Source organism: Periophthalmus magnuspinnatus, chromosome 21, assembly GCF_009829125.3.
Source record: "Periophthalmus magnuspinnatus isolate fPerMag1 chromosome 21, fPerMag1.2.pri, whole genome shotgun sequence".
In the NCBI taxonomy this organism is placed as follows: domain Eukaryota; kingdom Metazoa; phylum Chordata; class Actinopteri; order Gobiiformes; family Gobiidae; genus Periophthalmus; species Periophthalmus magnuspinnatus.
The window spans coordinates 4,892,827-5,095,220 of NC_047146.1; the positions used below are offsets into that span (position 1 = coordinate 4,892,827).

A 202,394-nucleotide genomic window follows, 5' to 3' on the forward strand; every position below is an offset into this window, starting at 1 on the left:
GGGGCCCATGTGAGGCTTCTTGCCCCCGGGCCCCCAAATTTCTGTCGACAGCCCTGCTTGTCCATAATGTTCTCCAGTGTAAATGTAGTTGTTTTTACTCATAGCAAAGTACAATTAAATAAAAGTTGTTTAATCATGAGACTTATTCATAACATTAAAATGATCATTACTCACATCCATAACATTTTTAAACTGTCAGCAACTTTTATTATTATCGTGATATTATCTTTAATCTTAATTCTTTTTCGTCATGATAAATGCAACACAAAATTTCAATATCGTCCCAGGACTAGAGCTAGTATCGAGAAAAAAGTATTGAGTCTACAAAAACAAACAAACCAACGTGATGATCTTCTGAACGGATTTATTTCTGCCATAGACTGTAAAGAAGTGGACTAAGTGAATGTGACATCACCCACGCCGTTCGGCTCAAAATGGAGTTCATAGAGGCTAGCGGTTATAGCGGCGTATTTGGAGCCGAGTTCTGGTTTAGGAATTTCTACTGCAAGTATCATAGCAACCAAAGAGCCAATCTGGAGCGAGGCTGTTGAAGGTAACTCCCCTTCATGCCTGCAGCACTGGTTTAGTAGAGATCAGGCGCTTCGCAACGCTGTCAATCAAGCCTGTTGCTAACGCTAGCGGGAGCGACCTCGAGGAAAGAAGACGTCTGATTTGTCTGTTAATTAATGTTCATATCTTGATTTACAGGCACAATAGTGAAATAAAAACCCCAGGATCATGTAGAGCGGGTTAATACGAACATTTAAGACCAAAATGACGAGTCTGACAGCAGCAGATACAGAGAGAGGAGCCACAGTTTTTCAATGTAAAGTGAACTGGAGCCAGAGTCGATAGAGCCCGGTAGCGCGCCCATGATCACTTCCTGTTAAGAACGCGGCGCTAGTAGGTTAGCTGTGTCCAATTTTATATACAGTCTATGATTTCTCCCTTTGAGTGCGTCCAGATTAAACGATGATGTAATATGTAAAGAATGTTCCAGACATAACTACGTCAGTTTATAGATTTGGGTAATAAAATGTAGAGGGAAAACTCACTGGATAAAAAACTGTCTAAAAACTGCCCGATGTCACATGATCCGCTGTCCATAAAAGTATTGATTAGAGCCGCACTGAACCCTCCAGAGGACATGACCTTGATCTAGAGACTGCATCTCCAGCACATCTGAGCCTCTCTGCTCTGCGTCGTGTTTGTCACTGAACAAAGAGCATGGAAGGAGGAGGCTGGGGCACTGCGTCTGTGGTGACAACCCAAAAAGGGAACAGCGGCTGGCTTCATCCATAGTTGTTTACAGTACGCTGCATTAACGCGTTTTTTAAGGAAGGATTGTGTGTGTGGATGTACGTCTTATACGATACAGACAGCTCAGACGAAGCTGTCAGGTGAACGCTGCGTAGATCTGTGTTTGGCGTGAGGAGAAAAGACTCTGTTTTACTGCTGTGTGTCTTCATTAGAATGCAACACCAGGCTGCAGCTGCACACAGAGCAGCGAGAGAGGAATGATGAAACCAAGGCTAAAAATAGCAGCCTCCCAGGATCCCCCCTCACACAGCCGTGTAAACAGTCAGAGAGCCAGCGACAGGCAGCTCTGGCTCCTTTCCTCCTCCCTCACTCATAAAGCATCTAAGCCATCTGCCCTTCACACACATTCACTCAATTCAAATGAAATAATATAGACAACATTAATAGAGCTAAACTGCAGTCAGATAACAGCGTGAATGATATCTCTGACTGGTGCAATATGATGCCTGCTCTTTACACAGGCAAACAATGTCAGGGCCTGTACGCATAAACAAACACGTGCTAATTGGTTTTGCCGTATTCTTTACACACGTGTTTATGAGATGTTATGAAACTGGCAACGGATTCAATACAGAAGATGAATGTCCCAAATCAGACACGTTCACTTTAGCAAATCAGACTGAATCCTTCTGAAAATCACAAATCAATCGCATATAAATAGCCGCGTTTGTTCGATGCCATGTGACGTGCAGTATGTAAACGACCACACGGCTCAATATAAAAAAAAAGACAGAAATATCCATGTGACGCTGCTGGTGCTCGTGTGCAGCTGCCTCAAAGGTGACAAAAGGGAATCGAGAAAGGAGCAGAAACGTAGATCCTTTTGTAAAATGCGACGTTTATACGATTTTCTAACGTCACATTCACATCCAAACAGAAACTCCGCCTCGATTCTGATCTTGTATCGATAAACACCCCGATCGATGAGGTCAGCACACCTGAGTGCATACATCATAGGCACCAAATTGATTCACCATGACAACCCAATAAGGCTCATAAAGGATGTGTGTGTAGCCGAGGTGGTAACAGCTTCCCCCGGGCCCAGGAATAACAACACTGTTCTAATACGCCCTGAAGAAGACAAACATCAGGTCGCCTCCAAAGCACAGAACTGACAAAAATGCATTTTACCTCGATTCATCAAAACAACATTAATTCTTGACGTCTGCGTAGTATCTCTCACAGCAACAGAAAGCATGTGCCTGTCATCAGCCAACGGACTGCAGGGTCTTGTTTATTATATACAGGAGACAACAGCACATCAATCCAGGTTCTATAGCAACACATTTAAATCAAACACATGAGATTAAATATGGGAAATCCTCTTTCAGGTGGGCTTTACAAAACTAATTACATATAAACTAGAAACATTTTGCTGCTTTGCTGTAAGAAACGGCCACATATTGAGCTGAGACCAGGATAAAAACACTGGCCGTTCTATGTGTTTGAAATATACAGTCGGCTAAACAAAATGTGAGCCTCATCTTCTATTGATCTTAAGTTCTGCAATTCCTGTTTTGTTGTTAAAAGTACAGTGTTTTTTTTTCTTTTCCTTCATTTTGTTTCTTCGGTTTGAGGCACAACGGAGGCTTCTTTTTGTGCTCCGACTCGGGACAAAGCATATATCATACTGTAACTGAGGGAGATGGGTTTCCATGGCGATACCATTTTCCCCTCCTTCCCAGTGTGACATCACAGAAGGCTCCTCTAAACCCTGTGAAGGTGTGTGAGCTGCGGACGTCCGGGATACTGGGTGCCAGACAGCCATTTAAACCGCTAATGTCTCGTATGAATCACATATTGATCGACCGCTGGCTGGACAGCACTAAGTCCTTTTGAAAATGAGCTCGCACAAAAACACGACAACAACATAAACATCGATGTACTGCAAAGATTTTGTGTAAATCCTATTAGATACTGGTTAATAAGTGCAACACAGAGAGCTCAATATTTGGCTTATGCTGACGCTCCAACACAAGCCTGTGTAAGTGCGCCATCTAGTGGATTAACTGCAAATATGAGATTACATCATATTGTTGTACATGTATATATTAGGACAGTTATGCTCAGATCAAATTCATCAAATAGATGTATTAATTAGTAATTAGTAGAAATGCAAATGATTAGACTCTTTGGAAAATAAAAAGTCCATAAACCAATCGTAAGCATTGTCTTTTCCAGCATCTGTTTTTGCTCCTGTATTTCTATTGTCATGTCAATATTTATTCATGTATCTTTATTTATACAGGGAGTATTTAGACTTTTTCATGGCGTCCTATTAAAATATAAATATGGCTCCTACCTGAAGAGAGCATCATTCATTTAACACAACCATAACTGTCATAATAATAATGTCATGGATTTATAGAGCATCTTTCAAGACACCAAAGTGCTTTACACTGCACTATTCATGATGTGAGGTGTATATGTACATGTACATGTACAAGTGTATATGTACATGTACAGGTGTATATGTACATGCACATGTACAAGTGTATATGTACATGTACAGGTGTATATGTACATGCACATGTACAAGTGTATATGTACATGCACATGTACAAGTGTATATGTACATGTACAGGTGTATATGTACATGCACATGTACAGGTGTATATGTACATGTACACATGTACAGGTGTATATGTACATGTACAGGTGTATATGTACATGCACAGGTGTATATGTACATGTACAAATGTACAGATGTATATGTACATGTACAGGTGTATATGTACATGCACATGTACAGGTGTATATGTACATGTACAGGTGTATATGTACATGCACATGTACAGGTGTATATGTACATGCACAGGTGTATATGTACATGCACATGTACAGGTGTATATGTACATGCACATGTACAGATGTATATGTACATGTACAGGTGTATATGTACATGCACATGTACAGGTGTATATGTACATGCACAGGTGTATATGTACATGCACAGGTGTATGTTCTGTATTGTTTGTTGTGTTTGTTCTGTATTAACGCCACTCTGTCAACATTATTGTCAATAATGTCACATATCACTAATATTCAGGACATCTGTAGGTATGTAACTTAAAACAAATAGTATAAAATCCTATAAACACACCTGCAGTATTTCACAAGGGGCCGCTGTGGGGAAGCTGTCACAGAGGAGACGTTCACAGTGAGGTGTCTTGTGTGTGTGTGTGTGTGTTGTGTGCGTGTGGGGGTGTGTGCGTGCATGTGTGTGTGTGGGGGGTAAATCTTACCAGATGCTCCACTGTTCCCTCTGTGTCTGCATCACTGTGTTTCTCTGCTGACCAGTGCATCTGTTTTGCAGACAGTCACCTGTTGAAACAAATGGATTTTCTTAAGCCAATGAGAACCATTAGATTTAAATATACATATGGCCCTTTGGCACAGTCAAGCAAACTCTGCTCTACAGGAGTGCAGGGCTCTTATTCTCCACTAGAGGGCACACAGTAGCTCAAAGTGCTCTGTGTGTAGCAGCAGGGCTCGGAGTGCGCTCCACAAAGGGGCTTTAGATGTGAATGCCTGCAGCTGGTAGAACATGCTGGCTGGACTGCTTTTGTGTTTTCAGGTGTTGTTCAGTGAGCCGAGCATCAGCACTAACAGAGGTGATGCTCATCGCTCTGACTGGTAAATCCCACTGAGTCATCAGCCTCATGGCTTTACGCGCTGGGCCAAACAGTGTGATGTGTGGAGCCTCACGTGCTGTCCTCCACAAAGGCAAATCAACACAAAATACTTTTGTTTTGGGCTTGTATGCAGTGTTTAAATTATACTTGTTGCCTTTGCTACACACACAAACATTCAGGTAGAAGCAGGTTTTCGATATAGAATAATATTACTGAAACTCCAACAGGAACAAATGAATAGATCAAGTGAGTTTATTAAAAGTGCAAATCATGATTAAGTTCAAGAAAAAGTTTTAAAAGGCAATTATGCAACATAAAGAGCCCACACTGGGGTTTACTCATAGACTGTATATATAAATGGACATGGCTAACGCGCTAGCTGCAGCGTTCCAAAGAGGAAGTGAGCATGAGCACACCTCCGGATCCATCGACTCCTAACAGACAAATCAGGCGCCTTCTTTCCCCAAGGTCACTCTCACTAGCATTAGCAACAGGTTTGATTGACAGCAATGCTAAGGGAAGGGGCGTTACTTTCAACAGCTTCGCAGATTGGCTCTTTGGTTGCTGTGATACTCGTGGTCGGAAATCCAAATATGGAACTGCAAATTGGCCCCTATAACTAATCTGGCCTCGATGAGCTTAATTTGCCTGAAGGAACGACTCACTCATTCACACACACATTCACACACACATTCACACACACATTCACACACACATTCACACACACATTCACCTTCATACACACATTCACCTTCATACACACATTCATACACACCCCCACACACACATTCACACACACACACACCTTCATACACACATTCATACACACATTCACACACCCATGTACACAGACACAAACAGTGATGTTTATGTCGAGAGCGGGCTTCGTACCGCCAGCCTTTGGATCAGTGGACAAACACATGTAGCTTGAACCCATCGGAGGTCTGTAAAATATCACTATAGGTTAAAGAATGAAGAAGCCCATCTAGTAGCGGTATGCAGTATTGAATACAAACTGAAGCCCCAAAACGCTTAGCCTTTCATACAGACAGGGCCGGCCCAGCCTATAAGCAGACTAAGCAGCTGCTTAGGGCCCTTAGGCCACCAGAGGGCCCCCAAGAGCCCATACATTTATATTGAAAATAATGATTGGAATGTTTTTCTACAAATTAAACAGCGCTCAGGTGTTTATACTAGTCTAAATATTGCTCTAAAACAATTAGATGTGTTTCATTTCCAGTAGCTATGTGCTGCCTGCATTTGTTTTTAAGTCAAACATCGGCATGGACAGCTACATGTTTACACCGGTGTGAGGGACCCCCCCTTCCCTCGTCATAAAACATTTATAGATGTAAGCCAACTTTTCTCAACTGGAACACATTAAAATGAACCAGAATTGTAGAAAAAAATTTCCAGAATTTAAACATTTCTTCTTTGGATTATGACAAAACCAAAGTCTAGTCAAAGCATTTTGGCCTCCACAAAATATCACAATGAATTTCATACCTTGAGATGCATGTTGAGAAAACGTCCAGAGATTTGGATATCGTTCCATCTCCCGTAAACATCCGGCTCAGGACAGTCACTGCTGCACTCCTGATATCTACAAACAGAAAGAACTCATAACTTGATTGAAGACAGTAAAAATAATAGAATTTACATTACATCTGTGGTTTCCAGAGCAGTTACCTGACCTGCTCCATTTGACAGATTATATTTGACCTACTATTTAATCTGCAGCTTGCTCATATTTATTTTTCATTTATTTATGTATTAAAACATAGTGTCATATACAGTGGTGCTAAGTGGCAATAAGACGTACTAATTCTACTAATTTCTGAGAAAAGAAGATATAGAGAAAGTAAATGGGGAGAAAAAAAAAAAATAAGTAAAAGAAAAGGAAAAAAGATAATACTAATTTATTAATAATAATAATAATAATAAATTAATTAGGTATGATCGGTGAAGCCCAATTGTTTTTTGTTTTTGTTCTCACATGTTGATAACTCATTTATATTAAGGATGTGTGTTACAGAAAGTCAAAGTAGTGTCTTGTTGTTGTGAGCTCAGGTTGCGGTGAGGTTTGAGACTGCAACTCCAAGGTCCCGGCTGAAAACTCGAGGGGACGGGGCTTTTACTGGAGCTGGACCCACACGCTGGAACAGTCTTCCTCTGTGTATTAAAACAGCCAAATCTTTAAATATTTTTAAATCTTTGTTGAAAACGTATTTGTTTGCTCTGGGTTTGAACATGAGCTGAGCGGGACTCTTGTACTGTTTTGTTTCATCATGTTTTTGCATGTTTTGTTTTGTCAAATTGCACTTTATATCGCCTTTGTACAGCACTTTGGGCAGATGTGGATGTTTTTAAATGTGCTTTAGAAATCAATTTGACTTGACTCAAAGTGAATCCCTTTACTGACTCATTAATTACACAAAGTCCTATAGCTAACCATTCGCAGTCCTTCAAGTTATTGTCATTTTTAAGACAAAGATAGTGAGAAACAGGCATAAGGCAGTTGCATAATTTATTTGCTTGACATAAGTTCACAGCCAAAGATTTCACAGCTGCATCACTCTTTGGATGGATCCCACTGTGGATCGAAGAGCTCCCCATTCAGTGTGGTGCCTGTAGTCTCCTTTCTCCAGCAGAAACTGACGCCCACTGAAGTTTGGATGTTCAAAAAACACCCAAGAACCAGCCAGGACCTTACAGGACAGAACCTCATTCCTCTGCCACTGCTCTGGGACAGACTTCATGTTGTCTGACAGCTCCATAGATACACCATCAAAGTTTGGTCGATTAAACAGCTTCAGTTTGTATGGGCCCTTTGCCTGTAAAGCAAATTGGAAACTCAGATAGGAACATTATACAAAATAATGAATCAATTTAAAAATATATGTCATGTAATGTAATATATATCTTACACTTTTGATTATTCTGCAAGATCTCACACAGTCGTTGAAGCCCATCCATTTCTGGAAGCCATTGTAGTCTCCAGGGCCGATCACATACTGGTAGCCAGTGTAGTTGTTTCGCTCGTACACGACCCACCAGCCGCCTTCCACCTTCAGTGAGTTGCAGCGTCGTATGTAGCTGTGGAGATCAGCGGAGTCTCCTTTACAGTCATAAGACCTCCCTTTAAAGTCCTTGTCCTCGTAAAACACAATCTGCAGAAATGGATTAGAAATGGAATAACATTATACACAGAATGACTTTTGATTTGAAGGTTGAATTAATTTGTCACCTTCTCCATGATGAGAGATATAAACACCAGGCAGACGCCAGTACTCTTTATATGAGGTGAGACAAAGCAACCAAACGCGTGGTTAGCAACGGCAACCGTTATTAGAGTTCAAATGTTTGATCTAGATTCTCCCTTTTGTTCATTAGGCCTTTCAGCAAACAATACTAGTTTCATAGTGCCAAGTTTCACAGCTGTAGTCAACTTCCAATCCAAACGCATTATGATTAGGGCTGTAAACACAAAATAACCCCATGGATCATTAAGGCCTCAAAATGCACCTTATTGAACAAGAGAGGTAAAGGTTCTGGTAAACAGAACATAACTATAATCTTTAGTTATTATTAAGTGACTAAATCAGACTTATAACATTCTGGAAAAAGTGCTCTGTCTCCATGAAGTTCCTAGTCAAAGAACGGCAAAGTGTCTTCAACTTGGTGAACTAGATTTGCTGATTTTGCCTCCATTTTGATACTAACTTATTAGTGTGTACTTATCAATATAAAGCAATGCAGCAGAGGGTGTAGACATATACTTGCACATGTAGCCAATTATTTTTAAAATATATTTAAAATATTAAAATATGACTACTTAAATGCACATATAAAGCAAAAAGAACTACACAAGAAAATTAGTGAAACTGAACATCTGAAACATATGAAGGCAGCAAAAGCGTTCAGCCGAATCTGCCACAGAAATAGAGCCATAAAAGTGTTTTTCTCAGCTCTTTGCTGGTGTCTTCTGCCCTTTCGTCTGGATCATGATGCACAAATGAAATTAACCGCGATCGCAGAGCTGCTTGTTCATCACCTTTTCAGATCATTTGAATGACAAACGCGAGTTGGAGCGAGTATAAAGTATAAAAGCCTGCTGGCAGCCACAGGTCGTTGGACACATTCCCACAAACTCACTCATCGCATCAAACATGGGCAAGGTAACACACACTGTACAAATTTAACTCATTTCATAGTTCAAATATACACAAAGAAATGCAATTAGCGAGATTATAATTTGTTTGACTTTTTGCAGATCATCTTCTACGAGGACAGGAACTTCCAGGGGCGCTCCTATGAGTGCATGAGCGACTGTGCCGACATGTCCTCCTACCTGAGCAGGTGTAACTCCTGCAGGGTGGAGAGCGGCTGCTTCATGGTCTATGAGCGTCCAAACTACACTGGAAACCAATACTTTCTAAGAAGAGGCGAGTACTCTGACTACAACTCCTTTGGCATGAGCGGCTCCATCCGGTCCTGCCGTCTGATTCCACAGGTAAGTCTGCTGTTTACTGTGAAGAACAGAAACACAGTCTGTAGTTCTCCAAAACCATGTCATATCCATAATATAAAAGACATTAATGAAGCATCTGCTGGATTAACTACAGCACAGAGGGTCTTACCGGCTGAGGATCTATGAGAAGGAGAACTTCCAGGGTCAAAACTTTGAGCTGCTGGATGACTGCAACAACATCCAGGACCGCTACCGTATGCCAGACTGCCAGTCCTGCACGGTGATGGACGGACACTGGCTGATGTACGAGCAGCCTCACTACAGAGGCAGGATGATGTACTTCAGGCCTGGAGAGTACAGGAGCATGAGAGACGTGGGCTACAGCGGCATGAGGATCAGCTCCGTCAGGCGCATCATGGACTCCTGTTAAAACACAACATTTCAAATGGTTTGACAAATAAAACGCATGAGACTCAAAATCAGCTGTGTCATAGTGTGTCAATATAAATGTACCATGTGTTTCAAAGGGATGGAAATCTCTAACCAATGAAACATTAAAAATCACACAAAATATAATTTTTGAATGGGCAAAGTCCTCAAAATATCACAGAAAGATGAAACCATGAGTCAAAAGGTCTAGAGATGGAGAATCTCATGTCTTGTCTAATGGTCAGTGATGTGGTTGAGGTTTTAGGATGAAGAGGTCACAGCCCGTCCTGTCAGTGAAAACATGTGAAGCAAGTGCAGACTTTGCAGGAAGCCTATGGTGTCTTATATTGTTTATGTTCATGAAATATACAGTGGTCCCTGGTTTATCGCTGAGGTTATGTTCTAAAAATAACCCGTAATAAGCAAAATCCGCAAAGTAGTCAGCTTTAATTTTTTTTACAATTCTATATGTTTTGCAGCTATAAAACCCCTCACCACACACTTTATACACTTTTCTCACACAGGCTTTAACATTTTCTCACATTTCTCTCTTGTTTAAACACTCTTAAAGTTCAAACCTTTTGCTGAGGAAAACAAATTGCAAACATACAGCACTTCAGAGTCACACTGCGATCCAACGTTTATGTAAATTTGTCTGAACACATTCTGTGCTGTACAGGAGACACGGCACGGAGGAGACTGATGGGCAATGGTCTACAGTCCAACAGCCAATCAGGACGCACAACACAATGCATGATCATATGCTGTGAAAAAAAGCATTAAAAAATCCACGAAAGGCAGAGAAAAGGTGATCCGAGATATAGTGAGGGACAACTGTACTAAATAAATACTAAAAGACATTTTTATTTTGTTTTTGAAAGGACTAAAATCAAATCGAAAATCAAGATGATGAACATGATGATTCTTAATATGCTCAAAATATGTTTATTACAGTAAAGTACTTCAAGACATTTTATCAAATTATTACCACATAACAACAGCATTGAAGAAGGGAACTAGACATACTGACACCATATGTGCTCTGAGACGGCTCATCTGTTCACTCATACACACACGCACACATACACACATATATACACTTATACACAAACATACACACACATACACTCACATACACACGTTTATACACAAACATACACAGACACACTCATAACCACTCGAGTAAAGTAAAGAACAATTCAAATCTGTCACTGGATTAGAAGTTGTGGGAGTGAAGACGTTTCGCTTCACTTCAAACAACTTTCTGTTTCTGAGGGACACACAGACTCACACAACTAATGTAATAAGATAAATGTAATAATATATAATGATCCAAAACTGTTCTAAACAAACTCATGTGTCAGAGGGAAAAAAGATATATATATATAAAATACACATTTGATCTCAACTATATATGTATATGTATTATATATATTACACACACATATAATATATATATATTACACACACACATATATATATATATTACACACACATATATATATATATATATATATATATATATATATATATATATATATATATATATATATATATATATACACACACATATATAGTTATGTGTGTGTGTGTGTGTGTGTGTATATATATATATATATATATATATAAAAATAACAGTTAGGAAAATAATGGTGTTACATATTGTAAATTGACAAAAGAAAATGTTAAACAAAGGGACAAAGGGTCCCAATACATTCAGTCCACCTGTGCCCCTCTGCTGAGCTGGGACACTTGGCAATGCACCAGAAACATACAGTGTGGAATAATAACCATTTCCAGAGCGATTAGCGCACATTACAGCCCTGTGTGTTTCCTGCTGAGTCAGATATTCACACAAAGGCTCTGTACTTCATTAAGCTATCATGATGAGTATAAAAGAGTGAGCGTTTAGACAGACCAAAGTGCCAGTCCAATCAGGGGTACAATTGGGAACTACAATGGGCAGAGTAAGCTTCTTTCTTTATTATTATTATTTTTAAACGGCTTTACTACAATAATGCATTTTAATATTCAAAACTTGATTTAATTCCAGATCATCTTCTACGAGGACAGGAACTTTCAGGGACGTTCCTATGAGACCAGCAGCGACTGTGCTGAACTGACCTCTTACTTGAGCCGCTGTAACTCCTGCCGTGTGGAAAGTGGCTGCTTTATCGTGTATGAACGTCCAAACTACATGGGTCACCAGATGCTGGTGAGGAGAGGAGAGTACCCTGACAACCAGCGCTTGATGGGAATGAGCATGAGCGACTGCATCAGGTCCTGTCGCATGATCCCAATGGTATGAATGTATACACCTATATATATCTATATATGAATATGCTGTTTTGGAACTGTGGAAAAATTCACTGGTTAAGTTTCATTGCTTGTCTATCTACAGCACAGAGGTCCATTCCGAATGAGGATCTACGAGAGGGAGAACTTCAGCGGTCAGATGAATGAGCTTGTAGATGACTGCGACTCTATCCAAGACCGTTACCGTATGTCGGACTGCCAGTCTGCCCATGTGATGGACGGACACTGGCTGATGTACGAGCAGCCTCACTACAGAGGCAGGATGATGTACTTCAGACCTGGAGAGTACAGGAGCTTCAGAGACATGGGAACATCCCCCATGGACATGAGGATTGGATCCATCCGACGCATTATGGAGTCCTGCTAAACACAAGAGCCTCAAGACTTGAAATGTTTTTGTTTAAAGATTGCATAAATAAATGTATTCAAAAATACACAGTTACTTTCTGTTTCTATGTTTTGGCCTTTCACATTATGATGAGATATATAAAGTGACAGTTAAACTATACACATATTTACCACATATATCATGACAAATTCTGTAACAAATTCTATAATAAGTAGAGTTTAGAATAACAAACATGATCTGTAATAAACACATTTGGGATATGTGTAAATGTGTGTATTATTTCATCCCAAATCATTATTTAAAAAAATCATATTTAATCAATTATTTACAGTGACAAATACAGTCAAATCTGTGTAATGAGCTTACAGTCCTGAAAATAAAAACTGACTTTTGTATAAATTATATTTTTATATTAAGTTTAGCTTTGTTTCTTTCAGAAAAAAATATATAAAAATCACAATTACAACATTGATGGAAGGTTCCAGTTATATTCATTATGTACAGGACAACAGTATGTAGATGCCACTGTGGGGCTGGACTAAGCTGTAAACGGTTGGTCCAGTTTTCTATGGCTCTGCTGGCTCATGCATTTGTACAATAGAAGCTCTCCCCTTTTTCACCTCAAGTATAAAAGTAACAGTCCACAGCACCAGGTATGCAACGCTGCCACCACAAAGACAGTCACCATGGGCAAGGCAAGTCCACATTGTACTATGGTCAAACCCACACTAAAAAAGCATCGGTAGTATATTTAACATCCATTTATATTAATTAACTAAAACTGGTTTTATTTTACAGATCATTTTCTATGAGGACAGGAACTTCCAGGGTCGTTATTATGAGACCAGCAGTGACTGCCCTGAGCTGACCTCCTACCTGAGCAGGTGTCACTCCTGCAGGGTGGAGAGCGGCTGCTTCATGGTCTACGACCGAGCCAACTACATGGGAAACCAGTATTTCATGAGGAGGGGCGAGTACTCCGACTACATGAGCATGATGGGAATGTCTGACTGCATCAGGTCCTGCCGTATGATCCCAATGGTAAATTTAAAAGCGCACTTTCCGGAAATTTTTCTTTTTATTGAATATTACTCAATATTTTTTGCTTGATGAACACATTTCTGCTAACATTACAGTACAGAGGGAACTACAGGATGAGGATCTATGAGAGGGAGAACTTCGGAGGTCAGATGCATGAGACAATGGACGACTGTGACAACATCCAAGACCGCTACCGTATGAACGACTGCATGTCCTGCCATGTGATGGACGGACACTGGCTGATGTACGAGCAGCCTCACTACAGAGGCAGGATGATGTACTTCAGGCCTGGAGAGTACAGGAGCTTCAGAGACATGGGAATGAGTGGAATGAGGTTCATGAGCATGAGACGCATCATGGACTCTTGGTACTGAATGTTCACTAAAACCCATGAATGAAAGAAGATACTCCTGTATTTTCACTTTAATTAACTGGTTGTTTGGAAGTTCCCATAACAAAGGAGTGAAAGTCAATAGAAGTAAGAAGAATGTCAAGAACGTTGGTGTGGGACCTGACTGTCTGCTGACAAATAAGAACTATTTTGTCATTAATAAATACAATTTTGGTCAATTCTTGGGTTTTTTATGATTTTTTTTTTAAATAAAAACAAAATAACACATTCACAGAAAAGAAGACAAGTTCACTAGTAAAGATGGCAATGAATATGACGATATGTTGATGTAATAAAATCTGTTACCAGCCACAGGTTTAGCAGTGAAACATTACATGATGGCAGAAAGTATGTACGCAAAAATACATACATTATATTATTATATAAAACATCATGCACTGCAGGACATAAAACTGATGTTGTTAAGCAAAATCCAAGAGAAATACAACTGGAAAAAATAAATGTTTTTCTGGTGGGGACAGTAGTGAACATGGTTTACATGCTGTAAACATGTCATAGGAGTGGACTCATTTCCAATTATTGTATCTCACAAATAAATTGACATTCATACACCAGGGTTCTTCAACGCTTGAGGCAAGATGGATGAAGTGTCTTGCCCAAGGACACAATGACAGTATGCACAACTACAGTCACTGCTGTCCCACCGCAGCACACGGTCCCTGTGGTCTGTCCAGTACAAACCAGGTCATTCTCACGGGATAAATGGACACAGTAATAAGTCCATCAATCATGAATTCAAAAGAGATCTTTAATAATTTTATAGATAAATAAGAGTGCATTGAATTGAATTAAACATAATTTAATGTTGTAAAAAGTATAAATGCACATTTAACATTTTTGCTTGTTTATCTAGTATTTCCACCTTAGTTTATTTTTTGTGATTATTTTAGTAATACACTGGTTTATTTGTTCTGTGTATTCTTACACTGTAAATTATACTTGTTTAAGTGCTAATTATAAAGTACAGTGTAACTGAATGTGCCTGTTTATGTGGATTCAGGTGCTTAAATATATACAGGGCATTTATTCAAAACTTATGCATGCTCTTTCTGTGCTTCGAATGTTTTCGCAAAACAACATAGAAAAAAGATCCATCTCCAAAAACAAGAAAACAGCGGTTTTGTCTTAGTTGAGGGGACTTCCTCAGCTTCACGTGAGACAGCACCTTTAAGGTGTTCAACTGTAACAAAACGTGCCATTCTCTTAAATAAAACATCATTGTACAATTATATCTGACATATATATGACACTAATGATAAAATATACAACACATTTGTGTCCTTTAATTTAAGTAAATCCTTATTACTTAAAAAGTGCGTTTCGGCTTTAGCTAAAGGAATATTCTGTCGGTATATGACTAGGCATGTGTAGGCTTTCCTATGGCTGCTGGGTCAGGATTTTTAATAATGGTGGGGCACGGTCATTGTGTGTGGCCAGGTATAAATGAAGCATGTTCTGACAGAAATGGTATCAGTTTGAATCAGTTCTCTGAGAGACCTGCAAAACCACCAACATGGGCAAGGTAGAGAGAAGCGTAATGCACCAATACAAATAAGCCAATACAAAACATAATGGCATTAATATTGTTTTGATTTCAGATCATCTTCTACGAGGACAGGAACTTCCAGGGGCGCTCCTATGAGTGCATGAGTGACTGTGCCGACATGTCCTCCTACCTGAGCAGGTGTCACTCCTGCAGGGTGGAGAGCGGCTGCTTCATGGTCTACGACCGTCCCAACTACATGGGAAACCAGTACTTCATGAGGAGGGGCGAGTACGCTGACTACATGAGCATGATGGGAATGAGCGGCAGCATCAGATCTTGTCGTATGATCCAAATGGTAAGTGTAAAACAAAGTTAAACAGTTTAATTAAAAGGAAAAACATAAACTCCACAGTTGTTGTATGTGACACTGAACAACAGCACAGAGGCCAGTTCAGGATGAGGATCTACGAGAGGGAGAACTTCGGAGGTCAGATGCACGAGCTGATGAACGACTGCGACAACATCCAAGACCGCTACCGTATGAACGACTGCATGTCCTGCCATGTGATGGACGGACACTGGCTGATGTATGAGCAGCCTCACTACAGAGGCAGGATGAGTTACTTCAGGCCTGGAGAGTACAGGAGCTTCAGAGACATGGGAATGAGTGGAATGAGGTTCATGAGCATGAGACGTATCACTGACATGTGCTAAAAATAAATATTTAACTCAATAAATTAATCTAATTTCTTAACACTGTCTATGGAGTTGATTTATTTAAAAAAAATGAAATAAATTTATATTTGCTTGTATAAATAAATAAACACAGTTAAAAAACAAGAACACAAGAATGTTTGCTGTTTCACAATAAAATAAGCCAAAAATAAAATACCTGCCATCCTTGGGTTACATTAACAAATGACTGGAATGGTTCTCACAGCTTCATGTAGTGGTTCAATGTAAAAAAATAAATAAATAAATAAATAAAAACCTGAGGCATGTTTCATTGAGGATTACTAAACTTTAGCAATCCGTCATCATTTCCAATTTTTTATATTTTTTAAGATGAAATAAAAAGACAAACCTAAAAAGAATGGTTTACATAAATAGAATATGTCTTCAATACACAAAATGAGTCTAGTAAAAGAAAAAAAAAAAGTTACACTACTGTTACACTATGGGTTGATATTATTACTTACTCATTACTTACTCATTACTTAAGCAGTACTTAGATGATATTACTACTTATTTTACAAATCTCACGAGACAATCTTCCATAACCCAACCAGAAATAGGACTCACCAGAGTTTTGTTTTGTGATATCACATTGGGTAAACATTTTTGAAAAGTCACATCTTGAAAACAGCTTGAGAGCTTTACATTTCAGTAGCTAACGTTTTATTGCAAAGTTTGTCTCTTAGAGCTCAAACAATCAATATTATAAGATTGCTTTTCCAATAGATAAACTGGTCCATGATAATTATTGTATTTATCTGAAAAACCTATTGGACACAGTTTGATTTTTGGTCCATAATACAACACTATAATAGAGCATAATCATAATCACACAAAGAGTGAATATAATGCCCATACAGGCTATTTACTGTTAGTTTGTCTGTGTATTGTAGCCTAAACGTGCCCATTGTAGTGACGCTCCCATGGAAAGATCTATTGTAAAGTTTTCTAGGTGATCCAGTCACATGAAAATTTGACAAATGGCCGTGGCCCTCCATAAGCCTCAAATACATGTTGCTGGGTCAGGGGCTTTGCACAATGGAAGCTACAAATTCTATAGTTTAGTCAGGTATAAAAGTAACACAGTAAAAACACAGCCACTCACGTTGTAACAGCCACACAGTCCTGTGAAGAACTCGCACCGCACAGTAGCCATGGGAAAGGTGAGAAAAAGCTGGACAAAAATCTGCTGAATTAATTCTATTTGAATGAGTTTGAGGGTCATCTCTGGTGGAGAATTTACTGACTCATAATGTTCACGTTTTTCTCATATTTCAGATCATCTTCTACGAGGACAGGAACTTCCAGGGGCGCTCCTATGAGTGCATGAGTGACTGTGCCGACATGTCCTCCTACCTGAGCAGGTGTCACTCCTGCAGGGTGGAGAGCGGCTGCTTCATGGTCTACGACCGTCCCAACTACATGGGAAACCAGTACTTCATGAGGAGGGGCGAGTACGCTGACTACATGAGCATGATGGGAATGAGGGACTGTATCAGATCCTGCCGCATGATCCCGATGGTATGTTCTTCTATATTTACGTTCAACTACACAGATTCAAATGACTAATGAACAACATTACATTACAGCACAGGGGCCAGTTCAGGATGAGGATCTATGAGAGGGAGAACTTTGGTGGTCAAATGCACGAGATGATGGACGACTGTGACAACATCCAAGACCGCTACCGTATGAACGACTGCATGTCCTGCCATGTGATGGACGGACACTGGCTGATGTACGAGCAGCCTCACTACAGAGGCAGGATGATGTACCTCAGGCCTGGAGAGTACAGGAGCTTCAGAGACATGGGCTCCAGCGGCACGAGGTTCACGAGCATGAGGCGCATCATGGACATGTAAAAACATCTATGTGTAATGTGTATACGCATATACTGAATAAATCTTTTTAAGAAAACTTCTCCTCTCAATAATTTCGCCTGTGCAAATAGAACACTGAGGTAGCGACAGATTAATATATCAGCTGGCAGATCTATTGGGATGACATTTGCCCTTTTTAGAAGCTATTGGCTTTAAATTTCTGGCAGAAGCAGATATTTTGTTTTGGCCCACCAGCTGCCTAAAGAACACACATAAAGCTTTATTTCAGAATCTGGATAATTTGAATGCTTTAGTGTGACGAAATAACTGCAGTAACATGAACATAACATGAACATAACATGAACATAACATGAACGTTGTTGTGAGGTTATAAAGTAGCACAAAAACATAGGCTAAAAAATACCTTGATGATTTTCCTAATAAACTCAACTTTATTTATTATTGGTTTATTTGACAGGGACAGTGTACATTAATAGCATTGCTGCAAATGCACCAGAATTTGCCAAAAGGCTATTTTTCATCTGTTGTCGCTGGACAACTCTGCCTTTATTTTTGCTAATGGGAAAAAGAGGCAGACTGTTCTAAGGCTCTGGAATGAAATATCCTGTTAGTTTGAATACTCGCTCTTGGAACTTGTAGCAATAATTCCAATGTTGATCTGAGGGCTTTAGATGAAGTCCATAAACAAAAGAAGGGGCTTCCCCATAGACATGTCATCGCTTATCTGAAGAAAAGTTTGTATCATATAGAACATATTGACAGATTTCTGCCAAAAGAATTGCCAAAAAGTTTGGATTATACACTGAGAAAGTTGCTGGTGGAAAATGTGCAGATAATTTCAAGTCAATCAATGGAATATGAGAATAATTTATTAAAACGTTTTTGTTTCAGTGACCATGACCCCGTACATATGGATACACACTTGTTTTTACATGGCTGAAGAACTGCCAATAGCCAGATCGTTTGTATCATACACTGAGAAATTTACTGTTTCTGTAACTTGCAGAACTACCAGCACAACTCTGTACAGTGGTTTGATAATCGAAAGTCACGTCAAGATATTGCATACCTGATTCATTTAGACTGACATATGGCCATGACCTGGTACAAATGGAAACACGTTTGTTTTACATATAAAATGAGGCAACTGTTAAATTTTTACTGTAATGTAGTTTGCCATTTGTCTGATGTTTCATGATTCATGATGATTTGAACACTACAGAAACTAACATTCTTGTTTAATTATTAAAATATCAAATTCCAGGTGGTCACCAGTAAATGAACAGCGATGAAATGATCAGTTAATCCCTTGATAAAACTGAAGGTGTTCAATCCCACATTTAAATAACTCTTGACTGACTTAAATAATAATAAATTCAGGATTTTTTATAGTATATTTTAAGTAAAACATAATTTGAGATCTATTTTTAAAACAACACACAGTCAGTATAAAGGGTCTGCTGAAAACATCAGAATAATGTGAGAAAAGCTTTTAAAGTTTAAAGCTGTTGGTCCTGAAACTGCAGCTCCAACAGTAACATGCTGAATAAGGGTTTCTCTGAGGGGGGCCACTGACTCTTTGCATGTCGCTATGTATAAAAGGAAAGGGTTAAACCAGGTAGAAGGTAGTAAAGCACTCACAGCCAACATGACCAATACAGGCATGAACATGAGGGGAAAGGTAATTTTAAATGTAATATATGAAGACTTGAGATCACACTGTATAACATTATGTTTTATTTTACAGATCATCTTCTACGAGGACAGGAACTTCCAGGGGCGCTCCTATGAGTGCATGAGTGACTGCTCTGACATGTCCTCCTACCTGAGCAGGTGTCACTCCTGCAGGGTGGAGAGCGGCTGCTTCATGGTCTACGACCGTCCCAACTACATGGGAAACCAGTACTTCATGAGGAGGGGCGAGTACTCTGACTACATGAGCATGATGGGAATGAGGGACTGTATCAGATCCTGCCGTATGATCCCAATGGTATGTTCTTCTATATTTACATTCAACTACACAGATACAAATAACTTCATTGATTTTATTTACATTACAGCACAGAGGGAACTACAGGATGAGGATCTATGAGAGGGAGAACTTCAGTGGTCAGATGTACGAGATGATGGACGACTGTGACAACATCCAAGACCGCTACCGTATGAACGACTGCATGTCCTGCCATGTGATGGACGGACACTGGCTGATGTACGAGCAGCCTCACTACAGAGGCAGGATGAGTTACTTCAGGCCTGGAGAGTACAGGAGCTTCAGAGACATGGGAATGAGTGGAATGAGGTTCATGAGCATGAGGCGCATCATGGACTCCTGCTACTAAATGTTCAAACTGTGTTCACTTGATGTATTTGGCAACAAATAAAAAGCTTTTGTCCTATAGACTTAAATGATTACAGTGTCTGTAAAGAGAAAGTTTTCATTCTATCGGTCAATGCTTGGGTTCTGATGCACTTTGAATGGATGGAGTTAGCATTAGCCCCATTGACGTTATTGATTTGCACAAAAATGAGCGTACATGCTAGCAACCAGGTAATAAACATTTCTTAAATCTAACATTATGCTGGGCAGAGATCCACCAAAAATACAGTAGGACACAGCAGTTTGACCGTAACATTTTAGTTTTATTCCTTCGAGCACTGTAATTCCTGCAAACATTAGAAAACTTTAGAAACTGGAAGTTAAACTGTCGTCAGCAAGAGTAACCAACAAACACCATTTGTTTGCACTGCCTACAAATGACAAAATTGATGGTTTTATGTTAGGCTAATATCAAAATGTTAATATCAATGCAAAACTATACGAGCGATCATGATGACTTTACGTCCGGCTGCAAAAAAGACAACACGGCAAACAGAGAAAGCCTGCGGATTGCACTACAAATCAGAAAATCCCCAAAGTTGATATGAGTTCATATGCATCTGAATTGTGGCTGGGGCCAAAGACGACAGGGGCTTGGTTAAGTGTTTTAGAAAGTTTTAGGAAGTATTAACTAGATTCACTACTGCGTCGGATAAGTTAGGTCTATTAATAAGATAACTTGCCCAATAGCATTATGGACTTGCTTCAGCCGGTCTACCCCAGAGCAGCAGGCACAGTAGCGTCCTACCACCACCAACAATGGAATTCATGAATAATGCAGAGAATGGTAACACGACTTCAAGTGTCTGGAAAAGTTTTTATTATCAGTCAGACAAGAAGACTTTGTTGAGATGATGTGATTGAAGCTAGCTTGTCATAAAGATATACCTGCTTTTTATCTGAATACATTTGTTATTTTATATTTGTATACCAAAAGAACACTCAGTATTTAGCATTGTAACATCATATTACAACATTATAACATTATGTATTGTACTGTAGTTTAGCTAGCACCAACCTAATTACAAACAGCATGTTTGTTCATTAGTGCATCTGCAGACCGACTGAGGAATTTGACTCTATGTCTGTCCTGTTAACATGTTTGGATTCATAATATAGAAAGCTATATTTATTTGTTTTTGATTTTAAAAAAATGAAATACATTTAGAAACTGCAAAATTGTAACTATAATTGCTAATAAAAAGTCATACATAGAACAAAACATAGATAAGCGGGATCTCATTTACATTGAGAATTTGATTTTCAAATGGTAAAAGTTGTTGCTCAAACGTTATTTGAACCACAACAATTCTGAAAAATTTTGGGAGTTGTCAAAGAGATTAACAATTTAAAACAAAAATATTATTTGCCTGACTAGCCAGTCCTTCTAACCTGGCTCAGAGTGTTAAGTGTAACTCTGAACTGAGTTCAACACATCGATCTGCAATAGCTCTCGTTGAAAGTACTCGGAACCCATGATCAGAACCATGTTTGTTTGGTTTGTTTGTTTGGTTTGGTGCTGGCTTCTACCCAAACCACAATTCTGTGCTGGGATTGATCAGTCTCAGACTTATCACGTGTGAACGCTTCGGCCGGAGCAAGATCGATTCTCAAGATTTTGTGAATTTACTAAATATTTGTGCCACCATGAGCTATAGCTCTGTCTGGCCACTCTGGTGAATGTTTTCTGGCTACATCACTGCACTTTCAAAAAAGAGAAATGGCTTATCCAGTTTCCTGGCGTTCATTTAAACATAATGAGTTTAACTGCTTCACTTGTCTGTGTGCCAACCAAGGGGAAGTTCCTGTGCCATCTGTTTTGTACGGAAATTAAGGCAAAATTTAAATTTTGCATATATAAAACATATTGAAATGTTCTAAATTATAGTTATAGTTATATATATATATATATATATACACACACACACACACACATCAATAGAGCAATAGAGTGAACTGCACAATGCTTGTGCTTTTAACAATGTAACAAATACTCCTGTCATCAAGCAAACAACTACCTTAAAGAAAGAAGCAACTTTTATCAATAAATTACTATGGACATTCTCACCTGTAAATAGTCTAGTATTGTAACACAATGTCAATCAAACACTATATCATAATCAGAGGATTATAGTTTTAACAAACCATCACTTTTGATTTCCTATCTCTCAACACTGTTCAGTACTGACAAATAACCATAACAAACACATTTTAATTAAACCAACTTATGTCAGTCTATTCACAAAAGGCCAAGAAAAGCTGTTAGCTAAAAACACAGTTCCTCAGTTTGATTTGGCAACATACTCTTTTATGCATGTACTTTACCATCTCCTTTCCATTTGATTCTACCACATAACCACACACAGAGGCTAAACAATCAGGAACCTGCACTGCAGAAAATGGAGCTATGTTAATGTCGAAAACTCCAGGTCTCGCATTATTATGGCAGACAAACATAAAAGCATATCAGTGCATTCGAAGAAAAAACACAGAATGTATATCATTCTGCAGAAAATACATAACCTGAGATTTTAAAACAATTTAAAATACTGTCATATTCCAGTTTCAAAGCTATTTCACATTTGGGAAACTTTAGGAAAGGGCAAAGACAGCTGAAACTTCTGGAATACTGCATATTCATATTTGGACCAGTTGTATTCAGCAGACTGTAGTCCAAGCTTTTGTCTGCCCTCTCTACATACCTCTAGAATCAATACAATCTACAGCCCCCCCCTCCAAATTTGGTTATTTAGTTTCTGTCTTTATGATGCAGTCACGAGGTTTACACTGTAACATGCTAACAGTAGAGTCTAGTGCACTCTATACCATGTTGCTTGGTCAGGTATTTATACAAAGGGGGCCCACAGACTGTATAGCATTTGGTGAGGTATAAAGGCAAGGGTTAACACAGGCCGGACAGTGCAGCAGTAGCAACAGCAACAGCAGCAGCTCAACAGTAACAATGTCCACCACAGACATGAGCATGGGCAAGGTAACTCTTTATGGATTATTTACATTGTACAACATGTAATATTTAATGTTAACTGTATATATTTCAGATCATCTTCTACGAGGACAGGAACTTCCAGGGGCGCTCCTATGAGTGCATGAGTGACTGTGCCGACATGTCCTCCTACCTGAGCAGGTGTCACTCCTGCAGGGTGGAGAGCGGCTGCTTCATGGTCTACGACCGTCCCAACTACATGGGAAACCAGTACTTCATGAGGAGGGGCGAGTACGCTGACTACATGAGCATGATGGGAATGAGCGGTGGAATCAGGTCTTGCCGTATGATCCCGATGGTAAGTATACGCAAAAAAAACGAAACAGAAACGTGTACAACTTCTTCTCTGTTAAGTTAAACTGAAATACGATATACAAGGAGAAGGGTAAAGGGAACCATAAAGTAGAGATTTTATAACTGCTTTTGAGCTATAATGGTGTAAAAATATCAACTTACAAAAATATCAACTTACAGCACAGAGGCCAGTTCAGGATGAGGATCTACGAGAGGGAGAACTTCGGAGGTCAGATGCACGAGCTGATGAACGACTGTGACAACATCCAAGACCGCTACCGTATGAACGACTGCATGTCCTGCCATGTGATGGACGGACACTGGCTGATGTACGAGCAGCCTCACTACAGAGGCAGGATGAGTTACTTCAGGCCTGGAGAGTACAGGAGCTTCAGAGACATGGGAATGAGTGGAATGAGGTTCATGAGCATGAGGCGCATCATGGACATGTGCTAACTGCTAAATGTTCATGTGAAGAAAATGCAATAATAAAATGCAAAAATACACTTAAATCAATCTTTGTTGTCTCCTCTTTGTCTTCAACAATAACATCCACTTAAAGGAATAAAGGAAAACTATTGCAAATATAGATGCTGATTTGTATAAATATTGTCCATTTCCTCCTAAACAACATAAAAACATTATAAAAGAAATACATTAAAGACAAGAATGTGTTAAATAGACTAATTATGATCATGTTTGGCATTCATTAACATTTACTACAATCACAAGTGCCCACAGAGCTGAGCCATCATACTCTTCATCATACTCTTCATCATACGTGTATTAAAAAGACTGAAGTTAAGTGACAGATTACTGGTGAAAGAGACACTAGATTTGTGACTCCAGCAGGACGTAACAATGCCATACCACTTTTATTTTTATTTTTTGTGCTAGCATTGCCTAAATTACAGAACTATTGACCACACAGTTTGGAAACAGAATGTTTGCATTCCAAGTTGTTCCCCTTTACACATTAGCTTAAACTCCAATGCATTTTCAGTCGTAGCTTTAGCCACTAAACATGGCAAAATATGTAAAATAAGGCGAATGTGGTACTTGACAAGTCACATGTGAATAAGACCAGAGCTTTGATAGAAAAAATTACCATGTGTAACATTTTTAGCTATTAGCTTCAAAATTATGCATGCAAGCTAACAACCACATAATAAATATTTCTTAAATCTAACGTTAAGCAAAAAGAAATGCACTATATATAATATATATAGACTATATATAATCAGAATATGTGAGCTCACATGTCCTTGAGAGAGTTTATGTCAGCTTGACAGAAAGTGCTCTTTTTTCAAAGATTTTTGGTTTGGCTATGTGGCAGTGGCTAACGAGAACAGCACTGTAAAGAATGCAGAAAAGATAATTGGCAAAGAACAGAAACAATACTTTACGAGTCAGCTACTTACAGGATGGTTAAGTCTGTCACCGGTGATGCTGAGCCTCCTCTGGGACGAATAAAAACTAATGACATCAGCACATTGATACAAAATGCCTTTAGAGACGTGTAGAAAGAGTAAATCCCAGTCTGTGAAATAAGCACTCCTCAACGTGCGCACAGCTGCACATTGTAAATATAGTAGCACATTGTAAATACAACACGCTGTAAATACAACACACTTTTTATTAATGACTGTAAAGCTTTGATGGAAGGATTTATGAGCCAAGTGAACCAAAGACATGTTTCCACTAAGGTGGACAGTTACATTTAAGTCAAGCTGCATAAAACAAATAAATGAAATGTATATTTGAGTATCCTAATAATGGTTCAGATGATGTTTTAGCCGAACAGTTGAAATATGCTCAGAAGTACAGCTGGGCAATATGGCAAAAGAAGTGATAAGTTTTTTCCACATTAATTTGTTAAAATATTTGATTCAAACTGTATTCTTGTTAAAAGGAAATAACAATGTCAATCAATACTAATTTCATGAACTTAAAAAGACACTTTTGATAAATGTTATTTAATAAAAAAAATGTAATTAATGAACTACAAACCACTTAGGTTTGGCTAACTGTAGATCTGTCAGTTAAAATGCTCCAAAAGAATTATCATTTGAAATGATTAGATCTGGATTCAAATAAAATGTAATTCTGGATCAATATTCAGGGAAGTATTCATTTACATATTTTTGGTTAAGGATGCAGAATTAAAGTGAAAAATAGCTTAGTAAATAGGCATTTTGGTGTCTACTAATATTTTGGTTATTATTATGCTGGCTCCAAAGGTAATGAGCCAAAACATTTTAAGTTTAATGTACACATTTTGGGGTTAGACTCAGAGATATTTATCACTATTTTGGGAGAGTAATATGGGACATACTTGTCATATAGTAAAAACTAATGTTCTATTCACCATCAATGAAAAAGCAGCATGTGGGCCTCAGTTGACAAATGCAACCATCGCAATTCAGGGAGTGTATAAGGTCACTTTGAATCGAACAGTATGTGGGGCCTCTGTTCTAGGTTGCTCTGTCAGGAATTTGAACAATGGGTCATGCATCCTTTGGGTGTGGGGTCTGGTATAAAAGCAACCAGCGGGTATGGAGGTAACTGTGGAGTCATTTAGAGCCAAAACAATTATAACTTCAACCATGACAATGGGCAAGGTGTGTACTATTTGACATAATTCTCTAAAAAATTAAACATAGAAGTAAGACTATAAATGCAATTTAATGTTTTCTTGGCTTTTTCAGATCATCTTCTATGAGGACAGGAACTTCCAGGGTCGTTCCTATGAGACCAGCAGTGATTGTGCTGATATGTCCACCTACCTGAGCAGGTGTCACTCCTGCAGGGTGGAGAGCGGCTGCTTCATGGTCTATGACCGCACTAACTACATGGGAAACCAGTTTTTTGTGAGAAGGGGAGAGTACTCTGACTACCAGCGTATGGGCATGAGTGACTGCATCAGGTCCTGTCGCACAATCCCAATGGTACAGTAAATCACTCTTCTTTAAAACTACAATACTTTACACTTTACACTAGATGTAAACGTTGACTGTTTTTTCTACATACAGCACAGGGGCCAGTTCAGGATGAGGATCTACGAGAGGGAGAACTTCAGTGGTCAGATGTACGAGATGATGGACGACTGTGACAACATCCAAGACCGCTACCGTATGAACGACTGCATGTCCTGCCATGTGATGGACGGACACTGGCTGATGTACGAGCAGCCTCACTACAGAGGCAGGATGATGTACCTCAGGCCTGGAGAGTACAGGAGCTTCAGAGACATGGGCTCCAGCGGCACGAGGTTCACGAGCATGAGGCGCATCATGGATTCCTGTTATTAAAATGTTCCCCAAAAAGCAAATAAAATTCAGTTATTCCTCTTATCCTGCCTTACATTTATTAAGCAGTGTAAAGTCTATTATGTTAATTTGCACACAGCTCTGTTAAAAGAGATGACACTACTTAATATTATGACTACAACCTACTGCATTTCAGTTACTGATTAGTTCAAATAAATGAAAAATACACAGTAGAAATATGCATATTTCTGTACATCGATTCTTGTGGTCAATCTATAAACTAATTTCATAGAAATGCCTCGTAAAAGAAAAGTTGAATTTCTCTTCTACTATGGGCCATACCTGGACTGAGGGATTAGACAGACATAAAAATGCATACATTTTTGAAAAGTTTGAAGGCTAAATCAAATAGAAACATCTTTATTCCTACAAGTTTTTGTCCAGTTGACAGATTTAACTTTGGCTTTTACTAAATCCTCCTGATTATAAAATAATGCCTGCTTGAAAAGTGAGACCATGACTAAATACAATTATATTAAAAATGGAAATATACAGTATACTTTCATTATGATAGAAGAGCAGACATATCTTCCTATGAACTTGTACATTTACAAATGTGAGTTTACAAATATGAGTTTACAGATTTGTTGTTCAGCTGTTTTATTCAAACATGTTCATATGTTATTTATTTATTTTTTTAATTTATTTTTTCTTTGGCTCAATTTTATGGAACAAAATAGCTATTGAACATTTTGGGACAAAGGTTTATGATTATTATATTAGTGATGCTTAAATTTACTACATAACCAATCAAATAATTTATGTTATTTATGTTGATACAAATAACAAAGAGTTAAAAGGACTCCCGCATTATTATGAATTACATATGATTTTATTCAAGTATAACACAAGTTTAGCACATGTCAGTGATACGTCTCATGCTCATGAACCTCATTCCACTCATTCCCATGTTCATGAAGCTCCTGTACTCTCCAGGCCTGAAGTACATCATCCTGCCTCTGTAGTGAGGCTGCTCGTACATCAGCCAGTGTCCGTCCATCACATGGCAGGACATGCAGTCGTTCATACGGTAGCGTTCTTGGATGCTATCACAGTCATCCATCAGCTCGTACATTTGACCACCGAAGTTCTCCCTCTCGTAGATCCTCATCCTGAACTGGCCTCTGTGCTGTAACAGAAAAGTGAGATTTTCAATACAAACTATTCACAATAATGATTGATAGTGAGTTAGCATCTTACATAGGGGATCAATCTGCAAGATCTAATGGAGTCAAACATCATGCCCATGCTCATCATACGCTGCATGTCATGATACTCGCCCCTCCTCATGAAAAACTGCATCCCCATGTAGTTTGGACGCTCATAGACCATGAAGCAGCCGCTCTCCACCCTGCAGGACTGACACCTGCTCAGGTAGGAGGACATGTCAGAGCAGTCACTCATGCACTCATAAGAGCGCCCCTGGAAGTTTCTGTCCTCGTAGAAGATGATCTGAAAGATGTGATTTACAAAAAAAATGAATGTCCAAGAATCCTTCAAATGAATTGATGTAAATAATATTAAGATAAAACATAAGCGTTACCTTGCCCATGGTGATGGTTTGAGAATGTTCCCAGCAGATGGTTCAACTTGCTCTACCAACATCATGATACCCCAGCCTTTTTATACAAAATCCTAGGGGCCATGATGTGTTGTTATTCAAATGTACAAAGCTGATGAATTAGCAGTATGACTTTTGCTGAACGAGGCTTATAAATGTGTAACAATGCATCTCTCTCCATACATTTCTGGCAGCAGTCATCTGTATTGTCTATTACAGCAATGAGCTTTGTGTGTTTTCTATTCTCAGTGAGAAGCTTCGTCCTCATGTACTGTACACTCTGATGACTGCTGATGGACAGCTTCTGACAGTGCTCCCAAATCTACAAAATGAAAGTTAAATTCTTGAGTGTTCCAGTAATTAAAAAAATAAATAAAAAAAGAAGACTTCAGTGACATACAAATGTTAATTACAGAGGAGAGTTTGTACATTAATTTACATTACACACACATCTGGGAAAAGAAGCCTGGGTGGATTTGTTTATTGAAAAGACTAGTCCTACTAACCCTAAATTAAAACCATATAGATAAACTGTAACAATATAATGTGTCCCCATGAAAGAGAGTTTATAATAGCAGTAGTAGTAATTATTATTATTATTATTATTATTATTATTATAGTAATTGTCATATCGCCATATGGAATAGTAGCTGTATATATAGCTACTCATAATTCACTCCACATACTGGTAAAAATGTAGCTTATCTTAGCTTATCTTATTTTAGCTTATATTACCTTATCTTAGCTTAGGTTTTATAAGTTAATTGTCGACTAACATTGGATGTGTACTTACCTTTAGAATGGCAGAGCATTTCCACTTCAGGTGACAATTCTGATTAGTCAAGACCGCAAATCCGAATCAACGTTAGATAATTAATACGTTTGCTAATTAGCATGTCTGCCTAATAATCTTGCGCAGTTTTGTATTAGCATTGTCACGCAACAGACGAAATCTTCACGTTTACCCATAATTAACATCACCTACCTGATTATACGGAGAGAAAGCTTGTGTCTGGTTGTGTCTTTCTCTTCAAACTGTCCTGGAGAAGATAAAAAACAATCAACTATGTAACGTTCACTTATGCCATTCTCAAAGGCTGTTAATAAAATGTAAACATGCGCCTAGAGTTAGCAACGTTAGCTACATTCCTCAAGGATTAAATAAAATGTAGATAGGCTGTTAATCTATCAATGAAGAAATACTACGAACTCACTGTATCGTCACACGGACAAGAGTTTGTTCAGTTCAGCCAACGCTCAATACAAGACTAGTTAAATACGAACTACTGTATATGACCTAGCTATGTATGAACTAGCTAAACACGAACTAGCTAAATATGAACCAGCTATATATGAACTAGCTAAACACGAACTAGCTAAATATGAACCAGCTATATATGAACTAGCTAAACACGAACTAGCTAAATATGAACCAGCTATATATGAACTAGCTAAACACGAACTAGGTTTATATGAACTAGCTAAATATGAATCAGCTAAATACAAACTAGCTAAATATGAATTAGCTAAATATGAACTAGGTTTATATGAACTTGCTAAATATGAATTACTAAATATGAACTAGCTTTATATGAACTAGCTAAATATGAATTAGCTAAATATGAGCTAGCTACATATATATATGAACTGGCTAAATATGAACAAGCTAAGTACAAACTAGCTAAATATGAACTAGCTATATATGAACTACTAAATATGAACTAGCTAAATATGAAATAGCTACATATGAATTAGTTATATATGAACTAGCTGTATATGAACGAGCTAAATATGAACTAGTTATATAAAACTAGCAAGCAGGGACATTAAAAACAGTCAGTTTGACGCTAAAGCAGTATTATTATTATTAGTAGTAGTAGTAGTAATAGTAGTAGTATTAATAATAGCAATAGTAGTAGTACTATTATTATTATTATAATTGTTATTATTATTAATATTATTATTATTATTATTATTATCATTATTATTATTAATATTACAGTGACTTTATTGACCATCACCAGTGATACAAGGACTACTTGCGCATTTTTGAAGAATTGAAAAAGAATCAACGATGGGTTAACGCTGCTTTAAGAGGGTCATTAGATATTAATGAATATTAAGCAAAATTTAGCCTTTTAAAAATATTACAGTATTATTCTGTTAATGCTAATAAATTCACATGATTTGCAGTTTTGTTATAGTCAGTCATAGATGACTTTAAATGGTATATAAAAATAACACTTTCACAAAGAGTTTAAAAATTCAACATCTTTAATAAACAAAATGTTTTATATTTACAGCAAGATTTGCTTAATGGCTAAAATTCTGTGACCCTCCGGAAGGACCCCACAATGGCACAGGTGGCACACCAGTCACGGTACCTCCTGTACTCCCCAGGCCGGAGGAAGTACTGTCTGCCCCGGTAGTTGGGATACTCATAGAAGATCCAGAAGCCATTCATGACGTTACTGGAGTAAACATGACGGTGATGGAAACGGTCAGACACACAAGGACAGTCATCCATGAACTCCATCATATGACCGCTGAAGTCTGGTTTCTCGTAGATTCGCAATCTGTAGGAGCCACGATACTGGATAGAGCAAATACAAACTAATCAATATAAATGTACATGGAGCCACAATACAAATACAACCAAGTCAATATAAATGTACATGGAGCCATGATACTAGACAGAGCAAATACAACCAAGTCAGTCTAAATGTACATGTGTACATGGAAAACTGCACTGGTCAAAATGTGTCTCTTACCAATGGAATCATCCGACAAGAGCGAATACAGCTACTGAAACCCATCCATCTCTGATAGTCAGGGTATTCTCCTCTCCTCATGAAGTACTGGTGGCCCATGAAGTTGGGCCGCTCATAGATCATGAAGCAGCCGCTCTCCACCCGGATCGAGTTACAGCGGCTGAAGTACGAGTGAAGGTCTGTGCAGTCATTGCTGCACTCATAGCTCCGGCCTTGGAAGTTCTTGTCCTCGTAAAAAATGATCTGATGAAAAAAATACGGAGTAAGAAATGTACTAAACTAAAACAATGTATTGAGTATACACCTCATCTAAACAGAGAGAAAACTGTTCTCACCTTGCCCATGGTCTCCGATGGAGAGATTCCCCATGTTTTCAGGGCTTTTTATACTACCTCTTGACAAACAAAGCATTGTTATTCAAATTGTCCCTCATAGTTATAACTGAAGGCTACTGGCACATGTTTACCTTTTTGTTAGAGCACAACATTGGGGCAAAAATATGGATTTGTACTTGGGAAAAAAAGATAAATAATTAACTGGTTTGGTGTTTTGACATGCATGGACAAAGGAAAACACTAGTATGGTATCCACACATCCAGGGGACAAAAGCCCAGAACAATATGGAACAACCCTCTGGCATTAAATAAGTTGCGTAACAGAGCAGGAAGCCACTCTGAGCCCGCAGCCCTGCTTTAGCAAACCACGTATGCAAATAAGTGAGTGCGCTGCTCTGTCTGCAGGTCACTGTGAAAGTAAAGGTTTGATCATGTTTAATTATGTTTCGTGTGTAAGTATTATAGGATATTGTTAAAATGTCAAGGGGATATGTTCGTAGGGACATAAGTATGATTATGAAAGTATATATGTAAAGAATACTAATGACACTTTAAAATAATTATTAGAGACACTCATTTCATGCTGTTCATGTTAGTGAACCTGCATAGTGTCCGTTCTACGAGAGGATACGGGTGAGGTTTTTGATGGAAAGGGTTAGGGTTCAGAGTAAAGTGTGTAATGTTTTAAATGAAACAGTACACAGGAGCACACTGGAAAGAAACTTTAGTATATTATCATTGTACTTCAGGTTTGTATGTTTGGCACTGATGCTCTTTCTATGGGAAACTGTTCAACTAATATGTATAAATTCCAGCCCATAAAGACAGCTAATCCCGAGTGGGGCACACAGAGCGGCTCTGGTGTTGTTTGGTCTGGTATGTGTCTAAGCACAAGACCGTCGTACTCCACACCCGCCCGTCACACCAACACAAGAAGTCAAGTTATCTTTCATTTGTGTTATTGTCGGTTTGATGTAGCAGTTAATGCAAGTGTCAGACCAGAAAGAATCCTTATGTTTATTAAGGGTAAGAGTTTATTGCTTGGACAAACAAAATAGAGAAAAGTTTGGCAGTTACACAAACTTTAGTTGAAGTCACTGATTCTTCTGATGGAGCCCACTCTTGGGCTTACGCCTCCCCAGTCGCTGTACCTCTTGTACTCCCCGGGCCGCAGGAAGTACACTCTGCCCTTGTAGTTGGGTTGGTCATACAGGAGCCAGTAGCCGTCCATCACATTACAGGAGTTGAAGTCAGACATGCTGAGCTGATCCTGGACGTTGGGGCAGTCGTCCTCCAGCTCATGCATCTGTCCAGACAGGTCAGAGCGCTCGTACAGCCTCAGCCTGTAGGAGCCTCGATGCTGGCACAGGACAGTCAGGAGGTTAACCATGAGCTGCGTTTGTGTTTGTTCAGATCAAAAGTAATGAGAACGTGACGTGTACCTGTGGAATCATGCGGCACGATCGCACACAGTCGTTAATGCCAATGAGCCGCTGGTTATCAGAGTACTCCCCTCGTCTCAGGTAGTACTGGTTGCCCATGTAGTTGGGACGCTCATAGACCATGAAGCAGCCGCTCTCCACCCTGATGGAGTTACATCTGTTGAAGTAGGAGTGGAGGTCTGCACAGTCGCTGCTGCACTCATGGGAGCGCCCCTGGAAATTTCTGTCTTCATAAAAAATGATCTGGAAAAAGGAAGCATTGATTTAGTAAAATGGGAGCTTGCATACATGATTTTGATATTATATTTTCACCTTCCCCATGATGTGTTCTGTCAGATATTAGGCTAGTGGCCAGTGCAGTGAGCCAAGCAACAGCGCTTTATATGAAAAAGGAAGAAAAGGCAGCAGTGTGATTGCACAGCATAAAGTATTGTCATTCAAATATATGGCTCACAGGGAGATGGATCGGGGGGTGGAGCGTAAGGCTTTGTATGAATTCTATGATGAGTTTTTGTTTTTTCTACAAGGTTCACAATTTCATCCACAAAATGCGATCCAACAATACACCACTGAGTGACATCAGCACATCTGATTATTAATAAAAGAACAAACAACATATGTCTGAACAAAGACTTGAGTCAGTCCTGAGGTAAATCTTCACTATCTTATATCTGTGTGTGATACTCTTTACTATATTCAGACAGTAAAAAAAAAACACTAATTGATGAAATAATAATGTTTACAATTACATAAACTTTATTTTTCTGGACAGAGCATTCAATTTCTCACATGCAACAAGAGGAAAGTACAGAATCTGAATGTTTTTGACAGATCTGCATTTGGATAGAGCCATGACTCTTCCTGTTCCAGTGACTTAGTCGTTGGTGATGCGCTGGATAGAGCCCACCCTCGCAGAGCGGCTGCCCCACTCACTGAACCTCTTGTACTCTCCAGGCTGGATCAGGTACATCCTTCCACAGTAGTTTGTGTCCTCGTAGAAGAGCCAGTTGCCATCGGTCACATTACAGGAAAAAATGTCCTTGATGTGGAAGCGGTCCAAGACGCTCGGACAGTCGTCCTCCAAATTCATTATCTGACCTCCAAACTCAATGCGCTCATACAGACGCATGTTAAAACAGCCTTGCTCCTGCCAGTCAAATACACAGCATATTTAGTGTACATCTGATACTGTACACCACAGTCAATATACATCTGATACTGTACACCAGCATCACAAATACTAAATATATATAGACTTACAACTGGAATGAAGCGACATGAGCTGACAGTTCCTGCGGGCCCCATGCTGTGGACGTCAGCGTACTCTCCGCTCCTCAGGCAGTACTGATGCCCTGTGTAGTTGGGTCTTTCATAGATCATGAAGCAGCCGCTGGTCACCCTGATGGAGCCGCACTGGGTTAAAAAGCTCATCAGATCAGGACAGTCTCCACTGCACTCGTAATGACGTCCACAAAAGGCCTTCTCCTCAAAGAAGATGATCTGAGATCAGATTTAAATGTAAAGATGGAGATGGGGGTAAATATGAAGTGCTGTTTTAAGGTTAAAGATGATTTTACAGATGCTCTGCGTTACACACTGTTATATTCACCTTCCCCATTTCGTCCTCTTCACAGCTCATGTATCTCTGTGCATTTGACCCATTTAACCTTTGACTGTTGTATATATAGAGAATGTGAAATGCAGACTGTGCATAGTCATTCATGAAATATTCAAGAATATGTCCTGGGCTTTTGTATGTACTGGATGTTCTATATTATATATTGTATATATTATCACATCTATGCATCTCTCTCTCTCTTTATAAATATATATACACACACACACAAACACACATACATGCACAGACACACACACACAAACATACATATGTGTGTGTGTATAATAACCTGCACCTTACACATACACATTAGGTTATATTTTACACTTGTTTTCGTGTGGCACAAACATCCTACAAAGTGATAATAAGATGATGCCAGCCACATTCACAGAGGAGGAACAAAATGTGCTTTTAGTGTAAAAGTCATTTTATTCAGTGTGTGATACACAGCAAACAAGAGGAACTTTACTAAAATTGATTTGTCTGTCATTAGAGATCCATGAGGCGTCTGATGGAGCCCATCCTGGAGCTGTTTCCACTCCAGTCGTTGAAGCTCTTGTACTGGCCGGGGCGGAGGTAGTAGTGCCGCCCCCTGTAGTGGGGCTGCTCGTACACCAGCCAGTGGCCCTCCACGTTACACGAGTTGAAGTTGGACATATGGAAGCGGGTCATGACGTTGGAGCAGTCGTCTGCCAGCTCCATCATTGTGCCACCCATGTCAAAGTGCTCATACAGCCTAAGCCTGAAGGAGCCATTGTGCTGAGAAAAGATAAGGCACAAATAAGACCAACAGAGTCTCTGTAACACATGGGCTTGAGTGAGACTGTGTTCCCCGCTATGTCAGAGACGTCATGTGACCTTATTGCAAGGATCATGTGACCTTACCACTGGAATCATGCGGCAGGACCGGACACAGTCGGTCATTCCGGTCGTGCTCATGTAGTCAGAGTACTCTCCTCTCTTCAAGAAGAACTGGTGTCCGGTGTATCCAGGCCGGTCATAGATCATGAACATGCCACTCTCCACTCGAATGGAGCGACAGCGGTCAAACATGGAGTGGAGGTCAGTGCAGTCGTTGTTGCACTCATAGTGACGACCTCCAAAGTTCCTGTCCTCATAGAAGATGATCTAAAAATAATCAGGGCAAACTGTCACAATCTGCAGTTTCAGGTTTAAGGAGGAGCGGAGATGATTCTGTTACCTTTCCCATTTTGTCAGCTGTGCCGGTCAAACAGTCAACTACACTGAGCTCATGTTTAGCATGTTTTATACCCTGACAACAGTTGCTAACTGTTTTGTCATTATAATGAGCTCTGGTGTCAGCATGGACCGTACAGGAGTCTTCTCCTGTTTGTCCAGGTCTCTGTTTGGGCTCGAGCTTCCAGCAAGAGCCACAACGTGAGCTGCAACAATCAGCTTCTTTGAATATATATACAACTGTACATATGTCGACTGGGACAAAACATTCCAAAGAAAAGTGTCTCATTATGATTTAAACTGGACATTTATTCATGAGAAAAGCATCTGCTGTAATTCAAAGAATACAAGCAAAAGAATCGTTTATATGTTTATTTGCTCAATAAATGTCTCCAATTGTCAAATGTATTTTTATTTTTAGTTTCTAGTCCACCACAAAATGTTCATTTACAGTAAGCCTCAGTTTGCCTCATTAATACAAGTGTCACTTCAGTTTAAAATTCTGTAATCCTGCGAAAGGAACCGGTGGCAGCGCAGGTGGCCCCCCAGTCACTGAACTTGCGGTACTCCCCTGGCCTCATGAAGTACTGCCGGCCCCTGTAGTTGGGGTGCTCATACAGGGTCCAGTACCCGTCCGTCACGTTGCAGGAGTAAATCTCACGGCTCCGGAAATGCTCCTGAACGGACTCACAGTCGTCGCTGAACTCCATCATCTGACCCTGGAAGTTTGGCCTCTCGTAGATGCAGATACGATAGGGCCCCTCGCTCGTCTGGACAAACCAATGGACACGTCGTTAAACTGTCATTCTGGCTCCTTTAAAGTAATGACATTAGTATTGTTGTTTGTGTTGTTATTTGTCACCAGTAATGTTTTTTTTTTCCAAATGACATCATCATATTTAACACAGATGGGGGCAGATCAGATGAATTTTGTAAAAAAACTGATTTTTGTTGTAACACAGCGAGTTCTTGGGGCCATAAAAGAAGTGATCTGGTCCAACATTTGTGCAATTACCTTTTGGATATTTCATGTTAAATTCCAAGGTTATCAATAGGGAAATCTGTTTGTTGCGCCCCCAACTGGGAGTACGACGCTATCACATTCTAGACTCTGAAAACCACCGATAATGGGTCAAAGTTTCAACACTAAGATTGAGCCGTGTGTCTTACTGAAACACAAAGCTTCCAGACTCCTCGCTGAAACTGCAAGGATACATATTTTAATTACTGGTAAATGGCATGCAATATTCAGGCTTTTTCTGTGGTGAAATAATCATACTGTGACTGGTGGAGGACTGCCACCACGTGACATCACAAGGTGGAGTCGGACATTTTGAGCTCTGATTAGAAACACAGCCCGAATAGAGAGGATTCTTAAAATACACGTGAACAAAACAAGTCCAGGTACATTTTTGGAACAGTATAACAAAGGTAGATTCAAACTCAGAGTTGATTTAGCAGTGTATGTGTGCCCTTTCTCATTCTGACTCTCCAAACTTCCCCCTAGACTCCACTTCGCCGCATCACGTCTCCCCCCCTCCCCCCTCAAACACTCACGTAGGAGAAGGTGCGGCAGGAGCGGATAGTATCGTTGTAGCCCATCCAGCGCTGGTAGTCCGGGTACTCCCCTCGGGTCAGGACATACTGGTACCCGGTGAAGTTGGGCTTTTCGTACAGCACCCAGCAGCCGCTCTCCACCTTTATGGAGTTGCAGCGGCTGAAATGTGGGTGCATGTCTGGGCAATCCGTGTCGCACTCATAGGAGCGACCCTGGAAGTTTCTGTCCTCATAAAAGATTATCTGGGATGAGAGAAAGCGAAGGAAAAAAAAATTAGAGACATCATTTACGACACACTGATGTATGTGCACCAGAAATAATACAATAAAACACATTTAAATTCAAATTCTATAATAAAATATAACTTAATGCTGCATAAACATGTATAACTGCGAGATAGAAGTACGTTGTGGTTACAGATGTAGTCTTTCTTACCTTGCTACTCATCCTGAAATGTTCTGGAGCCAGTTCCCTGCACTAAACGGTGGACTCACAAAGCCTCAAAACCACAGCCCTGTTATATAAACCTCAATCAAAAGGTTACAAGACCCACATTCGCTGTTTTTTCAATGACGAGGGATTTACCAAGCTGGCATGACAGCCCAAAGTCCTGATCCAGGGCCCACAGTGGAAAGCCCTGAATCATCACAGCAGAACTCACACTAGGCAAATTACTGACCCACTGAACCCATGTAACTGGTATGGACATTTTATTCAAGCAGATTCAAACTTTTCACACAGAAAGTCCGAGCTCATCACAAATCAATGGGTCTATTGTTCACATTTCAAGTCTCTGCTGGTTTTAACTAATTATAGCAACTGCACTGGGTTTACAATCCAAAACAGAAACAAGCCTATAGGACATTCTGCTGGGAGAGTTTTAAGAGAGAAGACGTTTGGCTGCTCATCCGAACATCTTCACTCTCAAACGTTTGTCTGAATCGTCTTAAGCTCTGGGTCATACCTGCTCTGAGCGATTTACACAGACATTTTGCTGCGTTATGATTAATCGGAATACATTTAAAGTGTTTGGACTTGCAGCGTGTTCGTTTGAGCGTCTCAGTCCTGAAGAGATTCCTGTGAACCTTCATAATTCTCAGCTCTTTCCTCGTGGGACTCGCTGGTGTCCTGCAAACAAACACTCTGACTATAGCCACTAGAGGGCAGCAAAGTACTCCTGTATTTAACCAGTGGTGGATGAAGTACTCAGTTTTATTACTCAAGTAAAAGTACAGAGGTGAAAAGTTACTCAACTAAAAATATCCCATGAAAAAATCTACTAAAGTATTTCAGTACGTGTTTAAAAATGTACTAAGGGTAAAAAGGAAAGTGTTTAAAGTCTGAGGTATCTGTACTTTACTTAAGTACATTTTACTGTGTGTACTTTTTACTGTTACCTCAGTACATTTGAGAGTGACTGAAAAGTAAAAGTATTTTTTATTATTCGGTGAGACCTGCTGAAGAGGCTGAGGGTTTATTTTTAAGACGGTTAGAATTTGAGCAAAACAAAAATATACAAATAAAAACAGATACAAAAAAATGATCGATTCAATTGTTTTTGTTGAACAAAATTCAGCTCAAATCTTCATCAAAATCACCACATTTGAAGCTTTATAAGACTCAAAATCTGTGAGAAATACTTTTGCTTTTTACTCTTTACAAGTACAGATTAAACAGGTACTTTAATACTTTTACTTATGTCGATTATTTCATGTGATACCGTAAATTTCGGATTATAAGCCGCTACTTTTTTTCCACGCTTTGAACCCTGCGGCTTTTACAGCAGTGCGGCTTATATATGGAATTTTACTGGATAACGGCCCCTGGGGGGCGCTCTCTAGCTGTAAACGTAAAAGTGAGACAGACGTGGGGAAAGATTCTGCTCTGAAGAATTCACTAGTTTTGATTTTGAACGATCATTTTGCGCATCATGAAATGGATATGATGCAGTTTTTAAGATAAAGAAACAGAAAGGAAACAGAGCAGGGGTCGGCCTTTAACACGCAAAGAGCCATTTGGACCCACTTTCCACGTAAAATAAAACACTGGGAGCCGCAAATACTTTTTGACATCTAAAATGAAGATAACACTGTATAATAACAATAATGTAACGGAATAATGTAGGTTTTACTTTCACGGACAAGCCTTCTACACGTGGCAGATAAATATGGCAAAAACAACTTAAGTGCATTAAAAAAATACAACTCACCAAACCGCTGCATCATGCATCCCGCTGATTATGTGATTATGTCTACTCTACTCCGCAGTTTCTTTAAAAAAACAACAACAAAAAAACTCGTAGCGTATCGTTTAATCCCAGGTGCTTATTCTCCATGTGCCAAAGCAGTTTTGAAGGTTTCATTGCCTTATTTGCTTTTCCGTATGTTACGCAGAGCGGACTCTGTGCGTGAGAGTCACCTGCAGCGACAAACCCAGATTTTAAGTAGGCATTGTCTGTTAAATTTATCTTTCTTTTTCTTGGAGGTCGTAGTCTCCTCTTCTGGCTCCTCAGTTGTCCTTTTCCCCTTTGTTAAAAGCTCTCCAAAGACTTTTGTTTTGGCTCATTTTCACTCGCTTGTGGCTCTACTTTTGTGCGTCGTGTCTGATGTGTTATACGTGATACGTCACCGCGGATACAAGAGCAGATAATATACTTGCTACTACATCAAATAGATTTCTGTGGCGATTTCCAGCAGGATTTTCATGATACATCTACGGACGAGCTTATTAGTGTGTCATTAGGGACGGGCGAAAGTTGCTCCTGACCCCTGTGCGCACAACGTCTGAAAATCAGGGCTCTTTACGCAGGACTGAGCTGTGTCTGTGTTAGTTCCCAAGCCACGCAGAGCCGCAGTATGAGGCTGAAAGAGGCGCATACGGCTCCGGAGCCGCGGGTTGCCGACCCCTGAAATAGAGCCACTGCACGTAAGCTCGACATCAATGAATCCAACTTGGTCAATGTAAAAAGACGACAAAAGTTTTCAGAGGAAATAAAAGCAGATTTTCCGTGTTGGTGCAGCTTTATTTTATAAACCTGCAGATGTGTTCATCCCGTGTTGTTGTCGTGTTGGTGCCAATTTTCAGGCACAGTTTAAAAAAAAGCGTGTCGGTGCACCGTCTTTCTGTGTAAATGTCTCATGTTACAATATGAAAACCTGCGGCTTACATTCAGGTGCGGCTTATATATGTACAAAATTGATTTTCTCTTCAAATTTAGCTGGTGCGGCTTATATCAAGGTGCGCTCTGTAGTCCGAAATTTACGGTAATTGAACTTGAGTATTTTTGTACTTTTTTAAGTAACACAATAGAGTCCTTCTTCCTCCACTGCAGAGCACACATCCTCTGAAGGACACATCTCCTGAGATCATGATCATGACTTACACTGAGGAAAGACTGAGATGAGGATGAGGAGGATGAGGCTGGAGCTGGAGGAGCATTGGCTTTGGCCTTCTCCGAGAGCCAGCGCTTCAGCCTGTCGTCTGAACAGGAGAGTTCAAAAGTGTAAAACATCTGTAATGTTTCCTCTCAGGGGTCAGCGTGTCACTCACTGTGCTTCTTGGAATGATGCACGGCCTTGTACGAGGACAGCATGGCGAAGGGATGGTACGACAAGGTGAAGGGGTAAACGATCGCTGCCTGGGAATGAACAGAAAGAGTTCAATAAAATAACACACAGTTATAAACCTACAGTCTGAATGAGACTTTTACCTTTGAATGCTCACTGGAGTACGTAGCAGCAGGTTTACATTTGTACAGAGTCAGAATTTCTTCAACTGGCAGCTTATTCTGAAAAAAGGATCTGTGTTAAATAGTCATAGGACTTTCGGCTCTTTTATGGGATAGTAAAAGCCAAAAGTAAAATCTGTCAACTGGAGAAAACGTTGTAGGAGTGAAGATGTTTGGCTGCTCATCCAGTCTGCTTCTTCAGTTCAGGTCAGATGGACACGGTCTTATATCTGTCTGAAGGGAGGAGCTAACGACACTGAAAGTGGAAACAGCTTTTGTTTACAGTTTCTGTATCTCGGCTAGGTCTATTGAGCTACACTATGTGTGAACGGAGTCTGGGACCTACTTAGCATATTCATTCAACACTTAATGGGTGCTTCCACACCTTTTGGCATCTTGGCTCGATCTAATGTTCTCTTTGTTTCCTTTGTTTGCTTTGGGTCTGAGAATGGAGTTATAGATAGGGGATAGATGATGTCTAAGGCCCCCATTCTTGTTCAAGGAAGGATTGTCTTCCTTCTTTAACTCCACTCTAAAACCATTTTTCCCCTCTGGCTCAGATCTGAACTTCACTCTCTTCAAAGGAGTGGTCAGTGTGTTTGAGATGGACATGGACAGCAGACTGGGGTCCTGAGCAGCTCTTGTGGTGTTGGTCCATTCTCTTATGGAGTGGCTGCTCAGTTTCTCCAATGTACCGCTCACTGCACTCTTCACTACACTATGGGATTCAAATCTTTTGGATTTCAGAACTGTTGGCTCCTTTACAGTTTATTTACAAGCCCATGTGAGAGCTCATTTTATCTACAAATTAACAGACATCTACAAACTAATGACAGAGAGAAATGACAAAGGCTTAAATATGTTTAAACTGGTTCAAACTGAGAGTGGGAGAGTGGTCACTGTGATGTGACGCTCGTGAACGTGTCGACTCTTTTGAGCGGTTCCTTAACGTGAACGGGTGGAACCAGATCTCATTTTAGAAAAGAACCAGATCTTTTTCTTTCTAATTTTGATGCTTTTTAGACAGATTTATGCTGAACACAAGAATCAGCAGAGAGTTGTGCACATAAACTCATTTAGAATCATAATAACAGTTAGTTTTTAATTATTATAATTGTAGTGATTCTTGCTTTGTTTCAGTGTTAATCTGTGTAAAAATGCATACAAATTAGAAAGAAAAGATTAAGCTCTTTTAAAAAAAATGAGAACCATGTCTAGTCGTTCACGTTAAGGAACTGTTAAAGAGCCGACTCGTTCACAAACCTCACAGAACTAGTATGAAACACAGGCATATCAGATGTAAAATAAATAAATAAATAAATAAAATGTATTAATTAATAATCAAAATAATTCAAAATTGTATGAAATAATTGTATTTATATATATATATATATAATAAAAATAAAAACAATATCACATGTAAAAAAAAAAAAAAGAAAAAAGAAATGCTGCCCAACTTGTTCCAAATAAACAAACATTCTGGACTTTTTCAAACTGGACTCAGTGTTAAGACCTTGGACATTCCATGTTTTTATGTGTTTCTCACCACAATCATTCCCGCGAACGATGACAGGATCATGGCTTCTCGTTCCAGGTGATTCGGATACTGAGCCCTGGCCGCAGCTTCACTAAAAAGACACACATTTTAGTTTACCTTTAACGTGTTGCATTTTAATTCCACATGATTAAAAGTCTTACAGGATGTCTCTGTCAAACACATAACGCCCCTCTTCTCTGTTCAGCCACCAGAGGGCGACACTGATTGCAAGATCATAATGAGCCTGGAATCAGCACCAAATCCATGTGATAATGAGCTGGAGTGGAATTATGTTTTTATAATTAATACTACCAGGTCATCCAGCATCGTGCAGGTCCCTTTCCCCTTTGGATCAAATGACTTCTCTCGAATCCTCTGACCAATGTAGTCCCCACTGCAGGTCAGAGAAACACAGACCGACACAGATATGACACAAAAGTGACAGAAATATGACAAATATATTTAAACTCACAGAAGAACTTCAAGATCTCTCTTCAGCCTCCTTGCCCCCATGCTTTTAATTCTGAAAAAAAAAAGAAGTTATTAACATTGGAGTAAATCAGCAAAAATGGAATGGAAACTATATATAAAAAAACAACAACTCTTCAAACTGTCATGAAATCTTATCTGAAAACAAAGCAGCCATAAGAACATGTGATCACACAAGAATACAGAATTATTACAATATCTGAATAACGAGTAAATTTAAATTATTTACTCACCAAAAACCTGTTCTATAAACAGACGGTGCACCTGACCACAGAGACATGGCTCTGTCTGCAGTGAATCTGGCTCAAAGCATCACAGCCCCACAGAATAATGTGGCTCACACAGTAACGTGGCTCACAGGGCAGACGGCTCAAGTAACAGGCTCAATTATTCATGACTGACCTCCTGTCAATCTCTGTGACAATATACAGGCATATACGAAGGTACATATATAGACACAGGCATACAAACAGGTATATACACACACAGAGGCATGTATATGTGTATGTATATATACACACACACACACACACACAGAGGCGTGTGTGTGTGTATATATATATATACACACAAACACACACATATATATATATATACACATACATAAATATATTATATACGCACACATATATATGATATAGATACACACAGACGTACACACAGGCATATACACACACACATTCAATGAAGGTAAAGGAAAAACTGAAACCATGGAAACAAATAAAACTGCAAAAATGTCTTTATTAAAACCAGAATACTCAGACATATTAAAAAAAAGATCAGTTAACATTGTATTTAGCACTTTATGGACGTTTTCTTTGATTTCTTGCCCTTAAACAGTGGTGAGCTCAAAAACTCTGTGTCCGTAAACTTGTCTCCACGTCTTATTTTACTGCAAAGAAAAAACAAAAAAAAACACAAATCAATTTATATTAAAATCTCAGCAGAATTTAGAAAGGTAATGAGCTCAGTCTGACCTGTTGAGGGACGGCTCCTTGTAGCTCACAGGACCCTTCCGTCTCGTTGGCCGGCCTTTTTCCTCATCTGGAGTTGAAATTGTGTTTGTCAGTGAAGTTAGGACTCGTCCCACTGCAACACAACCAACACCAATGAAACCAGTACAAACTAACACATTAGTGATACTAACAAAACAAGAGTGAGGCGCAGGGGCGAGGCGCAGGGGCGAGGCGCAGGGGCGAGGCGCAGGGGCGAGGCGCAGGGGCGAGGCGCAGGGGCGAGGCGCAGGGGCGCACCTTTTTCAGCTCTAGTCCCGATATCAGTACTTTGGCTTTAAGTATCTGCCAATATCAGTGTAGGTACCATAGTCTGTATAAAGAAGTTGACTGGTTGACACAACGTTCGGCTCCAAATGAAGCTCATCGAGGCTAGAGAAGTTATAGCGGCCAATTTGGGGTAGAGTTGCATATTTGAAATTCTGACAGTGAGTATTATAGCAACCAAAGAGCCAATCCAGAGCGAGGCTGTTGAAGGTAACGCCCCTTCCCGCCCACACCGCTGGTTTAGAACAGAGCAGGTGCTTAGCAACACTGTCAGTCAAACCTGTTGCTAAACACGAGCAGGAGCGACCTCAAGGAAAGAAGGCACCTGATTTGTCTGTTATTAATGTTCATATCTTGTGAAAAATAAAACCCCAGGATCATGTAGAGCGGGTTACTACAAACATTTTAAGACTAAAATGACAAGTCTGGCAGCAGCAGTTACAGAGAGAGGGATGATTTTTCAATAGAAAGTGAATTGGAGCCAGAGTCAATGAAGTAAGAAGTGCGCCCATGATCACTTATCCCCATTTGGAATGTGGCGGCGAGCAGGTTAGCTATGTCCATTTATGTATACAGAATATAGTAGATACGGGAAATGGCTCTCATTTCCTCAAAACAGTTATTTTTTAACTTATTATACAATAGATCCAGTTGTGCAAGTTATTCAGTATCGGCACTAGGCCTGTCACCACACAGTTTTAAACTTGATATATCGCTACAGAAAGATACTGTGATAAAGATATGCCACTGACACAAAGTAGAATACAATTTTAAAAAGTGCAGCATCATTAAAAGGCTTGAGCTGCAAAAGATAAGAAACCAGGATGAAGCAATAATTTGCCATAAAAGTGACTTACTCAACCCTCTACAGCTCAGATCTTATCACATTACAACAATAAAAATCTTTGCGTAGAAAAGTCCCCATAAGTTAATATTGAGTCCAAAAATATATTGTTATAGTGACAGGCCTTATCGGTGTCGGTGCATCCCTAGTGGGGCCTAGTGTGTGTGAAAGTATTGCATAAATCATAGTACCTGAGATGGCGTTGTTGGGGGAAGATCCACATGTCTCCGTCTGGCTGGTTGTGTCTCTTCTGGGGGTACAGGGCACAGAGCCTGTCTCGGTATCGGCAGTGCTGACATCTTGATCCAACCAGGGAGGCATCTCATCCATCACCAGCCCCCCCGGTCCCCCGTGTGGCTGTACTGTGGAATCACTTGAAGAAAAATGGCTGTACACGACAAAGGTCTCTCTTAGGTTTTTGGGAGCCGCCTGCAGTTTTGATGTTTTACGATACTGTTTGGGGTTTTTGTTCATCTTGGCTTTAGTCTCATTAACACCAGTGTGCAGTTCATCATCGTGTGAACCAAACAAACTGTCCATAGACGTGTTGATGTTGATCTCGGGCCGGTCGCTGGACTTTGTTTCGATGTCGTTGTGATCGATTTTCTTGTTATGTTTGCGTGCGCTTTTGTTTTTCTTTTTAGTGATCTCCTTCATTTTCTCAGCTCTGGTTTCAGACAGTTTGGCTTTTTTGGGAAGTTGAAAGTCTGAAAATGGTTCAACTGCTTCGCCGTCACCTGTTGGCGCTTGGGCGGGGTCTTCCTCTGTGGCCACCCGAGGGCGCTTACAAGAGGTAAACCAAGCTTCAGGACAATGTGAGTTTGAGTTTGCACGTGGCTCTTTCACAGCGGTGGGTTTAAACGTGTCAACGCTTGTTCCCTCATCCGCCAGATCTGATGCGTTTGGTGAAGGGCCACAGACGTTTGGGGAGATTACAAAAGTTCCCCTACATTTTGCTTTGGGCTTTTTTAGACTTTCTGAGAGCGCTTCAGTGTTGTCGTGTGGTTTGTCTGTCAAATTGTTGTCTCTGGACTGGATAGAGATCCTGAAATAATCCTGTTCCTCGTTCATATCTGCAGGATGTTTAAATTCTTTAGACACATCCTCCACATTTGTAGAACTTTGGACACCATCACTTTCCTGACGGGGCAGTGGGGGCAGGTCAAAGGTTCTCCTCGTGGCTTGGGATGCTCTTTTACTTCGTGTTTTTCTATAGTTAATTTTTGAACTAACTTGAAATTCTGTGGGTTCCTCGTGCTCCATGTAAGTATTTTGGTCGGCCTTTTCAGAACTATTTGCGTCGTCTTTTAAAAATAAGTCAACTGAGCCGGTGTCTGTTTGGTTGTGTTCCCACAGCTTCACTTTGTCCTGGTCGTGATCTTCAGATTCAGGTGTTCCCAAATGATGTGCCAAAAAAGCCCATTCACTTTCGATCCCAGCTGAAGGCATCGGTGGAATGAAGAACGTTTTCTTTCGAGATGAAGCCGACCTCCTCGTTTCAGATCTCCTGCAGTTAATGAAGGACATGGCTTCTGCAGGTTTGCTTGAACTTGTGGGTTTTTGATTTTCAACATCATTAAAATAATCGTCCATGTCTGATAGGTGAGTATCGATATTCTTCACATTGAACTCTGCATCAAGTTTCAGTTTTTCCTTTGTCTTAGGATTTGTCGAAGTACTTTTTGTCATTTTGGGAATGCGGGAGGGGATCTTATTTTTACTGTGCGCTTTGGCCTTTTGAGCCTCAGCCTTTGCGTTTGTATCCAGCGCACGCCTCACATCTTTCTCCAGCTCAGTAAAAATCACTGGATTCATATCTTGCGTTATCTTTGCTTGTGGGTTTTGAGTTTTTACGCAAGTTGCTTCATCTTGGGTCTTGTTTTTTACATTTTTGTCAGCAGAAGTTTGGTTGGTTGGGGGCTCCTTCCCAACAGTGACTATATCAGGGGCAGTAGCTACAGTGAGGTCCATGGTTGAGTCGAAAATCATCGTCTTCTCCGGTTTTCTGCTGTGCTCAGATTCAGAGAGGTGAGACGTGGGCTTGTCACAGCTGTTCTGAAAACCCAGAACTGTATTCACATCATATCCATTCTGGGCATACATGAGCGACAGCCGGTCCACCTCGTCCCTCAGGCTGCTGGAGGCTCTGTTGCTCGGGAGTGAAGGCGTTTGTGCAGATGGAGAAGCAAGACTTTTGCCGTCTTTGACAACTGAAAGTAAACATAACATTTTATTATTATCAGCACTATATTTAAAACAGCAACTATACATTATTCTTGTTGCTATAAATTGACTTTATGGGTTTAAATTAGGGACGCACTTATCTGATGCTGGTGTTCGTATTTGAAAAATCATGGTTAGACATATAAACTGATGCAATAAAACGATGTACTGACCCAAAATGTTTGTTATTTATCTCAAGTAACTACAGAACAACACTGTATAAATAAAAATTCTGATTCATAACACATCTGGATCAGTTTTGTCATATTCATTTTTTGCTTAAAAGGAAATAAATGCTGTTTTCAGCCTCTGCATTCCTAGAATAAATCAGCTTTTCTCCTCACAATAACCGTCTATCTGAGCTCGTCTTGGCGTTTTGTGTTCTGTATCAGTATGCATTAATAAAACATGGAAACACATACCACTGAAAACATGAACTGAACTTCTGGATACAGCATCATCCAGTGACGGGTTTAGATCTTCAGTAGGACGTGGACCTGAGAAATCCTTTGGAACTTCAGACTGAGAAGTTACCCGTCCTGCAGAACTGAAAAAGTACATTATTAGCATGACCAACAACAATTTGACAACTATAAACTAAAACTATTTCTCATTTCATTATTTCTTTTACATTGGAAGTATTTCATCCTCAGTATTAACCACGTTATTCTGGTGTTCACCAAATGCTTGAGGAATGTCCTTAAGGAGAGAACACACAGTTACAGGCCTCGATATCAGAGCTGATCATTTTAAGAGTGTGTGAAATATACAACAACAGTAGAAGTCTGCTTACAGTGTCGGATGAGAAAAGAGTCGTCACCATCTCCAAGTGATTCAGAGTATTGTTCTGTAGATTTTTCAAAATGACGAACTGTAAAGCAAAATGTCACCGCTGAGACACGACACAAGCTGCTCCTGAAGTCATGTGAGGAAATAACCACTCACCAGTTTCCTCTGCTTGTATTTTTTCACAGCCAAATCAAAGCACAGTCCTTCAACTTTCTTCTGCAGGTAAACGATCTCTCTTTCCAACTGTCTGCTCCTTTCTTTCTCCGCAGCTAAAGCCACAGCCAGAGCCTTGTTGTTCGTCTTCAGAGAGACCTTGAAAAACGAGGATGTGTCTGGTGGGGAGAAGATGAATATTTATGAGGCAAGAACCTAGTGAATAAATAGAAACAGATGAGGCAGGGTCATAACATGTAAAACTCACTGAGCAACTTGTTTTTGATCTTTGATGCTGCAACTGAAGTCTGCTTTGCAACTTTAGAAGGAGTCATAGTCCCCACCTCAAAGGAAAGCAAAAAGAACAAATATATGAATATTAGTGAACACAGCAGTATGTTAGCTAATGTTAAAGTCATACAAACAAAAACACTACAGAAGAGGCCCCTGTGATAACGATCCTCAGGCTTTTGTAAAATAACACTAATAATAATAACTAATGGGAAATGTCAAACGAAACAGGCTAAAAACAGAAAGATAATCACACCAATGTTATTTACCATGATGTACGATCGTGATCTCCAGGAAACGGTGATGTATTTCGTAGTTAAGCTTCAACATCCAACGTCTGAACCATTTTCAAACAGATAACAGAAGACCGCCGTGCGTCTGCGCATGCTCAACGTTTACTCGTATGTGCGCATGCGTAATGTTTATTTTGCGCTATGGAAATTGACAAAAGGTTTACGCAAAATGAAAATTGAGCTATTATTCACTTAAGAGATTTGACACATGACCGATAAGTTATAAGAATTATTGGTGTTATTTTTGTTGCTTCCGCTGCTCACAGAAATCATAGAGGCCACCCCAATGTCTGCGGCCGACAGAACGGACGCCATGTTGGGACGGGGCACTCGAGCATTCGCCCATAAAAATCAAAGCGATTAGAGCTTCACTAAAAGTCACGTTTCACTAACCTTTCCACTGATTTTAGATCGTGTATCTATAGACATATGTGCATATTTTTCATATAATAGGGTTGCTTTGGATTTTTATGTTAAGAAATAAGATTTTTAAAAGAACAAGTTTCACCGTATTAAAGACATAGAGCAGTTGTAGTGCGCCCTCATACGGCCACTAATGTGCACTACACTTACACGGCTAATTTGGCCTTTTAAACAGATTTAATCAAATCATATATGAATAACAAGGACTGAAATCAAAGGTAACAATAGTTTTGTGTTACTTATGTTTTGTTTTGTTAGTCTAAATGTCTTTATTACAATATAAACGTTTATTTTGTAGTCTTAACTGTGTGCTACCTTACCTAAAATGACACATTTGGAGCAGTAAATTAGTGTAACTGAACTTAAATGGTGAAAGGATGATTATTAGGATCATTTTGTCCTGCTTCGTTGTTTATAGAAGTAAAATGACCAAATAAAATGAGTGAAATCTGTTTTTTTGCGGCGGCCATCTTGGGTTGACCTCCACAGCCGTTCCTCCAGTCGCTCCAGCCTTCAGTGACTCTATTGTTTCTTTGCGCGGCGTGTGTCTGCTCAGGTGCGATTAGTCTGTCCTGGGGCGTGTGTTATGGAAGTCTGTGGTCCTTTTTGGGAGTCTCAGATGTTTTCAGACAGGGACAGCTCTGGAGAGTGATGAGGGATTCATAAGTGCACAGGTAAACTGGACATTTTACTCTCTGTTTTACTCCATTCGCAATTCCAAGATCAGACTGACTAGCTAGCGTGCTAACATTAGCCGGATAAGCTAACTTCACAATTTCTCGTTGATGACATTAGATTATTACAGTAGCTTTTACAACAAGGTAAGCAAATACACATCTGGGAGTTATTTTGCCGTTTTGTGAGTTATTCTGTCGTTTTTTTTTATCCAGTTGCTAGCATAATCCCTTATTTATTGTTGTCATACACACAGTTTATTTTTTAAGAGCCAGTACTGTGTTATTTGGGCTATATTCTTTATTGCTTTCAAATGTGGGAGCTGGATTCATTTATTGATGGAGCTGTGACTGTCAAACAGGAAGCAGCTGCCCTGTTCTGCCCTGTTGTGGTCACATGATTTTGAACAAACATCATGCTGCTTCTGCCTTTTCAGTTTCCTTTACATTATGATCTAAGAGCACGTGACACAGTCCAGGTCTGTTGAAATCATGCTAAGCTTTTGTGTTTTTAAAGTCATTCATTTGGACACTAGCTGCATTTATAAACTTGAGATGTCTATTCTAGAGCTTTAGCATGAGGTAGATGTAAGTCAAGAATAGGAGTTCAACATTATGATTGCTTATGTTCTGGTGGAAGGATACTTTTTGTGTTTGTTAAAGCTAAAATAAGCAGCTTAGGGGTTTTGTAAAAGCAAATGTTAAACTGGACTGGACAAAACGTTGTAGGAGTCAAGACGTTTCTCAGAGATCAGAGGTTTGCTGGTTTCTCTTTCTGTTTGTCTTGTGGTCTACGTTACACAATTTGCAGCCTCTCCAGTCAAAGCAGCCTGTGCTATAACACGCAAACAACAATATAAAACGTATATCTGTGTTCTAGCAGATTTACAACATGATTTTTCTTCTTTGACAGGAGGAAATGTGAGATGGCCGCAGATGACAAATCGTCGTCTTCATCGTCGACAGACTGGAGCATAGACCCGCCCGTGCTCTCTCCCACCAGCCCCTCACACCTGACACACTTTAAACCTCTGACGCCGGAGCAGGACGAGCCTCCCCTCAGATCCGCGTACAGCTCCTTTGTCAACTTGTTTCGATTCAGTAACAAAGGTCAGGATTACCAACAGCACTGCACAAAATATGTACAGTATGCATTTTCAAGTGTCTGTTTGAAGATCGGGAGCTCAACTGTGAGGATAACAAAAGGCCAAGGTCATAGTCAGTATTTTTCAATGAATGCAGGTTGACACTTGATTCTATTTAGAGTTGTTCAGTTTTTTCTGTCAGTTCCATTGGCTCGATTATTTAAATTTGAAGCCTGTGGAGTAGGCTTCAGAGCAAAGTCATTTCAGGAGTATAAATGAATACTGTAGTGTGTCCCTTTTGCTTTCACCATGGCAGTCCAACCAATTATCCACAGTCTTGTGTGGTCAGGTGATGGAGGCCGCCTGCTTGGATCAGGGCTATTACCCCAGAGCCACATGACACGCATGTCGTTTGCCTTTAAAGTCTTTACGCTTGTATTCTATTTTTTACGTCTGCGCACAAAGCAGCTAGTCCTCAAGAAAAGACTGTGTTTGAAAAGTTAAAAGAACAAAAACAGTGTAAGAAATACATGGGCTCTGAAAGTTATTTTCTGCCCTCACTGCTTTTATATCAATTGAATTTTATATTAATTTTTTAAGGTTTAATATTGGACTTGACTTTTTTGTAATAATAATCTAATAAAGCTAGAAGAAGTTACAGAGTCCGCTCTGTCATCACTGATCTGTATTTGCATGTGGAGGTTATATGGTCATTTTACATAATAATGGAGTAATTTTAAATGTGTAAATGTGGATGTGATGTTTTTAAATGAAAGAATTGGAGAATGCAGGCTTAATTGCAAATTGATGGATACTTGGCTGTGTTTTAATTGTTTGTAACCTGCCCGGTGACTGCAAATAGAAATAACTTTAATCTCATAAAAGCAGAGATTCTTTACACCAGATTTAGTTAAAGTGTTTGCACATGGTCCCTGTTAAAATAAACCAATAAACTAAACTAATGTAGCATCATAGTGTCATCATGTGCTGGTGAGTTCTGTATTGTCACACAGTACAGGTATGTTAATCTGTGTGTGTTTGTTCAGAGGAGGGGCGCCCTCCCTCCTCTGTTGCAGGAAAAGCCGATGTGCCGTCCCCTTCCCCTCATTCTGAGAGGAGGAGCTGGTCCGTCAGTCCTTCCCTGTCAGGCCATGGATCCAGGTCCAACCGGAAACAGCGATCTGACCATCTCCGACGCACCTCTACTGCCTCAGGTAACATTTTAATATGTTCATTTCATTATATTTATGTTGCTATTTTTTCCAAAATTGTGCTCTTGTTGCTGTAGGCACAAGGCAAACCCCAAATGCATCTTTAGTTCAGACTTCAGTAAATTCTACATCATTTTGAAGCTAAGATTTTTGGGAGAGATGTTTTTCTATTGGTGACTATACAATGCACATCTATTTACGTAACTGTCTTGTCAACATACTTATAGGTTCCAGAGAGAAGAGGCTTGAAATATCTGAAGGGACATTGATTTCACCCCCTCAGCCGTCCTCGGTTATCTTTACATTCCTAAAATGTCTTGTCTGTACATTTATTACTTTAACCCATGTACAGTTCTGTATTAAGGCGAGACATGGGCAAGTTTAATTGTAATTGGTCCACAAAGTAATCAGAGTGCCTTACAGAATAAGAAAGACGTTAAAATCACAATACAACAAATCAAAATAATCAAAAAGTTAAATATCAGGTCACTGAGAATGTACATCTGCTGTGTGTGAATCCTAAACAGAGGATTGTTCCTACCAAAATATTCTGTGTGCAGAAATATTATCTGTATTATTACTTGTATTAATAATAACAGTGTTGTAGAATAATTTTTGCTTTTGTTAATATTTCTGTGTAAATAGTAATGGATTGTTCTTGTTACTTACTTGTGAATACTTTGGGGATTGGGGAGTGTATTTACTGACAGTTGACCGTTCTCATGTCTTTTTAGTCCCAGTGGATTGGCCAGGTGAGGGCGCTGCACTGTTTAGTTAAATACAGTTAAATAACTTTTAGTTTTGACACCTTTGTAGGTTTGCTTTACCTTGATGTGAGTGCATGTGTGTGTGTGCTTTTACTACAGCTGCACTCTGAGGTCTTTGGTTTAATTTTACACTAAGGTACTAATAGTTTAAATAGTGTTTGCTGTGTTTGAATCTAACATGAACTCACTGTATGGTTTAGAACGCAAACTTTTCTTTTAAGTTCCAATGCATTGGTATTTATCTTTTGTTCCCTGTTAATACAAAGCGGAGAAATGTGCCAAAGTGTGCCTCAGTAGCATCTACATAAACACAGCGTCTGACAGTGTGTTTTTGTGTGTAATGGTGTGTGTGTAGACGGCAGTAGGAAGTCTGACTCCTCTCTCAGCTCTCATGACCCTCGCACAGCGGTGCAGCTCCGCACAGCCCTGAAGAGGCTTAAAGAGATAATGGAGGGGAAGAGTCAGGTAATGCAGCTAAAACTAACTCCATATCATATCAGGTATTTTTCACATGATCAGTTTCCTTCTCACGGTTCTCCTCTTGTTTCTTTTAGGACAGTGATCTGAAGCAGTACTGGATGCCCGACAGCCAGTGTAAGGAGTGTTACGACTGTAATGAGAAGTTTACCACGTTCCGGCGCCGTCACCACTGTCGTCTGTGTGGACAGATCTTCTGCAGCCGCTGCTGCAACCAGGAAATCCCTGGAAAGTTCATGGGATACACAGGTGTGTATTTAAATATAAATTGTGGGATACACAGGTGTGTATTTAAATATAAATTGTGGGATACACAGGTGTGTATTTAATGTGTTTCTTTGGTCAGGTGACCTCCGCGCCTGCACATACTGTCGTAAACTGGCCCTGAATTACGCTCACTCGGCCGAGTCTGGCTCCATCGGAGATGACCTCAGCGCTCTGTCGGACTCATGCTCCGTCAGCGTGCTGGAGCCAAGTGAACCCCGCACTCCCGCGGGGGGGCGCAAGGCCAGCAGGAACATCTTCCTGGAGGAAGACTCCACGTGGCAGAGGTCAGAGGTCATCACTAAACCAAACTCCACTGCAAGTCAAACATGTTTTCCGTTGTGTTTTTTCCAATGGCTGTGCCTCCTTTATCTTTGCATGTTTTACGGCTTTGACTTTCAGTGTTTTGAGTGATGTTTGTTTGGTGTTTGGTGTTTTGTGTGGATTCATAATTGAGTGTATTTAACTCTCCAGCACACAGTGAAACAGCATGCTGTTGTGGCCTGTTGACGTGATATCGGCCAATTAATTTACACAAACATTGAACCGTGCGTTTTGTGTCTTCTGCCTGTTTCTTCTTGCTTAAATTCTCTGCCAACGCTCAAAGAAATTATTTTTCCCTTCTCTCTCCTGGCGTAGAAAAACTCCTGTTGGGATGAGAAAGACGTGAGTGTAGCTGTTTGATTTTTCTATTTGTTTCCTATTCGCTGGCTAAGTTTAAGCTTAACACGTTCAGTGCTGTTGTCTCCTACAGCTGTTCACTCTTTTATCGTGTTATGTAAGTTTTAAAATGCACGGGTTTAACAGCTTCATGTTTCTGCACATCAGTATGCATCACCAGGAACCTCAGAACACCGGCCTAAACTCCAGACTCTCCACGCTGCAAGAAGAGAGAAAATCCCCCGCGAGGAAGAGGTCAGCCGCCTCCGTCTCTGTTTCCCTGAACTACAAGTCAAACTGAGCCTCTGTTTTGACCCTTCAACAGGTCTGCAAGTGTGACCAACCTGTCCCTGGACCGCTCTGGAGGGACTATGGCGACTTACGAGAGCTCCGTCAGCCCGCCCCCCAACCGCACCATCTCCGCCTCCAAAAGTGGATCCAAAATGGACCACCGGGAGGAGGAAGAGCGAAAGATCCTGCTGGTATGTCGCTAACTGATAAAAGTATGATTTTGTTTTTGCTTTTTCTTATATTTATGTTTTTGTAGGACTCCTCTCAGCTAAAGGAACTGTGGAAGAAAATCTGCCACACGAGCACTGGCATGGAGTTTCAGGACCATAGATATTGGCTGAGGACCTACCCCAACTGCATTGTGGGAAAGGAGCTTGTGAACTGGCTGCTTAGAAATGGCACCATCTCCACCAGGTGAGATTCACACACCTTGTTTTTTTTTACTTTGCATCGTTTCTCTGTTCTCAAGTGATGTTTTGTGCCGTAGAGCTCAGGCGATAGCGATCGGTCAAGCGTTGGTGGACGGTCGGTGGTTGGACTGTGTCACGCATCATGACCAGCTGTTTCGGGACGAGTATGCTCTCTATCGCCCTCTTCAGGTAGGACAAAAACACATTGAAAGCAAAACATCTAGGCGTCAGAACATAGACTGTGTATATGAATGGACGTAGCTAACCTGCTAGCTGCCGTGTTCCAAACAGAAAGTGATCATGGGCGCACTTCCGGCTCCATCAACCCTGGGTAAAACTATAACAGACAAATCAGACGCCTTCTTTCCCCGAGTGCCCGCTCCCTTCAACAGCTTTGGTTACTAAGATACTCGCGGTCAGAAACTCTCCTCCAGACTCGCCCCTATAACCGCTCTAGCCTCGATGAGCTTCATTTGACTGAAACTGAACGCTGTGGGTGACGTCACACTCACTTAGTCCACTTCTTTACACAGTCTATGGGTCAAAAGAGTTCCATTGATTCACAAGCAATCAGTAAAAAACGTACAAATAGATTTTTTTAAAGTAGAAAATGCCGACTGTGCTGTGTCTGTGCAGAGTACAGAGTTCTCGGAAACACCTTCTCCAGACAGTGACAGTGTGAACTCCATAGAGGGACAGTCTGAGCCGTCCTGGTTCAAAGACATTAAGTTTGATGATAGTGACACGGAGCCGCTGGCAGAGGACTACACCATGCCCAGTATGTATCCACGTTCTCTCTCAGTGTAATCTAATCTGCTGACCTAGTGTACTATCTGCGCTTTGTGTTTGATTGACTCATTTCGTCCAGATTCAGCCAGTCCCAGTAAGAGGACTTCAGTCAGCAGTTTCCATTCAGTGGTGGACAGTGACTCTGCTGCCTCCATAAACCTCAACATGGAACAAAACAACGTGAACTTTCACATCAAGAAACAAGCCAAATATCCACACGTCCCAGTCTCCAGTGAGCAGAAAGGTATTCTACATAATCACGTGTGTGTCTCTGTGTTTATATGTGTGTCCGTGTGTGTTTGTGTGTGTGCGTGTGTGGAAGTTGGCCAATGTGGTCAAAAGCAGGAGGGACAAAATTTTTTGCAAATCACTGTGGTAAGCAGTGGCAAAAATAAAACATATTTACAAAAATGAAATGTGCTCAACTTAAACAAAAGCAGCAGAAATGATCAAACTAAGAAAACCCCAAGTGTACCTGAGCACACTAATCTCTTCTAAAGACTAACTCACACTGCTTATATACTGTACCCTCCCAACAGGAAGCACCTCCCCCACGTAAATACTATTTACTCCACAGGTGCTGTAGATTTGAACTTCAGCGGAATTCTTTTTTGAGAGCCTAAGTCCCTTTAACCAAAAGTTGTTTTTTTAAATAAATCTAAAACATTGAAACAAAAAAAAACAAAAAAACTTAAACTAGTTCCTCCCTCCACATGGTCCGGCCCACAATCACATCCAAGGCTTTAAAAATGGCCGACATGCCTGGACCATGTGGAGACTCAGGTAAGAATGGATATGTTTACCTGAATTTAATAAGTTTAACCAAATAAAGTATATATAAATTAACTGATATAAGTTTGGTGTCAACGGTAAACGATAACAAAACAAACCTGGGAGAGTTATGTCTAGTTGTTTAGTTGAAGTGTGTGTCTGTGTTTTTACTCAGTTAAACTGTTTAACTCTTCTAAATATTTGATGTTCACCATGACTCCTGAGTTGTATTAAATCTCTCTCAAAGCCGTATTGTCTCACTGATTACACTGCCTGGCCAAAACTAAACTTAACTAAACGAATATGTACGAGCCTATAGGTCTGAGTCAGATTCATCAGGCTCAAATTGTGAAAGGAGCATGAGACGTTTTCACACATGGATTGTCCACCACAGAGTCCAGACCTTAACCCCATTGAGAATCTTTGTGCAACGTCAGACTCAACCAGCATCAATGCAACATCTTGGTGGAAAATTAATGCAACACTGGATAGAAATAAATCTTGTGACATTGCAGAACCAAAATCGAAACAATGCCACAGTGAATGAGTGGCGTAATCAAAGCTAAAGGCGGAACAACCAAATATTGGAGTGTGTGACCTTTTTTTTTTCGTGGTGACTTTTTTTAACCAGGCAGTGTATATTTGATGAAACAAAATGGCGTCTCTTGTCTCTGATTTGCAGCTGAATTTCTTGTTTCTGAGGACGGAGGACAGAACATCGTCATAAGTGATGCCTTCATTCAAGGTATAACGGGGATGTCACTCGACCCAGAACTAATGTTAAAACACAGGAGCTAATGTGATTTAAAAATGTCTTAATTAATTTGAATCATTTTTTAGAATCTCTGTTCAATCGACGTGTGGAGGAAAAAGCTAAAGAAATGCTGTTTACTCCTCTGGGCTGGCACCACAGTTCACTGGATCAACTCAGAGAAGAGAATGGAGAGAAAAAAGCCATGGAGACACTTCTGTGAGTCAAGAGATGGCCCTTTGTGATGAGAAACACATTTTTAAAATAATGTTAAAACCATAGACTGTATAAATAAGTGGACTAAGTGAGTGTGACGTCACCCACAGTGTTCAGCTCCAAATGAAGCTCATTGAGGCCAGAGCAGGTATAGGGGACAATTTGGAGTTCTTTATTTGAAATTCCGACCGCGATTATCATAGCAACCAAAGAGCCAATCCAGAGCGAGGCTGTTGAAGGTAACGCTCCTTCCCGTCTTCACTGCTGGTTTAGCAACACTGTCAATTAAACCTGTTGCTAACGGTAGCAGGAGCGACCTCAGGGAAAGAAGGCACCGGATTTGTCTGTTATTAATGTTCATATCTTGATTTATGGACAAAATGGCAAAATAAAAACTGCAGGATCATGTAAAGTGGGTTAATACGAACATTTAAAGACCAAAATGACGAGGCTCACTGCAGCAGTTCAAGAGAGAGGTGACAGTTTTTCAATGTAAAGTGAATTGGAGCCAGAGCCATATTCACTTCCTATTTGTAATGCGGCAGCTAGCAGGTTAAATATGTCCATTTGTATATACAGTCTATGGTTAGAAGTTAGCGTTTATCAAACAATATTACAAACACAAAATGAAACTCTGTGACACATGAATATTTTTCCTCATTTCTCTTCAGTTCAGCCAACCATAGCCACATGATGGCGCTGTTGCAGCAGCTGCTGTACAGTGAGTCCCTGTCCCTGTCATGGCGTGACATCATTGTCCCCGTGGTGCGGCAGGTCGTTCAGACTGTCCGCCCTGACGTCCGCAACTGTGACGACGACATGGACATCCGCCAGTTTGTTCACATCAAAAAGGTTTGACTCCGTTTGTGTGAAGTTAATTCATCACATTTAAAACAACTTCAGCTGAACCAAAGTAATTCTTGATAAATACATAGGAAAAGTACAATAAAACATCCACAAGATATCCTGTTTAGTATTAAGTTAAGCTAGTATGGGTTTTGAAAATAATTTCATGTGACATAAATATGTTGATTAAATTATAATTAAGGCCCAGTTTATTTTAGGTACAAAACGTTTCTTTATCTGTGACTTAGATTCCTGGAGGACGAAAATTTGACTCTACGATGGTGAATGGTTTTGTGTGCACCAAGAACATCGCTCATAAAAAGGTAAACAAAGATTCTTCTGTCTCAACAAACCAATTTGGGTCAATTTAATTTTAGATGAACACGAAGATAACAACATGCCTCCAATGTGTTTAACCTCATTTACTTCCACCAGATGAACCCGTACATCAAGAATCCCAAAATCCTGCTCCTAAAATGCTCCATAGAGTATCTGTACAGGGAGGAGACCAAGTTCACCTGCATTGAACCCATAGTGCTACAGGTAAAGCCCATCTCACTCGCACACCTCTGTATTTCTGTATACGCCCACATTACAACAGCCGCTCCTGATATTCCCGTTTGAAGGAGAAAGAATTCCTGAAGAACTATGTGCAGCGGATCGCCGACGTGCGTCCAAACCTGGTGCTGGTGGAGAAGACGGTGTCGCGGATAGCTCAGGACATGCTGCTGGAACATGGGATCACTGTGGTTATAAACGTCAAAGCAGTGAGTACATGTGGTTTTAAAGTGTAGTTTAAAGCTCCTGTATCACACAAAACTGACTCTTGTAGCTTTAATCCATGTTCTAATGCTGTTACCTCCCCAAAAACAGACCTGGAGTTGTGTTTTGTTTCATTCACATGTGTCTGAGTACCACTTTATTATTAGTCTGTACATCTCCAAACCTCAAAACGCTCTGTTCCACCTTGTGATGTCATGAAGTGGTAGTTTTCAAGTTAACAAATCCTTTTTTTACCTTTTAGTTTAGTAGAGATTGGACAGTCCGGGGCTGAAATATAAATATCCAAATGACTCAAGTGAAACTGTATGGAGTTTTTAAAAACACAGCGGAGCACTTCCTGTATCACCACTTGATGACATCACAAGGTGGAACAGAGTGTTTTCTGTTTGAGTGAAGAACTCAGCCTAAATCTGCGGGGTTTGTGTGTTAAACATGTGAAAATGAGCAAAACACAACTCCAGGTCTGTTTGTGATGAGGAAACAACATTAGATCAGAAAACAGTGTAATACGAGCCCTTTAAAGGTCTACCATGTCACTTTTTTTAGAGGAAGGTTCTTTAAACTCTATAGATCTGATCTGTAACGCTTGTTGCTGTGAACTTACATAAAATTTTGTGCCAAACTGTTCTCGTCTTGGCTTAGATGAGCAGCCAAAACCTTTTGTCCAGTTGACAGATTTATGGAGGCAGGTTCATAAAATTAAATATTAAAACATATTTCAGTGCAGAGTGGGTAATTTAGTTGTTGCCACATGAAAACGTGCTGCTGAGAGACCAAACTGATCATCAAACAAAAAAAAGGGTGATGTCTGTAGTGTCTCCCCTCCATAACTTAGTCGTTTAAGCAGATTTCTGCAGTGTAATGTTCCATATAATGTCTTTACAGCAAGTCTTGGAGCGGGTGAGCCGGATGACCCAGGGCGATCTGGTGCTGTCCATGGACCAGCTCCTCACCAAACCTCGACTTGGAACCTGCCACAAGTTTTACATGCAGCCGTTTACTCTGCCCAACGGTGAGCCGCGTGATCATGTGACACTGTAGAGAAAACGTTTACTTAGAAATATGTTGTCACGTTTAACTTGAGCTTCAAATCGGCATCCTTCAAAATAAAAGCCCACTTTATTAATATTAGCGATCGACGATATCAGTTATTTTATGGATGATGCCGATATCGACTGTTGAGAATCCCGAGAAACCAATGGCCAATAAACGGACGATATTTTTGGCAGATATTGATTTTCCCCGAATGATGTTGTTTAAATGTACTACACACTCATCCACAGCCCTGTTTTACCACAAATCTGTAACAGAGCTGTACTCATGTTTTGCAGTTATCTCTTGTGTTAATATAAAGCTTTTTTTTTAGCAGCACTAGCAGGTCGGGCAAAACAAAATATCACCCTCTGCTGGAGATCGAAGGCCGATAGCAGATCCACTAAAAAGTGCCTGATATATCTGTCCACCTCTGATTTAAAATAGTAGTTTGGATAAACATATTAGTTTCCAAAATGTGTTTCTTCTTACGACGGCTTAAGTGTCAGACCAGAATCACGATTGTTTGGGTCGTATTCGAAATCGTGATTATTTAAAACTACGATTTATGTCCAAATATAACTTGTAGAGGAAGAGTAGAAAATGAATTATTACTAAGGGGCAAGTGTTAATCCCTCATTTATCCAGGTAGACTCCCATCCAAAATTGTACCCTGTATATACGAGGGTCATTCAATAAATAAGGTGAATTTTTCTGTATAAGGACTTTTAATACAGTTAGAAGCTTACTTTTTTTTTTTTTGTACTTGTTTTTCACATGGATTTAATTTCTTTTGCAGATTTAAAAAAAACGTTGAGAGTTTTGGCGATTAACAAAGATGAAGCAAGAATTCATAGGAGAATGTCAACTGTGTCTGGTGCCACATGTTTCAGCCAAAAAAATATCTACAAGTGGCTAAATTGTTTAAAGAAGGACGGAGCAGTGTTGAGGATGAAGGCAGGACTGGGAGGCTACAGAAGTGAGGTCTCTTGAGGTGATCGAACCAGACACAGTTGACATTCTATGAATTTCAACGGGTTTGCACCTTCAGCAACCAAACACTTGATAACTGACCGCTGTTCAATCCTGGAGCTTCTTGGTTGGCCATCTATGTTAATCGCCAAAACTCTCAAAGTTTTTTTTTAATCTGCAAAAGAAATTAAATCCATGTGGAAAACAAGTAAAAAAGAAAAAAAAAAGGTAAGCTTCCAACTGTATTAAAAGTCCTTATACTGAAAAATTCACCTTATTTATTGAATGACGCTCGTATAAATGGACATAGCTAACCTGCTAGCTGCCGCGTTCCAAATAGGAAGTGGTTTTGTTCTGGTTTTGTGGAGCTGAACCCCATTACACATTTATAGCACTGCCCTTTGTTTCCCTGCTACAGATGAGGTAAAGACCCTGATGTTTTTCGAGGGTTGCGCCGCTCACCTGGGATGCTCCATCAAACTCCGGGGGGCGCCAGAGTACGAGCTGTCCCGGGTGAAGGAGATCATCATGTTCATGGTGTGCGTGGCGTACCACTCGCAGCTCGAGATCTCATTCCTCATGGATGAGTTTGCCATGCCTCCGAACGTCGCTCCGAGCACGTCCTTCCCCTGTCTGCTCGAGGGATCCATTGTGGAGGAGGAGGGGAAAGAAGGGACGCAGCAAGAAAATGGAAAAACTGGTGGATGTCAGGAATCTGCTGATGGACAGATAGAGGAGGCGGTGGCGGTAGGAGAGGTGGAGCACGGCGTAGACAAGTTGAATACAAACTCACCCTGTTTAACCGTTGTGTCCGTATCAGAAAACACCGACACCAGGACTTCCTCTCCATTTTCCAGTCCGCCTGCTCCTCCTTTACTTGTGTCTCCTCCTTTTCTCCTGGAAGAAGACCACGACATGGGTTCGGACACTTTGATCAGAGGCTCTGAAGGTGAGATGGTGGAGGAGGAAAGGGGAGCGCTGGACGACGGCGACGCTTCAGAGACTTCAACTCCCAAACTGTTCCGAGACCCGCTGCAGGACGATACGGGGCTGTTTGTGACGGAGCAAGTGACCTCGTCCGATGACCGTCTGAAAACCATCACCGCGACGTTCAAACAGGAGCTGAAGGACATCATTCTCTGCATCTCACCCTTCATCTCCTTCAAAGAGCCGTTTCTCCTGACCCCTCCTGGTATGCACTGCCCGAGCCGGGACTACTTTCCTGAGCAGGTACTTGGTAAACTTCTAAAGCAACAATTTATATTTTTATGCCATTGAAAACAAACCCACAAACTTATTTAAAGATGCACAATGTAACCTTTTTGGTGGGGGGTGTCTGCCATCTGATTGTCTCCATGGAGATTTTATTGCTGCACCTGGAGTGTTCCACAGTATGGCATTAAACATCTATCTCAGTGGTGGAATTTAACCAAGTAAAAGTAATAAAATACTATACTTAAAGGTACTGTATACCATTTTCTGGAGGTGGCATGTCACCTGCTTGATTCCATGGAAATAAAAAGTTAAAGCCATGCTTCAGAACATTCTCCATGGCGGTAGATAAGTTGTATGTTATACTGTGGAATATTATAGGCAAAGGAACAATATTTCCATGGAAACAAGCTGGAGGCAGCCCTCTGCCAGGCCAATTAAGTCGGGTTTATGGAAATGCAAGCCCACTCAGAGTAAGGACAGGTTTTTGTTTTTCAGATTTGAGAGCAGTATCTGTACACTACATTTTTTTGTGTTTTTATTATTGCATGAGACCTGCTGAAAAGGCTGAGGGTTTATTTTTAACACCTTCATAATTTGAACAAAACAAAAATATACAAATAAAAACAGAAAAACGATCGCTCAAATCTTTCAAAAGTAAATTTTGAAGCTTTATTAGATCTTAAAATCTACTTGACTGTTTTTTTGTTTGTTTTTACTTTTATTTCAGTAATAACATTGAGTCCTTCTTCCACCACTGATCTGTCTTGCATTTATTCAGTTATGTTTGTCTTGCTCAAAAAGCACTCTGCATTCTTACTCTGAGGAGGGTCCACTCTCCATGTATTTGACCAGTAAGTTGGTTTAATGCCATACTCTGGAACATTTCTGGCAAATTACATTTCTATGTAGACAAGCTTATGATGGGCCATTCACTAGAACAGATAGTGTGTGGTATCTTTATATTGACACATTAGCCATCCATAAATATATTTTGAAATGTGTTTTTTTTGTATATACAATATTTTGAAAGTAATAAACTTCTTGCATCCGTCTTGCTCCAGGTTTACCTCTCCCCGCTCCTCAACAAGGACCTAAAGGAGCTGGACAGTCGTAGAAAGAGACAACTCCTCAAAGAGGCGTCTCCATCGTCCGGAGTCCATAGCAACGGCTCCGCTTCAGTCAAACCCATGGACATCCTGCCCAGCCACAGTCTGACGGGCGCTCGCATCACAGAGCAGCTGAGCACCAGTCAGGACCTGGCCAAGATGCTGGCGGACTACAGGGCGAAGGGCGGGCGCATCCGACAGAGGGACAACGCAGACCAATTCGCCGCTCCTTCTGTTAACGGGCACAGCAAACCTGACGCCAAATGTCCGGTTAAAGCAGACAGTGAAGAGGAGAAGCCACCCAAACCCAGCGACATAAGCTGGGCTCCGAAGGTAGGTTTTACTGTGTGTTCATTCAAAGGCAGCTACATGTGTTTTGTTTTTGCTAATATACCTTTTACATAATGATTTCCCATTAGCAGCTGGACTGTCTGAACCCTGCCAACCATCAGAGACTCTGCGTCCTCTTCAGCAGCTCATCGGCCCAATCCAATAATGCCCCCAACCCCTGCGTCAGCCCCTGGTAAAGTTTCATCTCTTTAAATACGACTGAGATGTGCTAAAAGGTGATTTACATTTTAATAGTTTTGTTTGTTTTGTTTTTGTTACCAGGATCGTCACAATGGAGTTTTATGGGAAGAATGATCTTTCTCTTGGTGTCTTTTTAGAGCGGTATTGTTTTAGGTGAGAACATTTTTATTTATTTATCAGTACTTCATCCCATAACCTGCTAGCCGCCACGTTCTAAACAGGAAGTGATCATGGGCGCACTTCCGGCTCATTCAAGTCCGGCTCCATTTCACTTTACATTAGAAAACTGCAACCCCCTCTCTCCCTAACTGCTGTTTTTATTTCACTATTGTGTCTGTAAATCAAAATATGAACATTAACAACAGACAAATCAGGCGCCTTCTTTCTCCGAGGTCGCTCCCACTAACGTTAGCAAGGTTTGATTGACAGCAGCGCTAATTGCCTCCTCACTGCTAAACCAGCTGTACAGGAGGAAAGGGGCGTTAACCTTCAACAACCTCGCTCTGGATTGGCTCTTTGTTTGCTATGATACTCGTGGTCAGATTTCCAAATGTGGAACTCGACTCCAAATTGGCCTCTATAACTGCTCTAGCCTCAATGAGCTTAATTTGGTTGGAGCTTGAACGCTGTGGGTGTAACACTCATGCAGATTTTTTATTATTGAGTTGAAACATTTGTGGTCTTCTGTTGTAATAAATTGTATATCAGCGTGTTCAACAGCTTGCGTTGCATGTAAAAAAAATAAATAAATAAAATGTTAAAAACGTATTCTTCTTTTCAGGCCTTCCTACCAGTGCCCGAGCATGTACTGTGAAACTCCCATGGTGCATCATGTTCGTCGATTTGTGCATGGGAGCGGTTGTGTGCAGATTGTGCTAAAGGAGCTGGACTCTCCTGTACCTGGATACCAACACACCATACTGAACTACTCCTGGTGTCGTATTTGCAAACAAGTGAGTATTAAAAGTAAATAAATCTCCCTGTTTTCAAGTGGGTGTGATTGACAGGTGGGTTAGGGACAGGATGGTCCGCCCCCGATTGAAAATAATAAAGGAAGGGTCTGAAAAACATGGATTTCTGATTGAAGCACTAAACTCTGCTAATCTGAGGGGATTTTTATTTTATTTGTAAATCATAGGTGACCAATGAGCTGATGTCTCACTGAAAAAACAAACCTGATTGGACGATCACGTTTGACCGCGCTTGAGACGCAACCATAGACTGTATAAAAAAGTGGACATGAGTGTGACGTTTGGAGCCCAGTTTCATATTTGGAACTTTAACTTCATGTATCATAGCAACCAAAGAGCCAATCCAGATCGAGGCTGTTGAAGGTAACGCCCCTTCCCCTCTGTACTGCTGGTTTAGCAGGGAGCAAGCATGTCAGTCAAACCTGTTGCTAACACTAACGGGAGCAACTTTGGGGAAAGAAGGTGAGCCAGAGCTGCCGGAGCTGCCCATGATCACTTCATATTTGTAACGTGGGTTAGCCATGTCCATTTATATATACAGTCTATGGACGCAACGGAGGATGTGGGGAACAGACTGATATGTCTCTGTCTCAAAATATAGAGATTTTCCAGACAATAAAAGTGCATATTTTACTTCAGTTATATTGAAACTGAAATGGTCTTATTCTTGTGTCTAGGTCACTCCTGTGGTGCCTCTGTCCAATGACTCATGGTCTATGTCGTTTACTAAATACTTGGAGCTGCGTTTCTATGGGCACCAGTACACAAGGAGGGCCAATGCAGAGCCCTGTGGACACTCTATTCATAAAGATTATCACCAGTACTTCTCATACAATCAGATGGTGGCTTCATTCAGGTCTGTGATATTTAAAGGGCCCGTAGTACAGTATATTATGAGCCATGTTCTGATGTTGTTTCCTCATCACAAACAGAACTGGAGTTGTGTTTTGTTTCATTCACACATGTTTTAATACACAAACAAAACAAAGTGTTACTCAAACATGTGTGAATGAACCAAAACACAACTCCAGGTCTGTTTTTGAGGAGGTAACGGTGTTAGAACATGGATTAACGCTCACAAGAGTCACCTTTGTGTAAAATAGGACCTTGAATTTCAGTTTTAAGAAATGGTAATAAACATTTTTATTCATCTTACAGTTACACCTCTGTACGATTATTGGAAATTTGCCTTCCTCGTCCTAAGATTTTCATCCGGAACCAAGGGCCTTCCAAAACCAGCCTCCAGCAGGACCTTAAGGACTTCTCTCTAAAGTATGTTCAAAGCAAGACCAGCAGGTTGCATGATTTTGTTTCCTTTGCATTTGCTCATTCTCCACATTTGTCTCAGGATCAGTCAGGTTTACTTGGCCATCGACGACAGGCTCACGTCCCTCAAGACCGACACGTTCAGTAAAACACGGGAGGAGAAAATGGAGGACCTGTTTGCGCAGAAAGACGTAAGTTATGGGACAAAGTCAGATCGCATCAATGTAATGTATATACCTTTTTATGATTTTTAACAACACAAAAAATAAAATAAGGACGAAAACGTAAAAGCAAACATTTAAGTAAGCCTTAAACAACCAGCAGTTTTAACACACATCGCGGAGTTATAGGATGAGTTTAGCATTTTTAGTGATGTTCAGGGTCTATGCTCAGTTGGTGAAAAAGTAGTGCACTCAAAATTTCCCACAATGCATCTTGAAAAGGCAGGACATTCGGACACAGCCACAGAGCGGTGTTCCTCAAGTTGTTTACTCCTGAACAAAAGGGTGTGTCCAAACTTTTGACCGGACGTGTATACAGGTGTGTTTTTAGTATAATTTTAAATGTTATTCTTCTTTATAGATGGAGGAGGCGGAGCTAAGAACCTGGATTGAAAAGCTCCAAGCTCGTATGCAGGTGTGTGGGGCGGACACGCCTCAGCAGCTCCAGTCCATCTTGGAGTCTCTGGTGATGAAGAAGCAGAGTCTGTGTGAGATGTTGCAGTCCTGGAACAGCAAGTGAGCCCTGATCAGAGCTCTAATGTGTTTTATATATATCTGCTATTTCTGTTTGTCACTAATCTGTAAACATCTTGTCAGGCTTCAGGATTTGTTTCAGCAGGAGAAAGGCAGAAAACGTTTATCTGTCCCTCCAAGTCCAGGCCGACACAGGCAGACCACAGCGGACGACAATAAGGTTAGTCCACGTCTTTATACAGTCTATGGAGTGAGTGTAGCAGCCAATTTGGAGTCAAGGTCCATATTTGGAATTCCGACCACGAGTATCATAGCAACCAAAGAGCCAATCCAGAGCGAGGCTGTTGAAGGTAACGCCCCTTCCCGCCTGCACCACCGGAGTAGCAGGGAGCGGACGCTTAGCAACGCTGTCAATCAAACCTGTTGCTAACGCTAGCGGGTGCGAAATATGGGAAAGAAGGCGCTTGACTTGCCTGTTATTAATGTTCATATCTTGATTTACAGACACAATAGTGAAATAAAAACCCCAGGATCATGTAGAGCGAGTTAATACAAACATTTAAGACCAAAATGACGAGTCTGACAGCAGCAGTTACAGAGAGAAGACAGTTTTTTACATAGAAAGCGAATTGGAGCCAAAGTCGATGAAGCCCGAAGCGCGCACATGTTCACTTTCTATTTGGAACGTGGCGGCTAGCACGTTAGCTATGTCCGTTTACATATATAGTGTATTGGTTAGTTCCTTCAGTTGACCATCGTCATTTTTAAATTGTACATGTATTTATTTTAATAATTTCACATGCAAGTCACATCTGAGTATAAGTCGCACCCCCGTCCAAACTATGAAAAAAAGTGTGACTTATACTCCGGAAAATACGCTGTTCACATTAATTTTTTTTACTTATAACATACTTGACTATCGCTGTGGTCAGACTTACGTTTTGTTTAATGTATTTTTTAGGGTGCTGTGGACTCCTCTCCTCGAAACCCATCCCCTGTGGTACAAAACGGGGACAAGGGTAAGTATTGACAAATAAGTTGAAATTGGATTTTTTTAATTAAAGCAAATGGAGAACTGTCCCAGAGCGCCCCCTGTCCTCTTTTCTATGAATGTTTCACTGTTAATTTTCTAACTTTCTGTTGGTTAAATCAATGATCTTGTTAAACTCAAAGAAGCGATTGCTGCTATGATTTTGGGCTTTACAAAAACAAATAGAACTGAAAATTAAATTGGATTAATAATAATATTGTTTGGATATGGCAAAAGTAAACGTTGGATTTTTTTTTTTCCATGATCTTTTTCATATATTCAGTACTTTTCTTCCATATCGCTGTTATTTATTATAAAGACTGACTGATATTATCTTTCCAGAGGACCGTTATCTGACCCCGATGCCCTCTAACTCCTCCTCCTCCTCAGTGCTGCCCTCTCCTGGAGATCCCAGTGCCGAACCGGTCACACCCGCTGCTTCTTTCACAGAGCCGGACTCTGTTAGCATCCCTGAAGGTACCGATACGAACCCATCTTCTCTGTGTGTGTGTTTGTGTTTTGCTAATATTCACTTGTTTTATTTATGTTGTTCAGATGTGTTTGACGGACACCTGCTCGGCTCCGGTGACAGCCAAGTCAAAGAAAAATCCACTATGAAAGCCATTTTGGCAAACTTCCTCCCCGGCAACAGCTACAACCCCATTCCAGTTCCATTGTACGTAAACCTCTTTTATTTAAGTATCAATCATAGACTGTATAAAGAAGTTGACTGAGTGAGTGCGACGTCACCCACAGCGTTCAGCTCTGGTCAAATGAATCTCATCGAGGCCAGAGCAGTTATAGCGGCTAATTTGGAGTATCATAGCAACCAAAGAGCTAATCCGGAGTGAGGCTGTTGAAGCTAACGGACCTCGATTTGTCTGTTACTAATATTCATATCTTGATTTACAGATGCAATAGCAAAATAAAAAAACAGAATCATGTAGAGCAGGTTAATACGAACACAAGACCAAAATTGCCATGATTTTTCTATAGAAAGTAAATATAAGTCGATGGAGCCGGAAGCTGTGACTAGCGTGTTAGCCATGTCCATTTATATATACAGTCTATGATATTAATACATAATTAGCATGCGCATCAACTTTGTACTGATTTACACTTGAACCTGAACAAAATCATGATTTCACTTCGTTCTTTGTATTTTCAGTGAACCAGACAAACACTACCTGATGTACGAACATGAGCGGGTTCCCATCGCCGTGTGTGAGAAAGAGCCCAGTTCAATTATAGCCTTTGCTCTGAGGTAAATGAGGCCTTTATTGTTTATTTATGTACCTTGTCGCTAATGCTACGTAATGTCTCCAGCTGTAAGGAATATAAAACTGCACTGGACGACCTATCGAAGACGTTTAGCACAGGCGGAGACGAATCTTTACAGTCCAACAGGTACGTACACACTTTCAATGTACAAAACCATACATTTGACAACTTTTTGGGTTAAATGCCTCAAAAAAGTCTGTGTTTTATGCTTGTTAAATTAGAACTATATATGGAATTATCAATAAAAGGATTTCATTATGAGAAAAAAAAAAAAAGTTGAACAGAAAAATCACAATCAGCCAGTTCGGTGGGACAAACATGATTTTTTATTTTTAGCAAGTTTTCAATATTAATTCAATATTCCACACGCGGTGAAGTTGCTGCTACTGTAAACATGACTCTACTTCCTGTTTCATTTGTCTCCAGCCTTCTGTGCGTTAAAAACATTTATCTGAACTACTGCACCTCATTTCACTAATAATAATAGCACAGTTTTGACTTGTATCTGAAGTAGAAGTGCATTGCTCTGATCTTTTTAACATTTAGAGTCTCAGATTGAGTCATTTTACTGTAAACTGGAAACAGCTGACGGAGGTGCACTCACAACTTCTAGCTTGTGGTGTGTGGTCCCTTCGCTGCCGTCTTTATGCTCGTGCGATTCTCCTCATGTCTGTGGTCTGCGTTTGTTGTCGCACGTTTAAAAATAATCGTTTAAGACTGAAAAATCGTGTACTGTGTGACGGGCTTCAGGCAGTCTTTATATTTAATTTTCAGTAGCGCCGGAGAGAAGGCAAAGAGCAGCCCGGCAAGGCCCAATGACTCTGCCTCATCCCAGCAGAGTCGCAGCAGCATCGACGCAGATCCGCTCAGTGAGTCCCCAAAATCTCATCAACAAAATTCGTGTTTGTTAAAATATCACAATAATATACATTGTTTTGAGCAGAAGACGCAGATCTGTCAGACAAACAGAAGAAACAAAGCACAAATCCTCATATCGAGCTACGTAAGTGTTTTAGAATCATTACATTTATACTGTAACTTTACAGGATTTACCTTGATTTGAAACGAGTTATAATCAGTAATGGAACAAAGTAAAGAAGTATTTTTTTTATTGTGTGAGACTTGCTGAAGAGGCTGAGGGTTTATTTTTAACACGTTTGTAGTTTGGGCAAACAAAAATATACAAATTTTAAAAAACTATTGAACAGAATTCTGGCTATTAGCATACTGGCTATTAGCATACTGGCTAGCACTATTGTTTTCCTTGTTTATATTATATTTAGGTCTGAGGATGGAGTTATAAATGGGAGATAGATGATGTGTAAGACTATTTATCAAAATCTCTACATTTGATCTGAAAATATTCGTGAAATACTTGTACTTAAAGAGTAAAAAGTACATTTTTAATAAATAGATTTTTTTTTGCGTGATACTTGAGGGTTTTTTTTTTTTTGCTCCGGCATCTGTAACAAAACTACGTCCACCACTGGTTATAATCCATAATTCTTGTTTTCTAGAATTTTCTGATGCCAATGCCAAGTTTTACTGCCGGATATATTACGCCGAAGAATTCCACAAGATGCGAGACGTCATCATGGAGAGCTCCGAGGAGGATTTTGTGCGTTCTCTCTCGCACTGTGTGAACTGGCAGGCCCGCGGCGGGAAATCAGGGGCGGTGTTTTATGCCACAGAAGGTGAAATAACTGCAACTATACAAACATTACACTGATGGATGTTGTATTATCTACCAGGGGCGGCACCGGATGTTTTTGGTTGGAGGAGCTAAGGGGTGGGGGGCTCATTTAAGTAAATTTAGAGGTTTTTTTTAACAATGGAAAGTACCGTCCACCCCTCTGCCATGTTTGCTTTGCTGTTTTAAATGTGCTTATCAATTGGATGAGCTGTGAAAGTGGGACAAAATCTTTGGGGGAGCTATAGGATTGAATGTCCTAAATGTTTTTAATATTTTTGTTATTTTTATAGATGAGCGATTCATCTTGAAGCAAATGCCCAGACTAGAAGTTCAGTCTTTTCTGGATTTTGCTCCTCATTACTTCACCTACATCACCGGAGCTACGCAGCAAAAGGTTGTAGAAATTATAATTAAATGTGGTGTTTTAAAGATGTATTTGATAATGAACAGATATTATTATGTCCAACAGCGACCGACAGCTCTCGCAAAGATTCTGGGCGTTTATCGAATTGGTTATAAAAACTCCCAGAACAACACGGAGAAGAAACTGGACCTATTAGTGATTGAAAACCTGTTTTATGGGCGGAAGATGGCTCAGGTAAAAAAAAAAACTAAAATACAATTTAAACTCAAATCATAAAAACTGTGCATAAAAAGTGTATCTGTTGCTCTTTCCTCAGGTGTTCGACCTCAAAGGCTCGCTGAGGAACCGTAACGTGAAGACCGACTCGGGGAAGGAGAGCTGCGAGGTCGTTTTGTTGGACGAGAACCTGCTGAAGCTGATCCACGATAATCCGCTCTACATCCGCTCCCACTGCAAGTCCATCCTGCGAGCCGCTATCCTCAGCGACGCCTACTTCCTGTCCAGTCACCTGATCATCGACTACTCCCTCCTGGTGGGACGCGACGATGCCACAGACCAGCTGGTTGTTGGGATCATAGGTAATTTAAAATGAACATCAAAATGGAGGATTTGAGTAAAATTTGACATTGATGCATAGAAATTATTCACCTTTTTATTAGATATTAACAGATACCAGTGTAGGGATGGAAAATTGATTTTATTTCCTTAAAACACAGTGTTAGGGAAGCCATAATGAACATATGTCCACTTGTTGATGAAGACTATGCAGATTGAAGAGAGCAAGTTGACCAATAGGCCAGTAATAAGTCGCTTGTTGGCAGAGAAATGCATCATCCCTTCAGCCATGGTTCGGTTTCCAAATGAATTTCACTTCAACTGTTGTGCCTTCCTGCTGGGGTCTTCATGCCTTTACCCGACCCGTTTCCCCTCTTCCATTGCAGAAACTGATTGCTGGGAACAACACCCTTATTTTTTTCCAACATATGCCTCACAAAACAAAGGAAATGTAAATCTCTTTGCTGCAATCTTAAATGCGTTTGGGCTGTGAGAGTGTGCTCTGTAGTTGGGCTCTGGGTTCATCAAGTCCTCAGTAAACCTCCCTGTATATGTGTGTGTATATGTGTGTGTATATGTGTGTGTATATGTGTGTGTATATGTGTGTGTATATGTGTGTGTATATGTGTGTGTATATGTGTGTGTATATGTGTGTGTATATGTGTGTGTATATGTGTAATAATTTATGCAAGCAGTGGTGAAGTACTCAATTTTGTTACTCAAGTAAAATTAGATGGAGGTAAAAAATTACTCAAGGAAAAAGTATATGAAAAAATCTACTAAAGTAAAAATAGTTAAGTACCTGTTTAAAAATGTACTTTTAGAGTTAAAAAGTAAAAGTATTTCTCGCTAGTGTTTAAACTCTTATATGTTGATTAAAAATGAGACATATTTTGGTCACAGTGACAATACAAAGCAATTAATTTTTCTGATGAATTTAGTTTATTTTTGTTTTGCTCAAAGCTGCAGCTTGAACTTGAAAAATTTAGTCAGGATGTTTCCACGAACATGATAAAAATAACCCTCAAATCATATGAAAAGTACTTTTTACTTTTCAGTCCTGTTTAAAAATATAGTGGAGTAGAAAGTACAGATACTGCTCTCAAACGTACTGAAGTAAAAGTAAAAAGTATCCACAATAAGATGTACTAAAGTAAAGTATAGATACCTAAAAATCCTTCTTTATTACAGTACTTTACTGCTTGTACTTCGTTACCTTTCACCACTATTTGTTTATATATTTATATTTCAGTCACATCAAACTAAACAGCCTTGGATGGATTAAAGTTCAAACATTGTAAGTTCTAGGCTGAAATCAGCCTGAAAATAGTTTTAATACATCCAATTAAAGGCCCAATCAGGATATCTACTGAACCGATATTAAGGAAACGATACCTGACCCAGCAAATGTTTCAGTATCGGTGCATCTCTATAGATGTATACTTGACCAAAGAGAAATCACAGTTTACTCTGTGCTGGGCCCAACCCTGTGTGAATGATGTGGACTCCCTCATATTTATATTTTCTTTGATTCATGTTTGTTTGAGTCGTCATTGTTATGCGTTCAAGGCTTTTTATACTCACCCATCCTCCCACTCCGCCCCCTGCTGGACATACTTGCGATTATTTAAAAAATTCAAACTCCGGGTCAATGTTGTGGTTTACAGTGAACAAAATGTAAGATAATGGTTAGTTTAATGCTCAATACCCAGAAAAAACAAATGTATTCTAATGTGTTTTTAACGTGTTTTTAACGTGTGTGTATCCTGATGTAATAACTATGGGTTATTTTTCAGATTATATTCGCACATTTACATGGGATAAGAGACTGGAAATGGTGGTGAAATCCATGGGAGGTCAAGGTTTGTTTTTTTAAATCAATTATCAGGGTTCCCACAGGTCTCGGAAATTCTGGAAAACCTGGAAAATTGGTCTGATTTCTAGACATGGAAAATTAGGGAATAAAGGACAAATCCCTCCTTCCCCCATATTTTATCTTACCAGGTTGGCAGGACCTTAGTGTCACATTCAGGTGTTAAGTTCCATTCACATGTGGAGAATGAGGCGTCGACACTTTGTTTATTCTAAGTCCATATGATCAGGTTCACGTGTTCTGTCTAATTTGAGTTTCCCCAGAAAAGTTTTGGTCTTGTACATAACAGGATATAGTGTGTTTTTCCTGGGTGTAGGATTAATTTGTAATAATTGTGGACTTCAGGTACAGATTTGGGCTTAGACCTCACATTTATTATAAAAACGGTATGTAGAAAAAAAGAAAAAAAAACAATCAAAAATATGTAATCACTGCTTCTACAAACGGATTACCCTTACTAAAAATATCCTGGAAAAGTTTTGGAAGATGATTTCAAGCCGAGTGTGGGAACCCTGATCGTGTGCAGCACTTTGGGAAAGTCCCCGTTTATAAAATGTGCTCTATAAATAAAGTGGATGTAGATCTAATGACACAGATTAACAGATTAAGCGTACAGCGGCTCGTATCGCTCTCCCTGTGTTTAAATATAGACAAAAATACAACTTTGAGCTTTCATTGTGTCTGCAGGAAAGATGCCCACAGTCGTCTCCCCGGAGCTGTATCGAGCGAGGTTTTGCGAGGCCATGGACAAGTACTTCCTGATGGTACCGGACCACTGGACAGGCCTGGGGATAAACTGCTGAGCCTCTAAGTGCAATACGATACGAACGAAAACAGACTCCCATTAGCCGTTCTATGCAGTGAACAAGTCTGAGAACAACACACTGGATTCTTCTTATACTTGACCAAAGGCAGACACATTCCAGCTGCAATGGGACGATTTGGACTAGTTTTAAAATTAATCTAAGACAGTGTTACAAACTTAATAATTGTTTTTAGCTGTGCCCCGTGTCCTGCTTTTCCAGAGGACCAAAGCGGGAAAAGCACTGACACCACCTGTTCTGTGGTCCTCGAACTTATGTGTAATTATGTTATGTAAATATCCAGAGTCTATGTATTACGCGAACTATTAAAACATTAACACCACTACAGGAATATCGTTCTGATTTTTGTTTTTAAACTTAAAAGGTTCCGTATTACACAAAATGGACTCGTGCAGCAGTCGTGTTTTATCGCTGGTCCTTCTTCAAAAACAGACCTGGAGTTGTGTTTTGTTTCATTCACACATTTAAATAACCTTTTTTTTTATTAGTCTGTTACATCTGCAAAGCTCAAAATGCTGTGTTCCACCTTGTGATGTCATGAAGTGGTAGTTTGAGCGTGTGTGAATGAAACAAAACTCCAGGTCTGTTTTTGAAGAGGAAACATCATTATAACAGATCAGTTCTATATAAAATGGATCCAAACACACAAACACACATGGAAGTTTTGAAATGGTACAATTTATATAAAAACAAGTGTAGCTGACAAAGAGCCTTCAGCGTTTTACTGCATCAGGAACTGGTTTGACAATCAGAGACGACAGCGATTGTCAGGACTGGTGCATTCTGGGAGAAGTCGTTCAGTTTGGGGAGAAAGAGGCAGGAGGAAACTGTGCTTTTAAAACAGTGTGTGCTTTTCGAGGGCATCTCCACACTGGCGGTGAACAGGAGCCGTCCACGTGGTGCCGAGTCTTCAGTGATTCTTTTTTTTTTTGTTTTGTTTTTTTAATCCAAAGATTCAGATCAAGGCTATATACAAAAAACAAGTACGCGTTTGCATTTAAGTACCTTATAAACCACTCTCTCAATGTACAAAACCAACAGTAATCTGCATGTTCTAACTCATCTCAGTATTGAATTCATTTGGTAAAAATAAAAGACATTGGCTTCAGGATAGAAAAATGTGCATGGTCCTTAAGGAAGATTTTTTTTTTAAAGTTTTTTTTTGTTTTTAAGGTCCCGTATTCCACAAAACTGACTCTTGTAGCTTTAAGTCGTGTTATAACGCTGTTCCCTTCTCAAAAACAGACCTGGAGTTGTGTTTTGTTTCATTCACACATGTTTGATTTACATCTTCAAAGCTGAAAATGCTCCGTTCCACCTTGTGATGTCATGAAGTGGTAGTTTTTGAAGTTAACAGCTCCTTTTTATCTTTACAATTCCAGGTCTGAAATGATCCAAATGATTCTACAAATGAAGGTGTGTGGAGTTTAAAAACACAACGGAGCACTTCCTGTATATCACCACTTCATGACATCACAAGGTACAACAGAGCGTTTTCCATTTGAGAGAAGAACTCAGCGTAAATCTGCAGGGTTTGTGTGTTAAACATGTGTGAATTAAACAAAAAAGCACAACTCCAGGTCTGTTTGTGACGAGGAAATATTAGAACAGATCAGAGATTAGTGTAACATGGGCCCTTTAAGTCATCAAAGACATCGTTTTCTACAAGAGGCAGTTCACCTTCTTACATCATCTTGTAGTACGTGGTTTTACTTTTGGTTTAATATACAGTGGGGAGCCGTGGCGTCTTTAGTTCGAAGTACTTCTCAAATCTTGTGCTGTAGATGAACTCAAACACAGTAATACAAAATGGATAAATACAGAAAATCAAACCCAGTTCCTCAAAAGTTTAAATAAGTTCAAGGGCCGTGACGATGAGGGTAAACTGCCTCTTTAAGGTGTCGTTTTTACCTCCAAAATGTTTCAAAATGAGAACGATTGAACAAGGCACTGGAAATGGGACATGGCACACAGCTGGTAGAGCGCAAGGACCACAGACTGTATATAGAAGTGGACATAGCTAACGTGCTAGCCGCCGCTCCCGTTACAAACAGGAAGTGATCACGGGCGACTCTAGCCTCCGTGAGCTTCATTCGTCTGGAGCTGAACGCCGTGGGTGACGTCACACTCCCTTTGTCCACGTCTCTACACAGTCTGTGGCGAGGACTGGACGAGGCCCTGTGTTACATTTAAGTGCTGGCAGTATCTTTTGTACCTTCAAAAAGTTGTATAATAAATAACTACATTAATAATGGCATCTTAAGGTGTTTGCGTGTAAGACTTGCATGACATTTGGAGCTGCCCAAATGGGGGAAACCCTGGCTACCGTCGTCTACACAAGTGCAAAAAGCCAATCAGCATCTTCCAGAAATCGCTTTTATATTTAGATTTTTTGTTTTTTTTTGTTTTGTTTTGTTTTCTCAGTACCTCTTTAGCCGAGTGCAGTACCGACCCTGTTTAGGCGAATTTATTTTATATACAATGTGATAGTAAATGTAGGAGGATGTACGTGTAAATGGTTTAGGAGGAAGCATTGACTGCAAAACGAAAGGGATTCCAGCTGGAGGACACAACTTTTGTTTTTCTTACAGTAGTTCAGTAAAAGAAAACTTCAAATCTGTCACGTGGAGAGTAAGTTTTAGTCAGATTACTGCTGGACACTGCCTTATATCTGTCTGAAGGGAGCAGCCAAAAAAAAACGTCTTCACTCCTACGACTTTTTGTCCAGTGACAGATTTGAATTTTTCTTTTGCGCCGGATCAAACCTGGTTGTTGCCAATAGTAAACTGGATTCTGTATCAACATGCCTTTTTATCTGCGGTTGGTATTTAAATATTTGGTTTGAAAACATTAAAAAAAGAGTAGATTTACACTGCAGTCGCCTAGAATTCTACATAATTATACAAACGGGTAAAAATGGCTTAAGACAGATGTACCGAGGTCGTTTTGGATCGAAGCACCCGTGAGCAGAGAGGACGTGGAGGGAAGGGGGGCGCGAGCACGAAGAAGACCCTGTTTGTTCTGTTCAGTACGAGGGACCGCCGCAGTCAGACCTCAGCAGTGCAGGTAAAAACAGCAGGGATCACTGGCGCAGAAGGTACAGCGGCCGCGTCGGACCCTCTGCCTCTGAAACACTGTCAAATTGAAAAAGTCTAAATAGTGCGAGGTAGAAGGGAGGAGGTTCAGAACGTCTCCGAATCCTCTGAGTCGTTCTCAGTGGTTCCTTCGCTGGATGGTCCCGAGGGGTTCCTGGGGCTGCGCTGACCCCGGGCACAGGCGGCGGCAGCGGCGGCGGCGGGGGTGAGGGCGGGTGGGACTTTACCTCCGTGAGGGGGCAGCTGTCTCAGGAGGGCACCTGGAGAGGGAGCCCCCGAGCTGGAAGGGGAGCAGAAAGGCATCATGGTAGCCAGAATGAGAGCCAGACAATCAGCCACCTCTCTGCTAGGAGCACAAGCCAGAGCAGGAGTCAAACCTGAGGCAGAGACAGAGGAGACGGAGGACGGGGGACGGGGGACGGGGGAGGGAGGGGCAGATGGGAGCAGACGTGGGCGCGGAGGAAGCAGGAGGGCGAAGCGAAAACACACAGAGGAGGGATGAAGCGGCATTCAATTAGTTACAGCATTTTTTGCAACAGAAATACTCACATAGGGGCAGACTATGCACAGAGCGACCACAGCTCACGTCTAAAAACATTCAGAGTTAAACGAACAGCAGGCAACAAAAAAAAAAAAAGCACGTCAAGATTTCCACTGTGTAACTCCGGATAATTAGACTCCGAATTTATCAAAACATACAAAAAAAATGGAGTAATAAGTCTAAAGTTGGGGTTGTTTTCAGTGGGAACCCTGATCAAGACGTCAAAAACTCATGCTGCAAAACAGTCCATTCACATAGATGCACTGTGGCTCTTTGCTGGTTTCAGATGATGTCATAACTTCTACGAGCCAAACTGTCCAATCAGGTTCATCCGGTTTCCTCATAACTTATTTTTTCAATAGATTCTTTTCCCAGGACCAAGATTCAGTTTGTTTTCGTCCCTGACAGTTTGGACGGCTCACTAGCGCCTCACAGTGGTCACGTGATGTTGCTGTGACGTGTCCGGTCAGCTGATTTAAACCTACAGGTGGAGGCAGGACGACAGCGCCACCCGCAGTCCGACTTCTTCAGGACAGTGTCTCAAACGTCATCGGGACAGAGGAACAACAAACATCGTCGCTGGATTAAGGAGCCAATCGGGATACGGAAACGTGCCCGCGGGACTTTGAACTGGGACGAGGGGGGCGTTTTTACTCTCACACACCTGGGATACTGTCCTGAAGAAATCGGACAGCAGATGGCGCTAGTGAGTAGTCCAGACTGTCAGGTACGAAAACAAACCTTGGTCTGAAAAAGAATATTAAATGAACTGAAATATGGTGAGGTCTAAGGTCCAGTTGTGAACAGAAATAATCAGGTTTAATCAAGTACAATTTAAATCAACGGGAGAATCTGGCTCTTGTGCGCCCCCATCTGGTAGTATGACATCATCACATTCTATAATCTGAAAACCACCAGATCTAGACGACGTATAAAAGCCTACCGTTCTCATCGACTGTCTGGACGTTGGCCCCTCTGGACAACAGCTCCTGGACGGCCTGCTTCAGACCACTGCGAGCAGACAGATGCAGAGGACTGGGAGGAAAAGAAGAAAAATAAATAAGTAAATAAAGTAAATGACCCTATTCTGAGCAAAATAAACAGCTAGTATTAGAGATCCTTACGTTTGCAGCGCAGTGTTTGTTGCATTGATGAGTGTGGAATCTGAGAGTTTTTCAAGAATCAACATAACACACTCCTCCTTCCCCTGGAACAACAACCGGGATGTAAATAAAGCAAAAACGCAACCAGAAAAAACATTAAAATGAACGGAAAACTCATAGTCTGTATAAAGCAGTGGACTAAGTGAGCGCGACGTCACCCACAGCGTTCGGCTCCGGTCAAATGAAGCTCATCGAGGCCAATTTAGAGCAGAATTCCACATTTAGAATTCCCACCGCGAGTGTCATAGCAACTAAAGAGCCAATCCGGAGAGAGGCTGTTGAAGTTAACGCCCCTTCCCGGCCGCACTGCTTAGCAACGCGTCTGATTTGTCGGTTATTAATGTTCATACCTTGATTTACAGACACAATAGTGAAATAAAATGTAACGGATCATGTAGAGCGGGTTAATACGAACATTTAAGACCAAAATGATGAGTCTGACTGAATCGATGGAGCCGGATGCGCGCTCATGATCACTTCCTGTTTGGAACGTGGCGGCTAGCAGGTTAGCTACGTCCATTTATATATACAGTCTATGGTAAAACTCTTAAGCCTCTTACACTACTACAAGCCAGATGCAGTGCGGTGTTGCCATCTTTGTCTGTGAGAGTAAGATTTGCGTTGGCGCCGGTCAACAGCACCTCTGGAATCACAAAAACAACAAAAGTGAAAGTGAAAGTGACATACATTTGACAAACCCTTCAATTTAAAACCCAAACTGTCCAAATACACACCTAGAGCCTCCACCTTTCCCTTGTCTGCAGCCATCATCAGAGCAGTGCGTCCAGACTGATCCACCGCATCCACAGGTGCATCATGGGAAAGCAGCAGCTGAACACAGTCTACATGACCAGAGAAGGCTGCGGCGTGAAGAGGAGTCCTACAGCAGAGGAAGAACATTTTGAACCTCACAGAATCAAATACAAACTGTCCTCCATTTCAAAAGTGAAACTAAACTCACCGGTCTTTAGCGTCCTTACAGCCGGCGATGTCCGAGCCCATTGCTTCGAGCAGTAGTGACGCACAAGCCTCATGGTCATTTACTCTGTGTTTAGGAAGAAAAATACACACGTTTAAAATGAAAAGAGGGAAATGTTCACAGCTATAAAAGGAAGTTTGAAAATGTAACGGAATGGAGTCAAGTGCAGGAGTGGAAGTATCTCAGGGTCACGAGAGAGGATTTTTGTCTGGTCCTGGTTTAGACCTGGATTAGTCCTGGTTTAGACCTGGTTCAGTCCTGGTTCAGTCCTGGTTCAGTCCTGGTTCAGTCCTGGTTCAGTCCTGGTTCAGTCCTGGTTCAGTCCTGGTTTAGACCTGGTTTAGACTAGGTTTTGTCCTGGTTTAGACCTGGTTTAGACCTGGTTTAGACTAGGTTTTGTCCTGGTTCTGTCTTGGTTTAGACCTGGTTTAGACCTGGTTTAGACCTGGTTTAGACTAGGTTTTGTCCTGGTTCTGTCTTGGTTTAGACCTGGTTTAGACCTGGTTTAGACCTGGTTTTGTCCTGGTTCAGTCCTGGTTCAGTCCTGGTTTAGTCCTGGTTCAGTCCTGGTACAGTCCTGGTTCAGTCCTGGTTTTGTCCTGGTTCAGTCCCGGTTCAGTCCCGGTTCTTACACAGCGCAGTGCAGAGGAGTAAAAGCATTTCCATCGATGCAGCGACAGCCTTTCTGCTCCAGTAGAACCTCCACACAGCCCTCATGGCCTGAAAACACATTTAATCAGAAGAAAATGAGATATGTTTATTTCCTTTAAACAAAAATAAAATAAAACAAAACAGATCCAAATGTGTTTATGTAACTGTTAATGATCTGAAATAACAACAGAACAACTTTGTATAAATAAAAGTTCAAACATTCTGAGACTTTCTGGGTCGACCACAGTAAACAGTCGTATTACATCCATTTATATATCGGCTGAATCGATATTTAGAGCCGATATCTGATCTAGTATGGTATCGATGCCTCTCTACACAGACACAAACCTTGATTCATTGTATTGTGTTAATTATACAACCACAGGCCAATCAAATTTCCCCTTTGGACAATAAAAGACTAAATTCATCGTCTGCGTACGACTTTTACGATAAACTCATAATAATCCCCGGTCACTGTGGAAACGCATGAGACTCTGGGATGAGCCTCACCGTAGTAACAGGCCCAGTGCAGAGGCGTGTACCCGTGGAGGTCTCGGAGAGGGGGCAGGGCCGACGGCTCGGAGCAGGCCATCCCGAGCAGCTCACTGAGCCAGGAGGCGTGTCCCCGGGCCGCAGCCAGGTGTATGGGAGTGCGACCTTTGGAGTCTCCGATGAGGACGGACGCCTCCTGCTCCAACAGACACTGGATGCACTCCTCCTGACCACACAGCAGCTGAGACGAGAGGGTTTGAGAAGGTTAGACTGTGATAAGTACGACTATCATTCAATATAAAATAAAGTCTATAAAAGATGAATGAACTAGACTGTTTATTATGTTCACTTTTACGTTCACTTCAAGAACTTTAGTTTCTTAAAGTGACGGGTTACAACACTCACTTCACTAAAACACAGTTCACATCATTAGGTTTAAGATTTTGCTAAAAAATCTTTTCCCAGTTCGATCATTTTTTAGGTTTCAAATTTTACTTCCTGGTTGTAAATCGTGACATCACACGAGGAGATTTCATAACTGTCACCGAGAAAACATGCTGCAGAATGAGCCAAAACTCAGGAATTACTATTTGACAAATAAAGCCTTTTCTTAGATTTTTATTTTGTTGAAATCATGTTTATCAGAAAAATGTATTTGTTGTTTGTGATGTAACGTAAATTTTGTGCAGCTGTTTAAGTCAAATAAACAAAAAAAGAGAGAGTGTAAATTGTGCTGAACTTTTGGACAGAATTCTCCCAGTGTAATGTCATCAGTGTGGGACATTTTCAACACTTTTCAACACTTTTTTCCACAAATTGCTTCTTGATCGGTGTGAAACTATCATTTATACTGTAATGATGTGTTATATTTTGTGTTTAGTTCAGTCTTTACACCTTTTGTTGTTCTTGTTTGTGTTTACAGTTGTCCCTCGCTATATCATGTGTTTATCAGAATGTGTTCAGACAAATTTACATAAACGTCGGATCGCAGTGTGACTCTGAAGTGCTGTACGTTTGCAATTTGTTTTCTCCCCGACAAAACCCACAATGTCGATGAAATGTTCTGCACCGACAAAGACGCCGACGAAGGTTTGAACTTTGAGAGAGTTTAAACGAGAGAGAAATGTGAGAAATGTTAACGCCTGTGTGAGAAAAGTGTATAAAGTGTGTGGTGAGGGGTTTTACAGAAAAGAACATAGAGAATAACTGTAAAAATAAAAGCAGATACTTCACGTATTTCGCCTATTGCGGATTATTTTTAGAATGTAACCCCCGCGATAAATGAGGGACCACTGTACATTCATGTTCATGTGTTGTTGTTAATGTAAATGCTTTTGTATGGGACACTTGGTTGCTATGACGACAAGCTGAGGTGAGTTTCTATTGGTCAGTCATTGGTCAGTTTGGGAGACTGGCTCCAGTGAGTTGAGACGCCCTGTTGTTTTGCTTTTGTTTTGGTGTGTGTTAGTCCTTGTGTTCAGTGATTCTAGTGACGGTGTGTGGAGTTTAAAAACACAGTGGAGCACTTCCTGTATCGCCACGTGACATCACAAAGTGGAACAGAGTGTTTTCTGCTTGAGAGAAGACTCTAAATATGCAGGTCTCTGTGTTGAACGTGTGTGAATGAAAAGTAATCACACTTTCTTATGCCAATGTGCGTCTAATTCAAATACACGGTCGAACATTTACCCCTAAATGCAGAGCCGTGAGGCCGTGGGTGTCGGCCATGTTCACGTTCGCTTCTCTCTCCAACAACAAAGAGACGACGTCAACGTGACCTCCCGCTACGGAGAGCATCAGAGGAGTCCTGAGAGACACAGGTACGATTAAACCAACCAACCAACAAACTGCAAACGAAAAACCACACACACAAAACCACTCACTGTCCTTGAGCGTCCGGGGCGTCCACCAGCTCTGCACCGTCAGGTTCGTCCATCAGGAGGCGCACACAGGTCGTATGGCCATTCATTACTAGAAAAGTGAAGAAACAAAATGTCACAGGTGTTTGATAATGGTGTGATGCAGTGGAGGAACGTAATGAAGTACAAGTAGTGCTGTACTTAAGTGAAGTACACATAGCTCAAATGTGTACTTTAGATTTTGAAGTTTTTTACTTTTACTTCAGTACATTTGAGAGCAGCATCTGTACTTTCTACTCCACTACATTTTTGAACAGGACTGAAAAGTTAAAGTTTTTTTATTATCATATATTTATTTTATTTATTTATTATTATTTTTATTTTTTATTTATTTTTATTTATTATTTATTTATTTTTAACACGTTCAAATTTGCGCAAAACGGAAATGTACAAATAAAAAAAAAAGATCAATTCAGTTTGTTTTTGTTTCTGTTGAACAAAATGCAACTCAAAATCACCACATCTGAAGCTTTGTAAGACTCAAAATCTGCACAAAATACTTCTCCTTTTTACTCTTAAAGTACATTTTTAAACAGGTACTTTAATACTTTTACTTAAGAAGATTTTTTTCATTCTTTTAGTATTTTTTTTGCTCTGTACTTTCACTTAAGTAACAAAAAGGAGCACTTCTTCCATCACTTCTTAGACGACACACACGCACAGATCTGCTGAGAACAGACTGGAGATTTAATACAGATTCACTTGTACAAGCATCTGGGGAAAACATGTGGCTTTATTCAAAACAACATAATAAATATATTTAAAAAGGGACTAAACACGAAATCAACCTCATGTTCCTTCTGTTCCTAGTCTTTTTTCATCTTAGTTCAAACTAGATACATTAAAAAGATTTGTGCTCTAAAACTATGGGCCCTACGTTAAGAGGCCTGTGAAATGTTTAGGTTAAAATCTCTGGATAAAACGTTTTTTTATCTCCCGACCCCTGACCCCTGACCTCTTTATATAAACACTGTAGGTCTGAAAATTCTTGCCACGCTCATAAATTTGAGTTTATTTGTACATAAACAAATAGAGAGACCCAGGACACGCTGGAGGGACTATGTCTATCGTCTGGCCTGGGAACGTCCTGTGGTCCCGCTGGAGGAGCTGGAGGAAGTGTCTGGGGTGAGGGAAGTCTGGGAGTCCCTGCTTAGACCGCTGCCCCCCGCGACCCAACCCCGGATAAGTGGAAGTACAAACAAAAAAACTATTAAAAGTATATGTATATTTGTAAGTTTGAATCATCTGGTCCGTTAATTTCCAGGCCTTTAACTTCACTTCAAACGACCCGCGTCCGTCTCCCTACCTGCCATATGGAGGGGGCTGCGTCTGTACTGGTTGTCGGTGGTGCGCGGCGACGCCCCCTGGCTGAGGAGGGTGTGTACGCAGTCTGTGTGACCCCTGAGTGCAGCCAGAGCCAGAGGAGTCCTGCCCACCTCGTCCCTCTGGTCCACGTCCCTCTGCCCCTGTAACAGCACCTCCAGCGCCTGGGCGTGGCCGTGGTACGCCTGCGGACAAACGGCTGCTCTCAGGGAAACGTCTTTTAAGAAACACTTGATATTTTAACTATATTTTATCTTATTTGTATTTATTTATCTTTATTTATACAGGGAGACCCAATGAGACTCTCTTTTTCATGGGTGCCCTGTTTAAAATACAACACAAACCGAAAAAACAATCAAAACAAATAAGTAAACATCAAAAACAAGCGCAGGTGTGTGTATAAAAGTTTGTTATCAGATTATTAAATTGCAATTGTGTCACCAACGTGTCCAGTTTTGCTTTTCCTCGGAGCGTATTCCATTTTTGTGATCGCATGGGCGCCGCTTTTCCACCTTCAAGGCTCAAAGGGCTTTACATCAAAGAACCACTCACAGATTCACACACAGATTCACACACACATTCACACACATATTCATACACCAGTGCACACAGACACTGGGAGCGGGGGGGAGGTTAAGTGTCTTGCCCAAGGACACAACGACAGAATTTATCGGTGAGAGCTGGAATCGCACCGTCAACCTTCAGATCAGTGGACAAACACTTTACCCACTGAGCTACTGTCGCCCTGTACTGCACTGATGTACTCGTTTGAATTATTCTTGTTCAGAAAAGAGCTGTATAAGTAAAGATTATTATGATTATTATGATTATTATTATTAGAGACAGTAAAATGAGTTCGTACAGTTTGATATTTTGATAAATGGGGTAAACTTACAGCCAGGTGCAAAGGACTTCTTGCATTTGGTGATTCTGGATCTTGGAGACTGTCATCTCTGTCCAGCAACTGTGACGTCACAATAATAATAATAATGTACGAGATATTAAACAGACGCAAATACACAAAGTTCAAATGTTAAAAATGAGTTGCAGTAGGCTCTGTGCACAGAAGCTCACAGTGTCTCAGAGAAACTACTGTGATGGAAATGGATTTGTATCATGTTGTAAAGAAAATATTCTCCTCTTTTCATGTCTCTGTGTAAATGCATTTGACCTGTGTCAGTCTGTCAGAGCCGCACGGACATGGACATGGACATGGACATGGACCGGGACATGTGTGAAGGCTTTGTCCCATCTGTCCAAGTGTAAAAGTTGATTAACTCATGGGGGCGGAACAAAAGTCACTCTGCTTTGAAATGTAGCTTTGTTATTCTGGTATAAACACTCAGAGGTCAGATGAGAGACTCGGGGAAACTCAAGACTTGCTGAATAAACCTTTTTTTTGTTTCCTGACTTCGAAAGTGAATCATTATTGCTCAAGAGATATTTTTTCCACTTTCCAACACTACCTCATTTGTGTGTGGTCAGAGACGTGCAGCCTCAGGTCCCTGTCCAATACCTGACCTTTAAATATTTATTAACTTAAGCGTGACTTGGCAATAACCTCATAGAGATAAATCTGGACAGTGAGGTTGAGCTGTTGTGCACAGAGTCTATGATGCTCTGATGTGTCGACACAGACCAGTTTGAGGCAGTGCCGGTGACCGTAGGCAGCGGCGTAGTGGACAGGACTGTAGCCCTGTTTGTCTTTGAGAGACGCTGTGGCTCCACTCTGCAGAAGGAACTCTAAACATCTGAAACGAGAAAATAACTGTTCAGTGAGTTCCCAAAGAGCGAGAACATTTACATTTATTATGTTTAGTTTCTATTCACACTGACACAAACACTACATCTAAACTGGGGCTAAACTGGGGCTAAACTGGGACTAAACTTGGGTTAAACTGGGACTAAACTGGGGCTAAACTGGGGCTAAACTGGGGCTAAACTGGGGCTAAACTTGGACTAAACTGGGACTAAATTGGAGCTAAACTGGGACTAAATTGGGGCTAAACTGGGACTAAACTTGGGCTAAACTGGGACTAAACTTGGGCTAAACTGGGGCTAAATTGGGACTAAACTTGGACTAAACTTGGACTAAACTTGGACTAAACTTGGACTAAACTTGGACTAAACTTGGACTAAACTTGGACTAAACTTGGACTAAACTTGGACTAAACTTGGACTAAACTTGGACTAAACTTGGACTAAACTGGGACTAAATTGGGGCTAAACTGGGACTAAACTGGTGCCAAACTTGGAATAAACTTGGAATAAACTTGGAATAAACTGGGGCTAAACTGGGGCCAAACTGGGACCAAACTGGGACCAAACTTGGACCAAACTGGGACCAAACTTGGACCAAACTTGGACCAAACTTGGACCAAACTTGGACCAAACTTGGACCAAACTTGGACCAAACTTGGACCAAACTTGGACCAAACTTGGACCAAACTTGGACCAAACTTGGACCAAACTTGGACCAAACTGGGACCAAACTGGGACCAAACTGGGACCAAACTGGGACCAAACTGGGACCAAACTGGGACCAAACTTGGATTTAACTGGGACTAAACTGGGACTAAACTTGGACTAAACCCGGAACTAAACCTGATCCAGCCCAGGACAAAACCAGGATTAGAGCAGGATCAAACCCAGTCTACATCAACACTAAACCGGATTCAGAACAGGATCAAACCAGTGTAAACATCCCTTATAAAACCCATTATGTTTTCATGTGTCTCGTTTGTTTGTTGGTATCGGTGCAGTACATTCCTTCATTCCCATAAACTCATAGATACTCATATTATTTTGTATTTCGTATCATTAAACGTGTTAATTTCCTGCCGTACAATATTATATAACTACGATGGCTTCAAATGAACTGTGAAACTACTCTTCCCCGTGACCTACTTCTGACCCCTGACCCTCCTGTTGAGAACCCCTGGTCTAACTGTGTAACATGTTCACGTTGATGACACTCACAGAGCTGCTTCCTTCTCCTTCTCGGCCTGGACTCCTTCGCTCTCGGGCTCCAGAGCGACTCGACGCCTTAGCGGAGACACACACAGGGTTAATACTTTCATCTTTAGTTCTGCCCTGTCAAACTAAAACGGATTTCAGAGCCTGGCACCGGCGCCGCCAACAGGTGAGGTAACCACTGCACGCTGGAGGCCATACACGCTGTATTAAAGTCTGAACTGCGTATGACCCCGTTACCATGGAAACTGCAAGGTGCGGATCATCTAGTTTCTATATGCAGACGGCAGCGTTAGGAGAGAAGGTAAGAAACAGAATGTGCAGTTTACCTCCTGTCGAGGTCGGAGGCAGCGGCGTAATGCAGAGCGGAGCGCCCCCACTTGTCCGTGGCGTTTATGGCGGTGCCACAGGCCACCAGCGTCTCCAGGCATTGATAATGACGACTGGCAGCTGCGTAGTGGAGGGGGGTCCTGAGGCAGAGAAGAACAGCTGCATGAAACAAGCTGGAAATATTAGAAAGTGGGTCTATGGGTCCTCTGTAAAGGTGTGTGCTCTATGTGTCCGCTTTAAATCTGTGCACTCTATGGGTCCTCTTTAAACGTAAGCGCTCTATGGGTCCGCTTGAAATCTGTGCGCTCTATGGGTCCTCTTTAAACGTGTGCGCTTTATGTGTCCTCTTTAAATCTGTGCGCTCTATGCGTCCTCTTTAAATCTGTGCACTCTATGGGTCCTCTTTAAACGTAAGCGCTCTATGGGTCCGCTTGAAATCTGTGCGCTCTATGGGTCCTCTTTAAACGTGTGCGCTTTATGTGTCCTCTTTAAATCTGTGCGCTCTATGCGTCCTCTTTAAATCTGTGCGCTCTATGGGTCCTCTTTAAACGCGTGTGCTCTATGGGTCCTCTTTAAACGTGTGCGCTCTATGGGTCCTCTTTAAACGTGTGCGCTCTATGGGTCCTCTTTAAACGTGTGCGCTCTGTGGATCCTCTTTAAACGTGTGCGCTCTGTGGTTCCTCTGTGAGACCAGAGGTGACAGAGCCTTTTCTATACATGTGTTTTATTGTTCTTTTCCTATGTATATTTGTTTTGTGTTGACTTTTATGTGAAGCTCAAGTTGTTTTTAAATGTGCCATCGAAATAAACTTGAATTGAATTTAACTTTAATTTAAGTAATGCAATATTTATACATTTGTTTTGGCTTTTTTCACCACACAAATTGATTTATTTGTCTTGTTTGTGGAGGTAAAAAGTAAGATTTTCATTTCACTAACCCTCCTCTAACCCTACCAGCGGTCAGTATGAAACGGCTTTGATTTGTGAATATAAAACGTGTCAAAACACATCTATATAAACAAAGAATATTTTAAAATTCAAGTCAGACCTTCCACAGTTGTCCCTCCTGTTGTGTTCTCCACCGCTGCTCAGAAGCAACTTCACACACTCCACATTACTGCAGAGAGAGGCTCAAATTAACTTGGTTTAAAGGGCCAAACATGACTATTCTCACAACAAAACAACTCCAGGCCTGTTTTTGAGAAGGGGACAGCAGTTTTGTGTAATAAAGGACCTTTAAAAACATTATTTGATAAAGCTCTTTCCAGTCTCACCCTCCGGCAGCAGCAGCATGCAGACACGTCCTGCCCAGAGTGTCCGGCGTGTCGATTTGGAAGCCTGCGGACAGGACCGAGTCGTTACACAAAATGCTAAACCTCCGACCTGAAGAGGGCAGCGCAGGGCAGACGACAGGAGGCCACAGAACAACACACAGCAGCAGCCACAGAGGAAGAGACAGGACAGACAGGGGGAGGGGGAGAGGGAGAGAAGGAGAGGGAGGGGCGGAGAGAAAGAGGGAGGGAAAGAGAGAGAGACAGGAGTTAGTGCAACACCGGACAGTGAAGGTCAGGTGACAGTTCAATCACAAGGCCATGAGTGCACAAGAACATACACACTATACAAAGATAACGACAACCACGACGACGACGACCTGGGACAAGGCTGAGAGGGACGAGGAGAGCACGGACTTAGACTTAAAACAGCCTAGAATAAACATTAGTGAAACATAAACATATACAGGGAGTCTCTAAAAAACAAACAATATAAAAAAATAAAAATAAAATAATAAAATAAATTAATTAATAAACAAATAAATAAAATATAAAATAAAAATAATAAATAAACAAATAAATAAAATAAAACAACATAAATAATACAAATAAAATAAATAATAAAATATAAAATAATAAAATTAATTAATTAATAAACAAATAAATAAAATATAAAATAAAAATAATAAATAAACAAATAAATGAATAAAATAACATAAATAATACAAATAAAATAAATAATAAAATATAAAATATAAAATAATAAAAATAAGTTTTAAAAAAGTAAAAACATAAAAATAAAAACTAAATTTATACAATAGGCAGTTGATCAGACATCTTAATCAGACTTGTTCTGTTGTACTCAGTGTTCTGTGTTTGACCTCATTTAATACGGGACTGTTTTTCTTGCCTTGTTTCGCTGCAGCAGAGCCTCATCACCGGTTCAATCTCATATGTATCTTTCGCGTTAGCTCAGTAATGTCCCATATCTTTATTCGATTTATGAAATCTTCAACACAGCCCCATAGAAAGAAATCCAGAGGCGTGAGATCTGGTCCAATCCAAGGGTCTGGAAATGTTTGAGGAACTCACGAACGTGCAGACCCCAGTGTGATTAAAAACTTTTATGACCACTGAGTACAATAGAACAAACCTAATTAATGCATCTTAAATTTTAAATGGACACCCTGTATATTGTTTGTGTTCTATATATAGTACAAACTTGAATAAATGAGCTTAACCCTAAGTGCAGAAAAAAACAAGACTCCATATTTTGTTATATTTAACCTTGCTATGAATGGTTTACCCTGTTCGCTTTCACACCACATGGTCACATTTTTATACAGCGCTTTTCCACCTTCAAGGCTCAAAACGCGGGTTAAGTGGTGGGTTAAGTGTTTTTACCTTCAGATCAGTGGACAAACAACTGAGCCACTGTCACACATGCATCTCTTATAACAGTATAGCTGCATTTTGAAATAAGATTTGTATATGTTCGTGTTTGAAGAGATGAGGCTGATTATTACAGACAAACTGCCTTGTTAAGCTCTTGTTTCTAGAATGAGGCGTGTCTCTGCTCATTTGTCATTACAACAGGTGTGTGCTTAACCGAACCCTGTGATACAACACCTCTATTATTCTAAATGCTAAGAATAATTAATACTAAGACGTGTCTGTGTGATGTCTGGAGTATCTGTGGACAAACTCGTCTGTGTGTTTTTGTTCTGGCTGCTCCTTAAAAGATTAAAATGTGAAGCTATGTTAAAACTCTACACAAAACAAACACGTCAAAGCTGCACAAAGACGTGGACTGAGCGAGTGTGACGTCACCCACGGCGTTCAGCTTCGGTCAAATGAAGCTTGTCGACGCTAGCGGCTATAGTGGAAAATTTGGAGCTGAGTTACATATTTGGTATTCTGATCGTGGGTATCATAGCAACCAAAGAGCCAAATCAAGAGCGAGGCTGTTGAAGGTAACGCCTCTTCCCACCTGCACCGCTGGTTTAGCAGGGAGTGGACGCTTAGCAACGCTGTCAATCAAACCTGTCGCTAACGTCATTAATGTTCATATCTTGATTTACAGACACAATAGTGAAATAAGCGGGTTATTATGAACATTTTAAGACCAAAATAACGAGTCTGACAGCAGCAGAGTCGATGGAGTCAGAAGCGCCTTTCTCACTTTTTATTTGGAACGCGGCGGCTAGCATGTTAGCTATGTCCATTTATATAAACAGTTTATCAGGACACACAGGGACGAGCAGTCAGCAGAGGAGCTTGTTTACAAAACACACAGTTACACCTCAGACACTACCACCCCCCGGGCTACACTTATGCGCCTATTAAACAGCTAATAAAACCTTAACTCACAAGAAGCACATCTCTGGGTTTTGGGGATTCGTAGCAAAGGGAAAAGGGGGCTCTCAACTCACAAATCTGATGTGAACAAAATACAAAAGGCAGTCTCCAGTGATCACAGCCTTCGGTCCAGACGCTGCAGCTGCGAGCGTGTGAAGGACCTCTTTGTTTCTGGTTACAACAGCTCAGCCCTCCAGGCAGACAAGGCTCAGACGCCACTGAATTCAACTTGGATAACTTATAGACGCGAGATTTAGAAGGAGACAAGGAAATGGTGATAGATGTAGATAGTACGAATATAAATCTTAACAACTGTGTGAAGTAACTGGTTGAGTCTTGCAATATTAAAGTTACCTATTCTGCAAAATGGACTTTTCAGAGCTTTTAACCAGGTTCTAGTTGTTTTAACCCTCTCGAAGTTGTTTTTGGAGTGAGTCACCTTTGAGTAATCTTTATTGTTTATTTTCATTGTTCATTGTTCATTGTTAATTGTTTATTTTCAAGACGCGATTTTGCCGATCTACCCCCGTTTTCACCTCCACTGCTACACGCCCACTGTGACCTACGCACTTCCTTCTACAGTTTTAGTTTCTTAATCGTCGATACTCGTAGAATTCGGCAGCGTCGCGTAGTCATTTTTGTACATTTTGAAAAATAAAAAAAAGTGCTGTTCGCTAGTGTGACGTGCAGGCGCCAACAGCATGCGGCGCTTTGTTGTGATGACGTTTACGCCGACGTCAGCTCCCATTGGACACCACAGCAGATTTGTTTTGTTTTTTTAAGTGTTTTTAGATGAATATTGTGATTTAAAATGTGTAAATTATAACATAATGATGCACAGGTGTCAGAGATGAGAACTATAGAGACACAACCACAATGTTCATGGCTAAAATGTGTAATTATAAAGCGTACAACTTCAGCAGTAGTTCATATTTCTCAAAGTGTTTCACATCCAAACCTGAGAATGATCTTAACTGGAGCGGAGGGGCTGGTCCAATGGGTAATTACTCTCACTAAGGCCTGTCTGTTTCTGGGACAGTGTGACTTGGATTTGGCCTGAGCTGAATGCATTTTCTGTTGGAGGAATTCACCACTGGGAACCAGAAAAACAACGGAGCGTCAAGCTGCAGGGCGGAGTTAGGAATACAGGGAACAAGCTCAGTCCAAACGATGTTCTATGCACCAGAACAGTCAGATCTGTGGGAAGGGGTCAGTCTGTCTTCAGTTTGAAACGTACACCATCACTACACCGTCACTGCACCGTCACTACTCCGTCACTGCACCGTCACTACATCACTACAGCGACACTACACCGACACAGCACCGTCACCGCACCGTCACTGCATCATCACACCACTACACAACTAAACCATCACTGCACCGTCACTGCACCGTCACAGCACTGACACTACACCGACACTGCACCGACACCGCACCGACACCGCACCGACACCGCACCGACACCGCACCGACAACGCACCGACAACGCACCGACAACGCACCGACAACGCACCGACAACGCACCGACAACGCACCGACAACGCACCGACAACGCACCATTACAGCACTGTCACTGCATCATCGTTACACCACTAAACCATCACTGCACCGTCACTGCACCATCACTGCACCATCACCGCACTGACACCGCACCGACAACGCACCGACAACGCACCATCACTGCACCGTCACTGCATCATCGCTGCACCGTCACTAAAACCATCACCACACCATCACTACACCTCTGTACCATCACTGCACCATCACTACACCTCTGTACCATCACTGCACCATCACTACACCTCTGCACCATCACTGCACCATCACTACACCTCTGCACCATCACTACACCTCTGCACCATCTCTGCACCATCACTACACCTCTGCACCATCACTACACCTCTGTACCATCACTGCACCATCACTACACCTCTGCACCATCTCTGCACCATCACTACACCTCTGCACCATCTCTGCACCATCACTACACCTCTGCACCATCACTGCACCATCATGTGACTCTTGTGAGAAAGGCCACAGGAAGGAGCAGAGACGTGTGAAGCAGGTAAACAAAAGAGTCTGAAAATGCACAAAACAGTCACTTAAGCTACAGTTAACTGCTAACCGCTAACAGCTAACAGCTAGCGGTGCTGTGTTTAGTTCCGTGTGTAATTGTGCGGGACGTGACCTTGTTTGGGTTGATAAAATGTTAATGTCGAGATCTGGGTCAGCGTTTTACGGCTCTACAGGAAGTGAAGTGAAAGTGAATCTTTTATGTGCCAAACTCTAACGAGCCCATTAAACTCTTCAACCTCGCACTGACATTTAAAAACTATCCACTACAGATGTGTTGCGTCTTTTATCGCTCAAGAAACTACGGAACAGCTTCGTATAGATAAACTCATGATCAGCAAATACATAGCCTTATTACAGCAGTTTATATGTCCAGCCAGGATATCAAACGAACTGATATTTGAAGCCAATATTCGATCCAGCAAATGTGTCAGTATCTACTGCGTCACACTATCAGATATTGGCGCAGAGTAAATTATTTGAACATTAAAAGTGTGTGAGTAAAAGTCCAAACAAAACATTAAAAACAGGAGCAGGTGTGTGTATAAAAGTTCATATAATAGCGATTGTGTTGCTAAAGTGTCCAGTGTTTCTTGTTTTTTCGAGTGTATTACATCTTTGTGAAACCGCTAAAAGCCTGTTTCCCGTCTCAGTTCTGATACGTCTCGTCCTTAGCCTTACGCAGTCATGTGATCTGTTTTTTTTAATGTTCCGGTATCAGCGATTAACAAACAGGTGAGGCATTCTGGGAGTTTTTGAAGTCGTCCTTTATAAAAACATTTATACGGTGTTGTTTTCTTCTCACACACAGCGACGACCAAACTACTTTTCCATAAACTGAACAGTGATGGGCTTAGTATGAAAAGAAACATTGATCATTTAGATTTTAAACATAATTCCGAAGTATATTTTTTTAAAAGTTTCCCTAAAACCAAAACCCAAGCTGAATTCAGTAACGAGTGATATATCTGTGCCATATTAAGTTAAACTACCAAATATTCTCAGCGTTCTCATAAATCACTGACGTTTACCTGCACAGCTCAACACTCGGCCTGGGACGATATTGGAGTTTTGTGTGACGATTATCACGACCAAAATTACTGCGATTAGAGATTATATCACGATAACGATTACAGTTGTTATGGATATGAATAATTATAACTTTAAAACAGAGAATATTATGGATGAACAGGGCCGTCCACTGAAATTTGGAGGCCCCGGGGCAATAAGCTTCACATGGGCCCCCTGTAATTCAAATTAACAGGAAGAGAGTCCAATTCTGGGCCCCCTAAGACCCTGGGGCCCCAGACAACAGACCCCTTTGTCCCCTTTGTTGACTCCCCTGTGGATAAGTTGTTTTTTTCTGCACATTCTAGTGATATAAGGGTAATTATCTTTGTTGGCGAGTATCATGATTATATAAAATGTCCCACGAGCGATTATTGTCGACCGTTTTTATCACGATAAACGATATTATTGTTTATTGTCTCATCACTACTCAACAGAACACATTCTAAAGACTTTTTCTAGTTTGTGTTCTACCTGAGGACAGTAGTTTCCGGCAGCAGTCCGAGTGAGCGTTCAGGGCGGCCAGATGAAGAGGAAACATGCCGTGGATTCCTCGCCTTTAGAGAGAACGTACGGTTAAGGTTAACGTCTTTTATTTAATTTATTTGCAATGCATTTTTCAGTGACCAGCCTGACCTGGTGCAGTCCGCCCCGCTCGTTATCAGCGTGTTGATCAGAAGCTCGTGTCCAAAACGGGCGGCGATATGTAGAGGCGTGTTACCGTCTTTGTCCACGCTGTCGATCTCCCCACCTAGAGGCGAACGTCCGTCATTACAGAAGAACGTTCGTGTCTTTTAAATGGGATTAATTTAAATGATTTGATCCATTCTCACCACTTTGAATGAGCGTCTGTGAGCGGGTGAAGCGCCCGTGTACAGCCGTCATGTGAAGAGGGCTTTTTCCATCGCGACTCTAAACAAACAAAAGGGTTTTAGAACATTTTAAAACCATCAAAGATACAGATAAACAAGTTAATAACATGGTATTCATTTTAACTGTTTAAAAGACAAAGTATCTGGGTCATTAGGAAGTATTCAGGATACAGAGATTTGAAAAATGCATGACTTTGTTTGGACTTCATAAAAATGGCACGCACTGAGATGAGCCAAGGACAATATGTCTGAATGAGAAATATTTGGAGAAAAAAAAAAGTTTCCTGTTTGTTCCTTAATGCTCAGCCGGGTTTGTCCTTGTTGTTGATGCCCAAGGAAGAAATCCATCTTATAATAATAATAATATAATAATAATGTCTTACACTTATACTTCACAGGCTCGTCAAAGCCTCTGCACTAATGTTCAGTCCACACTCACAGACTGACAGAGGCGACGCTGCCAAATCTGCGTCATCGACCGCTCTGACCATCACCAGCATCCACACACACAACATGGACTTCAGGGACCGGCCTAATGCTGGAGCCCACAGTCAGGACTAAACCAGGACTGAACTAGGACTAAACTAGGATTAAAACCAGGAGTAAAACCAGCACTAAACCAGGACTAAACCAGGACTAAACTAGGATTAAAACCAGGAGTAAAAACAGCACTAAACCAGGATTAAATGAGGACTAAACTAGGACTAAACTAGGACTAAACCAGGACTGAACCAGGACTGAACCAGGACAAAATCAGGACTAAACCAGGACTAAACCAGGACTAAACCAGGACTAAACCAGGACTGAACTACGACGAAACCAGGACAAAACCAGGTCTAAACCAGCACTAAACCAGGACGAAACCAGGACTAAACCAGGACTAAACTAGGATTAAAACTAGAAGTAAAACCAGGACTAAACCAGGGTTAAACCAGGAATAAACCAGGACTAAATTAGGACAAAACCAGGACTAAACCCAGGACTAGACCAGCTCTAAACCAGGACTAAACCAGGACTAAATTAGAACTAAACCCAGGACTAGACCAGGAATAAAACAAAGACTAAACTAGGACTAAACCAGGATTAAACCAGGACTAGAGAAGGACTAAACCAGGACTAAACATGGGGAACCAGCATTTGAGTTTTCTGCAGCTAAAACCTGGAACAATCTCCCTGAAGATGTGAGACAGACCTCGACTTCCAAACGGTTCTGTTTATCTGTGCATGTGACTGAAAGGGTTTTATTTTGCCTTTTCTCTTTTAATGTTGTGATGATCTATGTTTTACTTTGTTTTATTGTGATTTTAACGTCTTTCTTATTCTGTAAAGCACTTTGAATTACTTTGTGTACCAGTTTTACGATACAAATAAACTTGCCTTGTCACTTTCATACTAGGCAACATGAGTGAAGTGTCTTGCCTAAGGACACAACAACAGAACGGGAATAGATCCTCTGACCTTCGGGTTGGGGGGCCACTGCTCTAACCTCTGAGCCACTGTCACCTGTGGTATAAATGACAAACGCGGTACATCTTTTACCTGCACGTTGACATCGGCCCCGTTGTTGACGAGAAACTCCAAACAGAGCGCTCCGTGGGTGGAGGCGGCGGCGAAGTGCAGGGGAGTGAAGCCCTTGTTGTTGGGCTGGCTCACGTTGGCCCCATAGTCGATGAGCTCGTTGACCACAGTGTCCTGACCGTTAAAACAGGCCACGTGCAGCGGCGTGTTCCCAAACGCATTCGCCTCATCGATCTGAGCAGACAGCGTTTAGAAATACTATTATTATCACACAAACTGACTCGTGTGAGTGTTCTAATGCTGTTACCTCCTCAAAAACAGACCTGGAGTTGTGTTTTGTTTCATTCACACATGTTTGTTCTACATCTCCAAAGCTCAAAATGCTCTGTTCCACCTTGTGATGTCATCAAGTGGTAGTTTTTTTTTAAAGTTAACAGCTCCTTATAACCTTTAGTTCAGTAGTAGATTTGGCAATTTCAAATTAGCTGAAATTATCCAAATTATTCTAGAAATGAAGGTGTGTGTAGTTTAAAAACACAGCGGAGCACTTCCTGTATCACCACATGATGACATCACAAGGTGGAAGAGAGTGTTTTCAGTTTGAGAGAAGAACTCAGCCTAAATATGCAGGGTTTGTGTGTTAAACATGTGTGAATTAAAAAAAAAAACACAACTCCGGGTCTGTTTGTGACGAGGAAAAGACATTAGAACACAGATCAGAAAATAACATAGACCAGAAAAGTTACATAGCGTACTTTTACAATGTCAAACAAAACCATGTCTAACCACCACCAAAACCACGGCTATGTCTATATAAATGGCCGCCACGTTCTAAACAGGTAGTGATCATGAGCGTGCTTCCTGCTCCATCGACTCTAATTCACTTTCTATTGAAAAACTGTCACCCCTTTCTCTGTAACTGCTGCTGTCAGACTCGTCATTTTGGTCTTAAATGTTCGTATTAACCCGCTCTACATGATCTTAAGGTCTTTATTTCGCTATTGTGTCCATAAATCAAGATATGACCAGTAATAACAGACAAATCAGGCGACTTCTTTAACTGAAGTCACTCCCGCTAGCGTTAGCAACAGGTTTGATTAACAAAATAAATATAAAAATAAGTAAAAGATTATTTAGAAGATGTGTTTTTCACCTTTTATTTGATATAATTCTCCCTTGGTGACAGTATATTTTTTAGCGAAAATAATCATTTCTACCACTTTGGTCTTACTTCTACAGCCAGGTTGAGCAGGTGCTTGACCACGGCGATCTGACCACTGGAGGCTGCGGCGTGGAGCGGAGTGTAGCCCCTTTTGTCCTTACAGCTGACCTCTGCCCCCTGACTCACCAACAGACACACCACGTCCAGATGACCTGCACACGACAGGAGAACAACAGGATTACGAAATGTGAACGATCATTTTTAGATTGATCACTTGACAATAAAATGATCGAAATATTACGAAATTTAACACCTGAAGCCTGTATCGAACTCTTTGCAAACCACATCTCGGTTACTGTTTTGTCACTTTTTTTTGGAGACTAAGCCGTTTATCTCAATTGGTTGGAAACGTGTTACATCATATGATAAGCCCCGCCCACTTTTAAACTGTAAACGTGGGTAAACCGAGCGTTCTTTGTGGCGGCACTTCCGGTTAAGTTTAACGTTCCCTCTGATCTGGTCTTTTACAGGTTCCAGATTCTGAAGCTCGCAGAGAGTAACATTTTATAACACGTGTATGATGTATAATGGAATCAACAGACACAAAGCCTCTGCCAGCTCCGTCCCATAACGCTCCTTATTCAGAAGAAAACATCTCTAAAAGGTCAAAAAGCGGAAACTAAAATGTTTGAGCAAAACATGAAAACGCCCGGAGATTTGGAGTGGACTTGACAGTTCTATAAAACAACCTTTATCGTTAAATATATGTAAGAAACTTTTGAAAAACAAGTTGTTACTATAATACATTCAGTCATAACCCCGTGAGTGTGTATAGACCTATTTTAGACCTATTTTAGACCTAGTTTAGTCCAGGTTGAGTCCAGGTTGAGTCCAGGTTGAGCCCTAGTTTAGTCCTGGTTTAGTCCTGGTTTAGTCCTGGTTTAGTCCTGGTTTAGTTCTGGTTGAGTCCTGGTTGAGTTTTGGCTTAGACCTGGTTTAGACCTGGTTTAGACCTGGTTGAGTCCTGGTTGAGTCCTGGTTGAGTCCTGGTTGAGTCCTGGTTTAGACCTGGTTTAGACCTGGTTGAGTCCTGGTTTAGACCTGGTTTAGACCTGGTTTAGACCTGGTTTAGACCTGGTTTAGTCCTGGTTTAGTCCTGGTTTAGTCCTGGTTTAGTTCTGGCTTAGACCTGGTTTAGTTGTGGCTTAGACCTGGTTGAGTCCTGGTTTACACCTGGTTGAGTCCTGGTTGAGTCCTGGTTTAGACCTGGTTTAGACCTGGTTTAGTTCTGGCTTAGACCTGGTTGAGTCCTGGTTTACACCTGGTTGAGTCCTGGTTTAGACCTGGTTTAGACCTGGTTTAGACCTGGTTTAGACCTGGTTTAGTCCTGGTTTAGACCTGGTTTAGTCCTGGTTTAGTTCTGGCTTAGACCTGGTTTAGTTCTGGCTTAGACCTGGTTTAGACCTGGTTTAGTTCTGGCTTAGACCTGGTTTAGACCTGGTTTAGACCTGGTTGAGTCCTGGTTTAGACCTGGTTGAGTCCTGGTTTAGACCTGGTTTAGACCTGGTTTAGACCTGGTTTAGACCTGGTTTAGACCTGGTTTAGACCTGGTTTAGACCTGGTTTAGTCCTGGTTTAGACCTGGTTTAGTCCTGGTTTAGTTCTGGCTTAGACCTGGTTTAGTTCTGGCTTAGACCTGGTTTAGACCTGGTTTAGTTCTGGCTTAGACCTGGTTTAGTTCTGGCTTAGACCTGGTTTAGACCTGGTTTAGTTCTGGCTTAGACCTGGTTTAGACCTGGTTTAGACCTGGTTGAGTCCTGGTTTAGACCTGGTTGAGTCCTGGTTTAGACCTGGTTTAGACCTGGTTTAGACCTGGTTTAGACCTGGTTTAGACCTGGTTTAGACCTGGTTTAGACCTGGTTTAGTCCTGGTTTAGACCTGGTTTAGTCCTGGTTTAGTTCTGGCTTAGACCTGGTTTAGTTCTGGCTTAGACCTGGTTTAGACCTGGTTTAGTTCTGGCTTAGACCTGGTTTAGACCTGGTTTAGACCTGGTTGAGTCCTGGTTTAGACCTGGTTGAGTCCTGGTTTAGACCTGGTTTAGACCTGGTTTAGACCTGGTTTAGACCTGGTTTAGACCTGGTTTAGACCTGGTTTAGACCTGGTTGAGTTCTGGTTTAGACCTGGTTTAGACCTGGTTTAGACCTGGTTTAGTCCTGGTTTAGTCCTGGTTGAGTCCTGGTTTAGACCTGGTTTAGACCTGGTTTAGACCTGGTTTAGTCCTGGTTTAGTCCTGGTTTAGTCCTGGTTGTTACTACATTACACTCAGTCATAACCCCAGAGGCTGTATAGTCCTGTTTTAGTCCAGTTTTAGTCCTGGTTTAGTCCTGGGGAGTTCCCTTTTTCAAGACTTTCACTTTCAATAGGCTCTGTGCACAGTAGCATGCTAGCTAGCTCACTGTGTCTCAAAGCTAACAGTCACTTTTATTAAAATCAGAAAACATAAAATAAACACTCTATTCAAATTTAAATTAAAGTCAAGAAAAAAAAAATTATATGTAGAATACTTCAGTTTGTGGTCCATTAGGTCCACTGCCTGACCCTAACCTCCTAATCTCCTAACCTCTAACCCCTGACCCCTAACCCACCCTCCCTGTCCACTCTTTAAATATTTATGAATTTTATCGTGACTCGGCAAAAACCTCAGAGATAAAACTGAACAGGAAGTAGTGACGCCAACAGGAAGTAGTGACGCTAAAAGGAAGTAATGACACTAAATGCATGAACTATTTTAAATATTTAAATTGATTTGTAAAAAAATGAATAAACACAAAAACACTATGACTACACTATTTGGATGTCTGCCAAATAAAACTTATCATCAGTGCTTGTTTTTCAATTTGTGTCCTCACTAATCTGCTAATGAAATGTTACATAACCAGTATTTAATTTAATATGATCCATCAAGCTAATGACAAACGCTAGCATAAACAAAAAAACAAGGCGTCTCACCCATGAAGGCGGCCCAGTGTAAGGCTCTGCTGTCCTTCTTATCAAACGCGTTGATGTTGGCTCCTTTGGAAAGCAGCAGGTTCACCATCTGGAAGAAACGAACGGATGAAATGAAACGTGTGCTGCAGCGTCACTCCATTTTGTTTGTTTAGGTCCGCACAAAGAAACTCAAAGTGCTTTACAGAACAAGAAAGACATTAAAATCACAAAACAAATCAAAACGGAAATGATCAACATAAAATTAACTTTGAAAGGACTGCACCGGGTTTCAGCTGCAGAAAACTGAAATGCAGGACTAAACCGGGACTAAACCGGGACTAAACCGGGACTAAACCGGGACTAAACCGGGACTAAACCAGGACTAAACCAGGACTAGAGCAGGACTGGACTGGAACTAAACCGGGACTAGAGCGGGACTAGAGCAGGACTAGAGCAGGACTAGAGCAGGACTAGAGCAGGACTAGAGCAGGACTAGAGCAGGACTAGAGCAGGACTAGAGCAGGACTAAACTGGGACTAAACCAAGACTAAACCAAGACTGAACCAGGACTAGAGCAGGACTGAACTGGAACTAAACCAGGACTAGAGCAGGACTAAACCGGGACTAGAGCGGGACTAGAGCGGGACTAAACCGGGACTAGAGCAGGACTAGAGCAGGACTAGAGCAGGACTGAACTGGAACTGAACCGGGACTAAACTGGGACTAAACCAGGACTAAACCAGGACTAGAGTAGGACTAGAGCAGGAGTAAACTGGAACTAAACCGGGACTAAACTGGGACTAAACCAGAACTAGAGCAGGACTAAACTGAGACTAAACTGAGACTAAACCAGGACTATGGCAGGTCCTCAGAGTGTGAGATGGTTCATATCACTCTAACATGTCTGACATTTCTAGTGTGAAATGGGGGTGAAGAGCGGGGAGGACATTCACAGTGTGTTTGTATGTGACCACCTCACTACAGGCAGCACAGTGTTACTCAGTCTTATGCTGTTTGTCAGTGAAAGATTATGTGGGTGCTGTTCTTATATAACTGTATTGTAAATATATGTCATCGTTTGGGATATTTGTTGCATAAACACCCGAGCTGAAAATACTGAGTCAGAAATAGACAAGCTGTTCGTCCGGTTTGGCTCCAAAACTCCTCTGCCTTTTTTTTTTTTTTAACTTTCTCTGAGTTATGAATGAAGGGAACGCACCCACGACTTCCTCTAAAAATGTACTTTTTTGAAGATTTTATGTCATATTCTCCAAAATACAAAGATCAGGTGGGTTAAGTGTCTTTTCCCATTTTTACAAAGTCCAACCACAAACAGGAGCCATTATGAACAGATCTTCTTCACTTCACCTATAAATTCCCATAATGCAGTGTTTTTTTTTTCCCCATTAAGAATCCAATAGTTAAACATGGAAACGTGCAGTACCTCCGTGTGACCATTGAGGGCGGCGTGGTGCAGAGCGGTGCGCCCTCCTCGGTCCGACACGTTGACGCTGCTCAGTAACGGGATGATGACCTCGGCACATCGCAGGGCGTTGTTGGCGGAGGCGACGTGCAGCGGAGTTTGCCAGTTCTTGTCCCGAGCGTTGACGTCGGCCGAGTGACGGATTAGCATGCTCACCGTCTCCTAGCAACCGCAAAGATACAACATGTTTAAAAACGCGTGGCGGCTCTGAAAATAAGGCTTTTGGACTTAACGAAAGATTAAACAACTCAATTTTTTAAATTTTTTTATTTCATATTATTACTTGGTTGTTTTTTTTGTATTTGGTTTCTTGACGTTTGGGGGTGTAATGCTTTTTTCTGTCCTGTGGTGTGACTCGCCAAACATTACGTCATAATTTGTGTAACTCTTTTAGTTTTAGACCACAGACTGTATAAAGAAGTGGACAGCGTTCGGCTCAAAATAAAGCTCGTCGAGGCTAGCAGTTATAGCGGCTAATTCAGAGCCACGTTTCATATTTGGACTTCCGACCACGAGTATCATAGCAACCAAAGAGCCAATCAGGAGCGAGACTGTTGAAGGTAACGCCCCTTCCCGCCGGCATAGCTGGTTTAGCAGGGAGCGGGCGCTTAGCAACACTGTCAATCAAACCTGTTGCTAACGTTAGAACGCGCCTGATTTGTCTGTTATTAATGTTCATATCTTGATTTACAGACACAATAGCGAAATAAAGCAGCAGTTACAGAAAGAGGAGCCACGGTTTTTCAATAGAAAGTGAATTGGAGCCAGAGCCGACGGAGCAGGAAGCGCGCACATGATCACTTCCTGTTTGGAAAGCAGCGGCTAGCAGGTTAGCTACGTCCATTTATATATACAGTCTATAATATGATCATTGTACCTTAAACCCTTAACCCCAGAGCGCCCCCTGGTGTATAAATGTCAGATGAGCTCTTTGTAGTTTTGTGTAAGAGTCTTTTTAAACATGTGATCACAGCATTAAACTGGTTACACCCTAATCTTTATTTTAAATCTATAAAATCGTTTTATTGAATCATGTAAACACGCTTCTGTTTATGCAACACCTTCATGAACTGACACTGAGACTCTGATGTCGTTTTAAAGTCACAGAGTCACACCACGGGACATTTAGTGTTGTTTTTTTATTAAAATACAAATAAATAAAACATGACTTTATTCTAAAAATATATGTATTTAATAGAAAACATATCTGTGCTGTGTTGAAGTTGAATTTTGGAGGAAGAAAAACATGATTTGGATAGATAAGCAGCGGTGTCAAACTCAATTTCACCGAGGGCCACATCAGCGAAATGGTTCGTCTCAAATTTGCAAAGATATAAAAAATATGTCTGTGTAAGTGCGCAACTTCTGATAAACTGACATTTTAAGACAGTCATACATTTAAATTTACCTTGTCGTGGGCCACATAAAATGACATGGCGGGCCGCATTTGGCCCCCGGGCCTTGAGTTTGACACATGTTTTAAAGCGATAACACCGAAAATGAGCATCATGTCGAGTGTTTATTTTATATTTATTTACTGCATGTTTGTATTTGTGCTTTTAAATAGTTGGATTTTTCAAACTTTGAAGGTAAAGGTCAAGTATAAGTAGTAAAGTACCGTACTCTTAGGTATCTGTGCTTTTACTCGTACGATTTGGCAGTAAAAATAAACTTTAAGAGCATCTATGTGAACGGATTTTTAAATACGTTGTGGTTTGTTTTGCATTGGGTGTTGACACATCGCATCCTGCTTGACTTAAAAACCACAATACAAAGAATCTTTACGTTTGGTGCCAAGAGGTTACACCTTTACAAGAAGAATTATGCACCACTTGTAAACGTAATGTTAATGAGACTGAAGTATTCCCGCCACGCTGAAGAACCTGTTTTAAAGGTGTTTCCCCTCGAGTCCAGACTCACCTCACTGCGAGAGGCCACGGCGCGATGAAGAGGAGTGAGCCACATGTTGTCTTTGGCATTGACTCTGGCCCCTGTGAAGAAGAAGAAGAAGACGAGGGTCGCAAACTCAAACGCTACAGCTCGTAATTATCACAGGAAGAACTGCGTCAGTGGATAACGGTGCAGTAGAGAGAGTTTTACCTGAGAGAATGAGGATCTCTGTGATTTCAGCATCGCCAAGAAAAGCGGCGGCGTGGAGCGGTGTGCGTTTTTCTGAATCCTGAAAGTGTAAAAAAAAAACAAGTTTATGGTTTGGAAATGACTGAAAACAACATAAAAAGTGAAATGTTGTAACTCTGGTCAGGCCCGTCCACAGAAATTTGGGGGCCCGGGGCAAAAAGCCTCACATGGGCCCCTTGTCTAATATTAATGAATAGGAAGAGGGTTCAATTCTGGGCCGTTTAGACCTTGGGGACAACAGGCGCCTTTGTCCTGCCCTGTTGACTCCCCTGAGCCTCGTACTTGAACAAAACAGGTGTGTGTGTGTGGGTGTGTGTGTGTGTGTGTGTCTGTGGCGCCCCCCTCGCCCTCGTCGCACTGCGTCATGTGACAGGACGGAGTGAGATTATTATTTTGGACAATGAGACGCGGATGGGCCCGGAGATGTCACTGTCAACACTTTTATTGTTCGACCCAATGAGCTCAGTCATACACACAAACAATGCACACGCACACAAAGTACACACACACAAAGTACACACACACAAAGTACACACACACAGGCACAAACGCACACACAGACACACACACCCCAACAGTAAGAGTCTATGAGCACACACACACACACACACACCCCTACACACAAACAACACATGCACACACTCCAAGAGTCTAAGAGCACACACAGATACACAGACATACACACATACACACACTCTAAAAGTAAGAATCTATGAGCACACACAGACACACACACTGACACAGACTCACTTTAACAGTAAGAGTCTGTGAGCGCACACACAGACTCACTGACACACACACGGACACACACCCACATGCACCCCAACGGACACACACACACTCCAGCATGAACAATCTATGTGCACACACACCAAAACGTGCACACACACAAGACACACCAACAGTAAGAGTCTGTGACAACACAGCAAGAGGCCATGAGCGCGCACACACACATACACTCCGGCAGTAAGAGTCTATGAGCGCACACACAGACACACTCTAACACACACACACCAACAGCAAGAGGCTATGAGCGCACACACATACACACACACATATACTCCGACAGTAAGAGTCTATGAGTACACACACAGACACACACACAGACACACCCCCACATACTCTAACAGTAAGAGTCCATGAGCGCACAAACACACACACAAACACTCCCAACACATACACACTCCAACACGTACACACACACACACTCCAACACACACCGGTGCAGCCGCTCTAATCGACCTCACACAGATGACATCATCACATCACCAGTTTTCAGAATAAGCGGCGACGTCAGGCCGTGCGAGCGTCAATGTTAAAAAGCTAAACACTAAATCTAAAACGTGACAGAGCCGCGTCAGTTTAAGAACAAATATAAAAGTCTGCAACTCTGTGAAATATCTGGTTTTGGTGAATAAAATGTTAAAATAAAAATGTTAAAAATAAAATGAATTACAGTGGAGTACAGGGGTAAATGCGTGGCCCCTTCTGCAGAAACACATTTATTAAACACATGACACTGACCACACGCAAAAGGTCATGTGTTATACCACGTGACGAGGAGCTGATGCTTACAAAACATGTGTGTGTGTGTGTGTGTGTGTGTGACAGCTGCTGCTCTTTACTTCAGTTTGAGTCGAAGAACACAGGAAGTGATGTCATGTCCTCGCCCGTACAGCTGCTTTAAAAGTCTGATTCAAGTTGTGTTTGTTCAGCGAGCTCCATTTTTCAAACATTTACAGCCCAAAAGTCTAATTTACGCTGCATATTTTTTGACATGTGCACACCGTTTACCACGTTCCAAATCCAATTCACTTTCTATTGAAAAACTGTGGCCCCTCTCTCTGTAACTGCTGCCGTCAGACTCGTCGTTTTGGTCTTAAAACGCTCGTATTAACCCGCTCTACGTGATCCTGGAGGTTTTATTTCACTATTGTGTCTGTAAATCAAGATATGAGCATTAATAACAGTTGGAATTCCAAATATGGAACAGTGTGTTTTCAGTTTGAGGGAAGAACTCAGCCTAAATATGCAGCTTTTGTGAGTTAAACATGAGTGAATGAAATGAAAAAAACACAACTCCAGGTCTGTTTGTGACGAGGAAACGTGAGAACAGAGATCAGAGAATAGTGCGATACGGGCCATTTAACTAATTCATAACTCTTTTGTTTCTAAATATTTTCCTTTTATTTTTTCAGAGCATTTAGAACGACCCTTCCGACATTAATCTGAGCAAAAACAGCACCGAGGAACAAACCCTCATTGTACAGTGCTACTTTGAGTCATTTTAATACATTTCGATATTTTAATACCAGAGATGCCCCGAGCGTAAACGCCATTAAAGGAATAATAAGTCGTTTTAAAAGACAGGGGGCAGTATGTGATCTCCACAGACCTGACTAGTCCTGATTTCTTCCTGTGGGTCGATCTTAAAGAAAAGGTGTTTGTGAATAAACCTCAGGCGACTTAATAAACGACTTAAAACGTAATATCGAGGATCAAATAAGAGACATAATCCCGGAAATTTCAAGCTTTCAAATGTTATTTAAAGTGCGATTCAGGGCGAAAACGAAAATGGTGGACACTTACAAAAACATTTTACTTCCTTTAGTTTAAGCAGCGATAAGTTCAAGTGTAAGTGAACAATTATAATCGTATATATCGCCAAAAATCTCAGGCGATTCAGTTTACCTACTGCTAAAATTTGGTGCGTATAACTTAAGAATTACAGGAGCTACTGAAGATTTAAAAGTGTCAGTGACTTATTTAAAACTTGTCGCCTCCTTCTGAACTTTTAAAAACAAGCTTCTGACACGATTCTTTTACCGTTTTCAGCTTTTCATGCCACGTACTGCACATAAACCCCATACGCTGAACTTCAACAACAACCGCTGCGTTCTTTTCCCATCGCGCACATGTGGGAATCTGGGGCCCTCGCTCATATGTGGGAGTGTAGGCTGCGTCTGTACCGGTGCATTGATGTCTTCAGACTTGTAAATGAGCATACGGATCTCCTCAGGGTCTCCGCTGAAGATGGCCTGGATGAGAGGAGGCTGCGGAGAGACAGAGCAGATCAGGGTTAGGCACAGACTGTACGGAAGAACTGTCTGGAAACAATAAAAGCCACATGAGCAAAAGGGGGACGCGACGCAACATCAAACCCGGCTTTAAGTGGACTGAGCGAGCGCGACGTCACCCACAGCGTCCGGCGCCAGTTAAATGAAGCTCGTCGAGGCTAGAGCGGTTATAGCGGCGAATTTGGAGACAATACGGCAGCGAGTCTGGTGAAGGAAGAACAATCGGGATGTAAATAAAGCAAAACGCAACCAGAAAAAACATTAAAATGATCCGAAAACTCATAGTCTGTATAAAGAAGTGGACTAAGTGAGCGCTACGTCACCCACAGCGTTCGGCTCCGGTCAAATGAAGCTCATCGAGGCCAATTTAGAGCAGAATTCCACATTTAGAATTCCCACCGCGAGTGTCATAGCAACTAAAGAGCCAATCCGGAGAGAGGATGTTGAAGTTAACGCCCCTTCCCGGCCGCACTGCTTAGCAACGCGTCTGATTTGTCGGTTATTAATGTTCATATCTTGATTTACAGACACAATAACGAAATAAAAACCCCAGGATCATGTAGAGCGGGTTAATACGAACATTTTAAGACCAAAACGATGAGTCTGACAGGCCACAGTTTTTCAATAGAAAGTGAATCTGAGCCAGAGTCAACGGAGCTGGAAGTGCGTCCATGATCACTTCTACGCTTGAGAGATAAATCAGCTTTCGTTTAAAGAAATTTAATCGTTTTCAGTCTCAGTGCTGGTATTCGTTGATACTTGAAGTTGTAGTAAATCAGTATCAGAACCAAAAAAGCTGGATCAGTGAGTGTTTATAAAGAACAAGGGTGGAATAAAACAAAAATAAATAAATAAATAAAGTGCATTTATGTCTGCGTAATCCCTCAGATCATATCAAACCCGGACGACTGAGGGATGACACGTCTTTCCAAGAAATACGGGCAAACCAAACTCAAACTGATAAGAGATGGGAGATAATATCAAGCTTAGTGTAGCGAATTAGACCTAGCCAATAAACAGAAAGTGTAAACAAACAGGTGTGTTAGCTTCAGTGTCGTTAGCGCCTCCCTTCAGACAGATATAAGGCAGAGTCCAGCAGGAATCTGACCAGAAAAATGAATAAGCGGCTCGGATTGGACTTAGGTTTACTTATATCGTCTCTGTATCAACACTGGTTTGACAATGTGAAACGTTTAAGCGGTTTCACGTGCTTCTCCTCTGCCCTGGACGTGGCCAGACGAGGCACGGTTCTTCCCATGATGCAGCGCGTGGGGCAGCTGTTTGACTTTGGGCTGCAGTGTTTACAGAAGTCAGAGCAAGCTACAACAAGAATGTAACTGTGTCTACTGTACGGCAGCAGCAGCAAGGACGTCTGGAGCTATGTGCAAACGTTCAAATCAGCCTGTGCAGATAAGGATCTTCAAAGTAAAAGACAAACCCGAGGAAAAGTTTAAACGAAGGACACGGGTAGAGGAGGCCGGGCCCTTATTTTGAAGGTAGATTCGCAGATATGATGTAAATAGAGGCTGTGCGTTCAGGAATACAAACACGCAGAGGTTATGTTGAAAGGCAGTTTTAAAAGTTTCAACATGCAACTTTTCAACGGGATTGTTAGCGATTTAATGTTCCACGGTATGGCATTAAACGTCCACATCCACGGGGGCAGAGATATTTGACGTTTCAGGTCAAATTCACAGGAAGAATTCATGTTTTTTAATGATTTTTTTTAAACGAATAAAACACCGGTTTTCTGAATAAATAAAAGATTGAATTCAAGTTTGTTTCTAAAGAAGTTCAGCTGTGCAAAGTGCTTCACATAAAAGTCAACCCAACTCCTTTTCAAGCTTAAATATGATAAAAAATATGTGAAATGTGTGTTAGGTTTACTGTACACACGCAAACTGACTTCTCGTGTTCATTAATCTGCTCGAAATAAATGGAAAAAAGCAGTAACCCGGGTAAAGTTTGTGTCAGTGCGGTTTTAAAATTACACCAGTGACAAAAAGCCACGTCGATTCTAACCATAAATCTTCCACAAACAACTAAAACAAACTCTCCAATTTGTAGATTATGATTTAAAGTGAGCGTGTCAGAGCAGATGGCAGGAATGTCAGCTACAGGTTACAAGTGTAATTATGCCAGATGCCTCAGATGACTTCCTGCGCCTGCACGCCTCACTTCCTGTAGCTCAGCGGTCTCTTCTCAGAAACAGAGAGAGGAACTACACGGCCGCGTTTCACTTCTGCTTCAGCTCAGCCGCGAGAGGCCACTTCCTCCAGGGCTTCAGACAGTTTGAGCTTCTGTCGTGTTCAGACTTAAATCAAATAAAACGTCCTTAAAATGCGACACATATTTGGCCACGAAATTACAACGACATTTATTATTTTTAGGTTTTGAATTCAGATAATAAACAGCTGCACTGATCCCGCAAGTGTCCTGCTCGTTTCGCTTATTGCTTTGCCAGAAATGTTCCACAGTAAGGCATTAAACGTGTCCATTTCCATCAAACGGCCCGAGCTACGTATGCGTCAGTTCTGTGAAGAGGCGAGAAAGGTCACGGTCAGAATTCAAGTACGTTTTAGCAATAAGAGTACAGTTAATTTTAATAAATGCAGGATAAAGCTTTAATGCCATGCTGTGGAACGCGTGTCAAACGCAAGGTCCGTGGGCCAAATTCGGCCCGCCACGTCATTTTATGTGGCCCGCGGCAAAGTAAAGTAAAAGGTATGACTGTCTTAAAATGTCAGTTTATCAGGAGATACACAGTTAAACAGCCATTTTTTCATGTCTATGCAATATTTGTAAACTGATTAAGTAATGAATATAGAAACAAATAGATTAAAACGTAGTGACATTTATCTTACAGTTACATCTGGCCCTTTGAGAGCATCTATTTTGTTGATGTGGCCCTCGGTGAAAATGAGTTTGACACATCTGCCGTGGAACATCCGAACATCCGGGCAAAGGAAGAACCTCTCCACGGGGACAAGTAGGTGTTGGAAAGTTACTCAGCGAACGTGAAATCAGGTCTGTCGCGATAACAAAGTCGATATAGTGACTGCGAGGTCTGCCTGAAACGTTTCCCATATTTTATTCCTAACAGTTTTTAAAATGTAAAAGTTTCTGCTCGTCCCCCCGTTTTCCGTGTAACTGTGTTTGTCTGTAAAAACTATTTTAACGTCAACCAGGAAACGGCGTGTACAGCTGAAGTCGTGGGTTTATACAAAGTGTGGGAACAATAGGACGTGGATTCAAACATTGTCGCTTCCACAAAAATCAATATTTGTACAACAGCGGCGATAAGAAAGTGGTACGGGGGTCTGTTGGATTTTAATATATGTAAATACAGAGGCGGAGTAGACGAGGGGGACAAAGGGGTCTGTTATCCCGGGCCCTAAGGAGGAATTTAGGGGCCCAGAATTGGACTCTTTTCCTATTAATTTACATCAAACAGGGGCCCATGTGAGGTTCTTGCCCCGGGACCCTAAATTTTTGCTGACGGACCTGTGCAGATATGTTCAGAGCTTGTAATTTTATAGACTAATGTACTAATGTTATACTTGACTAAATGTTTTTGGAGCTTTTTGGGTTTGTATTTTAAACTGTCCTGACGATTTAGACTTGTTAATCTCAGGGTAAAACTTTTTCAGTACGACGTAATTTGGGGGTAAATCTTATTCTAAACTCGCTTAGTCCACTTCTTTACACAGTCTATGGGCACAAAATGACATGATGTTGTTTACAAAAGGACATTATTTCATTATTAAACGCATTAATTGATATTTGCTTTACGCAGCCGTTCAAATATCTATATTCTATTTGATTTTAATTATTCCTCCAGCCTTAGGTCAACATTACATCCCCTGCATGACGTCTTTCTGAACCATCACAGCTCTGGTCCTTATTTAATCGTTTAGTATAGTCAAGGTTTAGTTCTGTGTTTAGTTCTGTTACAATAACGCATTTTGAAGCTTGATAAATCACGATAAATGATAATATTCAAACTACACGCAAAAATACATAAACCAGGATAATCCCAGTGAACCATTTTTTTAAACTACAGTACCATTAAAAGACATGAGATACGACAAATGAACAACAGAACAAAACACACCGCTCATTTTGGGAGTGACGCTGGGCAAAAAAGGCGCCTGATTTGTCTGTTATTAATGCTCGTATCATGATTTACAGACACAAAATAGTGAAATAAAAACCCCAGGATCACCAAGGTAGAATTATATCAAATAAAAGGTGAAAAACACATCTTCTAAATAATCTTTTACTTATTTTTAGTTAGCATAGACTGGACTTAACAGTGGGAGCAGGCGCTTAGCAACGCTGTCAATCAAACCTGTTGCTAACGCTAGCGGGAGTGACCTCTGGGAAAGACGGCGCCTGATTTGTCTGTTATTACTGGTCATACCTTGATTTACAGACACAATAGCGAAATAAAAACCCCAGGATCATGTAGAGCGGGTTAATACGAACATTTAAGACCAAAACGACGAGTCTGACAGCAGCAGTTTCAATAGAAAGTGAACTGGAGTCAGAGTCGATGGAGCCGGAAACGCGCCCATGATTACTTCCTGTTTGGAACGTGGCGGCTAGCAGGTTAGCTCTGTCCTTTTTATATATCCAGTCTATGTTTAAACCTCAGTCACTGACACCTGAATGTGTGTAAAGGCAAACACGGTACACACTTCTGTTTGTGTAAAGTATAAGGCGCTGTCCCTTTAAACCAGGGTCAGAGCGTGAGGGCAGTTTCCTATTGAGGCCTTTACTTAAGTAGAAAACCCAAACATTACCTAAACGTTCCTTTTTAGGACTCTGCAGCTGGCCCGTAACAACTCACTGTGCTGTTTTTTTCTCGCACACAAAAAGCCAACGTTTTCTATGTCACGAAAAAGAATAAGATCCTCACATCTGCTTATTCCCACGAGGTTTGAAGTTGTCTTAACTTGAAGCTGAAATTTAAGCGAAGCACACCTCAGGGAACGTTCAAGTACAGACGCTGCATGTGACTTTAAATCCGCCTTATTGAGCTTGTGTCTCTATAGTTCTCATCTCTGACACCTGTGGATCGTTATGTTATAATTTACACGTTTTAAATCACAAAAATCATCTAAAACGACTTAAAAAAAGACCCAAGAGGAGCTAACGGCGCCGTAAACGTCAGCGAAGTCGACAGGCCCGTTGACAGAAATTTGGGGGCCAGGGGCAAGAACCCTCACATGGGCCCCCCTAATATAAATTAATAGTAAAAGGGTAAATTCTGGGCCCCTAAGACAGCACGATACACTAACGAACAGCCCATTTTTTTTGTATTTGTACCAAAATGACGACACTGCTGAATCCTACGAGTATCACCGATTAAGAAAATAAAACTCGAGAAGGAAGTGGGCGGAGAGAAGTGGGCGTGTGAAAATGGAAGTCAATCGGCAATACGGAAAATAAGTGATTAAAGATTATTCAAACGCGCACGAGTCACTACAAATACAACTTTGAAACAGAAAATGAGAAGGAAACAACTACGACACTGCTTAACCCTTTAAGGACTGAGCACATTATGGACTAATATAGTTCCCCTAGACTTTTATTCTTTTTTTAGCCATAAAAATCACAGGAAGTATCAGAATTTACTCCTTTTTTTCACACACAACTACCTCTATTTTACATATCCATCTGTATTTTTTCTTTGACGCATTGAATAAGTGAATAAGTCGTCTTCGAGGGACGACGTAAGCAGATTATCGTAATGACGGTAAAATATTTAAAGAGCCCCGTGCCTCTGCTTTGAAACGCCGTTTGAATTTACACGATCGCACAGTTGGTTGCGGAGTTACGGTAACGGAAAACTCCACAACCGCGCTCCATCGGCGACGTTAGCATCCGCCGCTATAGGGTTAAAGTTTTTACAGAATAGGTCCGCTTTAATAAACAGTCCCTGAAATAGACAAACAGGAGCCACGAGCTGCCGTAAACGTCTTTGAACCGTCGCGACTTCGACACACGGTCAACCGGGCAGGAATGTGGACACAGATCCTTTACCTATTAATAAACTACACAAGCCTCCTCCATCAGATTAGCCGCGCTTTCATTCCGCAGGAGGGCCACGAGAGGTCAACCTGCTCCCGTACGCGACGACCGGGCCCGTCTCGTGCACTGGTCACACGGTCAAAGGTCACGTTTCTACACAGCGCTTTTCCTCTTTCACACACACATTCATACACCAGTGTACGCAGACACCGGGGGGCGAGGCGGGTTAAGCGTCTTGCCCGAGGACACAACCGGTTTAGCATGGAGCGGGCGCTTAGCAACACTGTCAATCAAAGCTGTTGCTAACGCTAACGGGAGCAACGTCAGGGGAAAGAAGGAAGCTGATTTGTCTGTTGTTAATGTTCATATTTTGATTTACAGGTAAAATAGCGACATAAAAACACTAGAATCATCGCACTGGACTCTGGCTCCGGGTCTTCTATGTCCCCTCGGGGTCAGCGGGACACTGTGGCGCGCTCAGACCAGCCAAGCTCTAGATCATTCCACGGCTTTAGCGAGGCCTGCCCATGTGACTGACGGACTGTACTGCACTTTACAAATACTTTCGGTGTTTTTATGTAGTTGGGTTGGCAGATATTTGCTCTCAACACACGTCAAAATGAGATACGGCCCCGTTTTATTCTGTTCTTTTTGAAACCATAAAAGATGAAGAACAGAAGGAGAAAAGCGTCGTGAATGTTTTGGACTAGAGTTTGTACAAAATGTAAGTTACAACATTTTCTCTTCAAACGTGGTGGACGTAATTAAAGGTCCTATATTACGCAAAAAGAGATAATAATGCTGTTACCTCCTCAAAAACAGACCTGGAGTTGTGTGTTTTTTTTGTTTCATTCACACATGTTTAACGCACAAACCCTGCATAGTTACACTGAGTTCTTCTCTCAGACTGAAAACACTCTGTTCCACCTTGTGATGTCATCGTGTGGTGATACAGGAAGTGCTTCGCTGTGTTTTTAAAAGCACTAAACCTTCACTTTGAGTCATTTGGATATTTATATTTCAGCACCGGAGTGTCCAATCTACTACTGAACTAAAGGTAAAAAAAAAAGGAGCTGTTAACTTGAAAACTACCACATGATGACATCACAAGGTGGAACAGAGTGTTTTGAGGTTTGGAGATGTAGACAAATTAATCATAAAGTGTTACTCAAACATGTGTGAATGAAACAAAACACAACTCCAGGTCTGTTTTTGATGCGTTAACAGCATTAGAACACGACTTAAAGCTACAAGAGTCAGTTTTGTGTGATAAAAGTGTTTATAATTTTATTTAAACGGCAAACACAGGCGCAGACGAATGAACAGCTCTACGGACCCTGTATTTACTACTGTTACGTTCCCATGTCGCATTATTATTGTTTTCTATGGAACAGAGAAGCAGTGTGTCTTACGTAACCCCAAACTACAGGGATTTCCTGTTATTTTCAAAAAAACACACAGACGATGCTTGATACGATCTTGATGCCTCAGCACAGCTCCCCGTCCCGTGGTTCATGTGAGCCGTCTGCAAAAGCATGACACGCGCTCGCGATCTATGTTCCAATGTTTCCTCGTCACAAACAGACCTGGAGTTGTGTTGTTTTTTTTGTTTCATTCACACATGTTTAACGCACAAACCCTGCATAGTTACACTGAGTTCTTCTCTCAGACTGAAAACACTCTGTTCCACCTTGTGATGTCATCAAGTGGTAGTTTTCAAGTTAACAGTTCCTTTTTTTTTTTTTTTTTTTTTACCTTTAGTTCAGTAGTAGATTGGACACTCCGGTGCTGAAATATAAATATCCAAATGACTCAAAGTGAAGGTTTAGTGCATTTAAAAACACAGCGGAGCACTTCCTGTATCACCACACGATGACATCACAAGGTGGAACAGAGTGTTTTCAGTTTGAGAGAAGAACTCAGCGTAACTATGCAGGGTTTGTGCGTTAAATATGTGTGAATGAAACAAAAAAAAAAAACACAACTCCAGGTCTGTTTGTGACGAGGAAATGACATTAAAACAGAGATTAGAGAATAGAGTACTACGGGCCCTTTAAACTTTTACTATTATAATGGGATCATAACTTAAATACCACTTTATGATCGTTATCTGCAGCTCTACATGCCTACGGCTACTCTTCGGTGAGTTTGGGCGACTGCCAACACAACCTGGCCTTGTTCTGCGTGTATTTTTAAAGCGACTATAACAGGCGATAGACCTGAGTGTTCCCTAAATAAACCTGATGGACAAATATATGGGCTATAGTTCAGTATCGAGGACACGTGTGGGGCCCTGAGGGAGCGATGATGCTTTGGGGAGGCAGAGGAGAGCAGGAAGTGAAGTGGGCTGTCCCCATTCTATGTAAAAACACCAACATCACCAGAACAAGTCAAATCTGAAGAAGCCCCTGGAAACACTGGAAGAAGTCACCAGTGAAAACACAGATTTGTTTGGAAAAAGATGCCAAAAAGGGTTTATTTTCTAGAGATTAGCCGTGACAATAAGTACAGTGGATTTTATCAAGAAGGGATGGGGTTACATTTTAATATTAGTAAAATAGATCTGGCTTTTGTAAACGTGATTGTACTAAGAGTCAACTACAAGCCTCAGACTTTTTCAAATGGCTCTGATCTGTTTTTGCAAAAGAGCTTTTAAATGTTTAAATGCTGCAGTGTCAGAGGAAATTATGGACCAACACCTCACATGACCAAAGACTCAACAAAACAGAGTGTGTTAAAGCATGAATGTATTAAAGCATGAATGTATTAAAACATGAATGTATTAAAACATGAATGTGTTAAAGCATGAATGTATTAAAACATGAATGTGTTAAAGCATGAATGTATTAAAGCATGAATGTGTTAAAGCATGAATGTGTTAAAGCATGAATGTGTTAAATGGACGTTTCCTGCAGCAGCTTCACGTTTGGGGCTAAGCTTTAGCCGCTAACAGTGGTACCTGGTCCGCCAGCTTCAGCACAGCCATCTCTGCTCCGCTCTTCATTCACTCCGGGCTCCGCTGCTCTCCAAACCCCGACCCTCCGCGTCACCGGGCCCGGGACTCGGCTCAGGCCCGCGGCTCTTCAGACGGAGCGGATGATGCAGGCCCGGGGCTCCACGGCCATCAGCCCCGCTCCACGGGCGCTATCTGCGGCTACGGAGCTGCCGCGGGGAGGAGAGGAGGCAGCCTGACCCAGCCGTGGAAACTATCCACATTTAGCGCCTCCTCTGCACAAATGCCGCACGTCCCCGGACTCCCGCACGTCCCCGGACTCCCGCACGTTCCCGGACTCCCGCACACGGAAGCAGCCGCTCCTCCTGCCCCTGAAGAGGCGCAGACTGCGCTCAGCTGGGCACAAATCACACAGGAAGTTACAGCTAGAGCTCCTCTCAGATGCAGAAGTGGAGGAGATCCTTCTCAGCATCAACAGCAGCCAACTCCCCCTGCGCCCTCTGGCGCCCCCTACTGCACAGAGAGGCGCTGCAGCAGAGACACGGTGCAAGTTTTATGAAACATACAGAAATACAGCGCCCTAGACTGTGTGCGGAGCTAAGAGAATGAGCAGAGATATGTGCAGAGATATGTGCAGATATATGTGCAGAGATATGTGCACATATATGTGCAGAGATATGTGCAGAGATATGTGCACATATATGTGCAGAGATATGTGTAGAGATATGTGCACATATATGTGCACATATATGCGCAGATATATGCGCAGATATATGTGCAGTATGAAACAGTGTGGCCGATAACGACTTTTAATCTTTTTTTAATCTTTATATAAATGATATAAATCAAACAGTCACAGGAACTGTGGCTGATTATAATCTTACATAAACAGCTCTATGAGTATTATTCTCTGGTTATTATTATTCTCTGGTTTGATGCAGAGCCGTGACTTTTCTGATGTGCGCGCGCAGCAGTGAGGGGGGGGGGCGCGTCCATGCATTGTGCGCGTTCATGCACGTGCTGGACGGATGCACGAGCTTTTTTTAGACTGACCCCGACGTCATTTGTCAGTTATGTCTCGACACTTGTCTTAAAACCACGTGACACGATTCGGCGAAAAGAAATTCTTTTCAAAGGTCAAAGTAAATACCACAAACACTGGGCCTGACATGTCGAGTCAAAGCTGCGACATTACTGCGAAAAAACGCCTCATACTGGAGTTTAAAGTGCAGCAGAGACACAGGGGCCTCTGCACACACTGAAGTCTCCTGGAATAGAAACACTCTTTTGCAGACCAATGTATCATAAAGACATGTCTGGAGTAAGAGCGGGTCACGTGTTGTTTAATTTTGTTACTTAAGTAAAAATACAGATACTGGAGAGTAACGACCGTGGAACAAAGCCTCAGCTTTACTCCTGTGACAAACATATAAATATAAATACTGTATTAATGTCCTCGCACACGAGGCACTGGCCCCTCTGCTGCCTCCAACATGCTCCTGAGAGGAAGTGAAGCTGCCAAATTAAAACACGGGAGCAATGCGCACTTCCGGTTTTTCAAAATAAAACGTGAAAAAGACAAAATTCACATAAATTCAAAGGAAACATAATACAAACAGGAAATAGTAATAAGTGCATTTTTTTTAAAACTCCGTTACAGGAGCAAAAAATAAATAAAAAAAAAAATAATCAAGAGTAAATGTATCACATGAAAAAGTATTTAAGTACCTGTTCAAAAAATGTACTTTAAGAGTAAAAAGTAAAAGTGTTTCACACAAGTGCTGTTCATTTGTTGAAGTGTAAATAGTGATTTTGATAAAAATTTGATTTGATACTAATTTTCAATTTAATTTATATATATATATATATATATATATATATATATATATATATATATATATATATATATATATATATATTTTTTTTTTAAATAATTATATTTATTTTTGTTTTGCTTAAAGCCAAAGCTTGAACACTAAAATGTTTCCACGAACATGGTAAAAATAACCCCTCAAATCGTATGAAAAGTACTTTTTACTTTTCAGTCCAGTTTAAAAATGTAGTGGAGTAGAAAGCACAGATACTGCTCTCAAATGTAGAAGGTGAAAGTAAAAAGTACACACTGTAAACTATGCTTAAGTACAGTACTTTACTACTTGTACTCCCTTACCTTGCATCACTGACTTACTCAAACTTTTACCCCTTTCAAATTAGTATCTTCATTTGGAAAAGATTTACATTTTGAATCAAACCATTTGAATGAAAAACATATGCGACAAACGGTGACTTTTGTACACAAATGTTTATTTGGTTAAATAAAGCAATGACCCAATAATGAACAGAGACGATGGGGATGTGTAAAAGAGCAAAACTTCACAAATTATCCAAATATTTAAAATATTTTTTACGACTGCTCATCATCAAACTTCACCTGAACAAAATAAACTACAAACAGCCTCACGTTCGTTTGCCTTTTTCTACATTTTGATGCTACACCAAACGGGTTCAAAATGCTTTAATGCCTTTGAAAAGACTCTAAAAATTACTGTTCTTAAGTAACAATGGTTCTGGTCCATACAGAAGCGAATGTGAAAACAAAGAAAAGGGTATTTAGAAGACATAATCCAGCTCGTATCGCACATACATGTTCTTTTCATCATTGTAGATCTGTGGGTAGTGAGCGATGAGTGCGTCTTGTGAGCCAATGTAGATGGAGTTGTAGATCTTCCAGTAAACGTCTCGTACTTTTCTGGCTGGATGGAACAGACCCTATAAACAAAAACATGAAATTAGCAAAGGTTTAACAACACATTACAATTTCAACTGTGTTAACCGACCTGTAAGCAGTACTGAAGCATGCGGCAGGGGCCAATGGCGACCCTGAGCCCCTCCAGAGCCCCCATCACGGCCTGGATCACGTGAGGGGAGGTCTCGAAAACATTTGGCCAAACGTAGTTCAATAAGTGGTTGAGGGAATCTTCACAGCCGAAACCGTAGACGCCAAGAGACATGTGCTGAACCACAGCGCTGGCGGTCTGTCGATGGACCAGATCTCTGCCAAATAGAAACAAAAACATGGTATTAAAACATGATGTGGTTATGTTTACAAAAAAAACCAAAAAACATCATTGATCTCATTCACAATACTCAATTTAGTCCAAAGAGCCAGAGTCTGCTCCTGAAGAAGAGCTTTGATTGGACAGTTCACTTCCTTATTCACAGAAGTATAGGACCGTCAGATGAGGTTTAATGATGAGGATTTCACTTTATGATTGCCATTTTTAACATAATTCACCACTTGTGATAAACTTTTCCATTTATTTAAGAACGTATCACTCTCAAGCAAATGGATCAATAAATTTAGCTAATTGCCTTATTTTAATAAATGTATTTAATGTCACATATTAAACGTACAGTTTATGTTACAGCTTCAAATGCTCACATATATCAGACCTTTTAGAGCATCATCTGAAAAGTCATGGTGTGTAAAATTTATCTTAAAATAGTAGTGAACTAAAAAAACAAAAAAACATTTGTGTTTAATGAATAATGTGAGTGATGCATTACAAGCATTACTCACAACCCCATTTTAATATCAAACCTGATTTTAACCTTTGCACCGTCACATGACTTCCTGTCCCTCTAAGATGGACGCCTCCTGTTTTACCGTTGCCATGGTGAACCCTCTTTTCAGGGATCCAGCGATCATGGCTTTCACCTCAACAAAACTCAAAATTAACAAACTAAGTGCTCCAACTCTGCTCCAAACCCGTTTTCTGGACAAGAAACAGGAAACTTTGAGTTGGTCCTTTCTCAGTATGAAAACTCAGTCAGGAATTAAACTCAGGACTCGACCTGTTGTGTGAAAAAGGGCCTTTGTATACGGCAGTGTCAAATATACAGAGCAGTGTTAAAACTAACCCTGTCAGGCTCGTTTTCTTGGCTTGAAGTTAACTCTGAACAAGCATTTCTCTAAAAGCATTCCTCTAAAAGCATTTCTTTAAAAGCATTCCTCTAAAAGCATTTCTTTAAAAGCATTCCTCTAAATGTATTTCTCCAAAAGCATTCCTCTAAATGTATTTCTCCAAAAGCGCTCTAAGGAGGCTCTGAGTGATCCGAGTACACACCTGTCCATGAGTGCGTCCTCCAGCAGGGGCGTGACCGCATAGATGTAGTCCTTGCCCATTTCTCCGATGTATTCAAACAGGAAGGACAGAGACTTGAGCACGCCGTTCTGGACGTTGAGCTCGGGCACGCGGTACTCGTTCATGAGCGCCGGCAGGACGGTGAACGGCGAGCAGGTTTCGGCCACGATCGCTATAGCCACAGTGGTGCAGACTCGGTTCTGTCGCTCCTGGACCTTTAAGTTGTTCAGCAAAGTCGCCAACACATCATGGGGTCTAAAAGAAGTAGAGGATGGTTAGAACGACAAAACACAATAATATTTTTTTGTTTGTTTTTTAAAATTTACCCTATAGCTTTAGCGATGTAACCGAATGTGTTCACAGTGGCTCGACGAATAGCTTTTTTGTGAGCTTTTAGCAGTTCCAGCAACTCAAAACAGATCCTCATCCACTCTCTGGCAGACACGTACTCGGCACCCCTAAAAATGGAGGAATACTTAAAGGGTCACGATTAAACAAAAAAATTACATAAAGACTTTGACCAGAGATGAGGAGATGCTGTAACAAACCTGTCCGCAATCCTCCCAACGAGGTCAATGCAATTCTCCTGTACTTTTTCGTGTCTGTTCTTGAGGATGGGGGTCAAACGAGGAAGCAAATCTTTGATCGGAGGAGTCATCTTGTGCATCCCTATGAGAACATTTAGATTGTTTATTTCTGTAGAAGCAGGAACTACACAAGCATTTCATTTACTTACCAATAACATTAACGATGGCCTTCAAAGCTCCCAGGATGCTGCCAAGTACTTCGGGATACTCTTCTCCCAGGTACTCGTACAACACCACACCCAAGTGACCCATCAGCTTTTCCTACGACACACAGGACGCGTTTTAGAATGAGATACGAGATTGTTAAAATGCCAAAAGTGCGAGCTTGTGTTTCCATTTACCTCCTGACAGGTCTTCATGACGACAGCTGTGCGCGAAATCAGATCTGCCGCTTGCTGTCGGACTTTGGCGGATTTGTTGTTGAGACGCCAAAGCACGGTACCGCAGATCTGAGGCAGGTACGGCTTCACCCTCTTCCCCAGAGCGTTGACCACGGTGCCAAAACCGTTCAACATCACCGAATCCTTAAAAACAAAAGTACATTTACATTTTAGCCACACACGCTTTCTGCATACATCATTAGAGAGGACGCAAATGGAGTCGTACCTCTGTCGTCTGCTCCTGGAAGGCGTACAGGATCCCGTCGATCAGCTGTTCTTCCAGCTTGTGGTCGATGTCTGTGGCGCCGAGGTTCCCCATGATCTTTTCAATCGTCTCCATGACCATCTTCCTGTACTGCTCCGCCTCGTCCTTCAGGTCGTCCACGATTCGAGAGATGATTTCTGCGGCGCCCACTTTATTGGCCAGTTCAACAGTCGTGTCGACCAACTGCGATTCAGAGGAAACATTTCAGTGGTAAAGTAATGTGTAATATGCAAAGTAATACAGAATAATAACTATACAAACCTGTCTGTAGTTACGCCTGTCCAGGGCCATTCTGTGTTGCCAGAAGTGCTTGAAGAAGGGGGGCAGGATCTCCGTTTTAATGTAGTTTGCCTCCACACCATCAGTGCCACAACACTGCTTCACCACCTACAGGACAACAACATATGAGGAAGAATTGAACCCATGAAGAGCGCAGTGTGCAAAAGAATCAAGTGCTGTGAGGAGTGCAGTGTGCAAAAGAATCAAAACCATGAGGAGTGCTGTAAAGGCGTGCTGTGTGCTAAAGAATCCTGTTGTGACGACTGGAATAACATTGTTACCTTCAGGACAATCTTTTTCATCTCTTCATCTGGAGACTGAAACTCTCTAATGAGGATCAACATCACTTCCCTGGTGTAGTAGTTGGCGTACTCAGCATCCATCAAAGGGATCAGGTAACCAATGGCTTTGAGGAAAGCAGCCAGACCCTGAAAACAAAAACAAGTTCATATGTTTATATTTGCTCTGGATGAAGCAGAACCAGAGCATTGTTTAAAGCAATAGTGTCTGCTGCTCCCAGTGGATTAATGTAGTCTTTTGTTTGACTTCAACTGACAGCAGCAGCCCCCTGAAGGATCATTTTAGCAAGCAAATATTCACACTATAGCCACGGGTTGGCTCAGTGCTGGGTGTGGATCTTGCATTTTTAGGTCACTCATTACCAACTAAAACAGCAGTACACGAGATTTACAAATAACTTACCTTTCCTCTGTGCTGTCGGATGCCCTTCCACAGAGGCTTAAGGACAGAATCAAACGACTCGATACCGTACGGTGTAGCCGCTTCAGCCAGAGCAGCTATAGCCAGAGCGCTGATGGTCCTGACCTTCTGCTGCTCATCAACCAGACCTGCGACACAAAACATCATCGTATCATTGAGGGTATTAAGAAAATCACATGACCACGACAGGGGCGGCGCTGGCAGGGGGGCATCATTTCACAGCACATCCAATCTTGACAAAAAATTTCAAATAGCAACTACAGAGTGTTCAGAATGAGACTACAATAAAAAAAAAAAAAAATCATATTAAAGTTCAAATCCACACAAGACTCTAAATTAACATGTTAAGTGGGTCCCCCCATTGGACCACAGACCACTAATGACTCACCGTGTTCAATAATCTCCACCAAACTGCGGAGATGGGGCAGAATGGCACAGCCCATGAGGATGGCGATCTGCTGGACGATCTTGATTCCAGTGTGTCTGGCCTGCCAGGACTTCTTACTCTTACACACAGCTTTGAGGAAGGGCAGCAGGGATGGGATGCCCAGCGCAGAGGCCACCACGGCAAAGGCTCTGGCTGTTGTGTTTCTGACGTACTCATCCATGTTGTCTATATCGGGACGCATAGTGGAGATCATTGTAGCCAACCCAGCAGCCTGTAACATAAGGATTCTTCAGTTGGTTGCACATTTTTGCAGTTTTCCCAAGCAGATTATAGGTGTAGAAAAATTGTGACCAACGGGTGCAGGGTGAGAACAGATATGACAGTGTGGTCAAGTCTGCTAGCTCTCGTGTTGGAGTCAATCTAGCAAACTACTAGCCCTGTTCTGACCATGGATCGATCAAACAGGCGAGAATGTTTGCAGCATAATGCGTACAAGGCTCTAGTTGTCATAAAAGAAAAATTCAAATCTGTAACTGGTCAAAAACTTGTAGGAGTGAAGGCGTTTGGCTGCTCATTTAAGCCTCTTCTTCAGTTCTGGTCTGATTACTGGTGGACACTTATATTTATCTGTAGTTAGCTCCTCCCTTTAGACAGATATAAGGCAGTGACCACCAGTAATTAGACCAGAACTGAAGAAGTGGAGAAATGTCTTCAACTTTTTGTCCAGTCAGATTTGAATTCTTCTTTTACTATGGATCAGACCTGGACGACAGAGGGATCACACAGACAAGGCTGTAGTTACCTTTGCCAAATTTGAGATGATTTCTCTTCCTTCAACTCTGGCATAATAATCTTCATCAATCAGTAAAGGCTCGATCACGACCAGAATCTACAAAAAATAAATAAATAAAAATCTCATTAGTCAAACCTGTCTATCAAATATCTGAATGTTACATCATTATTATTATATTGCATCTCTCCAGTTTACCTTGTGAACGTATGGTCGAACCAAGTCATCGAGTTTGTACAGGATACGATCAATGACTTTAACCAGGAGATGGCGCTCTTGGTCTTCAAGGGTTGGGGACATGAGCAGTGGAAGAATCTGATTGAACAGAGGACCTGCTCCAAACTCACGTGCCTTGTCTGTGATCTGACGCAGGGCAGCCTACGACAAAAATAAAAATCATATTATAGTGTGGTTTATGTCTGTAAGAGGGCAAAAGAACTTAACTTAGCAACACTGTCAATCAAACCTGTTAACGCTAGCAAGAACGACCTCGGGAAAAAAGGCACCCGATTTCTCTGTTATTAATGTTCATATCTAAACTTACGGACACAATAGTGAAATAAAAACACCAGGATCATGTAGAGCGAATTAACATGAACATTTTAAGACCAAAATGACAAATCTGACAGCAGCAGTTACAGAGAGAGGAGCCACAGTTTTCCAGTGTAAAGTGAATTGGAGTCAGAGTCGATGGAGCTAGAAACGCGCCCATGATCACTTCCTATTTGAATCGCAGCAGCTAACGGGTTAGCTACGCTCATATATATTATATATATATATGCACACATATACATACACTGTCTATAGGTATAAAGTTTATGGTATGTATATAAAATGAAGAAAGTAGTAAAAATAAAGGAAAAAAGCATTGATTGAGAGGGTGTGTCTCAACTTTTGACTTGTAGTGTATGTCCTCTCCTCCTCTTCCTTGTATGTGTGCATATATAAAAAGATTTAATGGGACAAACCAACCAACCTTTCGCATTGGTGGGGTTCCATTTTTTATTTTCAAAAGTAATTTCATAATCTTCCTCTCCTTCTGCTCTTCTGGACTCAGTGTTGACTCGTCCACCTCCACCTATGGGCAGAAAAACTGAACTTTAGACAGGGCAAACACCAACTAGTCTATTTGCACATGTTTCACGTAGCATGTGCGCATTTCTATGGCTCTGACGCTCACCAGCAGTTTGTCAAAGTACTGGATGTCATCAGGTTTGAGGAAGGGCAGATTTCCTGACGGCTGGTCATTCATTTGTTTGGTGGTGCGGTCTTCAACCTGCATGTGAAACCCGGTCATGCCCCCAATGGGAGTGGGTGTAGCAGCAAGTTTTCGTGCTGGGGTTCGAATGGGAACATAACCTGCGGGTGGAGGCAACACCTACACAAGAATATAAAATTTAAATATTCTTTATTCATTTAATTAAATGATCAACATAAACACAAGGAACTAACTGACAAACCTTATAACCCTCTGGAAACATGGCGTCCAGCTCTTCATCTGTAAGAGGCCGATTCCTCTCATCGATTTCCCTCTCCCACCTCCACGCCTGCAGCTGCTCAGGCGTCATGCTCATCAGGTGACCTTAACAGAAAGCAAACCGTTCAGAGAGAAACGATTTTTTTTAACAAAGACAAACTATTCCATTGTGGAAAAGCTGTTACCTGGAGTTGGTGTAGCCATGTTCATGGCAGGGGTCCCGATCGGGGTCTTTCCTGGTGTTAGTAAAGGTGTGGAGGAGCCCATCTGACTGGCAGGAGTTTCGTCCCAGCGAGACTTCCTCTTACTGGCCCCTGGAGTCGGAGTCTCTCCCACAGAGTCCTCTCCTCTGTCTGTGCGTGGAGTCTCAGCCCAGCCACTGCCGTGTCCAGGGGTCTCCCTCTCTGTTTTTGGAGTTTCGTCCCAGCGGTTTTTGCGGACGCTCCCTGTGGCTCCTCCGTGCCCTGGCGTGGCGTGGCCGGGTGTGTCTCTGCCGGGGGTGGCGGCACCGGCTGGAGTGTGGCTGGGGGTGGGGTCCCACATGCGTGTGCTGGGGGTGGCTCCGGGAGTCTCGCTGCCCTTTGGCCGACCGGGGGTTTCATCCCACCTGCTGTTTGAGGGGGTGTGGGCAGGAGTGTGGCCAGGTGTCTATGAAAACAAAAACATTACAAATTAACTCATCTTTTAAATATTTTTAAATTTCATTGTTTAAATTATTACCTCAGCAGAGGCATCAGCCTGGTCCCAGCTCGATAGTTTTTTGGGAGTTGCATTGGATGGTGTCTGATCAGCTGTCTGGTCCCATCGGCGCTTACGTTTTGCGGCGGCTTGGGAGGCGGCGGACCCATTCACAGCTTTCAATTCTCCCGATTTGGCCTTCTCTGCCAACTGCTGACGGATTTCTCTCTGTATTGACCAGAACATGAAAACATTAGAATAATTTGATACCAAACGTTTGGACAAGTTCAGTGTTCAACATTAATATTACCTCTTCCTTGGACAGATTCTGCTCCCTCATGACGTCCACGTAAGATCTGACCTGCATCTTGGGATCCGGCGTTTTGCCCCCTGTGCGAAAGAGCACCAACAAAAACAAAAGATACAGATTATTATACACTTCATAAACTGCAAACAACACTGCAAGCACAACACAGCCTGCCAATTCTGACTCATTTAAGATCATAATATAACATCAAGTCTTAAGTATTTTCATAAATACATTAAATACAGATTTACATACAGAAAATTCTAAGAAACAAGCAAATACATAGAAATGCTGATGTTGTGGTGCTTTTAGTTTTAGTCATCACTGATGCAGGGGTCCTGGGCTGTGCTCTTCAGAATACGTACACTTTCATTGCCAAGGGTCCTTCTGCAGTCAGACTTCAACCGGCAGAAAAGAAGCCTAGAAAATTTCTCTTTACCATTAGTAACACTTTGGAAAGGTTTCAACTCACACACAACAGTATACCACCTGTGTTTGCAATGACTCATGGGACTATAATGCAAGTATGTTCTGGGCAGAATCCTAAAACTAGGAAACCAAAAGGTCTGAGGTCTAACGTAAATGAATATTCAAAGTCTGAACTTTATGTCTTAAATGATGGCTCATGACCGAATATCATTTTAAAAAGTGTAATTATGGTGAACCCCTGACCGTCTGATATAACTTAGCTTACATCATCAAATAGTGGGCTAATACTGCAAAGACAGAATGGATTCTCTTTTTAATGAATTAAATCAATGTAGGGGCATTTAAATTCAAAATAACTGTAAAAAATGAATAAGGGCCTTGGGGTGGTGGTTGTAGCTGAAGTTGCCCCTCGTTGGCCCCAGTCAAACATGTTGGACCCTGACCAAACTCAAAATGTACAGTTCTGTGCGTTTCCCAAAACCTACACAGGACGAGTTGCTGCACTCTTAACAGAGGGCAGTACAGGACTGGCAAAGCAGTACTGCTGTAGGAGAGAAATTAAGGACAGTTAGTATGGGCCTCTGGTATTGTGGTACAAAATTTTCTTGATAACATATTTATATTTTACATAAAATGTTGTAAAATAAAAATATGTTGAGACAACAACGCTGTACAATGAGATCTCTCTACATGCAATTACACCAGAACTACCCTGGTCCTACCAAGCTCACAATGAGAAAGACAACCAAATATGGAAGTGGTTGTACTGTATCGTCATAAAGTGGTTTTCAATTGATCGTCAGGTATTGCAATTTCAATAGGCAGAATATTCCACGTTTTCAAGGCTTAGATCTGAAGTCCAGATTTATCTGTTACAAAACATATTTTCATTAAAAATGTAAAACAATGCTGCAACTTCTAACTGACAGGTTATCATGGGCTGTTAACCCTTCAAGCCACAAACAAGCCATATGCAACCTAAGCCTATCTATCCCAAAATGTCCAACAATCCCACCAAACAGACTGAAAATTTTAATTAAAAAAAGAGTGACCCAAAAGCACTGGAGGTAAAGCATTAAGTCAGGAAGCAATGTGTTGACTTGCAGTTGAAGGGTTAAACTGTACTTTTAAACAAGAGTCATGACGGTTTGTCACAGTTTTATGAAGTGTGAAAAGGGGGACAATGGGACCATGAAAACACAAGAGGAAAGTTAAAAATTACCATCAGCAAAAGGGTCGAGACGCTCAGGGGAGATGATCATCTGTCTGCGCCTGGCTTTGTACTCATCTTCACGATCTGCTATTTTCTGTGGTCGATGCTCAGCAAACGGGTCATACTGGGGAACAAAACAGTATGTATAATTAGTTTAAACCTCATTAAGTATAAAATGAATGGATCTATAAAGTTAAGACAGAAAGAAAACAAGTCAAAGGCCATTTCTGTGCCAGTGGAGGAGGTGGCTTTGATCTGGACTGGCCTTAGGTTCAGCAGCTGTGGCATCAAGAGATGTAAATAAACATACCTGCTCATCTGACTGTGGGATGGCATTCAGAATGGCCACTGGTGCATGGTATCCTGGTTTCTTCGGTCCCATTAAACTTGTAGCCGTGTCTTCTTCATCATCCTTTGTACAATAAGGGACATTTTATTAACATTATATTAACATTTTAAACACTTGAGAAACTGTTAACTTCATAGATAATCTTTTACTCACTTCCTCTTGCTCATTGGCAGCGATAGATGTGACATATCCCGCAAAGCGACTGTCGCTGCCGCCGTAGATTTCCTGATCATAAAACCCAGTGGAGTCGAGCCCGACTCCATTATCTGCTCCTTCCTCCACCAGAGCGGCCTTCCGCCCCTGGATCTCCAGGATCTGCGCCTCTATGTCTGTAAAAACACGAAATATTTACACTCATTACAATTTCAGTCAATCTACAGCACAAAAACTCTCGTCCGCAGCGTGACCACAAAGGCCCAACGTGCGTCTGTGAAACGGACTGATCTGAGCAAAAGTAGAAATATAAACATGTGACTGGAACATGTGCGGCCTGCACTGTAATTATATCATTTCTGCATAAAATGAAATGCGACAGATGCAGAATTGTAAACATTTACTGACACCAGTTTGTATGAATCACACTTAGCTCAGAAGCTAACGGTTAGCTAACGGTTAGCATCCTGCGCCATTACCTAAACGCGCTGTGTCGCACCGGGCCTTTCATTACAAAACTCAAACAAACTGTGTAAAACCAACAACAAACTCAACATCCACATCACTAAACCTTTATAACACACCAACAGAGACAACGACACATGCACAGAGGAGCTTGAGTACTTATTTCACATATATTTGATTTACCTTCGTGGGTTTTGGCGATCTTCGCCATTTTGGTGTGTTGTGTTCTCTCAGGCACCGGAAGTGAGCGCTGCTCTTTAGAGAGGCAACTTCCGGCTTATTTCAGATCAGGACAGAAATGAACTGGGACAACATCGAAAACATGGGGCATAATAAGTGTTTGTGTTATAATTTGGAATTGTGGTTCTCAAGACAATTATTCAATGCAGAAAATCCAGCAGATTAATCAAAAAGCCAATTTAAATCCACACTAAACCCATAGACTGTATATGTGCACAACTACACCCATAGACTGTGTATATGCTCACTAACCCCATAAACAGTATATATGTGCACAACTACACCCATAGACTGTGTATATGCTCACTAACCCCATAAACAGTATATATGTGCACAACTACACCCATAGACTGTGTATATGCTCACTAACCCCATAAACAGTATATATGTGCACAACTACACTTATAGACTGTGTATATGTTCATTACTACACCTATAGACTGTGTATATGTTCATTACTACACCTATAGACTGTATATAGGCTCACTAACCCCATAAACAGTATATAAGATAAGATAAGATAGATATATGTGCACTACTACACTTATAGACTGTGTATATGCTCACTAACCCCATAAACAGTATATATGCTCATTATTACACCTATAGACTGTATATATGCTCACTAAACCCAGCATCTGCAGTCAATCTCTGATAGTGCTAGTGCTTTTCCTTAATTTTATTTCACAGTTGCTGGCTTGGTGGTATTTTCTTCATTATTAGGGTATTATTTGACCATTCCAAGCACTGGATGTGCGATCATGCCAAGTACTATTACTATTTATTCTTATACTAGACTTTTCCACTATTTTACTTTACATCTGCACCAATGCCCTGTTGATACTGTTCTGTGCATGCAGGACCACAGTTCTGTTTTCTCTATCAGTGGCTAAAACAAATGTGAAAAGCATAAGCCAACTGGGATTATGTCACTAATGTATTGTTAACAGTGAATATAGGCCTGGGTCGGTCCATAATGCATGACTCTCTGGGTGGTCTGTGGTAAATCCTTTTGTTTGTGTGTGAGTGTGAGGTGTGAGCCTTTACACCTCACACCCACACAGTCTGCAGCTTTTGAATCACTGAATGGGACAAGACATCAGCTCTGTGCCTCAGCAATGTGCAATCAACAAACTAAAACACAGTGCAGACTTTCTTTTGTGTTACCTTCAGATGGTCAGCAATTAAAATGTTCAATTTTTAAAGTGTTTTTGAATTAGCCTAGGGTATAAAAACTGTGATACCTGCGTCAGATTACTGAATTGTTAATGTATGTTTGTTGTATCTGTCCCAACTCATTTATAAAATAAAATAAAATAAAATAAAATAAAATAAAATAAAATAAAATAAAATAAAATAAAATAAAATAAAATAAAATAAAATAAAATAAAATAAAATAAAATGTATGTTTATTTATACAGGAAGAGCTGAAAATGCTCATAATGGGAGTTTAATCAGCAGAAGTGAAACTAATTATGTTGAAAAAAGATATTTACTTGATTAACTTTTTGAGGAAGTTGTAACATAAAGATTTCTGCGAGTGGACCTACTTTTCTGACTCTAGTGATATTTTCCTTATAACTGTGTGCTAATCCACTTGAGTAATGTTTTAGCCACTTCTCACTGTGATAAAAGTGATAAAAGGAACATGTGATAAAAATGATGAAAGTCAGACATCTGTCATTCTTTCTTTGATCCAGTGTTTTGTTTATTCTAAAGTCTATGCATTATTGAATCTTAAATCTGCCTGATTAGATTTAAGGCTTAGTCTTTTTTTTTTTTTTTTTAGAATAAAGATTTACAACATACACAATTAATAGTCAGAACAGACAAAGTATCAAAGTATTACATAGGAGTGCAGATAAGGGGAAAAAAATGAATTAATTAAATGAATAAGTACATAATCAATTATATAATCACAAATATAAAATTTAGATCATCTATTACATTTTTCAATTTTATAACATCTTTCTTTTCCATAAAACTTACAGGTGAGAAAAAGAGACAAAGATCTTTATGTAATATGAGAAAGGATGGTTTGTTTTGTTAAGAACCTGCACTTGTGGATAAACTTACCCATAACAAACACAAACATTACATTTAAAATAATTTCACATTTTTTGTCACGCATAAAAGTACTAAAAATCATGTCCTTGCTGGTAAAGTCTTTTTAATTTGTAATCCTGGGGAAAAAAACAGTAGTGTATATTGTCCCAAAAGGCTTAGTACTTTCCATAGCCTAGTTTTTCACTGTTAGCCAACTTAAATAATTTGCTTATTTGAGTCACTATTGTAATTTGTTTTAGTTTTTTGGTTTTTTTCTAGTTTTTTTTGGCTGATTCCAGGGGTTGGGGGTCACACAAAGGGCGCGTGTTATAACCTCAGGAGAATTTTAACTGGAGCGAGTCTCGTGACATTTTTGGGGCGTCCACGAACGTGCACGCGCGCCCCGTTACGTCGGCAACTCGCGGTGACGAACTTCAACTGCAGCCAATCACGGCGCAGAGACGGCGAGCGGGCAGCCAATCAGGAGCGGGGCCTTGCGGAGTGGGCGGGGCCGCGGTGCCGTGGCTCGTCACCATCAGGATCGGCCACAGGCGACTCAGGAAAAAAATCGTCAAAGCGAAGTGAAAAATGGCCAGGGGTGGACGCAGCCTGCGGAGGGTGGCCGAGTGCATGAAGCAGCTGTCCGCGAGCCGAGAGCTGACGTCCAGGAGCAACTTCAGGTAAATCCCGTGAAGTTTGACTTAGTTTTTTTGGGGGTTTTTTTTACCGTTAAACTGAGCCGCGGTGTCGAGACACTCCTCAACCGCAGCTCGCGCACGGATCGATCTGTGTCGCGTGAGCCTCTGTCTGGGCCTTTACTTGTATTTACTTACCCCTAAAAGGCTGCGTTTTACCCCAACAATAGATTTAACCCGTAACAAGTTCTAGTTACACAACGGAAGCGTCGTCGTGAAACTTATCAACGACAACACGGGCTCTCCCTCTCACAGATCTGCTCCACAGTCTGGTTTCGGGCTCTCCCTCTCACAGATCTGCTCCTCAGCGTGGTTTCAGCGGCTCTCCCTCTCACAGATCTGCTCCTCAGCCCTAGTTTCGGGCTCTCCCTCTCACAGATCTGCTACTCAGCCTGGTTTCGGGCTCTCCCTCTCACAGATCTGCTCCTCAGTCTGGTTTCAGTCTGTTATTTGCATATCAATGTGAGTCTGGGTCCTCTGTGTCTGGGCTCAGGTGCAAATTAGATGTGAACAAAAGGTGATGGAGGAAGTGGCTCAGACTGAGTTAAAATCATTAAATATCATTAAATATATTTGTTTTAACTGGCTCCTCTTTTACACAGATTAACCCAAAGTCACGCAAAAGTTAGTTTTAGTTTTAGTTTCTCTTTGCTCTGGCTCCATGTTCAGGAAATAATATCACACGTCTGCTACAATACACCAAAAGACAACATTTTATCCATCACATTTTCAACACAACTCGTATTTCTGACTTGTAACTGTTGTGATTCGCTGGTTTTGTTTGTGGAACATCAGCTGCAGGAGATTAAACTCTGGAGATTAGACTCTACTGACACAGTCCATTATATCTCCATCCGTGTGTGCATATAACTCTGAGCATACATGTGTGTGTCACTGCGGGCTTGTCCTAATGACAGATCACAATCATCTTGATCTGATTTACAGACCAGTGCTATTTCACAACCTCATCGCGTGTGTCTGCAGCCGGCGCGCGCTGTCATGTGTCCGCTGTGTCACATTTCAGATCCTGGAGAGTGAAAACAGCAGGGCTCTAGTGCAACAGGAGGAACACCACAATCACAGGAAGAATAAGTCCCCCGAACCGAGTTGATGTGACATAAACATGATGTAACGAGAGGCTAGGTGTCTATAGTGTCTTATTAAGCTTCTGTAGTGTCTTTTATTCTCCTGGAGGACTCTGGGACAGGACTAGCTGATTACTGTCAACGTGGTGCAGCCCTCAGCGGGGTCAGGGTGACCCCTGTACAGAATACAGTATTTCAGGAGTGACTCTAAGTTTAGGTCACTTGGGAGGAGTGCAGGCCGCTGGGGTCAGTAGAGCTGTTATGTAAACTCTGCAAGTGACAACACTGTAAACACTCTGCTCATTGTTCCGATGTCGATCAACACAACCCCGGCTATTTAGGTTCAATGAGTTTGAAATGTTTTTTCCTCAACCACTGAACTGTAGAGGAGCCGTAGACAAAATGAAAGAAAAAAAAATAGGTCAGTGGGCCTTGAGAACATTACAGTGTCCCTTTGTTTGAGCAAAAATATCGAAATATCTTAGTTTAATTTGATGATACAGCATCGATATCATGGGCGGCTGTATTGAAACATTGCCAAGGGAAGGAAGTGTATTTATATGTGCTGTTTTTGTGATTAAAATGGTGCATTTCAGATCACCTTTGCACAGGCAGTAGTTTAACAAAGACCCTAGTATCACATGATGTTGTAGTTCTATAGTGAGACTTTAGAGCTGTTCAACTATCTCTTTGTACAAGTCAATGTTTAGCTCGTTTTATCTGGAAGAATGAGCGCTGACCAATGCAACAGGTCGTTAATCTTCAGAAAATGCTCCACTAATGTGTTTGCTTGTGAAAAAGGGGCTGGGGGCAGTGAGGGCATTTGTTTTTGATTGAACCATATTGAGCAGAAGTCACCGAGGCCTAAGTATCGTATCAACAGCGGCTTAAGGACACCCAGAGGTTAATTCCTGATACTTGAACTGTGGGACCTTTTTTACATGGCACGGATGGCTCCTCTCTCTGTAACTGCTGCCGTCAGACTCGTCATTTTGGTCCTAAAATGTTCGTATTAACCCACTCTACATGATCCTGGGGTTTTTATTTCACTATTGTGTCTGTAAATCAAGATATGAACAAACGAATCAGACGCCCTCTTTCCCGACGTCTCTCCCGCTAGCTTTAGCAACAGGTTTGATTGACTTTAGCTGAACGCCGTGGGTGAAGTCGCACTCTTCTTGGTCCACTTCTGTATACAGTCTATGTTTAGCCCTCATCTTTGTGTCTTGGTTCTGTTCCAGATACCTGTCGTCATGTGGGATCCTCATGACGCGTGTCCCTCCTCTGCTGAATGCCGCCTCAAGTCCTCAGACGGTGTCACCTGCACGCAGCTTCTTCAACCTGACAGACTCCTTCTCCAAGAGGAAGGAGTACTCCGAAAGACGCATCATCGGGTGAGTCTGCTGCCTGTCCGCTTGAAGAACGTCAGGGTTTTAAATCAGTTCGATTCGGCCCTGGTCTCGCTGGACGTCCATAATCATCTTCTTTGTGTCACGATAATCACCACATCGAGCCATCGTTCAAAACATGACTGATGTAACGGTGATTTCCCAGGGTCAATAGTTTTCTTTGTACTCGTGGAGGCCATTTTGTAGATTTTCTGTTTTACGATTAGACTTGAGTTGTAGGAGTTTGAATGAATAACTAATTATACGTAAATATAAACTTACTTCTGTTTATTTATTGCAGCTCATGTGTTCAACCATATCGCACATTTAGAATTTTTTTTTTGTTCATAATCCTACTTTGGGTTTTTGTGTTAGTGGCAGTGGTAAATTAGTTTCAGTAATATAATTTATATTTTCTTCAGCAATGTATAGTAAAATAAAAAAATTCTAATCAGTCAATTGGACAAAAAGTTGTAGGAGTGAAGACGTTTGACAGATATAAGGCAGTGTCCATCAGTATTTTTAGTTTTTTTTATATTATTTTTATTGCTTTATACAGATTAAAGTAAAAAACAAACACACAAAGAACAACAGCACAGCACATTACTTCAGCAAAGAGATAATAATTAAATGAGTCGTATCAGATGCAGCATTTATGACAAGATGAAAGCAACATTCACCATTATTATTGTCAGTATTACGCCTCTATCCTTTTAATTTTCAGACAGTCCAGAACATTTTTCCCTTTTTTTTTTTTTTTTTTTTAAAGATTGGACTTACCACTGAGGCAATATCTTAACCGTTCTAAAGTCACCATCTCAGATATTAAATTTTTCCATATTTGGACAGAGGGGGCATTATTGTTTTTCTACCCAGCATCAGGAGGAATTGTATGACATCTTTTTGAGCCTTCAAGTCTACAGGTATAAACCCCAAAAAACAAAGCAACGGACTGGGAGACAGGGTCCGCCCCACTGCAGAGCACTCCTATAACTTTTTGTCCAGTGACAGTTTAGAATTCTTATATTAGATCTGTACAACTGAGGGATTACACATTTCAGCAATATATCGAACTTCAAACGTTGTTATCGTGCCAGGCCTAGTGTCATGGTTGAAAAGAGGAGAAAGTCCACTTTAAGGGCATCCCTCACAGCTCGTGCCCAGGCCGGTGTGTAACGCATGGCCTTGGGTGTTCTGTGAAGTCATAATCACTAAATCTCTTTATATAAATAGACGCAGGTCCCAGCCTCATGAGACGTGTCAGCACATAAGACACTCTACACTGGGCACTCAATTCAATTCAGTGTGTTTTTCAGTGGTCGACATTGTATAAGGAGCGTACACATGCGCATTTACAGACGCATGCTTCATATTTATAACATAGACACGTGTTCACTGTGCACATACATGTTCTGTTTACATAGGTACGCCAGTTTATAAGTGACACTGTGAAAAACATGGACGTCCTAAGAAGCTGTGTGACCTTTTAAAATGGTATGGCCTGGCTTGTCATTCCCTTTTTTTTCCTTTTGCCATTTGGGTTTGACACGTTATATTATGAAAGATGAGAATTTCATAAAAAAAGTAAAAAGCAAAAAGAAAAAAATGTGCATATATCCATTTTTTTCCTTTATTATCATTTGATTTTTATTAATAAACTGTTCTTCTGTGTTTTTAGTTCTCCCGTTTCCGTTTCTAACCTTATCACTCTGACCTACTTGAGCTGTTGCTGGGTTATGAACCAGACGCCCTCTGGTTTAAGGGTTGTTTTAACATTTAACACGTTCTGTCCTGCAGGTATTCTATGCAGGAGATCTATGACGTAGTGGCTGGAGTGGAGAACTATCGTCTGTTTGTGCCCTGGTGTAAAAAGTCTGACGTGATCTTCAGAAGAGCCGGGTTCTGCAAGGCCAAGCTCACCGTGGGCTTCCCTCCTGTGGTGGAGAACTACACCTCTCTAATCTCGTCAGTGCGCCCCCACCTGGTTAAGGTCTGTACATGACTGTAAACGTCCTCTGCGCTGTAAAACAAAACAAGAACATGTTTTTGTTTCTCTTCAGGCTTCCTGCTCCGAGGGTAAACTGTTCAATCATTTGGAGACAGAATGGCGTTTCAGTCCTGGGCTTCCTGGATACCCTCGCACCTGTACTGTAGACTTCTCTGTAAGTAGCACAGTTTTTTAAATTTTATGGACTTTATAGGACTGTCGTGAGGTGTGATCCCCCTTTTGTCCATTTACGAGTGTTGGATGAGAGGAAATAAGAATTAAATCAGGTACAGAGCCTTTAACAATTGGGATTATAATATTTAATCTTAAAAACCTCTGCTAACAGATGATGAAGACTTCAGACGTGTGTCATTTTGAGACTTTCTGGCCCCAAGAACCAGGACTAGAACCAGGATTTCGTGACAGGCCTAAACGAACCCATTTTCCATCGTGTTGTTGCTTTTTTACCAATATTGTGCAGGCTAAAAGTATATAGTCTACGGCTGCATTCTTGCTCCTCAGACTTGAAGTTGGGGGTTTGATCCTTGAGCTGATCTTTAACCAGGCTGCAAGTCTTTGAACCTTAAGTCTGTATTAAGACTGAATAATCATAGAAAGACGACACAAAACTGTATTGTGATCATTAGAGATGCGGTGCTTATTTCATGATTCTGTTCATAGAGCACACTGTCCTGTTTAAATTTAAAGAGCTAATATACAGACACATTTCTTCCAGTTCAAATATAATCATAAGGCGATGATTACCCAAATGACCCGACCTGTTACGATAATGTGCATATACTGTATATATATCGCTGAAGTAAATGTAGTCGATGAACGATCATTTTGAAACTCATCTGTGTAATCCCTCAGTCGCCCAGCTCTGATCCATGTTAAAACAAAACAAGTCTGTCAAGTTGGCAAAAAGAAAAATTTCACTTCTCATCCAAGCTGTTTCTGAAGGGCGGAGCTAGTTAGTATTAGTTTCAGTGTAGTTAGCTCCTCCCTTCAGACAGATATAAGGCAGTAATCTGACCAGAACTGACAAAACTCTACAACGTTTTGTCCAGTTGACCAATTTGAATGTTTCTTTTACTGTTCTAAATCTACAATATTATTCCAAATGCAAACTAACGACTAATGTTTTGTATTCTGCTGCTTTTTAACGAGACATTTAAGTAATTTTTTTTCAAACTTTTACTGCTTAAATCTGATCATATAGACGAAAATTAAACAAACATTTCCCAGTAGAGCAAAGAAAATGTAACACGGAAAAATACTGACCCCAAAAAATATATTTCTAGCTTCATAAACTGAACGATAAGTGATATAGTGCTCGCCCTGACAGACCTGTGTGTTTCTTCCTCTCACCTGTGTCTCCGTCTCAGATCTCGTTCGAGTTCCGCTCCCTGCTGCACTCCCAACTCGCACACATGTTCTTCGACGAGGTGGTGAAGCAGATGGTTTCCGCGTTTGAGACCCGCGCGTCTCAGGTCTTCGGTGCGGAGACGCCCATCCCTCGTGAGCTGATGTTTCACGAGGTCCACCACACGTAGCACCTTCACTGCTGCACGCCCAAACCCAACACCCGAAGCTGACGTCCAAATATCTGCGAAGGAGGTTTGAAAAAAAAACAAAACTCCACGATGTAACCTGCAGTGCCTGTCTCACAACAGACCAACTCCTGAGCGACCGTTTATCTCCTACAGACAATCTTCTGCCAACTCTCACTTTGGTGCTTTACAGATGCTTCTCATTTCTATTTATTTTTTGACAGTGTTCATAGAAAGTGTTACTAGAAAGTGGGACTGATTTTGAGTTTGTGTTGCCTACTTTAATTAGTAAGTGATGTACACACTCCCGGGCTCACGATGGCGCTCTAACCACTGTTTTACATCCAACACTATCATGAAACTTATGTGACTATAGCTCATGAGGGAACAGGTCAGAAATGTTAAATGCAATACGATTAGTTTTGGATGTAATGCTTAAAGGTCCATGTTACGCTTTTAAAAAAAAATCTTTGTTCTAATGTTGTTTCCTCATCACAAACAGACCTGGAGTTTTGTTTCATTCACATGTTTAACACACAAACACACCTGCATATTTAGGCTACAATTGGCTGTTTATATAAATAGACATAGCTAACCTGCTAGCTGCCACGGTCCAAACAGGAAGTGATCATGAGCGCGCTTCTGGCTCCATCGATTCACTTTACATTGAAAATCCGTTCCCCCTCTCTCTAACTGCTGCTGTCAGACTCGTCATTTTGGTCTTAAAATGTTCGTATTAACCCGCTCTACGTGATCCTGGGGTTTTTATTTCACTATTGTGTCCGTGAATCGAGGTGCAGGTGGGAAAGGGGCGTTACCTTCGACAGCCTCGCTCCGGATTGGCTCTTTGGTTGCTATGATACTCGCAGTCAAAATCCCAAATATGAATCTCTGCTTCCAAATTCGCCGCTATAACCGCTCTAGCCTCGACGAGTCCACTTCTTTACACAGTCTAAGGGTAATACAGGAAGTGCTCCACTGTGTTTTTAAACTCAGTGAAACAAAACACAACTCCAGGTCTGTTTTTGAGAAGGGAACAGCATTAGAACATGACTTAACGCTCACAGGAGTCAATTTTGCATGGTATCGGACCTTTAAATTAACTAAGCTACAGTATTTGGGACGTAGTGGTGGTGGTGGTAGTTGCAGTAATAGTAGTAAAAAAAACCTCTTTGGTCTTATTTCTTGGACTCAGGAGTTGACTTCTCAGGGACTATTTTCTACACGAGGGCTTAAACTTGCGCACAGCTGGATATTTTTCGATGCAGTTTACACACAAAAGGTGAATAAAACAGTGGTTACAGCAGCGTGGGAAGTAGTTGAACTTGGTTGAAAGGGTTAAACATCTTAAATGGCATTGTATAACTTCACACTATAACTTCTCTCTAAAAAAAAAAAAAAAACACCAGTGATTTCAGAATGGAGCCATGTTTGTCTTATTAACTTGGATCAGTCGATAGTCGATGGGGTCAAAAGACAAATTTACACCAAACTTCTGAAGGGTTCCATTAGCACCTTAATATAGTATCATAGTTTCAAATGAATGTGCTCATGTCAATAGTTGGGGCAAGTTGCTATACATACAATATATAAATAAATGTATTAATTCATATAGAGCTATACAAAATGGACACTGGCAGCGGTTACAAGCTCACCAAAATCTGATTAATACCCGTTTTCTAGATCTTTAAAATCCAACATGTGAGGAAGCAGAGGGACCACGATCAGAAAAAAAACGCAAGAAGAATTTGCTGTTTACGTTTCAGTTTAAAGGGCCCATATTACACTATTTTTTTTCAGATCTATGTTTATAATGTCGTTTCCTCGTCACAAACAGACCAGGAGTTGTGTCGTGTTTTGTTTCATTCACACACGTTTAACCCACAAACACACCTGCATATTTAGGCTGGGTTCTTCTCTCACACTGAAAACACTCTCTTCCACCTTGTGATGTCATCAAGTGGTAATACAGGAAGTGCTCTACTGTGTTCTTAAACTCCAATACACCTTCACTAGAATAATTTGGATCATTTCAGCACCTGGAAAGACCAATCTCTACTGAACTAAAGGTAAAAGATTGCAGAGAACTTGAAAATTACCACTTTGTGACATCACAAGGTGGAACAGAGCATTTTGAGCTTTGGAGATGTAGACAGACTAATAATAAAGTGTGATAGAAACAAAACGCAAAAGGTCTGTTTTTGAGGAGGTTAAAGTTCACAAGAGTCAGTTTTGTGTAATACAGGACCTTTTAATAATCTTAGAGTTGGAGTGTGCATGTAACTGCAGCCACTGCCACAGGAATAACTTGTAAATGTGTGTTTTAAGAATTAATCTGGATTTTTCAATATTATAACATAAAAGACTGCAGATCGACCAGTGCAGAGTATACGTACTGTTTACTATCAGAAGAGGCTGATGGTTTTGTTTGTGGAGGAAGTATTTTTCATGTTACACTGAGCTCTCAAAGGAGAATATCTCTAATGGGAGCCTAATATGGGCCTAGTATGGGCCGAGTATGGGCCTAATGTTTGCAAAATATTTTTTATTTAGTTTTTGACAGTTTTTAGAGTGCAATATCTGTTTTTTTTACTGCATCTCAGCAGCCCGCAGACCCACAGACAGAACAGGACCCAGAACGGTCTGTTCCCAAAAGCAGAATTCCAGTGAATCGTAGTTCTTACTCACAGTGCCTCGTTAGCCTGCTGGCAGCGTTTCTCAGTATAAATATGTACACATTTTATATTTATTAGTTTAGACGTAGATTACACATTTGAGCTTTTAGTGGATTTCACAATATTTCTGTTTGTCTATTGGGAAATACTTGTCTGTACATGATGTGACGAGAGACTTCAGAAATGTATTGACTGCATGATTTATAAAACATATTTTTCAAACAAAAGTGTGTTTTCTTGAGTTTGACCCTTGTATATAAATCTGAATCAGCTGATCAATAAGTCAATACTGAGCACCTGCTTTGAACTGAACAAAGTCAAAAGGTTCATTTAACACATTTACATTTAACGTTAAACTCTTTCTTCACCTGCTGGTTTGAATAATATAATTACACAACACACGTGACTAGTGAAGTAAAAATATCCAAATAGAGAGAGATGCACCATACCAGTATCGGTCCGAGTACTCGTCAATGGGCTTCCGATACCAAGAGCCGATACATCGTAACTGCGCTGAGCGTTTGAGACTCGGCTCTGATCCGTAAAGAAGCACATTAAGTGTTCTACGCATTAAACTCCGCTTTTATCATGTCACGTGAACTATATTAACTATAGCTATAACATATTTAGGACTCTAAACACCTAAAGTATAGAGTAATATTTATAGTTCACAACAGGCAGTGCTTGTGCTTAGATAGCAGCATGCTAATGTTAGCATGCTAACGTTGCTAAGTGGCGTTGTTTGTCAGTTACAATAAGTTACAATGCACATAAGCAAACACTGAACTATGGAAGCCCGTTTCCGCCATGAAAAAAAAAATAAAAGCCCCACAGAAAGTCGAAATTACGAGTTTTAAACTCGTAATTATGAGTTTAAAACTCGTAATTATGAGTTTAAAACTCGTAATTATGAGTTTAAAACTCGTAATTATGAGTTTATAACTCGTAATTTTGGGAATGTAACATTTACAAAAAGTGAACCTTATCAATTTTGATTAAATGAATTTGGTATTTTAATAATTTCCTCAATAAACCAGCGGGGTTGTGACCAGCTGGCACTCTGCTCAGACCAGGAAAACGAGCGCTCACAGACACAGAGCACAGCTCATGAGTGGTCAGAACAGCACTCAGGGCCCACTGATTTGTTCAAGACGCCAGAAACTTTACTGGAGCTTAATTTATTCATTTTTTAAAAGTATGTAGGTGATAAACATAACAGTCCTCCTCCTGTCTCCTCTGCTCTGTACACTCAATTGAGCTTGTAGCACACTGCAACTAAGACTTTAAAAGTTCTAATTACGAGTTTTAAACTCATAATTAGTAGTTTTAAAACTCATAATTACGAGTTTTAAACTCATAATTAGTAGTTTTAAAAGTCCTAATTACGAGTTTTAAACTCGTAATTACGAGTTTTAAACTCATAATTACGAGTTTTAAACTCATAATTACGAGTTTTAAACTCATAATTACGAGTTTTAAACTCATAATTACGAGTTTTAAACTCATAATTACGAGTTTTAAACTCATAATTACGAGTTTTAAACTCATAATTACGAGTTTTAAACTCGTAATTTCGACTTTCTGTGGGGCTTTTATTTTTTTTTTCATGGCGGAAACGGGCTTCCATACGCTTCCATACTGAACAGAGCGGGTTCAGAGTTTTAAAAAGAGGCATAACATGTTCATGTTTGTTAAAGTGAGGCTGTGGTAAAAGAACTCACTGTCATGCTAATAGTGGCTGTTAGCAGTTAGTCCAGAGTAGTGATTTCAGTAGAAATTTAAAACAGTCTCTCAAATAAGTACTCTATTATTAAAAAGTAGGCTATACTATAAAAATCCTATTAAATTTATATATTATATACACCCACACACACACACACGTCTTGGGGGGGAAAAAAAAAAACTTGCTTCAGATGAAACTTGAGCTTCGTAACAAAATTGATTTAATCAATTACATGACTGTACCAATATCAGCCAAAACCATGACAAATATAAAAAGGAAATAATTAAACACAAGAAAAACAAGTTAAGGACACAGACTCATTTGCAGAAATAAACAGCATAATCAATAGATTCATGATGTTAGTTATAGTTAGGCCATCACCTCAGTGTAACATCTGTTATTTTACTATGAACAATGACGTGTTCATGTTAAAATGGCACTTGTCCAAGCCACTGGAGGTTTGTGGAGGGATGTTTTGACGCTATGGAGATAATCCTTCTTCCATTTTTTTTAACGATACTGAAGAACCAAAGAAACCATGACTCGATTCAGAGCCAGACTCAAGCTCGAACGATTCCACGGTCTGGCAGTCGACTGCAGATTGGGGCGAACATGGGCGAGCAGGGTCTCTCTGGGTCTCTGCCACCTCTGTACATTAGTCCGTTGAACAAGTCATAGGTCATCTTAGAAACCCATGCCACCTCCCATGCCCCCCATGCCTCCCATGCCCCCCATGCCACCGGGCATCTCCTTCTCCTCTTTAGGGATCTCTGTAATAACGGCCTCAGCTGTGGAGAGGAGAGACGCTACTCCAGCCGCATCCAGTAATGCTGTTCTTACAACCTGTTCAAATATACAAAAAAACCAAACAAATTAGACTATATTAGCATTTAAATCAGACTTATTCTCCAAAATTGACTTTTCATTTTAAACATGTTATAGTGGTGTCCTTCTCTTTTACCCTCTGAAGCTGTAGTTCTTCGTGCATTTTTGAGCGATCTTTAAAACCTGATCTACTCAAGTGTTATTTGTACATTATAAAATACTGACCAAAGTTACTGCAGTTGCTCACAAAAGATTATGTATGTGGAAATACTGCTGTGTTTCAGATGTTCACCACATTCTACAGGCTAAACATTTAATACAGATGGGGGCAGCTAAAATGAATGTTGTTCAAATGCAGATTTTTGTTGTAATATAAGAAGTTAATTGGTCCAGTCACTAACAGAAATTATCAGGTTAAACATTTGTGCATTTACATTTTGGATATTTCATGGGAAAGTAGGGAAAAGTGGCTCTTGGAATTGTGATATCACATCGTTTCCCAATTCGTCAAGTTTCAGACATACTGTACGACATACTGTACGACATACTGTACGACATACTGTACGACACACTGTACCTTAGTGGGGTCAATGATGCCCTTCTCCACCATGTTCACATATTCTCCCTGTAGAGCGTCGTAGCCGATCTCTTGTGGTCCCTGCAGGATTTTCTCTACGACGAGAGAGCCCTCCACGCCGGCGTTCTTGGCAATGGTCATGGCGGGGATACGGAGCGCTCGCCTAATGATGTCCACACCTAGACAGAAGTAAAAATATATATATATTATTCTCAAGGACAACATTAAAACAGAAATGTGTCTCTGTATACGGAATCAAGCTATGGAACACGTTAAATCATGATTTCAAATCATAGACTGTAAATGGATGTAGCTAACCTGCTAGCCGTCACTCTCTAAATAGGAAGTGAGCATATGCACGCTTCTCGCTCCATCGACCCTGGCTCAAATTCATTTTACATTGAAAAAAGCAGTGCTGTTGGGAAGGGGCGTTACCTTCATCAGCCTTGCTCTGGATTGGCTTTTTGGTTGCTATGATACTTGAGGTCTGAGTTCCAAATATGCATAACTATCATAGCAACCAAAGAGCCAATCAGGAGCGAGGCTGTTGAAGGTAACGCCCCTTCCAGTTTATCAGGAAGCAGGCACTTGGCAACACTGTCAATCAAACCTGTTGCTAACGCTAACAGGGGTGACCTCAGGGAAAGAAGGACCTGATTTGTCTGTTAATATTGTTCATATCTTGATTTACAGACACAATAGTGAAATAAATAACACCAGGATCATGTAAAGTGGGTTAATACGAACATTTTAAGACCAAAATGATGAGTCTGACAGCAGCAGTTACAGAGAGACAGGACGTAGTTTTTCAATGTAAAGTGAACTGGAGTCGATGAGTCAGAAGCGTGGCTAGCAGGTTAGCTATGTCCATTCATATATATAGTGTAGGGGCCTATAAGTGACTTAGTTGGGGTAGGGGATGATTTTTTTTTTTTGTCTCTTTAAATTTATGCTAACAAAATGAAACAGTAATAAATGCAATTAAAACAAGTGAAAATTATGACAAAAGTCCATTTATAACCGACCTATCTGCTGGTCAGAGTTGGCTGTTTTTAGGCTATCTAGTGATGGGATGCAGCGCAGCAGTGCACAGCCTCCTCCAGGAACAATGCCCTCCTCCACAGCAGCTCGTGTGGCGTTCAGAGCGTCCGTCACACGGTCTTTCTTCTCATTCACCTCCACATCACTAGTTCCTCCAATCTAAAATTAAAGAAATTATACAGGTTTATTTAAAATGCAAATCCTTGGCCAGTTGTCTGTGTAATCTCTGTCATCCAGGTATGATCCATTGCAAAAAAAAAAATTCTGTTCTGTCCAGTGATGTAACAATCAAAATATTGTGATATTATATCGCCAAAAGTCTCACAATAACATCGTGTTATGGTGCACAAAAAAACAACTACATAGACCATGATCCTTTGCTCCATTTTAGTGCAGACTACATGAAGAGTCATTATTAAGCACATTTAAATCTTAGCTCTTTGGATTATAACAGAACCTTTACCTCTTGTCAAGGCATTTTAAAAAGGAAAAAGTGGCATATTCACAATTTCGTTAGTCTCGTTAGTTAGTTAGTCGTTAGTTAAATAAATATCATACTGTGAGATGCATACGATGAAAGTAAAGAGATTTGTTACATCTCTAATTCAGTCAACTGGATTAAAGTTTAAGACCGAAAATGTTTCACCGCTAATTTTTGTCCTTTTGTTATTATTATTTTTATTTTATGTATTTATTTAATTATTTTTTTTATTGCTTTTATTTTTTATTTATTTCATTTTAATGCAATTTTTTTTTCAATTAATTTTTTTGTTTAATTAGAATCATCTGTACAGTTATGAAACACACAGACCTTCAGCACAGCCACACCATCCGACAGCTTGGCCAGTCTCTCGTTGAGTTTCTCCTTTTCATAGTCGCTGGTGGTGTTGTCCAGCTGCTCTGCGATCTCTGCGGCGCGTTTCTCCACATCGGCCGGGCTGCCTCCTCCCCTCAGCAGCAGCGTGTCATCTTTGGTGATTTGGACTTCTCCAACTTTGCCAAAGTCATGAGCCTGAATATCTTCCAGAGCCAAGCTGATGGCCTCGTCTCCAAACACCTGCAAATATTAAAAAGGTTCTATCAAGTCATTTGCGTAATCATGTAGATATACGTTTGTTTGTTGTTTTTTGTTAAGTCAGGGTTAGTAATCGCGTCATCGACAGCTACTTTTTCAGATGAAGATGTAGTCTAAGAGCATACAACACAATTATATTCACATTTAAACATATTCCCTTTGCATAGTGGTGTCATCACTTTGTATATTTAGACATAAGCGTACATATGAACACAGAACATTGGTAGTAAACAGAAAATACTTCAGAAGTTGGTATGTTTGGGTTCACAGCGTATTCTAATTTGATGCCAGGTAAGGTAAAAAGAAAGGTGAAGGTGGGGTTGGCGTCCTCCCAAGAAATTTTGTACAAATTAGGTGTAATTTCCTGCATTTCGGTGAGTTTTCCAGATTTTCAGGCTTTCCAGGACATGTGGAAACCCTGTGATTGTGCATTAGACTTACAGTGTGACTTAAAAGTAAAGCCCCACAACACTATTCTATTACACCAGTATAAAGAGTGGACTTACAGTGCCCCCAGTGGCGATGGCCATGTCTCTCAGCTGATTTTTTCTGTTGTCACCAAATCCAGGGGCTTTTACTGCTACGACCTGCAGCCCAACTTTGAGCCTGAAAGAGATTTGAGTTACATCAGTCAGAGCAGATGTATAAATATTTGACAGATAATCAGATAAATAAAAAAAAGAACAAAACATTTTAGATTTATGCCATACCTGTTGAGGACCAGTGTGCTCAGGGCTTCTCCATCGACGTCTTCAGCCACGATCACCAAAGGTTTGCGATGTTGATTGGCAATTTCCAAAGCTGGGACGATGCTCTGGACACTTGAGATTTTCTTCTCACTCAGCAAAAGGTAGGCATCTTGAAACTCACACTTCTGACCTGTTGGAAAAGACCATTTTAACTGTGGAAAAAGTCTCAAATTTAAAGTTTCAAATGTGAACGCCTTGAGCTGTTTACCTTTGGCAGTGTTGATAAAATAAGGGGATATGTAACCACGGTCAAACTTCATGCCCTCAATGATCTCCAACTCATCGTGGAGAGTTTTTCCATCCTAAATAAAAGCATTGACATAAACAAATGCAAAGTTGACACAAAATAAAACTACAAAATAACCACAATAACAACCCCAATAATAATACTATTCTGGAATAAACTTTTCCACCAACCTTGACAGTGATCACTCCTTTGCGACCCACTTTCTTCATGGCATTTGAAATTATGTTACCAATCTCCACATCTCCATTGGCAGAAATGGTTGCTACCTACAAGATCCAAAATGGACAAAATGTTTACGTATTTGTACAAAATTATATTACTGTTATGATCTTACTACAAATACATACCTGTGCAATCTCCTCTGGTGTTGTGACTGGTTTGGAGAGCTTTTTAAGTTCATTTATAACAGTCTCCACAGCCATCATCACCCCACGGCGGATCTCCACAGGGTTGGCTCCTTTACTGATGGTATCAAATCCCTCTTTGGCGATGGCTCGTGCCAGTACCGTTGCGGTGGTCGTGCCGTCACCAGCCTCTTCGTTGGTGTTGTTGGCCACATCTTGAACCAGCTTAGCGCCAATGTTCTTGTACTTGTCCTTCAGATCAATGGCTTTAGCGACTGTTACACCATCCTTGGTGACCTTAGGACTGCCCCACGACTGTTCGATGATGACAGTGCGACCCTGAAACAGATTGGTAAAAAAACAAAAAAAACCAATGAGTATTTAGCAAATGATTAAAAACTGTTAACCAAATTGCATTAGGCAAGTTTATTTGTATAGCATAATTAATACACAAAGTCAGTCAAAGAGCTTTACATAATAAGGAGGATGCTAGAAACAATAGCAGAAGAATAATTTAAAATACTTACCTTTGGACCCATAGTAACAGCCACTGTATCAGCCAGCAGATCAACTCCCTGCAGCATAAGAGCTCGAGCATCTGCGCCAAACTTGACGTCTTTTGCATATGCTCTTGTGAGGTGAGGTGCCAGCGCCCGGCACACTGGCCTGACTTGCTTCATGACTGTGGGTAGACGGAACATCTGCAAGAGAGACAAAGAACATGGTGTTTAATTCTTAACTTTTCAGTTTGTCATTTCAATAATGCCTCTAGTGGTTACTAGTGGCACTGCAACACACGAATGAAATGAATAATTAATCTGCTGTAAAAGTCAGCTAACCTGCGTAAATGTAAAAGATGAAAATATAAGATTTTGGTATCAACATCATACTACCACAAAAGTAACACCATTAAAATGATTATTTCACTCATTTAATTTGAACAACCTAGAGCATGAGTCTAGTTCACCAAATTGCCAAAGCATCTTTACAGCTTTTGTTTTACTAAAGCGAATAGATTGCCGATTTTTATTTTATTTTATTTTTTTATTAACCTCCTAGGACCCACATTCTTGCAGTGCATGCTTTATACATTTTTTTCTATTTGTTATTTGAGCTGACTGGGATCTGATGAGTATAAAAACAAATATTTATCTTTTTACATTATGAGAAAAATTATGTCCACATATGAGAACATTCTTTCTACATTTTAATTCATTTTGATAGAAAGAATAAAGTCACATTTGAATAATGAAACAATTTATCAAGTGCCCGTAACAGTGACATTTGTAAAAACAAAATGAGAAACAACAACTGTGCCTCTTGGAACAATGTGGCTCATTTGAAGTGCTGCCAACAGGTGCAGGAAGACATACCTTTAACAAAATACATGTTGAATCTAAACTATAATGTGTTATACTCTTCTGTCACCACTAAATGGCAATAATAATGTTCTCATATGTGGACACCAGGACCTTGAAGAGAAAAAAAAAAAGTATTGTGGCCTAGACAACCCAAAATATGTTGTGAACCCCTGGTCCCAGGAGGTTAATAATGATAAAGGTTTACAACATTTGAGGCATAGTAGAAAAGGTCCACAATTAATAGTCAAAACAGACAAACTATTGAGATTGCCAAATTTTAAGTGGGTTCAATCAGTTCCTTGTTACCCCACGTGTCCCTCAGGTCGTGCGTCACAAGGTCAAATTGAAAAGCACGTGCGGAAGTGTCTCCATCCCAGACCAGGCTCATTCATTCACTCCACACTTTACTAACAGCTGTCATGTACAACTTATAACATGAAGACAGTACGACGGGTTTCATTTGCATCATTTAAGTTCACCCTGTTCTGTTAGCTGCACTGTTATCTGAAGTTTCAATGATCTAATAACGTTTAGCAGTCACGATCTGATTAATAATAAAACTGACCTGTGCCTGTACATAAGTGGCCACAACCAGCAGCCACTTAAAGACAGTAGGGCGTCTGTATCCTCAACAAATGCTAGCTAACAGTGAGTCAAATCAGCAGGGACACAGCGTGATAAAATGAAACACATGTGTAAAGCACCCCAATATAGGCTAAACATTCAAAGCTCGATTTATACAGCCGCGTGCGGGTTAATGCGTAACATCCACTGCATTATAGAAAGGAAAGAGTAAATGACAGTCCTTACTTTTGCGGTAAAGTTGTGCTACAAGGTGCGAGACTGCTCTTCGGCGTGATATAACGAGAGTAGCTGAGGACAGAGAGGTGCGAGGAGCTTTTTCACATCGGACTGCACATGGTTTTTCACATCCGGGTAATCTGCCGGCGAGCCCAGGACCATGAATAATACAAATTCTAACGGATATCTTACCTAATACGGGTTTATTTGAGTATTTTAAACATTATACTGTTCTTTTAGATATATTTAGTAAGATATATTGAAGTATCGGGTAACAATTTTGCTTATTTTATACTCAAATAACCCAGAGTCCTTGGTAATGCTCATTCCCGGGCTGACGATTCCAGAATTTTCGCCAGTGCCATTGGAGGAAAGGGCGGAGGTCAAAAGTTCGCATTGTGCAATATTGCTCTAACTAAAAATTATTTAAAATGATTTTAAAATTCATCACGTGTCCTTATTTTGTGTTTGTGTATGATATAAGCCATGGGACAAGACTTTAATCTACAAATGACAGTTATTTAATGTGTCTAAATGTACGAGAATTTTCGGGAAACGTTTAACAGCTTCTGCGCATGCGTATATGAGTTCTGGACATTTCTTTCACGTGTAGGACTCTCTCAGTGTGTCTTATCCATCCACGCTGTGACAGATCCCGGGGTCCACCTCTGCGCTTATTAATAAGACAACACTCGTCCACAAATGGTAAGAAACCTTTCACAAAGCCCTGTTGTTGTTAAGTCTCCTCCACAGCTGAAAAGTCATAGAAAATGTACAGTTAGCTTCTTGATGCTAACTGTTTGATATGGCTAACTAGAACTTAGCCAACATCTGCTTGACAAGGTCACTCTGGAGACAAGGCTGAAAGTCAAGGATTCTCTTTTTTCAACGTTGTCTTCATAATTTGCTCTTAAATGTTTCATTCGATGTGATTAATCCCGTGTTCAAATGTACAGAGGAGTGATACTGGTGTGACCATAGTGAGCTGTGTGGAAAAATGTGGTTACTGCACTATTTTGTCACTTATGAAGGTAAAAATTGTAAAATGGTACGTTTTTTTTATTTTAAGGGGGAGATCTTATGTGTCTCCAGTGACATTTAAATTAGCTATAGACCTTTTTTTCCCCCCATGTCTGATATTCCCACACATTGATCTTGAACTAATGATTTCACCTACTGTAATAACTTTCCTTCTTTACTTTATTTATTTTGAGCACATGTATCGGGTACACTTAAAGCACATTTCACAAATTTATTCTTGTATAAGCTCATAAAGGAGTGGGAAGAAGAAAATTTATTAAATCCCACACCTATCTTAAACTTAAATAACTGACTTCTACATTGTGAAACTGCAGTAGTGCTGTCATTCAGGCTATGGGGGCGACACTGGCTCAGTTTGTCCAACGATCTGAAGGTTGACAGTTTGAATCTCACTCCTGCTCATCACAAGTCAGATCAATGAATGCTGCCATTGTGTCCTTGGGCAAGACACTTCACCCACCTCTCCCCCAAGGTGTGAATGTGTGTGTGAATGGGTGAGTGGTTCCTTGATATAAAGTGCTTTGAGTGACTTGAAGTTGGAAAAGCGCTGTATAAAAATGTGACTGTTTAAAATTTACATCCTGTGCAGTTTTAGAATTGACATAATTTGCATCTGAATTGATTTTGTTTGTGTTGTCACCATTTGGTTGTTCTTCAGTTTCCCTAAATCCAAGTTGAAGACCTTGGAGTCATACGCTGTAATGACTTAGATCTTTAACCATGTCTCCTCGATTGTCAAACCCATCAGTGTTATCTTTCGGCCAATGAGCAGCCCTTGTCCTTCTTAACCCTTGGATAAACATTCACCTATGAAAAATCTGTCCTGCAGCTGTCTAACTTTACTCCCCCCCATCCCTCTCTCAGGCGACCTTCACCCAAGGTCACCGGCATCTGTTATCAAACTGTTGTCTGGTTAGGTTTTACCTCATGAGCCGCTCCTCTGTGACACATGGGCAGAATTACCAACATAGTGAAGATCTGTTGTTTTGAGGAGGAAACTGCAAATCTTGTGCAGCCAGTGGCCACTTAGCTTTAAATAACAGCCTCTATTCTCTGAGCATTTTAGTGATGGGACTTTTGGCTCTTTAATCGGAGCTGAATCTTTTGGATTGTTTCATATCAAATAGACGTTCAAAAGACTGGACCTTTTTTATAGATTTTTTTGTTTTGTTTTTTGACTGAAGCCAAAGTGAGAACTTCTCTTAATCGCACCAACTAGTTTAGAATGGTTCAAACTGAGGGTAGGAGTGTGTTTACCCTTTGGAATTATGCAGAATCTAATTTAAATGTTGTAATACAATAATAATTTTTACTGTTATTATGATGCCAAATATATATTTTTTATCCACAATTGTTTTTCTTCATCTTGTGTTGGTTCATCGTAAATCAGAGTATAAATTCATACAAATTTGAAAAAAAAAAAAAAAAGTGGTTCTTTAAAAAAATGAGATCCGATTCCATCTGTCCACATTAAGGAACCGTTCAAAAAAGAGCCGGTTCATTCACAAACATTACTGAACCATTTTGTCTTCTACTTTTGCAGTCCATATTGTGTTCATAAATAACACTAAATATAATTGTTTTAACTTTCTGGTTCCTTTCAGGCCTTCAGAAAGTTCCTACCCCTGTTCGACCGGGTGCTGGTGGAGCGTTTAACAGCAGAGACAGTTACTAAAGGAGGGATTATGCTGCCAGAGAAGTCACAAGGCAAAGTGCTTCAGGCCACAGTAGTAGCAGTTGGACCTGGATCTGTAAATCAGGTAAAACGCCTTTTAATAAGGAGCTGAGGCCAGTTTTATGTGTGTTTCTTTATAAATCTACTCTCTACTCGATGCCTGATGTTCTCCAGAAAGGAAATGTGCAGCCTCTGAGTGTAAAAGTGGGAGAGAAAGTCCTTCTACCCGAATATGGTGGAACTAAAGTTATTCTAGACGACAAGGTAACAGATTTTTTTATTTATTTATTTTTAAAGTATAATTGTTTTTATAAATTCATAATTGCGTTATTTTATGAACTCCCTCTAGGACTATTTCCTGTTCCGGGACGGAGATATTCTTGGCAAATACGTTGAGTGAATCTACTGCTTTGATACTCATCGCTGTATGACGTGCTTTTGTCATTTTCATAGATAAGAAGAAAATTTTGTCGTCCCATTCATGTTTTGTTTTCTATCTTATTGCCATTGTAAATAATTCTAATCACGTTTTGTTACAATAAAACTAAACTGTCTAATCTTGCGTCCTGGAGTGTTGGTCACGAGGGACTGAGGTCATCTCGGGTGAGCCTAATAAAAGAATTGGTCTGTTAATCTGTCTAATCTGGGGTTTATCATGTCAGGACCACAGACTGTTTTAGTTTAATAGGACTTAAGTGTAAATAAGAGAAGAATGAATTGAAATAGAGGAGTCATGTGTGAGTGTTTTAATCTTACACCAATGACACAGATCTTACAAATACAGTGAACTTTAGATTTTATGTTTGTGCTGGTAAAACAGACCAGTGCCGCGTCTCATTTTTCTCTCTCCTCGTTTCCTTCTCCTCGATTCCTCGATTCTGCAGGAAATGGGTGAGAAAGTCCTGGCCATGGAGTAGAGGGGAGAAGAGGGAGAGCAGAGCAGTGGAGATGGGGGTGGAGCAGAGGAGGGAGAGAGGAGCAGAGGAGAGGAGCAAAGGAGGGAGGAGCAAAGGAGGGAGCAGCAGAGGGGATGGGGGAGGAGCAGAGGAGGGAGTGAGAAGCAGAAGGAGAGAGAAACAGTAGAGGAGCAGAAGAGGGAGAGAGGAGCAGGGGGTGTTATAAAAATTATATATTATGGTTATTACGATGATTATTACTAATTATTTTTTATGTATCATGTACTAATAAAATACATAACTAATACAATCAATAACAATAATGATAATAATAAATAATAACTTTGTTTTTTATTTATTACAAATATATAAACAGAACAATGGCAAGAGGCTTAAACATTGGATTCATATGGCATGTGCAAAAATATTAAACGAATGTAAAAAAAATAATAAATACAGTCGTACATTTTAAATTCCAAATTCTGTGCAAAGTGTTTTTGTTTTCAGGGCGTTTTGGGTTTGAACAATAGTTTAAGGAAATTATATAAGAGGACAAAAGGGATTTAAAAATAATAACAACATAAATGTAATTTCAAAAAGAGGCGCAGTGACGTCACAGAGCGTCACTACGGCGCAGCGCGGGCGGACATCCGGGTATTCTGTCGCGATGGTCATGGCGGAGGGCACTGCAGTTCTCAGGAGGAATCGGCCTGGAACCAAGGCAAAGGTAACACTTCCACACCGAGCACACACCGACATGTGCTCCACGATCCTTCCTCCGCCGCCCGGTTAACCGACACGAGTTTGATCATTAACTGTTTTGTTTCTACGTCCATAACAAAAGCTCACACTGAAGGCCCGAGCTGGAAACAGGCAGCAGGCTAACGCTAGCTAGCCCCGACTTCCACTTCCCGGAGGATTGTTACTAAGGAAATCCACGAGTTTAACGCAAAGATCGAAGCTAACGTGTTTTATTGACGTGTAATGGGTGTAGAAAAGCACAAATTATCCCTGTAATCCACCCTGCTGTGCATTTTAGCGGCTCAGGTGATGATCGGGTTTCATGCTAACTGCTAACTTTCATGCTAACTGTTCTGCTAGCGAGTTTTAAACGTCGCCAAATCTGCAGATATGTGCGTATTACCTGAGCTGGAGCGCTGTGAAGTAGTTTACGTGAGTAGTTTGAGGGTTATTTGTAAACACGGCCTCATATTAACCTGAAGCAGCTCTCAGGTTTGACTGTCTGAGACGCACTGCTCCTTATTTTGGTTTTGTAGCTGTGTTAAACTGTCAGATACACCCTGTTTGTTCATAGACTCGCATATACACGCTGACATATACACTCACATGTTCGCTCTTGTGCAGGATTTCTACAACTGGCCCGATGAATCATTCGAGGAGATGGACAGCACCCTCGCTGTTCAACAGGTGTGTGTGTGTATGTGTATATATGTATATGTGTGTGTGTCTGTGTGCATCTGTCACACAGTCACCCTGCTCTTGGATGGTACTGGACACTAAAGCCTTGTTCACAGAGCTTAGCAAGAGTTACAGCATTTACACTAACAAAACTCTGGACACACGTCTCGTTCAATGTTTGTTTTTTCTTACTACTTTCTACATTTTATAAACACCCAGAAGACCTCAAATATGTGAAGTAAGATATATGGAATTGTTTAGTAAAGGATAAAAAAATAACTCTACTACTTATTTTTCAACAAAACAAAGGTTGGAAACTTTGAGGATTTGGCTAAAAAATATATGTTTAGTATATATTGTCTTTTTTGTCTTTGGTACATGATTTTATATATCTTGCTTCATAAATTTGATGTCTTCTATTTGTTTATAAAATGTAGAAAGTAGTACAGCTAAAGAAAAAGACATTGAGAGGGTGTGTCCTGACTTTTGAGTGGTAGAAACTGATCCTTTTGTTAAATCAGAATGTACACTGTCATATGAAGGGTTAATTAAGTCTAAAATTCTACTTCAAACCCTCTTTTTGAATACTATAATCTGTTTGCTTTGTATACATTCTTTTCATATATTGGTTGAATAATTGGTGCTTTTTCTGTTACAGTACATACAACAAAACATTCGGTCAGATTGTTCAAATATTGACAAAATCCTAGAACCTCCAGAGGGTCAAGACGAGGGTGTGTGGAAGTACGAGCACCTCAGGTATGAGCGGTTACACCTTTGCATCAACAACAACACCCCAACACCCCAGTGCTGATCTGAGCCCTTTTTTCTTTTAACACACAGGCAGTTCTGCTTGGAGCTTAATGGTTTAGCTGTCAAACTGCAGGTATGTAATGTGCTTATCGTCCATATGAATTTGTATAAAATAAATAATGTAATAAACATTCTATATCATATTATGCTACACAGATCTACTTTAATGTTTTATTTAAAATGGTTCCCAATGTTTTGTGTTTCCTGGTTTCTCCTCAGAGCGAGTGCCATCCTGACACGTGCACCCAGATGACAGCCACGGAACAGTGGATCTTTTTATGTGCTGCTCACAAGACACCCAAAGAGGTAACTGGGACACTGCACAACTTTAAAATAGTGTGAATAGCATTTTGACTTAAACTTGACTGTGTTTAACCTGCAGTGCCCTGCCATTGACTACACCAGGCACACGCTGGACGGAGCTGCCTGCCTTCTTAATAGCAACAAATACTTTCCAAGCAGGTTGGTTTTTATTAACATACATCCAAACATACACAGATACACCAGTTTGTTTTTGATGTTAAGACTTTCCTCTTCTAAGGGTGAGCATCAAGGAATCTTCAGTGGCCAAACTCGGCTCTGTGTGTCGTCGCATTTATAGGATATTCTCTCATGCCTACTTCCATCATCGCCAGATATTTGACAAGTATGAGGTGGGTCACTTACCGAGAAAACACACTCGCTTGTTCTCCCAAAACAAACAAACTAAAAACGATTAGGATATTTGTTCATCGCCTTTGTTGTTGTCTGTCTCTCCAGAATGAAACGTTCCTGTGTCACCGGTTTACGCGTTTCGTAATGAAATACAATCTGATGTCCAAGGACAACCTGATCGTGCCCATTCTGGAGGAGGAGGTTCAGAACACCTCATCAGCTGGAGAGAGCGAAGCCTAAACACACAGCAGCTGCCATAAAGGAGAAATATATAAACACAATTTGTGCGGCGACGGTTGACCTAAGACACACATACTCACTCATACTGGACACACACTACAGTGCATTTAGGCTCTTGTCTAGCATCACTGTCTGTCGACCTCCTCTTCCCTTATCCCCCCGTGTCTGTCTGAAGGTACGGCTGTAGGGTAGGACTAAACCAGGTCTGTGTAGATGCCAGACTTTCATTAGCGTTAACAATTGCTGTTCAGAGTCATGCTGTACTTGTTCCATTAGGGGGCCACAGCTGCTTCTGAACACAGACCCGCTCTCACCACTTCTTTTAGGGAACCTTTTTGTTGAATCTTTTGAGCAGCTGGATTTGCAAACTTGATGTAATCATGGTGACCTGTATCGATGACAAAGGCACAGTGGCCGCTTCCCTCTGTAAATATCCCGCCTTTTTTTTTTTTTTTTTCTCTCTCTCTCTCTTTTTCACAGCGGATTTTCTGACGGTGCTTCTGTTCTATATTTGCTTGTGTTGCCTCCTCCTGTTTGGGGATGTCTCATGTTATGGATCACTAAATTAGCCTGCTGACCTAATTATGCTTAAACACAGTGTAGGTGTGGTGTGTGTGGTAGTGAAACAAAGCTTTGTACATGTAATAGCAGCCAGATAATCTCCCTTTTGGGCTCCGACTTGGGCTCTATTTAGAAAAAACGTCTTTGCCAACTCTGATCCTGCTTCGTGACACGCCCCTGTTCTAGTGTAAAACGTGCCCAGTAACTCTTTGCCTAAACGGATCAGTAATCGTTATGAGACTGCGCTCCTCCAGGCCAGTTTTATTGCTTTAAACGTATTAAAAAAAAGAAGTCCACAAAGGATGGAACATTGGCTACACTGAGCACAACCTCCCATCTCTTTCCCTCTCCCTCATTAAGTTATTTTGTGGGAGGAGTCTTGTCAATCCAACCCACTGTTTTTTTAATGAACTAAAAATTTTGTTACTGTCGACATTTTCATGATGTCTTAATAAAAAAGACCTATTATTCAAATGTTTTTATGTTTTACTTTTTTTTTTTTTTTGACTTGAGTTACAACAAAATGGCATTCATCACTTTCTTAATACAAAAAGCATAATTGAATAAAATATACAACTTTCCCACAGAGCATCACAAATACTGTTCAATGTAAACATTAGTGTTAAAAACGCTAATTTAATATGTCTGTGTAATCCCTCAGTCATCCAGGTCTTTCACAGTCAAATCTGTCAACTGGACAAAAAGTTGTAGGAGTGAAGTCGTTTCGCTGCTCGTCCAATCCGCTTCTTCAGTTCTGGTCAGATTACTGCTGGACACTGCCTTAAATCTTAAAATCTGCATCATGGTGAGTGTTGTGTAGTTTCAGTGTAGTTAGCTCCTCCCTTCAGGCAAAGAAAAATGGTTTGAGGAGTTAAAGAAGCATTTTTTTTTAGGAAAGACGATCCATGTTTGAACAGGAACAGGGGCTTAAACATCATCCATCTCCTGTTTACAACTCCAACCCTCAAATCTAAATCTAAACAAGGAAAACAACATTGCTAGCCAGTGTGCTAATAGATGTGAGAGCATCCATTAAGGGCCTGAATGATTATGCTAAATATGACTCAGGCACAGTTCACATTTAGTGTAGCTCATTAGACCGAGACAACAAACAGGAAGTGTAAACAAAACAGCCTTGTTGGATCAGTGAGTCTATAAAGAACAGTGGTGGATTGAAAGGTTCAGTTAGTTTTTCAGAGTCAGACATCAGGCTTGGATTGGATTTTTCATGGTCTATATACACAGGGTCGTTCAATAAATAAGGTGCATTTTCGGTATAAGGACTTTTAATACAGTTAGAAGCTTACTTTTTTACTCCAGGATTGAACAGCGGTCAGTTATCAAGTTTTTGGTTGCTGAAGGTGCAAACCCGTTGAAATTCATAGGGGAATGTCAACTGTGTCTGGTGCCACATGTTTCAGCCAAAAAAATATCTACAAGTGGCTAAATTGTTTAAAGAAGGACGGAGCAGTGTTGTGGATGAAGGCAGAAGTGAGGTCTACAGAAGTGAGGTCTCCTGAGGTGATCGAACCAAGTAACAAGATCCAAAAACAAGTAAAAAAAAGAAAAGAAAACAAAAGTAAGCTTCTAACTGTATTAAAAGTCCTTATACCAAAAAATTCACCTTTTTTATTGAATGACCCTCGTATAAAAAAAAAAAAATGCGTTTATGTCAGTGTGATCCCTCAGTTGTCCAGGTATAATATGACACCTTTCGCCAACAACTACGTGCAAACCAGCCTCAAACTGGCAAAAGAGCTGGAAAATAACACCAAACTTTAATGTCGCTCAATAGACCAAGCCAAAAAAACAGGCGTGTTAGCTTCAGTGTCGTTAGCTTCTCCCTTTAAACAGATATAAGGCAGTGTCCAGCGGTAATCTGACCACAACTAACTGCCCAGCTGACAGATTTGAACTTTTTCCTTTTCCATTCATCCATCCATTTTCTTCCTTTTATCCAGGGCCAGGAGTCTAAGCAGGGACTCCCAGACTTCCCTCACCCCAGACACGTCCTCCAGCTCCTCCGAGGCGTTCCCAGGCCAGCCCTCCTTTTCTTTTGCCAACTTAACATCTGAAAACAGTCGCACTGACGCCTTAAATAACACTTCTAAATCTCTAACTGTAACAAATCGTGTATTTACAGTATGTACAAAGCTGCGATAACGTCAGCTACCCGCAAAAATCACGACGTTTAACACTGAGAATTAGTACCATTTGATGCACAAACTGATGATGATGAGACTTGAAATAAACCAGTTTTAACCAGTCAATAAAATAAAAGCAGTGACAGCATCATGCTCATTTCCGGACAGTACCAAAGTGATGAAGAAACAACAAAGATCTGTCAATAAACCCGTCACAATAACACATCTGGAAGCTCCATATACATCGCTACAGAGGAATACTGCGATAAACTGATGAAAATAATACTGAAATAAAGCAAGATAATCCCAGTGGACCATTTTTAAATCGACTGTTTCATTAAAAGACGTGAGCTGGAGCAAATAAACAGCAGAATGTTCCAGTAACGAGCCATAAAAGCGACTTATTCCCCTCTCCACGGCTTAAATCTGATCGTTTTACAACAAAAAACACCCGAAATCTCTCCACTAATGCAAAGAAAAAGCACAGATAAACACTGAGCTCCACTGATATTAGATATATTAATTAGATTTGTTCTGTTGTACTCATGTTCAGTCGAATTATTGGTCCATTTTTCTTCCACGAGAGATTATTTACCTCGACGTTTTGTCTGACAATGTGGCCCCACAACTGTAGGACCTTCAACCATCCACGATTCTCCAGCAGATGGCGCTCCACAACACTGGGATCTGCAAGTCTATGAGCTCCTCAATCAAACATTTCCAGTTGGTTGGGTTGGATTGGAAGGGATGGACGAGATGTCACGCCTCTGGATTTGTTTAAACGGGGCTGTATTGAAGATGAATCGTGAATCGGACAAAGATGCGGGACTTTACTGAACTAAAGCGAAAGATACAGATGCGATTGAACCGTTGATGAGAAGAAGAAACAGCCCCGTCTTCACCGATGGAGCCCATATAGATGTGTATTGTACAACAGAACAAGTCTGATTAAGATGTCTGATCAACTCGTTTTGTAATAAATGTTTTAAACTGTACAGACTTTATTATCCCATCTTATATTCCAGCCAATACTGATCGTCGTGACAGATTAACCTCATTTAAGAAGGTGCCCCTCCTGTCAATCACCAGTTTAATGTGACCCAAACGACACCGCAGCGGTCCGCACGTGAACATCAGCTCGTCTAAAACATAATCGTCCTCATTATGGCTTTGTGAAATAACAAAAACAAAAAAAAGTGCTTGAATCAAAAAAGGAAACGATCAGGAACTCGATGAGAACTAAACAGTCTATTAACAGCATCATCCAATCAGGAAGAGGCGTCCCCCGCTGCGTCCGCATCCTCTTCCTTCGTTCATCTCTAGTCCCGTTAAAAATAACTCCACGTTTGCACAACTGGTCAAAGGTTTGGACGAAATATCTCATTCAGGGTTTTTTTTTTATTTATTTTTTACAACTTTTTACATTCAAATTAAATATAAGAAGTGACATATATGGAACTGTGTAGTAAAGAAAAAAAGAATATAGCCACGGAAAATATTTACTAGAGCGATTTAGAGGATTTGAATATAAAAGAAAAAAGAAAATAGCCACGAAAAATATTTACTAGAGCTATTTAGAGGATTTGAATATAAAATAAAAAATAAAATAGCTACAAAAAATATTTACTAGAGCTATTTAGAGGATTTGAATATAAAATAAAAAAAGAAAAATAAAATAGCTATGAAAAATATTTACTAGAGCTATTTTGAGGATTTGAATATAAATTAAAAAAAAGAAAATAGCCACAAAAAATATTTACTAGAGCTATTTTGAGGATTTGAATATAAAAAAGAAGAAAATAGCCACAAAAAATATTTTCTAGAGCTATTTAGAGGATTTGAACATAAAATAAAGAAAAAAGCCACAAAAAATATTTACTAGAGCTATTTAGAGGATTTGAATATAAAATAAAAAAAATAAATTAAAAGAATGAAAAATTTAAATGAGTTTTTTTTTCTTAATAATCCCATATATGTTACTTCATATATTTGCTGTTTTCTGTTTGTATATAAAATGTAAAAAGCATTAAAAATAAACTTTTGACCGGTCGTGTAAACAGGACGTGACCTCAGCGGCCTCACATACAGGTGACTTCGGCTTTGCCCTCATCCGGTTCAAAGCCGCCGTCCTCCAGGTGGGACAGGGAGCTGGGATAGCCCCCCCCAAACACCGGGAAGCCCCCGATGCCGCCAGCGACAGGGGACAGGTCCTGTGGAGAGACCGCGCTGCTCACGGAGCGACTCACGGAGCGACTCACGGAGCGACTCACGGAGCGACTCACGGAGCGGCCGGAGACTTCAGTGTGAACAGACAGAGGCTGAGGACACACAGGTTTAGAGTCAGTTTAATCAGAACATGTGGATTTAAAACATTAAAAACAGGAGCTGATTATAAATGTGGAGATAAACATTTATAAAGTGCTGCAGTGGCTCCAGGTTTTCATGTCCCTCAGATGTGTTATATTTTTGTGAAGCGAAATAACAAAAAGCTTTTTGTCCCATTTCAGTTCTAGAGCGTCCAGAGACAATCATGAGATCTTGGATTAAAATTCTTCACCTCTTCTCTTCCCCCTCTCCCTCTCTGTCTCCTCCTCCTTTTCTCATGATTGATACGTAAAGTTTTAATACAACATCTCTACTGTCCAGTTAAACATCGTTGTCCCATAAATATATTTTATAAACACATTTACAGTTTCTCTCCTGACGGCGACGGAAAAACAACTTCAGCAACTCATTTGTGAAATTAAAATGACACAATACACAGATTTACACAAACTCACTGATCCATTGTTACGTTTTTGCTCAACCAGTGATGTTTCTCCTCCCTCTCTCTCCCCCTTCTTTCTCCCTCTCACACACTCCTTTCTCTTCTGTTTCTTCTTTCTCTCCTATTTCTCTCCCTTCTCTCCTCTTTCTCCCTCTCCCTCTGTCTTCTTTCTCTCCCATTTCCTCTTTCTCTTTCCTCTTCCTCTCATCTCATCTTCCTCTCCTCTTTCTCTTTCCTCTTCTTCCTCTCCTTCCCCTCCTCTTCCTCCTCCTCTCTCCATGTCGTTGAACGCACTCCGGTCACACTCTTCTCTTCTTCCTCTTTCTCTCCTCTTCCTCTCCTTTCTCTTTCCTCTTCGTCCTCTCCTCTTCCCCTCCTCTTCCTCTCCTTCCCCTCCTCTTCCTCCTCCTCTCTCCATGTCGTTGCACACACTCCAGTCACACTCTTCTCTTCTTCCTCTCCTTTCTCTTTCCTCTTCCTCTCCTCTTTTCTCTTTCCTCTTCCTCTCCTCTTTCTCTTTCTCTTTCCTCTTCTTCCTCTCCTCTTCCCCTCCTCTTCCTCCTCCTCTCTCCATGTCGTTGCACACAATCCAGTCACACTCTTCTCTTCTTCCTCTTTCTCTCCTTTCTCTTTCCTCTTCTTTACTCTTCCTCTCTCTATGTTTTTGCACAAACTCCGGTCACACTCTTCTCTTCTTCCTCTTCCACTCCTCTTTCTCTTTCCTCTTCCTCTCCTATTTCTCTTTCCTCTTCTTCTCTTCCCCTCCTCTTCCTCCTCCTCTCTCCATGTCGTTGCACACACTCCGCTCACACTCTTCTCTCCTTCCTCTTTCTCGTGCGTTCTCTCGTTGTTCTTACCTTGTTCTTGTCGTGCGTCACAGTCTGATTTCTCACCGGTCGCTGTAGAAACACGACCTGCTTCGTCGCCAGGTTCCCGTCACTTCAGTTTCAGACAAGACACAGAATCAGTGAAATGTACGGATAGAAAAATGTGGTTTTCTTCTGCATTAAGAAAAAAAAAGGATGGAACAATAAACAAAAACATGATTTATCGAGATAAAAGGGTCGACAATCGATCGTAGGACTTCTGATGATGTAATGACGATTCTTAGATTTATAGAACAAACCTCTCCTGTTGTTCTTTTCTAGATCACTGTTGTTTTTAAAGTGCAGAAATACAACAGCGGTTTAAATATGGAACTTACTCAGAATATTAAAATTAGAATTAAAACATGGATATTATTTATTTTTATTAATTATTTAATTTTATTATTCTGAATCTTTAAACTGTCAGCAACTTTAAACGGTAAATGGTCACGTTTTTATACAGCACTTTTCCACTTTAAGACACCCACACACACACCCACACACACACACACACACTCACACACACACTCACACACCAGTGCACACAGACACTGGGGGTGAGGGGGGTGACGTGTTTTGCCCAAAGAAACAACAACAGCGTTCATCTGTGTGGGCTGGAATCACACTGCCAACCTGTGGGTCAGTGAATTTGACCTCTCAACCAGTGATGTTCTTCTCCGCTCCCTCTCTCCCTCTTTCTATCTCTCACCTTCTCCTCCTCCTCTACCTCCTCTTTCTCCCTCACCTTTCTCTCCTCCCTCCTCCTCGCTCCCTCCTCATCTCTCTTCCTTTTTCCCTCTCATCTTTCTTTCTCTCTCCTCCTCTCTCCCTCTCACCTACTCCCCCTCCTCTTTCTCCCTCTCATCCTTCTTTCTCTCTCCTCCTCTCTTCTCCTCCCCTCCCCTCTCCTCCTCTCTTTCCCCTACTCCTCCTCTTTCTCCCTCTTATCTTTTTCTCTCTCCTCTTCTCTCCCTCTCACCTACTCCCCCTCCTCTCCCTCCTATTTCTCCCTCCCACCTTTCTTTCTCTCTCCTCCTTCTCTCTCCTCCTTCTTTCTTTCCTCCACCTTTCTTTCTCTCTCCTCCTTCTCTCTCCTCCTTCTTTCTCTCTTCTCCTCCCCTCCCCTCCTCTCTCTCTTTCACCTACTCCTTCTCCCTCTCACCTTTCTCCCTCCTCTCTCCCTCCTCTCACCTTTCCCTCTCCTCCTCTCCTCTTCCTCTCCTCCACTCACTCATTCACACAAACAGACACTGGGGGTGAGGTGCTTTAAGTGTCTTCCCCAAAGACACAAAAACACCATTCATGTGTGTGAGCTGGAATCACACCTCCAACCTGCGGATCAAACCACTCCTCCATTCACATTTATGTCAGGAACAACATTCAAACCTCCACCCTTCAGCTCAGATGACTGTCGTACCTGTCGTGTCTGATGATGGGCGTGGGCAGGACGCACGTGAGCAGCCAACCGAACTCCGCCAGCGTGTGGAGGAGCGGGCCGTAGTCTGTCTTTACGTTTGAACCCTGTCGAAAAACAACACAATAATCCAGACGAAAACAGTCAAAAATATGTTATTAAAACCAAAACTTTGACTATTACATCATCTAAACTGACCTCAATAACTGTCCACTGCTCCACCACTATAGTGTCGTTGGCAGGGGGCGCTGTGCTCCGCTCTTCATACACAAACAGCCCCTCCAGAGACCTGGGCACGGGCTCTCCTACAACACACCAGAGGGGGTGAGTGTGTGTGTGCGCGTGTGGAGGTGTGTGTATATGTGTGTGTGTATGGGGGTGTGTGTGTGCGTATGTAGGGGTGTGTGTGTGCGTGTATATGTATGTGTGTGTGTATGTATATATGTGTGTGCGTGTATGTGCGTAGGGGTGTGCGTGCGAGTGTGTATGTATGTAGGGGTGTGCGTGTGTGTATGTATATATGTGTGTGTGTGTGTATGTATATGTATGTGTGTGTGTATGTATATGTATATATGGGGGTGTGTATGTATATGTATGTGTGTGTGTATGTATATATGTGTGTGTGTGTATGTATATGTATGTGTGTGGGAGTGTATATGTGTGTGTGTGTATGTATGTAGGGGTGTGCGTGTGTGCGTGTGGGTGTGTGTGCGCGCGTGTGTGTATGTATGAGTGCGCGCGTGTGTGTATGTATGTGGGGGTGTGTGTGTCTGTGTGTGTGTGTGTGCGCGCGTGTGTCTGTGTGTGTGTGGTGTAAACAGGTGGAGCAGACTGTGGGGCTGCTGTGATATTCCCTGTTTATTTTTCCTAATTCCAGACGTTCTGATGTTTACAGATTTCGGCCTCTTCCTCCGGGGGAACAGGAAGTGAAGCTCCCAGGGTCAGAAAGACGTCTCCAAATATAGATACGGAGGCCAGAGTTGGGGGCAGTTTTGTATTTTAGAATCGATTTATAGACAGTTTTCGTTGGGTTTTTTCCGTCCCACGCAGACGAAATCGGGTTTTTCCCCGACTCAGTGTTAGATTTACCTCATATGACTCTATTCTCTGATCTCTGTTATGTTGTTTCCTCATCACAAACAAAGGAGGTCTGTTTAGAAGAGCCAGTTCATTTAGAAGAGCCGGTCCATTTAGAGGAGGAGCCGGTCCATTTAGAGGAGGAGCCGGTTCGTTTAGATCGTTTAGGGGAGCAGCCGGTCCGTTTGGGGAAGGAGTCGGTCCATTTCCGTTTAGAGGAGGAGCCGGACCGTTTAGAGGAGGAGCCAATTTGTTTAGAGGGGGAGCCGGTCCGTTTAGAGGAGGAGCCAATTTGTTTAGAGGGGGAGCCGGACCGTTTAGAGGAGGAGCCAATTTGTTTAGAGGGGGAGCCGGTCTGTTTAGAGGAGGACCTGATCTGTTTATAGGGGGAGCCGGTCCGTTTAGAGGAGGAGCCGGTCCGTTTAGAGGAGGAGCCGGTCCGTTTAGGGTAAGAGCCGGTCCGTTTAGGGTAAGAGCCGGTCCGTTTAGGGTAAGAGCCGGTCCGTTTAGGGTAAGAACCGGTTTGTTTAAAGGAGCCAGTCTGTCCCGAGTCTGAGCTCAAACTCACCTTTAGGCGTGTCCCAGTAGACGAAAGAATCCACCAGTGACCAGCCTTTGCGGTAGTACGCCGCCGTCAGCTCTAGCCAATCAGCTTCCAGAGCGCTGACCACCTGACCCTTTCTAGAGACCCGCATGGACAGAGCGCCCTGATGATACTGACACCCCACAGAGTCCAGTGGAGCGCACCCCGGAGCCCAGGAGTGGAAGAACACCAGCAACCGCAGGTCTTCAACACAACAAGAACAAAGAATTATGTGAACATTCCACCATAGACATACATGTAGCACCTCCCCAGCGTGACGTCAGTGCAAAGTATGAGTAGTAGTAGTAAAATCAGTGCTACCTGGACTATAGGTGTGCTCGTCCAGCTCTCGGTCTGCAGGTGGCGTGTGAGGGGGGGTGTGCGGGGGGGAGCGGCAGCCTCTTTTTGGACTGTGGACCCGACCATTACTGACCCCGCCCACCTGCTGCAGGACGGAGCCGACGAATCGAACGCCCCCACGAGCGCTGCTGTTCACCTGCAGGAACAAAATGATCAGTGTCAGCTCCTCATGAGGCCTGTCATTATAAACTCTATAAACATCCATTGTTTCATACAAGACACTTGGAACTTTATTTTTTGGGGATCAATATATTTAATATGATACTTTTTCTTTGCCCTAGTGGGAAAATGTTGGTTATTTTTGTGTGATATATTCAGATTTGAGCTGTAGGTCAAACTTCATTATAAACACAAACTCAGTACTTAAGAGTCTCTGTCCTCTCTCCTGTCCTCCCTCCTGTCCTCCCTCCTGTCCTCTCTCCTGTCCTCCCTCCTGTCCTCCCTCCTGTCCTCCCTCCTGTCCTCCCTCCTGTCCTCCCTCCTGTCCTCCCTCCTGTCCTCCCTCCTGTCCTCCCTCCTGTCTCTGTCCTCCCTCCTGTCTCTATCCTCCCTCCTGTCTCTATCCTCCCTCCTGTCTCTATCCTCCCTCCTGTCTCTATCCTCCCTCCTGTCTCTATCCTCCCTCCTGTCTCTATCCTCCCTCCTGTCTCTCACCTCCCTCCTGTCTCTCACCTCCCTCCTGTCCCTGTCCTCCCGTCTCTCTCCTCCCGTCTCTCTCCTCTCTCCTCCCGTCTCTCTCCTCCCTCCTTCCTCCCTCTCTCCTCCCTCCTTCCTCCCTCTCTCCTCCCTCTCTCCTCCCTCTCCTCTTTCACTCTGCTGTTTACTTATTGCAGCTCATGATTTTTAACAATATTCTACATTTAGAAAACATTTTTGTGGATCATTTTTGCTTTAGTGTTTCTTTTCAGTATTATCGTTTATCATCTACGTTTACTTGAGAGGATCGGCCTGTCAGCCTCTGGAACAGCGCCCTCTGGCTGTCAGATCCTCTCAGTCTTTAACACAGTATAAGACTAGACCGAAAACCCACCTCTCCTCCCTGGTATTTAACACTGGACAGGACATACAGGTGTTTGATTGTTTCGTTCTTATTCCTCGTGTTATATTTGTTTTGTGTTGACTTTTCTGTGAAGCTCTTTGGTCGGATGAAGTCGTTTTAAATGTGCTATAGAAATAAACTTGAATTGACTCATATTTCTAAATGTTGTTATCTGCTCTAGGTCACACACGAGCTTGACGAGAACTTGAAGCTTTAAAAAGAAGTTTGTGGCCCAATCTCCAGCTTAAATCGACCAACAACTGTGGACTTTTTGCTTGGACGATTCAAAGGTAATATAGATGAATATGTTTTTTTAGTTATTGTTGTGAGCACTGACCCGGTCGATGAGCGCTCGGACCGTGTCTCCGGTCAGTGAGTCTCCGGGCAAAGGCCACTCCTCCACCCTCAGCACGGGGACACTGTGGCACATGGCGGCGGTCTGTTTACTGCAAAACAACAACAAAAACGCAACATCCCTCCAACTTAAACTCAGGAAAAACGGACAAGATTTTACATTTTTACACATCTCTTTTCCACCTTCAAGATATGAACATTAATAACAGACAAATCAGGCGCCTTCTTTCCGTCGACGAGCTTCATTTGGAGCTGATGTCAACACTCACTCCGTCACTTCTTTACACAGTCTGAAGGATAAACACCATTTTTCCCGCTCCAGCTGTTCATAGTTCAGTTGTTATTGTCGTTTAACCGCAGACACAAGCCCCTGAATTATTAATTAACCCAGCAGGAGATGACCACAACAAACTGTCTGAGCCATTACACACGACAAGTAAACCGTGATTTGTCTGATCTATTATGACAACACCTCAACAAACACAACGGCCATTTTCAGTGGTCACTCGTTCAATCTTCTGTTCATTTATTTCAATAGATTATTTTTCCAGACCAAGTTTTAGTTTGTTTTCATCCCTGACAATTTCTGACTGCTCACTAGCGCCTCACAGTGGTCACATGTTGTAGCTGTGACATTACTGGTCCGCTGATTTAAACAGGTTTTCGCGCCGTCTTCCTACATGTTGAGGCAGGACGACAGCGCCATCCGCGGTCCGACCTTTTCAGGACAGTATCCCAGGTGTGTGAGAGTGACAAAGGCCCCCTCGTCCCGGTTTATGGTCCCGTGGGCACGTTTCCGTATTTCCTGCGTCCACCGGTAGGAACACAGCGCCAAAACCAGTCACAACAACATCACGTGACCACTGTGAGGTGCTAGTGAGCAGTCCAAACTGTCAAGGGTGAAAACAAACTAAACCTTGGTCTGGAAAAAGAATTTATTAAAATATTCTATGGTATCAGTTACAATTCAGCAGCTAATTTTTGTGTTAAAAGGTCCTATAATCATGAAAAATGTACTCTTGTAGCTTTAATCCATGTTCTAACGCTGTTCCCTCCTCAAAAACAGACCTGGACTTGTGTTTTGTTTAATTCACACAAAGCTCAAAACGCTCTGTTCCACCTTGTGATGTCATAAAGTGGTAGTTTTCAAGTTAGCAGCTCCTTTTAACTTTAGTTCAGTAGTAGATCGGCAATTCCAGATTAGCTGAAATGATCCAAATGATTCTAGAAATGAAGGTGTGTGGAGTTTAAAAACACAGCGGAGCACTTCCTGTATCACCACACGATGACATCACGAGGTGGAACAGATTGTTTTCAGTTTGAGAGAAGAACTAAAGCCTAAATATGCAGGGTTTGTGTGTTAAACATGTGAATGAAACAAAAAACAAAACAAAACACAACTCCAGGTCTGTTTGTGACGAGGAAACAATAGAAAAGATCAGAAAACGGCGTAAAATGAGCCCTTTAATGTTCCCCAAATCAGGATTTTAAAAATATATACACAGTACCCATTATGCCGTAGAGATGTGCCACAGTTAAACCCGATTGGCTGAGGGATAAACGCTTGTTGCCATGTGTCCTCGTCCAATAGGAAGCGCCCGAGTCTCCTCCTGCCACACCGGTCTGACCTCCTGCCTTGTTTTATATCATTAAATATGCAGCTCTCCGTCTGTATCATTTATTCATTTACTAGACGGTATCATAGTAAATGAGCCCGCGCAGTGGGAGGGCGAGCGCGGAGGCGGCCGAGTCACGAAGCTTCGGTTTAACGTGGAATATTTGAAAAACTGTTGAAAGAGTCAAATCAACTGGATATAAAAGTTACAAGAAAAAAAGGCCCATACGACTCTATTCTCTGATCTGTTTTAATGTCGTTTCCTCGTCACAAACAGACCTGGAGTTGTGTTTTTTTTTGTTTCATTCACACATGTTTAACATACAAACCTGCATATTTAGGCTTTAGTTCTTCTCTCAAACTGAAAACACTCTGTTCCACCTCGTGATGTCATCATGTGGTGATACAGGAAGTGCTCCGCTGTGTTTTTAAACTCCACACACCTTCATTTCTAGAATCATTTGGATCATTTCAGCTAATCTGGAATTGCCAAATCTGTACTGACCTAAAGGTAAAAGGAGCTGTTCACTTGAAAACTACCACTTTATGACATCACAATTCACTTTCTATTGAAAAGCTGTGTCCTTTCTCTCTGTACCTGCTGCCATCAGACTCGTCATTTTGGTCTTAAAATGTTCGTATTAACCCGCTCTACATGATCCTGGGGTTTTTATTTCTCTATTTTGTCTGTAAATCAAGGTATGAACATTAATAACAGACAAATCAGGCATTTTGTGGTCAACCAGGTTTTGATTGGCTCTTTGGTTGCTATGATACTCGCGGTCAGAATTCTAAATGTGCAACTCTGCTCCAAGTTAGCCGCTATAATTGCTCTAGCTTTGATATGTACCTCGGTCGTGGACGGGCCAGGACAGCTCGATACAGCAGGCTGAAGGGCAGAGAGCGTGTCCGGCCCACAGACAGGATGATGGGGTGGAGCGCGGTGAGGACGTAGCCCTGGGTGTAGTACGGCTGCAGCGCCTGGGGCAGCTCCGACAGGGACGACACATACTGGACAGTGGGACGACTACCTGGAACAAACAGGACAAAATCTGCGGTAAATATGAGTTATAGTTTTACACAAAGGAAGAAAATATTTGTGAAGAAATGGATTTAGATATTGACACGTGGTAGTTTTCAGATTGTAGATTTAGCTTTAGGGTTTAGCTGATAAAAAACGGAGCAGCTGGACAGAAAAAAAAACAGAAAAAAACAGCTCAGGATGACACCAGTCGACAAACAAGACTGTAAAAAACACAGAAGGAAAGTGAGTAAAGGAAACGGTCAGAGGCCTCAGACGTGTGCGGTCAACGGGGGGGGGGGGGGGGGAAGAAGGACTCCATTTTAGTAAAAGTAAAGATACAGAAATGAAAACAGCATGAAGTATCTGTTTAAAAATGGACTTAAAGAGTAAAAAAAGTATTTCACACAGGAGAGAGGAGGGAGAGAGGGAGGAGGAGAGAGAGGAGGAGAGAGAGGAGGGAGATGGGAAGAGAGAGAGATGGGAGGAGAGAGACAGGAGGAGAGAGGGAGGAGAGAGACGGGGAGGAGAGAGATGGGAGGAGAGAGGGAGGAGAGAGACGGGAGGAGAGAGAGGAGAGAGACGGGAGGAGAGAGAGAGGAGAGAGATGGGAGGAGAGAGAGAGGAGAGAGATGGGAGGAGAGAGACGGGGGGAGAGAGATGGGAGGAGAGAGACGGGGAGGAGAGAGATGGGAGGAGAGACGGGAGGAGAGGGGGAGGAGAGAGAGAAGGAGGAGAGAGACAGGAGAGAGAGGGAGGAGAGAGACAGGAGAGAAAGAGGGAGGAGAGAGAGGGTAGAGAGAGAGGGGACAGAGAGAGGGAGGAAAGGGGAGAAGGAGGAAAGAGACAGGGAGGAGAGGGATACAGGAGGGGTGAGAGGGAGGACAGAAGGAGGAAAGAGACAGGAGAGAGGAGGAGGAGGGGAGAGAGGACAGAGGGAGGAGGAGGAGAGACTCTTATAAAGCTTCAAAAGTGGTGATTTTGATAAAGATTTGAGATGCATTTTGTTCAACAGAAACAACCGAAGCGATTGTTTTTTTTTCTGCCTGGTTTTATCTGTATATTTTTGTAGTTTACTTTTACTTCGTTCCATTACTGCTGCTCATGAAGCTCATAAAGACCAAAGAGTTTTTACACATCATAATCTGAGTGTTTTTTTTCCCCCTCCTGTGTAAAATGGCCTCCCTCTCCCCAGGCCCCAAACACATCAGCTCTGCCACAGAAAGAACGCAGCACAGTGACGGAGAGCGAGTCACTGCGATTTAACTGGAAAAACACCATTATGGCGTCAAAGCGTTGCCTTATAGAGTCACACTGTGGGATTAGTGGATTATGTAATGATGCCCACACATTAAGACTAAAACTATCACCTGCAGGGGGCACTGTTTAGGGGGTCACGCTGTTTTTAGTGGTGTCCAAATGTCCGGTTGGTGAGAAAATAGTGCACTCAAAATTCACCACTATGCTCCTTGAAAAGTAGTGGGCATCAGTGGTCACTAGAGCGGTCAATACAGCCCACAATGCACTGGGAGAGTCGTGAGAACATCAGTGGACAGAAACAGGTCTTTAACTGGACGCAACACAACCGGATGAAGCAGATAGAATCGCAGGTTTATCACTGTTGATCCTGATTATGAATAAAACACTCAGTTGTGGCGTAAAGGCGCTAGCATTAGCCGCTTTAGCTCGAGCTGTGATCATTTCCACGTCTCAGATTAAAACATGAAAACTCCAGTCTGTTCATGTGAGATCCAGTTTGATATAAACCTGTGAGATTGTTATTAGTCCATCTGAGCTTTACGTAAGACACAAATCAACTTGGGGGTCCCATCGGAGGAGCTGGAGGACATGTCTGGGGTGAGGGAAGTCTGGGAGTCCCTGCTTAGACGTATGCCCCCGTGACCCGGCCCCGGATAAGAGGAAGAAAATGGATGGATGGACAAATCAACTTTTATTAGGGATTAAACTTTAGACTTTTTTCAGCCATGATCTGAGTCACATGACCTGAGTCACATGACCTGAGTGTAGTGAGTCTGAGTCTCTACAGAGTTTGATACACAGTGCAGGGCTGTGGAGTAGACGAGGGGGGTCAGGGGTCAGGAGCTGGGGGAGACATTCGGACACAGCCTAAAATTGGGAAAGTTCCAGTTTTTTTCTTGTTTATAATTTTCTCTTTGCTAAATAGTTGTGAACGACATGGTAACATAAAAAAATATATTATTATAGGTTGAAAAACACATTCTGTTATCTAAAAACGAGAAAGAAATTGGTTTTGAGTGTCACGGTTTTCATTAGTATCAAAATTTTACTTGGGTATTTCAGGCTTAACTTAATTTCTTGTCTCCTGGTTTTTAACGGACCTGATCTGGCAACACGCTCAAAGCCCGAGTAGGAATCCAGGTATTTTAAAAACGAAATAAGCGCTAAGAGTTTCTGCTTTTGGTGTAAAGTTGAAGGCAGCGTATTTTTAGACTCCAGATGTTTTTGTGATGTGGAGATGTAGGAGTGGAGGCCTGCTGTGGTCTGTGGGTCTCAAGTCAGCAAATATATAACACAAACTCAAATTATATCTGTGACTGAGCGAGTGTGACGTCACCCGCAGTGTTCAGCTCCAAATGAAGCTCATCGAGGGAAAGAAGGCGCCTGATTTGTCTGTTATTAATGTTCATATCTTGATTTACAGACACAATAGTGAAATAAAAACCCCAGGATCATGTAGAGAGGGTTAATACGAACATTTAAGACCAAAATGACGAGTCTGACAGCAGCAGGTACAGAGAGAGGAGACACGGTGAATTGGAGTCGGAAGTGCACTCGTGATCAGGTTAGCTATGGATTATTTATATATACAGTCTATGCTTCTACCCGTCATAAAAAGGGAATTAGGAATAGAACATAAAGTACAATATTTACCTTATATCTGTGTAATCCCTCAGTGTCCAGTAGGTTCCATAATGGTCCATGGTCCTGGTTTAGTCCCTGTTTGGTCCTCGTTTGGTCCTCGTTTGGCCCTGGTTCGGTCCTTCTTTAGTCCCGGTTCAGTCCCCGTTTAGTCCTCGTTTAGTCCCCGTTTAGTCCTCGTTTAGTCCTCGTTTAGTCCTCGTTTAGTCCTCGTTTAGTCCTCGTTTAGTCCTCGTTTAGTCCTCGTTTAGTCCTCGTTTAGTCCTCGTTTAGTCCTCGTTTAGTCCTCATTTAGTCCTCGTTTAGTCCTCGTTTAGTCCTCATTTAGTCCTCATTTAGTCCTCATTTAGTCCTCATTTAGTCCTCATTTAGTCCTCGTTTGGCCCTGGTTCGGTCCTTCTTTAGTCCTTGTTTGGCCATGGTTTAGACCTGGTTCAGTCCTGGTTCAGTCCTGGTTCAGTCCTGGTTCAGTCCTGGTTCAGTCCTGGTTCAGACCTGGTTCAGTCCTGGTTCAGTCCTGGTTCAGTCCTGGTTCAGTCCTGGTTCAGACCTGGTTCAGACCTGGTTCAGACCTGGTTCAGACCTGGTTCAGACCTGGTTCAGACCTGGTTCAGACCTGGTTTGGTCCATGTTCATATACTTGTCTGTGTGTCTTATACTTGTTCAGATGCAGATCCACTTCATTATAAAACAGACTCAGGAAAGGTTCATTTCTGTCAATGGGGCTTTTTTAGTATCGATACCTGCGAACAATGAGTATCTAGTTTCGATATTGTTTTAGTATCCGATTTTTGATACTTTTGACAGCTCTTATGCTTAAAAGACAAAAGCAGAAGAGATAACACCAGTTAAAATACATTTTTTATTCAAATCCTCAAAGTTTCCCCGTTTCCTTTGTCAAAAAAATATTCAGTAGCAATTTAATTATGAAACAAGGTCAATTATACTGAAGAAAGTGGAAATACTACAAATAAAGTCATTTTGTTCTATACTACAGATTATTGTTAATATTTAGTTAAATGTGTAGAGCCATTTCACCGTTTTCTTTACTACAAAATCCATTCATATATTTGGTGTCTCTGTGTGAAAATAAAAAACCCTGAACGAGTTGTTGTGTCTAAACTTCTGTCTGGTCGTATAAAACACATTCCTCATTTGTCTTTAACCTAAAAGTGTCTCAGGCTCCAGTTAAATCTTGGTCTTGAAACACTCGGCCCGACGCCCCACTGCTCCACTTTCCTCCTCTACTATCAACCTCCTCTGAGGGTCTAAAAATACTTTTATAACTCTATTCAGAAGTCCCTTTAGACTACTACTACTACTACTACTGCTACTACTACTGCTACTACTGCTACTCCTGCTACTACTACTCCTGCTATTACTACTACTACTACTACTACTCCTGCTCCTGCTACTACTACTCCTGCCACTACTACTACTCCTGCTCCTGCTCCTGCTACTACTACTCCTGCCACTACTACTACTCCTGCTCCTGCTACTACTACTCCTTCTATTATTACTACTACTACTCCTGCTACTCCTACTCCTCCCACTTCTACTCCTGCTACTCCCACTCCTACTCCTGCTACTACTACTACTACTACTACTACTGCTTCTGGTCCTACTACTACTCCTTCTCCTGCTACTCCTACTCCTGCTGCTGCTAGTACTTCTACTGCTCCTGCTACTCTTACTCCTACTCCTACTCCTGCTACTGTTGTTACTGCTACTACGTCTACCACCACCTACCACTGCTACCGGTGACTTCTTCTTTGTATTTAGTGCTCAGTGTGTGTAAGTTGTGTGTAAGTTGTGTGTCTGACCCCTGTGTTGTTTCGCTCTCTGTAAATCCCTGACCGTCGCTGTGTCCACACACACGTTTAAAACTCTTAAACGTTTAGACTGTGTAACACGGAGGGTAAACGGGGGAGGGGCCAGGGGGCGACGATGAGGTAACGTGTGAACGAGACACGGAATGAAAGAATGAATTCCTCACCAGCTCTACCTCCGCCCCCCCTCTCTCTCACGCACACACATACACGCCGTCGCAGAGGTCAGAGGTCACAGCGGACATGACTGAAGCTGTCTGGACGGATCCGTTACGAGGCTAAAAAAACTACAAAATCCTCAGTGGAACGTGTGAAGTCAGAACAGGGCAAACGGCTTCGGTTTATGGAATTCCTGTGGGAATGGAACGCACGCCTCGCACTCGGGGGGGACTTACATGGGAGTCTATGGTGCAGTTTTCAACTTTATGCTCTATTCAATTCACCTTTATCTCTATAGCGCATTTAAAACAACTCCAGCTGAAACAAAATCAACACAAAACAAATATAAACACAATAAAACACCTGTATATCCTGTGGAGTGTTAAATACCAGGGAGAAGAGGCGGGGCTAGTGTTAAATACCAGGGAGAAGAGGCGGGTCTAGTGTTAAATACCAGGGAGAAGAGGCGGGGCTAGTGTTAAATACCAGGGAGAAGAGGCGGGGCTAGTGTTAAATACCAGGGAGAAGAGGCGGGGCTAGTGTTAAATACCAGGGAGAAGAGGCGGGGCTAGTGTTAAATACCAGGGAGAAGAGGCGGGGCTAGTGTTAAATACCAGGGAGAAGAGGCGGTGCTAGTGTTAAATACCAGGGAGAAGAGGCGGGTCTAGTGTTAAATACCAGGGAGAAGAGGCGGGTCTAGTGTTAAATACCAGGGAGAAGAGGCGGGTCTAGTGTTAAATACCAGGGAGAAGAGGCGGGTCTAGTGTTAAATACCAGGGAGAAGAGGCGGGGCTAGTGTTAAATACCAGGGAAAAGAGGCGGGTCTAGTGTTAAATACCAGGGGAAAGAGGCGGGGCTAGTGTTAAATACCAGGGGAAAGAGGCGGGGCTAGTGTTAAATACCAGGGAGAAGAGGCGGGTCTAGTGTTAAATACCAGGGAGAAGAGGCGGGTCTAGTGTTAAATACCAGGGAGAAGATACAGGTTTTCAGTCTGGTCTTAAACTGAGAGGATCTGACAGGCAGAGGGCGCTGTTCCAGAGTCTGGGTGGAGTATAAGGAGAGGACCCATAGAGCGCACACATTATGTTTTATATTCAAATATTCCTTTGCTTTGTCCAAAAAAGTTTAAAAACTACTAAATATAATTCGATACATGTTACTCCATATATCTGATGTCTTCCGTGTGTGTATAAAATGTAGAAAGTAGTAAAAATAAATAAAAATTAAAGCCGCAAGCGGCATCGAACGGCCCTCGCGGGCCGTGCTTCGCACTCGGCCGACCCGGCACTCCCTGTGGGTGGCGCTAACGCGCCACTTGTCCCTTTTTTATTGCGGCTTTGGACTCCGTTTGGCACCAAACAAGTCAAAACACATTGGAAGTGCTGATGCACAAAATGCAAAAACATGGGTTTTCCAGGCATCGCCATGGCAACACCGTGCAAAATACAAACTTGGCCCCCTGGACTTTTTTGTCGGGGACGACCTGAAGAATCACTGTGCAAAATTTTATGTCCGTCGTTGACGGTAATAAGTCGTTATAAGACTTTGAAATGTACGAAAATTTGGAAATTTTCCCATTAGGATAACATGGGCGCTTTCGCGCATCGCCATGGCAACCCAGTGAAAAATATGACTTGGGTCTGATTGACTTTTTTGATCAGGATGACATGAGGAATCATGGTGCCAAATTTCACATTATTCCATGAAACTAATATTTTTCCCATGAATGGGAAAAATTGGGAGGTTTCCCATTAGGATAACATTGGCAGTTTGGCGCATCGCCATGGCAACACGGTGCAAAAAAACACATGGGTGTGATTGACTTTATTGATTGGGATGACCCAATGGAATTTTGTGTCAAATTTGGTAACATTTGGGAAAACTAAATTTTTGGCCTTCCATACAAATTTATTAAATGTTCTGTAGGGGGCGCTATCGCGCCAAAATATTTTTTGTCACAATGAGTAGCTTTATGCCGGAAAGTTTTACAACTGATTCGAATTTGAGCCAAATCGGACTTTGCATGCGCAAACGGGAGCAAATTTTGACTTTTGAAAATTGCAAAAATTCCGATGGAATTTTGCGGCTTCGCCGCACGGAAACCGTAATAGGGATCATCATGAATTGGATAACTTTTGATGCCCCACTTGTCTAGATGATGTACAGTGAATTTCAGCCTTGCAGATGAAGCGCCTTCAGAGGAGTTGACGAAAATGCGAGGTCAGCGAAAACGCTGACTCGGCATTTTGGAATTTTCAATCCAAGATGGCCGACTTCCGGTATGTCAGGGGTCGTGGCCATAATAATCTTTTTTGTTTGGCATCATTTGAAGAATGCGTGTACCAAATTTCGTGGCTCTACGCCAAATTTGACGTTGCGACGTCTCCCATTGACGCAATGTATTTTGACTTTTGCAGGGGGCGCTGTCGCGCCATTTTTTTATGCCCAATGATGCACCACATAAAAAAATAAATTTTTCGGCAGACCTGAATTTTGGGCAAAATTTGGTGAGTTTTTGAAAATGGGTCAAAGGTCAAATTACTGCTCAAAGAGCAGAACAGGAAGAAATAAAAATAAAAATAAAAATAATAATATTTTTAGCAAAAACAATATATCCGATAACATTAGAATGACAAATTATACGTTTTTTGAAAGCTCTCGACTTTCCCCACGTCACCGTGGGGTCAATGGCGAATGACGAGCGCTAACGCGCTCGTCATTCGCCATGGCGTTGGGGTCCGCCATTGACCTCCCATTGACTTCCATTCATTTTAGCAGTAACAAGTATGGCCCATGCCTGCGGCATGGGGGCTTGGATAGGGCTCGATGCCAGGAGTGTGTTTGGTGACATGAGCGCTTCGCGCTGCGTCAGCGTCAACATCGAGTTGACGCTGACATGCTAGCAAGAACAAATATGCATGTCCCATGCCTACGGCATGGGTTGCTAGGACACAGGAGTTTGTGCAAGGTCGCGGTGCTGCCACGAAGTTGCGCGCTTCGCGCGCAACTTCGTGAAGACAGTCTGCAACGATGAGTGCTTCATAGGCCCTACGCCCTGTAGGGGCTCGGGCCTAAAAAAACTTTGAATAGAGGCTGTGTCATGTAAATGATTAAATACATTAATTTAGTACAGTGGTCCCTCGCTATATCGCAGTTCACCGTTCGCGGCCTCACTGTTTTGCGTATTTTTTTTTGAGCGTGCATTGTGTTCTGCGTCCTGATTGGCTGTTGGACTGTAGACCATTGTGTCCTGCGTCCTGATTGGCTGTTGGACTGTAGACCATTGTGTCGTGCGTCCTGATTGGCTGTTGGACTGTAGATCATTGTCCATCAGTCTCCTCCGTGCCGTGTCTCCTGTCCAGTACAGAATGTGTTCGGACAAATTTACATAAACGTTGGATCTCAGTGTGACTCTGAAGTGCTGTACGTTTGCAATTTGTTTTCTCCCCGACAAAACCCACAATGTCGATGAAACGTTCTGCACCGACAAAGACGCCGACGAAGGTTTGAACTTTGAGAGAGTTTAAACGAGAGAGAAATGTGAGAAAATGTTAACGCCCGTGTGAGAAAAGTGTATAAAGTGTGTGGTGAGGGGTTTTACAGACAAAAACAGAGAGAATAATTGTAAAAATAAAGCTGATACTTCGCGGATTTCGGGTTATTTTTCGAACGTAACCCCCGCGATAAACGAGGGACCACTGTAGCTCTGCACATTTTTTAAGACCAAGCAAAGAACGGCCAGTGTCTCTCAGAGGACTGTGGTGTCAGACGTTTATCCAGGGCTTTTGTTCAGTCTACTCCCCATGTTTTGGAGCCTTCACACCCCCCAACACAACCTCCTCCTCCTCCTCGTCCTTCCTCCTCCATTCTGCTGCCAGTCGTCCCATGAAGGGGCCTCTATGAGAGAAAAGGCACAGGGGGAGTAGGGCAGAGGGAGAGTGTTGATAGGTGGGACTTGGCTGGTGGTGTTGAGACAGGCCAGGAATCGCTAACGAAAGTGGCACCAGGAGTTTCTTAAAGGGTCCGTGTTTCTCTGCTCTCAGATCTATGCTCTAATGTCGTTTCCTCGTCACAAACGGACCTGGAGTTGTGTTTTTTTGTTTCATTCACACACGTTTAACACACAAAAACCCTGCATATTTACACTCAGTTCTTCTCTCAAACTGAAAACACTCTGTTCCACCTTGTGATGTCATCATGTGGTGATATACAGGAAGTGTTTTTAAACTCCACACACCTTCATTTCTAGAATCATTTGGATCATTTCAGCTAATCTGGAATTGCCAATCTACTACTGAACTAAAGGTAAAAGGAGCTGTTAACGTGAAAACTACCACTTTATGACATCACAAGGTGGAACAGAGCGTTTTGAGCTTTGGAGATGTACAGACTAATGTTAAAGTGCGACTCAAACATGTGTGAGTGAAACAAAACAGAACTCCAGGTCTGTTTTTGAGGAGGGAAGAGCATTAGAGCATGGATTAAAGCTACAAGAGTCAGTTTTGTGTGATACAGGAGCTTTAATATGAAACAGTGCCATTAATCACATTTAAGATCGAGTCATTTCTAACGGTCAGTGATCAGCCCAAGTCTTTTTATGAATGAATGAAGAGGTTTACAGAGCTCAGACTTTAGACAAAGACATTTGACAATTTTTATGGATGCACAGAGCTAACCTGCTAGCTGCCGCGTTACAAACAGGAAGTGATCATGTGCGCACCTCCTGGCTCCAATTCACTTTACATTGAAAAACTGTGGCTCCTCTCTCTATAACTGCTGCCGTCAGACTCGTCATTTTGGTCTTAAATGTTCGTATTAACCCGCTCTACATGATCCTGGGGTTTTTATTTCACTATTGTGTCTGTAAATCAAGATATGAACATTAATAACAGACAAATCCGGCGCCTTCAACGGGTTTGATTGACCGTGTTGCCAAGTTCCCGCTTCCTGCTAAACCAGCGATGTGAAGGGGCATTGCCTTCAACAACCTCGCTCTGGATTGGCTCTTTGGTTGCTATGATACTCTGAATATCAGTTCCGTCGATATCCTGGTTGGACATGCAGCTAACTGATGTAGTAAGATGAGTTACTGGTCACAGTTGGTTCAGAAAGTCTCAGAATGTTTGGGTTTTTTTGTTGTTGTTCTGTTGTTACTTTTGTCGTCTTTTAAGGAAATTTGTGTCGTTTTTCATCTGAACTGGAGCTGGAGAATCGTAACTGAAATGAAAGTGATTAAAAGTTTTTTGTATGTTCAGGAAAAGTCTATTGAAAACTGTTTTTATTTGGCTTTAACAGGACAAAAAAAAAACAAAACTAAAATGTCCTCCTCCTAACGTTTAAAGTTGAGCCCGTTCTGTTTGCGGAGGAGTCGCCGGCTGCACGTGACCACAGCCACAGGGAGAAAAACACGGGACCAGGAGGATTTAGGGGCAGAGCGGGTTTACGGGCAGAGTTTTATGGGACAGGAAGTGAATGAGAGAACGTAAGAAGTGCGAATGTGACCTGGCAATGTGGAGCCGAGACAAAACGGTTCGGGAATCGTTAAACAGCTCGATGACGTCGGGGGGAAAAGGCACGAAAATGTTTGAGGAGGAGATACGCCGGAGAGAGGAGATTTAAGAATGAGATTAGGGATGAGGGATTTACTCTCGGAAGGTGGTCAGTCCAGATAATGGTCATTTATTAGTACGACACACACACACACACAAACTCTCTGAAATGAATAAAAACATAATCTAATATAATCCATCAGAGCCCGTCCGTTTCTGAGATTACCAGAGATTATTGAGATTTCATTCATGGCAGAATATTCAGAGCAATGACACATATGAAAGATCGTGAGCTCAAACCGGGGCATCAGGGGCAAACGTCGCCGCAGTGTGTGTCAGCGCTTTGACGAACTCTGACCTGATTAACCCCGCGTTCACCCACAGACTGACGGACCGCTGAGCCGAACGACCGCTCCGCTCTGTCATATTCTGTGTGAAAGTCTCTAAAGTTCACCGTGGACGAGAGACACAGCGAAATATCTACATCTAAATCTCCAGCACAGGCAGATATTTAGTTTAAAGTGCATAAAGTTACACATAAAACTTTTTTTTAACTGCACAAAGGTGACAACACGGCTCCTACAGGCCGATACGTCTGCGGTTAAAGGCTGTGGGGGAGTTTGTAGTGAATTTAAATAATCACAATGGGCCCAAAATCAGCCCAAAAATATCAGCAGAGCATCTACACCAATCAATAATAACATAATATATCTAAACTATCAATGTCAGTATCAGTTTCGACTTTTAATGTCAGTGGATTGGAACATTTTATTTTAAACCATTTCAACATCTGAATTCCATCCATTTTTTTCCGATTATCCAGAGGCCGGGTTGCGGGGGGCAGCAGTCTAAGTGGGAACTCCCAGACTTCCCTTACCCCAAACACGTCCTCCAGCTCCTCTGGTGGGACCCCGAGGTGTTCCCAGGTCAGCAATGCAACCACAGCTCCTGCTCCGGTCATACGGGGACCGAACAGCACTTAGCAAAGAGCCCCGGACCCCGTACTCCAGGAGCACCCCCCCCAAAGGACACCACGAGGAACACGGTCAAATGCCTTGAGGACTGGTTGGGCAAACTCCCCTCGAGCACCTGATGGGTCCGGCGTTCCGCGACCAGGATGAAAACGAGTTAATACCAGAGCATTGACCAGAGGAGACTGTGACGTACAGAGACGCAGGACCAAATTTGGCCAAATGGTGACGTCTGTCAGAGGATCACAGTCATGGAACACATTACCAGCCCATGTCAGGAACTGTGCGTCCTTTTCAACCTTCAAGAACAAGACTCTGAAACACTGGTTGAAAAATAGTCAAACATGCTCACACATCTAGATTTTTTTATTTTTCTTGGGGCATCTTAAACTCAGAATATGGTCTATTGTGGTTCACTTGTTGTCATGTCTATGTGCACTTTTGTCTCATCTGTGTGTTTCTCTAAATCTTCTGTTTCTGACCTGCTTTAGGACAACGGATGTAAAGTAGCTATTGTGCTAATTCCAGCATATTTGCATTGATGCTGTTTGTTGACATGTTGATTAATATGCACTGTCCTAATTAAAATAAATAAATAAAATAAATAAATATAAAATAAATATAAATATAAAATAAATATAAATATAAAATAAATATAAAATGAAATAAAAAAAAATTAAAATAATAAAATTAAAAATTAAATAAAATTAAAAAAAAAAAAATTAAATAAAATTAAATAAAAAATAAATTAAAAAAAACAAAACAAAAAAAAAAACAAAAAAACAAACCAAACCAAACCACTCCTCCTGGATCTAAAGTCCGACACGCCATGTTGCAGAGACGTGTGAGCCAAGACAGCCCCACAACATCCAGAGATTGAAGATACTCAGGACGGATCTCAGCCACCCCCCGGAGCCGTGTGTGACCATCTGAATTATTTCCATTTTAAATTCAAATTTCCACTACTTTCTGTCAGATTTAAGCCACAGATTTTAGAACACTAGGCCTGAAATGAGACTAAATGTTCTCTTTCATGGATTATGTTTTGTTAAAAGTCCTTCAGTACAAATATATTTAGAATACTGTGAGTACTGCAATACTGTGAGTGTAATGCTTCTGTAGAGCTGCTGCAACATGAACCTTAAGCAATTAAACGATCAATGTCTCTTAAAGCCTCCAGTGTCTCTTATACACACACACACATACATATTATACATACACACACACACACACACACACACACACACACCCCTACATATTATATACACACACACTCTCTGAGACAAGTACGAGCTCTGAACTCGGCTCCAGGACCAGAGTCCAGACAGAAAGAGAGGAGGGAAACCAGGACACGTGAAGACGAAGAGGAGAGTGGCATGAGGAAGAGGAGGAGAGACACAAATGAGGAAGAGGAGGAGAAGTACACGAAGGAAGAGGAGAGACATGTCCTAGAAATGTTTAATCATCTGAAGAGGAAGAGGGGAAAAGTAGGGAAGGAGGACACAAGCACACACTGTTCACACGACACACAAGGACACACACAAGGACCACTAGTAGTATTAGTAGTAAAAGTAGCAGTTGTAGTATTAGTAGTAGTAATGATTGTAAGAAAAGGCTAGTAAGGCTTGATATTAACAGGTTAAGTGAAAATATCTGGCTCCGACTCTGTCTCTGAATCACCAGAAAACCCCACCTGCCGTTTCCTCACGTGACAAACCTTCACAGAGGCAGAGTGTGAGAACATGTGTGAACTGAGCTGCATTTAAAACACAAACGCGTCAGAAAAAACACGTCACCAGGGCTGGAAGGACCTGGTGGTTTTCAGAGTACAGTTACTTTTCTAAAATCAAACGGATATAATCAGTCAGAAAACATACAATCCAGCTCTTTTGGCGAGGCAGGTGGGATTTTAACTTCTCCACCGAGTCACAGGAAACGCAGAACAAACACTGAAACAAACATGAAGCTGTTTTTAATCCTATTTGGCGTTTTTACTCAATTTAAGGCAAGGCAAGTTTATTTGTATAGCACAATTCATACACAAGGTAATTCAAAGTGCTTTACAGAATAAGAAGGACATTAAAATCACACAAATCAAAACATAAATAATCACAAATAATCATCATAAAATTACCATTAAAAGAGAAGAGTGCAGAATAAAAACCTTCCAGTCGTACGCACAGCTGGACAGAACCGTGGATTTAAACATTGTCAAAGTGGAGGCCTGTCTCACATCTTCAGGAAGACTTTAAACATATTCTAAGTATTCAGAATGCAGTACTCCGATTGGGAAAAACTTTACAAAATACATTTTTACTGTAAACCATAACCTAAAATCATTACAGTATGGTTATTCCTAGCACATGTCCCTGTAGAGCGCCCCCCTCAGGTGTTTGGGGAGGGTGTAGAGCGCCCCCCTCGGGTGTTTGGGGAGGGTGTAGAGCGCCCCCCTCGGGTGTTTTGGGGGGCGTGCTGGGACATGTGCTCATTAATGCTTAAAAACACACGAGCCCTGGAGCTGTGGAGGTACTGAACAAACCGTGTGTATTCAGTCCCGTAGGGAGCTCGCCAAAACACGCAGCTTTAGCCACGCTATGCTAGCAGGCAGGCTCAGACAATTCATTTCATTTTTCATTAATCTTTGTTTATACAGGGAGAGTCTGATGAGAGCGTCCGACTTCACAGGGATAAAAGGAAATATAAGCCGTTTTTAGTCTGTCCTGGTATCGGTTCATATCAGATACTTTTTGTAGTTGAAGGTAACGCCCCCTTCCCTCCCTGCTAAACCAGCGGTGCGGGCGCTTAGCAACGCTGTCAATCAAACCTGAAGTCGCCTGATTTGTCTGTTATTAATGTTCATATCTTGATTTACAGACACAATAGCGAAATAAAAACCTCAGGATCATGTAGAGGGTTAATACGAACATTTAAGACCAAAATGACGAGTCTGACAGCAGCAGGTACAGAGAGAGAGAACACAGCTTTTCAATGTAAAGTGAATTGAGTCGATGGAGCCGGAAGCGCGCACATGATCACTTCCTCTTTGGAACGCAGTGGCTAGCTGGTTAGCCCTTCCTTCACGCTACCTTCGCCATAACTTCTCCATACCTACACCCTACCTTTGCCATACCTACACCCTACCTTTACCGTACCTTCGTCCTACCTAAACCCTACCTACACACTAGCTCCGGCATACCTACACTCTACCTTTGCCATACCTACACCCTACCTATGCCCTACCTTTACCGTACCTTCGTCCTACCTACACCTTACCTACATTCTACCTTCGCCCTACTTTCACCCTAACTACACCCCATCTTTGCCATCCCTACATCCTACCTACACCCTACCTTCTCCGTACCTTCGTTCTACCTACACCCTACCTTCGCCCCACCTACACACTAGCTTCACCCTAACTACGCCCTACCTAAACCCTACGTACACACTAGCTCCGGCATACCTACACCCTACCTTTACCGTACCTTCATCCTACCTACACCTTACCTACACCCTACCTTCGCCCTACCTACACACTAGCTTCAGCATACCTACACACTAGCTTCAGCATACCTACACACTAGCTTCAGCATACCTATACACTAGCTTCAGCATACCTACACTCTACCTTCGCACTACTTTCACCCTAACTACACCCTATCTTCGCCCTACTTTCACCCTAACTACGCCCTAACTACACCCTATCTTCGCCATCCCTACACCCTACCTTCTCCGTACCTTCGTCCTACCTACATCCTACCTTCGTCCTACCTCTGTTAGATGTTTAGCCTGTTCCGTCTCCGTAGACCTGACCAGGCTGCACATGCGCACACACACCCACGGGGGGCGTCATCAGCTCTGTGTGATGTGCCAACTGGATTTGGAGCTTCACACATTCAGAGACAGGCCTGTTCGCACGTTTTTAATCAGGCAAGAGTGAGAATTATGGAAATTGAAGTAAGAAATCAGTGTTTTTGCCTCCTGCAACACTGAAATGCTATTACGAAAAAACAAGAATGCACACAATGAGAGCTCCAAGGCTTCACTTAGTGCATGAGTCAACCCTTAACTACCGGACCCTCTGCCTAAACTGGATTCAATTTAAAACATGTGGTTCATCAGTGAAACAACCAACGACCTTCAGGGCCCAGATTACGCCATCTCCAGGTCTGTTTGTGATGAGGAAACAACATTAGAACAGACCTGGAGTTGTGTTTTTGAGGAGGTAACGGCATTACAACACAATTTACAGCTACAAGAGTCAGTTTTGTGCGATAAAGGACCATTAAAATAACAGCTGTCGCCACGAGAAAACACGCTCACATTATGGGCTTTCGGGCTGCCTTTGAAGTGACCGCCGGCTCCGTTCACCATCACACATACTGACCGCTTCATACTTTACAGGACCGGACCCCTCCCCTCATTTTGGAGCGCCGCACTTCCTCGTGATTCATTAGAGCGGCGGCCTGCTGTTTATGTGCGAGGCTTCCATTCAAAACCTAATCGCCATTTCCTTCCAAATAGGTCACAGTCAAAACGGCAAAACAGTCCAGTGCCAGAGAACGGATTAACGTTAGCCGCTACGAAAGATTATCACACGTTCAAATTAGATCTGGAGTTATTAGGTGGATGCACGCCTGGTTTAGCCTGCGCACTACTCCATTAAAAGTACCTGTTTAAAAATGTACTTCAAGAGTAAAAAGTGAAAGTATTTCGTCCAGATTTTGAGTCTTATAAAGCTTCAAATGTGGTGATTTTGATAAAGATTTGAGAACAGAAACAACTGAATTCATGTTTTTTTCCCCAGCTGTTTTTATTTGTATATTTTTGTTTTGCTCAAATTATGAACGTGTTAAAAATAAACCCTCAGCCTTTTCAGCAGGTCTCCATGTATAAAGATGTGGACGTCACCCGCAGCGTTCAGCTCCAAATGAAGCGGCTAATTTGGGGACGAGTTCTGACCACGAGTATCATAGCAACCAAAGAGCCAATCCAGAGCGAGGCTGTTGAAGGTAACGACCCTTTCCGCTCGCACCACTGGATAGCAGGGACCAGGCGCTTAGCAACACTGTCAATCAAACCTGTTGCTAACGCTAGAGGGAGCAATTTTGGGTTAAGAACGCGCCTGATTTGTCTGTTATTAATGTTCATATCTTGATTTACAGACACAATAGTGAAACAAAAACCCCAGGATCATGTAGAGCGGGTTAATACGAACATTTAAGACCAAAATAACGAGTCTGACAGCAGCAGATACAGAGAGAGGACACAGTTTTTCAATAGAAAGTGAATTGGAGCCAGAGTCGATAGAGCCGGAAGTGCGTCCATGATCACTTCCTGTTTGGAACGCAGCGGCTAGCAGGTTAGCTATGTCCATTTATATAAACAGTCTAACACAAATGAAGCTAAGGGTCGATTGAGGACCATAGACGGGTCACGAATACAGAGAATACTTCAAATCTGTGAGTTTATTACAATTTAGACTGAACCACTAGACCTTTATTCACGCTTACATCCTCAATTACACACACATTAAATATTTGATATGGGCTTGTTAAAGGAGATTTTCAGAAATGTACAGTAAAAAGTAGTGTTTAAAGTAATATGGGCCAATTCACCTGGAAGCTTGGGCTGCATTTAGCCCCTGGGCCACAGTTTGGACATGCCTGGTCTATGGTCTCAAACAATCAAACAATAAAAAATACTTTTACGTTTCAGTCCTGTTAAAAAATGTAGTGGAGTAGAAAGTACAGATACTGCTCTCAAATGTAGTGAAGTAAAAGTAAAAGTACAGATACCACTGGTCAAACAGAGAGGAGGAGGAGGAAGAGGAGGAGGAGAACTTGTTGGAGAAAACCTCTTGTGACCTAGTTTTATAGCGGAGTGTTGCCAGGGACATGAAGACACTACGACTCTGTGTAATGCTGCGGCTGTTTTATGAATGGACTGTGAAAGTAGAAGCAGAAATAACAAAAGGACACTTTGTCTGGCTCCGGTCTGGACCACGGCACAAAAGCCCCATGGGAAAAATAAAGACTCCAAAGAAGCACATGTGAATGAACGGCCCCAGTCTACACATCCTGCAGCTGTCTTCCTCTCTCCATCAAACTATATTTTTGATATTTCACAGCAACTGAACCCACTTATAGAGCTACTATGCAATGTGTTGAGTGTTGTACGCATGCGCAATAGGGTAAACTACTAAAAGACGTGTTAAGTTACTTTTAAGTTAAACTATGGTAATCAGACATCCCCAGTTTTCACCCTTGTGTCCCCTGTCCCAGCAGATATCTCCAAGAATATGATTTTATATTAATTTTACGCAAGAAATGTCCCACGTGTTCCTATTTTTGGACCAGTCTGAGCCTCTCCAAGTGTAAAGAGAGGACATATATTATCATTTGTTTCGCTAAACTACAGAAAAAGGCTGAATAGACGCACTTTTGCAGCTGCAGAAGTCAGAAATGGAGAATGGGCAGAGTCACGCGCTGTTTGCAGTTTTCTTTATCCAAACCATCTAAACCCAAACCCAAACCCAAACCCGGGCGTGTCTCTGTTATTTTAATCTAAAACTGGTCACATCTCCAGTGCAAATAAGAACCGATTAGCCTAGTTTCTAAACCAGAAAGTAAACAGTTCAAGAAAAGCGTGGAGTGCACCAAACGCACGGGTCTCACCTTCCAGACTGAAGTCCAGCAGCACATACTCATGCACCACCTCCGCTTTGGTTTCCACCTGAGGTCTTTTCAGAGTGGAGTAGATCTTCCCCGGGCTGCTGTCCTCCGGGTCCTCCAGTTTCCTCAGGCCGCAGCCCATGCTCCACACGCGGGGGAAGAGGCGCGCGCAAAGAGCCGCTGAATCTGGACCAAACCTGGCAACCAAACCTCCTCCTCTCCTCTTTCCCTTCAGCCTCTTCTTTTCCTCTTCAACAGCAGCGCCTCTCCACGTCCATGTCGCCTTTTTCTGTGCCTTAATCCCGACGAGAGCCCGTGGATAATCTGGGGGAAAAAGTGGAGAACAAAAACCCGAGATCCGGCTCCTGGACAGTGCCGTGCCTCCAGTTGTGATGTGAACGAGTCGGCTCTTTTGAACTTTTTTTGAAATGACCAGCTCCAAAAGATTCGGATCCCTTAAAAGAACCGTAAATCCCATCACTGGTGAGGAGGAGGAGCCGAGTTTTTCCTCCTCTCAAGTGAAAGACTGAAGCGAAACTTCACAGTGAGAGTAAAGTGCGCCTCCTCCTGGTGAACACGCGTCATTACAGGGTCTTCTGTTTGGTGAATTTAATTTTGGCTAAAGGGGGTAAAACAGGGGCATCAGGGGGTAAAAGGGGAGCACTGGGGCACATAGGGTGTTTAGGCTGAGTTCTCTCAAACAGAAAACACTCTCTTCCACCTTGTGATGTCATCGTGTGGTGATACAGGAAGTGCTCCACTGTGTTTTTAAACTCCACACACCTTCATTTCTAGAATCATTTGGATCATTTCAGCTACTCTGGAATTGCCAAATCTACTACTGAATTAAAGGTAAAAGGAGCTGTTCACGTGAAAACTACCACTTCATGACATCACAAGGTGGAACAGAGCGTTTTGAGCTTTGGAGATGTACAGACTAATAATAAAGTGTTACTCAAACATGTGTGAATGAACAGACAACCAGGTCTGTTTTTGAGGAGGTAACAGCATTAGAACATGGATTAAAGCTACAAGAGTGAGTTTTGTGTGACACAGGAGCTTTAATGAGAGTTTGGACAGTGAGCGTGTGCAGGTGTGAGTCGCTCATGTTTCCTGTCTGGTTTTTGTGTTGACAGATTTGTGCTGACGCTGAATCCATCTTTTTGTTCAATGAATCAAAGGAAAAACAAGAGGAAGCAGCTGAGAGGGAAAAAACACACAAATCTTTAAAAACTCATGGTCCAGCTGCAGGAGCCGTGAGCCATAACTCTGACTCTGCAGGAGCCAGGAGCCGTGTGTCTGACACTGAAGGAGCCGTGTGTCTGAAGGAGCCGTGTGCCTGACTCTGAAGGAGCCGTGTGTCTGACTCTGAAGGAGCCGTGTGCCTGAATCTGAAGGAGCTGTGTGTCTGAAGGAGCCGTGTGCCTGACTCTGAAGGAGCCGTGTGCCTGACTCTGAAGGAGCCGTGTGCCTGACTCTGAAGGAGCCGTGTGTCTGAAGGAGCCGTGTGCCTGACTCTGAAGGAGCCGTGTGTCTGACTCTGAAGGAGCCGTGTGCCTGACTCTGAAGGAGCCGTGTGTCTGAAGGAGCCGTGTGCCTGACTCTGAAGGAGCCGTGTGCCTGACTCTGAAGGAGCCGTGTGCCTGACTCTGAAGGAGCCGTGTGTCTGAAGGAGCCGTGTGTCTGACTCTGAAGGAGCCGTGTGCCTGACTCTGAAGGAGCCGTGTGTCTGAAGGAGCCGTGTGCCTGACTCTGAAGGAGCCGTGTGCCTGACTCTGAAGGAGCCGTGTGTCTGACTCTGAAGGAGCCGTGTGTCTGACTCTATAAACAGACAGAGCAGCTGCTTTGGGCCCTGAGGTCACCAGAGGGCCCCCAAGAGCCCAAACATTTATATTGAAAATAATTATTGGAAAGTTTTTTCTGAAAACTAAATGTCACTCGAGTGTTTACACTAGTCTACATGTCCCTCTGAAACGATTAGATGTGTTTTATTTCCAGTAGCTAAATTTGTGCTGATACATTTTTTTGAATGGGGCAGAGGTGTGGACAGATACATGTTTACACCTGTGTGAAGGACCCCGCCCCTCCAGGTGCACTCTGGGAGCACTGAGGCAGAGGGACATTTGAGTCAAACTAAAAGACTAAAAGTTAGTAAAGTTCAGTTTATCTGAAGCACGGGACAATGTATGAAGAGCTCGGAGGAAGATCGACTGAGGAAAGAGGGAACTTTCAGGGAAGACTCAAAATATGTCACCAGTGGAGCTGCAGATATATATGCAGACAGGACACAGAGAGACAGAGGACTCAGAGGGACAGAGGACACACCTCAGAGGGACAGAGGACTCAGAGGGACAGAGGACACACCTCAGAGGGACAGAGGACACACCTCAGAAGGACAGAGGACACACCTCAGAGGGACAGAGGACACACCTCAGAGGGACAGAGGACACACCTCAGAGGGACAGAGGACACACCTCAGAGGGACAGAGGACAGCAGGTGAGTCTGTTTATTACTCTGGCTGTTTGTGGTTGTGCCTCGTTCTTTTGTAGTAATTTATTTAGAAAAGCAACTGGCTTTAATATTTAGCACTTCCTCTTTGCAGACTGCGCTCCGAGCTAACTGCTAACGCGCTAACTGCTAACGCGCTAACTGCTAACGAGCTAACTGCTAACGAGCTAACTGCTAACGAGCTAACTGCTAACGCGCCGCTGTTAGCATAACGGTGAGTGTTGTTACTTTGACCAGTGTGTTCTTTTTAAAGCTCTGTTCAGTCACTTAATGTGTTTGTCATTTACATTAAATCCAGAAGTAAATAATCAGCAGCATTTAGCAGCGTTAGCTACTACTGTAAACAGAGATGTCCTCTGTGAAATATAAACACCTTTAGAGTCCTAAATATTTGTATATTTCCTGTCACATGTGATTAAAGCTGAGTTTAATGAGCAGAACAATGTGCAGGTTTATGTCCAGAGCGGCTCTGTGGAGAGATGAGCCGTGAGTCAAACAAGAGGCAGCACAGATCCAGTGGTATCGGCTCTTGGTATCGGCAGCTCATTGACGAGTACGAGTACTGGCACCCGATACTGGTATCAGTATCTGTGCATCCTGCTCATTAATATGTGAATTTAGGCGAAATCACAGCATCCAAATCCTGACAATAAACATAAAAATGATGTGATCCTAAAATCCTCTTATTTAATGTTCAGTCCAAATGATCTGATGATTATAAATCTGATGTTCTGTCCAGGATGTTTCTCTTAACTTGGATCACTACTTTGTACTTCTTGAGTGATATGATTTTGAAGTAACTGTACTCTTGCTTCAGTACATCTTTTGGTTACTCTGTCCAATTCTGCATTTTACGACATAAAAAATTAATAAATGTAAGTCCACTTTAGTCAACTGGAACACATTAAAATGCACCAGAAAAAAATGTCCAGAATTTTTAAAAGACCTCCGCCCTCACATTTTGTTACACTTATGATTATTTCTGTAGTGAGCCTCTAGAATTTTCAGTGTTTTTATTAGTGGCTGTCATGAGGTCTTAATGTTGTCAAAAATGAACTTGTGGCACTGAAGTGTTGAGGGCCCCGAGGGCAGATTCAGTTTAGTGCTCCCTAAAGGCTACATGTGTCTCTATGGTGGAAAGTTCAGCAGTTACCATGGAGACACAATACACATGTTAGCACACAGTCAAAAAAAAAAGGTTTAGGATTGTCTGAACGCGCAAGAAAAAAAACACAAAATGGATGCATCAAAATTCTCTGGGGGTGTGATGCTAACTGGAGGCACTGCTCTGACTGAAGGCCTGTTACTCGAGACTTTAATCTGAGCTTTGTTTTAACACAATCTGACTGAAAAGAGCTGACTTATCTGAACTACAACAGGTCAGTCACAAGCTAGCAAGCATTAGCATTAGCATTAGCATTAGCCAACAGTTTTTCAGTTAGCCACTCTCACCTTTTTGTCGATTTTGTCTTGAGTTTTCAGACTTAAATCTTAAAACCTTTTTTTGACTGTGTTTGGTAATGTGTGCATCGCATCTCCGTGGCAACTGCTGAACATTCCACCACAGAGATACATGTAGAACACCCCCAGCATGATGCAACCGCAAAGTATCAATGTAAAGGTGTATTTTGTGTGTCCTGTGTGTTGCGTAGACTTAAAACGAGCTGATTTGAGTTTTTTCTGGACTGGCCTTTACCTGAGATGAATTTTTAATTTTTAAAAATAACTTCAAAAACCGGTTGGAAAAACTCTGAGCTTGGAGCAGGAAAACACTATCTCCAGCTCCACCCGGACGAGGGAAGGAAACGAGCGTCCCTGGTTCAGTAAACACAGACGGGACTGAAGGAAGGAACTGCGGAGTTTATATGGAAGTGCATTAAACTCTGATGATGAGCTGAAGTAAACACATGTCCCGAGAATATGCCGACATAGTCAGAATACTGAGTTTGAGTATCTGGTACAGGGATTTTAACTTCTCCAATGAGTGAAATTAAACACAGAACAAACAGTGGAACAAACATGAAGCTGTTTTTAATGCTGTGTTGTGTTTTTACTCACAAATTTAAATGTAACTCAGCGTATAAGTATTCAAAGTATTCAGAATGCAGTACTCTGATTCGACCATGTCTCGGATAACGCATTCGTGGATGAAGTACTCCGTTTTGTTATTTAAGTAGTACAGATACAGAGGTAAAAAGTTACTCAAGTAAAAGCAAAAGTATCGGTATAAGTACTTTATTGATTGAAAAGTAAGTATTTCACACAAGTGTTGTTCATTTGTTAAAGTGTTGAAGTAGTATTGATATAAAAATGAGACATATTTTGGTCTATATGAATCTGTTTCTTCATTTTTCTTCTGAATTTTGTGTATTTATTTTTGTTTTGCTCAAAGTCGAAGCTTGAACTCGAAAACTTTAGTCAGGATGTTTTCACGAACATGGTAAAAATAACCCCTCAAATCAGATGAAAAGTACTTTTACTTTTCAGTCCTGTTCAAAAATGTAGTGGAGTAGAAAGTACAGATACTGCTCTCAAATGTACTAAAGTAAAAGTATTTAAGTACATTTTACAGTGAGTACTTTTTAAAGTACAGATACCTGAAAATTCTACTTAAGTACAGCACTTTACTCCTTGTACTTGTACCTTCCACCTCTGGTTATACAGTTGTGTTCAGTGCAGCCTGTTTTATTGCAGCATGTGAGATAACAGCGCCCTCTAGTGTTTACTAAGGAAATAGCTCAAACATTGTCTCGTTTGTTGCATCTCAGTCTGGACATTTTTTTGTTTGTCGCAGAGATAAAATTAAAAACTAAAGAGAGACACAAGTGACTATGAAATTACCAGATTATATCAACAGCTATCACAAACAGACCTGGAGTTGTGTTTTTTGTTTCATTCACACATGTTTAACGCACAAACCCTGCAGATTTAGGCTTTAGTTCTTCTCTCAAACTGAAAACACTCTGCTCCACCTCGTGATGTCATCATGTGGTGATACAGGAAGTGCTCCGCTGTGTTTTTAAACTCCACACACCTTCATTTCTAGAATAATTTGGATCATTTCAGCTAATCTGGAATTACCAATCTACTACTGAACTAAAGGTAAAAGGAGCTGCTAACTTGAAAACTACCACTTCATGACATCACAAGGTGGAACAGAGTGTTTTGAGGTTTGGAGATGTACAGAATAATAATAAAGTGTTACTCAAACATGTGTGAATGAAACAAAACACAACTTTAGGTCTGTTTTTGTGGAGATAACTGCATTAGAACATGACTTAACGCTCACAAGAGTCAGTTTTATGTAATATAGCACCTTTAATGGCACACTGTGGAACATTTTGGACATCTACATGGCAACGAGCAGTTGGCAGACACAAAACTCTGCGTTATATCTTACCCTGTGTCAGTCCCAAGCCCAAATAAATGACATTATATGCAGAGATATTGCCAAAAAATGTTCCCCAAACCCAAAGAGCCCACATCGTCCCTAATCCTCCCGAGAGCTCCGGTGTCGCTATGACCTCAGGACGGGCAGGAAATGGGCAGATATCGTCTCTAATAAGCCCCGGGACAAAACAGGGGCCCCGTGTTCCAGCGAGTGCAGTTGTACCAGTCTGGTGAACAGGGAGTGCCTGGGAGTGCAGGTGTGAGAGGCTGCAGTCACTCTGACCCCACGCACAGATGCACAAATGTGGAGAACAGGTGTTTGCTGCGTAATTATACCACAGCAAACAAGTGCAGAAGAACAGCGTGCACACGGAAGAGCGTAACTGCCACGCCACAGAAATTATTTTGTATTATCAGTTCAGTTCAAGTTTATTTCTATAGCACGTTTAAAACTTCAGCTGAACATAAAGGTCAACACAAAACAAATACATAAATAACATACATAGATACATAGGAAAAGAGCAATAAAACACCTGTATGTCCCGTCTAATGTTAAATGCCAGGGAGAAGTTTTGCAATAACACATTTTGAAGTTCGAGTTAGAATCAGAATCCTTTTATTGCCATCGTTTGCGAACACAGTTAGACAATAAACGGTAAAATTGAAACTCATCTAAGCCACTGACACAAAAAACAAGAACAGATTTAAATCACTAAAACTATTTTAAATCTACGATATTGTTAAAAATCATGAGCTGCAAGAAATAAACAGCAGAGTGAAACAGTTTAGTCGTTTAGTTATTTATTCAAACTTTTATGGTTTAACTCGAACTAAACATTTCCCAGCAGTGCAAAGAAAGTGTAAACACTATAAAAATGGAGATGTAAATGGACATCGCTAACATGCTAGCCTGCATTTTCCAATTAAGAAGTGATCATGGGCTGTGCTTCCGACTCCAGCGACTCCAATTCACTTTCTATGTAAAAACCGTGTCCTCTCTCTCTGTAACTGCTGATTGGTCTTTAAATGTTCGTATTAACCCGCTCTACATGATCAAGTTCTCCATTTGCTTGTTTTCGGTTGATTAATTTGCTTGTCTGTTTCTGTTTCATTGTTGATTTTCTAAGGGGCGTCACCTTCAACAGCCTCGCTCCAGATTGGCTCTTTGGTTGCTACGATACTCGTGGTCGGAGCTCCGAATTGGCCCCTGTAACCGCTCTAGCCTCGGTGAGCTTCATTGAACTGGAGCTGAACGCCGTGGGTCTTAGTTCGCTTCTTTACACAGTCTGTGGTCCCGAGTGTACAAAACGTGGAGGAATGTAGGGCACCTGGGATAAAACGTAGTAAATATTTAGTTAGTTCTTCACTTTTAATATTAAGTGGCATATTTCCAACATGAGGCAAGTGGTTCGAATATGAAAGAAACTTAAAACTGTAGATAAACTTAGGCTTTTTAACCATTCTTACAATAATCAATGAATCCTTTGCCCCTGTTTAACTCACTTTACTCGAGTAATACTGACGATACTTCACCGTTTTTTTACTCGAGTACAATTATAAAGAAGATTGGGCTCGTTACAGCCTCTGCAGATCATGAGCATCATTCTACCAAGGCAGGTCTGGAGCCAAAATTCTGTTTATTTGGAGCTGAGGTTCTGGAAGAGGATGGTCTGTTCCTCACTTTGTTTTGTTCAAGGCCAATTAGCACACACACGCGCGCACAGCCACGGTCTTTCTCACACTCCAGCGACAGAATCACAGCGAGGCGCCACATTCGGCAACTTCACGATCGATTCACAAAATAAATTTCCATCTCTGTACAGTTTTACTCCTTCGTATGTCACTCGCTCGCAAGGTATAAGGCCCCCTGGTGGCACGTAGACGTAATAAACTGTATTTCATTCAATTAAACGGGCGACTACACAACTACACATCGTCACTAATCCTCCTGAGAGCTCCGGTGTCGCTGTGACCTCGGGACGGGCAGGAAATGGGCAGATATCGTCTATAATAAGCCCCCGGACAAAACAGAGTCACGTAGTCCAGCGAGTGCAGTGGTATCAGTCTGCGTGAACAGCTGGAATCGCACCTTCAACCTGTGGATCAATGGACAAACGTGCAACTCACTGAGAAACTACTGAAGAATTATGTGGAAAATGCTCGTGGAAAGTTGGTGTACATCCCAGACGCCTGTTTTGAAAGTCGTACCTGAGTGAAAACAGCCACAGGCGGCAGGTCACAGAAGCTAGCAAGCAGCTGCTAAATAGCGTAGCATTGTGTAATCAATCGCTACGAGTTAAAAACACTCATCTAACTTCACTCTATCACACTCCACGTTCATGCATAGATAAGGTGTCTTGCCCAAGAACAAAGTTTAGGTTGAGCTTGGGTTGAAAACACTCCGTTCCACCTTGTGATGTCATGTGGTAACACAGGAAGTGCTCCACTGTGTTTTTAAACTCCATACGCCTTCACTGAACTAAAGGTAAAAGGAGTTGCTAACTTGAAATCTGCCACTGCATGACATCACAAAGTGGAACAGAGCGTTTTGAGCTTTGGAGATGTAGACAGGAGGATATGTTTTTGCGTGTGCCAAAACGTGCAGCCGACGGTCGGTCCATCCATCTGTCTATTAATCTTCTTCCGCTTATCCATAACTGGTTCAAGGGGGGCAGCAGTCTAAGCAGGGACTCCCAGACTTCCCTCACCCCAGACGCGTCCTCCAGCTCCTCCAGCGGGACCCCAAGGCGTTCCCAGGCCAGCCGACAGTATCTTGCCACAACAATGTCTTAAAATAAGTGTTATCGTGGGGTTTATTTTGCCTCACCTGAAAATGTTCCTACTTAGTTGAGGCTGGAAACTCATTCACTTATTGATAACACGAGCTCGCCGCACAAATCCAGAATATATCTCAGACCACGCTTGTCCGTGATTGGCTAATCCACCTGTCAGTCACACCCACTTGATGATATTCACCGTTGACCAGACTCACATCTTTGTTAAATTCTGAAGAAGAGTGTGTTCTGGACTCCAGGCAAATCAGGAGACATCAAAAATACATGCATCCTCGTCGTTATATCTCCAGAATGTTCCAAATAAAGCTACTTAACCACAGGGGAGTCGACAGTTGTCCCGTGCCCAAGCTCTTAGGGGCCTTCCTATATGTATTAGAGGGGGGCCCATGTGAGGCTTCTTGCCCTAGACCCCTACATTTCTGTCGACAGCCCTGCTTATCGGTAAACAATCACATTTTTACACAGCGCTTTTCCACCTTCAAGACACTCAAAGCGCTTTACATCAAGGAACCACTCACCCAGACACACAGACGCTGGGAACGAGGGGGGTTAAGTGTCTTGCCCAAGGAAACAATAACCGCTCAACCGATGATGTTTATGTAGAGAGCAGCATTCGCAACCTTCTGATCAGTGGAGAAACGCTCTACTTACTGAGCCACTGCCAGTACTTGTTTTCATTGATTGTAATACAGCGTTCCTTCGTTTACGTTCTAAAAATACCCCGCAAAAGACGAAATCCAGGAAGTATCATCTTTATTTTTTACAATTATTCTCTATGTTTTTTGCTGTAAAACCCCTCACCACACACTTTATACACTTTTCTCACACAGGCCTTAACATTTTCTCACATTTCTCTCTCGTTTAAACTCTCTCAAAGTTCAAACCTTCGTCGGCGCCTTTGTCGGTGCAGAACGTTTCATCGACATTGTGGGTTTTGTCGGGGAGAAAACTCGCAAACATACAGCACTTCAGAGTCACACTGCGATCCAACATTTGCGAGAAACTCATGTTTGACGCGTCTGAAAGTTTCCAGAGCGCTCCGGAGGTGAGGTGCGATGCTGAGGACCTCGTGCTAATAGGCCTCACTTACTCACAACATTCCACAGCTGCATGGCTCAAGGTCCAGCAGCACCTCCATCCCGAGTGTTTGTGGGCTGGAAGCGCTTCAAAACACAAGGAGAATTCACAGGGGCCACTACTTTCAACGGGCTGAGTTAAGCTTACGGTTATTTAAGGCTTCGGGGTGTTTCGAGTCTGAGTTTGTGTTTATAATTTTATCTGCGGTTTAAAGATTGTTGCAGACAGGACGTGTTTCTTCAGGCGTGTTCTTCTCATGGAACAGGGGTTTCACTGGGACATTTGATCTTTGCAGTGAGCCAAAGGGCCTTACCCAAGTCTGGACATACTGCCAAACAAAATGCTCGAGCCATATTAAAGCCACAGTGTGTACTTTTCGGCCAAAAATAGACTAAAATAAAAGGGAATTTCAAATGAATTTTGGTTTATTGTGCTGACCTAGCGTGCTTACAGCCGCATAAATCTGACTCCTAATTAAGGTTATGTTTAAAATTTAAGGCATAAAACGTATCTTTCTCCACGGTGAATGTTCCAAAGTGTGGTTTTAACTTTCTGTTTCCATGCAGGTGATGTGCCGCCTCATTAAGACACATACTGTACCTTCGTTTTAGAGGTCTACAGGTATTTTATTTATTTATTTATTTGATAGGGACAGCACATATTAATGAACATCTGTAAACACCAGATATGCCAGATTATAGCAAAAAATACTAATTTCCATCTGTTGTCCCTAGGCAGGTACACAGACAACAAATACAACATAGACGTTACAAAAATACAATAAAAGCAGCTAAAAGTGCTCACAGACCTGGTTTTCCTTCAGCCACAGTTTAAGGTGCAGTTTAAATGTGGACAGAGATGAACATTCTCTAATTGTCAAAGGAAGACTATTCCAAATATGAGTCCCTTTAACAGAGAGCACGGTTTGTCCAAATTTAGTGCGTCTGTGTGGAACATCACAACCTCCTCGAGATGTGGCCCTGGTTCCCATCCCACTCACAGTCTTTAACCAGACTCTTAAACGTATTTGAAATCACATGTTCAGGTGTTGTGGAAAGGGACCTCCATTTTGTATCTTTAGCGTTGTTTTCTAAGTGAATTGGCGCGCCCACGATCACTTCCTGTTTGGAGCGCGGCGGCTAGCAGGTTAGCTACGTCCATTTATATAAACAGTCTATGGTCATGACCCAGAGCTTTTGGCCATTAGTGAAAACATTGTCTCTTCATACCGGTTTGGCTGCATTCTGTGGAAGCCGCTGAATCAGTGATAAAATCTTGTATTCTTGTCAGGATCCCTGTTGTCTCCGCCCCCCCTTCTGTGTCGTCTGTCTCCTCGCACCTGGGCGTCGGCTTACCTGCTCGGACAGCTGGCACACCTGGATCCAGTTTCCCTTGTTACCTGGAGTAGAAGAAGCCTGGTTTTTCATCCATCTTATTTTTGGAAACTGAGTGTCTGTCTCCTACTTGTCTGTCTCCTACTTGTCTGTCTCCTACCTGTCTGTCTCCTACTTGTCTGTCTCCTACTTGTCTGTGCCCTATCTGTCTGTCCACCTACCTGTCTGTCTCCTTCCTGTCTGTCCCCTACCTGTCTGTCTCCTACTTTTTTGTCCCCTATCTGTCTGTCCCCTACCTCACTGTCCCCTGTCTGTCCCCTACTTGTCTGCCTACCTCTCTACCTGTCTGTCTCCTACTTGTCTGTGCCCTAACTGTCTGTCCACCTACCTGTCTGTCGCCTTCCAATCTGTCCCCTACCTGTCCTTCTCCTACCTGTCTGTCCCCTACTTGTCTACCTACCTATCTGTCTGCCCTCTATTTGTCTTCCCACCTTCCTGTCTGTCCCCTACTTGTCTGCCTACCTCTCTACCTGTCCCCTACCTGCCTGTCTACCTACCTGCCTGTCTACCTACCTGTCTGTCCCCTATCTGTCTGTCCTCTACTCGTCTGTCCGTTTGGGCCCCTTAGTAAAACAAAACTTGTCCTTTTTCTCTCTCAAAAACAAAACTCAACATGCCAAAACGAGACCAATCTAACGTCAGAACATTTAAGTCTGAAATCATGACGCGTTAGGTCATTCAGCTGGCTCCCTGTGGCCACCCCCGGACCGCGGGGTCAGAGTGTTTAAGCCTCTGCTGATGTGTCCTTGAGCTGGACACTAAATCTGTCCAGCTGAGGGGGAGAAGCGATGGGGCTGACCCTGACCCGCCGTGACCTCCGCAGAGTGGATGTGAGAAATCCCCCCCCTCTGCTACATCTCCGAAACGCCACATTTCAGCAGATGGATAAATCAAACGCGCCCGCTCCCTGGCCCCGCCCCCATCACCTGTCAACCAATTAAACGCCTGCTTAAGACACTGGCTTTGATTGATTCTCCATTTTTCCTGCCTGAACCAGAGCAGGGGTCAAGTGAGTGTTAATTCTGTCGTAAATTAGTCCAGTTTGTCTGTGTTTGAGGCCTACGGTGGCTCAGTTGGTCGCATTTTTGCCTCCTAATCCTAAGGTCGCTGGTTCGAATCCCGCTCTCGACGTAAACATCATTGGTTGAGTGGTTGATCCAGCCCCGGATAAGCGGAAGAAAATGGATGAGTGGTCAGATCTGTTGCCCGCAGATTGACGGTGTGATTCCAGCTCCCACAGATGAACGCTGTCGTCGTGTCCTTGGGCAAGACACTTAACCCACCTCGTCTCCAGCGAACGTGTGCGCGAACGAGTGAGTAGTTTCTTGATGTAAAGCACTTTAAGCCTTGAAGATGGAAAAAACACTATCTAAAAATGATCGTTTACCATGTACGGTTTGATTAATACAACTTCATGTGGAATTATAATGTATGTTCTGTCTCGTGTCTGTTTCAGAGATTCAAAGCACACGCTCGACGGCACAGAGGAAAACAAAGGGATTGAAAGAAAAAAAAGCAAATCAAACCTCTCGCCCGGCCTCCCGTCTCCTCGTGTTTACTCATTTAAAGCCGATCTCACTTTCAAATTCTTTAACCAGGGACAGAGCTCGTTATTTTGGCGATGAATAAAAGATCAGCGTTTTATTACACCTTCAGCCTCCTGCCTCATAAGCCCCATGTGACCCGCCGCCCCCCTGCGCCTGCGTGTAATATCCAGAGGTCAAAGGTCAAGTGAGGTTATAGTGTCTTCATTTACACGGAGGGCAAGATGCATATGTGGTAGAGCATTTGTCTATTGATCTGAAGGTTGGCGGCTCGAATCCAACGCTCTAGCTACGTAAAAATGTGAGAAGAGTTTTGTTTTAGTTTCGTTTTAGAGAGCGATCCGTAGAGTTAAAGCTCGGTGAGTGTTTCCTGCGTGTGTTCAGTGCAGCAACAGCACTTTTTCCAAAATAATTTGCGAAGCGAGAAACTAGAACGGACTCCGAGGCACGAGACCAGCTTCACGCATTTTAAAAATAACCAGTGTTTTGTTGCCATGGCAGCTAATTAAGGTGCGCCTCATTATAACCAAAATATTTTTTTAAATAGGCTGTGCGACTATTTCACATCACTCTGTATCTTAGGCCGCTGGAAT

At 41.6% G+C, this 202,394-nt stretch overlaps 24 protein-coding genes across 40 annotated transcripts; 11 read left to right on the forward strand and 13 right to left on the reverse strand.

Moving 5' to 3' along the window:
- Window positions 1-7,516: 7,516 nt before the first annotated feature.
- Window positions 7,517-8,140, reverse strand: crygs4 (crystallin, gamma S4; the record flags this gene model as incomplete). Its single annotated transcript, XM_033987273.2, has 2 exons — window positions 7,517-7,789; window positions 7,883-8,140. Coding segments are annotated over 2 exons (531 nt in total), but the record flags the coding sequence as incomplete, so codon positions are not given.
- An 870-nt stretch (window positions 8,141-9,010) lies between these two features.
- LOC117389570 (gamma-crystallin M3-like) lies at window positions 9,011-9,905 on the forward strand. The gene is made up of 3 exons (XM_033987260.2): window positions 9,011-9,133; window positions 9,229-9,468; window positions 9,581-9,905. The coding sequence occupies exons 1-3, from the start codon at window positions 9,125-9,127 to the stop codon at window positions 9,854-9,856; spliced, it is 525 nt and encodes a 174-aa protein (XP_033843151.1). The 5' UTR covers window positions 9,011-9,124; the 3' UTR covers window positions 9,857-9,905.
- A 1,829-nt stretch (window positions 9,906-11,734) lies between these two features.
- On the forward strand, window positions 11,735-12,605 carry LOC117389565 (gamma-crystallin M3-like). The gene is made up of 3 exons (XM_033987255.2): window positions 11,735-11,822; window positions 11,909-12,157; window positions 12,257-12,605. The coding sequence occupies exons 1-3, from the start codon at window positions 11,814-11,816 to the stop codon at window positions 12,536-12,538; spliced, it is 540 nt and encodes a 179-aa protein (XP_033843146.1). The 5' UTR covers window positions 11,735-11,813; the 3' UTR covers window positions 12,539-12,605.
- Window positions 12,606-13,206: 601 nt separating this feature from the next.
- On the forward strand, window positions 13,207-14,047 carry LOC129456162 (gamma-crystallin M3-like). Its single transcript, XM_055230726.1, has 3 exons — window positions 13,207-13,215; window positions 13,298-13,561; window positions 13,657-14,047. Exons 1-3 carry the CDS (start codon window positions 13,207-13,209, stop codon window positions 13,933-13,935), a joined length of 552 nt encoding a protein of 183 aa, XP_055086701.1. The 3' UTR covers window positions 13,936-14,047.
- Window positions 14,048-15,564: 1,517 nt separating this feature from the next.
- Window positions 15,565-16,213, forward strand: LOC117389571 (gamma-crystallin M2-like). Its single transcript, XM_033987261.2, has 2 exons — window positions 15,565-15,814; window positions 15,898-16,213. The coding sequence occupies exons 1-2, from the start codon at window positions 15,620-15,622 to the stop codon at window positions 16,171-16,173; spliced, it is 471 nt and encodes a 156-aa protein (XP_033843152.2). The 5' UTR covers window positions 15,565-15,619; the 3' UTR covers window positions 16,174-16,213.
- Window positions 16,214-17,286: 1,073 nt separating this feature from the next.
- On the forward strand, window positions 17,287-18,111 carry LOC117389574 (gamma-crystallin M3-like). The gene is made up of 3 exons (XM_033987265.2): window positions 17,287-17,357; window positions 17,473-17,715; window positions 17,784-18,111. The coding sequence occupies exons 1-3, from the start codon at window positions 17,349-17,351 to the stop codon at window positions 18,054-18,056; spliced, it is 525 nt and encodes a 174-aa protein (XP_033843156.1). The 5' UTR covers window positions 17,287-17,348; the 3' UTR covers window positions 18,057-18,111.
- Window positions 18,112-19,659: 1,548 nt separating this feature from the next.
- On the forward strand, window positions 19,660-20,435 carry LOC117389563 (gamma-crystallin M3-like). The gene is made up of 3 exons (XM_033987252.2): window positions 19,660-19,716; window positions 19,783-20,025; window positions 20,096-20,435. Exons 1-3 carry the CDS (start codon window positions 19,684-19,686, stop codon window positions 20,372-20,374), a joined length of 555 nt encoding a protein of 184 aa, XP_033843143.1. The 5' UTR covers window positions 19,660-19,683; the 3' UTR covers window positions 20,375-20,435.
- Window positions 20,436-23,306: 2,871 nt separating this feature from the next.
- Window positions 23,307-24,196, forward strand: LOC117389564 (gamma-crystallin M3-like). The gene is made up of 3 exons (XM_033987254.2): window positions 23,307-23,404; window positions 23,472-23,714; window positions 23,891-24,196. Exons 1-3 carry the CDS (start codon window positions 23,375-23,377, stop codon window positions 24,164-24,166), a joined length of 549 nt encoding a protein of 182 aa, XP_033843145.1. The 5' UTR covers window positions 23,307-23,374; the 3' UTR covers window positions 24,167-24,196.
- Window positions 24,197-26,226: 2,030 nt separating this feature from the next.
- LOC117389567 (gamma-crystallin M3-like) lies at window positions 26,227-27,047 on the forward strand. The gene is made up of 3 exons (XM_033987257.2): window positions 26,227-26,331; window positions 26,419-26,658; window positions 26,743-27,047. Exons 1-3 carry the CDS (start codon window positions 26,266-26,268, stop codon window positions 27,019-27,021), a joined length of 585 nt encoding a protein of 194 aa, XP_033843148.2. The 5' UTR covers window positions 26,227-26,265; the 3' UTR covers window positions 27,022-27,047.
- Window positions 27,048-27,849: 802 nt separating this feature from the next.
- Window positions 27,850-28,636, reverse strand: LOC117389566 (gamma-crystallin M1). Its single transcript, XM_033987256.2, has 3 exons — window positions 28,583-28,636; window positions 28,240-28,491; window positions 27,850-28,168 (listed from the first exon to the last, which is right to left on the reverse strand). The coding sequence occupies exons 1-3, from the start codon at window positions 28,589-28,591 to the stop codon at window positions 27,893-27,895; spliced, it is 537 nt and encodes a 178-aa protein (XP_033843147.1). The 5' UTR covers window positions 28,592-28,636; the 3' UTR covers window positions 27,850-27,892.
- A 2,220-nt stretch (window positions 28,637-30,856) lies between these two features.
- Window positions 30,857-31,790, reverse strand: LOC117389573 (gamma-crystallin M2-like). The gene is made up of 3 exons (XM_033987264.2): window positions 31,707-31,790; window positions 31,372-31,614; window positions 30,857-31,193 (listed from the first exon to the last, which is right to left on the reverse strand). Exons 1-3 carry the CDS (start codon window positions 31,713-31,715, stop codon window positions 30,921-30,923), a joined length of 525 nt encoding a protein of 174 aa, XP_033843155.1. The 5' UTR covers window positions 31,716-31,790; the 3' UTR covers window positions 30,857-30,920.
- A 927-nt stretch (window positions 31,791-32,717) lies between these two features.
- Window positions 32,718-33,409, reverse strand: LOC117389572 (gamma-crystallin M2-like; the record flags this gene model as incomplete). Its single annotated transcript, XM_033987263.2, has 2 exons — window positions 32,718-33,066; window positions 33,149-33,409. Coding segments are annotated over 2 exons (537 nt in total), but the record flags the coding sequence as incomplete, so codon positions are not given.
- Window positions 33,410-34,015: 606 nt separating this feature from the next.
- On the reverse strand, window positions 34,016-34,790 carry LOC117389577 (gamma-crystallin B-like). Its single transcript, XM_033987268.2, has 3 exons — window positions 34,758-34,790; window positions 34,409-34,648; window positions 34,016-34,295 (listed from the first exon to the last, which is right to left on the reverse strand). The coding sequence occupies exons 1-3, from the start codon at window positions 34,785-34,787 to the stop codon at window positions 34,023-34,025; spliced, it is 543 nt and encodes a 180-aa protein (XP_033843159.2). The 5' UTR covers window positions 34,788-34,790; the 3' UTR covers window positions 34,016-34,022.
- Window positions 34,791-35,175: 385 nt separating this feature from the next.
- LOC117389575 (gamma-crystallin S-1-like) lies at window positions 35,176-36,112 on the reverse strand. The gene is made up of 3 exons (XM_033987266.2): window positions 35,968-36,112; window positions 35,652-35,894; window positions 35,176-35,525 (listed from the first exon to the last, which is right to left on the reverse strand). The coding sequence occupies exons 1-3, from the start codon at window positions 35,974-35,976 to the stop codon at window positions 35,256-35,258; spliced, it is 522 nt and encodes a 173-aa protein (XP_033843157.1). The 5' UTR covers window positions 35,977-36,112; the 3' UTR covers window positions 35,176-35,255.
- A 208-nt stretch (window positions 36,113-36,320) lies between these two features.
- LOC117389569 (gamma-crystallin M2-like) lies at window positions 36,321-38,114 on the reverse strand. Its single transcript, XM_033987258.2, has 3 exons — window positions 37,957-38,114; window positions 37,521-37,763; window positions 36,321-36,733 (listed from the first exon to the last, which is right to left on the reverse strand). Exons 1-3 carry the CDS (start codon window positions 37,966-37,968, stop codon window positions 36,458-36,460), a joined length of 531 nt encoding a protein of 176 aa, XP_033843149.1. The 5' UTR covers window positions 37,969-38,114; the 3' UTR covers window positions 36,321-36,457.
- A 466-nt stretch (window positions 38,115-38,580) lies between these two features.
- Window positions 38,581-43,308, reverse strand: LOC117389576 (uncharacterized protein C2orf80-like). Its single transcript, XM_055230688.1, has 8 exons — window positions 43,258-43,308; window positions 43,098-43,179; window positions 42,947-43,029; window positions 42,795-42,876; window positions 41,231-41,308; window positions 41,071-41,158; window positions 40,904-41,001; window positions 38,581-38,649 (listed from the first exon to the last, which is right to left on the reverse strand). The coding sequence occupies exons 1-8, from the start codon at window positions 43,296-43,298 to the stop codon at window positions 38,581-38,583; spliced, it is 621 nt and encodes a 206-aa protein (XP_055086663.1). The 5' UTR covers window positions 43,299-43,308.
- A 747-nt stretch (window positions 43,309-44,055) lies between these two features.
- sgo2 (shugoshin 2) lies at window positions 44,056-49,223 on the reverse strand. Its single transcript, XM_055230683.1, has 9 exons — window positions 49,124-49,223; window positions 48,832-48,907; window positions 48,567-48,742; window positions 48,415-48,492; window positions 48,253-48,320; window positions 48,044-48,168; window positions 45,590-47,608; window positions 44,252-44,363; window positions 44,056-44,166 (listed from the first exon to the last, which is right to left on the reverse strand). Exons 1-9 carry the CDS (start codon window positions 49,124-49,126, stop codon window positions 44,070-44,072), a joined length of 2,754 nt encoding a protein of 917 aa, XP_055086658.1. The 5' UTR covers window positions 49,127-49,223; the 3' UTR covers window positions 44,056-44,069.
- An 888-nt stretch (window positions 49,224-50,111) lies between these two features.
- On the forward strand, window positions 50,112-74,973 carry pikfyve (phosphoinositide kinase, FYVE finger containing). 6 transcript variants are annotated; one of them, XM_033987242.2, is made up of 43 exons: window positions 50,118-50,244; window positions 51,158-51,354; window positions 52,376-52,543; window positions 53,663-53,772; window positions 53,862-54,033; window positions 54,131-54,335; window positions 54,688-54,714; window positions 54,877-54,963; window positions 55,034-55,190; window positions 55,256-55,413; window positions 55,487-55,598; window positions 56,046-56,187; window positions 56,278-56,442; window positions 57,652-57,714; window positions 57,810-57,939; window positions 58,608-58,788; window positions 59,031-59,105; window positions 59,218-59,325; window positions 59,409-59,549; window positions 60,451-60,577; window positions 61,988-62,799; window positions 63,846-64,223; window positions 64,310-64,413; window positions 64,503-64,574; window positions 65,203-65,374; window positions 66,070-66,248; window positions 66,551-66,664; window positions 66,741-66,849; window positions 67,241-67,395; window positions 67,477-67,573; window positions 68,315-68,372; window positions 68,726-68,860; window positions 68,939-69,059; window positions 69,552-69,647; window positions 69,710-69,790; window positions 70,439-70,533; window positions 70,608-70,667; window positions 71,182-71,358; window positions 71,648-71,751; window positions 71,827-71,955; window positions 72,038-72,299; window positions 74,073-74,138; window positions 74,837-74,973. In XM_033987242.2, the coding sequence occupies exons 2-43, from the start codon at window positions 51,171-51,173 to the stop codon at window positions 74,950-74,952; spliced, it is 6,204 nt and encodes a 2,067-aa protein (XP_033843133.1). In that variant the 5' UTR covers window positions 50,118-50,244; window positions 51,158-51,170; the 3' UTR covers window positions 74,953-74,973. The 6 variants fall into 6 exon arrangements, with proteins under 6 accessions (XP_033843136.1, XP_033843133.1, XP_055086645.1 ...); XM_055230670.1 differs by having other exon boundaries at window positions 64,313-64,413; XM_033987243.2 differs by lacking the exon at window positions 50,118-50,244 and adding an exon at window positions 50,701-50,723.
- Window positions 74,974-76,631: 1,658 nt separating this feature from the next.
- ankrd44 (ankyrin repeat domain 44) lies at window positions 76,632-117,892 on the reverse strand. Of its 6 annotated transcripts, XM_055230680.1 has the most exons (29): window positions 117,443-117,891; window positions 108,340-108,423; window positions 105,332-105,410; window positions 105,152-105,222; window positions 103,193-103,393; window positions 101,770-101,857; window positions 98,831-98,973; window positions 97,621-97,833; window positions 96,043-96,121; window positions 95,846-95,960; window positions 95,684-95,766; window positions 89,714-89,822; window positions 89,488-89,556; window positions 88,439-88,579; window positions 88,116-88,181; window positions 86,776-86,887; window positions 86,032-86,100; window positions 85,120-85,321; window positions 83,778-83,865; window positions 83,584-83,701; window positions 81,913-82,135; window positions 81,384-81,471; window positions 80,734-80,817; window positions 80,507-80,652; window positions 80,333-80,415; window positions 79,734-79,816; window positions 79,553-79,644; window positions 78,618-78,656; window positions 76,632-78,348 (listed from the first exon to the last, which is right to left on the reverse strand). In XM_055230680.1, exons 1-29 carry the CDS (start codon window positions 117,485-117,487, stop codon window positions 78,317-78,319), a joined length of 3,045 nt encoding a protein of 1,014 aa, XP_055086655.1. In that variant the 5' UTR covers window positions 117,488-117,891; the 3' UTR covers window positions 76,632-78,316. The 6 variants fall into 6 exon arrangements, with proteins under 6 accessions (XP_055086655.1, XP_033843140.1, XP_055086654.1 ...); XM_033987249.2 differs by lacking the exon at window positions 78,618-78,656 and having other exon boundaries at window positions 76,632-78,445; window positions 117,443-117,892; XM_055230679.1 differs by lacking the exon at window positions 78,618-78,656 and having other exon boundaries at window positions 76,632-78,445; window positions 89,714-89,777.
- A 1,827-nt stretch (window positions 117,893-119,719) lies between these two features.
- sf3b1 (splicing factor 3b, subunit 1) lies at window positions 119,720-130,309 on the reverse strand. Of its 5 annotated transcripts, XM_033987247.2 has the most exons (24): window positions 130,245-130,309; window positions 129,597-129,772; window positions 129,405-129,506; window positions 129,104-129,218; window positions 127,456-127,535; window positions 127,188-127,373; window positions 126,653-127,115; window positions 126,451-126,572; window positions 126,171-126,368; window positions 125,967-126,068; window positions 125,189-125,368; window positions 125,003-125,089; window positions 124,201-124,471; window positions 123,795-123,940; window positions 123,374-123,520; window positions 123,075-123,200; window positions 122,775-122,996; window positions 122,510-122,692; window positions 122,318-122,429; window positions 122,130-122,250; window positions 121,908-122,039; window positions 121,564-121,836; window positions 120,274-120,490; window positions 119,720-120,205 (listed from the first exon to the last, which is right to left on the reverse strand). In XM_033987247.2, exons 1-24 carry the CDS (start codon window positions 130,270-130,272, stop codon window positions 120,047-120,049), a joined length of 3,948 nt encoding a protein of 1,315 aa, XP_033843138.1. In that variant the 5' UTR covers window positions 130,273-130,309; the 3' UTR covers window positions 119,720-120,046. The 5 variants fall into 5 exon arrangements, 4 of the variants coding, with proteins under 4 accessions (XP_033843138.1, XP_033843139.1, XP_055086650.1 ...); XM_033987248.2 differs by lacking the exons at window positions 129,104-129,218; window positions 129,405-129,506; window positions 129,597-129,772; window positions 130,245-130,309 and adding an exon at window positions 127,818-128,689; XR_004542880.2 differs by lacking the exons at window positions 119,720-120,205; window positions 120,274-120,490; window positions 121,564-121,836; ... (13 more) ...; window positions 126,451-126,572; window positions 126,653-127,115 and adding an exon at window positions 127,818-127,872 and having other exon boundaries at window positions 127,235-127,373.
- A 2,587-nt stretch (window positions 130,310-132,896) lies between these two features.
- coq10b (coenzyme Q10B) lies at window positions 132,897-141,949 on the forward strand. Its single transcript, XM_033986880.2, has 5 exons — window positions 132,897-133,027; window positions 135,369-135,521; window positions 137,313-137,505; window positions 137,576-137,677; window positions 138,891-141,949. Exons 1-5 carry the CDS (start codon window positions 132,936-132,938, stop codon window positions 139,056-139,058), a joined length of 708 nt encoding a protein of 235 aa, XP_033842771.1. The 5' UTR covers window positions 132,897-132,935; the 3' UTR covers window positions 139,059-141,949.
- A 1,707-nt stretch (window positions 141,950-143,656) lies between these two features.
- Window positions 143,657-150,607, reverse strand: hspd1 (heat shock 60 protein 1). The gene is made up of 11 exons (XM_033986856.2): window positions 150,483-150,607; window positions 148,839-149,012; window positions 148,315-148,650; window positions 148,138-148,233; window positions 147,929-148,022; window positions 147,682-147,850; window positions 147,478-147,577; window positions 146,708-146,953; window positions 145,881-146,055; window positions 144,856-145,034; window positions 143,657-144,296 (listed from the first exon to the last, which is right to left on the reverse strand). Exons 2-11 carry the CDS (start codon window positions 149,010-149,012, stop codon window positions 144,138-144,140), a joined length of 1,728 nt encoding a protein of 575 aa, XP_033842747.1. The 5' UTR covers window positions 150,483-150,607; the 3' UTR covers window positions 143,657-144,137.
- A 447-nt stretch (window positions 150,608-151,054) lies between these two features.
- Window positions 151,055-158,246, forward strand: LOC117389196 (MOB-like protein phocein). 3 transcript variants are annotated; one of them, XM_033986828.2, is made up of 9 exons: window positions 151,072-151,178; window positions 153,119-153,274; window positions 155,451-155,513; window positions 156,163-156,263; window positions 156,348-156,390; window positions 156,537-156,623; window positions 156,700-156,779; window positions 156,859-156,970; window positions 157,077-158,246. In XM_033986828.2, exons 1-9 carry the CDS (start codon window positions 151,176-151,178, stop codon window positions 157,209-157,211), a joined length of 780 nt encoding a protein of 259 aa, XP_033842719.1. In that variant the 5' UTR covers window positions 151,072-151,175; the 3' UTR covers window positions 157,212-158,246. The 3 variants fall into 3 exon arrangements, with proteins under 3 accessions (XP_033842718.1, XP_033842719.1, XP_033842717.1); XM_033986826.2 differs by lacking the exons at window positions 151,072-151,178; window positions 153,119-153,274 and adding an exon at window positions 154,700-154,812; XM_033986827.2 differs by lacking the exons at window positions 155,451-155,513; window positions 156,163-156,263; window positions 156,348-156,390; ... (2 more) ...; window positions 156,859-156,970; window positions 157,077-158,246 and adding exons at window positions 153,364-153,453; window positions 153,539-153,822 and having other exon boundaries at window positions 151,055-151,178.
- Window positions 158,247-158,277: 31 nt separating this feature from the next.
- rftn2 (raftlin family member 2) lies at window positions 158,278-189,571 on the reverse strand. The gene is made up of 9 exons (XM_055230687.1): window positions 189,096-189,571; window positions 170,842-171,022; window positions 168,360-168,468; window positions 166,945-167,119; window positions 166,609-166,827; window positions 165,162-165,268; window positions 164,967-165,070; window positions 163,541-163,622; window positions 158,278-162,234 (listed from the first exon to the last, which is right to left on the reverse strand). Exons 1-9 carry the CDS (start codon window positions 189,568-189,570, stop codon window positions 161,995-161,997), a joined length of 1,692 nt encoding a protein of 563 aa, XP_055086662.1. The 5' UTR covers window position 189,571; the 3' UTR covers window positions 158,278-161,994.
- Between the last annotated feature and the right edge of the window lie 12,823 nt (window positions 189,572-202,394).

What these genes read in the sequence shown, in the direction of transcription:
- LOC117389567 (XM_033987257.2), top strand. Translation starts at nt 26,266, where the DNA reads ATGGAGGTAACTGTGGAGTCATTTAGAGCCAAAACAATTATAACTTCA. An exon ending in CAACCATGACAATGGGCAAG is followed by an intron (nt 26,332 to 26,418) that starts GTGTGTACTATT and finishes TGGCTTTTTCAG; the next exon opens with ATCATCTTCTATGAGGACAG. An exon ending in CCTGTCGCACAATCCCAATG is followed by an intron (nt 26,659 to 26,742) that starts GTACAGTAAATC and finishes TTCTACATACAG; the next exon opens with CACAGGGGCCAGTTCAGGAT.
- rftn2 (XM_055230687.1), bottom strand. Translation starts at nt 189,570, where the DNA reads ATGGGATTTACGGTTCTTTTAAGGGATCCGAATCTTTTGGAGCTGGTC. An exon ending in CTACTGGGACACGCCTAAAG is followed by an intron (nt 165,269 to 166,608) that starts GTGAGTTTGAGC and finishes GGTGTGTTGTAG; the next exon opens with GAGAGCCCGTGCCCAGGTCT. An exon ending in TGACGCACGACAAGAACAAG is followed by an intron (nt 162,235 to 163,540) that starts GTAAGAACAACG and finishes GTGTGTCCTCAG; the next exon opens with CCTCTGTCTGTTCACACTGA.
- LOC117389577 (XM_033987268.2), bottom strand. Translation starts at nt 34,787, where the DNA reads ATGAGCTGTGAAGAGGACGAAATGGGGAAG. An exon ending in AAGAGGACGAAATGGGGAAG is followed by an intron (nt 34,649 to 34,757) that starts GTGAATATAACA and finishes ATCTGATCTCAG; the next exon opens with ATCATCTTCTTTGAGGAGAA. An exon ending in CATGTCGCTTCATTCCAGTT is followed by an intron (nt 34,296 to 34,408) that starts GTAAGTCTATAT and finishes TTTGACTGGCAG; the next exon opens with GAGCAAGGCTGTTTTAACAT.
- LOC129456162 (XM_055230726.1), top strand. An exon ending in CCTGCCGTATGATCCCAATG is followed by an intron (nt 13,562 to 13,656) that starts GTAAATTTAAAA and finishes CTAACATTACAG; the next exon opens with TACAGAGGGAACTACAGGAT.
- LOC117389570 (XM_033987260.2), top strand. An exon ending in CCTGCCGTCTGATTCCACAG is followed by an intron (nt 9,469 to 9,580) that starts GTAAGTCTGCTG and finishes GATTAACTACAG; the next exon opens with CACAGAGGGTCTTACCGGCT.
- LOC117389569 (XM_033987258.2), bottom strand. An exon ending in CCTGCCGCACCTTCTCCTAC is followed by an intron (nt 36,734 to 37,520) that starts GTGAGTGTTTGA and finishes TGGTTTGTCCAG; the next exon opens with ACGAGCGAGGGGCCCTATCG.
- LOC117389575 (XM_033987266.2), bottom strand. An exon ending in CCTGCCGCATGATTCCAGTG is followed by an intron (nt 35,526 to 35,651) that starts GTAAGGTCACAT and finishes ATCTTTTCTCAG; the next exon opens with CACAATGGCTCCTTCAGGCT.
- coq10b (XM_033986880.2), top strand. Translation starts at nt 132,936, where the DNA reads ATGGCCAGGGGTGGACGCAGCCTGCGGAGGGTGGCCGAGTGCATGAAG. An exon ending in TCCGAAAGACGCATCATCGG is followed by an intron (nt 135,522 to 137,312) that starts GTGAGTCTGCTG and finishes TCTGTCCTGCAG; the next exon opens with GTATTCTATGCAGGAGATCT. An exon ending in TGCGCCCCCACCTGGTTAAG is followed by an intron (nt 137,506 to 137,575) that starts GTCTGTACATGA and finishes GTTTCTCTTCAG; the next exon opens with GCTTCCTGCTCCGAGGGTAA.
- LOC117389565 (XM_033987255.2), top strand. An exon ending in CCTGTCGCATGATCCCAATG is followed by an intron (nt 12,158 to 12,256) that starts GTATGAATGTAT and finishes GTCTATCTACAG; the next exon opens with CACAGAGGTCCATTCCGAAT.
- sf3b1 (XM_033987247.2), bottom strand. Translation starts at nt 130,272, where the DNA reads ATGGCGAAGATCGCCAAAACCCACGAAG. An exon ending in TCCAGGAGCAGACGACAGAG is followed by an intron (nt 122,693 to 122,774) that starts GTACGACTCCAT and finishes TTTGTTTTTAAG; the next exon opens with GATTCGGTGATGTTGAACGG. An exon ending in GTTGGGAGGATTGCGGACAG is followed by an intron (nt 122,040 to 122,129) that starts GTTTGTTACAGC and finishes CTCCATTTTTAG; the next exon opens with GGGTGCCGAGTACGTGTCTG.
- LOC117389576 (XM_055230688.1), bottom strand. Translation starts at nt 43,298, where the DNA reads ATGGGGGCAAGGAGGCTGAAGAGAGATCTTGAAGTTCTTCT. An exon ending in GTGTTTGACAGAGACATCCT is followed by an intron (nt 42,877 to 42,946) that starts GTAAGACTTTTA and finishes GTGTCTTTTTAG; the next exon opens with TGAAGCTGCGGCCAGGGCTC. An exon ending in GCATCATTCCAAGAAGCACA is followed by an intron (nt 41,002 to 41,070) that starts GTGAGTGACACG and finishes TCTCCTGTTCAG; the next exon opens with ACGACAGGCTGAAGCGCTGG.
- LOC117389566 (XM_033987256.2), bottom strand. An exon ending in CTTGCAGATTGATCCCCTAT is followed by an intron (nt 28,169 to 28,239) that starts GTAAGATGCTAA and finishes TTTCTGTTACAG; the next exon opens with CACAGAGGCCAGTTCAGGAT.
- LOC117389573 (XM_033987264.2), bottom strand. An exon ending in CTTGTCGGATGATTCCATTG is followed by an intron (nt 31,194 to 31,371) that starts GTAAGAGACACA and finishes TGCTCTATCCAG; the next exon opens with TATCGTGGCTCCTACAGATT.
- LOC117389564 (XM_033987254.2), top strand. Translation starts at nt 23,375, where the DNA reads ATGTCCACCACAGACATGAGCATGGGCAAG. An exon ending in CAGACATGAGCATGGGCAAG is followed by an intron (nt 23,405 to 23,471) that starts GTAACTCTTTAT and finishes TATATATTTCAG; the next exon opens with ATCATCTTCTACGAGGACAG. An exon ending in CTTGCCGTATGATCCCGATG is followed by an intron (nt 23,715 to 23,890) that starts GTAAGTATACGC and finishes ATCAACTTACAG; the next exon opens with CACAGAGGCCAGTTCAGGAT.
- hspd1 (XM_033986856.2), bottom strand. Translation starts at nt 149,012, where the DNA reads ATGTTCCGTCTACCCACAGTCATGAAGCAAGTCAGGCCAGTGTGCCGG. An exon ending in AGCACACTGGTCCTCAACAG is followed by an intron (nt 147,578 to 147,681) that starts GTATGGCATAAA and finishes AATCTCTTTCAG; the next exon opens with GCTCAAAGTTGGGCTGCAGG. An exon ending in GCATCATTGACCCCACTAAG is followed by an intron (nt 144,297 to 144,855) that starts GTACAGTGTGTC and finishes ATATTTGAACAG; the next exon opens with GTTGTAAGAACAGCATTACT.
- LOC117389563 (XM_033987252.2), top strand. Translation starts at nt 19,684, where the DNA reads ATGACCAATACAGGCATGAACATGAGGGGAAAG. An exon ending in GCATGAACATGAGGGGAAAG is followed by an intron (nt 19,717 to 19,782) that starts GTAATTTTAAAT and finishes TTTATTTTACAG; the next exon opens with ATCATCTTCTACGAGGACAG. An exon ending in CCTGCCGTATGATCCCAATG is followed by an intron (nt 20,026 to 20,095) that starts GTATGTTCTTCT and finishes TTTACATTACAG; the next exon opens with CACAGAGGGAACTACAGGAT.
- LOC117389574 (XM_033987265.2), top strand. An exon ending in CCTGCCGCATGATCCCGATG is followed by an intron (nt 17,716 to 17,783) that starts GTATGTTCTTCT and finishes ATTACATTACAG; the next exon opens with CACAGGGGCCAGTTCAGGAT.
- sgo2 (XM_055230683.1), bottom strand. An exon ending in CTCTTTTCTCATCCGACACT is followed by an intron (nt 48,321 to 48,414) that starts GTAAGCAGACTT and finishes TCTCTCCTTAAG; the next exon opens with GACATTCCTCAAGCATTTGG. An exon ending in AAGGAGCCGTCCCTCAACAG is followed by an intron (nt 44,167 to 44,251) that starts GTCAGACTGAGC and finishes TTTTCTTTGCAG; the next exon opens with TAAAATAAGACGTGGAGACA.
- pikfyve (XM_033987242.2), top strand. Translation starts at nt 51,171, where the DNA reads ATGGCCGCAGATGACAAATCGTCGTCTTCATCGTCGACAGACTGGAGC. An exon ending in CAGATGGTGGCTTCATTCAG is followed by an intron (nt 66,249 to 66,550) that starts GTCTGTGATATT and finishes TTCATCTTACAG; the next exon opens with TTACACCTCTGTACGATTAT. An exon ending in TTGCAGTCCTGGAACAGCAA is followed by an intron (nt 67,396 to 67,476) that starts GTGAGCCCTGAT and finishes ACATCTTGTCAG; the next exon opens with GCTTCAGGATTTGTTTCAGC.
- LOC117389571 (XM_033987261.2), top strand. Translation starts at nt 15,620, where the DNA reads ATGAGTGACTGTGCCGACATGTCCTCCTACCTGAGCAGGTGTCACTCC. An exon ending in CTTGTCGTATGATCCAAATG is followed by an intron (nt 15,815 to 15,897) that starts GTAAGTGTAAAA and finishes ACTGAACAACAG; the next exon opens with CACAGAGGCCAGTTCAGGAT.
- LOC117389196 (XM_033986828.2), top strand. An exon ending in GTTTAGCTGTCAAACTGCAG is followed by an intron (nt 156,391 to 156,536) that starts GTATGTAATGTG and finishes GTTTCTCCTCAG; the next exon opens with AGCGAGTGCCATCCTGACAC. An exon ending in AACAAATACTTTCCAAGCAG is followed by an intron (nt 156,780 to 156,858) that starts GTTGGTTTTTAT and finishes TCCTCTTCTAAG; the next exon opens with GGTGAGCATCAAGGAATCTT.
- ankrd44 (XM_033987249.2), bottom strand. Translation starts at nt 117,487, where the DNA reads ATGAAGAGCGGAGCAGAGATGGCTGTGCTGAAGCTGGCGGACCAG. An exon ending in AGCGGGGCGGACTGCACCAG is followed by an intron (nt 95,767 to 95,845) that starts GTCAGGCTGGTC and finishes TTCTCTCTAAAG; the next exon opens with GCGAGGAATCCACGGCATGT. An exon ending in ACTCCTCTGCACTGCGCTGT is followed by an intron (nt 80,818 to 81,383) that starts GTAAGAACCGGG and finishes TCCTAAACACAG; the next exon opens with AGTAAATGACCATGAGGCTT.